At 41.4% G+C, this 249,827-nt stretch overlaps 4 protein-coding genes across 4 annotated transcripts; 3 read left to right on the forward strand and 1 right to left on the reverse strand.

Annotated features, from left to right (window-relative positions):
- Window positions 1-413: 413 nt before the first annotated feature.
- smim29 (small integral membrane protein 29) lies at window positions 414-2,599 on the forward strand (the record flags this gene model as incomplete). Its single annotated transcript, XM_079225665.1, has 4 exons — window positions 414-521; window positions 907-932; window positions 1,063-1,168; window positions 2,408-2,599. 4 exons carry the CDS (start codon window positions 414-416, stop codon window positions 2,474-2,476), a joined length of 309 nt encoding a protein of 102 aa, XP_079081791.1. The 3' UTR covers window positions 2,477-2,599.
- A 104-nt stretch (window positions 2,600-2,703) lies between these two features.
- hmga1a (high mobility group AT-hook 1a) lies at window positions 2,704-9,483 on the reverse strand (the record flags this gene model as incomplete). The annotated part of the gene is made up of 4 exons (XM_079226414.1): window positions 2,704-6,240; window positions 6,998-7,066; window positions 8,405-8,485; window positions 9,385-9,483. 4 exons carry the CDS (start codon window positions 9,481-9,483, stop codon window positions 6,169-6,171), a joined length of 321 nt encoding a protein of 106 aa, XP_079082540.1. The 3' UTR covers window positions 2,704-6,168.
- Window positions 9,484-26,888: 17,405 nt separating this feature from the next.
- LOC306744178 (quinone oxidoreductase-like) lies at window positions 26,889-33,452 on the forward strand (the record flags this gene model as incomplete). The annotated part of the gene is made up of 8 exons (XM_079226764.1): window positions 26,889-26,996; window positions 28,871-29,023; window positions 30,660-30,823; window positions 31,795-31,846; window positions 31,940-32,089; window positions 32,202-32,303; window positions 33,038-33,133; window positions 33,226-33,452. 8 exons carry the CDS (start codon window positions 26,889-26,891, stop codon window positions 33,385-33,387), a joined length of 987 nt encoding a protein of 328 aa, XP_079082890.1. The 3' UTR covers window positions 33,388-33,452.
- A 59,758-nt stretch (window positions 33,453-93,210) lies between these two features.
- LOC306743994 (metabotropic glutamate receptor 4-like) lies at window positions 93,211-219,572 on the forward strand (the record flags this gene model as incomplete). The annotated part of the gene is made up of 10 exons (XM_079226552.1): window positions 93,211-93,744; window positions 163,572-163,788; window positions 185,115-185,250; window positions 188,128-188,282; window positions 189,320-189,460; window positions 201,673-201,873; window positions 207,583-207,719; window positions 209,341-210,276; window positions 216,050-216,296; window positions 219,523-219,572. 10 exons carry the CDS (start codon window positions 93,211-93,213, stop codon window positions 219,570-219,572), a joined length of 2,754 nt encoding a protein of 917 aa, XP_079082678.1.
- Between the last annotated feature and the right edge of the window lie 30,255 nt (window positions 219,573-249,827).

Here is a 249,827-nt window from a genome sequence, read left to right on the forward strand (position 1 = left end):
GTCAATGCGGGGCTTTAAAAAAAGGAAAGTTAGTGAACAGAGGAGTTATATTTTCATCTGCTTGAAAATGTGCTTTAAAAAAATAATATTTGAATTCTCAAAACCTTTTTTATCGGTTGTGTCTATTTGGAGGAAATAAATACAAGGTCCTTACTAACGTTTCTTCCTTGACAGACTCGTCCCTGTGTGCACATTCCTTTCATTCCGTGCGCCCAGCAGATTCGTCGCTGATTAGGAAGGACAGTGCAAAGCATGTGGGAGTCACATGAACGACGAGGATGAGGCGTAAACAACAAGGGGGCCGCTTCAGGAAACAGCCGCTGCACGCTGTCCGTCACAGGGAGGGGGATTGCCGCTTGTAGAGGCCCCTGCACGGACAGCCCCCCTTCCCCCACCTCCCCCGAACATATGCAATGAACAGCACCACTGTGACCCCTGCCATCATAGATGGAGATGTGGCAGTCAGCTATGTGTTGGTGCCATTTTTCCTCATCACCATTATTGGAATAGCTGCAGCTGTGGTGAGTTGCAGAGAAACAGGACGACCAAGGCAAAGATAACTTTGCTGCAAAGCATACAGGGAAATGATGCCATTAATGTAGGCAGAACTAAAAAGGCACCGTCATACCTCAGACTTGAGAGACCGACGTATACACAGCACATTAAAAGTCTCTACATCTTCTGCAGCAAACTAAAAACGCATCATTTCCGACTATACCTTGAATAAAGAAAGTAGCACTTAAATGGCACTTACTGATAGCACTTTGTAGTTTTGCTTTCTTGAAGTAATTGTACTTTCTTAATCCTTGTTGTTCTGAGTTTGTACTGCACTTATTGTAAGTTGCTTTGGATAGCATCAGCTAAATGAAATGTAATGTAATACTCTTCATTTGTTTTCTGTTTCAGGTCATGTACATCCGTAAGAAAAGGAGGTAGGCTTTTAACCTTCCTCCATTGATTTTATGGCACAGTGCTTTCGTGGTAAAAGCCTGATTACTTCACTCGTGTGAATCGATGGAAGTCCTTAAATCAACGTTGGATTTCTTTTGTTTTGTCCCGCAGAATTGATAGGCTCCGTCATCAGCTGTTACCAGTTTACACCTATGACCCATCAGAGGAGCTCAATGAAGCCGAGCAAGAAATGTTGTGGAAAGAGGAGGACACAAGGGTAGGAGGCACCGTCGCTTTTTACACATTTTTTCGGATTTGAGTTCTCTGCGACAATTTCTTTTTTTTAATGCAAGTGGGACAAGTCATTGAGAAATCAGATCAAAGTCGGGACCATCACTTTGAAAATGTAGCTTTATTTCTCTACATTAGGTTAGCAAGAACATCTTTCAATTACAATGCTACCGTAGGGAATGTAGCCTATATTCCTTCTAAATGTAGAGGGTTGGATTAAGCATGTCGGAGCTTAATGCAACGGATATTTCCTCAAAGAAATGGTTGCTGGTTTTGTCTCAGTGTATTTCTTTTTTTAAGTGTGTGGTTGTTCGTTGGTTGCGCCATAACAGCACAGCAGTTCCTCATTTGGACAGTCACTTCCTCCCCTAGAAACGTGGCTGCAAGAAGTACAGTAGAAAGTAAAGTGATAGAAGTGTTTGTAGTATTATAGTAGAAAAGTTGCACTTCTCGTTTTTATCTGCGGGCCTCAAATCCCTCACAACATCTGTCGGTGGCTAGTTTTAGTTTCTCTGAAGTGATCAAATTTGTCATGAACATGACCGACACTTTTCTCTTTTCACAACAATGTGGCCTTTCAAACATTTCCTAGAATCAGCGTCTGCGCTCCGTTTACGGTAGTTTCTAAAACCTATTTCAGGGTGTACATGTATCTTATCATGTTAAAGCAAAAAGAAAGTTCCCACCTGCTTCTGAAGTTCCTCTGATACTCCTGGTGGTGTAAATGCTCTAGTTTAGAAATAGATGCAATAGAAATAGATGGTTATAGATAGAATAACACTATAGACATGAAATGATTGACCTGGTTATAATTCCAGTCAAAAATAATGCACTGAGGCACGTGAAACACTAGGTGGCAGTGTTGACCACGGGTAAAGTTGCTCATTAAGTTTTACTTCACAGTTGTTGTAAGAGAAAAAAAAAGAGAAGAACAATACCATCAAATAAAGTTATGCATTCGTTAAAGAGGCTACTAATATTGCCGTTGTTGTTGTTATTGTTATTATATCCTTAAAGGGTCTGTTCACCCAAATCGCAACACAACAGTTTGCCACTTACATAATTGTCATGACATGACATAACTCCAGGGAAGATGAGTCTTGTTTTTGTGTGATTTGGCTGAACTGACAGTTTACATCTCATTAGAAACAATGCTTTGCTAAAGTTATGCTTTATTTTTTTTTAAAGGAACGCGCTAATCACTCTTTGCCTTCTATGTCCTCAGATTGTTCAAGGTTGGGCCAGAGGTTATCAACAGCGGCGCCCTCTTCTGACCAAAGATGTCAACGCATGATGGCGGTAAAGCATGGCCGTAGAACATTTTCAGAGCGGAGACGACCTTCGGCCATGGAGATCGGTCATCTTTCGAAGTCGTGCACAAGACATTCTTTGTTTGTCTTATTTTTCTCCGCCACCGTTTGCCGTCATCCACCCTGTTTCATGTGCAGACCGAGGGTTCATTTCTGTGGTTCTGATTCCAATCCTGTGTGCCTAATAGACGCAGTACCATTCATTAATTTATTTGAAAATATTTATTCAAACCTTTTTTCTTGTCTTTTTGTTTTACCGTGGTATTCAGTGATCTGACTCAAAGTTAAGAAATGTGAAATCTTTCTAAAGATAAAGCCTCCTGTGGGTTTACGCTGTTGTTTACATGCATACTGTTGTAATGGGCGGTACATGGCATATATACATACATATGCTCCTGTGGGTTGCAGGAGGCATTTGCACTGACTTTAATGTAGGAGCAGTGTTCAGTGTGGTAGGCGTACGAATGTTCTGCACTAGTCGAAAATCAGCACTCTTGCAGTGAGACGTTTGCGATCGTTGCCTGGTTAGCTTGTTGTGAAGAGGTGGTTTGCGGTGCATTAAAAAAAAACAAATATGGCTTCTTTTGATGAAACGCTTTTAGTTTGAGGTACATCTGCTGGCATGAAACACTGTAGTATGACTTTTTTTAAATTCAACATTTCATGTTGATATAGATTTATTAGATCAGATAGGTTGGGTGAATCTTCAGTTTCATTTTGAGTCAAAAAAAATCAAACGTGCCCCTTTGGGGTTTTAACTTGCTCCCCACATCTTTTTGTGGTTTAGCCAAATCCTATGACTCTTATCAATGGCATGGTTTAATCATACCATCCCCCGCACATCCACAGAATGGGCTGTGACTAGTGCCCTAAATATGTCCTGTTTAATGGCACGGCACCAATATAAATGTACCTCTAGCTGAGGATGAATGCCAAAGGTCTGACTGTATCAAGCACTCAGACGAATTGCAACCTTTATTTGCCTTTGCAGCTGAGAGCGCAATATTAATGCAATGAAGTGTTCTTTAATAAGGGGAACATTTATTGAGTACGATTTAAAAATATCTTGGACAGACGATGCCTGAACTCGATGGTGTGCATCAGGTCTAAATGTGTTTCAGAATGAGAATTAGCTCTTTTTTTTTTAAATAAAGACTGTTTTACTTGTGGACCCAAAAACATTTAATCACAGAACATGTCCCCATTCAGCTTTACAACTGTTCATTTTCTATGCATTCGCTGAAGACTATTTTATATTAAGAATAATTCATTTGATAGTCACAATTTAAACTATAGTATCCAATTATTACATTGGTCTGCACTGGAAAAAAAGAAGTTTGGGTTGCACATGTCAATGAACTACTGATGTGAATGAAGTTGGCAGCACTGGAAAAGTTTCACCTTCAGACCGTTGTACCGGATTGTTGCGTTGAGGGAGAATTGCTCGAGGCTGTTTGATTTAAACATGAATAAAGTGATATGACTCGTCTTTATGCTCATTGCCATCTGCGTCAACTAGTCTGCACGGTACCAAGGACAACGACACAAACTGGCAAGTCCAGTGGGGTGATGGGGCGAAAGTGACAGGAAATTGACAAAGAAAAATTCTTTATTGACCATTTCTGATACAAATTGTTGTAGGGCACCATAGAAATATAGACATTGTACATTTATATACGGTGTACATTAAAAAGAATGATCCATCCTATTGAGTTTACAGTATATAAATGAACGGATGCAAGATGTTGGCATGAAAACAAAATTAAAATGATACCGATATTGTCCAGAGTAGTTCAAGAATGTTGGAAAAGATACATGAAGTGACCGTTGTATGAGCACGGGGGAGGGGAGGCTGCGCGTGCCGAACACACGGCGGCCAACGGAACCGTTAAGTGGGAAGAGCGCCCGATCGGTCGCAAACATTTGTCCATGAATATCTGAACCAAACATTTCAGTGCACCAGAAGAATTAAAAACACACCTGCTAATCTACCACAGTCAGCGAACACAGTCGTCAAGCTGACAGGTCTCCCTGACTTGCTTCACACAGCAACCCGTCTGCGAGCTCCGGTTATGAACGAGCCAAGACGTGCTGCGTGTAGCGCGCATACACACACACACACACACACACACACACACACACAACCACAAAATATGACTTCTTGGATGTCTCATGACAGTCAGGTTAAAAACAAAACAAAAATTAAGAAGAAAATAAAACCTTTGTAATAACATCTTTTCAACTCACGCCAGAGGTTACATTTAAAAACAAAAACCCAGTTAAACGCAATTACACGGTAAATAAAGTAAGCTGTTGAGTGAGGTATGAAATTCCAGGACTTGTATAGCCTGTTTGCAGTTTTCCGGGTTTGTAACTGAGGTTGTAGCAGCTTAGGTGTGTGGAAAAACCCAGTTAAGTGGACTGTGACTGCGGGTTCCCTGACACTTAGAAAACACACAAACTTTTTTTTCTTCCTTGAAGCAGACAGCGAACACCACACCTCTTCAAACAGACTAAGTGGATTACTGTTCTAGGAGATGGCAGAAGGACCAAGCTAGGTGAAGCAGTGAGAGCGAGATGGAATGGAAAAACTTGCAGCCCTGTTGGATAGTAATTGCCACCAACTATCCTCTATACAATCAAACTCCTTGTTCGACCAATTGCAATTTGCCTTTACGAGTGATTGGGTGAGCGTGTGGAAACCGAGGACCATGTGAAGACAAAGACGCCGATGTAACAGCATTTGTAAAAGCTCCCTGAAGAAATGACACTGATGCTCTCTGCCGCCTTGAACTCTGCCAACTCTATCCTTAAAAACACATTATACCAAAAAAGATTTGAGTTTTATTATAACATGAAAAAGCAGCACACTCATGGTTTTTTTTTCTTCTCTCTTCCCAAATGGTATGTAACCAGAAGGAACAAAACAGTAAGTAATTAGACTAACAATACACTTTACATCTCCCAACTACACGCAGAGGACCTTGAAGGAAGTTCGAGAAGCGTAACTATACCGAACCTGCCCGACAGGATGGGGTAAAAGGTGGTAAAGAAGATTCTGCTCTACTGGTGGGATGTGGCAAAAACAATACATCAGTTAATGCAGATTTAAAAAGCGGGAAAAATACACCCCTACCGCCTGTTATCTCATCTTCTCTTAAACGCTGAAGCTCAACTCCATCTATAATACGATGCAAAGATAGGTTAACCACTTCACGCGAGCACACAAAAGAAAAAGTATAGGTAAAATTCACCTTTGTCCAGTAAAAAACATGGAGGAAAAAAGAAAAGAAAAATCTATATGCCCTTCCATCTCAGATGCAGGTTCAACAAATAAGTAACATTAAGCAGAGAAAATGTCCTACAAACCATCTTTAGGGGAAAAACTGAAATGTCCAAGCTCCTCGGAGCACACTTTTGTCCAGTATAAAAGACTTGTGATAACATGTTGAGAAAAGGACTGTTACCTTTCATGTAATTCTTAGATCTATGCTTGAGCAAGGTCCATCGTTCTATCCAGTGCTGCTGCATGATATTTGTACTGTGTTAACCCTCCTTTTGGCAAAGAGGGCTTTGTCGTGAACAGTGGTCATGTGGTGGCACCTGGTGTTGCAGATACAGCCCAGTTCTGGTTAACAGTAAGTCAGTATGTTGAGTGAGGTAGCATGCGTTGTAATTACTGGTCTTCATCTTCCTCCTCCTCCTCCTCCTCCTCAGATGATTCCTGGGATGCCTTTTCTTCCTTCTCCTGTGACCGAAAAAAAAAAAATCATGTTTTTACTTGTCATAAACCCCACCTTCTATAATACAACAAGTTATTATGAATCTCTGATAAACCACTATGGTATGAAGAACACTCAGGGGATGGTGTGAGCCATCTGTAGTGAAATGTGATTCATAAGAGTCGTGAGTCACAATGAGGCATCCTGTTTTTGCTCCCTTGCCTTTCCTGTTCACACTCACTGCTGCCCAAGATGTTCATTCATAAAAAAAGGAGAGCGCTGGTTGGGAGGGTAACTTTGGGTCATTCCTCTCTGTGACTAATTCAATCCAGACTTGGTCCAACAGTACGCCCTAACCACTCATGCACATGACAGACTGTTACTACAAGAGTGCAAGAGTTGTTCCTCGATTTAAAAAAAAAAAAAAAAAATCCTTATTTGACCCGCTGCACATGTTACGGCAACTAAATCTTGCAGTTACAAAAACGCTAAGAAAAAAAAAAACGGTCAAGACTCAACATTTGCACAAGGAACATTTTATCTATGTAAAAAAAATATGTAGGCTCAAAGACTTCAGAGCTGCTCCAAAATGAACACTCCATAACACAAATAGCTCTGATGAGTAAAAAAATGACTCATCTGAGAGGAAGGGAGGCAAGCGGGGGAATTAGAAAAATTAAATTTTAACCCCAACAGTCATTCCATTCATAATTCAATCCGGGGCGGAGTGGTTAAAACAAAAACAGAGCACTGATGTTACACTATTAGTCGAGGGACTCTTACCTCCTTCTTAGGTCTTCCCCTACGTTTCCCTCCTGCAGCCGGGGCTGCTGCTGCTGCCGCTACTGCCTTCTGCGAGAAGAAAAAAGGAGTACTTAGTTAATAGAGCGCCATCTAGTGGGCCGCAGAGCTGCTGCCAAGTGGTTGGATTTCAGGAGAGAGAAAAAAAATGTGGGTAATTTCCAAAGCTTGTTATTTCATATCTAAATGTGCTCAAGAAAGAAAGTACAGAAGGGTTAATCAAACCTTCAAAGATCAGTTCACCAGGTCACATCAGGTAGAGTTAGTTAGTGTCGGCTGCAGTGAAATGGATCGCTTTGTTAAACAAAGTGTCAGTGGAAGCTCTCACTTAATATGAAGCCATTAAATTTGCATTCATAATGAAGGGCCGTGATTGGTAAGGGAAACAGATTATTAGTTTGAGCCATTACAGCTGACATTCAGCATATTTACAGCCCAGTTTTCTCTGCTTGTTGCGTCATGCTGTTGCATTCCCCCCCCACCCCCCATTTATTGGGTAACGCGGTCCCTGGAAAAGCAGTCAGAAGTGGGCCTTAAGTTACGAAAGGTTGAGAACCCCTGGTGTAAACAAGCTCAGCGTCGAGCTGCCTGCAGATGGCAGCAGTGCCGCTGTAATGAGACAGATAGAAAGGGGGCATTGGGTTCATTGGCTATTATCTGGAAGGCCGACAGGAACTGCACACAGGGCACTCCAGTTCGCTGGCCACCTGGTCCGAGGCTCAGAGACAGCTGGTGGAACGGAGCGGACACACAAACCCTCTGCAGCCCGGCCCTCGCTGCTGAACCTATATCATACATGTATGCGTTGTTGTTCCTCTCTATCTCTCCCTTTCGCTCCCTTTCCCATACATAGCAGTGAAGACTGAGCACACGGGGGAGCTGGAGGGTCGGGGCGGGGGAGAAAATCAGTTGTTGCTATGGAGACGACGGGCAGAGAAGAACTAGGGCTTGTGTGCTGGGTGGAGGCGGAGGGGTGCTTAGTGTCAGCTCGGAAACAGGCTTTGCGGCCTCTGCACCTGCACCAAACTGTGCCTGACAAGCTGCAGGAAGCTGGAGGACAGGAAGTACTGCGTGAGCATCACGTTAAAAAAAAAAAAAAGAAAAACGAGTAAGGCAGTAAACCAAGGTCCTTACAATGGGAAACCCAAGCCAGGCTATTTATGACACCAGAAAGGGGAGGGCTAAGCAATATATCACAAGTAACAGCAGGACGTCCTTTTTTTAAGAGGATGGGGTTAGCTACTGTTCATCAACCAAGAGGAATCAATGGTTAGAAAAGGGGAAATGATTGCAAAGCTGTGCTTGCCATTTTTTTGGCATGGACACCGTTCTGGATCAGGATGCTCGCACATCACAGCATGGAAGAACATGTAGTCGGCATTGACTTACTTTGGCCTTGACGACCGTCTTGTTTTTGCTGCCCTTCGGCCGTCCTCTGGACCTCTTTGGAGCAGGGGACCCGCTCGGTTCCTGTCAATCAAGACAGTTCACGAGAGTTAACACGCAGCAAAGCAGCAGATAACAGTTTACAGTTGACACTTTGAGCCTCCTATTGTCGGGAGGAAAGAAAGCGAGTGCACGTACAAAATAATAATACAAGTTACATTGCAAGACTAAAGACGTAAAGCTCCCTTTTCGGGAACGGTGCGACCGGCACGAATGCTTACGGCTTGATGGGAAAATCGTGGAAATAAACTATGTAAAACTGAAAGCAAATGAGGGGGATAACCATCGACTGCAAAATGCAAGGTGAATTCACAACCTTGCTCACGCGATAATTTGCGGTTGTAAGCCACTCCTTGGCGGCCCTCTCTCCTGTTGCACTCATGAGTGTGTTTACAACTGCGGCGCATGGCAACCCGAGCAATTCAATACGGAAACACACCTCGCTGAAGGACAGCCATACGAGCCAGTCTGCTGGGCCATGTCATCCATTACATGAGGGGCAGAGGGGAGTCATGAGGTGGGGGAGGTGGGGAAGGGGTGAAAACTGGTTTAAAGGTGTTGGGTTACCGGTTGCTTACAAACCGGTCAGACACACAGGAAGTTTGGTGTAGCCTTCTGTGTGCTTACGACTACAAGGGGGTGAACAAATGGTCACACCGGCTTGCTGCTGCAGCCATGTTGTGATTCACAGAGGGCTCAGTGGAAACGCAAAGGAGGGAGGGGCTTATGTTATGGATATGCACACGCACCTCACCTGCAAGAAACATCTACCTGAGTACGAAATGGAACTAGTTTTATAAAAATAAAAAAGGCACCTTTTCCTGCTCTTAGCGCACACGCCCACCTTTTGTTGTGCTTCGAGTTGACGAAACACAAAACCGGAAACAATGACCCACTTTAATGAACAAATTGGCACTACTTACGTCAGCGGTCTTTACTTGGGGCTGCTTGCGGGGTCTTCCACGCCCCCTCTTCTCTGTTGCCTCCTTCTCTTTCGGCGAGACTGTCCCCTTGTCGCTCATATTTCCTTCGCTCTTCAGACCTGGGGAATAAATCACACCGGTTCAGGGCTGCAGCGCCGACCAAAAGGCGTCCAAATTCTCACAGAAAAAAAAAAACACAGGGTTGGGTGCGGGCTTTTAAACTCGCCGACCGCAAAAACAACCCCCCCAAAAAAAGGATAGAAGAAGAAAAACCGGAGCACATCGGTAACGCGTTTAACTACCAGATTAATCCGCGCTTATTTCCAGGTCTATTTCCGTCTCATCTGTGCTCCTTCACACAGCCGACGCCACACAAACAAGGGATTGACGCCAAATCGGCTCGCAATGATATCGCCGGTGCTCCGTCGGCGGTCGCATAAATCTCCAATAAGACGACTGAACCCGAATGCTCCCTTTCCCCCCGCGCCACCCCGACCAGGTTTCTTTTAAAGAGGCCCGTCGCTGTGTGCTTGGACTCGGGCCTGCGCGTGAAACTATCTCCCAGCGTGTCTGCACGCCGGGGCCGCGGAGAGAGACACACACCGAGCAAACACACAATGGCTGGTGTGTGTGTGTGTGTGCGCGCGTGTGCGCTCCCAGGTAAAACAGAGCCTGCGCGTAAACGTTAAGACAAACATTATAATAGTACATATATAACCGAGCGAGGCGCGTTGGTTCAGTTTGCGACGGTTAAAGCCCAGAGCCTCAACAAAAGGTGGCTTCACATGTAAAGCATGCAACCCCACCTCGAGCTCCAGAGCTGTAACAATGTATTACAATACGGTTCCGTTTTTTTTATCGAGCATGCAACAAAAACACATCTCACCCGCTATGCCGCTTGCGTTTCTTGCACTCACCTATCGCTCGGCTGTAATCGCTGCTCTGAATTTAAGACCTACTGTTTCCTTTAAGCCTGGCTGGTTGTACCCGGTTAAAAAGCCTTGAACGGCTCTATAGGCTACAGCTTTTATTCGTCAGACGACACACAGCCCGCCCCTTTCAAATCCCAGCGCGTGCAGCGTTAAATAAGGATGAATTAAAGAGGAGGACGGATTTGTCTTTTTTTTCTTTAAACGAAATAAGCTTTGCAATTCTTACCAGCAGGTTGAGAAGTTTGTTCTTCCGACGTCCTATAAATAGCACGTGTGTCTCGTCTCCAGCAGATAACGGAAAAAAGGCGCCAGGCAGGAGGGGTTTTTGAGGCGATTTAAAGAGCCGCCCTCATGGGAGGGCGGAGATATGATAAATGGGCCACCACAGTCGAGGAGCAGGAGGAGGACATCCTTCTTATTCCACAAGTTTGAGACCAAAACATAAAAAAACGCATGTGTTTAAGTCGCAGGATACACTTTCTGCTGTAAAATGCGTTATTACAATGGACACTTTTTTGCATGCATGTGCTCAAGAGTACATACCAGAGTCTCCACAGTGATGGTGAGTGAACTATGACCCCCCCACCCCCACAATGTAAACACAAGCCGGTTTTAAGCTCAGAGAGGCATTTGGTGTTATTTTCCTCTTAAAGCAAGTGGTGGAAGACACATTCTGATCCCTGCGTACAAGTAGCAATGCCACAATTTAAAACGTCTCCAATGCAAAACAGGCGCGTCAAAAATGTTTAGTGTATAGGCGAGTGGGATATGTAGGTCAGAACAAATGTACTTTGAGTATCAACAGTTAGGAGTAAAAAGTACCTGTAAGTACATATTTCCACCTGAAATGTTGTGGAGATGTATATATCTTTTGCTATTTTAGGGTGTTTTGCTGGTTGTTTTCTCGGTTTTTAATGTTATTCATGATTTATTAATCACATATTTTACTTTGATATATTTATATATTAAGCATAATATAATTATTATACTTTAATACACATTTGAAATAATTTATATTGGCGAAAGACATAACCAAACAGTACTGAACAGGGTTTACAGATCGACATTTTCCTTATTTTATTTTTCCCATCCACCTTTCAAGCTGCACAAAAACAACACTCATTACAGAAGAATATATATTTTGACAATAATGGTTTTGTTTTTGTTGCTGATTTTAAATCTCAATGAGGCTTTCAAAGTAAACTAGAAAACCTTTCTCAGTCACATTTACTGACAAAAAAGAACCGTTGGGATGTATTTTCAATACTCTGAACAATTGAGAGAAGAGGATAGTGTTCAAATATTTTTCAACTAAAATGTTATTACACAAAATAAAGAGCACTAAAGCAAACCCAGGTTACTCCTCTGTTCTTTGCTTAATGCTTCCCCCCTATTTCCGTTGGAGAACCAGCAGTATCGTCTTCTAGTCTGTAATTAATGTGATTTCGGCTTTAGAAGCGCACGTTATTTCAGTAAAAGTTCATTCATACTGACAACAAATAACGCTGCTTTAATTATCCCATGCTAACTGTGTGTTAGAGTTATTTCTTGAGTATAAGTGAGTTTATGTGCCCGGACTCTAAAAGACATCATTTATTCCATTTATTCACAAGTAAAATAAACTACCTTGGCCACGCCGACCTCTTTCATTCATATAGACATAGGTGAACCCTTCATTTTATATTTCCACACGGTGTTGATGTGACCGCTTTGCATTTGTATGTAATGTGTCGACTGTCTATTGCACGGGTGTGGTGGGAACGGAGGAGACGAGGTGAAGGTATAGACACTCCAAACTGTTCTCCCATCAAACCGCCTGAAGGAACTTTCACACAACGGCTTCTGATGTAAATGAACTGCCCATCTGGAGTCGATGGCTCCTCTACTATGCAATTGAAAACAGATACCGAGAATATATAGTGGCCAGAAAGTGGTAGAAAAAAATGCAGTTCATCATCCTCATCTGTGCGTATTTAACTTCTCCATCCGTTGTTGTCAGGATTTATCCCACATTACTTGTAAACAAAAACATTCAATTACGTTGTCAGCCTAAAGCCTTTTGTCATCTGCAGAGAGACATCAATGTACTGTACGTATACATGACGAGAGGAGTGAGAGTTTGGGGGAAAGGGGATTGCATGGGGCATGAATGGAGAGAGCGCGCTTTTCTCAATGAGTCCAATGTTCTGCTCAGCATGTGCTCGCCTTGCATGCCACCCCCTTCCCTCCCCATTTCTCACTCTATTCACTTCCTCCATCTCTATCTTCCACAACTACTTCAGCCCCATCCCCCACACCCTCACACATCTCTGCCATACCCAGCCCCTCATAGCGGGGATGGGGACAGGAAAATAGGTCCACTCTGCCTGTGTGTGTGTGTGTGTGTGTGTGTGTGTGTGTGTGTGTGTGTGTGTGTGTGTGTGTGTGTGTGTGTGTGTGTGTGAGTGAGTGTGAGAGTGTGAGGAATGTTGTCCTTCTCAACCATTGGCACCACCTGGAGACCAATGAGGAGACTTGATAATGTGACTGATATTAGCATTATTGTTTTGGAGAAGAAGAAAAAAGTTGCTTACAAAAATTGCATAATCGGTGCAAACACTGGGAACTTATAAAAGAGCAGCATTTCTCATAATTGTATATAGTTTATTCTAGTGATCGAACGCTGTGAATAACTGTGTATTATAACTTTACAGATACAGTACATGTCAGCAATTTTAATTGCAATTAATACAAAAATCAGTCAATCTCAAGGACAGAAAAAGTGCATAGGACAGAATTATGGATTGAACATCTCAGAAAAATGGTCGTCTTATCTTATGTGTGTAATCAGGTCAAAATCTTGCTAAAAATAATGTCAACATTTTCATGGAATTCCCTTCTCAATCAATACTCCAACTGCATGTCCACTCGTCACTTTGGCTCTTGGGTTTTAAGTAATGAGATTTATTCTAATCTGAGCTCATTTCTATCAGGATCACCAAATCGGTTTACATCAGTTGGTAGATTTGAACTGAGGTTTTGCTCAAAATCAGTGGACTGCCTCTTCTCACAGGCTGATCAATACGTGTTTTCTGTAAAGACCAAACCACTGAACAAGCCGTCAATTTAGATGCTAATCAAGACTTCCAGGAGACAAACACTTCCACATCAGACGCCCTCTTCAGAGACGTCTCCTGGCTCGTGAACTCTGCAGCAGCTCAGGGCAGACAGAATCCTCTTAACCATCAGGGGGGTCTTGGCCCACTGGCATGCTGCCCCCTCCCCCCACCTCTGTCCTCCTGCCCTTTTCTTCCCCCCTCTTCCAATATGCTCATCCGTCTTCCCCTCCAGCACACTCTCTCTCTCGCTCGTTCTAGCAATCCATTTTTAGGCGCTGCGTTAAAAAAAAAAACGCCAAACCAGCGAACAGATGTGGACATAACATCCTATTCCTTCCTGAAGCCTGGGTTTCCCCCTGCTTGTGCTGCTGTTGGCCCTGGTTGAGCCTGAACATGACTAACACACACACACACACACACATATACACACACGGCACTCACATCCTCCCTCTATAGAGTAAAAAAAAAAAGAGAGAAAAATGCATCGGGAGGGGAGAGGACAAGTGTGGGAGCAGTTGAAAGGCAAAGTGGGCGGAGATGGGAATATTTGTGTGGGTGTCTTTTATATTTCTGCGAGGGGGCGGATGGAGGTTAGTGGGCGGGGGATGGGGCCCGGCTGATTCAGTCCGCTCATGAGTAGTATCTGACTCACACAAACAGGAAGTAGCGCGTGCTGCTTGTTTAGTGGACACGGCCCTGTATTTATGTGACACCCTTAGGGATAATAGGAGCTCTTACACTACCTAAGTTCACCTCCGTACGTCGGTCACTGAGTCAACGCTCCACTCTCCCTTTTTTAAATAGTTTCATATCCACATCCTGAGATTTTTGGAATGAGATCCAGCGGGGTGCATCAGTCATACTGTGACTCAAGCTTTTGAAATTTGTACGGGTGAACACAGTGCCATATTTGAAACTTCCTTTGGCAACAGCAGCATTAACATGCACAGATATCTTTCTTTAAAATATATATATATATAATATGTATTACTATTTATGACATTCATAAAAATATATACTTCTGCTCACCTTCTTTTAACTAATACAATATAAATCATTTTAATAACATCCACTCCAATCAATCATGTATGTTTTTGTGAAGAGTAATGCATACAGTGGAGCATTTGCATAACAACATATTCAAATCTGACACCACTCCCTCTTTAGCTTTGCTACCGTAAAACCTGTTCATCCCTGGAGGCCAACCGTCTTTGCTTGGTGCCTCCACAGGGAGGTCAGAGGTCAGGGTCAGCTTCAGTGCAGCGTCTCTAGCTGGCAGCAATTATGTGAAGACCGATTTTACTACAGCAGCTTTTTTAAATATGTAATATTTGACATTACGATTGCAATTTTGTTTTGCCAGTTTCATGGATTAAAATGGAGCTATTTAGGTACTTTTTTTTAGATGTATAGTTAGTATCTGTGATCCTGCTTAATACAAGGCAGTCTGCTGTCTTTACCAATAGGTGGCAGACTCAGATTACATTTGCCAAATGACACTGAGGCCGACACCATGTGACATCTCGGAGAAATGACACCATCTTGTGGTGATGCTTGAACATGAACACTACTTGTATGCTGAGTGAGAAAACACCTTCTTCTTCCCTCAAAAGACGTTTCTTACCGTTTTTTTTACATGTCAGAGGATTTCCATCACCGTCTACTATGCACAGATTTTCTCTGAAGACATCCATTTCTGGGGAAGTGTTTTGTTTCATGTTCATACCTCTCCACATGTCTTGCCTCAGCTCTGGTTGTCAAGTACACGTCTCCTGGCAGCCACGCACATGGTGATCACGTCCAGCAGAGGGTACTCTCACTCTGAGAAAATCTGCTTCGGCAATGATTCCTCACCTGAGTCTGAGGTGTTGCAGGTTTGCTGTCACAGAGAAGAAAAAAAAGACAATGCGGAAAACATGAGTCAGTGATGCAGACATCGAGGAATCATCGTGGCCATGTGGTCACAAATCCATTCACTTGACACACCTGGAAGGTTGATGAAGAAGCCCTTAAAGTGTGTTAATGTACAATTAAGGCTATTCCACGAAACACCGTTTTGCAGGTACCAACCCCCATTTCCTCATTAGTCCACATTCTGCAGTGTGATTTAAAGCCTGTCCTCCAGAAATGACAATCAGAGGCCGCTGAATTAAGTTACTACTCCATCCAACTGGCCCTTCATCAGGTCTAAATCCAACTAAAGTAGAGAAAGAAAAAGGAGCTCTGTCACCCTGACAGATGAGCGTGTTTTCAGAGCGGCTGGGAGGGGTAACAGATGAGAGTCACCTTGGTGATGGCGCATCTGGAGTTTTAGAATTCACGCTCTCCCTTCTCTGTCTTACCTGATTGATCAAAAGGGAAAGGGGGCCCGCCTGTCAAATCCCAGCGTGGCAGCTGCAGTCCCCGGAGAACGTGGCGAGCCCGGGCTGCATCTGTGCTGGTTGCTTATAGAGAGGGCTCAGTTTTATCACTGTTTTTTATTTCCACTGGGAACGGAGAGCAGATTCCCTCTGCAAGAGCGCTGATGTGATGACCACAACAAATAAGCGCCAGGCGTTACATTTTGGGGATAAAAAAAGTTTACAAACTTCTCCACAAAAACAGGATCCAGGTACCGGCTGGCGGAGTTGAGTCTCTCCAACGTTTGTCTTTTCGATTGCAGTTTGACTGGCATCCCCCGGTCAGGCAAAATTGGAAGGAGGGCACTTGTGTCACTCAACCAGAGCAAACTGCATTAGTACGAACAAAGACGGGCAAATAGAGAGTGACATCACCAAAAACGTAGAGGAAAGGAATCTGTTGCCTTGTTTTTCGCACTATAATCATAATTTACAGAGGAACACCATCGATTTAGTGTTTCACTTCTATTAAGTTTAGGGACTCACAAGAGACAGTTTAAAAAAAATGGATGATCCAAGTTCAAGCACAGAACGACTATTCCAGAGCCACAAAAGACATTATGCATCGTTTTTCTTTTTTTTTTTCACAGACTGAGGCGTGAGGAGTAAAAATGAAAGTCATGATAAATTGGCACTCTAACCATCTATTTAAAAGAGTACGGATTCAGCATTCATTTTTTATTTAGCACCGACAGATCGGTTAGAGTTTTGGGGCGTGTTATGCTAGTAGCGGCTATAGCCTCGAGCCGTTAGCCTCCAGCAGAGAATGAGGAGTGGGCCCAGAGGTCCTGTACTCACTTCTTTCTAACTGCACACCTCCAGATTATTTTTCATTTTCAGACTTGTAGTCCCCAACTGACGCTGACTCAAGTGGCAATGTAATATACTTTGTGCAGCTCCCTCCAAGGCCACAAATACAAATATATACAACTGTTTTTACATATTGAGGAGGAACCCCTATGACCTGTTCACAGACTTTGATTTGTAAAATCTATGATGCATTCATGTAGTAAACAAAACATATATCCCTTTGCTTTTTGTGTGTGTCTAGACTAGAAAAGAAAAAGATCAGCAGATTGTACTTGGAGCCTGCAATCCCGACTCTGTTTTGGCTGGGAAGTGGCATTGTGGTGTCTGGAGTAATATCAGTTGACAGATCCCCTCTCTGACACCAGGACGTCCGTCTCTGGCCTTGACCACATCGCAGTGTTCGGTATCTTGTGGAAGCGGGTGTCAGATTGCTGCCTATTGATGAATGATTAGAGTTGCTGAAGATGGACTGTGGCACCGCACCCCGCGGGGGTCTAGCTGAGACAAATGGGTCCATTTGTAATGCAGAGGAGGCCCCGCAGCTGCATTAACTATTTAAGTATGGTTATCTCAGGGTATTGGTCCACCGGCGGCACTGGAACAAACTACAGCGAGAGAAGGTGTAATCCTAATGGTGATATATGGGCTCTGATTATCGGGTCAATTCTCCAATCTGACCGATTATCTGTGAAATGTCACATATGATTGAACGGGAGATATATTTGAACAATACAATTTAATCTGGTATTAAATATTGGATGGTCAACATACAGTACAGTAGTTTTCATCTCTGCATTTTATGATAGAAGCTTGGAATTATATAGCAATAATTGCACTGTGCTGTTCTAATATAAAAGGGAACGCTACACCTTTAAGAGGGAAAGACATAATTTTTCATGCACTGGTCAATTTTGAGATTTGGGGATATTTTGTGTTTTCTTTCAGACATCCAGCAGACACTTTTTGGGGAGCAGTAGCTCAGTCCGTGGGGAATTGACTTGGGAACTGGAGGGTTGCTGGTTCAAGTACCCGCATGGAGCGTGACACAGGGACCTGAAACTCCTCCCCAGGCAGCTGCTCCCATGCGAGGATGAGGTAAATGCAGGCTAGATGTCACACCTGTGTACTGTGTGACAATCTCCTTTAAATCAAATCAAGGCTGTTTGCCCCAAATTTCTCATTTTCTCAGACTTTGAGCCAGAAATCTCCACCCCAGCAGCACTAGTTATCATTTATAGACTGATTCATAATCTGATTTAAAGAACATTTTATTCCTAAAAGCATGGCGAAAATATATTTTTTGAATGTCTGTTGACAGAGTGATAAAAATAATTATATATATATATATATATATATATATATATATATATATATATATATATATCCAAAATTCCCTCTGTAAAACCATTGACTCTAACATGTCAACAACATTAAACAATAATTGGGATCCTCAGATGTTCCGATTTCTGCAAATCAGCACATATTTGAATTTTCAAAGAACACTAAATGGTAAAACAGTCTTAATTTAAGTAATCAACTGGTAAAGGTTCATGGCCATATCTTTCAGTTCAATATTTGACCATATATCCACCTGGCGTGTCTCTCCTGAAACACCGGCTGGATTTTAAATGAGTTTGAGCGTTTAAACCTTAATGTCAAGTACTATTGGCTATTACTTTCAGTTTACTATAAGATTCAATTAAGACTTTTCACAACTGGTTAGTCCGCCTGTGAACTACTTCTTTGTCTTAGTGCACACTTTCCTCGACAGTCCGTGGGACCAAATAGTCCTGACCTCAGATAAAACAGTCTAACGAAGCTTGGCACAGAGACTCGAGCTTGAAATGCTGTAGTTACCGCCGGCCTGCCGCTCAGCACGGCCAGTAAATGAAACAAAGACCCATGAAATGTCTGCGGGGCTTCACCCTTGGTCGCCGTTTGTTTTCACTTTTCCCAGCAGACACTGTGAGGAAGTGCACTTGTTAAACTTTCTACAGATGGTCAATATCTGTATCTGTTCTCCTGCTCTAAGCAGTATATGTCTTGAATACGGAGGAAAGGGGCGAGGGGGGTGGGGGGGGGGGGACTGATTCCACTGTACCTTTCCTTCTCTAAATTTGTTACTCTGAAGGCCGTCTTGTAAATGTGCCCTCGGTGTCGATTGGCCTGAGGGATGGAGGAGCACAGGGCTAGCTGGGTGCAGGAGTGAGCCATCCATCTTTGGTACCTGGGAGGAGGAGGAGCTGCTGAATAAATCACTGCTTAGTCCATTCTGCAGCCGCAGCCCAATTAACCAAAGGGGACCCTGTGAATACAGTTAGGTGGTATGATTAATTACACAGTACGGCCAATACACACCAGAGCTTACAATATCCCAAAGGGCAAACATCCAGCGCCACTTTACTTTGCAGATTTTTAGCTTCCTTTTGAAGTGTCGTTCGCTTTGAATGTGCAACGTTATTATTGGAAGTTTCTGCCATTTTGCTGACACACAGCAACTAATTATGCCTTATATCTGTGAACGTGGTAGAAACCAGACACCCACACACAAGCAAACACACGCATGCACATATTTCAGAGTCGTGTGCAAAAATTCACACTTTCCCTTGATGCAAAGCTAAACACTGAGCAACTCAATATAATATATAAAAGATGCAATAGTGTCTGAATGTAGCCGTGAGGCGCAGCGTCCGTGTAGTGTGATAAAAGCTACTTTCTTTATCTTTTTGCCCAGTAACTTTTTTTGTTTAACCATTACTTGTGACTCTGATTAACAAGGGGAGCAAAGTAAGCGAGGTAATTGCTTAGTGTTACATTCATTCTTACTGATTTGATCTTGACAATTGAACATCCATTGAAGCGAAACAGTGGAGTGCTTTGAAGTGTGTTGAATCAATTCTACATTTTTTTTTTTTAGCTACATAACATAATTTCAAAGGCTCGGACACTGTAGACCAGTCTGGGGTATGGCTGCCCTTGTTGCCATCTGTGAGGTGGGATGCAGAAATTCCCAACATCCAAACATCCAGGCTTGAACTGCCGCCATGATCATCCATATGTCCCGTCATAGCTTTTAAAAGATAACTATTGACAATGTCATAACATATGAATAAAGCTCATCTTGGTTTGCTGTCGTTTGCTGTCAATTTCTGTGTTTATGTGCAGTGACATGTGTCGGGTGATAACCGCCAGGGCCAGCGGTGCGTTGCAGTGGGTGTTTCCGTACCTCACGAGCCAATCAAAACGGGGCGCTCTTGTCGGCAGCAATCCCACCCGTCTCCTGATGAAGTTATTTAGGGTGCAATTATTTCCTTTTACATGGCCCGTGACAAAGCTCTTACTCTCACTAGTCCAGCTCATTTAAATAGTGCCTTTAATTGAACATAAAAAGGCAGAGGAGAAGGTGGTCGGGGAAAGGTTAATGGGACTGACACAAAGGGCAGATGGCAGAGGAAGTTTGGCCTTAAGTGTCACATCCTGCTTTCTTCACAGCCCATACAAGGAGCCAATTAAGCCCGGTCAGTAATTAAGCCGACTCCGGCGGCCCGGGCTCCGGCCTTCGCCTTCTAGGGGATCATAGCCATCTCCAAGACAACTGGAGGTAATGACCTCCATCCTTCTATCAATGATATGCTCACACATTGACGTTTGACTGCTGCCACATCCAATAGAAAGGTCACAGACGATGTAACAAATGAGAATAGAGGAAAGGAGAGACATGGAAGTAATTGGAGGGGACAAAGACTGCCCATGAAGCCATCGGGTACTCTTTGCCAATCTCCATTCAAGATGTCGCAGCTCAGAAGATAAACTATCAATTTCTATTCCCGGCATGTGCGGCTTGTTTTTACTATTTTATCAGGAAAAAAAGGTAAACATGGATGTGACATTTCCAAACAACTTCAGATTAAAGGTTTCATTCAGTTTCAAAGTTAAAACATCTCTGTGTAAGGTGTTCATCAGAGAAATGCAGTGTCTGTGTGCCTTCCAGATGGTTTGTAATAAGTTGGACCTTGTAATGTCTTTCATTAGAACAACGGAACAAATATAGATTACGTTTTTTTTCTCTTCACAACAGAACATGTGGCAAGTAAATTACAACAAACAGACAATTGACATAGCAATTATATTTAATGAGGTTCAAAATAGAGCATGTATATATGATTTAAACTGCACATTTCTCTATTATTTATATGGTCTATATTATTTATCATTATGCTTGACCTATATTGGATGTACCATTAATTAGCATTACTGGTGTGATATTAGGCTCGTTCGTTAGAGCTGCGCCTCGCCTGGAATCCAGACGAGAGCAGGCGGCCGCAGCAGGAGGCGTTGACAAAAAACTGCAATCAAGTCGGACAGTTGTCAGCTGCCTTCAAAGTACACACAGGAAGTCATAGAAAAAAGTACTTCCTGTTATTTCCGAACTTTTGTTTACTTGTAGTTTACAGATCACGTTTAGATTTATTATATGTGTTTATAAATATATATTTATGTAGAAATGAGTGTGTAGCTGCATCCTTTGGTATTTTTAGGTCTGCCTGTGAAATACATTACTACTGGTTTAGATATGTGTTATGAAAATACGATTTTGTATTGGCAACCACACAAGATGTGTTTTTAGATTAAACATGAGACGAATAGTCAATAATAATTACAACTACACATAAAATAAGGATTTTCTACAACACGTGGTGTTTGCTGTCAGATCTAAGAGCCAATCAGCTCTCTGATGTGGCGACAGCCAGGCGTTTCCCATCATGCACTGGGCCACGCAGTCGTTGGAAAGCAACCGCGGCGGCTGACTCTGAAATCAACTTGCGACTTGATCGCGACTTGATCTCGTGAGAGTATCGTTGACCACGTGTGCATGACGTCAGAGCAAGTCGGGACCGAGTCGGACACAAATCTAACCGGCATGCATTGCGCGCCGATCGCCGCCGATCGATTCTGCACACAACTGGCTCATCTCGAACGAGTTCTGCGCAGAATCGATCGGCGGCGATCAGCGCGCAATGCATGCATGATTTGTGTCCACGGGGTAAATCCCAAGTCTTTAAATGGCATCCCAGTTTCCCTCACTTGCGTAATAAATGAATAAATAAGACGTATTTATGTACTGTGATGTGTCCTGCTTATACGCGCAGGATTCATTTCTACCGGCGGAATGCGTCTTATTTATTTATTTATTATTTACGTCGGTATGTTTCGAAATTCTGATCGTGACATCATTATAAAATAACCCACAATATGAATATGTTTTCTCTTCATTACGTGTTGTAAAAAGTGTTTCCTCTTTCCAGCTCTCTGATTTTAATGACATATATAATACAAGTTATTGAGGGAAACAACAGTTAAAATCTATAAAGACAGTTGTTTGTGGTCCTTTTATTATTCAGACCTACAATGAACATATTTTAACCAGATGGTGAATAAGAAAACAGATATAATATATAGCTTGAGTTTAATCTGTGATCGTATTCACTCTGGTATGAAACTCCAGCGATCAGTCCGCTCAGCTGCAGCGTCCAATCACATAACAGATGAACAGCGAGGGGGCGTGTCCAGCGTTAAAACACTTCCTAGAAGCCTGCTCTCAGGGCTCCTCGATCATGGCTCCTCCTATTTCCCTCCTCGCTCCTCGGTCCTCGCTCCTCTGAGCAGAATAAGAGCTTTGGGACGGCCATCAAGATGGCGGCGCAGAACCACTTCCGGTTCAATCGAGGATCGAGCGAGGAAATGACAATTTAGAGACTTGGGATGTACCCCTTGTCGCGCTGCCCTCACCATGGAGGAATCAAGCACGTCTACCCCGAATCCCCTGGAGTTCTGCCGTGAGGTGCCACTCATAAGCCAATCAAAAAAAAGAAATGGGCACGAATAGCCAATCAGAAAAACGTATCTGTTGTATCTGGGTAAAATGTAATCCAGCAACCAATGAAAATAAAGCATCCTGGAATTGCCGTCTGATCTTCCAAAACTGAAAGTTCTAGTGATGGGAATTTCGGCTCTTTTTAGTGAACCGGCTCTTTTGGCTCGGCTCACTAAAAAGAGCCGGCTCTTTCGGCTCCCAAATGGCTCTTCAGATTTTTTTGCCGCTTAAATTAATTTATTACCAACAATAATGTAAAATGATGCGCAATATGAATTACTAATGCACTATATCAAATGTTTATTATACAAATACACTTTCATGTATACACTCTACAGAGTGACAACAAATAATAATTAGAAAGTGCAAAAACAAACATTTAACTATTTACAAATGAACTTAACTAACGTTTAACTATTTAAAACTTTTAGCTTTTTAATACTTAACAAATTTAAAGTGAAACAACATACAGAATCACACAACAAAATATAAATTAAAATGTGTAAAACAAAAAGAAAAAAATCAGCATCCAGAGTTTTGTCCTTCAGTGAAGGTTTACATTTAGAAAGACCAGGTGCCTCAGCTTTGAGGGGCTGATCCTGTTTCTTCTCTCTGTAATGATCTGCCCTGTTTTGGAGAAGATTCTCTCTGATGGGACTGACGTAGCTACAATGCACAGTCTCCGTTCCATCACACGAGTAACACTGAAGCCTTGGTCTCCCACCAGCTCAGTGGGTCTGCACTTCTCTGGAAAAGGGGCTCCTCAAGGTAGGATCTCACTTCCAGAATCGAATCTGCTGAAGGATTCCTTCTTGTAGTGTCTATACTTGCACGTTCTTCAAAGAACCTCCAAACAGCTGATGCTTGTGGCTCCTCTTGTTCGTGCTTTGCTGCCTCTCCTCCCTCTTGGCCCTCTGGCAGTGAAGTTGGCTGGCTGGATCTTGCTGCTGCTGCAGTTACTCTCTGAAGAGCTTCATCAACCGCTCTGTTATCATTAAAGGCCAGCTTCTTGAATCTTGGGTCAAGAATGGTGGATTCTGAGAGAACATGGTTATATTCAATTCTGTGGAACTTTCTGTCCATGGATGCACAGAGAGCAGCCATTAACTCTGTCACTTTCCCTGTTGTTACTCTGGTCTGGTGCTCAGCTGTCACTCTCTGCACACCTTTGCACAGAATTAACATTTTGGAGGCTGTAACATAGCTGAAAAAGAGTAAACAATAAGTGTTAAAATTATGCTTTGTTTTATTTAGCAGTATATATTATTACTTCTGGTCATGTCTAATTTGCTTTTTTTTTTTAAATGCAACAACAATAAATAATAATAACAATAATAATAATGTGATAACATTTGTACACTACACCTGTCTGCACTGATCTCCACAGTGGCCTGCTCGAATGGCTCCAGAACAGTGCATGCCTCCTGCAGTACCTCCCATTCCTCTTGGCTCAGAGGATCAACTCATGCATTCATAACAGCCAGGGTAGAGATGACTGCATCCTTGGACTCCAGAATCCGTTTTATCATATGAAAGGTGGAGTTCCACCTTGTGACACAATCTTGTTTGAGCTTCAGCTCAGGCATGCCCATCTGTAGTTGGATAGATTTGAGCTTATGTGTGGCTGTTGTGCTCCTGTGGAAAAACTCCACTTTGTCTTCACTTTGTTCACAGTGGGCTTCATCACCTTCAGAGCATCTCTTACAATCAGGTTGATTGTGTGTGCAAGACATGGGTGGTGGGTCCATTTCAGGGTTTGACTTGCTTTGGTTATGTTAGCTGCATCGTCACTAACACAGCAAACCACTTTGTTGTCCACGCCCCACTCTTTTGCCACTTTGAGCAGCTCCTCTGCTAAGTTGTCAGAAGTGTGTCTGTCACTGAACTCAAAACAATCCAGAAGACAGGACACCATTTTGTAACTTTCAACAAAGTGACATGTAACTGACAAGTATGATGTGGTGGTACGGGATGTCCAGGTGTCAGTTATTAGGCAAACTGCTGTGGCTTTTTTAACCCTCTCTTGCAGTGAAGCACGTTCTCTGTCATACAGGCCTGGGATGATTCCTTGGGAGAGTGTTTTCCTACTTGGAATTGCATACATTGGATTGAGTGCATGAATAAACATTCTGAATCCTTTGTCATCCACAACTGAAAATGGTTGGAAATCACATGCAATCATTTTGGCCATTTCTTCATCAATTGTCTTCTGTCTTGCTGCGGTCATAGACTTTTGCAAAAATTGGCTCATAGAGCTGTGGGATGTACTCTTAGGTGGTTGTGGTGGTGTACTGGACGATGCTGTAGACACTGCAGTTGCAGCAACAGTTGCAGTAGACATACTGGCACCTTCATTAATATCAGGCTCACTTGCTTGTCTTTTTTCTACCAATTGCACTAATGGATGAACAGTTCTCATGTGCCTGTGCAGGTTGTTTGTGGAGCCAGCTCGATATGAGATTTTAGTCTTGCAGACTCTACATTCTGCCTTTGTTTGGTCAATGTAATTGAAATGTGTCCAGATTTTGCTGCGTTTCCTGTTGACGCTCATTTTCTCAACTTTTTTTTGTTTTACCTTTCCAGTCCGTTGCTTTCTTTCTCTCTCGTGACTCCTCTGACTCCCTCCTGTTCGTGTGCTTGCTGTGTGTGATGTGCTGTGTGTAACTCCCGCCCCTCCCCCCTCTGCTCAGCGCAGGCACAGAGACGACGCAACACATATTGACCAATCAAATGCGTCTTGAGAGCGAGAGAGAGAGAGAGAGAGAGAGAGAGAGAGAGAGAGGAAAAAAAAAAAAAACGTCTCCCAAGGTATGGAAGCCCGTTTTCGCCACAAAGGGTGCCACTGAAGCGCATGCGCACTTCATAATAATTCATAATCATAATTTCGACTTTCTATCTCATTATTATGACTTTTTATCTCATTATTATGACTTTTTATCTCATAATTTCGACTTTTTATCTCATTATTATGACTTTCTATCTCATTATTATGACTTTCTATCTCATTATTATGACTTTTTATCTCATTATTATGACTTTCTATCTCATAATTATGACTTTTTATCTCATTATTATGACTTTTTATCTCATATTTATGACTTTTTATCTCATAATTTCGACTTTATTATCTCATAATTATGAGATTTTTTTTTTTTTCCATCTCTTTTTTTTTTTTTTGTGGCGGAAACGGGCTTTCATACAATCAGGAGCCGGCTCCCGTCGTTCATGTCAAAGAGCCGGCTCTCAGAGCCGTTTCGTTCGCGACCGACACATCACTAAAGTTCCGTTCAGCTGAGGAAACCACTGGAGCTCCGAGGATCTACAAAGAGTAAATCGTCTCCTGTTTTAATGTTACAACAAATTCACAATGCCTGGTTTGACACAAGCAATGACAACTTGACTGCAGTTAGAGAATATTTCCCAGATAATTAGCATCAGTTTTTAATGCTTGTAGCCAACACAGTTCTAGGCTACAGCCTGCCTTTTCACTATAGCTTTCACTCCGCACTTCGTTTATAGGCAACAACAAATTTGAGTAGGCCTATTACAAATATATAAAGCCTATCATTCAAACGAATATTAGACAGCCCTTAATATTCAATGATGTTATGGGCATTATTATTTGTAAATGTGTTTGCTTGAACATTCAGACATGCTAGCATTCTATTCATGCTAGCATGTTATGAATATCCTGGCCTGGCTCAAATGACACCTTTGACAGCTAAATTGCCTGTTTCCATCAGCTCATGTTATGTTCATGTCACACACACTGAACTTTCACATGCATGCAGAGTTAGTTATGTACCATAGTATTGTTACAGGACTAGAGAAGATGAACCCCTTAACTGTAAGTGTGTTTCATGATACCACCAAAGTTGTGCACAGATTTCTCGACATGTGCACCACAAGTGGAAGAAGCTGTTGCGGTTTTTAGAAGTAAGTTTCAACATGTTTGCTTTCCATTAAATATGTTCAGTGAAGGTGAAGTAAATAATGTGCTATATAATGACTAAATGAATATATCTTTGTGCTCATGTTATGTTCTGCAGATATCTGGATTTGACGCCGAGGACCTTGTGGTTGATGTTGGATACTGGTTTAAGGGCAGCACAAACCGTAAAGGTTACTTGAGAGGTTTGTAATTCAATTAGCTCAAGTGTTATGCACCCAAACTGAGGAACAATTGGGTTAACTTAGTTTTTCCTTACATATTTTACCAGAATTTTGTGAACTCCATGGGAGTGACTACATGGAAATGCTGCTGCACATTTCAGAAGGAGGCGCTGCTGCGCGTATTACCGGATCTGTGAACCCGCAGAGGCTGCACCCACACGTCTCGGGCTTAAGAGTGGGATTCCCGCGTTAGAAGTTCTTTTCTCCCGTAGCAGACATGTCGTGCAGCAGGCTGATGAGAGCTGTGAGAGTGAGCGAGTTTGGAGCGCCGTCGGTGCTTCGCCTCTGTGCGGATGTGGCCACACCACAGCCCGGACGCAGACAGGTGAGACAGACAGAGGAAGTAGAGTGGCTCAACACCACCCAGTTTACAGGTGGAAGTTCAGCCACAGTAAAAATTTATGGAAAAAATTAATGCAAAAAATTGTGTAAAAGCAGTGTCGGGAAGCTTACTTTAGAAATGGCTTCCAGATTTATAGCTGCTTAAAATCCAATAACAATGTAGATATTTCAACAAACTTTATTAAAATAATGTAACTTACTTTTATGATGTTTTTAACTGGGAAAATAAGAGCTGAAAAGTCCCCCCCTTATTTCAGATTGTGCAATCCCTCACAAACTGGGTTGGGCGCATGCCTTTTGATCAGTCACCACTGTAGTATTGGTAGACACTTTTATTATACGTCCTTTCTTTCCATAGAATAGGTTGTGTTTTTCACGTATGTGTAAAACCTATTTAGTATTTTTGACATAAAACCGCAGTGAAAAAACTGCGGTCAAGCCAGCCTCCACTTTGTTTGTACTAGGCCAGGGGTCGGCAACCCGAGGCTCCGCAGCCGCATGCTCTTTTAGCCCGTCTGTTGCGGCTTGATAATATAAATCCTTATATTCTGCAGATATTCTCCATTACTCTTCATGTCTATTAAAGTTCAGGTTAGCGAGGTCAGTATAACACAGCTATGCAGCTGGAGGTGGTTGTGTCTATGAAATGTCCAGTTCTCAAGGGAAGTTAGTCACACGCCTGCGCACTTCAACACCCACAACTGTTTATCAGTATGTTGACATTAGGGAAGCATTATGGTCGTTGCACGTTCCAGTCTTGTGAGAAAAGATGAGAACACGGATTCTTCTCCTCTTGACAAGATAGAGCGAATCAGATGTTAGGACGAGGCGAGACGAGAGAAGTTGTTGAACTGAGTTCTTCCGGAGGCTACACCAGGCATCCAATAATTGACACACGATATCAGGCTCCCTGAGGCTTTGACAAAAAAAACAAAAACGTTTTGATTTATTCCCTTTTTTTTTTGCCCAGTGGAAAATCTTTCAAAGGGAATTCCTCTTATCTTGGCGTTTGAGGTGATATTGGGTCACTGAAAATAAAAATAAATGTTCAAATATTTCTTTAACTAAAATGTGCATCACATCCTGTCACGTCGCTGTCAAGCAGCTTCCCCTTCAGGTGCTACTCGTGATTCAGAGCCCCACCCTCGCTAAACTATCAACAGAGAAAGGTAGTTTAATTCTGCGTGGACGTATTCATTTGCTTTCACTGCCAACGGTATGTGGCGAGGAGTTAGCAAACAATAAAACATGTTGAAAGACTCTTCCAGAACAAACACTCTGCTGAACAGTATCAAGTTGCAGAAGAGAGATTTCTCAACTGTTGCAGCAATCTGAGCAAAGTAAATATACTTTCAGGGAGTGGTTCAAGTCTCCAAACTCCACTCCTGCTGCTGGTTCTGTGGCAGCTCATGAGACACTCAGGCGTCTGCTAATAAAGACGGATCCGTCCTCCTCCGTTTGCGGTGCTCTAAAGGTCTGTAGTGAGGACGCTCAGTGTAAACGTAGCAAAAGACATGCGTTTAAAATGTAATCCTCACATGAGGATGACCAGTATTGAACCTGCTACCTTGTGGTTACAGGATAGACACTCTACCACATGTGCCACATATATAGATATGACTCAAGGTCTGCTTAGTTGTGTTTTTAATGGACATCAATGTAGCCGACACATGACAATTTGTTGTCTCCTCTTTGATAGTTATAAACAGGTAACAGGTTTTTTTGGGTGGAAAAAATGGCAAAATGGCTCTTTGGATAGAAAAGGTTGCTGACCCCTGATCTAGTGTCATCATCATCATCATCATCATCATCATCATCCTTCTACAGCTCTAGCTTCAATGTCTCTCTCTGCTGCAGGTGCTGATCCGTGTCCATGCCTGTGGAGTGAACCCCTTGGAAACGTACATCCGGGCCGGGACGTACATCCAGCAGCCCCCTCTGCCATACACACCGGGCTCAGACGTAGCCGGAGTGGTGGAAATGGTTGGAGAAGGGGTGACTGCAGTAAAGGTCTGAGGAAAAAAATTAAACTAATAAAAATGTCCGAACAATCGGAGAGAGACACGAGTGTGATTACAGTGGCAGGCGTCAGGCAGGCGTCAGGACAGCGGCAAGAGAACGGCACCCCTGGCATGTTAGTTAAATTGTATTTCTTATTGACACTTGTCAATAACACCCATTGTTACGACAGGTCAGCTGCCGAAAATCAGTTTTATGATCATAGTATGGATTTGAGTTCAGTCAGAGAGGAGCTGCGTTTTTTCTGTTGTCAATACGCAGGTGTACAGATAGATGGATAATGTGGGCCTTATTGTAGACTTAATAATTACAATATGCAGTACTGCTATACTATAATGAATAGTGTTTTACTACTGCTACATTTCACTTCATAGTATATTACACTTATATAACATAATATTTATAATGTACCAGCCTTTTACATTTATCTTATCATGTTATACCACCATTATGATACTTTACTTTGAGGTGGTCTAAGCTAAACACTGGAATACTTTTTCCACCAGGTAAACCTGAACACTCATCTCTCTTGAGTGTAACGGCGAGTATAACCGCACAGTTATGTAGATTCTAATTAACTGTGGGATAAACTTTTTTTCTCCACGTAGATCTTAAACCCTTGAATATAAACTGGACCCATTGAACTCTGATGAGAAATGTAACTCGGTAACGGTGTGAATAAGTCAATCTATGTATCATGAAACTATGCCGTGTGTTGAGCAACCAGGTTCAGCTTTGTTTAGAAATGTACTTTATTGCAATACTTCCGCTAACAACGTTATGATTTAGGCCGTTTTGAAACTGAAAGGAACAAAGATGCAGTCTTTACTAATTATTAGGCCCACTTTAATAGTCATTGATAATCAGCTGCAATAATGAATGACAACTTTTTTATGTTTGTTTTTGAACTTTTTTGTATACATAGTGCCAACTGACACTGATTTTATGCCTACGTTTTAAAATTTGTTTTTCTTAATACAAGTCTTATATGGAGGTGTCAGTCGTGCCACGAGCTGCCAGTGCCAATAGTCGACAGAGGAGTCTCCCCCCTCTTTTATTTACCTTTCTTCCACTAATTGAAAACACAACTTCCACTGACATTTGATCAAACAACTTTTATTTTTATTGATATGACTGCGCTGTCATTTTTCTAAATATCTTAATTTCTTGGGTTTCATTCAGTCAGTTTCTACACCTAGTGGCACTATTGGCACTGGCAGCTCGTGGCCTACCGACACCTACATGTAAGAAGAGGGCACGTGGAGATATTATCCGACTTGTATTTAAAAACGTGTATTTATACTTGTAAAGTATAATAAAAAGAATGATTTATTCTCATTATTTCAGCAGATTGTAATACATTTAAACTAAAATGCCACGGGTGCCGCTTGCGTGCCACCTGACTGCCGCCTGCCACTATGGTGCCAGTGGCACAAGGAGGATTTCGGCCTTGCTGCAATCATATTGGCCTGTATTGGACCACCTAAAGACACAGATACTCCTCCAACAGTAGACATACCAATATGTCTCTCTGGTTGTCGGAAAGCTGAACAATAAGTGTATCCACGGTTTCAATACTTTGACAGAATTTAACTGCAGTAAATATGTTCCACCGTGTGTCATCCAGGCAGGAGACCGGGTGTTCACCACGGCCACAGAGACCGGAGGGTATGCAGAGTACACCGTGGCAGCCGACCACTGTGTCCACAAGCTGCCCGACACGCTCCAGTTCACCCAGGGTGCAGCCATAGGGATCCCTTACTTCACCGCCTACAGGGCTCTGGTTCACAAGTAAGACCACAGCTCTCAACCTCCATTATTTCAGGTCACTTCTTAGCCAATAACATCAAAACAATTCCCCTTAATGCAGCTTGAGAAATCACACAAAATGAGATTGCATGTGCTTTTTTACATTTTTATAATCTACTTGGTGACAGCAACTCCAGCGCAGTGCACTGAAAGTTACTTAGTCAGGAATTCACTTTAAAATAAATTAAGTGGTTGTATAAGTAGTGTGCACGGTGATTCAGCTTTTTAAGTTGTAATCAGAAAATGCTGAAAACAGTCCCCAACAAACACACAATGTCCTCCTGTTTGAGTAATGCGTGTTAAAAGCGGCTGTATATAAGAAGGGGACGTCACTCGTTGGTTTGTGGACTGCAGTCCTATAGCCTTGAGCATGGCATTTAGCTGTCGCCATCTTGGTTTTGTGACACAAGAAGGTGAGCAACTGAATGCTAAAGAAGATATTTTTGGCGACCAAAATGTTACAATTTCTTTTCATCTAAAAACAAAGTGAAAGGGTTAAAAATGTAAGACGAAAACACAACTGACCTGTCAATCACCTTGTAGCCCCGCCCTAAAGCATACTCTGCTTTATGTTCTGTTTGACTCTAAATATACCATAATTTACTAAATGAACTTCATGCTGTATTGAAGAAGATTTGAAACTAGAGATTGAAACATAAACTCATGTTTACAATGTTTACATAGACTTCTATACAACCAGAGGAGTCGCACCCTGGTGGACATTAGATAGATTGCCGGTTTAAGGTATTTTGGCGTTGGCTTCACTTTTCAGAGGTTGCAGCCTGGTTAGAGTCTAATGTCCAGCTCCGCCTTTAGCAAATTATTAAGCCGAATGGGATTGTTTACAACAAGAACAATTTACAGAACAATGCAGGGCTGGGCCTTTTTAAACAAGCCAGTTAATCACAGGTGTCATGACTAAAGTGATTTAACTGAGGTGTTGTGTGTTGCAGAGCTCACACCAAAGCTGGAGAGACCATCCTCATCCATGGAGCCAGTGGAGGGGTGCCATTCTTTGTTTCTTCTTTTCTAATTACATATATATTTTTAAATGTTTCCACATCCTCATTGCATTTACGTGTTTGTGCGTATGTTTAGGTTGGGGTGGCAGCGTGCCAGTTGGGCCGCGCTATGGGTCTCAGGGTTTTGGGGACGGCAGGGACGCCGGAGGGACTGAAGCTGGCCCTTAGCAACGGAGCTCACCTGGCCTTTAATCACAGAGAAGAGGGCTACACAGATAAAATCATGGTACACACAGACACACACACAAATACCATTTAATCACCTTTTATTCTTAGTTTCTTGAAGAAAAAGCTTTGTTTGGTTCTGCCAGGTGTTTTAGTTGTGTGTGTGTTTGTAGGAAGCCACAGAGGGCAGAGGCATCGACGTGATACTGGAGATGCTGGCAAACGTCAACCTCAGTAAAGACCTCCAGATGTTGGCCGTGGGAGGACGGGTTACGGTCAGTAGCACGGACGCCGTATTCACAAACCTCTCAACAATGGCACTAAAAGTTCCTCACTAACTGTTTTCTCTTAAAGGGACACTCCAAAATCAAAAATCCCTATCTTGCCTGAGAGTGGTCTCGTTTTGGCGATATTGGCTGTAGAGACACTAATATAATCCAGATCAATAAATTGCACTAAAGCTAAGAGGTACAATTGGAACTTTTGATTTTTGGGGTGAACTGTCCCTTTTTAAGATCAGCCCAGAAATGCAGAGAGATACCTTTTACTAAGGAACTGAGAGACTGCTTAAGCTAAGAAGGGGCGGGGTTGACCCGGTTTCAACGAATGACATCATGTTTTATGAATACTATGTCCACAGTGATTGGTTGGCAGTGAATGAGAAATGAAATATTCATCAATATACAGGGGGAGCATGGAACAAATGAGACAAAATCAAACGTAGACTCCTTCAACTTCTCTCAGACTGAGGAGCTACTTTTAGCGCTTAAATGCCTTGTGAATTACTCTTCGACCAAAAAGTTAGTACTGCCACACCCTTTATTTTTCCACCAGTTGGGAGCTACTTTTAGCCCGAGGATGGTTTTTGAATACGCCCCCTAGATTTCTAAAACTCTGTAGTACAGCCCAGCATCACAGCTCGGCCCTACTGCCTAGAGTGGAAGCAGCATGCCAGTGTAGCTCGTTCCTGTAGATCGCTTCAAAAGTCTCTCTTTCTCCTTTATTCTAGCTAATTGGTAGCAGAGGCTCCGTGGAGATCAACCCCAGAGACAACATGGCGAAGGAGAGCAGCATCATGGGAGTGGTCTTTTCCTTTACTACGCCGGTACGAAGCAGTGGCATCACACTAGTCGTCCTGATACAATGCTCCAGATCGTTAAAATACATGTTTTGTACATTTCCTCCCTCCTCTCTCAGGAGGAGAACAAGGAGTGTGCGGCGCTGCTCTACGCGGGGATGGAAGCTGGTTGGCTGCGTCCGGTCGTCGGCTCCCAGTATCCGCTCGCCAAGGCCGACCAGGCTCATCATGACATCATTGAGTGTCCCGGGGCTGCTGGGAAGACAGTCCTGATCGTGTGATGATGTGATCATAGCATGTTAATACTAGGGGAAAGAAAGAGGAAAGATTCTTGCAAGCAAACAATGGTTAATACAAATACATAAATAAAATAATAAAGACATGTTGGAATCTTTTTGTGATCCTAATAAAGAATATTGACATTTGGGTAAAAGGAAGTAATAGAAAGGACTAAAGGTAAAGGCTCATATCTGAGAGGAGTCCAACATGACATCTGAACCTCTCAGGTGACAGCCGGCTCTACTGAGCATGCTCCAGAGATGCCAGGTAACTTAAGATAGACACACACTGGATCTGCTTCAGCGCTGTAGCAACTAGTAAATGACGGCGCTCCCAATTGAAGTCTCCCTCCAGCCGACCATCCCGGGGTTTTTCAGATAATTCTTATGGATTAATACGGCAGTGGAGTGTACCATGTCGCCCGCAGGGGTAGACCTTTGGGTTCTGTTCAACAGGTGAGCAGTTTGTAATGGGCTTTTAACTGACCCTGCACTCTGATCAGTATTTCTCTGGTTTAGAAGTATGCAGCAGATGTTCAGAAACTAAAGCCAGGCTGAAAACAGGTCCTCATGTTCCGGTGCTCTCTTTGGTGTACTGTGGATTGTTAATCAGCTGTGGAGATATCTTGCTCACTCGCTTGCTGGGAGTATTTGGTATTCTGCACCAGGAAAGCATCATTTAACATTGGTAATCACCATCAGGTGCGTAATGTCTCAATTGTTTTTTTTCTATACCATGAATATTTCAGTTGATACAAATGTGTGTTTAATTAAATTCTGCCCAGCAAATCTGAGGCTTCGACTCGGTTAAGCCAGCACACCGCTCTTCTTGCGTAGCTGGTTGAGACAGAGATGATTGGTTAAGGTTAGTCATTGTCCTTGAGTAGTTGGGGTCAGGGCATAGGACCAGAACAAGTCAGGTCACCAGTACCTTGGCGAGCATGGACGCCTAGCCAGTCCTAGTGTTTGAATGCTCCACAAGGCGGGTCTTGCCAAGAAGAAGAGCAGTGGGAACGCACCAAAGACACACCACGATGAACCACGGTCCACGCTACAGATAGCCTTGGTGGAGCGAATCATACAGGCATCAGTGTTTAGCTTCAAACTGCATGCAGGTTTGGTCTCCATCAACTCCTAAGGAAAATGTCTGGCTCTTCAGCTTTCAAGATGTATGCTAACGTTTTATCTTTTGGAGCTAACGTTAGGCTGGCACTGTTGAGTTTTGTGTCTAATTATGATTTTCTATTGAGGGTTGATAAGAACATTATACTCAACCATATAGTCATGGGTTGATTGCTGACAGGCACCAACAGGCACCGGCCAAGGGGTCACAGGGCTCCCGGGCTACACAAGCAAAATGAGAGAAACATAAAATGATGGTAAAGAGGTGCACTCCGAAGAGACGCAAAACAACTGCAAAGACACATTTGATTCAATAACATTTTCAAGGTTATTACTTCAAATGCTCAATCACTTAGTACTGCAGGTTTAAGGGCTAGCTGTATGGGACCTCATGTATAGTTTTCTGCGGCGACACTTCTTGTCATTTCAGATGAAATTGCTGAAAGTCTGTCGGCACGTAACACCACCAGTCTGCTCTCTGGTGGGTCATGTTCACATTCGGTCCATCCACTCTGCTTTGTGGATTTAATGCAAACATTAGCAGGGCTCTCAAGTAGTGACGGCGAGATGAAGCTTCCTGAAGCATTGAAGCTTTCCATCCAATCGGTTCGCTCAGGGGCCGAAGCTTCATGGAGCTTCATTTGCTCTACTGCGCCACCAAGTGGACACTACATGTAAAACAGGCAGAGTGATCATAACAACACTATGGCTTTGGTGTGTGAAGCTTTAAATTGAATAAATTATGTTTGTGACGCCAATCAATTATTCACTTATTAATATTGTGTCTATCTTTATGATATAATGACGGGGTCAAAATCAAAACTCGAAACAAATTGGGAGAGTTGTGATGTGACTGTGGGTCAGTGGTTAGAATATCCGACTTTCAGTCAGAGGATCGGCTCCGTCAGTCCATGCTGATGTGTCCAATTTTTTTTAAGTAAAAAATAAGAACTTTTCCACAGTGCTGGGCTTTTTGAGACTATTTCGCCTGCTTTATAAAATACCCTTTCACAGGCACACATGAAGCTGGGTACAGAGAGGAAGGGGGAAATCCATTGAGTTTCGCTGCCCCTTATATTTCAAATCGCACGGCAAACCCACAAACTATTTTCTGAATCAGTGGTACGACCGGCTCGCGAGGCTTCGAACGTCACCACATACGTCATCGACACAAGCTTCGATACGCGCTTCATCAAAATCTACCTGGATTATTCGACACGCGCATCGAAGTCTCGACACGAAAGGACACAAATCTATATTTATGAGCCTAGAAATTATATTGTGTTTGTTAGCAGAGCCTTTACACCTGAAGAATGATGTCAAGTTGGTTGAGAGGAATAGTTTGTGAGTTTAATGAGAAGACTGATTCCACTCTCATGTTAGCTGTTAGCACCTAGCTTAGCTTTAGTGTATAGACTGGAAACAGGGGGAACAGTAGCCAAACAGTTGCCTGGCTCTGTCCAAAGGTAACACAATTACACAAATTAACACTTTTTATCAAATGTTTTAAACCCAAAGTGTAAAAAGAACAAGTTCTGCTTCTGACAGAGTGGTTGGTGCCAAACCTTTATGCTATTGTTGTATGTTAGCTTAAGACAGGACCAAGCTAGCTGTTTCCCCCTTTTTCCAGGCTTTATGTCGAACTATTCCTACACATTGAAGCCACGCTGCTGGAGGCCCAGGCCGCATTGCTACGCCAGATGGAGGGAAGTTCGGCACGGGAGAACCAGAACCAGGACTATACAGACCACACGGTCTGACCCAGCTGCAGTAAAATGAGAGTTTCTCTGAAGGGAATCTGCTGCACGAAAACACAACCACTTTGGTCCACAGGGTCCGCCAAAACAATATCACATGAAAGTTCCTTGTTGAAGCTATCAATAACCATTTCTCAGAGTGATTTTAATTACCAGATATATGACATTTAATCTGAGGGTATTTATATAGTACAGAGATCGTTAGATGCAGTAATTGCGTGAAGTTCAGACAAATATGTAAGAACTCAAAACACTTGTTAGAGCAGAAAGAGGAATGAGCATATTGGACAGTCTTGTCCAAAGTTTAGCTGGATTACAGAGGTGAAAACATTTCATGAATGTCCTGGATGCATAATAACATGATGCATAATAACATGATGAATATTGCATTACAGCACATCCTTTAATGAAGCTGGTATTGAAGATGGAATTATTCATTTGTTTACCATTCACGGTTGTTGCCGAACACAAGCTGGTGTACATGGAAATTAATCCCAGCTTCTGTTTATAATAGACAAAGAAACAGCTGGAATAATCAGAGCTGGAAACACACACTAGCCTCAAACAAAGCACACACATATAATACACATACACAAATATCAAAGCATATGGTGATCTGAATCATAAGCAAATCATCACTGTTTGATTGTTTGTTTTATTTGATCAGAATTGCATACAATTTGACACATTTATATTTAATGAAGTGTACACAACCAATTACTCAATTAGTTTGATTGTTTTCATGTTCACTTGAAACATATATTACAATATTCCATGATAAATACCTTGACCAAATACTAGCAAATGCCCAGATTCAGTTTTTTAAGGTTTCCACCATTTCATATATTATTCAGTTGTGTTACCCTACAACTTTAAGGGACACACACTTGGACGCTTACCTCCAATAAGTTCCAGTATTAGCCAGTTTGAACTCTCTGTAAGTCCTTTAGGGGATCAGCAAAAGCCACAGATCAGAGGGTTTTTTTCATTTGCTGTTGGCTTTTATGAACATAAGATTAATAAATATTTGTATGTGTAAATATCTGGGAGGTTTACCTCTTCGGTCTCACACAGTTTGCAGGTTTATCCGGTGTATAACAAACACATTTGAGCCGTTTTAAATCCTCAAAGAAGCAAGAACACAAACTGAGTTATCCTCAACACTGCAACTGTAAATGCAGTTTAGTTTTGATGGACTGGTGAGTAATATCACAAGCAAAAGCAATTAAGATAAGCTGGAATGCTCCATGCACTTATTTTTTTTGGCACATTCAAGACCAAGCCATAACTCTATTTAAATGTTCTTTGTGACCATGAGGGTAAATCCACAACTGGATGCAGCATGCAAATTCTACAGCACATACATTTGCATTCTGGCAGTAGCTAAATCTGTGTATATTCTGCTAATATAACCTCAAATGCTTTTTTTTTGTAGCTGGCCATTAATAATCCTGTTGAATAAACATAATTTACATGTGTACATATTTCCGTGGGTTCATTTTAGGCAGCCTTCTCTCTCCCACACGATACAGGTTCATCTGCTATAAAATGCATTGTAGTTGTGTTCTGACTGCAGCTGCTTCTGAAGATTAAAACCAAACACGGCTTATCCTGCGCGCTGTGATTGTAAAGGCGGTTTGGTGGCTTTTTCCAGATAGGGTGTCTCAATGTATAACAATGACTCTTGGCTGCCGCCGCAAACATTTCTCTGAATTGGATTACAGTCACACAATGTACGGTAGGCAAAATTCTGATCCTAGATAAACGGTGGCAATGGATAAAAGCAGAGGAAGGAGAAAAGCACATCTCGGAGAGGGCAGAAGTGACAATTCATTTTAAAAATAAAACTGAAAAGTCTGCAGGCTCACTTTGAGGGTGCAACGCGTACTGACTGAGCTGGAGTTAATTTATTGGAAGAATGGTTCAATATTTGGGGATATGTGCTTTTTTTTATTTTGGCCTTCTTGCTGATATCGTACCAATACGTCAAATGTGAAGCTATAGCGAGGAGACGGCTAACTTAGCTTAGCATAAAGACTGGAAACAGGGGTCCCTTTTTTCAGGGTTTTTGCATGGATTAAACTAATGTATGACATGTTAATCATGAGCTTTAAATGTGCTGGTAGGTGGAAGAGCGGAGAGATATAACTGTTTCCCCCTATTCCCAGTGTTTATGCTAAGCTAAGCTAACTGTCCGTCGCTTCCCATTGAACAGACACATATGGATCCTTGTTTAGGTTTTCGGCTGATTCACAGGCCAGACCTCAAAGTAAGAAGTTAATAATTTCATCCAAGATTTATTTCACTAATCACTTTCTTGAGGCCAAGGAGCTTTATAAACACATTAAAATTCATTAAAACAGTGTAACTCAGCCTCTCTGGATGAAGAGAACAGGTTGATGTGTGAGAAAGGAGCAAAGCAAATGTTGAAGCTTACCACTCAGATCCCCAAATTACCTGAATGTATAATTTAAAGTGAGACAGCTTCTCCATATTAATGCCCATTATGCTTTGCACTTTAACCCCACAGCTATTTGTTCACGAAAAAAACATTTAGTTTGGCATCATAATTCAGTATTCTGCTAATTCTGCTACGCTCCCAGAACACAAGGTGACAAATTCAGCAACAGCACAAAACTCAATGATAATCAATTTCTAATTATGTAAAGCCAACCAAAGAGGAACAGAATATACTTTATATACCTACATATAAAAAAGTTTGGCTTGAAAAAAAACACCTAAAAGATGAATCCATTATCAAGACAGTTGGGGATTCATTTGATGCCAATAGACTAATAAATTAATTCAGTAATTGTTTAGGATCCGGTTTAACGACGTCAATGCCTCCAAAATGTCTTGACGGTGAAAACCCATCACATAAATCAGATGAACCCAAACAGCTCCCACAAGAATGCTGCAGTCCTTAATGGAAACTTACCCAAGAGGAAGAAGAAAAACGTTGTTAACAAAACAATGCCATGAATCACCTCAATACCAAATATATGGTGTTATATTTGGGCCATTTGTCCAAACTAAAATATAAAATATGTCCCGCTGTCAAAAACTCTGCCAGCATGCAGTACAGTAGATTTATCAGGTAAATGTTTTGCATTTGCCTTACACTGTGCATTTAAAGTATTGTGTTGAACATGGTCCACCAAAAGAATTATACTTCCCTGCCTTGTCATGTCTTCTCTAAGTGTTTTTCTTTGGTGTGTGTGTGTGTGTGTGTGTGTGTGTGTGTGTGTGTGTGTGTGTGTGTGTGTGTGTGTGTGTGTGTGTGTGTGTGTGTGCATCGTGGACTTTGTACTGGCTGTGTTTCATTATGCTGCTTTACTGTTTTACACAGCGCTGTTGTGTGATTAATTGGTGGGCTCGATCCCTGTGAAGTCCTCTGAGGCACACTGTACTCGTGATGAATGACAACGGAGAGATTAACATGCTTTATTGCAAACTGGGTTGAGAAATGTAAATTACAAACTAAATGTCATATGCTTTCATTAGAATAAACCTGTGTTCAATCACAAACACTGGGACTAGTGCCGGTGATGACGTGACATTTTAAATAATACTGTTACTAAAAGCAACGAAAAAAAGAAGCAAAATGAGAAACTAGTTTGAATAATCATACAGTAAATGTTGATTCATGTTTTAGCTAGGAACTCCAAAAAGTGGGACACATTGTAGTACAAATACAAGCCATTGTTGCAAGAAGAGAGGTGTCCATAGAGCGTTTTCATCGCATGTCACACTATGTCAGATGTGTCTAAAGTCTGGGAAGTCAAACTGTGGGAGAGCAATCTTGAGGCGTGTGATGTATGTCATGCTGTCATGATGATGCTCGGATGGTAATGGGAAATAAAAAAAGTTGCGAAGCAGAGTGAGAAGCTGGTTGTGGCCAACAGTGTATTCTGTGTTATTTCATGTCATATTGTGATTGGTGAGTGTGTGTATGTGGGTGACTTTGGTCCATAATTTCTATCACTGTCAGGATTTTGATGCAGTCGGTTTTTGTATCACTGAAGCGCTAAATTGCAACACAGTGAGATCTAAGATTGGTTTGGCACCTGTGTTTATATATTTGCCGTACAGTTCTTCTAATTTAACATGTGATTTGTGTAATATTTCAATATTTAACTATTTGTTTCAGGGTTACACATATATTGCTCCCACCAGTAGGTGGCAGGCAAAGCAGTGTGTGGTACATTACTAAAGACGCATGAAGAAGAAGAGTTATACGTTCTACTGAGTCTTGCTGTTGAAGCACCAACATTGAAAGTTCTTCTTCATCTAATAACATTGCAATGTCACCACGCTCATGTCACGATTGTCCACTTTCATCTGCAACAGCCCAAAGTTGGACAGTGTAATCAGTGTAAAAAAAGGATAATAATGAAAGAGGATGTTGATTGTTAAAAAGTGCACACATCTATGAGACCGGAGAGGTTACTCTACTGTTAAGCAATGCTTAATGCTGCGAAGGCCACCTGCAGTTACATTTATATCTGTGGAGAGCTGCAGTGTTGCCAGGCAGGACAGTGGGAGAGACAGATCCATGGCCCAACGCCCAGAAATCCGCTGCCCTCGTCCCGGGACTCAACCTGCCTGTCCCAACCAACCTGCTCCTGACGTGACCTCTACCAACGCTTTCCAAAGTACGGACAAACTCTGGTTGTGTGTGTGTGTGTGTGTGTGTGTGTGAGACAACACACAAGTTTTCGAACATTTCGTGATCTCATGGGTGGGGCAAGGCGTACAAAAAGCACTTTGAAAGACATTTCACGTCCCATGTCATGTATTTCAAAGAAATAATCATAATTTTTATGGAAGTATGTGCCAGTGATCGTAACTTGACTCTTCAGTGTCGCTGTCATTGCACTTGAAGGCTGAGTTAGCCTTTTGTTTGTGGAATATGCAAATCAAGCCTTAAGATTTGAACCTAGAGCAAAGATAAAGAAAGAAAAGGAAGAACAAAAATTCTGAATTCCCCATGAAATTCATGTTTTATTAATTCACATTATTACATTGTCACATTATTTATCCGCGTTCTCGTTCCCAACTCGTTACAAACGAACACGCGGGTGCAGTTTATAACACGTAGTTGTGAATTCTAACAAACCTACTTGGTTAGGTTGAGGAAAAGATCGTGGTTAGGGTTAAATAAGGACGTCTTCTACTTAAATAAGGCAAAGATTGACAGTTGGTTTCACACAGGACATGAACAACGGTCTCCTGGGTGAAAGTCGTGTTTGTTTGACCCACCCATGCACCCCGACGTCCTCCTGATGCGGACTTTCTGGTTCTTAATACTACATTGTGACTTCCCGAGCACTCGCTCTGAGCTCCTATCGCCTCGGCCTCAAAGGACAAGCAAAAGAATATAGCATAGCATAGCAATAAAACCTGAAATGACTGAACAAATATGCTGTGCTATTCTCACGCCATTTGGTGAGGCTGCACTGTGGCATCTTATTATTTTCTTGTTGATGTTTTGGGTTATGCAACTTGTAGCACATTTCCGATCCATCTGTGATTACAGTAACGTGCAATTGCAGACGGATACTTTCGTCTGCTGTTTGCACTGCGTTGCCGCGCTGCCAGCTTTGTTTACAGAGAGATTTCATGGATTGAAGGTGTTTTTTTTCCTGTCTTAAATGTGCCACTTTTACCCTTTTATGCAAGGACGGTATATGTGTGAACACACGTCTAAAGATAGCATCGAGACGATACATCTGTATGTTAATGTAGGACGTGTTAAAGAAAGATGCAACGCGACTCTCACACAAAATATGCTCCTATTTGAATTTAAACAACATTTAGGACAACTAGATCAAAATCTGTCTGTGATGATGCAGTTGGACTCACATTAGCATGTAAACTCATAGCTAAACATAACAATATGAGTGGCTCCCGTTGATTTATTTAATCATAAAGAACACATTGTGTCCAGGTTTTTCCATCTTTTTTTGTAAACATGTACATCTTTTGACTTGTGCTTGGAATATAATTAGTGAACGATCTCTTAAATCTCTCGTTCTGACACCCGTAATATAATTACTGGAAAGCTGGATATTTTTTGCTGGGTTATTCTGCGTGGCAGCCTTGTTTGCCTGCACTGCATCCCCAGCCAGCAGGAGATAAACAACAATAAATATGAGCGAGAACACTGAATATCCAAACAGCATCTCATCATGCTCCTTAAAGAGTTTCTTTTGAGCAACATCACAACCTCACAGAGTAATCACCTGTTTTATTCCAAAGGCATATCAGAGCACAACTCACCTTGATTTATCTGTTATTTTGGTTTTTAAACAAGAGCGTGACTCTGCATCTACTGAGACTGAATGACTCTCCGGATCCTGAGTTTGTCGCTACAGCACCAGAGGGGAGCTAATCAAATCCTGCTGCCCACCCCAATTTAGATGGATCATGGTTAGTGGTTGAGCAGAATAATTCATGGACCCCCGAGCTCATGTGTGAAAATAGATAGACTTTTCTTTGTTGTTAATTTATTCTGGGTTGACCCTCATTAATTCAATAATTACGACTGTGGATCAGTAAGGCTAAATGTTGTGTTTTGAAATTCATACAACCTTTTTTTCTAATAAAAACTGTGGTACCTTTCCATCTCAATTGCTGATGTCATACAGCATTATCACAGAAATAATGAGTATGCATATAGCCTGAAATTGTTCCAGTCAAGAGGTGAGAGAAAAAAAGTATGCACTAAAACTCAGACATAACACCTTCTATTGAATCTGGGCATTTATTCTTTTCAGTATTTCATATTGAAGATTTTAAGTTCAGTTTAAATCGGGTGCTGCAGTCTGGCTGAACAAAATTAAAACGAAATAATAAAATCCTAGCACAAGATATTCATGTTACCATGTGAACAACACGGTACAAGCTGTTTCAAGGATTTAGAAAAAGTAACTGCTTGATGAGCAGATTTGATGAGCAAACATTTAAAAAATAAAAACACAAGACTACACACAAAAAATATTGTCTTTCACTATCTAAGGATTGTTCTCCAAATTGTTTACAGGGTAGGTTTTTGCATAATTTATGAACATTGCTGTTTGTGTTCATTGCCATGAGAACCAATCTTTATTCACCTCTTATCTGAGGCACAACTAATCCATAAAGGCCTGCAGTTTGGGTGAAAACTGGGACACAAATGAGAACAGTGTTAGTAAAGTTTCAGAAGCAGAAGACTGTGAGTCCGATATAATTGCACTGCTCGTAAGAATAAAGTCACTGTCAGATTGATGAAATTGCTCGATCTATCGTACCTGCTGATTGCTACAAAATGCTACACATCTGCAGCACACATATAGGTGCACCTCTGTGAGTTGTTAAAAAGAATGTGAAAATAAACATAATGCACCATAATAACGATTGAATATGATCTTTTACACGTCGACAAGTATACTTTCTAATAAGGCACCCATGAAGAAGATGTAATTCATGGCTTTATTGATGGTTAATACGTCATTTACTAATGCCTATAGATCAACTATGAGCCATAAATAAAAACATTTGTGATGCCAGGTTGGGGTAAATCCTCCAACTGCAGAATTGATGGGTTATGAAAAACTCTGAGCAAACACAGTTTCTGTTGGAAGGAAGAAAGGCATTCTGGAGCTCGGGTGTTGAGCTCTTTCTAAACATGATCACGGAAAACCTGCAGTCATGCCCAAAGATTGGAATAATGACCTAAATATAGACAGTGATGAAGCAACCTGGTTGCACATATGGAAATCTGCAAATAACATTTCAGTTTGTAATAGTACAAAGGAAACTCAATTTAGACTATGCCACACTGTAGGCAGATTACTCCCCAGTTTAGAAATAAAATGGATCACAATAAATCTGAACTGTGAATGAAATGTAAGGCTGAGGCTGGGAGTTGTATTTATTGGGTTTGGACCTGAATATATATATATATATATATATATATATATATATATATATATATATATATATATATATATATATATATATATATATATGAATGTTGGCAAGTAGCGGAAAGGCTATGCCTACATCTTGATATTAAATTCAACAAGGACCCTGTGTGTATTGTTTGGACCCCCAGACACACAGCATACAAGTACACATAAAAAAAACCTCTATGTTTCCTAATAGTGCAATATTGTGGAAATGGAAAGATTGTAAACCTCGGAAAATAGCTGGGCGGCACAAGATTATGTTTGATATAATGCCGGTGGTATATTTGACATCCTGGTCTGAAAGTATGATTAAAGTAAGAGTTAGTCCTTGTTTTTATAATATATAGGAGACTGGTAGCTGTTGTGTTGAAGGTCCTGCTGTATCACGGTTTGCTTCGGGGTTGCACAGATTACAATATATAATGGTTTAAGTCTTAGTGATACGTATCCCCCTTTTTTTTAATCAATGTTATTTTGTTTTGCAATTTTTAGCATCCCACTTTTTGTTCTCGGTATGTTTGTTGGCTGATCTTTGTGTTTGTTTGTTGAGCATTTGTTTGTCTGTCTAAGTGTTTCTGAAGCTGAGCTGCAGATAAGGGAAGTGGACAACTGTGATTCTGTCTTTGATGAGGATGTGCTCTTCTGTTATGTATGTCGGTTTTGTGCTGGTCTGGGTATCAAAAAGTTAGATTAAGTTACAAATAAATAAAAACATAAGAGCAGGGTATGTATTTATGGATTACAATATTTAAAACGGCATGGAAACACACTGCCTTGGTATTACTATTCGAGTAAAACAGGATTCACTGAGTCGTCAACAACAGAAGGAGAACGTTCCACCTTGCAAATCTAATTAGAATATCTCTTAAAGCATGTCACCATCACAGTACTGCCTGCTCTACAGCGTGGAATGCAGATCAACAGCCTGTCAGACTCTAAGCATTAGTCACGAAATGAGTGGAAACAATAGAAGAAGAAAAAAAAGCCAGAGTCTGCAGTCACTAATAAATGGTAATTGCTGTTAAATCATTAACTTTGCATTTACAAATGTCACTTTTGGTCATCTTCAACTATTAATACATACAAATTATTAGGCTGTAGAGCTACACGTATGACAACACAACTGGTGGTTATAAAAATACAAATAAATTCCATTTTATTTGATCAAATCTGCAGGTGTTGGTCCAGATATCCTGCAATAGTCCAATGGAGGGGTCTTCCTGATGAATTTGTGTCAGGATTTTCAACAATCTGGCAACCTGAAAGTTGATAGTTATATCATGCATGAAGCATTATTAAATGGTGTATTAACCCTTAATAAAGCCATTCGTTTCAGATAATAAACTTTGCCCGGTGCAGACATGTTTGGAAATGCACAGTTTCATTACTGGAAGGACGCGGTGCAACTGATTAGAATGATGAATCAATAGCTGCAATCAGCCCGGCGATGATAAACATGCAAAGAAAAGCCATTCCTATAACGATCACGTCGAAATAACCCGAGAGATCGTCCGAGGAGGTAATCATTGGACGGCGAACAGTACATAAACGTGGGGGACTGAGAGATGAGTGCTCCGTGTGGGATTGACCCGCGTGACGCAATTTGTGCCGCAGAACTTTACAGACTGTGCTCGCGCCGGGCAGCAGCGAGGAACGGCCGCAGTGCACCTCCAGATGCGCTAGTCGGCGCCTTAAGAATGAAATTGGATACGCGGGGTGTTGCACAGTGAGCGCGGACCGCACTGCACTCAGGAGGACCCAAACCTGGAGGGACCGCCCCGCCCTCACGCTTTGTTGAACTAAGTGAATCCTCAAACCTCCACTAACACTCAAAACCCATGAAAAGATCAGATGCAGCGACCATTCCCTGACACACACCGCGTTGAAACCGCCCAGAGAGGCGGAGACGCGTCAGTGCGTAATGCCGCCTGTGTAGATGATGTCTTGCACAGCAGCCCAAGTCCTCTTATAAATGCACATACCAGGGAGCAGTGAGAGCCGACGCGACCGCCGGGGAACGAGGGGAGTTGTGACGCGAATCCAGGAGAACACACCTAAATGTGAAACACCTGCAGGCTCTGATCTGTGCCACGTCCCCGCGTGACAAGCAGCTCGTTGACGCACCTGAGCGTCTCCTCTGCCTGACACAAAAACAAGAACAACAACAAAAAACTCTTTAAATGACTTGACAGCTGCTTCAAACCGGCGTTCAAACCAATGCACAACCATATATGAAGGCTGTCTTTTAAACTGCCTCCATCTTTTTTTTTTTGGGGTGGGTGGGTGGGGGGTCTAATTCCAATTAAAGATGCATTAGCTTCGCCTTCGGGGTTAGTTCGTTGCTTTGTTTCAGATTTCGATGCCAATTTCAAGTATCAATTTTGCGCAGTCAGTTGCTGTCCCCCCTTTTTTAGTTGATGTGTTTGTTGTTGTAGTTGTTGTGGAATGCGTTGCCAGCATTGTCAGCGCGCGACAAAGCTCGCATTTGGTCGTGTGTAGCGTTTACACTGCACTCTCCCCAAAAAAGAGAGATAGTTTCCAATCTAACGACGTGGGAGGGAAAGATCTGTGCAGAAGCAGCAGGAGAGGAAGAGGAAGAAGGAGAAGAGGAAGAAGAGGAGGAGGGAAAAGTAGGAGAGCTCTGCAACCCCTGGAGTCTCATTCAGCACCACTCGCTACTGGACAGCGCCTGAGCCGCAGGAGTTGATCGAAAAACCGGAGATCTGCACACAGGGCGCTTTTATTGCCACCACAACTAACAACACTTCCGAATTCATAGCGGCGTTTTCACTCCCACACACCTGTCTTCTTCTTCTTCTTCTTCTGCTCTCTTTCTTTCTTTTCTTTCCCATCCGTGCGGCGGGTTTGGCAAGCGGCGTTCAAACAGGAGGCGAGAGCTCTGCTTGGAGCCGGCGCTGCCAAACAAAGACGCAGGAAGAAAAGAGAAGAAAACACACAAAAAAAAAAAACATAACTGGACGGCAACAGATAATTCAGAAGTTATTGCACTCTACTTTGGGTGCAGTTGTATCTAGTGGACTTAAAGGTAAGAGTGCCTTGCCTTCTTCTACTGTGTCACATTCAGCGTCAGTGGGGTTTTAGGAGTGGTGCTGTATGGCTGTGAGTTACGCAGCTGTGTTGTGGCCGCTGCCTGTGAGAGTATGCTGCACACATCTGATAGGTGGAGGCATGTTGGTGTGATTTAGAAGCGTGTTATCGCCAAGAGAGGGAAGAAAAAAGTATAACGGAGGTTCTCTTTATGTCTCCTATGTGTCTCCATTAGTGATGGAGCTCAGCCGCACACACACACATATGACTTCACAAACCCTCTCCTCTGCGTCTGCTGGGGAGGCTTAGCTCTGTTTTTTGGGAGAACTGTGCTCACTCAACAGATGAATCACCTTTTCTGAAAGGATTTAGGAGCAGGAATGAGGCCGGTTTCTCATGGATCTGCTGTGTGTGTGTGTGTGTGTGTGTGTGTGTGTGTGTGTGTGTGTGTGTGTGTGTGTGTGTGTGTGTGTGTGTATGAGGGAGCGGGTGCAGTGGGGACTTGGCAATACAATGAACCCCTTCATCATGTGTCTATGGGAGCCCCCCTCTGCAAGCCCCTGGCTCCTTTTCCGCTCCACTTTGCCTGCTGTTGTTCCTCACACACAGATAGCCAATACGAGGAGTCTGTCGGTCCAATCAATGCACTGATGGAGACAGACATTCGTTTCAAACTCATTCGGTGGAGACAGCGGACACGGGGATGGGTTCTCAGGAGGCACGGGAATTTGTGCGTTTTCCCCGGCTTGTTTGTATGAAATCGTTGGCAATAAATCTTTGCATTTAATCATTCTCAAGTGAGACATGGCGCCCCGGCGGGTCGGATGGTTTGGTGACGCCTCACTTGATTCTACATCACTGTCAGAGAATAATTGCTGCCCATATTTCTGAAGCTCGCAGGCTGTTGAATACAGCTGTTTCCATGTGTGGAAACACATGTGTTTCACTTGAGGAGTGTTTCGATTGATGTGATGGGAATGAGCAGTTTTCTTCCGGATTCGCACAGACAAACGAGTGATATGAGGCATCATATTTTAAAGGTTCCTGCGCCACAAAGCCTTTGTTTTCTCACTTGTCGTTTAATTTGTTGTGCCAGTCTGTGTTTTGCTGAAGGTTTGTTAAGCTCCACTCTATAACCCTGTGGACCCTTCTCCGAATCCAACAGCCACATCTGCTTCCAATGCCTCTTCCAGTTAGAAGGATGCGCGTTAATTGAGGTGAAACACTTCAAATTTAAAACTTGACTGGATGTCAAAACACAAAAAGTGAAACCAGAGTAACAGCAAATGACACAAACCCACTATGGAAGACCACTTTGAAGACAACACAGATTCTCTCCAAAAACAGACGCGCTCACACTGAAATGTTTCACTGAGCCACTAAAAATTTAATTTGAACCATTTCATTTTGTCTTTTGGAAAACAAACAAGAAAATGGATCATTCGGAGCTCTAAAACAAAGTTCTTTGGGACACCCGTCAGAAGCCTTTTGCTGGGAAAACACATTTCCTTTTCTTTGGCCGCTCCTGCATTAATTCTCACAGTGAGAGAACAGATTCAACAAATCTTCGCAGCACAAATTCTCCACCCAGTTTGTATCCTTTGAGCAATATCACACCGTCTGGAGTGTAATTCTCCATCAGCAGTCACAGTACGAGCACATTACTGATTATTCAGGAGGAACCAAACAATGATTGTCTCAACCTTCACTGTAGACGTATTATTCTGGTATGAAGTCAGGTGAATTGTTGAAGTCTTATCAAAGTAGCAGCACTGAAAACCATCGGTTTATCGGTAGTGCACATGTACAGGTTTAAGTTTAAGTCAGGTTAAGTGTTTCAGATAACATAAATGGGGTTTAAATCATAAATGTCAAACAGCACTTTTCTTTCAGCTGCTAATCCAGAATCCTGATAAGTTGCAGTTCACTCACTCTGGTTTTCACGTTTCGACTCGTATGTCTTCATCAGAGCATATTTGTACTTTATTATCCTGCTTTTACTGCTTTCCCCTCCTTTATTCATGCACAGCTCCATCACTACTCGACTGTGCACACTTTTAAACCGTATATCAAAGAATTTGGAGTGCACTCTCTTTAAGAAGCAATATTTCTCTTTTGCTCGGACCTGAGTATCCGTCTGAAGCTGTGCAGCACCCCCAACTAGATCCACCAATGAAATGTCTGTGTTTGGTTTCGCATATTGAGGTTAAGGTTTGGGCCATTGTTTAATTTTGGGTCCGCCAATCGGAGGTGGGATTTGTATGCAGCCTGGGAGGGATAGTGCTGCCCCAGAGGCCCAGTTCAGGGAAAGAAACAATTAATGCAAGACATATGGGTGAGCCCAACAAAAAGCTTGCGTAATAAAATACCCCTGCAACGGCCTCCTGTTTGAAGAGTTTACTTGAACATTTAAGTGCACCTATAGTGTTTTGTACGTTTCTAATGGCACAATACATTATTCAGTATTTTCTCCTCATTAACAACTTTCTCCCAGAGAGCCCCCCCCCCCCCCCTACCCCCTCTCTATCTCATTAAGATGCAAAGCTTGGAGAAGCTCCAATAAACAGAGTAAGAGATTGACTGTCAGCACCGAGCCCGTTACTTCTAACCTTTACATCCAAATGAGTTTCCGTGTACCATAATCGGTTCCAGACCTGATAATGTTCCCCTTATACCCAGAAAATCATCCAGGATATGTTTACTGTCATTTCCTCCATCTTTGGTAATTCATTTTCCATGCTGCTGCGAGTGAGTGTGACATTATAGGAACAGGGCGGGATAATTCATCCTCCCCTGTTGGCTTCTCTTCCCTTTTCCTTTCACGCCGAGCTGAAAAGCACGAGCATACGTCTGGAAAATTCACGAGCATCCAGCAGAGGAAAGAGACAGACAGACATGCAGACAGACAGACATGCAGACAGACAGACATGCAGACAGACAGACATGCAGACAGACAGACACGCAGAGTCTTTTCTTTTGGAGGACTTTTACATATCCATTCCTCTGCTGTTCCTTATCACTGCTTCTTGATCACAGAGTGTCCACATTCTGGATCACCTCCTCCGCTTCCTCCGGCTGGCGGTCCGTCTGCTCATCAGGACCCCGTATGTGTGGTCTTTCTGTTGTGACCACAGTCTGATGATCTCCAAAACAACAGCAGATCCGTCCCTCACACTCTCAACACAATCCTATTTTCCAAACTGCTGATTCTGCTTCTCAGTGATCCTTTTAAAAGCTTTCCATTTCATAAGGCTTAGTCATTTCTGCCATATGTGTCTTTCTGTAAAATTGTTTTATTGCAGGAAAGTTTTAAAGTCCAGATGCTCTGGTGTGAAACTGCCACACTGTAAGAACACTCTCTTATCACCAGGAGTGGATTGTAACTATGTACATTTACTCAAGTACAAATGTGAGGTACTTGTACTTTACTTTTATTTTCCTCTCATGCCACTTTATACTTATATTATAGACAGACAGACAGACAGACCGATAGATCGACAGATAGACAGATAGATAGATAAATAGATAAATAAATAGATAGATAGATAGCAGAACATATTACATTTAAGAAAATTAAATAATAAAGAAAATGCAAAAAAGCAAAGTATATACAGTGTATATAAAGTGTATATAGAGTATATATAAAGTATATACAGTGTATATAAAGTGTATATAGAGTATATATAAAGTATATACAGTGACTAAATAACCGACGGTTGGTCAACTTGTCGACAATGTCAACCCATCTGTGCGTTTATCAAACAGCCAGACCATAGTATGAAGGTTGTAATAATCCATACAGGGCAGGTGGGTCAAACAATCACAGGACTTTCATTCAGGAGACAGCTGTTCGTGTCCTGTGCAAAACACTAAAAGTAAACATTGACATTTTACCACGTGACTCGTTTGTCACTCAAAGTCAAGTTCGCGTCAACACGCTATTCTAAACCTAACGAAGTGGTTTTGTTGCCTAAACCTATATCTTCCTGTGAAGTTTATCATGAAATGACATGTATGCATGTATAGTCGTTTCAGACGCTTCCAAAACTCTAGAGGGGAACCTAGAGCGTCACAGTTTGAAGCCAATGACCAAACGTAGGTATTTGAGTTGAGGGAGAATGTGTTGATTACTCCGCTACAATTATTTGACAGCTTTAGTTGCTCGTTACTTTACAAATCAAGTTTTTTTGTGCAGCACGGCTGAAATGATTAGTCCATTAATCCATTGACAGGAAATCAAATAGCAGGAATTTTTGATAACGTTTGAGTCTTTTGTCAATGTGATGATTTGTTGCTTTTCCATTTTAATTGTTTATCATTCTTTTTTTCAATACTTATTTTATGTTGGTTCAGTTGCTTGTACAAAACAGGCATTGGGAAGATGTCTCTCTGGCTCTTGGTTCCTGTGATGGCTTGTTTCAAATAATCATCAGAATAATCCATAAAGAAAATATTCATTATCAATAGTATATTCCGAGTAAGAATAATCAGATGATATCATGACGGAGTACTTTAAATATGTGAAGTACATTTTCCTTGCATACCTTTACTATTTCTACTGTAATGAAGGATCTGAGTGCTTCCTCCACCACTGCTTGTCGCAGAGGCTGCAGAGCTGCAACACGCCTACAGGTTGAACATCTTCATTAGAGGCCCGTTGACACTAATCAGAGATGACATCCACGAGCACTCTGGTTAATTTACAAGATTTACAACGCAAACAATGAGGCAAATAATCTCTCCATCGCAGCCAGAGAGTTCCTCATAACGGAGACACATTTGACGAGGTGTCGAATTACTCTTTGTTCTTAGCGGAGGTTATCGCGGCACATGCAGTCCTCAGCAAAACTGTCTTCCACTCACATTTTAAATAAGTGTTCCCTCTTGACAGGCAGAGTCCATTCAAATGAGTCAAGAGCGAAACGGATCTATATCACTGACACATGTGTTATAACTCAGGCGGTGGAATGTTTTGGTCTAACCTCCAGAGTCATGTAAGTGAGATGAAGGAATACATATTTAAAGAAAGCAGTGACTACGCACCTCCATGACTCTGACACATGGCTGTGATGTTAACCACTTCCTCTTTGTGTTGCCGTCAGGTGTCAAGACATTTTATAAACAGGATGATTCTGTTTAATCACCTAATATATTTTAATCCCTTGGTGAGATAGAACTACAGGAAACTTTTTACTAAATAGATGCTAATTCTGCTGGTGTTTTTTTGTGTGTGCCATCAGCAGCTAGAAATTACATCAGCAACCGCTTCCCTTCACATTAATGTCTTCATCTTCATTTTCTGGTTCAGTGGCTCACTTTTTGTCACGGATGAAAGTTTCCAAATGTGACATATTGCTCTCCCTTTGGCGTGGGTTTAGTTGTGCAACTGACAGATTTGTTGATTAGTGTTGGATTGGAGAACAATTTTACAGATTTTCTCTCCATAAAAATAACTAAATTTAGTCTGAATGACAACAATACAGGATATGTGAACGCCCTCAAGAACAACACAACTGTTTTCTGATCTGATCTATTGGACTGTATATTTATCGGAAACTTGCATAATATTATTTGTTAGTTCCTTCAAAAACCAAAAGTTTACTTTGATTAATAGTAATAATTATAATATCATAAATATCAGCTTTATGATATTATATTGTATATTACAATGCTATGGCTAAGGTTTGGTCCAGTTTAAGGAGGGATCATGGTTTGGTTAAAATTACTCATTTTTAGAGTTTAGGGGACCTTTGTTGCCATGGTTACATGATGGAGAAGTTGACAGAAACCCCTGTTGACCCCCTGTTGGTAGGAAATGGAAAACGGACCGTGTTAAAGTCAGACGTTTGTTGTCCCGGCCGTTCACCTTCACCTCCTCTCCGATTGTTGGACTTTGTGGCTCGTTAAAAACATCACAATACTTCCTCCGTTTGCTGCAGACAGACGAGAGTCATGATTACTGCGGCCACTCGGGAGCTTTGTTCCTTCAGCGTAATGTTGTTTGAGGACATTTGCAGCAGCGATTAATACGTATACGTTTTCCTTGGCTGGACCTTCCCGGTAATGGAAGGTACCATCAGGTAACATCTCTAAATCAAGTGCTTTTCCATGTGTGGGAGGTGGAAAAGGACCGTTTCGCCTCATTATATTTACGTTTTTTGTCACTCTGTTGTGTGTCTGCCATATTTGTAGCTTCCTCTTCGATGCGTTCATGTTTTGAAGACTCCTGTTTGGACGACTAGCGTTAAAACATTGCACCTTGTCGATTCTATAACGTATCCAGACGTGTGTGGCTACACACCCAGAAACGCCCTGAACACAACAAAATAATGAAAATAAATAAGAAACTGTAGAGGGGAGGGTCTTTGTAGATGCAGACACTTCGAGTGGGTCATTCTGATTGAGAGGGGTTATTTATGTATACGTTTATACGTTTATATATATTTATATTATATATATATATTCCTGCATAGTTTACCTTTCACTGTAAAGCACAAACAAACAACATATCAACTTCTGCCGGTATTACATGGGTTTTGGAACTTATACACACAATTAATTGCATGAACAAAAATAGACACAGTTTCTCAACTTCACATACACGAGGTAATGGCTTTGCAATGAGAAAAAATATTAACTCAATCCTATAGATTGAATAGTCCGTCTGGTAATCAACGTAAACGTTCTACAGCACAAAAAAAATCCTAGAAAATAAAAAGTTATATTGTTAAATTAGCCTCACTTTCTCCATAATGCATGCAGTTCCTCTTAGCTTGAACAGACCACTCCAGATTAGCTCTTGTTCTGCACACCAGCGTCTGGCAGGAATCCTGCAGTCAACAGTCAACCGGCTCTCTGTGCCGTGATTACAGCGGCTGGCTCCACAGACAGAGAGGTTAAATATGTGCAGTTGGATAGGTGGATTTATTACAGAGATTTTGAAAATTGTTATAAAACACAAAGCGAACACAGTTAAAAAAAGAAAAATTGGACATTTGCTCAGACGTGACAGGTTGTAAAAACAAAGCAAATCCAGTACAAACATTGTGGATCCAGACGGTAATCTCATTTCGCTCCTGTTCCTCTCTACAGCGAATGCGTACAGATCCGCCATTCAGATCTGATTTTCTCATTAGCCTTCCAGTGCCTTGAAGAAAGATGGATGAAAAAAAGTGTTCACCCCATAACCCAGACTTGTTCAAAGACCAATAAAGGAATCACTGTTGGCAGACACTGGACGTGATTAATCGCAATCCCGTTGCCTCCTTGTTTTGCCCACGTCCGCAATCTCCAATCGAATGTGACCAAAGCATGAGGGGAAGTTGAGGACATGTGTGAGGAAGCACAATGTCATTGTTTCCCAGCAAAATGCATTAGCATATTGACTTTGCAGGAGTGCATGCAAGTTACCTCAGGTCACTGTTGGTTGGTTCGCTCAAATTACCTGAGACATGCAATCAATTGAGAAATGCAATAAAAACAACAACAGAAAACATGCAGGATGATGTTTTATTCAACATCTCCTGCTCTCTTTGTCAAAGTTCAGCACAGCAATCAAATTGCACTCCTCAACAACATCCAGAGAGTTGTGTTTAACAACATTAAAGTGTAAAAGGGAGGCTGCCATTATAGGCTTCAGTGGTTCTCTTGGTTGTGCTTCTGCGTCATAATGGACCTGTAGGACTAATATGTGCACCGCAGGTCCACTTAATGGTGTGCTGATCGGTGAGAACCCATTACTCAGAGAATCCTTGTCGTTGCCCTTGCCCTTCCGCAGTACCACACTTCAGCTCACCGGTAATGAGATGTCTGTATTTACAAGTCCTGATTACTAATGCAGAGGCAGCGCTGCGGGATGCCGTGTCTACCACTCCCAGCGTTCATGTCTGACACCTGTAAGTGGGGAATTGAAAACTGTTATTCCTATCGGGAACCGAAGCAGACACACAGGGCCGGATCTCGTGGGCAGCGACCATATAACCTGTAAATGATTTGAATGTCAATTCACAGTAAATTACTGGCTATAGCCTGCATTAGTGCAGTCAGATACTGTAACATTTTCACAGTCAATTATTGCCAAAACACATCTGTACATACATGAATATAAATATGCGGTAACACTTTATTATAACTACACACTATTTAGCATTAATAAAGCATGAGTAAACACTTCATTTGTTTACTCAAAGGCACTGCTGGCCTTTCAATGTCATGTATTAATGCGTTGTAAAGCTTGGATAGTCCTCGCTTTAGATGGGGTCACACAAAATACTAAACTAACGACTAGTAACTACCAGAATTAATAATAAATGGCAGTATTAAAACACGTTTATAAAGCACATGTTTACCATTAGCACATCATCTACAAGTCCTTAATAATTGGTCTGCTATATATATTACTTAATTGGTTTGCAATATATATTACTATTAGTATGAAAACCCAATCATGAAACACATAATAGTCAAGAACAAAACATTTATAACTGTGTTTATGAATTGCATACTAATGAGTTACTAGTTACTGGAAAAAAGTGCTGATTGGTTTTCTTGCCAATAGATGTCTGCTAGATGTCTGTATGCTACGTGTGGAGCTAGCAGCCAGCTAACTTAGCTGGGCTGGAAAAAGACTATTAAAACAGCTGGTTTGGCTCTGTCCAAAATAACAAAGTCTGCCCACCAGCACCGCAGCTAAGTTAGCCAGCTGCTGCTGCTGGCTAACACAAGAGTGCTATCAATCTTCTCAATTAACTCTTGGAAAAAAAAAAAACACACGATTATTTCCCAGAATGTAAACCCACAAAGACATTAATCATGCTTTGGTACGCACAAAGACACGTATTGCAGACACATTCAGGGTCTGTATTAATATTTTGCAACTCTTGGAGATACTTTAATTAAAACACTTTCCTCATTTTATTGATAAAAATACATAATTCAAGTGGCTGTATGTTGCTTTGACAATGTTTTGCTGATGAATGAACATCATCTCGAGGTGACACGTTTGATTCTTTGCATGCATGACCAAGAACATTCTTAAATACATTTAAATGAGTGACAGCTCTTAGATATTTCTTTCTCAAGGGAAACATAAACTAAAGAACTAAAACAACGCGATGGTTGAGCAGTAGTTTCATAACATGATAAATTGCCGTGGAATACGTTGCTTGTTCTTATCCCGGATTGTGTAATATGTGCAGTACGTATAAAAGGAAAGAGGGGGCGATTTGTCACGCTTCATATCATGTGTGCAGTATTTCAGTTCCAGGCACATTTCCCCATGGGAACAATAAAGTATATCATATTGCATAACTTGTGTTAAATGTAAAGAAACAAGAACTGCGCTCCAGTTATAATACATCTCCAATGTTTGAAAGCAGCACAAGGTTTGCTTCGCGACACTATTATTGACTTTCCAACACGTTTGCCGTGTGAACACAGACAAGTGTGGACAGCATCTTCAATGAGCTGCTGTGAGCCGTGTTCGTTTCGGGGGTTTCAAGGCTCCTCGGACTCCCGCCTGACTTACATACTGTGTCCTGTCTTTGTTTACAACGTGGCTGTAATGGGGGCTCTGTAGACTTTCCTCAGTCAATACAAACACTATTCACACGCACACACACACACTCAGACACACACACTTGAGCACACAGCAGCACTGCTAGATTGCCTCGGGCTGTTCTTCTCTGGATGTCTTATCCATGTAGAGAAATATTAGTACATGGCATGGAGTGCATTTGATATCTCGCGGCGTTCCACTAGATTTATCTCTACTTGTGCCACCAACATACTCTAGGGCTGTAAGGATAAGAATATATGGCCTCTTTATTAAGAAGAGATAAAAGGCAAATATCTGAATTTGTATCACTTGGCAGCGTTCCAACCCTCAGCTGCTGCAGTTTCATCGGACACACATGTGTTGGGTTTAAGGCTCCAGCTATTGATTATTTTAGTATTCAATTTTTCAAGAAATCAAGAAAGCAATCACATAAAAAAAATGCTATTCTTTTAATTGTTAATATACAAAAGAGGAAATATGGTTTAATAAAAAAATAAGTCCACATTTTTAGAGCTTGAATTGCATACAGTGACACTAACAACCTATTTTGTTAATTTAACTGCCTTATTCCATTCTGGGTTTCCAAGTCTACAAACTAAAACACAATTTAACCGTCCCTAAATCAGTGTAAACTGACATCTATATGGTTATTTGCATACAAACTCACAATTAAAATGACTAGAAAATAACTTATTTGAATTTTTATAAAAAATGTGCTTTGATTATTGGTCTTATGACGTCAGAAGCAAACGACAAACACACACAGTTTGTGATTTCGGCCACACACTTTCCCATACTTCACACACACACACACGCGATGATGTCACAGATGGCGTCATATAAAGTCTGTGAGCGATTCTGCTTTGGTCTAAAGGGGGACATCCAAAACTGAGTTAGTCTGTTTTACTGCTATCTGTGTTTTAAACCTGCTAAATCACTCTCTGTCGGATGTGTTCGGCTGCTCCTTTTGTTGACAACTACAAGCTCTTTGTTGGACTAATGATTCTAGTGAAGTGCCTTTAATTCAACTTTTCCAAAGTGTCTGCATTTAAGTCCTTCCGCCAGGTGCCAGTACCCAAAACTGTGATAATTGGCAGTGTGGATGAATGGCTTCTTTAATGACAAGCATACATCTCACCATACTAATAAAATACGAGACAGGTATTGTGGACTAGGTTTTACAAGTGCTGGAATTTGGCCAATTTAAAACTATAGCGCCGGCTCCCAGCACCTCTAATGAAGGGTGTCGCGTGAACAAAAGGCCATCCTTCCAGGTGTGCCGTGTGGGTACCAGCCAGTCTTTCATCACAGTGCAACAGCAGCCACCGGTACAGGCTTTCTAATGAAATGCTCCATCTCTGTCATCAGACTGCCATTTTCACGATCTATTAAATCTCATACATTCACCGCACTGTTATGCATTATGTGCCATTGACTTCTGCTATCCTGCAGCATTGTTTCAATTATGAGGAGGACGGGTGCCTTCGTTTCATCAAGAAGTCATATCATGATTTTCCACTTTATGGATTTTTTTCTTTCTTCCCCTGAAGAAGTTCCAGATTACTTCCTGTGTACTTTTTTTTTCAACTTGTGTGGTGGCATTCCCTCTCTTCAAATTGAGGATCAGTGGCTCGAGTTTAATGTATGCCGATTGCTTAGTTTTCTTTGATGTTAATGTGTTTGCAGGGTTTAGCATCCACCAAGTCCAACACACAACACACGTACTCTAAAGTCGCACTCCACTTAAATGACCACGGGGTTGAATTATGGAATAATCTCCACCAACAGAGCGGTGGGTCTGCATGTAATGGCGCAGCTTAGATGTTTATTGGGATTTAGACCTCTGCATTGGCCCACAGGGTACACAATAATCGCCAGCTACTTGCTTCATCCAGTGTGACAACTTGGGGAACCAAAAATAAGATTTTGCAAGCACCAACATAGAATTAAATAAACATGAAGTTGTTTTAATGAGGCTGAATCTCCACCTGAAAGCAAGGACAACAACCTCATCTCATGTAATCATTTTGAGGTACCTATACTTTACTAGAGGATTTGTATTGTATGCTACTTTATTATATTACCTCTAATCCACTTCATTTCAGAGGGTCAGTCTTATACTGTGTATTTCACTAGATTAGTTTGACAGCTGTAGTAACCGTTTACTTTTCATATTAAGATTGTACATGAACAAAAAAAGGGTTTATAAAATACAATGCATTGAAGTTCAAACCATGTTTTCCAACCTTTTTGGCATATATATATATATATATATATATATATATATATATATATATATATATATATATATATATATATATATATATATATATACACATCCCTATACAGTAATTGTTCTGTAAATTCCCATAAGAAATGATTTAAAATAACCACACAGTACTTCATCACATTTAACTATGTTCTTCTTTTATGTTTGATACATCTGCCTCAAATGAGACAAAACAAGACTAAAAACAGTAAAACTAAAATTCTTTCAAAATGGAAGATTTGAGGTTCCTGAGAACAATTATCTTACAGATTTTAAAGTCAACAGGTGCAAATTAATACCATCCTGACTTCAGTCAGTCAGTACAAAATAAAAAAATCTCACAAAATTGTATTTCAGAATATACCACAAGGTCATGATCACGAGAGAATAGCCACGGAAGTGGAAACAGCGTTGTCACACACATTTCTACCATTGCCCGGCATATACTCACGTATCGCCCAAATCCTGTGTCCTTAAACAAAAACCGAGGCCCGATCCCAATCTCCACCCTCACAGACTCACAGACTTTTGAGGCGCTCTCCCACAAACTCCCTGAGGGTTTTGATCCTTTTATGAACCCTTTCCATAAGTCAGCATTAGATGCCGACTTTGCCCAAGGGAATTACCCACAATTCATAGCAAACAATTTACCAAAAAAGTTACCAATGGAAGCATGGAGACGTAAAACAAAAAAGGTAAATAAAGAGGCACGTGGGCGTTCAGCTCGATACATTACATTTACACAACACATTAAAGATTAAAGATGGGACATAAAAACACATGAAATCAGAGGAATGCAAGCAGAGATTATATATATGTATTACACAGATTTATTCATCAATCATTTCGTTTAGTTATTGAAGCTGTTTTGACAAAAACGAGTAAATAGATTATTTAAAAATGGCGTCTCATCTTGTGAGGAAAGAGCCTGGAAGACGTTCAAATCAGGGAGTTATAAAAGTACAAAATAAATATCCACAATTAGACAATATTTTTTCATGTAGTCATGGTCACGTGGTATGTTGCAGCAACGTGATGGCCCATTCTCATTTACACCATTTCAAGCCCTCACAGCCTCTCACACTCAACCAGTTAGCAGCTGACGTCAGTAAATCCCTGAGGGTTCAGGGTGTGAGGGTTCAGGGAGGACATTGGGATCGGGACAGTGTCTAGTTTGGGCTCCTTGTCAGATGTCTGTGAGTTGTTAGCAGTTCCACCAGAGAGACATTTCCCTTCTTGAATGTTTCAGATAAATTCCTGTTTGATTTGGCATTTTCACTTTTCTGTTTTACTACTTTTACTCAAACAAAGGATGTAAGTACTCCTTGCTTCACCGGGTTCAAGACACTGAACGTGAACCCAAATATTGTTGTAATATTATCATATTTCACCCTGAAATCCGACAGTAGGTAACCAGAATGTGTTGAGCTGCCAAAGCCGACAACAAAGCCCAGAACCTGAACGTGTGAGCAATCCAAGAATTATACAGTCTGGGAATTTTTATTATTATTTCTGAGAGCTCTTAATCTGTCGGTTTAAGTGTTGAAGAAGTTGAAGAATGAGCTCTGTCTCGTACTGGTGATTAAATGCTGTTGTACATATCGCAAATATGTACGAATTAATACATTTAAGAGCGTCTTCACTAGCGGCTGAATGAGGTCAAACACTTTCCATATCCCGCCTAATCATATATCATCAAACATTCATGTCAAAGAGCTGGAGGCGTTTCTCTTTTAAAGAACAGTCCAATATCCCACTGCACAAAGTTCAGCACTCTTTTTGACAGCAGTCCATGGAGGATTAAAGCACTCCTGAGAGCAGATAGTGGCCTTATGTTTTATTAAATATTCAACATTCATTTACATTTTAGACGGTAAAACTGCTTTAAACATTTTTTCGTCGCTCAAATGTGAGATTTAGCTGCTTTTCACTGTTTTATGTCAGTGTTGGATTGAACATTTCTGAGGTTGGTTTTGCGAAAAAAGCAACTTGAAGACATCACATGGAGCCCCGACACACGTGATGGGAATTCATTTCAATAATCGTTTGATAAATTCTGAGCAAAAAATAGATAAATCAAGAAATCATCGGAAAAATAATTCATTAAGAATGAAAAGTTACTGTGAGCTGCAGCCCTTATGAAAGCCTTGTAAAATATAAAAACATATTATTTCGAATGTTCTCCAGTCACAACCACTTTAATCTTTGGGAGACAAATACCGAAAAGCATAATTACCATCATGTGTTCCAGCTTCTTGCATAACAGCACACTACTGGTCTGCGAGAGGCATCCCCAGCATAATGCCAGCACAAGAACAACAAATCAAAGACGTGCTGTAATCATAATACCCAAATATTTACCTATTACAGAGTAGAGCTGAATTATTAATGATAGTATTAGTTAACAAACCCCATAAAGCAGAGGCTCTGCCAGAGAGAGTTGTCTGTTCCCTCAAGCTTATTGAGTGGGATGCACAGGATCATTAGAGGCTAATGTTCGAGGTCAGACGCTGCAGTAATGAAAACATACAACCTCAAAGGATGACACGGCGAGCTCAGAGGCAACTCGTGTAGGATTATCTCTTTGAATTTGGTCTGTTATATTGCTAGATCAAACACCTACGCTGTGTCGTCCCGACGAACCGATATTAGATGCTTTATTTACCATCCGGCTTTTTTTCTTGTCAGTTTACAGAGAATCATTTTGCAGCACACCGAGTCTCAGAGATGATTAAAAGCACTGAAAAATTGCATTCAGTTTCATTGGGACTGATGCATATCTTCAGTTTACATCTGAATTTAAGTAGCCTCCTACTCATACATACACTAGACTTGGAAACCGAGTAATTTTTCAAGCAAAACCACCAAACAATTGCATGATCCAGCCAATGCACTGCATGTATGAAGTACACAGTCGTTGTGACATCATTTATTGGTTTGTGGACTGCCGTTTTTAAGCCTCTAGTTGGGCATTTTGGCCATCGGCGAAGGAGTGACGTGTGGTAGAGACACTGTATAAGGCTCTGGTAGCAACCTGTCAATCAAAAGTTAGCCCGCCCTAAAGCCTTCTTTATGGTCTATTTGAATCTAAATGGGACCATAACTCATGTTGTATTGAAGAAGACTTGAAACTAGTGATTGAAACCATAAACCCATGTTTACAATGTTTACTGAGGTAATGAATCAAGTGAGAAGTAGGGTCAGTTTCTCATGGACTTCTTTACAATCCGACTTCTTTTTGCAACCGGTGTAGTCGCCCCCTGGTGGCCAGTGGAGAGAATGCAGGTGTAGTGCACTTCTGCATTGACTTCACTTTTTTAAACCGAAGGGTAGCCATAGATAGATAGATGAAGCACAAAACAGATTAATTGATAATGAAAATACTCGTTAGTTGCGTTACCACACACTAAACTATCCAGCGACCCGAAACCGATCGACTCGACCAGACATCAGTGAACATTTCCAACAATCTGATCACATCTTCAATCACTGACAGCTCTCTCATCTCCTCAATGTCTTGAGATCAAGCACACCTCCAGCTGTGCTATAATAATGGCTAACAATGACAATAATGCTCTGTAAAATCCCTTTATGAATGATATTTATACATTTGTCTCCCCCCCCCCTCTTGTTTGCTTGTCGTACGGCACATGCCTAATCTACTTAAAACAAGTTGATAGACTGGTAATACAAATGAGACTGCCTGGCCATCAGAGGATCTGTCTTCATTAGGAAGCGGATCTGGAGAGAGTTTCTATTAGCTCACTATCAAGATGGGGAGACTGTGAGGAGGAAATTACGCATGTCACAAGACAAAGTGTGGTGCTGCCCACAGCTAAGCCCAATGGAGGATGAAACTCCTTAATCAATGACAAGGACCACCGGTGACAGGGCACCATGATCGCCCAATGCGTCTCAATGTAGAAGATTACATCCAAGCTCTGACGGATCCACACTTCCTCTGTGCGTTCCTGGCTGGAGAGGAAAGAGCGGCTTCTCCTCTCCTGGCTTTATTCGTTACTATCAAAGGTCTTTCCCACATTTGGGTCATTATTTTTTTTTTTGGGGTCTCATCTGCGAGGGTAATAACGCTTACTGTTCTCTGACAGATAACAGCAGCAGAGTGAGCCCCGGGAGGACCATAAACATAACTCGCCAACACTGAGAGAAATTACACTGACAACGGAGTGGAAGAGTTCAAAATATCTGAGGATGTTTTCTTGTCAGATGCTTAAGCTCAATTTAAAGGTCGTTATCCATCTGAATGAGAACCCTCACTATTGTGTGTTTTTCATATCCGCTTCCTGTATCAGTCTCGTTGTCCTTGTCAGATACTATTACGAATAAACTACTTCAACAGAGTTGATAAAAAAATCTGTCTTCTGTTCATTTATGTGCTTCTTTATTGCCTGACCTTCCAAGAAGGACTTCATTTACTCCAGATAGGGCTCGAAGCCACAATGGTGCTTTCCATTGTGAAGAAATAGGATGATGAGTTCAGGGCTATCTTACATGCATATGGAGAAAACTAGCTAACTAACAAACAACGACAACAGGAAACCATGTAAGTGGGTCTTTGTCTCCCAATTCACGGGGTTGTGGTTCTGCCAAAGCAATTCACCCGCCTGTTGGACCTCACTTGGCTGTAGCTTCAGCCACTGCCAAGGTTACTGGCCATGCCCACTTCTCCTTTTGATGTTCTTCTCCTTCATGGGGCACCGGCTGATAATTAACTTGATTTAATAGGCCTGGTCCTCCGAGGCAACTGTGCTAATTAACACAGAAGGAGCCGATATTTTCATCTCGCTCTCAAATGAAAAGGATGCTAATTGTCCGAATCAGAGTTAAGACTCTTTGTCTGTATGGTGCATCTGCAACAATGGTAAAACCCATTCTTTGTACGTCTTTGTCGACATTGTTACGTAAAAGAGCACGCCATCGATTTAGCATTGCATTCCTATAAAACTCACAGAGGGCAGTGGATATATTTTTTTTTAGGTATTACAATTGATGCACCATATATTGTCTTTTTTATTTTACACATTCTACATTACCCATAATGCATCACAACTGCAGACAGTTTGCCAAGAGATTCATGAATGCCGTCCTCGTAGCAGCGAGTGAGTGAGTGTGCACCTTTGTGTCTGTCCACGTCTGATCTGGCATTCACGTGCTGCAAATTGCATAATAATTTGGGTGGTCAGTTATGGCTGCATAGTCAAGGACTATCGTGGTTTCGGTAATTCAAACATTCTCAAATAGCCAGTTGTGGGTTATATCCATTCAATCATACAACAGAGCAGTGGTCACTGCAGACACACAGAGATCTGCACCTTTCTTATTTATCCATGTCGTAGAATTCCCTAAAAGTAAACAGACTGTTGGTGGTTCCCATTTTTTTGCTGAATTTACTTTTCTTTAAGTATTTATCAATGACAGCACACATGATTTCACCCTGATACAGTTGTCTCAGCTTCAGTTGAAGCATTGACAGAAGGGACAGGCGTCACTTGAGTGATTTGATGCCCCCTCACTCTGGGGACAACTTTTCCCAGTTTTTAAATCCAAAATGTCTTGCAGTCAAAATGTCACGTTTCCTGTGTTGATATTCTTGCAGCAACATGTCAACATGTTGTACAATTATGTTTTAAAAACACTGCTTTTGAGGACTATGTTTTTGTAATGTCTTTGACATTGTTAGTTGTCGTCCATTATCTGCAGCAGCATCATTACTAAAGCCACTAATGACTAATAACGAGGAAGAGGTTGGAGCACATCAAGTGGATATACAGTATAGCTGTAGATATATAGGTAGATATATAATGTGTTTGCTAGCAGTTCAGAGAAAGCTTTTTGCAGGATGTGCTTAACTGGACACACCTTGACCATGTGACCATGCAAAGCGAGACATTGTCATTGGACAAAATGCTCAGAACTACTTAACTGCCAACAGGATGTTGGGTTAGCATGGAGTGTTTCCACAAATAGTTTAATTGTAATGGTAGTTATTACCTTATAACGGCAAATCCTTGTATAGTATCAGTATATATAATATCAACAACATGTTCTACTACTTTGCATAGTTTTCTACTGTGTTGTTTTTTTGGGAGTTATGATGATTTGTTTGATGTTTGCTATTGCTTTTGCACATTTACAGGTTGAAATAAATGACAGTTTCATCATCCATTTATTCATGGTTATTTTTGTGTCAAAAAGCAGAAAAAACAATATCAGCGCAAATAGGATTCAACACGAATGTCACATTTAAAGAAGGCAACATTGCAGTTAAATCACACAGCATCTTACCATTTTAAACCATATCTTACCGAATGTTATAATTTCTGAATATTATACATCATGCCTGGCATGTCAAAGGCCATCTTTCATCTGCTCCTTTGCTATTGTATATTTCAGTTCCTGCCAGTGGTTATGTAATGAGGCTTGTCGCCAGGGGTTGAGCCAACACAAGGGATGCTGCTCTCTTCCCCGAGTAAGTGCCAGGAAAGAGAACCCAGGGTTATAAGGAGGAGGCAGAGAGAGAGAGAGAGTAAATGCCGGCTCTCTAAATCCCAAAAGCTTTACATGAGATCAAATGATCAAGAGTGAACACAGCATCCTAACAAGAGCGAGAGATACTGTAGTCTGGATAAAGGGCTACAGCTGGGGGCGTAAATATTGACAGTGCAGGCAGTGAAGTTGCACTGGGGCAGAGACCAGGCCCTTATGAGCAACTCAGATTGGCATATTGGAAATACGCCTTTGTTCAAAGGCCAACTCATAGCAATATACAAGTGGTGTAATTTGCACTATATATACTCAAAAAGGTAAAGAAATGGGTATAATAGTCAGTAGCAATGAGAAAATGATATGCTTTAACAGCACACTTTAACATACACTCTGTTTGTCTGAGCACTTTATCGCATCCTTCATTTAATATCTATTGCACTGTTGTTGTCGTTGATTGTTGATTGTCTCATCTAATGTCTAATGTTATGCACCTTCTGCCAAGAAAAATTCCTCGTTTGTGTAAACATTCCTGGTAAATAAACAGTTTCTGATTCTGATTCTGATTCTTATTCCATATTAACTATAGAAAAACTATAGTTTTCTTTGTTTCTTTGGTGTTTTTGTCATACGGTGATGATTTCTGGGTAATATGCATGCTGATATTGTCTATTTAATAATGTGATGAGAGGGCTCGTCATAATAGCACGCACCGTAGCCCCTTAGACCACCTTACGCCACGGGCTACAGCACAGCACCGGTCTCACTACTTCAGGGTTGATATGAAATACTCGTCTACTCTGTGTCTCTGCTGACCTTTACAATAAACAGCCTGCAGATATGACGGAGGTTCAGTAAACTCCTGTAGGCGGTCAGGCTGTGATTTCTGCAAAACATATCAGCGCGGCACAGTGACACTTGTCATCGTGAACGGTTGGCTGGGAGCGCTGACAGGGCAACGTGAGCCGGAGCTCGACTGTCGTCTGTCTCCACCCGGCCCGCCTACAGTGATTAAAAATGGCAGGGCAGTTAAACCCTCAACCACAAGCGCTCTTCAGGGTATCATGTCATGTTTCGTTTTAGGCAGACTCCTGATGCTGCATTTAAAAAACAAACATGATGTTGCTTTCCCTTGTTGTCTCACTTTTTTGCACCAATCTGTGCTGCAAATGAACGTTCAGCGATCTGACACCCGCAAAGTGATGGGTGCCCGTCGAGGGGACCGGCAGTTACCGTGAAATAACAGAGTTTCTCCGTGGAGCGGCGCTTTGTTAGCACTTCATTGTTTTACATTCTAATCTGGTTATCCCCTCCGCTTTTCCTAATTGGGGGTCCTGTGTTATTTGTGTTTGGGGCAGCCGGCGTCGCCAGCTCACTCAAAGTCTTGTTGGATAAGCAGCAGCTCTCCACTTCAGGGGTCGAATCCCAGCCTGGAGGGAGCATCAGGATATATCTTTAGCTTTGAAGCTCTGAGGGCTGGACAGAATTCACCCAGCTGCCAGTTTAATGGATTGAGTCTGGCTTTTCAGGGGTGCCAAAGAGACAGAGCTGTTTGCCGTGCTGGTTAAAAGTCACAAGACAGAGGAAGTGGATATGCTCTCTCTCTCTATCTCTCTCTCTCTCTCTCTCTCTCTCTCTCTCTCTCTCTCATTGTCCTCCATTTAGAGGTGGGCTAACACGTTCATTTATTCACCGTGTTACTGTGAAACAAGGTGTCTGAAAATACTGACGCGGGCACACATTTTAACATTTAGTCAGTCCCAGTGAGTGCAAAGTCAATACCGCATAGATTAGCACATCTTTTCCTTTCTGGGTTTTCATCCAAATTTCAAAGTCACAAATGTATTCATGTCTTTTCAAGCAGAGCTCTAATCTAATGCAATTATAGTTGTGGAGAGGCTTTGGCTCTGGATAAACTCAACTTCTCCATAAAATACAGAATCATCAATCATAACATTCCTTAAACGGCATTAATAGTGATTTGGGAATGAACCATATTTAATTGCTCTGTGTTTTCACTGTAATAGAAAGGGAGAAAATAATTGAAACACCAGATGAAAAATGTCTTTATCTTCGAAATACATTAATAAGAAGAAGCTCAAGGACAGCCACATGTATGAGTTAAATTAAGCTGAATATCAAACACTGCATGTGTCAGTTTAAAAAAATAAACCTGGCAGCCACTACTTCAATACAAATGATGAAAGAAACAGGAAAAACAAACTTGCACACCCTAATGCTAAACAATGTTGTGGAAAGTTGCTCTGTTCATTTGCGAACAGCTTTACCTTTTTCCGTTATTTTGCTTCCTCATATCACTTCTCAGACTGTTTGGTTTCTGTATTATCAGGTTGCATTCGGGAATAGAGCAAAGATAGCCTTTACTGACAGAGCACGATACACTGAGATGATCAAATATTGAACACGATCCACGTTCAATGATTTGAATTTATAATAAAAAGTGACTGCAGGATTCAGAACTAAGATTGTGGCTTGGGACAGAATAACAATGACAAACATGAACAACTGTGTCATCAAAGAGGAGCCTTGAGATAAACTTCCCTGCGTCAAATGAGAGTTTATGAAGCCTATAAAACTGAGGCCTAAATAACCCAGAATTTAAACAGCACTTCTGCGTTACAGTAAAAAAAAAGACATTATGTATATTATGAGCGGCACAAATCTGACATTTACAGACTGGCAGCGATTTGGAAAAAGCTTCTATCTACAACCAAATGTGTGGGTGATGGTAGAAAACATTATAAAGTACACATTTGAGATCCTTTATCAGTCGGAAAAACACAAAAAAATGATTTTAACCCAAAATGTACAGAATGTGGATACACGCTGAAATGCTGCAGGATCTGTCAGATTGATTGTTTAGCCTGCCAGGAATTATGAGTTGCATAACACCCAGGAGGTTGAACATTGGACACTCTTGTCCCATATAATGTCCAATAATTTGAGATGATAATGTTACCATACCAACCACGTTGCTAGAAATATGAATTCAGACGGGCCTATGGGATATTATGTGTGCAAGAACTAAAGTAAGGGGGGTCCGGGGTGAAAGCCCAAAATTGGTGGTGTGTGGCAAATGCTAATTCCCCCATTCCATCATAAACATGGATTTTATCATTGCAGTTTTTTAATGAGTTTGTAAACATGTAGTGAATTATTGTATCACAAAATTAGGCTTCTTGTGTGTTTTAGCCCAGACAGTTGGTAAAATATGTTAATATTTAAAACAGAATTATTTCCGAGTTGCTAGAACTTATTTATTATATTTTATTTATGTCACTGCAGATGTCCCTTATGCAATTATTACTGCTGCACTTAAATGAAGAGTCGGCTGTTTTCAACGTTTATGGAAAGCTCACCTAGTCGAAGGCTCCGGTTTTTTCTTCTATGATTATCCTCGATGTGCCAGCTTCAGATTTAGACAGCACGGGCACATCTGGGCACATCTGGGCACCCCTGGCGATGTGGCTGCACCACACACTGCAAAATAAATTCAGCAGTTCCTCCACGAACGCCAGGATGAAGTCAAACGGCTTCCATGAACTCCACAAACACATGAAACCTTTATGAGATGTTCTAGAGTGCAGCGTAAAGCAGAAACCCTCTTCCTTCACCCGCAAACAGCTGGAGGCTTACACAGTTCTGCAGCGCCATGGCAGCATTCAAAGGACTGAAGCTGCTCTGAAGCAACATGTCGGTCCAAGACCTCGCTTTGTATCTGATATTCATATATAACTGAGTTCAGGATATGGTTTTAACGACGACGAAAACCCACGTCTAACATGCATTTCTGACGTAAATGTGTCCGAATAAGCTACTTCTACGTAAAAAACACAATGTTAATCTGTCCGGCAACGACGCCGTCACACTTCCACCACAAGTCTGAGGAGGATGCTGTCAGATGAATGTAAAGGCTGCAGCAGCACAACGTTACATACACAGAGTGAAATTAAATGCATGTCTCGTTCGCCTGATTCAGATCGCTGTTATACATCTCACTTAGACATCATCTCAAATGATGAAAGAAAAGAAAACGTGTTTAATTAACCGACTGCAAAAATCACAATAAGCTGATTATATATATGTAGCTAGGTGGATTCTCCTCTTGTGTGATCCATCATTTCCTCCTTGCTGTGTGACCAGGGCCAAAGAGGTGACCAACAACCCTCACACAGCTTCAGGACTACACAGACAGCGATATATTTTCAATTTTCTTTCATGCCAACTGCATGGATGAATAAAAGAATATCCAGCATAACGGTTTACATACAGCATGTGAGCAAATCCAGACCGTGAGCAGTTTCATGTACAAGGATTGAAAGAAAGCACTTCCTCCATGAAACTGCTCACAAGGTCCGCTGATCTGCTTCCATCGCTGTTACAATCCTCTTCCTGTGTGCAGAGCTGCTGTCTATGAATGCATATACTCTCATTGCTATTAACTGACATTTATATTTCTTCGCCTTTCTTTTTTTGTAGCTATGATGGAGGGGAAAAAGCATAAAAACATATAGTTCAAACTCTGTTCAGTGTGTAAAATAACCATCTTTTAAAACGGTAAAAGAAACTCAACAATTTGGACTCTTGGGTTAATGGTTCCAGGATTGAAAGTGCATCTGTTAAGTGTGTTTTGGCTTCAATAGGAAGAACGACAGACCAGCATGTTCTAGCTATCGCTTATAATAATATAACTCAAAAGTGATGAATAAAGGCCTAACAGTTCTAATTAGATGTCAGTGTGGGGTCCGAGCTTGTGAATCCTCCTCCCACTACACAACTCAGTCTCTTCTTCACTTCCCCTTCCCTCCTCTTGCTCAAACCCTTCTTCCCCCATCCATTTTAGCCTACTTTCTCTCATTTATACCCTCTATGTGTAAATTAAGGGAGGCATTTCAAGGTTGTCTCCATCTTTGATCGGCACACAGTGGACCCCCATAGGAAATATAAAATATTAAAGCAACAGAGCTCCTCCGTAGTGCAACACTTTGAGGCACGCTATGCCATGAGAATGCATAGTGTGATGTTCAAGATGCAAAGCGGTGGTGTTGCAGGCTTTCCAAGGAAGTTCCCACGGGATCTTCTTTCCACTACTTTGAGCGGTTTGGTATTTGAGCACATGAGCATTCCCATAGCTGGAAACGGGTTAAGGGAGAGTCTCATCCAGTCATGAGAGAGAGAGAGATAGAGAGAGAGAGAGAGAGAGACTACACAAATACAGGTTTAAATGTGATTCAAGAAAGTTCTCCAAATGACTGAGCAATGAAAATAGTTTCATTTCAGCGATGACGTTTCTTCCTCTGACTCATAAAATGGGATGATGGAACTCCAAAATTACAAAACTATAACCTCAGTTGACTATTATACTTACTGAAAATGCCTCAAATCACACCAACGTGTCACGCGGACCTGAGCACCAAGCAAGCTGATTCCTGCTGAAAGGCCGACTTGTACTGGAAAAATAAAAAAATGATGTGAACGTTATATTCAAAAATCGATAAAAGTCACAGAGAAACAGCCTTGAGTCTACAAACAACACCTGTGTGCTGAGAAGCAGGTTCCTGCCATTATTTTGATGCATTACAGACAACAAGCAGAAGCCCAGAGTGTCCTCCTACTTCTATAGAGAATAAGCAGTCATTCCCACGTTTGCGGGGGAGGCATTAACGCACAATGAACAAGAATCTACAATAGACGCTTCTCATCAAAGACCCCATTTACACTTCCCCTCATATGTTTCGGGCCGCTTGGATAGCTATCAACACAACCTGTCCTCTGTGACGGTGACAGCTGAAGTGACTCTGAAATTAGACTGAAATTAGCCATCGTTCCTCTCCGGTGATTTCAACATCTCTGCTCACACTGAAAGGGCACCGGGCGGGGAGGGAGAGCGGCATGAATGAGAGCCGCGGAGACGACACAACCTTTGTCTCGCTCGTAGTCCGTAAGTGAGATCCACCCGTGTGCGTTCTGTAAGTTTATGGGTCGCTATTAGCAAAGCTAACTGTTATTGTTATATCCGTGGATGTTGCCTGTGTAGGTGTACAAGTTACTCTTCTTTGGGGGGGTGGGGCTAAATAGCTTTTGTACCATCTGGACTGGAGTTCGGCTGATTTGCATCTCGCCCTGAAAGACCAAGACGGATTGCAATCAGATTTATGATCTGGCTTCCAGAGACTCATTCACTGTCTGTGGCAAAGCGTAAACGAAAGTGAATTAAAAGGCCTCTGCATTTCATCTGGATAAAAGACAAATGACACCACACGTGTAAATGGGGCCAATAGGATGCAAACAAAATATCTTTCAACTATTTCTACCTCGTTTGAGTGGATACGCTAAATGTGTCCTTATACTTCTATGGGTTTCATGTTCGGAGGTGATGAAGATGAGTCAAGAATTGGAACGCATGATTTCTCACCTATAGTATGGCGGCACGCCCGCATAAACACGTTGATGCTCGTCGCCCGATGACGCAGACGTGCGTGTCATTGGCGACACCAACGACCGTAGAGGAGTCTGTTAAGCCGATCAATGCGGCTTGTTTGGCTCACATGGTGCGCACATCCTGTGGAAATGAAATTAATTGAAGCCGCGGAACAGTGGGAATGGTGTAATAGCATTGATTTATTGAGTGACGAATACAAACTCGTCCCTAATGAGATGAAGAACCACCACAAATATCACCGATGCACGATATAACCTGCAGGACCTTTACAGCTGTGCTGAGGGGGTTTCAGTCTATTTCTGTTGGTCCTCCTCTCTTTAAGAAGATCTAACGATCACTTGAAACACCCTTTAAGGGCTTCATTATTACTACCTTTATACTACTTTATATATATATTCACTAGGACTTAATCTCGGTCTAATTTCTCCACTGGCACAGCTAAAGCTTTGCGAGTGCCGCCTCTGGTGCAGCGATGGTTCAAATGAAACCAGCACACGCTGGAGCACATGATTTGACTGTGATGTCACCCAAAGACAGCGACAGCGCTTTCACAGGGGTGTGGATATTTCATTTTCTGGGTCAAAAGCTTCCAGCCTCACTGAAACTTGGTTAAGCTAAAAAAAAAAAAAGTGTTTTCACTTCGCTGACAACAAAGAAGTTCTTGAAAGACGAACCTGATCAAATGATATTTTCTTGTTGTTGAGACAGTTTACGTGCATAGAAAACAGACTTTTCGATGCCTCTGACAAGTAATTTGAAAGTCAAGCAAAACAACACGAAAGATCCATCGCAACATATTCCCCCCCCCCAAAAAAACCCCACAGAGAATACTTCTCTTGTTTGCCAATTTCCATCCTCCTCTGTCTCTGTCTCAGATAAGGAAGAAGCGACCTGACCCTCGCTCCAGCGGCACTCTGGAGAGATGAGGAAAGCTAAAGGGGTTGTGGGAGTTCACCTGACAGGTCCACAGGGAAATGTCTCTGTGGGCACATAAGCTCTCTGCTCTCCTCACTTCTATTGTTAAATGTCAAGATGCTAATAAGCAGAACTCCATGTCAATAATGTTAAGGCATGCCATGCTGGGCTGACGGTGCTTCTGCAGCATTTTAAGTGAGTCTTCTGCGGGATCCCATGTGTGCTTGTGGTTTTTTTTCCAGTACATGCTAAGGCAGATAGGATCTGATGAAACATTAAAGTTTCAGTGAGCCTTTGTGGTCTCTGTGGACGGGGGAGCAGATGCTGCATATATGTTCCAAGGTTTGAGTCACATTTCGAAACCCTTTGGGCACAACCAAAAGTGGAAATTGTGTATTTTTATATTTATTTTAATAGAAACACAGGCAGGATGCAGTTATATGGATGGATGCCTACCATACACGCGACACAGTGTCCCTTTACCAATATATATTCAGCACTTTTACTGGATGCACGTATGAAAAGTTGAGGATATGCACACGTGTGACTTTGTAGTTCTCAACTAAAAAGCCCAAGGTTCATTTTGATGAACTGACTGCATGCCAAGCAACCAAGGTTGTCAAGGTTGCTTCAGAGACATATTCACACACATTTCCACAAATCAATGAAGGATGTTACTGCTGTCAATTTGGAGAACCCTGAAGGTGGAATAAAACACATGACATTTGGTGCAAACCTTGATCCAGAAAGCTCTATTTGACCACGAAGGCATTACATTACGGTCAAGCCCTAAGACAAACTCATCGTACTGGAAAAGTGATACAAGAGCCAATCAACTTAAATTACAAAATAATTGGTCCGCTGAATGGATTATGGAAACGCTTATGGCGGATGCATTTTGACGTAGCATGAAACGTGAACGTACAGTTAAAACGTCCCCATTCGAAAGAATTTCCTGAAGACCGAGTCTCCCCTTACCATGGCGACTTTCGATTCACAACTTCTACTTTTTCTACTCTGGTTACGTTTCTTCTTTTGTTGCATTTCAAAAGTTCGCTTAACGAAAAAGAAATTGCTTGACAATTGAATGGAAACACAAATTCAGTTGTTTTTGATTCGCCTTCTTTTGGCAGACAAAAGAGAGGAACAAACCCTTTTCAGTTGATCTTGGACACACAGTTGTCAGCTTGACTGTTGGTCCAGCAGAACTTGTCCCTGAACTCCGTTACATTTCATCAAATGCTAAGCAAACTAAGTTTGTTTCCGGCTATCCGAGGCCGCTTCAGGTTTCCCTCTTGTCTCTCGAGAGTAGAGAGCAGATTTATAATCCCATTGTTCGGGCTAAACTGTGACAGGTTGTGTTCCCACATTATTTAGTTCCCAAAAAGCTCTTTAAAAAAGGGGAAGTCACCCATTTCCTGCTTCTGACTGACGGAATAACTGAGTAATTCATGCAAGATATCATCAGGGTTCAGATTAATGTGGATCGTTACAAATGTATCTGCATGGTTCTTGTATTAAATCGCGTACTGCGTGTCTGGATTAATACTGAATCGTCTGCGAGGGAGAGATACACACCCTCGATAACATATGCTCACGCGCACAAACACAAAGCTGCCGTTCTATCAGGTGCGCTGGCTGACTGAGCAAGCATTTAGTGTCGGTGTATGTTTGTGTCTGCCACGAGACTACTGATCCATCGGCTGCAGTCACCGAGACGGATGGGGAGGTTTCAGTGTCCAGTGGAAAGTGACAAAAGAGGAAAAAACAACTGCCCCCATATGCTTAAGGACAAGAGAAACACATTAAGAGATGAGAATTACTAAGGAACCTCACTTCAAAGAGATGAACAACGATGCTCGGAGCGTTTTTTAGCTTTTGCCATTGAGCCCGCCCTGACTCACTTCTTTCAGCACCATCAGTAGACCATTAGTAAAGTGCCAGAGAACTGTGTGCGGTGAGAGATATTTCTACAGGGAGGTTGAGTTTTACTTTTATTTTTTATTTACCAGACAGCTTTAATGCATGGCCTAAGCCTCATCACCATGTCAATGACAAATAAATGCTTTCTCAACCTTGTTGCGCACAAACTGAAGAGAGCTCTGATTATGATGGCTGTGGAAGGAAAATGAAAGTGATTACTGTAATGTGGAAACCTTTCTCGCCCTCACAGCAGTTACAACAGCATGGACCTTTAATAGGAGCGCCGCAGATAGAACGGGTTTATTCTCCGCAGTAATTAGAGCTGTTCAGAGATGTAGCCCTCTTTAAGGAGAACGTTTCTTAATTGCTACCTTTGTTGCAACATTGCTGCTGTTTGAAAGGATAATAACAGCCGGTCAAAGTAATTGTTGCTATATGAATTCATTTGTTGAATTGTGCTGGAACGTTTGCCCAAAGACACTTATTAACGTTATTGTTCTGCACTCAAAGCGGTTGTTTGCATTGTTGCACAGATGCTGCCTATTATGCTGCATGACCAAAAAATACTGTTATATGCTGATACAGCAGAAAATAATAAGCAGGAAATCAAGATAATTCAAAGAAATAAGGGAATGATGTGCACCTCTCGGGATTTTGAATTTCAGAACTTACAATTCAGCCCTGGAAAACGGTATTGGTTGTGAATTTAACACAGAATATGCATTATGCATCCAATAATGCATTCATCAGGTCATTAGTAAACAACTTGAAGTTTCCTTGTGAAAGGCGAGTGCAGACCTGCATGCTTCCCTGGGAAATTGATATGCTGGCCAATGACTATGATTATAATGCCGGTGGTTCTCCCTCCTACGCCTTTCCTGTCAGAGCAACGGAGCGACTGAGACAGCACACATTATTTGGTCTTGCTGTGATTATGTTTTACCAACCAAACAGCAGCAAAGATAACCTGGCTGCTTCAATCCTCCTGCGCCGTCAGAAAACTGTGACGAACCAAGCGATGTGCTGTAGGCTATGCGCACGACCACGCATGCATCATCATATAAAGACTCGGTGACAGCAGTTGACAAAAATCTATCTTGTTTTAATCAGTGGAAAATGGATTGCTGCAGATTTGGCACAGTGTGGGTAAAAGCTATAAATGCAGGAACATGCACGTATGAAATCTGCACACAGGCACTCTCTATTAGGCTGGTAACAAATCGTGAATATTCATTCTATTACACACTTCCCTGGACAATGATTTCACTTCCCATCGGCCTTTTTACAAAGAGCAGTAAGAGCTGTTTGAGTTGGACGTGCGGGAGCTCGACACACACGCGCTCGCATAAATCTAATTTGTGCTCGTGGATTTTTGATTGATTTGCTTCCATACTGTACGAGGTAATCGGCTAACACTTGCTCGTAATTATTATTTTAATTTGACCTGTTCTCTCTCATTATAGTGCTTTCCCCACAAAGAAGGGGTATAAAGAATGTCAAAGAATACATTGAATGTCACTTTAATTAGAGAGAAATTCAAACACCAGATCAAACGTAAACACAAAACACAGAGTTTTTTTTTTCGATTAATCGGTCGCATTAAAAAAAGAAAAGTTAATGAGGCTAGTCCGTTAATCTGACCCTGCCATCACATGTCATCCCTTGTCTCTCTCCCAGGGTTTCCTGTGTCTCAAACTTTGGCTAATTAATGTGAACAAAATACACACATCACCCCCTCGCCCCCCCAAAAGAAAAGAATCTCATCCCCTGAAATGTAGATGCATTCAGAAGGTTGAGCCTTTACACCCATTGCATGCCTAATCAACATCCACTGGGAGAGTTTTGGCTCATTAAACAGGTCCTTTGTGCAGGCATTAATAATGCAGAGGCAATGTGAGAGCCGTGATGTGCTCAAAGACCTGCCATCTCGTTAATGCACCATTAATCGTGCAGGTTAAGACAACAGCCTTGGGGGCATCTGACCACCCCCTCACTCTTTAGGAGGGAAAGTCAGGGAAAAGGGCACCTGTCTTCCTTGTTTCAGACACATCGAATCCACCTGGTACGCGCCGATCCAACACGGAGCGAAATGTATTCACGTACTAGATGCATTAATGTATGACACTTTGTTCTGTACAGAATTGATCCATTGCACCCTCAGTCCTTTTGTACATTTGTACCTTGCAGCGATAAAGTAACAAGGTGAATGTGAAAATGTTTTGGGGGGAAAACTAACACTTTGAGGAGAGAAATAAACAGGATGTTAATGAAAGTGAAGCTCTGAATTTAATTGATTTTGTTTCACTCAGAAACATCCTGTCGCTCCCGCAGAAAAACAAAGACACAAATCCTCAGTAAACATTTCTACATCCTGCACAGAAAATGTAGTTTGCGTCTGAAAATGGTCGCTTTTTAATTGTGGTCAAGAAATAAATTCGACAGAAATTCTGTAAATGCATGAAATCCGGAGGAAGAAGTTATCACGGTGACCAGAACCTCCGACTGACTTTTCCCCTGCACCCACGTGTGCATTGCTTCGCTTAATCTGACTAAATTTCCCTCGACTTGGATAGACTTCTAGTTCGTAGTCTTTACTGACTCGCTCCTATTCCGTTTTCCACCCACCTGCTTCTTGAACTGAAATCAATGTTCCAACCCTTTCATCCTCTCTGCAGATTGCCTCAACAGGGGCTGAGTCTATCAGGCACCACCAGACTGACATTTCCCTCTAGCTGCAGCACCTACGGGCGACTCCATAACTGACTCGGCCCCCCGAGGGATGGATAATCCCGGGCTAAACCCCCCAGATTCTGTGATTAATGATATGTCTAGTGGTTGTGACCCTTGTTCTCTTGCTGTGATGTCTCATGTCGAGCCCAAGGAGCTTTGGAGAGCTGACAGGGGAGACCTGTACAATTACGCACTGGCACAGCAAAGCAGCCCCCTGGCAAACATAGACAGAGCTTGACAGGACCTTTATTAGCAACAAGACATGCGCTGCATATATACAGTATATGAAGAAACAAAGCGTAGAGTGTAGCCACAGTTATTTCTACAACGTGTGAGTGGTTTCCAGTGTTCACAAAGAGTGTACATTTATTCTAAATGGTAACTCATGTGTGGTTAAAGCTCAGCTTTACCACATACATGTATTCTGTTTATAACCACGAATATGCTAAAAGGTACCCTGTGGAGTGTTTCCCATCAAGTGCATATTGCATTGTATTCTTGAAGCATACAAAATACGTGACATAAATGCATTTGCTTCTCCATAAAACATTAGCAAAGATGTTTTTGAATACTCTCAAATCTGCATTGTTATCAGTCTTCTTCTTCAGCTCTTTTTTCTGCCACCAACTACCGATCAGTGTCGTAAATGTCATACAGCCCACGTATGTTAGTCTGCAATCATGTCCTTGTGTATACTTTTAGAGCACAAGAAAACAAAACGGTTGCTCCATAGTTGATAAAACTCAGCAGGATATCTTTAATTAGACTAACTATAGACCAGTGGTGTTGTCGATTAGACAACCTTTGCGTGTCAAGTTCTAAAGACATGCTGGTTAGGTGAACTGCCTGTTGGCTTGAGTCTGATGCATTTGTCTATAGAGGACAGGCAGCATCCTCCAGTTCTGAAAAGTGAAGCCGGAAGTCCCTTAAACCATCATTCTTTCTAATAGCCAGCAGGGGGCGACACTTCTGGCTTCAAAAAAAAGAAGTCTGATTATATTGAAGTCGACAAAAAAATTACCCTACTTCTCCCTTCATTTATTGGCTCAAGTCTTCTTCAATACAACATGATGCTCATTTACTAAACTATGGTCCCATTTTGAGTAAAATTGACCATCAATCAGGGTATGCTTTAAAATGTTAGTCCACAAACCAATGGGTGACCATATCTTACATGCAATATATGATAGAGGACTGGCAATATGTTCAGTCAATGCTAGGATCCATTGGGCAATGACACTAACAGTCACTGTAATGGCTGTTAGTGTCATTGCCCAACATGTCAAATTGTAGGGTATTCTAAATTCAGATGTTTCACAAAAAATGCATGTGCAAGCTTCTGTGTTAAGATGTTTTTCAAGGTTTTACATTCAGACGACAGGGCAGTAAGTCAAAGACAACAGCTCCAGAGGGGCTGCTCAGTGACCAGCAGATACAACTGTGAGTGTATGCAGCAAGGCGTAGCTAAAACAAAAGAGACCTACACACTCAGAAGTCCAAGAGAGGTACACTCTACCTGTCTATACTGACACTGTTGCCAAAACAGGCACTTAATGGGCCTGGGTGTCTATATTTCGACCCACCGTGAAGGCACGCAGTAGATGCGGATAGTTTTAGGTCCAAATGCGATCAGGCTGAAGGTTAAATCAGGCCTGTGCACCACTGCTGAGGCCCTGGTTCAGTTCCCGGAGGCAGTGCTTCTGGCTTGGCTCCACTAAACACTGCGTGTTCTCCCCAGTGGGAAGCCAATGAGGGATAATGTCCTGGAAACTGGTTTTGTCAATAAGGGTCTTCTGCCTTCTGCCTACTTCCCAAACCAAGATTGTGATTTAGCAGTAACAACTTTATCCATTGAGATAATTGAGATAAATCAAAACTCTTGTGTTGCCGAAAAATGACATCATGTTTACAGGTAAACTGTTTTCACTTGCTGTATATGACGTTGACCTCGTTGAAAAAGGATTGCTACTCGTCTCCATCAGATCATTTTATCCACAGGGACACTGCAATTGCTGCTTGCCAAAGAGCTCAGACTAAAAAGTTTCAGACAGGCAAACGATTTGGACAAAGAAGGAACAAAATAAACGTTTGAGAGCGAAGTCGAGGATCGTGAAATCCTGTATAAATTTGAATACTCATCTCTGCCAAAGGGGAAACATTAAAGTACTTGTTTCAAGTGCCACCGCTTCACTCTTTAGCAGTTTATCTCCTCAATAAATTGACTTCGGTGCAAAGCTAGGCTAATAAACTTCAGAGGATTGAATCTAATCCGACCGCACCTTAGGTTACCAAACAGACAGCACCTGATGGGTTTGGTGATCAGCTTTTGTTTTTCTCATCCAGACCCAGAAGATCAGCGCATCACTAGAAGACGGATTACGATCCAGTACTAATCTTCACCACAGCATCACCCAGTATCCAGTTTTTTTACAAAGATACTCATACAAATCGTTTACATGATCCTGTAATGGATCAAAGTCTTTTTCAAAGCTTTCTTCTCAGCAAGTCCCAATTGTTCTATCAGACACCTATTTCCTCCAAGGAGCCTCAAGTTAATGACCCCGTTTCTCATCTGGCTCCTCCCTGTTTTCCTCTGGCGTTGAGGTTGAATGCTTAATCTTCAGGGGAAGCTGTCAGAACATGATGAATGCCAGCAGTAGACTGGCTCTCAAAAACTGCATTAATTTTTAAGCACAATTACTCGAAGTAAATTCCTTTATTAAGCTATGTAAGATGACTGCAGAGGCAAACGCAAGCTCTGGAAACTTGCACAGGGGCTTGCTGCAACAGTATTTCAGCATATTTGAGTCAAAATTGGCAAAAGTTTTGCAGAAATGTCAAAGAGGGTCGGCAAACAGAGACAGAGTTTTCGCACAAATGTTTTTGCCTTGATCTCCAAGCACAGATGGCAGTGTTGGGCTGTTAACCCGTGCAACTCTTAGTTGTGGTTGGCAATCAATGTTCCATTCATGCTCTGCCTCGTCTTCTTTGATCCAAGAATTAACCGGAGGAAAGATGAAAGGAACAATTTTCAGGTCCCACGCTTCACTTAATGGACTGTCTTTCACAAAGTTAGCTTGGTTTAGGCTAAGCTTTGCTACAAAGACAGGTTTGGGTACTCCCATATCTGCTGCGGAGGATTCGCCGAAAGAGGCTGAGGCGAGAGATAAAAGAGGACTAAGGAGGCTGTGATAGAGCAGGGAGGGGTGAATAATTAAAGGCTTGTATTCAATTGTAAAAACCCCAAGATGCACACATCAGACCTGTAAATATGGATGCTGCAGAGTGAGAGAGAAAGAATCCTAGCGTTTTGGAAATTCAAGCATGTCAAAGGACCCTGAATTGTAAGGTGTCCTCTTTCATCCCTGCAAAAATGATGCTTTTGAGACAAAGACCTTGAAGTTTGACACATGGATTTAACGGCAGCGAGACTAAACAGGAAGAATCCTGGAATCAAATGTGTTTCCTGCTGAAAGCCACAAAGGAGCCACAAGGCCGGCTGCCCCAGAGTCTCTACTGTTTCTGTGTATTGACGTGGAAGACATACTTTCTGCTTTATTGCAACCGGCGGGGGAACGCGAAGCAACGCGTCTTCCCTACCTCAAAGTTCTTCATTTTAACAACCTTTCCCCCCCCGCTGTGATCATTAATGACTGATAATGTTCAGTGGACACATTTGGGACATCACATAACATTTAGTTGTCTCTTTATCATATTATTTATATCCTCATAATGCTTTGTAGTTTGTTAGTGAATTCCCATGCTCTATGCGTTTAATTCCGTGCTCGAGATCTCATTTTCTTTGGTATAAAGTTGGAGAAGAGTTGCTCTATCTCACTTAAACCGACTGAAATAAGCCTGACGAACATGTTAATACTGTATATGTATGACTACGACTTAAAAGTTTTTTTTTTTTTCAAAAACAGTCCAAATCACAAATGTGTTTGATTTATTTTCAGAAAAACCTCATAAAAAGAGCCTCAGAAAACCACTAAATATTCACATTTGAGAAACATTCTTTTACAGATTTTTTGCTTTAAAAACGACTTAATCGATTAACCAAATTATCAGAATTGCAGCAGGATAATAATACTGTCAGTCAATTCATAGATCAATTGTTTCAGCTCTTAATGTGTGAGATATATGACGAATAGTTTTCTGAAGACGGCGTTTTCATGAAGGCTTTGTGTCATGTGACAGCTCTGTGCTCGGTTTCTTCACGACAAATACAGAATACGAAGCAGTGTGAGGATTCATTCTAGCATTCGGGTCAAGTCAATTATGGAGTCTTCGGTATACGGAGTCTGTTAATTGACATGTAATTCCACACACTCCTCCGTTGGGATTGGTGGACAGCTGGACAAGTCGCCATTATCACGTCTCATTTGGCCATTACCACCGTCAACCCCTGCAGCTCACTGTCACCGATTCAACGCTCCTTGAAAGGAGCTTCTATCTTTAAAGTCTGAGGGCAGTTACCTCTCAGTCCTCAAACAGCCCCTGCAGAAGGTCAGAGGCCTCTGATGGCAGCAAGATCACAGCTGACAGGCCCTGTAGCCAAGCTCCAGGCCATTGTCACAGAGCCATGTGCTGGACGCCCCTCGGAGAGGTGCTTGCATGCATGCATGCATCGTGACTGACTTGAAATGCTGCTGGAATGTCAGATTTTAGATTCTGTGTTCCCAGTAGTCAAGCGAGGTGATTTTGCACAGCCGTTAATCACAGTTACAACCTTGAAATGCCTCATAATAGCAGGATCATAAAACAGTAAATGAAAAGGACAACCCCTCCACATCATCGACTGAGAATAACTCCTACAAAAACATCAATTAAGACAGAAATTGCTCAGAAAAAGGCCACATAGAGAAGAAAGCATCAAGAAAATCTTCCACTTGTTTTGTCTCTGCTTCTATCCTATGCCCAGTTGGATGATCCAGTAGCTTGGAAACAGAATTTGTGTAGCATCGTTTGACTGCAACAATCAAAATGCGCCTGCAGCGCTCTACTGTACCTCTCTAAAGGTTTTGCGAGACACTTTCTGCCAAGAATTCCCAGAAAAAGGCTTGGGACATGAAAAAAGAAAATAGTGGCAGATTTTAACAAGAGCTGGCAGCCCAATTAGCAATGATGCAAAGCTTACAACCTAATACCCCTTGATTCACTACTTTTGTTCCTGCATTGAACACTGTGTTCCACTCCTCTTGGCATACTCATAACATGCTCTTTCAGCAACACTTCCAGCTGCCCAGCATGCACATTTGACAAGATGAAGAAAAAGAAATTCACTTTTATAAAATCTTTAGTATAGAGATTAACTCCATGCCATGAGACCAACTGCTGACTGGGTACCGTTTGAAGCTGGATAGATCCATCTAAGAAGAGATGAATGGCAAAATAGAGGAGCAATTTCAATGTTGGCATATAGCATTAAGCAAGCCGGGCTCTGCTCACTAGTTTTTCTTAGTATAGGAGAAAAGTAAGTGTATACTGGTTGTCACGTGACAGAGACCTTTGATAGGAGTGCCAACGAGTGTGTGGCCTGATGCTCCAGCAGCCCATTATCAGTCTGGAGTTGACCTGTAACATAATGTACTGTCACTGTGAGAACATCTCATCCACAGAGCCTGAGCAAAGGCAATTTGTGTGGATGGGATTGTAAATAATCGCAACTATTTTACAGCACTTTTATAACCCTGTTTCTCCTAAGAATGACATTCAAAGACAACTAAATGGTTTAGCAGCCCACGGTTTGGTTTGGTTGAGGGCAAAATAACAACACTTGGTTAGGGAAAGACTGTAATTTTGGGAAATTTGCGTATTTGCGTATTAGTGAAGATGAGTGATACCGTTCTCATCTCTGCATGGTTAATACAGCATAAGCCGGCTAACTTAGTTTAGCTGAAAGATTCAGGGGGAAACAGCTAACCTCGCTCTGTTCAAAGGTTTAAACAAATTAGTTTAACAAACATCTTAAAGTTAGTTCAATCTGTACAAAAAACAAAGTGTATGAACGACTATTGTAGTGCAGGAAGTTACTAGTGGAAGTTAAAGCAAAAAACCACATTTCCTGATGTGGCAAACTTTTTTTGTCACACTTGACATTTAACCAAATGTATGATTCCCTTACCTTGTTGCCTTAAGAGTTCAAATAATCAGTTGATTAATCGACAAGTTGACCAACAGAAAATCTATTGCTACCTATTGATTGATTGATTGATCAGGTCGGTCACTTTTATTGCAAAAATGCCAACTATAAATTGGTTTTAGCTTCTCAATTGTGAATATTTAGACTTTCGCTATGACGTTAATTATAGTAATGTGTATGTAGCATGGGCAGCATAGCAAGAGGCTCTATGCTCTTCTTCAGCCACCAGTTGCTCCAGTCCACCTGTCCAGTCCAAACTTGTTTCAGTGTTGGTCACCGAGCAGCTGCTGGGCGATTAGTTTTGCAGCACAGGTTACATCACAAAAAAACACTGACAACAAGCAGCGCGCAGGTGTTCCAGAAACAGTAAAAATAAAAGATGAACAGTACAGGAACATTACAAATCAATACAATCACCAGAAGCCGTGATCTTGGTGAAAAAGGAACCAGTAAAATTGATAAATATGGCAATAAAGCGAAGATGATAACCGGGTTGGAATGCAGTGGTTAATATTACAGAGTTCAGCTGAGCTCTTGCACAGAGAACGAATGAAACAAGAGCGTCAGTGCTTTTCCCTGTTCACTGGGATGGAAACGTGTTGTTGAGGCCCTACTGTGACCTCCTGACACTCACACAGATCCCTCCTTCGAGAACAAGAGTAAAGAGGAGTGAGTCCCGTTTGCATCTTTGCATGTCCGGCTTCCTCGTCTCAAAGTCAATGTGTGTTTCTGATACATTTTTTGGGCGGTTAGAAGTCGGAAACAAGATCTTAAGATATTTTTACATCTTGTTCTACGATATGAAATAGGTCAGTAAATAGCCCTTTTGGGAATTTTGAAGCTTTTCCGTGTCTTAAAAAAGGCAGTTGCAAATAAGTGTCTAAAAACGGCGACTAGCCCGCCTCTTGCTTGAAAAAAACATAAAAGTGGTGTTGATTTGTGAAGATTATCTTGCTGAATAAAACGTGTATCTGTGTTTGCCACAGAGCTAATATTCTAAATCAAAATGTTCAATGGAAATATCCAAACCAGGGCGATGCTGTTCAGCATCCAATACGTCCTCACTGCTATTGGCTCACAATCAAACTAAATGATCAAACTGTGGCAGAGGGTTTGGTTATAGGAAGACTTATTGAGGTAAAAAAGTTGCATTCTCACATAGTTTGCATAATTCTGTCCACCCTGATGTTGTTTTCAAGCTGGAGAAAGTCAGAGTGGCTTCAGGTAAATATCAGATAGAGCAACATATGAAAAATACAAATTTCAAATTGGGATGCAATTGTGTGAAATGCATGTGTTTACAACTCACCAGTGTTTGCCATAGTTGGGAGGCTGTGCCGTTTAGTGAGCCAAATGTGAATGGGGTGGAAAACGCGCCCGTTTGGCACACACCAGCATTGTGCCATGGTGTTTTGGAGCTCACCCTCCAGTTCCTGAAAACACCATGCATCCCAAAGGGAAGATCTTTCTCTCCCATGTTCTTCGTCAAATATAATGTTGCCTTTAAGCCCTTCAGGAAACGTCAGCTTTCCTTTGCATTGCACGGCTCTATGTAAAAGGGAACAGAAGTGAAGTGAACGGTGGTGTTCCCGTGCTAAAAAATCCACTTTATCCATTCAAGCATGCCTCAACATTGAAACCCTCTTTGACAAGGTGGCAGCAACCGGAGGGATGAAGTATTCATACAGTCACTTCTGTCTCCAGGAGCAGATAAACCCGGGCTATACTTAGAAGCTCAATGTGCGATTTTGAAATATGTGATTCCTCACAAATAAGTCTGTGCCCCCCTATTGTTACCATCAAGGGAGGTTCTCTTGGAGCGTTCGCTTTCTCTGACAAAACTATCTCCCTTGCACACTCTGAAATGTGCTCAACACTCTGAGCCAGCTATTACTTGACTATTAGGGTGCCGCTCTTGGGGAGAGATTTATTGGATTCAGAGAGTGCTTTACATGGCAGCTGCCCAAGTCTTCTTGCATTTGATTTCTGTGCAGCAGAAGTCTCATTGTAGCCTGAATGATATTTTTCTTTCAGCTTTGTTGTTTCTTCAGACCGACAGCAATCTAGTTTCCATATTGTGTAGGAAAGTTCAGAGCCAAGAATGGCTGAACATCGCTAAATGAACTGCTCAGTATTCCAATACTCAACCTTCACTGTGACAGAATCAATTCTTCCTTTAGTCCTCTCATTCTGGCTTCATGTGCCGTGCCTGTCTCTCTAATCCCACGCATGACAGTTTATCGATCTGCGCGATGCGAGCGTCCCAGCATCATCTGGCTCGACTATCGATGCGTTCGATCGGTTGTATTATATTCTCACCTGGTTGGGAACCCCGGCAAAAGAAAAGCCACATGTGGAGCAACCGCGAGGAACCGTCCCATGATCAACATCTACATTATTCTCTCGCTTATCCGGTTTCGACCGGGGAATCTAGGGTTTCTCTCTGAGTCATGTTTCCCCTTGAAGCGAACTAGCAGCAATTCATAAGCAACAACAATCAGCTGCATTGACGGAATAAAAGATTGTTTGGTTAGTTGCTATTTCAGGCTTGTCTGCAGCCTAGTTTGTGAAATAAAAAGCATTACACTGCAGGTGATTCTGCATCCCGCCCACTCCTGAAGTTTGTCTCATTTGGCACATTTAGGACAACGTGATTCAAGAGCTAACGGACTACCCGGCTCCTCGACGGCAACGCTCAACGGGTGCTTTTTGTGTGTCGATGTTATAAAATGTAAAGGAGGTGACATGGAAAATTTGTCCAAAGCAAAGTGGGACACACATAAAGCCTCAGCTAGAGCTGCGTGTCCATTGCTTCACTGGCTCTCATGCATTTCACATCTCTTTCTCTCTCAGAAAACAAACACAAATCAGTCTTGAATTAAACAATAAAGGAAACACCAGGACAAAGTCCCATCTTTCCCCCGCCCCCGACAGTCCTTTGACCATTAATTGCGCATATGTTGGCGGAGCCTGAAAGGATTTAAGCATGAATAATTCACACCTTACATACATGCAGTATGTTGCGTCATGTAGCACAGAATCCGTCTAAAGAGCCATTTAACGGCTGCGACACTGCGGCCGAGCAACAAGTTCAATCCTTTGATCCAATTCTATCACCCTGATCAATAAAGGCAATACAAGGCGTCCAGCTGAGGGGAAAGAGACTTGTTCATGCACGGAAAACAATCTTGTACTCTGCCTGAAATCAGCCTGTATTGATAGATTGGTTAATTTAAACAACAACACAAAAGGAAAGAACATTTGGGATCATTTCAGTCCCAAAGACACGACGATTCAGGTATAAACACAAAATAAATAGTCTTGTCAATCTATATTGTCATTATTATGTCTCTGCGACCTCCTTAACGAGTTGTCTTGACTCATTGTGCATTGACACAGCGAGGCGTTCTCCACAGAAGCCTTGCATCGTCTTCCCTGTTCGCCCTGGGCAGTAACACAGACTGTTTGTTAATGGAATATTGCACAAAGAAAGTGTTAATGAGCAAATATGAATCGACCCTAATATCTGCAGCTCTGGTTGAGCGAGCTAATGGACAGCGTCCTGGAGAGGGAGAAGAAGGTAATGGAGAAAATGGGAATTAGTTGTGAGGTGGGTGTCTGATGTCTGTAATGGGGATGAGATGAATGCAGAGAGCATAGTACTATAGAGTCACAATGCATGTAATGAAGCTTTGTGCACACTCCCCTCAGCTTTCCATTTTTTTAGAGCACTTGCTCCGCTCCTGCACCCTCGTATCCATGTTTTTAGTCTGACTCATCGTACGAGGGAAGTCTCACGCAGATTGAATGTGACAGCGACTCTGAATATATTGCATCCCCGGTGATTTTTGTAATATTTTGCCACAAAAGGTCACTCTGTACTCTTAAAATAAGAAAAGTATGTTGCATCTGAGATGATCCCACAGGGGTTTTCAAACAGATACACATATTTTAAAGCAATTTCCGCTGTGTATTGTGAAATTCGCTTAATCCAGAACTTGTCTGGGAATCATCAGGTTTTGAAGTTGATCCAGTGATAGTTCTCTTTTCATGGGTGCATTGCAAACAGGAACTCCTGATGGCCAATTGGGCTTACTTTTAAGGGTGTTTAATACAGGTTTGTATTGTAGTTCCAAAACATAGAGGAGGATTTACCCTGTGAGAGACACAGACTAATAATAGGCATGAGAAAACCATTAATATTAATATATTTTAAGTAGTCTGTGTGTTGAAACCCCCCTCAACACACACAGATACACAGCAGCTCCTCATGTAATACAATTCCATTCATTTCATTAACTAAATGTGTGTACAATCAATGCAAAAAAATGTCAATTGTCACGTAGAACTTGGTTACAAAACCTCTCCAACGTGCTGCTGCAGACTGCATCACATCCTCTCCTCCTACAATATACTGGTGTAAATAAAATGCATCCTCCTCAAACACCATAGCCAGTGAGTCACCGCTTTACAGGATCTGTCACTACTCTTGTTAGCAATGAGGACAGTCTTTTTTTTCTTCCCTCGGCTGCCTTTATTGTCCAAAAAACAATAGTCACAGTCATCAGTTTGACATCAATAATAATTAAGCTCCAGTTTCTTTTGTGTTTCAGCAGAAAAACGACACAGAAACAGTCTATGTCACAGAGAAAATTATACAGAGGCAACTGCATATTACTATTCTCTCCTCTGATGGATTGCTGGGATAAAAAAACAATCACGACAATCACGTTAAAAATGACAATTACTTTAAGTCACGAGTCACGAGGAGCTACTGCAACTACTCACTCCTGCCAAAATGCAGGTGAACTTCAGGGAAACACCCTGTTGTGAGGACTTTATCTCCATTCTCCACTGTGATCATACGGTCTTTTGGGCCTAAGTATCTCCTCTGCTGGAGCAGAACGGCCAAAACAGCAGTTCCCTGTCGGATTAGGACATAACTGTCAGGCGGTCCCAGCTACACTGTGACAGACCTATTAGCGGCCCGCATGTCATTGTGGGGCTTTGCAGACACGACAGGATGTAAAATCGAGGGGGTGTGTCTTGCTGCATTTCATTGGTGCTTTTCCGAGTTTAGAGAGAATGAATAAAACATCCAAACATGACACCATCAAAGACAAAAAAAAGAACATCCGTAGTAGCAGTATACTTGTCGCACCTGTATTTTCGGTGCAGATTAATTTGTATTTCTGAAGATAAGTGGTTCACACTGTTTTGTCTGGTTGCATATTGTTACACAGTGTGGATGCAGATTTCCGCCGTCTCATTGTTTGGTTCAAGGTTTTCTCGTATTCACCGACATTCTTGACACTAACTGGGCGGTTCCACACATTAACTGCATGATTGTGAAAAACACCAGCTAAAAATAGGGCTTTGATGCTATGTTATATGTAAAACAAACAATAACTGAAATGATATTCAGTTGCTAATTATCGGCCCGAGTTGCCTCAGAACCAGTCTGGCTTTAGCCGGGGGTTTGCTTGTCTTTCTGCCTTGGTGTCGGCTGGCGAGACGCCAAAGGCTGATTCAAAGTTGAGAATTCCTTTCGGCAATCTTTGATCACTTGGCAGAGAACTGTTTCAGAGGCCGTTCTCATGTGTCTCTTCATTTATAGCATTTAATCTTTTTGCAGCTCTCCGATACTTAAGTTTAAAGAGAAACTCCCTAGAGGGCGTTCAACTTTCCCATTCTTGTAACGAATTTAAGTAAATTGAACTCAATTAAAATGTCAGAGCAAAGTGTGTGGTGCTGCTGAAAAAACAATTAGCCTTTATTCAAAGATATCCACGCAGCTAATTGCTCTGGAATCAATTACCAAGATCGATTTTTAAATATCTATTGAAAAAACTCAAAATCGTGAAGACATGAAATGACCTGAAGTCACTGCTCGCTCCTTGCACACCCTGTTTACGTTCAACTGCCCTCAAGCTAATTTAAAGTGCAAAACAACTGCGCATTGGTCAGATGCTAACTGGTGAGATGGCTTTATCGAGTATTCGCTGTTGAAAATTGCATTAATTTGCCCCACAAAGTAAAGAAAGAGACTTTAATAGCGATTCATTTAACTTTATGAATGCTTTCCGCCCCTTCAGCCGTGTAAAAAGCACACAAACGCCGACCAAAAAAAAAAGGCCGCCCTGTCTTATAAATCCGAGACACACTCCAGTAAATACTTCATACCAAAGTGTATTCCATGGCAACGTGTCATTTCATTTCTGAGAAACCCAAAGTGGAGTAAACCCTACAGCTCTGTCAGCCATCAGCGAGGCAGCAGCGGGGGACCGCGGTCGAGTGCAGAGGAAGCCGGAGTTCCTCCTCGTCTCAGTGCGGGGAGACGGTTGCTGTGTGGATTCTGCAATTTCCCCTTCCTCCTGCTCTCTGCAGACAGCTGATGTTTATCTCCTCTGCCCATCTGGGTCTTGTAACTAAACATCTGGTAAAGCTGCCACTGTGCGTGCTGTATTTTCTCAGAGCGATGGCAGTGTAGGGACACTGCTGTCCACCCCTTTACAAAAAGATCCCCCGAGGCAGAGAGGATCTCATCTTTTTTGACTACTATCTTTAATGTCTTTATCTTTTTTATATTTATCTTGTTTACTCTATATTGTGTGTGTATAAGTACGAAGAGCAAAGTGAAACCGGAGTCAAATTCCATCTATGTGCAAACTTACATGGCCATCAAAGCTGATTCTGATTCTGATCTGAGTTGTCGAGGCTTGCTCTTAAAACGTGACTCAATTATTACAGTATTGTCTAATTTGTTTTGTTCAGCACTGCGCTGTAATTATCCAGATTGTAGTTTGTAATCACAATGACGAAGGAGAAGGTGATTTGAAATGTGAAGCAAATTCCTTGCCCGCAGCTCCTTAATTTCCAGGCTGAGATTATGATCTCTTTGAAAATGATCAAACAACATTATTATCAAAATGCCCACAAAGACAAATACAATCGTCAAAATTAAAAGGCTATTTGCGGGCCAACCATGCTGCAAATCTTTGCACAGTAGAGCGTATTGCTCTAGACTAGAGAATCCTCATGGTCCATACAACATGGACCACCTTGTACATGGTGCGTTTGTACTGGTGGGTAAAAAGCAGGTATCACTCCATCATCAATACCAGTGCAGCAGTGTCACTTCCTACCTGTTTGTCTGCTTTCAACTCTATTATAAAAGGCCTAGCCGGCGCGGCCGTCCTTCTCCTCGAGGCTTTCCCCGAGAATGAAATGCTTTGCAGCGACTGGTAGGCTCTCATCCATTATGGATGCTCTGTTTTAAGGGGGCGATCTGTGCAGGATGACATAAATATCTCCTTTTGGTTCCCAGCAGGACGGGAGGAGCGGCACGAGAGGCCGCCTTGAAGTGTTTGAGCGGGCCCGTCTTTATTATTTGATGTCATAAGTTAAAGAAAGCAAAGATGGACCCGTGACGGCGACGTTGTTATTAATATATGAACCGTGGCAAATCTCTTGACTCCTCCAATGCAACAAGATAGTTCTAACTGGTAGAATAGATATCCGCACACTTACATCTATGCAGAGAACCCTTTATTTTTAGCTTTCGGTCTAAAGGCCGATCATCAGAGCATACAGGGATCAACAAATCACAACCCAATCACTGTATGCAGTACATCGGTTGACACCCTGGTGGTAGAGGCTCCGCCTCCTGCCAAGTACAGCTTTAAAGTGCTGAATGTAGTACCGAGAGGTTTACAAGTGGATGCCACATTTACACCACACAAAAAAGGGGATGGAGAACACTTTATACAGACAGAAAACACATATTCAATCACGCAGCACCCTATAGTAATGTCATAGAATAGAGGGATCAGGATGAAAAAAAACATCTCAGAACAATAATTGAACAAGTATAGAACAAGAGGCTACGAAGGGGGCTCTTATAAAACATAGATCCCGAAATCTACAATCCAACGAGATAGTTATACAAACATGTACTCAACATTAGAGGGAAAGGCGCTACCCACTACACCTCCATCTCTGTTTAAATAATTGCAAAAATATCGCTATTCCGCAGTGATGTGTATGACAGCTGCTTCAAGGTAGCACTCCTTTGTGGTCTTGAATGAGCTTTTGCCCTCTGTGTCCTCTGTTAGGGGCCACGCCGCCGCGGGACGCTGTATGTTAGCACACAAAGGCAGCATGAAGTAAAGCCTGACAGATATGTGAGTGAGATGGTCAATTTAGAAAGAGAGGGAGAGAGAAAGAGAGAAATGGAGGGACAGAGGGAGTGCTGCAAGACTCTCCAACTGTGTCCAGATCCTCTGCTCTATTAGTCTGGCACTGTGGGGGAGGCATGCCTACTGTTGAGAGAACCTACGGACACACACACACACACACACACACACACATAGAGAGAGAGTACCCATTACCACTCTTGATACAAGGGGTGGGAGAGACTACGAGGGATCAGATGTGCAAAGAGCAGATGTGTTCATAACCCGAGGAATATTGTTTCTTTCATTATCAGAATCCCATGCTGTTAATTTAGCACTATATTTCATAACCTTTTGGTTAAAACACTCTGGAGAGGATGAACATGAGCAGAGCAGTGTGCGGTTATGAAGTCTATGAAACGGTGCCAAGCAGCAGCGAATCAGTTATGCTCAAGGCACATAGAAATAATTCATCGCGGTGCTCTGAAAGCAGGCGAGGCATTGGGTGCAACACAGAACAGATTTCCTGTGCGGAGTGCTGGGTTCAGGTATTATTATTGCTGCCGGAATTTTAGGATGTGGAAACTAGTTTGCAACTCTGACTGTCCAATGCACATGCGCGGTTCTGAGTAGGATATCAATGAAAATATGGAGGGCGTGACAGCAGCTTGTCTCCCATCCACTGTGTTAAACTCGAACAAGACAAACCCGCTGCATCAATCTGTGGTTGATACGATCAATGCGATTGCATTTCATCTACAAAGTCCCACTTTGATCCCTCCTCAGCATCTAACGCCTCTCCTCTCTGTTTTCAGGAGCCCGTTGTGGGACCCACTGGCTCATCCCGTGACTTTCTGCCTGCTTGGAGGACCGAGAGGAGCGCGAAATGCACCTGAGTGAGCCCGCAGAAGCAGAGAAGAGAGCCCCACTTCCCACCTTTGTGCTTGCCTTTTACTAATTCTCTCTGTGGACTCTGATTGACTCACCCCTGTGCTGTTTAGTGACTGCCTGTAGCCACCGCTCTCAGGTGCAGGGGAAGAGTGAAACACAGAGGGGAAAGAAGAAAGAGGTAGCGAGAGCGAGGGTGCATAATTAGTATCTCCGAGTTTGTGTCAGAGCTATAAACCATGAGCAGAGACTTCTGAAGATGACTGTGCGCTGAAAAGCATTGTGCCTAACCTTCAGGACATTTGTATGTGTGTGTGTGTGTGTACTCTCTTTTTCAAAGGGCTTGAATTTGTATTTGGATGCAGATCTAGCCTTTCATTATGACTCTGCGAGGAGGCTTTGAGAGAGCGTGGATTGGCTGCAACAGAGGCGCCTGCTGCTGGGTGTTGCTGCTCACTTGTTATTTCTCCATCGCCTTGGCAGCCAAGCCCAAAATGCCAGGCCACACGCACCTCAATTCGGTACGCATTGACGGGGACATATCTCTGGGTGGGCTGTTCCCCGTGCACGCGAGGGGAAACGACGGCAAAGCCTGCGGGGAGCTGAAGAAGGAGAAAGGGATCCACCGGCTGGAGGCCATGTTATTCGCCCTGGATCGTATCAATAATGACAATGAGCTGCTGCCCAATATCACTCTGGGGGCGCGCATCCTGGACACCTGCTCCCGGGACACCCACGCTCTGGAGCAGTCGCTGACATTCGTTCAGGCATTAATTGAGAAAGACTCAACCGATGTCAAGTGTCTCAGCGGAGGGCCGCCCATCATCACAAAGCCGGAGAGAGTGGTGGGAGTGATCGGTGCATCTGCCAGCTCCGTGTCAATCATGGTAGCCAACATCTTGCGTCTCTTCAAGGTCAGTTTCTCCTCTTTCTCACTTTACTTTTTCTTCAATATCTTTCTCCTCGTGGTTGCAGTGCAGATATATTAAAGTATTCCCCACAGGATATTCCCTCCAACATGTTTTTGGAGATCAGATTGTCAGTTGGAAACAATATAAACCAAAGAAAAACTTTGAATTTTATATTCCGACACTGTGGCAATATCAACACGCTGTAAGCAAAGTTCACCTGATGGAATAAACATGCGCACACAAACACAGAGGCTCTTTCCTTCCACATTTCCCAGCCCGTGTCCTTATTGCTTCTCCTTTGGCCTTTTCATTTTCCTCAGAAGCTTGAATCACAGTAGCTTCAGAAATGCCTTCCCACTGTCCAGAAAACTAGGATCTGACGATTACATCATCATTTTCCTCACTAATGACATTAACTTGCCAGGAGTCCTTAGTGTTGCCTTCTTGCAATTAATTCAGGGAAGCCATGCATGGCACCATGAGCACATTGAATATAATGCATAAAATGAGCCTCTGCATTGTGTTGGCTCAGCAGACGCTAATATAATGTGCAATTGAGAGCAACACATAAACAATATATGACATCATTTTGTAATACCTGCTCAGCGCTGTCAAACCAAACGGCAGGCCACAACCCGACTAATGAGCATAAGGACTGTGTCAAAACAGGTTGTCTCTTTTTCATAATATCCCAATATTCATGGCTGACTAGCTGCAGTAAGAAGAGAGTGGTTATGCATTGTAACCCTTGCTCAACGAACACAAGTGAGGGATTATTCTGGGCTTCCAGGGCTTGATGAACTTGTTTTTGTGAATCTACTGACTAAAACTGTGCATTTATGAATATAATTAACCCTATAGGGCCTGAACATTAAGTATATAATTATCTTCCTTTTCCTGATCCGTGTAGTCTTAATCAACTAGTGAAGAGGCAGAGAGCACGGCTGTAACAAGATAAGCAATATGAAGCCATTGTTCTATTAACAAAGGCGTCATCTATTAAAGCGGCACTATAGAAGATGACGCCTGAATGCTCAGCTGTTGAATTGATTGAACGAAGTCTCAAATGCCACTCTGGGGCCGACTAACTGCTCAGCAGAGGGCAAGAGGGTGAATAGTACAATACCCCCTCACGAGCCTGATTAACAAGTCACTAATAAGGCCGATTAAATACCGCATTCCTACATCTTTGCTGCTTTTTTAGAAAGTGGTGGATGAACTAGCTAACGCAAGGATGGCATCAGTTTCCAGCCGTCACACATTCTGGTCCTGTGAATGTGTAAGTCTTTTTTCTAGTGCCATGTACAAACCTGGCACAGCACTTTCACCATGAGGGGAATACACAGCTCGCAGCTGAGCAAAAAGGAGGTTGGTGACATGTCTCACACAGTCATCGTCTCATAGCTCAGCACAACACACACGGGTTGGTCGGCACACAGTGCTCCAGCACTCTGTCACATGCCAACATCGTTTCAGGCTGCACAGGGTTGTTTCATAGATGCATTGAGTTGCATCAACCTCCTCAGTCCAAGTCCTGGTACCTGGGCTTTGGGCATCGGCCGATACAGAGTACTGATCCGATACCAGTGTTGAATGAATAACCTGTATGCCTCACTGTGTGCAAGTGAATTGGATTAAATAAAAATAAAACAAATAAAATCTTGCGGCCAGACTTCTTGTGGAGGACGCATTACATCTCCAGAGGAGGGTCTGTCCACTCGAAAGCTTGTGCGCCGTCTTCATGCCACAAATTGGCAAGCCTCTGTTTGGGCAGGATTTTGCCAATGAGTTGTTGTGTGTTCCAAATAGTCTGCCAAATCCTGCAGTGGGAACACGTTATTATTCCATTTTTTCCCCCTCTCTAAAGGGCATTGAGCTCTTCCATCCAAGACTTTGTTTTCTCTTTGCAAAGCATGAGTTTTGTGTGAGTCTGGTGCTACTCATGGATGCTGAAAGGGTGCACAAGTTATTCTCCCTCTGTACAGAGAAAGCAGGGATTTAGTTTTTGATCGACAATGGCCTTAAAGGTATCTGCCCAGTGGGCTTGAACCGCCTGCTAGAGAGGGCCTTGAGCTCGACGGACAAATCCCACTGAGGGACGGAGGAGAAGGCTACAGGATGAGGCCACTTTCACTCCAAGCAGGAAACACTATATTTCATTAGACAGTTTATTAAAAACGACCTCTCTCCAAACCACTTATGAACTCAGAGAAACATAAACTTTGATATATGGAAGAGACAATCAAGACTCTCGCAGAAGAATTAATCTCGTACAGTAGGAAGCTATCTTGGCATATAACCATTTCTGCGTACAATCCAGGAATCTGTGTGTGTCCTTGACATCATAAAAGCCCTGGGCGGTATTGGGAGCAGCCGTTAACTGAGCATGTTCTGCATATCACAGAGCTGCAGCCGGATAACCATGAGCTGTCTGAGTCGTTGCATCAAGAGTGGGATCGGACAGAAATACGGAAAACACATAAAAACAGGCTTTTAGGTAATAGAGTGTGAATGCAACCACCTCCAATGGTGGATTTGTCACTGGTTGGGGGGAAAGCAAATCACAGGTTATTCAGTCTCTACACAAACAGATGACATCACTCCAGCTTTAAAAAGTATGTGGACGTCTTGAGTCAGTGGATGACAAACCATTTCAGACACATTTCAGGTCTATTTTGGAAGACCAACATGGCATGGCAATGCACTCAGGATGAAACATGGATGGTAAACAGGCAGGTTGGTAATAGTGGTGCTATTTGCATAGTAATCCCACAACGTACACCATCATACAAGGGTTTCTCCGGTCTGAATGTGTAATACTGTGGTAATGAATTGTACAATGAGCAGCAGTGAGTTGCCAAATTCCTTTTTATTGGAACACCAACTCCAATCAGCTAAATAAACTGTGAGTCTGTTTATACTGCTAAAACAGACAAATGCTTCATGTCTGAAAAACAGATGCCTATCAATGTCACTGAAGTGAATATATTGTATCTAACAGACACAGCAGGTCCACGTGGCTTCAACTTGGTTTCTCGTTTTCATTATGTCTTTGAAATGGATACTTTGTTCAGTGTTGGTTTTCATAAAGTTACACCAAATGTCAAGTAGATAGCATTAATTACAAATAAAAAGCAGAGTCAGTCACAACGCTGTTGGCGACCTTTCTTGAAACATCTCTCTTTAGATATTCATTCATCTATTTTTTAAAATAAACATTGTGGAGAACTGGAAAGCTCTAAAAGCCTTTAATCGACTTATCTTGTGTTTTGCCGTCGACAGGCGGAACATTTGTTCATGAATCACACTGATACGGAAACAAGAAGCCGTGTAAATGTGATTTGTTTGGGGCCCGGAAGTGGCCCCAGGTGAAAAGAATAATACAGGGTTTAATATTTTGAATAATGTTAATACACGAGTCACGAGATGATAGTGAAGTAGACCTGGTGTTTGTTTTTCAATGTATTGTAGTGAACCAGATGCATATCACCTCGTTGTTTTAGTTAATGTGTGCCCTTGTTTCTATAATTTTCTCTTCAGGATTTAATCTTCATGCGAACGATTTAACGATGTAAACAAGTTGATAAAATGTTCCCACTGTGCTTAATGCTAATTGTAAATTAATAATTAACTTCATATTTCATCTACTAATTGTATTCAGTTCAGGTTATGGGGAAGAATGAGCCTTTTGCTGATATCAAGGCCATCCATGACGATTGCAAAAACTTGAACCCACAACATATTTAGAACTTCTACCACAAATGCAAACAAGAGTAATGTTAGAGCGCGTCGGCCGTTGAGTTGGCCGAGTTTTCATTTCCTCTCGGCTATGGTGGAATTGCATGAACTTCTGGGTTGGGAGCAAAATTATGCTGATTCTCTGGCAATTGTCCAGATGCATTGTGGGAAAGGCAGGTAATCACAAACTGGTGCAGAGGAAGATGAATTGAGGGAGAGAGGGTATATTCAAAATAAAACAATGGGTGGATTTTTTCCTTCAAAGTATCTCTCTCTTTAAGCTTTCAATTAGGCTCTTTTGAACAAATATTATTTGAATTTCAAAATGTAAAAATCAGCAAGACCCATCAAAAACCACTCTGCTGCAAGTACAGTTCATGCAATCCTCTGTACTTTGCCGTTGCCCTCAGGATATTGACGAATAAATGAAGCTACGGTTATACTCCGGCACGGCACGGCACGGCTCGGCCGGTTCTGGTTCTTTTCTCCATCATTAAAGTCAGATAAAACCTTAAGTAGGACTCCCCTGAGTGGCGAGGAGAGTCTCACTGCTCGCCACTTCCTCTAATGACTTCAAAAGCCGGATTCTTCTCCTAACGACGTTTTCCTCACCGGAACCGCTGGGTTGAAACTAAACCCAAGATGATGATAGTGATTATTACTTTTTAGTGTGTGTGCATTTAACACAGCCACTAGATTGTGTTGTAGACAATCCAGCATACTGATTAACGCCCTAATAAATTGTGATGAGGTTGTTTCTTATCGCGCTGTGTGTTTTTTTTGCTTCATCAAATTCTCATGTTTATTTGATGACTTAATAAACAGAAACACATGAAAACAGACAATAAACATAACATGCCACCGATTTAATTACGAAACGACTGCTGCTGACGCTGCTGAAGTTGTTCGTTGAAGTTGTTCCCTGACTGTAACTGGCCTCATGCTTGCAGTTGTTTTCCAGCTCCATACTTTTGGGCTCTTCCTTATCCTCACAGTCTTTGAGTGCCTGAGGGCGAAGTGTTTGCTCAGCACTTCAGAGCAGGCAGGATTCCGTCCCCATGGTGTGTCATGAATATTTTACTCCATTGTTACGTAATTTACGCCCAGGGATTGGGGTTGAAAGCTCTCTCTCTCTGCACGCCCTCATCACCGGGTCCAGCCTTTGGTCTGCTCTCCATCAGTTGGGTTTTCATACTACTCTATAAGTAGGAGCAAAGTGCACCAGCACTTGTGGTAATTAGTGGTTGGTTGCTTATGATACTCAAGGCTGAGAATAATCAACGCCCTGGGATTTTGATTGTGTCTCTTACACATGACTGAAAACAGCTACACTGGCGGGCTTGCTGCATATTGCTGCCACAGTCAGACACTGCAGTAGCATGCATTGTGTTTCAGGTGGTGAAGTTGCCTTGCTGAGACAATCATAAGCTCTCAGACAAAGAGGGTGGTGGCTTGGGCAACTTCCACACAGCAGCTCTCTAAATTAGGTACAATCCGGCACAGGCAGTCTGCAGGACTGAGTCTTTCCTCTGTGGAGGAGTGAGCTTGGAACTGTGGAGACAGATGGATTTAGGAGAGGAGCAGTGCAAGCAAGGTAGGCTGAGCAGAAAGAAGAGATTTAACTCTTTGCCTTTGCTGTCTGTGGAGAAGAGACCTTGCATCCTACTTTCTCTTCCCTCATTAGAGACGGAGGCAGAGGCCCTTAGGCACAGTGCCTTCCTCCCCCTCAGCATCTCACTCTGGGATTATCTCGCCAGCCTAGAGTGAAGCAGCCTGATCTCACTCCCAGAGCATCAGATACTGAAGCACAAGGCCCCATTTAGCGTCTGTATAAGACGCACCAGGCTTTTAATTCATGGTCTCATAAAGGTAAATATCATTCCCAGTTAATGTTAGGCATGCAAATTCAACAGCATTAAAATAAAATGTTGCTGTGAAGCTAAACAGATGTGTCCGCAACTTGAAAAAGCATATGGTGTAGTTAGCGATAAAACAAAAAGTAAACGTGAGCCTCATTTGGAGCCGTGTTTACTCTTCTCTTAGTTCAGTTTTTATCTTCACCAACTCCCGAGTAAAATATTGGGCTGTGCTGCATGATTTAGCATGTTCAGTGTGTTTTTATTTTCTAGCTTCTTTTTTTTTTTTGGCTGAAAACAGCTGCACACTGGATATAAGGTTGATGCGAGTGAAAATACTTAATCAAAACAGTAAAATCACAAGCTGTAAAACCAAGACGCTGAGCGGAAAGATGATAAAATGCTTCATAAAGCTGGCCGATACTGCATAGTTTGGGGATATTTCTGTGAGTTTGGCATGACACCCAACCCCTTGACCTCTGCAAAGTCATTGGACCCATTGAAAGTATCAATAAAAATGATGTATGATGTCTTCTGCCTTCCTGGATATTTTGTCAACTCCGTCAGAAGTATGATGGCGTTGTGACGGCAAAGGTTCAACCTTGACCTTTCAAGAAGTTACAGTGTGGTCGGATGAACACTGATTCACAATAATCACAACATAAGTGGGGCACGCTTTTAAGTAATTGGGTTCGATGAAACCTTTATGGGTGTAGTGCAGTTATACGCTACACTCTGACTTTGTAATTGAGGAGAGAGAGAGGTCTGGATAGGAGAATTGATTCTGACTAAGCTCACTCCCATTCTGTGCTAAGTGTAATTTGGTGCGCACTACGCTACATTAGCTCATCCACGCAGCCCATTCCCTGAAACCCACCCATGCCCAACACAATCACATGTAGTTGCTGAAACTCCTACACCCGGAGAGTCTAACCGAAACAAACAAACAAACAAACAAACAAACAAACAGGGAAGCGAAAGCAATTGTTTTTAGTGCGTTCACAGACCAATGAGCTTCCATGGTTTTATTCGTGCCCCGCAACTTGACTTTTACTGAGCAGAGCAAATCCACGAAGCCGTCTCTCTCGACCCCCCCTTTGCGGACATCCTCCATCCTTCATCCACCACACAAAGGAGAAGTTCCTTTAGTCCAGGATTAGTTCCGACTCAACTCACTTTGCCCACCCAAGCCCGTGTGATCAATTCTGAGGACAGTCATGAGTGAAGGCCGCCCAGAGACTTGCCTTTCCTTGGCACTAGTTTATCCCCTTCTTCCTGCTGTCTGCAATTCCCTCAGCAGGCAATCCCACTGCTGGTAATCACCAAGCACAGTGACAACAAGCTACTGTGTTGCTGTGTACTCATGTGCATTCTCTTTCTCGATATGTTAGGTTTCACTCAAATTAATTCCTGCCATTTAATTAGTTTGCACTAGCAGGCCCACTGAGGGGATGCTGGCAGGAGGGTAAAATTGTATTTTCTTTTTTAAATGTATGATTTAATTCTGCTGAGCATTGCTGTGAAATTCCTAAAAGCCAAGAGGGACATTGAAGTGCACAACACAAACACCAACAGGGCTTGCTTATGTTCTCTGTGTTGAGGTTGTCACTATACCACAGTTGCAAGATGTGCATCTAGTTTCCTTTCTCTGACTTTTTAAAAGTTTAAAAGACAGAGAGAGAAAAAACAGCATCTTAAGAACAGAACAAACAGAGCACAGACCTCACAGTTTTCCTGAAAAGAGCGTGGGATTAAAGGCTTTTGAGCTGTCTCACCTGCATAATCTCACCATCAACCCAACAATCCATCACTGTCCTGCTGTGTTGAGGCTGCGCTGCTTTAAAATTTACTCAGACTTAAAGGGTTGATTCCACAAGGAAGAGAAAACTGAAAACCTTGAGTAGCTCAAGCAAATTCAAATAAGAAGAAATCAATGGTGCCATGACGGCTTTGGTATTGATTGTGGGAGAGGGATTTTTTACTTATTATTTAATTAAAGCAGGCTGAATGAGTGGTAACTGAGAGCTCAGTTATGTCTTAATTTCAGCACAGCAGTTTATGTGTTCTCCTCTTTACTAATAAATATAAAAACCTATGAGCAAGAAAAGGTCAATGTAATAAAGATTTCATAGGGCCACTGTAAAGTTCCTTAAAGGGATGATCTTAAAGGGATTGCTCTGTCAGCCTAATGCCAGCCGTTATCTTGAGTTTACCGTGCAGCGGGGACAGAAAGAGAAAGTTTGGCCGCCTTCAGGCTAAGCAGCTTGGACATCATCCAGCCTTCCAGCACATGAGACAACATGGAGGCTCCCATGAGTCACTGCTGTGTCACACAAAAGGGACTTGCTTTCTGGACAGAGGCAGTTGGGATTTACCATGAAAACACAACATTTAGGCTACAATTTTGAAACAACTGCAGCAAACGGATACTTAATACTTTTACATTTTGTTTTGTAGCGCGCACTGTGATATTGTACAGAGACAGCCACGGTGTAATACTGTGTTTTTATAATTGTCCTGTGGGAACCATTAATATCTGTGCAACGTTTCGTGGCTATCCATCCAATAGATATTGAGATCATTCACTGGATAAGTGAAAACTTTCAACCTGCTGGTGGTGCGAGAGGAAACGTCATCCTCTGGAGAACACACATGTTTGCACACATATTAAAGTCAATCCACCCTGCCAAAAGCAAGAGACTTCAAAACCATAATTTCCTACAAAACTACCAATATGCAGGTGTTGCACCAATAATCTAATGAGGCTAGCATGAATTTATACGAATGAGTGTCTACATTAATTCCATTGATTTTCTCGACAGAACATTTTATTTTTAAAGCAGTGGATCCATGCCATGAGTAGAGCTTTGATTAGCTTGAGAATAATTGCTTATCCTTCACTTAAGATTTTTTTTTATAGATGTGCCAAGAAAAATAAGTTGCTTTCTGATTGCAAAACACAGATGGATATAAAATACAAGCTGGCAAATAAATGAAATGGTTTCAGTGACTGATAGTTACTAACAGGCAAAGATCAGATGAGGTAAAACGAGGACAGATACTTTTGCACCCGACACAGGTACACATTAGATACTGCATGTGGACATCTTTTTTTATTAAATCTAGCGAATACAAAATCAAATCAACTCCTGGTGTTGGTCTTCAGTTTGACCCAATCATCGTCAACAACCTACTTCCTACATTTATTTTGCAGCTCTAAATACTACTACTACTACTACTACTACTACTATCACTATCACTATCAATACTACTACTGGGTCTTTCTAACCTGACCTGCCAGATGGTTTGTTACACAGACACATCAGAGAAGCCGTCATTGGAAAATTGTTTCGAAAAGGGCAGGCACTTTCAAAGATATGTGGAAGGGGATTGAATGAACCATCTGTCAGTCAATCTCTTGCTAACGCGAGTCAAGAGAATATCTTTTTACATTGAGAAAAAAAGCCTTCAGTATCGGTCTCCGCTCTTCTTTCAATGAACGCTCTCCAGTTCTGATGTGACCGATGCTATTGCAGCATCTACACTAACCGACGTCTCACACACCTGTAAGCCACGGCCACAGCTTCCCTCCCAGGACTCTGATTGGTCCGTGCTCTGGCTTACCGGACACAAACGCATTACCCAAAGCCTGACAAGATGTGTGATCTGGTAGCACAGCGAGAATCCAGCTGCTTTGTAAGGTAACAATCTTTTAGCCATCTAACCATTGCTAAAATACGTAGCATATTCTGGTACCAATAGACACTTGCAGTTTATCTATTCAGATTTTTAATGCTGTTTAAAAACATTAAGACCCTTTGCTTCTCGATTGCTTCAGCTCCAGTATAAATCCTTAATGTTCTTACACCAGATGGTCCCACTAGTCTCATGCATTTGTTTACATTTTCTTCAATCATGATTCCCCTGAGCACTTCCAGTTTTCTGTTTCTATGGCAGTGCAAAGGTGGAGCGCTGCCATCGAGGAAAGAGTCCATTTGCATAGCTTTACAGAGGCTGCCATTTTATGAACGTCAGTTGATATTTAAAACCAGTGTCCAATGAGACCGAGTGCAAATACAGAGACATAATACAGAAGCCAATCATGCATACTCTCCAAATATTTGTACACATTCACACAACCAGCTGGCAGAGGGGGATCAATTCTCCTTTACTGGCTAATTATCGCCTCAAAGGCTTCCTCACGCGATAGCGCCAGACAGACTAGCTGTCCATTTGTCACCATCCCGTCACCTTGTTTCTTTCACCAGCAATCATTAAGCTATCACGATCTGAAGACCTTCCATTACAAACACGCACCTGGAGGTTGACCCGGCCGGCGTCTTCAAGATGGTAAGACAACGTGTCTCATTTCCTGACATGTTTACCCTCTCTGAAAGCCGGTGTTTGGACATGTACAGATCAGAATTGGAACATATTGCTATTGATTTCTCCAAAAAGGTGACATGCTGGTATTACACTTTAGATGACTGTCATATAATAGTGGCAAACTGTAAAAATCTCTGCCCTGTTCCCTCTGAGTAGCGAGAACAAGGCAGAGATTTTTCCACTGAGGATAATTCCTGTATTTATTGTCAATAATGATTAATAATATTTGAATCCAGTCAAATCTTTCTACACATGGCATCAACTGAAGTGTAGCCGTTTTTAGCAGTCCGGACAGTAACAGCTATATAGGAATAGCAACAAAGCAGAATAATCATCTCTCATGAGACCAGCGAGCCACAGATTCTTTGTGAAATCTTGTCCTCGGGAACCAGCATTTTCTATTTCATGTTGAAGTACTGTTTTGTATCCTGAGGTCCAATTTGTTAGTCACCGCTGATCTGTCTCATATAATACAGTTTGTTACACAGTTAAACAGATCTTGTAGGTCATCTTATCTAATCTTAGTTGTGATACATTATATATGATGGTTTTGCACTTTCAGGCTAGAATTGAAGTATTACGTGTTAATAATTCAATAAGGGCCTCAATAATGATGTTGATAATAATCTTGGAAGAGTTTGTTTGGGGCTGTAATACTTTGGATGTAGTTTCTCATGCCGAGAGAAAAAGTGTTCTCGTAGACGCTCAGGTTCCCCCTCAGGAACCTCAGGTTAGCTCTGTTAGCACTAATAGTACCGTTAGCTGCGAGTCGCAGACACAGCTGCCGCCATGTTGAGAGCCATTGAGAGGCAACATAAATGCTCCTAATCATTCAGTATCTTTTTATTTTTTTGGCCCTGGAAAGATCTTTTTGAAGACAGAAATCAGAACTTATTTTGCAAAACTTCAGTTGCTGGATGATTGGTTGTTGGTGAATAAATTGACCTCCAGATATTTCACTCTCAGGTGAAACTGGTATGAACGAACAATTACAGCACACCTTCATTAAGTATATTATCGGCCAGAAGTAAAGATGCAGATAATGTGCAAGCAAAAGTTAAGTCAGATTTCTTCGGGTACTTTCCAGGTTTGAGTGATCACAAGTCTTCAAACAAAACAACAAGGTTACGTTCCACTCCTCATCTCATCTCACCTCTCCTCCCCTTTCCTTTCCTTCTCTTCCTTTGTTTCCCTCTCCTCTCCTCTCCTCTCCTCTAAGTCCGTCTGACAAACGTCTCATCATCTTCCCATCATGCACCTCTTCCTCTCTGTGTTTGGGGAGGTTTGGTTCGGTTCAGGCACATACACGACTTGGTTCGGGAAAAATCCTGGTCTAGTTAAAGGAAATCAACATTGATTGTTGGTGGGGAACAGGAAGCGAATACCCCTCACTTGTCAAAATCTAACCTCTGCTGACTTGCTGGCTCTGTAACAGCATCACAACGTCTCCTCCTTTACTTCTGACAGACACGCTGGAGCCCGTTGTGACCTACATGTAATCATATGCCATATTTAGGCAAATGCTGAAACTAGTGATGAAGTCGTTTCCTTGAGAGGAAATACTCTAAATATAAGTTAGACTCATAAGAATGGTGCAGCATACATAATTATGTTTTTAGGACACATATACAGAGATGATACATTATTCTACAGTTGAACACAGTTTCAGAGAGTTTGTACTCTCCCTGTTTGTCTTCACACAACTTTTGCAGGTTATATAAATTTAATTCCAGGAGCTCCTGGGCCATTGCCAAGGATGCTGCCGTTTCCCATGTCAAGCTATACTTCTAGTGCTGATATCATCTCAGGGTGAGGATCTCTACCCCGCGGGGCGCCGCCATAAACTCCTGACAGGATCCACAGCCTCAAGAGCGTTGCGAGTCCCTGCTGCTGTAATGTAGTAAATGAAATGTCGACAGAGCGTCCGTTTAATCCCATTAACAATGTCACATTCTGTATTTTGTAATGCATGACTTTCCATGTCAGGGAGAGGATTTACTCGTCTTTAAATTATAGCCTCCCGTATTTTGTTTGACCCCAGATTTACTGTCTCAATGACACTGCAAAGTCGACAGTACAGATGGTAAACCCACAAGATCCTATTGACCCCTGCTTGAGTATGACCATTACTTAAAACCCCGAGCAGTATCGACACAGGGATGAGTACAGTGAGTGGATGGACTTGTTCCAAAGTCATTCAAAGGTCTGGTGCCATTAGATTGAAATGATCGAGCAGGCTGTGTGTGGGAGATCAATATCTGGGAATGAGCATAACAAATTCAACTTTCTAAAAATTCTGTGATTGATATGTTCAGCAAACAAATGCTGTTGATACAAATAGTTGCGCTTCCGTCGTGTCAAACAATCTATTGTGTGTCTCAGGGGAAACATGAAATCACTTGCAGTTTTCATCCTTTGTGTTTGAATAGAAAACATTTTGCAGCACAGATGTATCCATATTAAATTAGCAAATTAAAACTGTTTTCACCATTTCTGAATAGTATATATACAGCACATAACATATGACTTTCATAACATGGAAAAGGAGCAACAACTTTTTCAATAACTAATTGTAATATCTCTATTTCGGAAAAAAGCAATCCTCTTTATAAGTAATTAAGCAGCCGAGGGGAGAAACAAAGCTTTAGATAAGTATATTCAATTAAGGAAAGCAGGTAATTATGCCCAATGTGAGTGTGAAACTTAGTTTTACACAAACAGAAATGAGTTTCAATGGTGCTTAGAGAGTTCTAGATAAACCCTGAGGAAACGTCGGGTTTAATCAGCCCCCCCTTCTCATTCTTACGGTTGGATCAGCATCACAGGATAAAGGTTATGGCTGGATAAGGAAGATAACACGGTCTACACCAATCAGTGAAGTGATGTATAAAGTTAGCCGCAATTTGAACCAAAGAAGAAGAAGAAGAAGAAAAAAAAGGGTTTAAATAACAAGAGCAGTCCTTACAGCAGCGGATGCATCCAGCCAGTTACTTGTCTCTGAGCAGCATGTCTCCTCTAGGAACCGATTACCTGTGCAGACAGAGACACTCCTGTGTAAATAGCCATTGCCATCGACTCAGTGAATACATTACCTGCCCGTGCACTGTTCTCACAGTTAATCAGCTAGTCAGTGTTAATGGAGGCGTCACGTCCTGACATAGACACCGACGGCGAGTCTGAGTGCTTTTCCCCCCTCTTTTACCACACCGTTGTTTCAGGTTTTAAAAGCACGGTACTCTGCTCTGGTCAGCCGAAATACAGTAACGTAAAAGGTGTGGCGGACTAATTGTTTAGGCGAATGCTTTGCACATTAATCACATGTGCTTCATGCATGATCACAATGCCCTGCAATTTAACGTTACATAACATAACATGCATGTGACATGGAGACGCATTCTTAAAAAATGTCCTTTTGTTCAACAATACAATATATGTGGAATTTTTTGTTGTTGTGCGTACGAATAATCTTAAAATCCTCATTACGTCAATCCTCATGAAGTAAATGCGAAAGAATTATTCAGAATAACTTTTCGGCAGCAGCAACTAATTCCAATTGTATTCATTGCTATTCAGAGACATACTGTACGTCACTGTTGCCAAAGGGAAGGTGTTGTGTATTGCTTAATATGGGCCGACTCAAGACAAATTATACACAGCCTCGTGTTTTAGCCTCTAAGGGAGAAACAGAGAGTGAGTGCATGTGTCTGTCACCTGCAGCTTTAATGGATATCAGAGTAACATCAGGTCTTCAACCGCAACATACATTTTTTAAATTCTGCATCACGTCATCAGAAACAATTTTGGAGTATCTGGCAGATTTCAGAAGTCAGCTAAAAGCATCACAACCAGGTTTAAAAAAAAAGACTAATCAGTTTCAACTTTGAAGCAGTGCGACAAACAGTCGGTGGAGTTTTATGATTTTCAGCAAATTTACTTATTGTTCTAAATATTTCATGCTGCCGTCAGTCTTTGTAAAAGCCACATCGAGAGTATTGCACCTGTGTTTCATCTTATTTCCATTTGCAGGTCCTAAACATCAAAGATCTCCCTCAGGTGAAAAGCCCGGTTTGCTTGCACATGGAGAAGTTGGCTGTCTTTTGGCATCAATGTCAAAGCGCACACAGGAATGACTAGATTGAAACACTCAGGCAATCAGCCTGTACTGCTCACAGACTTTCGCTAGGCACAGCTTGATTTTGAGCAGGAGAGACTGCAGGCACACTCACTCAACCCACTCTGTTGTCTCATAACTGCTGCACACTGCATGTGCTATCAATGCTTTTCGCCGCCCCGCTTCTCTTTTCTGCAAGTTAAGCTGAAAAAAAAGGAGTAATGAAATATTTAAAATCCAAGTATTGAGGTTTGCAGAGGAGTGCCTTTCTTTCTCCCCGCGTCCCGGAAACGTTGCACATGTAGGTGTTGCTTGACCTTAATTTGATTCAAGTTAATGAAATGCAACTTCACAGGAGACGAGCCAAATGACCACCATGAGATTCAGATGGGGTCAGCTGGTTCATGTAATATGAGGGTAGCCAATGAGAGTGGATCGTCTTGCACTAGTTTACATTTGATGTTTCAATTGTTGTTCCATAGAATGTGTCTCTGTGGGATGGGTTCTAATTTGATTAAATAATCTATGCAAATTTGATCTAATTTGCATTCAATTTGGTGCAGTTCAGCGGTTAGTTGTCTACAATTAAAATGCTCTTCAACAGGGGAGTAAAGGCCACCCCTGACACATGGCATTCATAATACTGTGTCAACCCTCAACGCTTCCGAACAAGGATGTATTGATTTCATATGTTCTGGGAAGTTGACAGAGAACACTTATTCTTGCTCTGTTCTCCTAAAATGTTCTTATTTGACCTCAAAGAGCTGAACAAGAAACTAGTTTAAATTGAAAAAAAATCCTCTGCTTTAATGTAACAGTCCTTTTTTATGGTCTTTTATAGAAAAGAATGAAATAACCCCATTAATCCTTTTTTTTATTTAGGAATGGGGTCTTAATAGCTTTGTAATAGATAATGAAGTGGTACTAATCAGTTGCCTTCAAGTACTTAAGGGATATTCAGAGGGGACTCAAATCCCATAATATTAAAAGGACAGATAAAACCTACCCTAGATTCATTTAGAGTTACAGAATGACAACACATGATGTACATACGTTTGACTTGGGAAACTTGCCATGAGGAAAAAAGCCGATGTTTTATCTCCCATATCAATTTAAAAGCAAAAAACAATTCTATTTTTCCCCACAACAATCGTGTTCGTTTGATTTTAGTCATTCAATACACATCCGATGGTGTCCAGCCAAAGCACACAGATCAATAGTGAAGTCAGAGGCTTTAAAAGCTGGCAGAATGAATGGATGCAAAGTGCTTTGAATTATTCAATGGCGCTGTCTCTTTTGCGCTGACCGGACTGTTTACGCCGCTACATTGAAAAGAGCGGCGACCAAGACATTAAATGTCATAACAGACCCCATTAACTCATTACTTTAACTCACCACTTCTATTCAATAAATATGTTTTCTTGTTTGAGGCGAGCTATTCATTTGGGATATGTTACGAGAGAAATATATGAAGTAAACAAATAAATAATAAAAACAGCCGTGAAATGAAGACTGATGATATCGCTCGCTGTCCAGATGGAGAAAATGAGACTCCTGTTTCTTATGCAAAACCTTCCTGTGGCTAACTCACATTCAGGCAACACAATTTGGCCCCTGATGACAGCAATAACTTAAAAAAAAACACCAAACAACAATCAGTTGATGCTGATGCATTTTACTTTAACAAGGCATGGCAGCACAAAGCCACATTTCACATAATGGATGCACTGGTTGGATCAATTTTCCAGAAATACAGTCTGTGATGTGCTTGACCTCATAAAAATACAGCAGAACACACAGGGGCGTTGCTAAGTAGAAAGTGAACCTACTCAAGTGACGAAACCATTTATCTTAAAAGTGGGCAGTTTGACACGTCCATCAGTAAGCCATTCATCACTAAACAGGCTTTGACCGCCGTTTAATACCAAGCAAACATTGCTCCAGCTGTAGAAAATCAGAGCTCAAGGCATAATATGCATTCTGGGAAGTGTAAGTTATCATAAACTGAAGCAGAGGTTTACAGGAAGGTTTAGAAAAAAATAAGTAGCTCACTTCCTGTTCGGGAGTCTGACTCTGCCGAGCTCAACACGTCTGCATTCAAATCGGCGGGATTCCTTCCCAACATGACAGACTTCTGAAAACAACAGCAGGAGCATAGAGGTGCAGATTAATGTTTTCGTTATAAGCTATTAGCAGGTTTCCGACTGACCATCAGGAGCATCGGGAGAAACCGGCTGATTGGCTCAGAGGGTCAAGTCGGTGTTAAAAATGCAAAATGAAATGGGTTAAGCCAACGGGAAACAACGCAGGGCTGCTACTGTCCAGGAGAACTGTAGACCGTCAGCACCTCCGCCGGGTTTTAACCCAATGACGTGATCTCTGCTTGTTATCAACCAGGTTTATTCAGTGCTAACAGAGTAGTTTATTCAGTGCTAACAGAGTAGTCAGGAAGCAGTCAGGAATCTGAGGAAGTGGCAGGTGCAAAACAAACACTCCAAAAGAGCACAACATGTGTATGAATGTATGGAAGCACAATTGACGAACTCTTGAAACTAAAGACACTTGGCTCCAGAGTATGGTAACCTGTTGCATGTGTCTTCAATGCAATCACACTTTAATTAAAATAGTATATACTTTACATTTACAGCAAGTTTCCTTCCCTAAATAATGCATTCTCTGTCTTTCGCCTTGCCATTGACAAACTATGATTTTTTTTGTGCAAACATTCACAATGTGAGCAACAAGAAGACAAAGTCACACGCCCCTTTATTCCTCATTGAGCTGAACAACCAGGGCGATACTTGAAAACTTCCACCAGCTGAGCATTTTGCACTGATTAGCTGCAAACAGCCAATCACATTTCGGAGCACATTTTGTTCCCACAGCCAATATAGTTAGTGTCAGCGACAGCCATCAGTCTTTTTCCACTTCGAAGAAATGGCAGACGTGAAAGTACTCTGGAGTATAGAGGACGGAGTCAACATTGGTTTTATATGTTTGAGCAGAAGATGGGATCCAAAAGAAACGGAAGAGAATCAAGATAAATCCAGGTTTTTGAATATTAGTTGAAAAGGAATGTGCAGGAGCGGAAAGAAACTTCTAAATTTGTTTGAATTCAAAGTTTTAACGATAGTAAATGAAGGCAGTCATCAACTTTAATCTGGACGGCTGAACTTTGATATATATATATATATATATATATATATATATATATATATATATATATATATATATATATATATATATATATATAGTCTCCTTTTCAAGTCACCGCAAACCATGAAGTAAAAAAGAAAGAAAAAGATCTTCATCATTTTTTCTCCCCATTGGATGTTTTTGTACATCGTGCAAAGAGGAAATCCAAATATGGCCAAGCTGGAGAAGACAGTGTTCAGAGTATCATGATGAAAAACATTTTAGCACTGAGTGCAGTGGACACACTGATTTCAACGGGAAGTGTTCAGAGGTCCTGTTGCATCCATGTGATTACTGCAGCAATACACTGAATATGTCTGACGATGGCAGGAGCGTCGGCAACAAAGATGCACTCAGCTCTACTCAAGTCAACACCTGTTCCCATTTGTTTCCAAAGACTGACACACTGTAACTTGTCAGCCGGAGCTCGGGGAAACAAGATCTAATTAGCTCTCGCTCCTCAGCTCCAACCTCCTTCTCCCAACTCCAAACCACAGTTATACCTCATTTCCTGACACTCCACGGCAGGACAGTTGTTATCAACTTCCACTTTTATTAGCTATCTGTTGTGGTTCCTGACCAAATAAAAAGTGGTCGGATAATTAGTTTCCCTCGAGAACGAGGCTGGGTGGGGCGGGCAGAGGAAACCTCCTCTCCATTGTTTGTCGCTGGAGGCATATCTTTTAGGACTTATTCGTACGAGGAGAGACAAGGGAAAGAAAAACCGCACAAAAGAGGGGGAACTAAACGTGAATGGGTTTGATGAGACGGGGAGAAAGGGCGCGTCAAGTCCTAAAACTCCTGAAATGCTGTAGCAGTCCGTGAAATGGCTTCTTAGGGTCGTGTAACCCCAAATAGTTTCAAGGGGTTGCAGATAATGGCTGTGTTTTCCTACACCACCTCCGACTAAACCACTGAGCGATAATGGCAGGGAAAGCATACAGTAAATGTGGGCAGAGTCTTCAGGCTTTGTTTCTGTTTGTGTTTATCAGGCATCCACAGATCCCTTCCAGTGTGGGCGTCTAGGGTAATGGATTAGAGTTCTGGTGCCAGTGATATCACGGTTGAGAAAGAACTGCATATTTTAGAGTTTCTTTGTCTCCATGTGAGGCCCATGTGTTCAACTGGTGAGTTTGACTGTTACTGATATGCCCCCTGGCATGGCGGTCCAGTGTGAGTGTAATTTAGTGCAACAACACTGGCAAACCCGAGGGTGTGGAAGAGAGGTGGAGTAACAGGCTGGCCGGGCAGGATTAAACATGAGCCTCACTTAATGCCTTCAGAAATATGGATCTTTTTTTTTTTGCATGCAAAATGCAGCCAGGTGCACAAACACTTACCTACCCGAAAAATACTACTGGCAGGTACTGTGTATACTACCTGCCAGCGTTTGAGTGATGACTTTAGTAAAACTGTATGAAACAAATAAACAGCAGATGTTTTGGTGCTTGAAATAATGTTTCTGTTTGTTGTGCTCGTTGGCAAGAGGCATTTCTTCACGTTACTTGCACATTTTCCTTTTTACAAACAGAAGCATGTCGATGGAATTTGTCAAGAAAAAAGACAGAAACGTGTAGGATTTTGACTACAGTACAGAACATAATCCCACTGCTTCCCCGCGTGCATGTTCTGTCACAAGCGTTTGTTGATGACTGACATCATATGTCAGCCATCAATTTTAAAATGGGAGCTTATGAAGGGAACAGATGCAAAGATGAAACAATGATGAAACAATAATGAGATGCCGACTGACATCGTACGCTTATTGATGCTTCCTGAAATCCTGAGATGCATAAATTGTTCCCGCGTTTCCAGTGGAAAGTTGAGCAGCTTCATCTAATATGTGCTGTAGTCAGCTTGCATCCTGCGGCATTGTTCAAGAAAGCCTCACATCTCATCAATATCACTATCGCCATGTCAGGATTACTTGAATTGAAAGGCCCAGAGCTGGTAGACTACATTGGTCTCTACTGAAAATTCACATGTGTGCATATAATTAGTGAGTTGAAGGAGATTCCAAACCATTGAACCCACCCAGGGACCCACCTAAGAGCCCACATTAATTTTGCTTGTAGCCCACCGTGGCCAAATCAAATCCCACGTAAGGGGACACGCCAAGGAGCCCACGTTGAGCTTGTGGACTCACATGACTCCAGGTCTGTTTTTCTAGAGCCCCACATACGCTCAAAGCTCATAGACACATGTCTTTAAGAACCCAACAGAGTGGCGCAGGAATGAGTCCTAAAAAACCAAAGTATTTTTGCACTTCCACTTCCCTCTTCTCGAAGTCAATGGGTTTCCCAATGGGTCTTTGATTAGATGCCTGAAATGATGTCCGTGGTTAACACGAGCTCAGGAGATTTTAATGTTTTGTTTTACAATATGAAATATGCCAATAAATATTCCTCTGTGGCCAAATTAGACTACTAAGCACCATCACGCCGACGAGTCCCACTTCACAGCCTCGACGCTTATGCGACCGTGTGGAGTTTGTTTATAGCCCAACGTTCTCCAGATTGCATTCACGCTTCAGATATAATGAAAATGGTGTTTATTCATGAGGATTATCTTGCTGAACAAAACATGTTAGTGTCATTAACTGTTTTCCACAATAATCTAAAAATCCAACAACATTAGGAGGTTTTTTCTTGGTGAAAGCTAGTGGTATGCTATCTTCTAGGGTTGGAGAACACACACACATCTGCCCTGCAGCTCTCTATTTGGGAGACCTCAACGGAGGCCAAATGCCAGACCATCACAAGTCCACATGTGAAGCCTTCTAGCGTGTTCAATAAGAGAGGCAGTTTGTCCGCAAAGCTTACAATTTTCAACCGCTAAATGCACCACCACGTTCACCACCTTGTCGCCAACTGTGCTGTTTGTTGCTGGTCAGGAGGCGTGCGGAGGGGGGGGGGGGGGGACCATTTCAAGCTTTTCTTTTGTTGGTAAAAACAGCTGCCCGCTGCCTTTTGAAACAATGCTTATGAGAGTTGTGATAGAATAAAAACAATACAGACGTGGAAAGCTCTGCAGAGCTGAAGGAAACTGAAGAGCCGGTGGATAATTCTCCACGGGTAATACAACAATATTGATAATCGCAGCTTTGAATTCGCTATGACAGGTTTTACAAACAGCTTCAGTCACACCGTATCAAGCTCCGCTTTGTCTTTTAAACCGTGAATCAGAGAATTCAAAGTGGGCAGGTGCTGCTCAAATCTAATGCAGTGTATAATCACCCTTGACACGTGTTTTTGCTTCTCTGCTAATTTGACCATGTGCACATCCACTCTCCAGTTAAAAGGAAAGACGAAGCAATATGCCATGGGCTCATCAACATATTGTTCAAAAAATATAGACTCGAGCAATTCAAAATATAGCCATGCAATACAGAAAAATAGAATGGATTCTTTTCTTCCTATGAGGAATACATCCTGCACACACACCTGCCTGCTCTGTCTCTACCACACGAAGAGAGAAAAGCCGAACCTCAATATGTCGGCGCTTGGAGGCAGACTTGTCGAATGGATGTTCAAAATAAGAAAGTCCGTAGCGAGTAAAAGGAATCAGACCTTGAAATGATAAATAAACCAGAGGCCTTGCTAAGCCTTACAGAATGAAAATGCATCTCTCCCTGGACCCCCTAGACCGTGCATATGAGCTGGAGTTAAGCAAATGGAAAGCTACCATTAATGCTGAACTAATTAACGCGGCACGACAGCGGCTCACTGCTCAGTATCGTTGACCGGGATCATTATTGAATGAAGTGAGTTGGGAAATCACTGCCGGCTTTGACGCTGACGTAAAACTGCTGCTTTGCTGCCGGATGCTCAAAAGGCAGAACACTGAAGTTATACATCAGCTGATCGAACCAATCGCCCACATATTGCGCCTTCAAATTCAAATAAATCAATGAGGCGGTCTTCAAAACCTACCAGCATACACTCAGCTACTAATAACTCAGCTACTAATAACTCAGCTGATGCTCCACGCCGCTCCAGGTTTTGCTCCCACGTTGCTTCATGCCACCGTGACTAATTAAGCTGCTGCCAGTGTCTGCCGCGACACCCGCTAAGAAGCAGAGGGTCCGTACTCGGATTGCTTTAAGCCAATGGCTTTTCATTATATCAAGGCCTTAGCTCAGCCATGAAGTCCTGCTTCAGGTCCTGGAAACCGCTCATTAGCCGGCTCCTCGCCAGCCACACATGCTTTGGAGCTCTGAGAAAAGAACATTTTCCCTTGAACTCATCAAATGCCAGGGCCTTTACTTCCCAAGGAATTTTGGACACAAAGATGGCTCTTTGCTAGAAAAGACTGCTGGGACACGCAGTATTCTTATCCTCATTTAACCCACTTCACAAGGTTTAACTACTCACTCACAAAATCTTAATTTAATGTTTCCCCTTATCTTCCTGTTGTAAGATCTTTTTTTTTTTTCTCTTTTTATTAATCACGTCCTTGCCGACGGTAAGATATGAAGATTGGCACCACTGTCAGATATGAGGGCCGCCGATCCTTTTCTTCTAACTCTCAGCCAGAAAGCTAAAAAGTGAATTTCCTCCAAATTACTAAGCGTTCAATTTTGAAAAACTATTACAACTATTTGCGATGCAAAGATAAAGTGGAGTAATGTCCCTGAGCAGAGCATGAAGCCGCTTCCTGAGAGTCTTGTAATCTGAGCTTCTCCTTGCTTTGTTGACAGGTTCCTGCCAGGCGTGCTTTGAGTGCACGTGAGGTGATAAAAACCTTACTCAGTGAAGATCGAAAACATCTGCACCACCATCACGTTACTTACTTTTAAAACTATGACTTCAGATCAGTATACACTGAGTGAGAGGAAGACATCGCGCTCGCACACAGATCGGCCGTTTAGCATTCAATGCAACACCTCAGCTGCAAAACTTGCAACTTTATATTCAAGCTTAGAAGTTGTGCACAAAACTTTCTCCTCGTATAAATGTACTGCTGCAATCTTAATCATTTGAGGGCATCCAGGATGCTTGCTGAACTCATACCTCAAGTGAAAAGATTTGTCAGCATCCACCAAGAATTACAACTTGCTCGCTGCCTCCCACACATGAGCTACCGGGATGAAGATTGTGGTATTGACTTTATTGTTTGAGGCTGTTTCAAAGGGGGCGCAGCTTAGTTTAGTTTTTTTGTTTGTTTTTGTTGTTATTGTGCTCGGCACAGACTTTCACACGACTGCTTGGATTAATTGATGGAAGTCACTTGGGGAGCGTCGGCCTATCTGCCAAATTCAAGCGTTTCTGGGTGAAATGGAGCATTGCATTTACTCAGGCAGAACACTGCAATCATGCACTCCATCAGGCGATCACTATTAGCTCTTACAGTCACCAATCACATTCAAAAAAGTCAATGAGGTGGTCTTCATAATCTGACAGCGCAGCCTTGGCGCTCCCTTTGCTGATCATTCAAGCCAATAACGACGCCACTAACTGGTTTTAAAGAGGGGCACCGAGTGGCAGGTGCCATTGATCTGCAACTATTTGCACAGATATTTTGTTGTTACCCTGCCATTCTCCTCATTGTGGACACAAGTGGGTATGTCTCATTCGTTCTTTGTGTAAAGCCGTTAGATAATCCGATCGTCTTTCATCTGTCAATCATTGCCACTTCACAGCCAGAGAAATGTAAGCGCTCGACTTTGTAGTGCATTGGTCTGTGTTGGACACTGGAAAAACATTGATATCACTGCACAAAGGTATAGTATCAGGGTGTAATTAGCCATTGTATCCTAATTAGCATCAACACACTTGAAAAGCAACACGGCAGCATCTCGTGGTTGCAGCAGTAGACAGATTGCGTCATTGTGAATGGGAGGGCCCGGTTTTACACTCATACAACATCATTCAGGCATTTGTTTGATTATTAATAGGATGTAATGTCTTGGCATGGTCTTTAGCCTTGTTCTAATTATGGATTTAATAAACTTGCAGTCTGTTTTGGCGCAGAAACAAAAATTACTGTCGTCGCATGAATAATAGATCCTTTTTAAAATACCGTATGCTTCTCAATTCATCAGCGGGCATCCAGTACACTTAAGGACATTCTGCCTCCGCTAATGTGTTTTTTTGTGGGGGGTTTAGGACAAAGTGTGAGTTATATTTTCAGAGAGATTTTTTTTTGTTTCATTTGTGAATTCCTCAGAACATTGCATGGAGATTCAGTGGAACGTCTGCAGTAGGTGAATGGGGATTATACTACACTGAAGCTGAGTGTTGAATAGTCTCTGTTGATGGAGTTTATACAAGCAAAAGCAAGGGATACCCTTTAGATGGATCCGATGGGCTTATACACAGACAGAGTATAATAACTTCAAATCGCTCTCATGCTTACCAAACAGAATATATGTGTTTAAATCCAGGAAGGATGCAATTTGTTTTCTATTCAAATGCTAATTTTGATTCAAAGTCATTCAGTAGATCCGCTTCTTCATGAATTATTGAAAAACACCTAGAATAGATGGTGGTCCCAGACTGCATGAGGGGGGACAGTGGAAAGAGTTTCAGAGTCAGTTCCTCCAAACACAGGCCAGAAAATGCCCAACATGTCATGTGATGCTTGCAAGCTATGTGACTTCTACTGAGCTTGACATGGTGTCAAATGGCAGGAAGTATTATATGTATTATATTATAAGCAGGAAGCTTATATTCAGGTTTAAACAACACATTATGATGGCATTATGATCACACATAATAGCTTAACCTTTAAGAACTGCATGATATGATGGTATACTTTGATGAATGTTCCAATACTGGTGCAAATATTGATTGATGAATATTTGCACCAGTTTGACCATATTGATGAAAGAGATCTCCATTGCATTGTAGAAAATGGCTCAAAACGTCATTGACTGTTTTATATCCATACTTATTTGAAAGGCCAGTTCTGAGATAGTGTCGACCATTTGGGACTAATCTACGTTGTAAAGATAAAATAATATGAGCTCCCTCTAATCAGACCCCCCCTCCTCGCCCCACACCATCTATCCTTATTGCTTTTTCTGTAGCCGCTGTGGAGCAATACAATCACAGCACAGCACAAGTTGAAAGCCGAAGGACCGTCCGTCACTGAGAAAAAGACAAACTGTCGTCACGAGTTGTTTATGGTTCCTGAGTCTGACCCTCTTTAAATCACACGGTTCTGTCCTGGGCTTGGAGCAGCCACTCTCACTCCGTGCAGAAGATGCTAGCATGGCTAACTAGTTTCTGAGTGCATGCCCTGTTAAAAATATGAATATTTGGCACCAATCTTAAAATGAAGTAATACAATATATTCCTGCTCCACCTTGAGTCGCCAAAAGGAGACTCGACCAATTACAGCTGCCTATGTAAATTCTTCTCTCAAATACTTGGTGTGACATTTCAGTCTGGACTGTAAAGTGTTGGATTCACCGACCAACAAACCAGATGCAAGTGGAAAAATATTCTGTCAGAATTGTCAAGATGGATGCAGCAGAGGTAGCCTCATTTTAAATCTCTAGAATGGGCCAAGCTCCCAAAACACTTTCCATAGCCTAACGAATAGCAACGTTTGCTACACACTCAATGCCTGATTAACACCTGCAGCCGTTTGTTACACCTGTGCTTCTCATTCTGAGAAACGTCAAAATGTCTGGAAATAATGAGAAACTGCGGCACAGAAACGAGTAGTACTTTTCTTCATAGTGTGTGTAAAATGGGGGCATTCCACCACACAGATGGTCTATTTCTATTTCAAAACTGTAATACTTTATATATGTTCTATGTCTATACTGAACATGTATAAGATTATACATTATTTAGGTGTTGTCTAATATGCACTAAAAGCACATTTCATGCATTGTTTTCTTAATCCAAGAGGGGAAATGACATTTTCTAAAGTAGCATGGCGTGTTTTACATAGATCTGTATGACAGATGGACAGGTCTGGATACTGGGATGCCGAAGGATGGCTTCAGGGAGATGGTCTCAAATACAAGTCACCTCTGCTTCAAATGCCATGCAACGGTGTTTCAAAGTTAAGAATGTGTCGTTTGTTTCATAGCCGTCTCTTTTGTCAATCCAAACTTCCAGTGAAGTTTGGTGAGAACAGTGTGTGAATGAAAGGACCAAAGGCCCGACACTCAAGCTGTTCATCCAGCTTGAGAAATTAAGTGATACTCCTCATTGACTGGGAAACTACTGTGGTGTCATCTTTCATGTTTTGACCGCCCGCTCGTTCTCCTCCTCATCTTTATTACCGTCACTCTGAAACATGCCTGCCCTCGGTTCGGGGGCATCTGCTGGCATGACGGCACACACACACACACACACACACACACACACACACACACACACACACACACACACACACACACACACACACACCATCTCTGTTACGCCGGCACCGGCAGTGGAGCTGGTTTTAGCCGCACTAGAGCTCATTAAGCCGAGACGCAGAGTGAATATCGTTAGCAGCAAACACAGGCAGCAGTTGATTCTTTGATGGGGAATGCTTTCGGGTTTTTTTCCTCTCTTTTTCTGTTTGTCTGTTTCAGTTGGGTAGGTTTTCTGTATTTGTTTGTTTGTTGGTTCTTCTCTTGTGCAGTAGCCAGGAACATTGAAGTCAAGTGGCAGTATCATGCTAACAGTCAAGGAATACTATTATTAGTCAAACTAAAGTATGTGCTTCTGTGTACACCAGGGTTGGAAGTTAACTATTTGTCCACCTCCCACTGTGACTGCTGGACTCCAACGTCTACCAGCCAGTGAATAGATTACTGTTGTTTATTTGGCTGGTGAGTGAGGAAAATCTAGCAGAAACGTACATGTTTTACCAGCATTTGGTTGGTGCTAATGTCCAGACCTGGTGTGCACTCAGAACTGGGTAATACATCAAATACACCCAAGGCTGATGGGAATGTTATTAGTTTTGTAGGTATTTGGTCATAGACTAAATTATTGGCCAAATTATGATCTTGAACTACTAATGAAAAATTAAATAGTACATTGGGATGGGAAAACTGCAGTTGGTATGTTTATACTGAGCTTATCTTCACATTCATTTTCTATCTCATATGAAACTGCATATATGGTGGTAATTGGGTCGGTGTAGTTTAATATATGTCACTTTTACTTGGCCAATCCCCAAATCCCAGGAATGAATTGCTTGTGGTTCTGCAATTTGTATCGTCTTGCATGTCCACTTCATATTTTATTGCAGACAGTAGACAACAGCGGAGTGCACCTGCTGAAAAATATCCTGAGTTAATGGATCAGAATCTGTTCCTTAAAGTGGGATGTTTCAGGTGTTCGCTGTTTTCAGCTTTCAGCAGGGTTGTTATGTTCTTTCCCGTTTGTCACATGGAGGTGTGACTATTTCTCAGCAGAAAAGATCCATGCCAAGATGTTGTTGCAGAAACCAGTTATGACCTCAAATCCCCAAATTTCAACTAAAGATTTGTCGGTATTTGGGAGAAATGAAGCAGGATATTCAACTTTAAAGTCCACCATTTACGAACAAAAATCACATTTTATTTTTGAAGAAAAGCTCATAAACCTCCTGTTAATGTGTCCCATTATTCAAACGACAGTCAACAAGTCTGTCACAGTGTGCAGTGCAGGTATATGGAATGTCGACCCATCGATTGTTCTGGGAATTGATCCAAAACAAAAGAGAAATCATGAAACTACGTCTGCTATGAGATCATGTTTTATGCACTCAGCTGAAGTTTCAGAAAACTTAAAACATAAACGCCTGCTAATTCAGAGGGTGTAACACCGGCGGGCACATGGTACAAATCGCATTTCATCAAATTAGACACGATTTCATCAGTGTTTACACACCTGGGGCAAAGACGAGCTTTAAAATTCAGAATGAGAAATCAACAAAAAAATGCAGAATATCAGAGGAGAAGAAGCTTTGTCAGATTCTGAGGTATGCAGGAAAGTAATAGTGAAGGTCCAATATCAGTCTTCAATACAAATATTGATTGGCAAAAAAAAAATGTCTTGGACAAGAGCGCACATTTTGTAAATTCAGCATCTCCAACTTTTCATCTGTACTGATCAGAGACAAAGAGAGAGAGACACAGGTCACATTATTTATTTTTATATTTAGAGAAAAGGCCCAGACAAAATCTGGGGAAATACTAAACTCAGTCCGAAAATCCTAAATGCAATAATTGTCAGAAGATAAACCCCCCGAGAATCTATCTGCAAAGACGCTTCAGTCATCAAAAAACAATAATGACTTGCTCCTACGCAGTTAATCAGCTCATTTCCATAAACTAATGTGTCTCCCTTAGCATTATTGATGAGTGTATTGCAAGGTTCAACGAATGTAAGCAGTGTTGACTTATGATTTGATATAAATGTGCAGTCGTGCATTCCAAGGAGGGGATTTATGTTCCCTACCCTTCAGCAGAAATATCAGCAGAGCTATCGTTTGTTTTTCCTCCACTCCCCAGTGCACTATTTACCAGCTGGGAGGAAGTAAATCTTATCATCTAAATCAATTAATCAAACAGCAAAACACAGTTTACTGGGGAAAGCCCTCATAATTATGTGAGTGTACTTAAACAGCAACGTGATGGAGGAACTAATTAGCCTAGGTTAAATATCATAAACTTAAACATAGCAGATGATTACAATTTAATTCACTAGATTAGGATTGTTGTCTTTCTTTTATGGGATAATGAAATAAATTTTTTTATTTTTAATTAAAAGATGATGTAGATATTTGAGAGAACTAAAGTTTACACTTCTCAGGTTCCTCTGTCTGTACATCCTGTATATCCACTAGCGTATCCCAAGCCAGCAGCCTATAGACAACAGGACTCGCTGTTGCCTCGGAAACAGATGCAACAAGGTGCCGGCTATGCTCTGCAGGGATCTTCGTCGGTGCTGACTCCGGCAGCACATTCACTCACATTCTGTTGCACCTTATTGTGAAAGTGCTGTGCTGAACTCTCACATCTACATCTTGAGATGATGCAGCATTTAAAACCGTTTGAATCAAATCTGACAATACATGTCCGGTGGTTATTTTCAGAGGGAAAAATGCATATTATTTGGGTGTTTCCAGAAATTACTCAGAGAGCATTCAACGCTCCACGTCATGCCAAACACCGCGGGTTCCTGGGGGCTTTCTGGAGGTGGCTGAGTCAGCCGCGATGACAGGCAGGAGCACCTGCTAGCCTAGCGGTAACCAAGCAACTCATCTCCCTGAAGAGCAACGAAACATGTTGAGCACAGAATAAAAAGGCCAGTTCTGATGTCCTGGATACGCCTGTACTGGGTGATTGGGAACAGATTGGGTGAGGAGCTCAGAGTTTATTTTACCCCTCTGCTCTTCATTAGATAGTTAACAACATCCACGGCTGGAGCTCGTCATCCCACAACACCTTCATCCTCTGTGGGTCTCTTTCCCAATCTAGAAGAGGCAGAACGACGCTTCAGTGGCTGGCGGCGTGCCACTTCAGTTTAAGTGGCGTGTGTCGATTCTGAATGCTTTGTCACTGTTCTACTATGCTATGGCCTTTATCGACTGTCATATGCCACTTCCCACTGACATGTAACTATTCTTATTGACACATGATTATTATACTGCTGTATACAACCTGTTTTATTGGAATATATAATTTTCCCTGTCCACTGCCATCCACCACGGTGTGCAACTCTTGTTTTACTGTCATATTTTGCTTTTTGGTGGTATTAAATAGTGGCGTGCTGTTGGTGGACAGTATATCACTGGTGTTGCACTGCCAGATATCACGTCAGGATTCTTTACTTGACATATATATCCGCCTTTGGAAAACAGTATATCAAATACACATATCGCGTTCCACTAACTTATATGGATAAAAGTGTCATTCTGACATAAATCCACTTGGCACTGTGACAGCTGCCCAAAATGACAAGTTTTTTTTTCTTCTTCCTTCCGGAATGATGTTATGGGATTAGCTACAAATTGTACACAGAACCTGCTGGTGAAAAGTGGATTGTATGGAAGTGCTGTGTGTAGCATCCCCGGCTGAATTATAGTCTGGAGTTATAAGTATATAAGTATACTTTAACTGATTCATAAAGGTTTATTGAACTCACCGTAAGAACTATGAAGAAAAACGGAAATAGCAGTTGATTAGCTTAAGCTCTGACACAGACAAAAAACGTAACAATCTAAAACAATATATTCTCAAAAATGAACTTGAACAGGAACAAACCTTGTGCCCATATCAGCCAGTTGCTAAAACTAACACATCCGTAATCTTTTTATCAATATTGGCAACTTCTCATTTCCCTTCCGTTTCTTACTACCAAGTTCCGGTTTTGCGCCTTCAAAATAAGAGCGCAACCGCAAATGCACCGACTGCAGTAACAAAACGGACGAAAATAAAAGACATAAAAAAGGAACAAACTATTACAATACTTTAAACTCTCAGAGGTCCGTTACACCGTGTATCACTCAAACAATAATGGCATTACATCAACTCACTTTCAAGGGTTTTTGTACACGCATATGTCGTCTTTCACGCTCATCCATTATATTGTACTGAGATTCTCCAGCTCTAGAATACCCATTGGTCTTGCCATTTTCTCCTAACCCCTCCAGGCGATGAGGGCTAACGATAAATGGATATGTTTTGCTTTTTCGTGCTATTAAAACCCAAACTGGCACAAAATGAAAAAACTCCCCACGGGGTGATTGTTTCTTAGTTCCAGATTATCACCAAACTGTTTTTCATATTTAAAGGTATCTCGGCCGTTGTTGACACTCAGACAAATGCCTCCTGTCGCTGTTTACTTAATGCTTTATACTCATGAGAACCGGTTGTGTACACATGGAACTCTGCCCAATAAGTAGAGCCTCCACAGGGAGAGAGAATGACATACCGTAGAAATCTTTGCTGCAGCGGATAATATCGCATGTTGTGAGTATCGTCTGCTCTATCCGCAGTACTTACCCTCTTACAGCAGGATCTGTCACTCTGATAGTCCCACAGATAACATATCAAAAGGAAATGAATGCGTGCACTTCCTTTTGTCTGCCCCAAGGAAATTCAAATCTAAAAAACTTGTCTTATGATACACAGGATGATGAAAAAAAAGCAGAAAAAATGCAGAAAAAAAGCAGAAAAAATGGAAGATACATTATGAGTCACAGTCACAGGGGTACAAACAGATAACAGCAACCGCTACCCAGACAATTCTTTGACTCAGCACGCTGCTGTTGCTGGAATTTAAATCTCCGTTGGAGCAGAGATCCAAACCTTTCAGACGGCCCTGCTACTCCCGTCATTTAGAGGTTTTCAAACAGAAATTATTCTGTCTGGGAAGTCCTATTAGCTCAGTTACACCGGGGATACGGGGGCTGATGGGACGATTGTCCCGGAGCCCAGTTTGACACAGAGATGCTCTGATCCAACAGTCAGTGTCTCTCGCCCTGGGTGCTGCTGTGTGCTGCTGTGTGCAGTATCAGAGCCACAAAGAAGAGCTGCGAGGCCCTGGCCGCAGGAGCGCCTCTCTATCTCTGTGCCCTGTGGCTCAATACTGCTCCACGTAGAGGCAGAAATCTTTAGAGGACATCCAGGATCACTCCGCAGTTCAGTCAACCAATCCCTCCCCTGACTTTATTACCGCAATGTGTCTCACTCTGAGAGCAAATGCACAGTGAGATGTGACTTTAAGTGTCCATCAAAATCCAACATATTGTACAGCTCCTGAATTAAACAAACAATTCGGGCTTTGTCTTGTTTTCATTTTCACCTCAGTTTGCTGTGTCACATCAAACACAAAGCATATTTTGCTTTGTGCATGTTGTGGAAGTCCCAGAAATCCGGGGAAACATCATCTAGAGGCGCTTCATGAATTTCCTCAAGGTGTGTTCACTGTATGTAGCAAGCCACACGTCAGCTGTATGAACCAAACTACATATAATGCAAATTTATCAAATCTGAATTCATGTTTTGTTAGTTCTCTCCACAAGACTAGAAGCAAACAACTCTTAAAATGCTTGTTTTCTCAATGGAGCTCGGATCAATCAGCTCCATGAAAACTCCAGATAACGTCATATAGGCGTAAACACGGCAGCGTCGTTTTTATTATTGTAGCTGTAATCTCTGTTTCTGCACCATACTGTCCTCGCTGTCCTGCTGGTGTTGCAGACGTGTCTAAACTCGCCTTGCTCTTTGACGCCCATGGACACGCCTCTTCTGGCGAATGGAAACATTGGACCGACAATTGTCCGGGGCTTACAGGAAGTGGTATTTGTTAACGTAGACACACCTTTATTGCTTTAACTTCATCATTATGGAGTAAATGTTGATTGCATAATGTAATGACTATTGAATAATGACAATATAAGCTCCGCCTTCACGATGCAATTCAGTCTGTTGACCAGAAAAAGGAAGGCTGGATTTACGGGTCAAAGGAAGTCGATGGTTGAGTTGCGCCACTACTTAACTGTTCAGGTTAAGTATACTTAACTGTTCAGGTTAAGTATACTTAACTGTTCAGGTTAAGTATACTTAACTGTTCAGGTTAAGTATGCTTAACTGTTCAGGTTAAGTATGCTTAACTGTTCAGGTTAAGTATGCTTAACTGTTCAGGTTAAGTATGCTTAACTGTTCAGGTTAAGTATGCTTAACTGTTCAGGTTAAATATAGGGTTACAGATGCTTCATAGAAGGAATAATTGTTGACAAACACATTCAAAATCCATTTATTAAGGTTTCTACTCTTCTTCTTAATGGTGAATAAGGGGTAAAAGTTACTACTGTTGAAAAACATGTGATGGGTGAAAAGTGTAAATATAATTTATTACTCAAACTTGTTGCTCTAATAACAACATACAAAATGCTAGAGGCATAGTTGGGACTTTATAGAATACAATATATTCTCTTGCTATTCAACAATACATTCATACTAAAAATATAATGTATGTAAATAGAAGGTATACAACATTACTACCAACTTAATGTTTCATCTTCACCCATCAATGATCAAACAGGTGAAATCTCTCTATGTTTCGACTTAAGAAAAGCTGAAGTCTATTTTTCACAAAACAGGATTCTCTTATATGTTGTACAACCTTGACTAATCTTTAAGTCAAGCCACAGTCATCCTCAACAAATCCCTCATTTAACTGAAATTCATTATTCTTAAAACAAAGAAGAAATTCCCATGATTCTCCAGCCAGGCCCTCTAGCTTGAGTCAACATGGATCAACTGTTAGACCCGGGCTGTCGCTCTCTATGTCGTGTCACCAGTCCATGCTAAGGCAGAAATAGTTGAGGGCCTATCACATAAAACAAAACCCATTCCTTCACTTAATTGAAACATGAACATTCTCAAATATGGACATTTTATTTAAATTCTCTCTTTCTCTGTCTCTCTCTCTCTCTTGAGTAACTGATATTCACTCACAAGGGGCTATCTGCTTCTGTTATTCATGCCACCAGTTTGCTCATTAAATAAATAATCATACATCAAATTGGAGTCTCTTGTATTGTAATTACAGCTTGTGTCACTCTGGTTTGTTCTTTTCAATTGAATGTATGAGGGACTGCTGATTGAGAGGGATGAAAAAAACACATTGCTAGAAACCCACGGAGGAAGAGACAGCACACTGCTGTAAGTGTGCACCATTTTTGTTTAAATGTTAGCTCCACTTCTTCTCCTCCTCCACTAATGGCTCCAAAACAACCAGCTGAAAGTACGGCAGTTAAAGACGCTGAAGCCAGAGAGGACCTGCTTAATCATTTAGGAAAAAAGAAGAGTACTTTCTTGTTGGTAGGAATGATAATGAAGTGCAAAACTCTCTCGCTTTTTTTTCTTCTTCTTTTTTTTCCCTGGGAGTGTCTAATGAGAAGAGGTGCCCTACTTTAACAAAGACTCTATCTTCTGCAGCGCACACAAAAAAATCCAGAGAAGACAAATATAGATAACATAATTAAATCAAACAATGTGGAAAGAAAATAGGAGCTCAGTTAGACGAGGAGCTCAAAATGGTGAACTGGATACTGAACAGCAAAGCCCTGGAGACATTCGACACATACAGTCAGGATGATGGTAGATGCTTATTTGTGTGATGCTCTGAGGGATTAAAATGTGGGTTTGACGTACAGAGGTTTTAATTAACGCTCACTTCAATCTTCTGCTTTATCTTCTAAAATGTGTGATCTTATAATTAGACGAGTTCAAATGGAGTCAAATATCGTCTTATATATGAAGCCCCATCCAGGTGATGTAAGTCATTGGAGTATTCAGCACACACTCACAGGTTGTTTTTGCACAAAAAAACATATAAAGGACTATAACAAGGAGCAAAAATACCGGTATTAAACTGCTAATTTAGCTTTTTTTATGATACAAACACTTGAAGCTAGAGTGCGGGACTTTACCATATAAATGAAAACCTCTTACATTCAAGCCGTTGCCAAACGAGTTCACACAAAGCTGATTAAGCGTATCGCCGCCGGGGAAAGCTCACTGTATTCTGCTCTCCACTGGAGTCGTGGTGTCTGGTGTCTGTGGCGACTTTCTGCTGTAAGAAGCATCCAAGGACAGTGTCTGGGGTGGATCCACCAGATAAAGAAAGAAAGAAACTCAAAGTTCAGAGGAAGGATTAGTACAAAAATAAAAATAACAACCTGCAGGTATACGTCAAAACGTGCAAAGACAGTGTAATTACACTCACTGCCAGAGGGGGGCGACAGAAAGTGTGGCAGTCCAGCTTTAATACATTGTTTATAACCCCATAATGTGATATAAAGAGATTTGTCAACACTTAATACTCCTACTTTGGAGCAACTGTACACACGGTTAATGACTGACGACACAAAACAACAATTTATGAAGCATTTGCTCAACTTATCTATTCATGAGGTATTTATCTATTTATAAATACTTCTTCCATAAAAACCAAGAAAACTCCATCCGCTGATGACGGCCACTACATATAACTGATAATTCTGGAAAGTAAGTTAAAATGTTTATAATTCATAGTTTTAAGGTCAAGAATAATTTACTACTGTCTTTAATGTCTTTTTTAGCTTTTTTATAAGAGCAAAAGAGCAAAGTGAAACAAAGTGAGTCAAATTCCATGTATGTGCAAACTTACATGGCCATTAAAGCTGATTCTGATTCTGAAATGCTTTTAAACCTACACACGTGTACAAACAGTTAATATGTGTTGACGTGTGTATTAATATACCATTAGAAATAATTACAGCTATATGTTAATCCGTGTTATCGATCATTCATCCAGTTACAGACGCTTCACAGACGACGTAGTGGAAAATAAGTGGGGTAAGAGTTAACTTTCACTGTTGCGAACAATGTGTTGGTTGAAAGTGCAAATATGGAGACTGACTAACAGCATTTCTGTATAATTAAACCAAGAGTAAGACTCCAGCTTCTATACCCAAAATGAATTTTGAAGCTCCAAGTCAGCATGCATGCTGACTTGGAGCTTCAAAATTCATGTTTTTCTGAGTTTTGTCACTTTTCCAGTGATGACATGAGAAACAACGCGTAGCACTGACAGACAGACTTATTTACAGATTACAATGAACACCTGTAAGCTCCGTGACCTTGATCACTGCCTCTTTTGTGGCAGGTGCCATCATAGCCGTTATTAATAGAATCGGTGCTGACTGCACTCCGGCAGGTCGTCTATGTCGGAGGGATTCAAATCGCTGCAAACTAATGGCTTTCATTTAGATCTGACAGCTTGGTATTTGCAGGTCCCTCTCGAATTGATAGATTGCATAATTTGGAGTCATTTGTTTACCCAGAGAGTCTTGCGTGAGTGATTTCGCCGCCGTAAAACTGCTAAATAACAGAACAGGAAATGGATATGATTAATAGGACGAGTTATAATGTTAAAGCCATTTCTCGTACAAAAAAAAAATTGCTCTGAACTCACAGGTTTTCTAAATTAATATATGTGGTATATCTGTTTTAAAGCAGTTTAATTAAAAGTTGTGACATGAATGCAAACATCAGATGGCAACATTATATCGTAGCATGTGAGCAGTGTTCCCTCTAAGCTGCGCACATTTTTCAGACCGCACCAACGATTTTTCAGGGGTTAAAAATCTTTTTTGCGCCAGTGTTTCTGAGATAGGAGTGATCCATCTCCACAATAATAAGATCTTTGATGTGTCGAGTCTTCTTGGCCAATCAGCGTCCTGTTTCTCGACATGCGCTCTCTGTACCTCTGCTAGCGCTCTGCCTCCGTTAGCACCCCCCACCCCCGCTGTCCTCCTCCGGGCGCCAGGAGTGAAGCTCGCCCAGAGCGCCACATGAGCTCGGGCCGGCGCTGTTTAGGCTCCTCTTGGCGGGCCCTGCTCCAGCAGTTATAGGAAACCACGGCGAAAAGAAAGGCAGAGCAGGTGCCCTAGAAAAAGGTCTGCCTAACTTTCAAACATGAGTGGCTAGATGAAATAGTCCAAACTGACACAGGTAGGATGAAACTTTCAGACATATTTAAATATGAAGAATATTAAGTTATTAAATTGTTTATATAGGCTACCTTTAGGAAAAATGACACCATGTCAATTGAATAGGCCTATAATTATTGTTAAGCACTGTGTTAGCATTTTTCTTTCAATGAAGTTCCACTTAAATGTTGTACCTGCTGAGAAATGACTAAACACCTTTGATACTTTAATTTTTTTATATATATCATTATCAGTCATAACCAGTGAACCAGTCATAACCTCCCCTTATTGAAGTTCAACAAAGATCCTTTAAGTTCAACTAAACTGACTTGTAAAACACCATCATTAAAATGTTCCCAAAGTCCAGCCATTATAAAGGATATTGAATAAATATCAACCTTGTATACATATTGATGCATTTGCTGTCATCTCTTTGAATTCCCTATGGCTAACGCAGGCTTGTGGTCATTTTTGGCAGGTTGCGTGGTTGCGAATTGCTCACAGTGCTGAAATGTGCGCTCAGAAAAAAATAAAAATTGCTCAGTGCTAAAAAAAATTAGAGGGAACATTGCATGTGAGCCGTGTCTGATTAATTCTCATTGATATCAGGTGATGCTGATGTCTAGACTCCACCCGGGGTTGTTGCTGCGATGTGGCATAATCACACCAACTTGCATGGTCGTCTCCGCACAGATGATAAACTAATCAAATCCCCTGCCCAAGTCATCCAGAGGGAGTTTGAGTATGATGGTAATCTGAGAGCAAAGAAGCCTCGGCTGGGATGTGATCAAAGAGATCCAAACTGTGCAGCTGTAGGGAGGTAGAGGAGCTGCACTAAGCACTGCAAGAAAAGTTGCTAGTCAACAGCTGTGAAAAGACGGATCCATGAGAGATAACCTTCAGAATTGATAATGTATATGCGGCGTATATCAGATAAGTTGTACATTTGGAAAGCAGTTGAGTTTTATCATAATCTTTGCCCTTGTTTTGAACCTAAAGTCTGATATCGCAGGTATTTCCACCGGTGTATTGATTATTGAGTCATGCCGTATTTGTTGATTCGACTCCTTTTCCGTCCACGTGAAGACAATCTCCGGAGTCGAAATGTGAAAACGACTTCCACACAGCCAGCAGTGGCACACAGAACAGGAAGCTATAACCCAGACTAATGTGTTTTTTATGTACGTCCTTCATGTCAAGGTAACCAACAGCAATCTGGCTTTATGGGTGAAAAGAGACGCATTGGGGCAGACAGAGCAGAATCAAGTAAAGGCTGGCAACATGACTGAGAGTACATGCCAGTCCACAGATACAAGCCCAACACGGCCTCGCCCTTGAGAGACGCTTTTTCTTTCTTTTTTCTTTCTCCCCTGCCTTCTCCTTTGGTCATGCAGACTTCAAAACATCCTTTGGTTGTATGCTCAAACACTACATGTGCAGAAAAACATAGGTGCATATGGTTGCTTTTGCACCATGCATACAGATGCTCTAAATCAAATTAAGTGAGTGACAATGCCAAAGATTTTCCTCAAAGCTTTAATCTTTTCTTTCCATGTTCAATGAGTAGCCTGAAAAATGAATACAAAAATGTATCGTAAGCATTGAAAGTGAATGTGATCCACATTATTTGTCTGTAAGAGTAAATCACTTTACATATAATATACAGCATGGTTCCATAACAATGATGCATATATGAGACAATAAACTATATCTCGAATCATCAATCAAATGACCTCTATGGCTCCACATATGATAATGTGTTATTGCGGATAGCAATACAGTAGATCCTCTGAGGGAACACGATGCCAAAGTGAGATAAAGCCAGAAACGACAGGAACACGAGTGCGTGTTGATACCTACTTGTACACTTGAAAGTAAACATGAGACATGTACACAGCTCAACACAGAGGTGAAACACAGGGAGATCTATTAAACTGGTAAAGAAAGAAAAAAATCAATCAGCACGTTTAACCAGGGTATAATAAATGACAAAAAGGCGCAGAGTTTTCTCAGTCTGCACAGTTTTCTCAGTCTGCACAGTTTTATACAAGTGTCCTCCAATGTGAAGCCATGGGATGAGAGACGGATGTATGCCGACAAAAAGGTTGACAGATTGAGAGCACAACACATACTGCCTGATGCAATCAAAGGCAATATATGTTTTTATATTTTGCTTTGCTCGCTCCCCGGGTTGAAAAGGCAAAAGTACAAATAAAGCAAAAAATAAACACCACATGCACTAAAAGATCTCAGTTTCCTTCCCTCATATTTGCTTTTTCTTTTGGCAGCTTCTACCTCACCCTAACGATAGATAACGGCGAGCGCGAGTGGCATGTGGTATTCCGTGCCATTTGTTGGGCGCAGGCTGCCATATTCAAGCTGTGACACATTGTGGCTGCACAGTGGAGAATGCAATCCACTGCTGCAACACAGCAGCATGCATTTCTGCTGAGCTGTCAGTGCGTACAGCCGCTCGTTACGACCCGGAATTTATGTTGCCGTGTAAATTATGAAAGAGCGGTGTTTGTTCTGCAGCGTTAAAGAACACACGGAGAGTCGGTATAGCGCAGCGTGAGCTCTGCCTCGAGGATTTGGATTGACTTTTCAAGGAACGGGATCACGGTTCTGGCTTGGTGGCTTTCTTTGGCCACTTCGGTGCGATGAGTGGGAGAGAAGGTGAGGCGGAGAGAGAGAGAGAGTTCCTGATGGGATCTGTGGAATTGGCAAAGTAGTAAACCGTATAGGACCTTGATGGATGGTTTGGAAGAGAGATGCAGGGTAATATTTTGGGAGGGGAAATCAAATGTTCCCAAAGCTACCTTAAGGGAGCAATGAACTCAATCAAACATTAATGTAATCAAACATGCCATCACTCTTTGTAGCTGCAGGGGGATCTCTCTGACCACAGACTTACACCTCTCTCTCTCTCTCTCTCTCTCTCTCTCTCTCTCTCCATCATCTCCCCTCATCACTCCATAAACAAAGACAACAGTCAGAGCAGTTGAGGTCACTCAGGGTTTATATTGCACAAGTGCATGAGGGAACCACTTTATTGCTTCTGTTTGATCAAAAATAATTCTGGTTTTATCTTTTCTGGCTGAAGGCTCACATTAAATAAAAGGCAATGCAGATGTAGTTGTCAAACAGAATACGGACGCCCGAAACCAAAGCGGTAAAGCAAAGGATGTAGTGCGCCCGTTCTGAACATGTTTAATGCACAGAACTATATGCTTTAGCAGCTCCTGAGATAACAAGACGGGGCTAAGGACGGCATCGGCTGCTGGCTGACGAGAGCCAGACAGGCTGCTGCTGTCGATATCTGCTCTATGTGCAAAGCTTTGAGCACCTCAGCACCAGGCATACATTACAGCGCAGGGGTAAACCGAACCATGGCAGTGTATTGATTAACGGGGCCCTCCATTTGTAAGACACTGCTAGCTCTGAAGCTGTCTTCAGCGCTCTCTGTAGGCGCGTTTGCAATTTGCTGACAACTATAGGCGGTCCGCGGTGATCGCTTTCTCACAACAATGGTGTTGTGTTGGAGTCCACGCAGTCGGACGGACGGACGGACGGACACAGAGGGCTTGTATTTGAGCCGCTGTGTCCCTCGTTTTTACAGCCAAAGCCGCCGAGACAGGACCGGCTTTGACTGTGCATGTCTGAGAGCATGTGTGAAAACACAGGGGACGGAGGGAGGCGTGTAACGAAAGCCCATTGGCTGGGCAAAGGGTAACTGTAGGTCGCCTGGTCTCCATCCATCAGGAAGTGTCAGGCGGGGACGTCCATGAGGGCTGGTCTGAAGGGGGATAACTCTTCAGCCTATACACAAACAAACAACACTTTATTACATGGTGTGTGTTCTTTATTTAATTATTTATTTATTCATCTTTTTTACCAAATATATTTTTGAGGATGATCAAGGTCTATGTTGAAATTTCGATTAGATTCAAAAGAGCTAAGGACAATCCACTACACAGCTGGTAAAGACGGCTTCTTGGTGAAAACAGAACAATGTTATATAGGCGACTGAAAAGTATAGCTGAGACAACCATCCATCCTCTAATGGGAGGCGTCCAGGAGGCATCCGAAATAGATGCCCAATCAACCTCAGCTGAGTCCTTTCGACACAAAGGAGTAGCGCCTCAAGTCCAAAGTCCCTCCTGATGTCCGAGCTCCTTACCCTGAGCCCGGCTACCCTACGGAGGAAACTCATTCCGGCCGCTCGTATCTGAGACCTCGTTCTTGAGTTCGTGACCCAGAGTTCGTGACCATATAGGTGAGGGTTGGGACGTAGAGCGACTAGTAAATTGAGAGCTTCGCCTTCCATTCCGCTCCTTCCGAAGTAGCTGAGAGATGTCCGCTGTAAACATCCTGTTAGCATGTGAAACGCATCATAAATAAATAATGATTTAAGACAAACTCATTTCAGTATGTTGGCTGCTGTGTGAATATAATCAGTGACCACTCACCGTCTTCAAAGTGGCCGGTAATCAACAGGCATGAATCAGACATTATTCTGTGGCACAGTGGCTTGAATACTAGTTATGCAATCATAAAGCCAGACTTCTCATAAGACAAAAATACATTTTCATTTCAATTTAACTAGATTTGTAGTGACATGCTATCCCAGTGTAACTCGGACGTATATTTCCCATTCGAAGACTTTCTCAATTCTGCTAGTTTTCATCATCTGTGATTATACAAGTGAGTTATATACAGTCATATAGCTCACGTTGATTTGTTTCCACCGGAGGGACAATCTATAAGCCATATCAGACAGACAGACGGGAAGACAGTCTATGTGAGGGGGAGCTGTGCTTTAAAAATTTCCAACAGAGGGGCAGAAATAAAGACAGAAATCAGTCTTCATTGTTTCAGTCCTTATAGCTGCTTAGTGGCTGGTTTCTCCCCCAACAAGGCCGCACAATGAGAGCAGATTTTTAAGAGAAGGATTTGCTCAAATTGCAATTTCCCGAATGCAGCTGCATGATAGATAATGTTTACCAATGGCCAATTACCATATCACGGGATATTACAAGCTGAAGTGTAGTTGTGTTGAATGAATAGGAGAGGAAAATGTTCAGAGGTTCACACAAAGGTCTCTTCCATTAAGGCCCAACCAGTTTTAAAAGACTGGCAGGATTATAGGTTCTGATTTATCTTTGAAAGATTTGTGTCAGCGGATGGAAATGTGTCAAAAGCAAAATTAATCCAAACACAATGATTATATAATACAATGATAATAATGATAATAACCCTGCTTTTAAAAATAATAGATGACAGACTCAGTCTACCTCCTCATACTTTATGGCTGATTAACAAGTGTGGGTCCCACACCATATATTCATCTCAATCTACAACCAAAATGATGTGCTTTGTGGGTTTTGTAATCTCAGGCTGCCCACATGTACCCTAGAAAATGCTTTGAATAACAGATGATCAGTGATAGAGATCCCAACTCCATAGGACGACTATCTGTGCATTATTTCCTTTACTCACTGATCCCAAGTGGACCTTTAATCTTGTTTGTATAAGCACAGCAGAACAATGAAATACATTACATAAATACTGTATACTCTTTGGTAAAGAGCTGGAATCCAGAGAATACGTGAAGACTCCTATTTTATGTTGCACAATACATGTGATTTAATGCTGTATTTCGCCTGAACTCGGATTTCCGACTCAGACAGTGAGACGTACCCGACCGACCCCGATCGCAAAATCCAAGAGTATAAAGGTTGTAGTAATATGCTTTTGTAATTAGCTCTTCTGTGTAACTTGCATCATACATACATTACTGTATTTGTGAACATGTTACTGCGGTTGTATACACAAAATATAGCTGTGATTCAATTCAATTCAGTTTATTTTGTATAGCCCAAAATCACAAATTAGAAATTATTCACATAATGAGTAGTAGGCATGGACCACGATCCAGATAACCACAATCCATGTCAGCAGAAGGAGGTAGAGAGGAGGGACATCAGCAGGGCCGCCATGGCAGGATGTAGGAGGTAGGAGGCAGGAGGCAGGAGGCAGGAGGCAGGAGGCAGGACCGGCTCCAGGAAATTGGATTGTGTTGCTATCAACTGGTATTGCTAATCATAGCTAACCTGGCTGGAGAAATCAGAAGTTTTCCGACTTTAACGCAGTTTTACTCGGGTGCGACGTCATTGCCAGCTACTAATTACGATTTCTGAGGTAAATGAAATGCAGCGTGAGTATTGATAAGGCAAGGCTATGACTTTGAGGTAATTGATTTTGGTTTTTGTAGAAAAGGTCATGTTTAATGACTTGCAAGCGCTTCATGCCAGCTTAGATCCATTCCAATGTCAGGCAGGTAAATAACAGGAAAATAGGATTTCATTGGAGCGTTTTCCCCTCCAGATATCCCACTAGGTAAAGACACTACTACACTGTACCCACACACTACGTGGTTTGTGAGCTGTAGATCAATTGCAAAAAACATTGCACAAATCTTGTTGGTATATTTGAAGGATAGTGATTGTCAACCCGACTTGTGTTACAGAAGATTGAAGTATGCAGGGCAACAAGCTACAGCAACTGCTGACAAAGCCTGTGACACGCTCTCCAGCTCAATGGTCCCTGTCTTGTTTCTGCTTGTTGGAGTGAAAAAGTAACTCTTGTTAAGACGAGCTTGTTACGCAGCTAAAAATAGTCACTGAACAATCAATAAAATACACCAGAAAGACAATCTCATCTCACTATCTGACACCCATATATTAAATAAACAACCACTTTTTTCACATCAATCCCAGACGCTTGCTCTTGAATTATTTGTATTGTGCCATTTAATTCAATCAACTAAATGTTGCTGCGCAGGGCAGCAAAAAGTTAAAATATTCAAACTCTTGATAGCAATGCTGTCTGATATCTAATGTGTCCATTTCAATGCAGCAGAAGCCTTTATTTTGATGAGTTTTTAGTCACAAATTGCAATGCAAATGCAATGACAAAAAAGGTCAAAATGTACACTTTTATAAAACAAAAGAAACAAAGCCTACACTCAGTTTGAAGGTTTCCAGCCTCCGCATGCAGAACCCTGAGTTACTGAGACTTACACACGTGTTAATGACGACTGGAGGATATTAGTAAAAGCTCTCAAGCTGTTACCCACCAAAGTAGGCAAAGAACAGTTGATGTGATAACTTTTCTTCAGGGACCACTTTAATCCTGTTGCGCACACGGGGTGCAGAGGTACTTAAGGAGACACTCATTTCACTTTCTTATTAACTGCCGGTACCCTTGGCTCTGTCCTCCACCCTTAAGTATATTGATTCGAGAATGGGGCCTCATACTTGACCATGTCTGCCTAGGTTTGGATTCTCTGAGAGTGGGGACTGTTCCTGTTTGTGATGTGAGGGATGTCACCAAAATATTCTTGACATCCTACACAACACAGCTGAATTAGACCTTTTAGAGTAAAATAGACCATAAAGCGTAGTGTGATTTAGAGTGGGCTTACTCTCTACTTCTCTACATCACTCTTCCACATTTCCAGATATGGAAACGTCAATTCTGCGGTTGCAAAAAGTCAAAACGGCGACCACCTTAATCCAAGATGGTGATGGACAAAACTCAAGGCAGTCCACGAAACACTGGGTGACGTCATGATGAATACGTCCACTTCTTATATTCAGCCTATGGTTGTGACTAACTCTAAGAAACAATACCATACATACCTGCTTCATCCCAAGAGGACTCTTTCCCAGTCTTAATCAGTGGGTCGTCTACAATCAGCAGGAGTCACACACAGATATCACAGACTTTCCATCATACCATTGCTCTATTTATAAGCCTCCCCATACACCAGCCCTGCTCTCCAGGGAGGTCATTAATTTGCCTCTCTGTCAGTGCATATGCCCCACAAAAAGTCCATCAAAACTTGCAGGCTGCTTATCTATAAGGCTACATTTGCTACACTAGAAATTATAGCCGTGTGTATTCTCATTAGAAAGAAGTCATTTAATTACTGCGTCATGACAAATGCTGGAAGAAGCACAAGAGAGATGACCCTCTTTATTTATTTTTGTTCCGAGTGTGTTAGTTTCAGACAGAATTTAATTATTTCTAACAGGATTCACATTCATGGAAGATTTCATAACTGAGTGCTCTGGAAAATAGGACAAAACCAACTTAGCTTAGTGGCATAAAACAGTGGCATAGCATAGTGGCAAGTGTCACACATTGGACAATCAGCACTAGCCAGTATTGTATTGACAGTATTTTCTTTCTTTTTAATATTCTTCATTACTTTCCAAAGGTTCAAATGTACAGCAACACGATATGTGGGACAGAACAAAGTGGACGACCAGATGTCTTCCAGTGTGGATGAAATGGTCTCTAGATACATGTAATGCATTCGGTGACTCTGATAACCTCGGGCTGCTTCTTGTGTGGCTCCTCACTCCTCACTCCTGTCTCAGCATTTATCAGCGGACTTCTATAGTGGGCTGACCCCTTGACCTGCACGAGCTTATGTCGTGCTTTTCATTCCAGGCATGGTGCCACGGTGGCTGTGAAAGGTGTTTAATGAACTGTCATGTAAGGAGAAGGTTGTGCTTGCCCATCAGCACTCATCCCTCCTCCCTGTTTCTGCATCACTTTCTTATTTACAGCCATATCTCTGCTGCTTTTTGCTGAGCTAGGGAGTTTCCCCGCAACTGGAAAGCCCTGGAGGGGTGAATAGTCCATATGTGTGAAGATACATCACTTGTTACATCATTTGCATGTTACAGAAGAGAAGAAATGGTGTGCATGGTGCGTGACACCATGCAACACCTGAGTTTAGACACCAGATTTTTCAATGCACAGAATGAATCACAACAGGGGAAAAGGAAAAGGTTGTGTTAATGTTGAAAGCTAAATAGGATATATATATATATATATATATATATATATATATATATATATATATATATATATATATATATATATATATATATATATATATATATATATATATACTTCCCCACAGAGTGTGATTATTTGCAGACACATTTCTTGATTTTACACTAATCAGATTTTTGAGTTTGCTTTATGCAGAGCACTATACTCTAATGGCTACAAAACAACAAATGCACCATATTATTTTTATTGCAGACAAAAAAGCAGAGTTAAAAAGGGTTGGTTTTATACAGAAAGTAGTTCCACTGTAATTTACTAGGAAGTACGGCAATTTACCAGTTATCCTTTCTAGCAATCATACAAGTTTCTATAATTTACACGGACTATGATGGACACTGAGTACATTCTAAGTCAAGAGAACACTGGGGACATACAAATACAGGCAAGCTAACACGATTTGTAATGCTTTTTATTTTAAAATAGCCTTGTTTGTTGTGTCTCAAATGAAAAGAATTTACAACAACAGGCATGTATATATAAAATGTTCCTTTTTCTACCACAAATCTGCACAAAGCTATATTACTGAAGACGTTAATGATTTGTCTTCATTTTTAAAGGATGCAGAGCTTCCCATTAAGATGCATGCATGAGGCCTGCTCAGTGGTGACTAATAAGATATCTAGGAAGTACCTAAAAGGTTAAAACAATTAAATATCAGATTAGTTAGTGTTATGATTATATTATCAATAAGGGGCAGAGCTGCAAAATACCAAAGGCCGCCCTGAACTGAACTAAAAATAATAAATGAAATAAAGGTTGTTTATTAATGGTGTTCAGATTGCTCCAGACTGGAGCCATTGCTTATTGAAATGTTGCAACCAATGGTTGGGGATGTTCTCTACATCATAGGAAGGGAATGGATTATGTGTTTATATGTTTTCAAAAGGGTTTCCACCTGACCAGTGATGTGCAATCATCATATTCCACAATGAATCTACCTATCTATCAAATTAGAGGCAATATGAAGAACACAAAGGCAGTGAGTGATCTTATGAACACAAGGTTCATGGGTCGTTCTCCAGAAGCGCTGGAGGAGGCTGTGCTTGTAGGCAGCTCTCAGGTCAGAGACACTAACATAGAGGAATTTGCCATTTAAAGGTTATGGTTGGACAGCTGGATGTGGCGGGAAAAAAGGCTCTGCTCTTTGTGGGAACTCCCAAAGAGTCTGAGTAGCACCTGTCTGTGTAATGCAATATAATCAGCACCACAAACTACGTCCTCTAGATTCTAGAAGGATTCGCCAGGTATATAACTACTGCTGTATTATGTGAATTAATGAATGAATACAACTCACAATTAGCTGTAAATACAAGCTCCTAAGCTAGCTCCAGGGTGCTTAGAGGAGAACCAGACTGACCGCTGAACCCAGCTTCTCTGTCATTAAATCACATTTGATTTGCGAGTTCAAGATGAGTCATCAACATATTAATTCTACTGAAAAAGAGCACAGTTTATAATGGAAAACATATATGTTGCCAAATAACAGAAAAATCTTTTTGCTCTTGCTGTAATCATTTGTTTGGTGCCTTTGAAGGAACTCTATGGTATACCCTATATGAGAGATGTTTTATGAATAGAGAGGAGAAGGGGGGAAAAAGTGGAATAACAACATTAATATATAATAGCCACTCTATTGTTGAATGGTTTTGCACTCTGAGTCTGGGCTCCTTCCTGAACATGTAGGTAAGGATCATGGAAAGGACATACAGTGAACACCACCACTTTCTTTTGGCAAGAATTACTATGACTGCTTTTCAGATGCTTTTTAGGTGGTGCATATTCCTTTAGTAAGTTGCACATTTCAACCTGTCACATTCCCACGGGGATACATTCAAACCAGCAAAGTGATCCATACTGTCTCGAAATATGTACACTTAACGGATGCACCGGTTAGAGAACCAGCCGATCTTGAACAAAGTCTCAAATTGCAAAAAGGTTTTTGCAGTACAAAGCAAACACAATTAATGTAATGGCTTAAAGAGCAGGAAGTTGCCCGGAGTCAAGTGTTCCCACATTTACGGAACTAAATTAGATCAAAACTATGTTTGCTCCCTTACAGGTATAAAAAGTTGCAGCATAAGCCATGTAGTTTACATTAATCTTGGATGAGATCAACACCAAGGATATCGTGCACTCATCCGTTGCATCTGACCTCAGTACTGTTTCATCCTACAGGTAGAATTAGTGGATGAGTGACTTTAGGTTTAAAGTAGGCAGGAAACGATAGAAATAGCGTGCGTGCTGTTTTACTGCTGGCTCCACTGATGGCAATAATGAAGTGAAAGCCCAATCCTGTTTTCTTTTCTTATGGCTTTCCGCTGGGGTTTACATTTCCCTGCTGATACAGTTTTTTTTTATTATCAAAAAGCACTCGAGCCTGGTTTGTTGGTTTATAGGACTGAGCTCCAATCTCTTCTCTTCACATCAATGACAACACTTGTTTACCTCGTTCACTCGGGACAAATCTTCAAGTTACATCCTGGATTCAATTTTGCTCGCTTTTTGGTTTGTGTTTGTGAACAAAACAGCTGAGCACCAGTGGTTTCTCTGACCTCTATTTGTTTTTCGTTCTCCCTCTGAAATGAGCCTTCTATCCCCGCAGTGATCCATTTCCCTCTCTGGGATCACTGACACATTTTTACAAGTTTACCCAGTTATGAAGGTGACACACTGATCAAAGACTGGTGGGAAGTTTAATGAATAGAATATGATGTTTTTGACACAAAAACATATTTGAATCAATATGCATTCCTAGGCATGTATGGATTTCACATGAGTTTGTACTATAATGCATGCAATTGGGAACAGGTGAGATGGAACATTTCTGAAATCAGATCTACTGTCTGCACTGTAATTAAGTGAAGAGGTAGCTGAATCACTTTAAAAAGATGGCATGTAAATGTTTTTAATGTTCTACATCTGTTGAAAATGTTACAGCAGTAATTGAATTTGAGTGTGTCTACTTTAACTAACCCACATAGCCTCACCTATCCTGGGATGTGCATGAAAGATGAGGAAAAGGAGAAAACAAGATCATTTGGCTCACATTATTATATTCCTTCTGCAGCCACGCTAGCAGCTTTGTGAGGCTATACTTAGCATTTATGTCACGCTAACACGGTTTACAATGTTCACCATTTTAGTGGAGCATTTTAGCATTTGCTAATTGAACTAAACCCAAAACAATTCTGAAGCTGACATGAAGCTGAGATTTTTTTGCCGGTCACCTTTACACACGTGCCGCCGCTGTGTGCCGACGTAAAACTATCATGAGAGGAACCGACGGTATCTTTACAACCACACCACACGCACACATACAACATGTGTTGGTGAGTGAATAAGTCAAAAAGCTCACAATTTGTGAAACTTAAAAACATTTAAAACTACAAACTTAATCAGACACTTATTGTACTATATTGATGCTGCTCTGAGTAATCTCAGTGACCAGTTTACAGAGGTTACGTTGGATTATGATGTGATCCTGCTCTACCCAGTAATAATGAGTTTTGGGAGAATTTAATTATAATGCTATTATGATGTTTTCAAAGCAATTTGAAATAGATATTAGAGAGGGACTTATGCCCTGTTTAACTTACTAACACTAGCTTGAAGCAGCTTATATTATCCAATTAAATCAAATCTTTTAAATCAAAGCAAATATCACAATCTTTTTTTTTCCTAATACTTTGAATTGTTTAATGTGATTAACCTCCACAGATTTATAGTTTTTGACAGTTCACATTGACAATGGAACCGTTAAAACAATATTTTTGTGGGATGGTGGTAAAAAATAAAAAAGGTAGCCTGGAGCTTTGATGGCATGGCAGGTCAGAATTTCGCACAAGAAAATTGCAATCAGTGCATTTCAAGTATTGACTCAGAAACCACAGTACCGGACACAATGAACTTTGACCCTGATGGAAAATCAGCGGACAGTTAAATCTCTGCTGCTGGTGGCGCCAGAGGTAATGTCAGTGGATCCATAAGGTGATTAGCATTAATCCTCTGGGTACCATAGACATCTTTATCCAATTTTACAATAGTCCATCCAATAGCTGCAGAGATGTTTAAGACCAAAGTGGTGGTCCAATCGACCAACTGGCAGATGGATGAACCAACAGACGGACGGTGTCGTCCCTAGAACCAACATGGCTGAAACAGTTTTGCCTCGTTATAAAGCGATTACCGGTTATTCTGGTAACCCCACTGATGATCAGTTGCTCCACTGTTTTCCAGTCATTGCAGGGACTCTCCTATCCTGATAATACAATACACACTGGCTCCTATAAAACTAGCAACTTCCTGTGCAGATCCAGAATTGTTTGTATTTAAAATTCAATACTTGTTATTTGCTGCTCGTTTAATGCTTGCCTCTCACCCAAAAACTGAATCAACAAATAGTCTCTTTTTTTCACTCTGTAAAAACTTTTTCTTCACCGGATGGATCCAAATATTGGAAAACTGCCTATTAAGGCAGCTGTTTAGAAAAATATCCTTTTTCATGCAGTCCCGTTGTGTTACAAAACATATCTTTTCACCACAGAAATGTTATAATTTAGAATGAATTTCACGGTTATTATGCAGAAGGAAATGGAAGCTGCATTTGAAGTAAAAAACTGTAAATGAGCATATGTCAATGTGTAGGAGACACATGTCTTTATTCAATACATGGTTTTTCCCATCAGGTTAGGGTTGTATGCTCAGGAAAATGTGATTTGTATTTTTAATTAGCCCCATCCTCTCAGTCTGTTATCACCAGTTCTACTGATAACGCTGCTGTCTGTCAACACGTGTTTTGTGCCTGCTGCTGAGGATTATGGCTACTGCCGGCAAGCCGGAGCCCTACATGCAAAAAACTTTAATGAACTGGCTTGGGCTGGATTTCTTTTAGGTCATACATCAGTGACACAGAAGAATGAATCAGGCATGTAATTATACAAAGAAGTTGTGAAAAGGCCTAGAGGGAGGGGGAAAAAACAACCCCTGGCTGCTTCTGTCGCAGCTCTATCAAACCAAACTGCCAGTGCTCATTGGTGTGAAGCATTGCAATACATTTAATCTAAAATTCTTCAAGAATTTATGATTTGTATGCAGAAACAATGGGCAGCCCAATATAATGTAGATGGGTTGGGGACCACGGACCTCATGATATTTAAGACACTTTTAAGATTGGCCTAGATCGATGAATAAATGAATCTGACACAGCGTGCAGGACTCATTCCGAATATTCCTCGGAAATATTAAATCCCTTCATATCCCAAGGCACTGTGTAGAATTTCCCTTTTTCCCCTTGCTTCATTGATGTCTTCTGAACCAATGCAGTACAAAATGTTTGTTGCCTGGGGAGAGGAGACGAGGAGGGCACCAGTTCAGGGACGTTGAATACAGAAGAGATATCCATTGTGTTAACTGCAGATGCATTCAGACATTTTATTATCTTTCACTTTTATTAATTATCAGTTGTGAGTCTCCCAGAGCTCTCATACAATAGTCTGGCTTGCCATAGCTGTGTCACAGCTACTTGATAAAACTAACATTTGAAAGAAAGAAGGCTTCTTATGTCAACATTTGAGCAAACACGTAACTTTCTTTGTGTGGTTTTATTGCTGGCGTTCTAAATGCCATTGGATCATAAAACTCACGATTCGGATTGTATCACGGATCACAGATTGGATCGGCACAAAAGAAAAAAGTGAACGAACATAACTGTTAGAAATCTCTGTCCAGGTTTTTTTTGCCACCAATATTGATTGTCGATCATCGATGATCCATATTGGCTGTACAGATCTCTTTGTTTGATTATTGTAGCTCTGAAATCAGATCAACCATCAACATTTTATTAATTGTATCAATTTACTTTGTTATCGTCATATATAGTGTGTATTATCTTCATAAAAACACACAATTCAAATGATAAGGATTAAAACAAATTAGCAGTTTTAATGATGAATTATAAGCTTCTTAGAGCTTGTGTTAGGCAGTTGAACAAGTCATAATTAATCTCCTATATCTATTTATTATAGATTATTATGTATTCAAGTTTCTCACCAATGGTAAATTTTAAGAGATTACATGTGAACACATCATGATAATGTTATAGTGTACCTTCGCCCAATACTCATTTTCACTGAACAGAGCCTGAACGCATCGTAATGTAATGTCCATTTGTTTGCTGTTAGCGCTCCTCCTGTCTATTTAAACATGCTGTTCATGATGTCACAATATCAGATTGGCGACTAAAAATATTATCGCATATTCTACTGAACATCGTCGCATAACGGTTGTCGGTAAAACTTAATTTCCCACTGTGGTGGTTATCGTTAAACAGTAGTTCTAAAGCTAATTCAATACAACCAGAGGGAGGATCAGTCAACTGTGAACATTAATCGCGCTTTAATTTTTTTACAACTTCTTTACATAATGTGTGGTACAATATTGTTTATGCAGAGATTCATTTATCACAAATGTCATTTAGTTCAAATCTCACAACATGCTCAACCTTTAGTTGACATTATTTGCATGTTTAACGCGAGTGATAATTCAATTTGTAATGAGATAATTAATCACAGTTGCCACTGTCCAAACTAATGATTGCCACAGCCTAACAAATAGAATAACAGCCCTGTGTAGGATCAGCATAGAGTGGCTTTGGGAATAGGGGATAAACAATAAGTGCCAGGGCACAAATATTTAATTCAGCTGCAACATTTTTGTTTTGTTTTGTTTTTGCTGAGGCAAAGTATGAAAAATGAGCCACCTATTTGTGACAAAAGGTTTAAAATGAAATGGAACAGCCCACCCCTGCACGAATGTGTGTGTGTGTGTGGGGGGGGGGGGGGGGGACATTTAATCTAGTATTGCCTGTCTGTTCTCTTTTTCCGGAGATACAAAGATTTATGCGAATCCGAACGATGCAGAAATGGCTGCTGGCTACTGTGTGGCTCTCTCTGTGTGTGTGTGTGTGTGTGTGTGTGTGTGTGTGTGTGTGTGTGTGTGTGTGTGTGTGTGTGTGTGTGTGTGTGTCTGCAATTGAATAGACAAAAACAGTTGTGACAAAAACAGTTGTGCAGACTGGTAGTGTACATCATACCACATCCAGGGCTTTCACAGCTGCACATCTTGTAAATCAGGTCTTGGAACAGTGAGGCCGAAGTGGCTGGAGGAGGTTTGGTGCCCGAAAGAAAACTAATAAGTGAAACTGCCGGTAGCTTCACTGTGGAAAATAAGGTGGAAGTTACACATGACTCGATTAATCAATTACACTCCAACCCTCATAGATGTTGTTGTCCATTAAAATAAAAAGCACACCAAAACTTGTTCAGAAGGAGAAGCATATTCAGGTATGTTTTCTCTATCAACAAATTCAATGATTAATTTAGAGTTTTTTTACACAGTTTGAATGGTGTGGGCTGTAATTGCTGGGTTGCCAGACCCTCGGCTCCTCTTATACTCTTGTCCTCTTGTCCACGCGTCCAAGAGCCCTGGAGTGAGACACTGAAAGGTAAGGTAGAAAGGTGCTCTATAAGTGCACTCCATTTACCATTTCAATTCTTGTGTCATAATTAAAGGCACTTTTAAATGTACCTCTGGGGCTCATTTTCTGCAACTCAATGGGGCAACGGTGACACAGGGCAGACATCACTGTTAACGAAGCCACACACGGAGAGGGAGCTGTCATTTTACCTTTCTTCTCAATAATTGAAATTGTGAGCCTAATATTTGTGGCAGGGAGTAATTGTAGCCCACGAATTAACCACCATTTCCTTTGGAGTCCTTTTCTAATGTAAGATAAAGCTTTAACTATCTGCCACAATGATTAAGTAGTGGACCTACTTCACACACCAGTGAGGACTAGGAAAACATGTAGTAGGATAGTGCTAAAAGCAGTAAAAGCACAGAGAAAAAAAAGTATATTTTAAAGCAGAAATGTAAAACAGAAAATGAAAAAATTAGCATTATCGACATCACTTTTAATTTAAAATCCCTCAGAGCTCATCTTGGCAGAAGATTCACAGAGAGTCCCACATTTAACGTACAGCGCATAGGAACATCTGCCGTTTCCAGTATGCTGTAAACATGACTGTCACACTTATGGATCTAAACAACATGCGTGCCAAGAGCTGTGTGAGGAGAAGGAAGCAGCGAGTCGTTGATATGGAGCACATTATATTCAGCGTTCCTTGTTGCATTCATGAATACAGAATACTGCTGCCACTTAGACCGGCTGCTTTTTTTTAAACATGTATTACTTTTTTGAACTTGAGTAAAATGGTGGATGGTAAATATAGTGCGCTGAGCAGCAAACAGTGAGTGAGTTCTAACAAAGCGTAATTCTCATATACTTCCGTACTTCCATGCACACTAAACATCCACAGTGGAGCTTTGGTGGTGCCAATGTGTTTTAACACAGCCCTTAATGTCTCTGCTTTGCCTCCTCCCATTGAGAACAATAAATGTGTTTGTTGACAGTAATGTGTCACACTTTCTGTCTGTCTGGGGCTTTCGAGGCTCCTGAATCCATACAGAATTGGATTTTATTAAGAACACTAAAGTTGAGGCATCAACGCCGCTAATGTCGTGCTGCTAGCCAAACTAATCCTGCCAACAGAAGGGAACAATGGTGGAGTCTTGCTCCAGCCGAGCAATTTGTGCTCTTGGATCGCTAATTTGTGTCCTCAAATTAGCGATTTGTGCTCTCGATTTAATATTGTTATTGCCGTGAGACACCTGCTTTCAAGTTCTGTCTCTCGCTCTCCTGCCGCTAATGCCATGAATGCCATGACCACGAAGCTAAACCGAAATACAAAGTATCCAGTAGCCGTAACTAGGCTGAGCGTCAGGCTCTCTTCCACATTCAAAACTCTTTGTGGGGCTTTTAGTTGGTGGAAGTGCACACGCCGACCTTGCCAAAATCACCCGCTAACTTTCTTGAATGTTGAGTTTTGCCTCTTTCAGACTGTGAAGCATTAGCAGGAACGATACGACTGTCTCCAAATTAGGAACGACCTTTTCCAAAATGGCACAGCAGTGATTATTTTATGAATTATTTATATTATTTTCAAGCGTATCGGGTCAATTCTTTCGGAATAAAGCAGCCATGCTCAGCCCTGCGCTCCATCAAATCTTCGATGCATTTATATCTGGACAAAGAGACACTTAACACATGCGCTCATGTTGCATCTTTTATGGATTCAGGAGACTCGAAAGCCCCAGACAGACAGAAAGTGTGACGCATTACTGTCAACAAACGCATTTATTGTTCTCAATGGGATGGAAGCAAAGCAGAGACATGAAGGGCTGTGTTAAAACACTTTGGCACTGTTCCCAGTTATACACTCAGTATCTGCACCCTACTTTAAATTAGATACTCTTATATCTTAATATAATTCTTCTTATATATATATATATATATATATATATATATACTTTACATGGACTCTAACAAGCGATTCAGGCATCATGTTTGTGATGGACATTTAGATATCTAATGTTGTACTACAGTATATCAGGTTACAATGCCACCTAATCTAACTCATATACTATATATATATATATATATATATATATATATATATATATATATATATATATATATATATATATATATTTGAATGTGGTGTGGAAAAACAAAACTCGAGGAACGTCGCTCGCTTGCTCCCATTCGCTTGTAGGAGTAACAACTGTTGGAGTCGTCGTGGGTAAAAGCCGACTCAGCTGTGCGTAACCGAGTTTAGAGCGGTCAATGGAGTGAGAGCTCATGCTGCACACAGCCATCGCTCCCTCGCTTCTGCACATCAGCGAGCACTGAACTTCAATTTACCAACAGCAGTCCTTTGCTTTTTGATATTTAACTGTTTACTCCCTTGGGAAAGCTGTTGAGACGTCTCCAACAGGACACGGTCGTGCAACTGGGCATCATGTAATTTCATGCATATCAGGCCGCAACATCCACTGCTGTGCTGTTTTCAGACTATTATTTGTAATTGGAAGTGCAGTGAAAGATGTTGTGGCGCTCAACTCCTCCAGCGGCCAAAGAGATGACGCTCGGTGCACTCATCCGGGAGAAGTTCTTTATTAGAAAGAAGAGAGCGGCTGGGTTTCTTCTAGGTCAAAGGGAGGGTCAAAAGAAAGTATTGATCATACTTGGGGGTTACATTTTTCATTTTCTGTTTTTATTCCCAAAAAAAATACAATCAAATATTAGACAATATTAAATCGAGAGCACGCATTATTAAATAGAGAGTTGAAAGAAAGATGAGTAATTGCAGAACACAAACGTATTGTTAATTAGGGACACTGGCTGCCCTGAACCCTGTTAAAGTGCGTTTTAAGCACTTTAACAGGCGTAAAGTGCAAAGCAGAAAGAGGATAAACACATTACTGAGAGCAAGTAAACATGAACATTGAAAAGACTAGCTAAGATCTATTTGGATACTCATTCTTTAACTGAGCATTTACTCCGCACTCTATATGTCCACGATAGAGCCGGTCCGACGCTGAGAGACAATCTGTCACTGCTGGACGTAATCCAGCCAGAATCAGGGATTACAGCGTGTACAACAGATGCTCATTGATTCATGATTACGTTACAGATTGCTGTCAGAGAGGCATTCCTACTTTATCATTGTGCAATGGCCATTAGGGGCTTTGACTGTATTGTTGGAATAGCAGGGCTCAGTGAAACATGGGTCCTGTAGTCCAAACCAAGATGGGAAGCGTATTCAACTAACTCTAACTGTCGAGTCAAACGTGTAGACTTTCTAGCAGAAATAAGATAAATAGAAAGTAAAACATAAAATAGGAACGGACAGGTGGGTCGTAAGCAAAGTAATTGAAAACGGAACCGGAAATAACCACGGGGCGCACTTAAGAGGGGAGGAGCAAACGCCGCAAGCAAAAAAAAAGAGAGAGTACAAAGCAGATGATCTGCGGCAATAACGGGGCATCGACAAGTCCGGAGAGGCAGCCGGTAAGAGGCAAATTCTGAACGCTGACTGACTGACTTTCACTTTCACCGCCAGTGCGGGAGCGTCAGCGACGTCATGGGGCTCCGCAGCGCGCTCACTCACTTGTGCAGGGGTGAATTGGTTGGGACAGATATCGTTGGGGTTAAATGGGGAGTTTGTCTTAGGTTGATTGTCTGGTGTCTCGTTATATTGTTTGCAATGTACATGTTGGTGGAAGCACAGCTGGGGATCTGTAGGTGGTGAAGGTAGGTTTTGTGCACGGGTGCAAATTGGAAAGATTTCTTTGCTGGCATATTTGAAATGGGGGTTTTCTGTTTTCCCTCCAAAGGTTTTTCACCTCTTTCGTTGCCGTATGGCGCGAATGAAAATGACTGCAGTGGCTTGATTCCAGAATAAAGGGAGAAAGAAAAAAGGAAGAAGTTTGTCGTCATTCTGAGTGAAACCCGTTTAAATCCGGGTAGATGCACCAATCCCTATCAAGTGGGGAGGCGGATAGGTCCAAAGCCATAACTTGACAGTGAAAAACCGCGGACCAAAAACAGGAAAGTCTGGAAAACCAGGAAAAGGAAATCTGGGAGCTTTGAGCTGGAACAGCAGAAGAAATAAACTGGAATCCTGGCAAAAGAAGACAATCAAGTGGAACGATCAAGCATTGAAGTAGTACTTACCTTCTCAACTGGAGTCAACGACGGAGCGGATTCAAGTATGATGGATCAAGCTATGGAGAAATCAGTTGAGCAACTCAAGGTCGAGCGAACTACAGCGAAAAGATTATTTACACGTCTGGTCAACAGCATTACCAGGACCTACAAAGACATGTCTGAAAAGGAGCTCAGAGACAGTTTCAATAATGTCATAAAAGAGGCTGAGAAAGTCATGGGCGCAAATGAAGATGTGGAGACTGCATCCATTGCGGAACTGGAGTCGGAGCTGGAGGCTGGTGAAGATGCTGTGTTAACTAAACAGCAGCAAGCCGACATAGCAAAGACTTGCAACGAGTGTGATGGGAAGCTAAAGGAGGTCAAAAGTCTGATTCAGGAGGCACTTTGGGATAACTTCGGGGATGTTGAATTGTCAACATCATTGCAGGCAGCAGAGGAAGTGGGTGACCGTGCTGCTGATGCGCGGCCCGATGGTAGCCAGGAGGCATACGACTTCATGCTCGACCACCTGCAACGACTGGTAAGGACTGCAAAGGAGGTGTACAGTCGGTGGAAACGATGGATCCCACCAAGTGTGCAAAAGGACTTTCAGAGCCGCGTGAAGAGGCTGGAGCTCCTCCTTCCCAAGCTGATTTCCAGGAAGGCTGACTACATACAGGATAGGAAAGAGGAGGAGGGGGAAAGACCACTTGGGCCCACGCCGGCCACCATCAGACTGAAACCTATAGCCCTGCCAAAGTTCACTGGGAATAAACGTGACTTCCACAGGTGGAAAAAGGACTGGGAAGCGCTCCAGAAGCAAGGTGAGCCGACCGGTTCAAGAGAAGTGAGAAAGTTTCAACTACTGGACAGTCTTGATGATAAAATCGCAAGAGACCTTCGCCTGACCAGCTATAACACGGCAGGTGACATTTTCCGTGTCCTAGAGAACCGCTATGGCAATAAAATTGCTATTGCTATTGACATAGTGGAGGAGTTGCAGAGAATGCCAGCTGCCAGAAGTCATCAGCCACGGAAAATTGTGGAATTAATCCAAGCTGTGGAGAAGGCACTTCAAGATTTGAGCGACCTTGGGGACACAGGTGCGATCAAAAATCCGCTGGTGACGAAATCAATAGAAAGTAAACTTCCAGAAATTCTGAAGAAGGAATGGCTTGTCTATGTCGCTGACAGGAGAAACGCAGTGGCAGCAGAGAATCGTTTTGACAGTCTCTTGGCATTCCTCAAAGGGCAAGAGAGCATATATGAGCAGCTCGAGCAGCTAAGAGAGGAGGAGCCAAGTAGGAAAGAGACCAGAACCGAGCCAAGATATGCCAGAACCAAGTCTACCAAATCAGAAGATGACCATTTTGGGTGTGTAGTCTGTGGTGACGGAAAGCACAAGAAAAAACTCTACTTTTGCAACCAGTTTCGTGCGCTAAAGCTAACGGAGAAGAAGGCTGCAGTGAGAAAGTTGGGAGCATGCAGGAGGTGCCTTGAAGTACATGAGGACGCTTCATGCTGCAAAACTGACTTTCTATGTAAAAATCAAGTCTGCAGAGAGGAGCAAGCTCCTGGGCATCATTTCTATCTGTGCCCAAATGCTGCAGCGAGAAAAAGCATCGGAGAGAACGAGCACAGATTCGGCCCGGAGAGGGAAAAAACCAGGAGGAAACATACAAAAGAGCAAGAGGAGTTCTTCAACAAGCTTTCCCCAGAATTGGCAAAGCAATGTCGGGATGTGTTCTCCAACACTGCGTCAAGAGCTTTCAGTACTAGGAAGGATACACCAAGCCTTCTTGTGGAAAGTGGACTGCAAGAGCTACCAGTGCTTATGATGCTCCTCGAGGTCACAGCAAATGCTGGACAAAAGATCGGGACATTAATTGATTTGGCTTCGGACACAAATTATATAACCCACAAGACAGCAAGCGAACTGAACCTCAGGAGTGAGGAAATTACACTTGTCGTCCATGGAGTTGGAGGGATGACAGTTCGTGTGGAGACGAAGCGTTACCTTCTAAGGATCCGAGTGAAGACTCCCAAGGGCACTCTCAAACCCCATCAATTGCTTTGTTATGGACTAGACAGCATAGCAAATGTCCACAAAAATGTGACACCAGAACAGCTGCACAAGTTTTTCCCAGGGATTCCACTGGATGAACTTGTGAGACCCAAAGAGGTACATTTGCTCATAAGCCACAGAGAAGGACAATTGGCTCCTCAAAGAGTCAAAGCTGTTGGAGACCTCGTACTGTGGGACGGACCTCTTGGAAAGACGGTTGGCGGAACGCATCCTGACCTCTTTGAGGGGCTCACTGTATCAGCCCACATGTCCAAGACTCATTTCGCGAGGTCAATGAGAGCAGCAGCTGTGAAGTATGAGGAACTCACTGGCAGGATCCCTGAGACCCCTCTACGAAACAAAGAGGCTAGCGCCAAGTTTCAGGAGTCAAGTACGTCAACCACCAAGAAAGATTTCCTTGAATGGTGGAAATGGGATAGTATTGGTGCAGCATGTGAGCCGAGATGCGGGGGTTGCCGCTGCGGGAAATGCCAGCCAGGCGGCAAAGAGATGACTCTTGCTGAGGAGAGGGAGGTCGAAATAATGAAGGAAGGCCTAACCTATGTCAAAGGCGATAGCCACAGCGAAGAACCACATTGGCACTCCAGGTATCCTTGGTTAGAGGATCCAGCCTCTCTGCCTGACAACAAAGGGACAGTCGAGGCTACATTTCTGAGAACAGAAAAGCAGCTAGCCAAGGAACCGGAATGGAAGGTTGCCTATACGGCTCAAGTTCATGACATGGTTGAGCGAGGGGCGGCAATCAAATTGTCTAAGGAGGCAATAAACAACTGGAAAGGACCAGTATGGTATGTGAGTCACCTTATTGCTCCTAACCCACACTCTGTCACGACCCCAGTGAGACTTGTGTGGAACAGCAGCCAGAAGTGCAGAGGTGTGAGCCTGAATGACCTACTGATGAAAGGTCCAGACGTCCTCAACCAGATTCGCGCTGTCCTGCTCAGATTCAGGTGTGGAGTACATGCTGCCCTGGGTGATATAAAGAAGATGTACAACTCTGTTTGGTTGGAGGATCGAGAAGTACACCTGCATAGATTCCTCTGGCGAGACTCAGAAGATGAAGAGCTGGCGGAATATGCAATCACAAGAGTAAACATTGGAGACAAGCCAGCGGGGTGCATCGCACAGCTGGCAATGCGTGAGACTGCAAACCTCGCACCTTTCATCCACCTCAACGTGGAGCGGCAGGTGCTCGAGGAGGACACATACGTCGATGACATTCTCACATCCCACAATGACCTTGACAAGCTTAAAACCATCACAGCAAATGTGAAGCATATCCTGCTAGCTGGAGGGTTCAAGCTCAAGCCTTGGGTCTTTTCTGGGCAAAGTGGGAGGACTGGTTGGAAGGATGAGCCGGAGAAGGCCAAGACGAAGACGTTGGTCCTGCCAAACCAAAGGAGTGATGATGACAATAAGGCGCTCGGCCTGGGCTACATGGTAGAAGAGGACAAGCTCCATGTCATGACCGCAATCAATTTCTCGAAGAGAAAGAAAAAGATGAGAAGCGGCCACGACCTTCACCAAGGACAGGTCAGAGATCAGATGCCAAATCCCCTTACGCGGAGAGAACTGCTCAGCCAAGTTTCAGGTCTGTATGACCCAGTCGGCCTGGTAACTCCTGCTAAGCAAAAAGGAGCTATACTTGTGCGAAGGGCGTTCCAAGAGGCGAAGAATGGAAAATGTCCAATCAAAGACACATGGGACATAGCACTCTCAGAGGACCTCAGGGAAGACGCGATTAGGCTCTTCGAAGAATACATTCAACTTGGCAAAGTCATGTTCACCAGAGCACTAACGCCTCCATGCTATGTTGATAAACCCTGGGCAATCACATTCTCAGATGGAAGCGAGCATACGTATGGAGCAGTGATGTATCTAAGATGGAACTCGAACCAAGGCCCAATGGTTACGCTGGTGGAGTCCAAAGCAAAATTAACTCCCTTGGACTGTAAAGGTGATGCTGTGAAAGCAGAGATTTGTGGAGCAGTGTTTGCCTCGCGGCTGAAGAAGTACTTTGAGCTGCACAGCCGAATCCAGATTGGAAAGTGGTACCATCTCCTCGATAGCCAAACAGTTCTTGGTGCAGTACAACGAGAAAGCTACGGCTATCAGACTTTCTTTGCGAATAGGATTGGGGAAATTCAGGACGGGACAGGGATTCAAGACTGGTGGTGGATCCCTGGGCAGCAAAACATCGCTGACATAATAACCAGAGGGGCCAGCCCTCAAGACTTGGATGAGGACTCAGAGTGGCAAAATGGGCCAGAGTTTCTGAAGTTACCAGTCAGTGAGTGGCCAATCAAATCGGCCAAAGAACTAGCGAGCGCTGCCAGAGAAAGCGTCAACAAGTTGCAAAAGAAGGCATTTGCTGCTGTGACGAGAGCCAAGGCAAAGGAAGCTGAGTCAGGCCAACACCAAGCAGTAACTGAACGAAGAAGACCACCTGCAGGATCAGCCATCCTAGGCCTTGTGGATGCCAAGCAGTTCAGTAGCTTGACTAAACTGGTCAAAACAATTGCATGGATCTGGAGAGCAGCAAAAAAGTTCATTGGACGAAATAAAGCCGCAAAGAGCTCAAAGTGGGAGGCAGTTTCTTCGAGAGGAGTTGTCTCGGTAAAGGAACGAGAAGATGCCCTGAGAGACATCTTTCTTGCGGCGCAAGAAGGCACAACCTTCCCAAGCACCACGACAGACAGACTAGTAGTCTATAAAGAGGAACACTCCGGGCTTTTAGTTTGCGGTGGCCGAGTGCAAATCTTCAAAGAAGATCAAGTAGGAGTCCCTATCTTACCCTATAACACATGGGTGTCCACACTGCTTGCTCGGGAGGCCCACCAAGAGAGTCATGATGGAGTGGCTGGAACCCTGCTCAAGATGAGAGGGAGGGCATGGGTCATACGAGGCCGAAGGATTGCCCAAAAGGTTGTTGATGGCTGCATAATCTGCAAAAAGGCAAAGGCAAGGAAATGTCAACAAGTAATGGGTGACTTGCCGCCGGAACGAACAGAACCTGCTGCGCCATTCAAGTTCACGACCATAGACCTCTTCGGACCGTACCAAGTCAAAGATGACGTGAAGAAGAGAGTGAGACTAAAGGTCTGGGGTGTGGTCTTCTGCTGCATGGCCAGTAGAGCTATCCACACAGAGTTGGTAAACACACTATCAACAGAAGGGTTCCTGATGGCCTACCAAAGGTTCACGGCGATCAGGGGGCATCCAAGGAAGATCTGGACAGATCCAGGCACCAATTTCATTGGAGCTAAACAAGTCTTGGAGGAGCTTTACAGATTTCTGGATGGCTTGAACAAACCAGCCTTGCAGGAGAACGCAGCAAAAAATGGGACTGAGTGGATGTGGAAAATCCACCCAGCCGATTCTCCACACAGAAATGGTGCTGCAGAAGCTGCTGTACGCATCGTAAAGAGAGCACTCCAGATTCTTGGAAAGGGGTCGGAGCTCACATACAGTGAGTTCCAGACAACTCTTCACATCGCAGCCAACCTGGCAAATGAGCGCCCAATTGACGCCAGAGTACAGAGCCGGGAAGACTGTATCCAGTACATCACACCCAACACGCTCCTTCTTGGGCGGGCATCTCAAACTGGGGATGTCCAAACATTTGACTTTGCTAGCTACCCCTACAAGAGACTAAGAGCAATGCAGTCAGAGGTGACCAAGTTCTGGAAGCATTGGAGCCAACTTGCTGGTCCCAACTTATTCGTGCGGAGCAAGTGGCATACTACAGAAAGAAATGTTGCTGTTGGGGACGTTGTCTGGCTAAGTGACCAAAATGCGCTAAGAGGGCAGTTCAAGCTTGGAAGGGTCATCAGTACGAATCCAGACAGTAAAGGCATCGTGAGGGACGTCAATGTCAGAATCTTCCCAAGCTACAATGTTCCTGTGACGAGACCAACAAGGGAAGCAAGAGCAAGTCATCCGACCGTGAGCAAGCAGAACGGGAAGATCCAGGCTACCATCCTTCACAGAGACGTCAGGCGGTTGGTTGTCTTACTACCTGCTGAAGGACAGGACAACATCTCCGGAAGATGAGAGCTGAACTGGAGCAACAAAGTTTGCCTTTTTAAAGTTGGCGATCTTCACAGTGGTTCCATGGGAAGATCGAGTGGGAGGTGTCGAGTCAAACGTGTAGACTTTCTAGCAGAAATAAGATAAATAGAAAGTAAAACATAAAATAGGAACGGACAGGTGGGTCGTAAGCAAAGTAATTGAAAACGGAACCGGAAATAACCACGGGGCGCACTTAAGAGGGGAGGAGCAAACGCCGCAAGCAAAAAAAAAGAGAGAGTACAAAGCAGATGATCTGCGGCAATAACGGGGCATCGACAAGTCCGGAGAGGCAGCCGGTAAGAGGCAAATTCTGAACGCTGACTGACTGACTTTCACTTTCACCGCCAGTGCGGGAGCGTCAGCGACGTCATGGGGCTCCGCAGCGCGCTCACTCACTTGTGCAGGGGTGAATTGGTTGGGACAGATATCGTTGGGGTTAAATGGGGAGTTTGTCTTAGGTTGATTGTCTGGTGTCTCGTTATATTGTTTGCAATGTACATGTTGGTGGAAGCACAGCTGGGGATCTGTAGGTGGTGAAGGTAGGTTTTGTGCACGGGTGCAAATTGGAAAGATTTCTTTGCTGGCATATTTGAAATGGGGGTTTTCTGTTTTCCCTCCAAAGGTTTTTCACCTCTTTCGTTGCCGTATGGCGCGAATGAAAATGACTGCAGTGGCTTGATTCCAGAATAAAGGGAGAAAGAAAAAAGGAAGAAGTTTGTCGTCATTCTGAGTGAAACCCGTTTAAATCCGGGTAGATGCACCAATCCCTATCAAGTGGGGAGGCGGATAGGTCCAAAGCCATAACTTGACACTAACAAAAGCACCACATACCAGATCTACTTCTTCCTTTCTTACCTTTTACAATAAAAGCCCTTGACATATACGCTGCATAACTGTAAACCAGAAGGAAGTCAAATTCACTAAACTAAATACATTTGCTCACAGTAGTTTTGGCTATCCGACAATTTACCTGGTTTAATAGGATCTTGGAAGTTGGTCCTCTGCCTCTGTGAATCTACTCAAACATTGTACTGATAAAGTGCTGATGCTGTTGTACATTTACATCACTGCCAGTATGAATAGTTTTGATGCAAAGTATTTTTGCAAAGTTGAGCTTCATACTACGAGAAGGAAAGGCAGGTCAAAGGCAGAACGGCACTCCGAAAAATATTCTCAAATGTGGGGGAAATATTAAAGAGTGGTGTGGAGGGAATGGTGGAAAGTATGAAGTTAGCCATGATGATACCTTGCAGAGGGCTGGGGGTGTCAGATCCTTGGCCCGAGCATCTGTGTAGAGCTTGCATTGTTCACTTTAGCCTCACCATATTGATTTTACGTAACAATGGGTTGAAAAACCTCAATGCGCTGTATGACTCAGCAGATTGGTCCTGCAGTTAGTCACACAACTTTTCTTCTTTTTTACTTGGCAGAAACAAAGTGTCTTAATGACACAAACACTGAAACTGTTGAGTGGCGGAAAATAAGAAAGCACATTACAAAATGCTCCCCCAACACAATAGTTTGCTCAATCAGTATGCCGGGAAGAGCGTTGTGTAATTTATCACGGGGGGAGAATAGTAATCTACACCGTGGAGATTCACTGACTGGAGGCTTCACCTTGAATAACATCCAGTGTAATGTTCAGCTGCTTCTTAATTGAATGGGGAAGGCTACACCGTGTGCCTGAAGGGGCCCGCGAGTGTCAGCCATGCGGAGCTCCTGTGAGAGCAAACACAGGAACCACATTCGCCTCTAACTGAACGTGAAAACCCCCGGAGTAAAACATCCTGTAAATTAGAAGCTACAGCACCGTTATTGGGGTGCTGTAGTTGTAGTTTTCCCTCAAGGATACAGACAGGTGAAGGAGTCAAGTGGAGCTGACTACTGGCTAAACCCCGCCCCTCTTGGTTTCTGCCAAGCTTTCTATTCTAGCGCTGCACAGACGCGGCTTACAGCGGCACATTGAGGATCACTTTAAAAACAACGGTTCTCTAATTTCACGAAGAAATAAAAAAAGAGTTGGCTACTCATATTTGGCAGAGTGCTGTTGATTTTGGCAGCTGAAATGACAATCGTTATCTGATTTCATCAAACTTAGCTATCAAGCTAATTAACGCTAACTCTGTGATTCCTCACTTTCTAAAAAGATACATTTGTGTGAAGGGACTTTATCTGGGGTTATTGAAACCACTTATTTCAGCTCTATTCTCCTCTCTGTTGACATCAGTGTTAGGATTAAAAAGCAAAATTAGATATTTCTCAATTATCTATGGGTTTTTGGTCTGGATCCAGATACAATGGCGTCTGGGTCCGGACCCTGACACCTATTCGTGACCCGTGGTCAACTCTACTCCATCAGCTGACTCTGGGCAATCACTCTTAAACTATGCAGATTTTGCCACGTTCTCACAAACACAATCATATCACTGCTGAAACATTTTAAATAAAAATTGTTTTCTTTTCTGTTGTCAGTTATTCTCAAAGTCCCACTCCTCATCTCATAATCCAGACTTTCAGCCAACTCTCATAACATTTTCGCCACCACCACCCACCCAGTCTCTAGATTGTGGGAATATTTCTGTAGAAACCATGACATCACCGCCCCCCTAAATATGATTTTGTCACGTACGAGTCTAATCCCCAAAAGACTGTGCACCATGTAATAAATGTGCAAGTTCACTCTAAATTAAGTCCCTCCTGATCGAATTGCAGTCAGTTCATGCACAACTTTTTCTTTACGTTTTTTTTTTTTAATAGATGAAACATATACTGCTGCTAACATATTTGCAGGAAGTATTTACTGGAACATTTCCAGAGCCTGACGAAAGCTTTTGATTTTTTTTTCAGCAAACAGTACAGATGTACAATATTTCTGTACAGTTTTAATGAGCATCATTACTCCTGCATTGATGCAGTGCCAAATGAGCTCATTGAATTTTTAAAAAGGCACAGTTATTTAAAGCAAGCGATTTGAACGTCAAATCTGCATCATAAATCTGCTTGAGACTCGCATTACAGCAATTAAGCATATTTCCCAAGCCCATTAGAAATTAAATGGATGGTGTTGTGGGGCTGGTGTGCAGATTAAAAAACTTCTATAAACTTGAGGGGGGTGACATGCTGAATTGGTAGACTCTGTATGAAGCGACGGGGTCACAAAGAGCTCACATCAGAGGACAGGCGGCTCAGCCTGAACAGATGGTGAGTGCATGCAGCTTCACTACAACACAGCCACAAGAACATTTCTGAACAACCTGGTAAGATCTTCACCACTGACTGGCTGTGAGTATAATGAGCCATCTTGCATTCCACTGCACAGTCCGGTCCTCATACATCAAAATATCTGCCAAGATATCCTCTCCTCGCCCGCATGAGGCATATATTCTCTTTTCACAACACATCGCGTCTTTATATTTCCTCCCAATCCCCGTCTCTTTTGATTCTCTATAGGGGGATCAGAAAGGGGCCTTAGCCAAGGAATTTAATTATTGAGTCAGTGCGAAGAAGCGACTGCGTTCTATCAGAGGAAGCACTCTGTTCAAGACTATCGCCGTAGTCCAGTGTGTTCTCGCAAACACAAACACATGATAAGCCCTGCCTGTCCCGCTTCTTGACAGAATGCTGAAATTGTGTGATTGTCGCAGCGGTGAGAAATCTCTCAGGTAAAAAATACAACACGGGGCAGCGCCACTGCAGCTCCCACTTATTTGGCAGACATGGGACTCGACGTGTCACGGCATCAACACCAAACATGACAGCAGCAAAATTAAAAACACCAAGAAAGAGAGAGAGTGGGAGAGAGAGATATTTCAAATCAGGGGGAATAACATTTTAGATATTTTTCATGTATTGCATGATTTTGCTGACAAGATTTTCTAAAACCCATTACCAGTAAGCTACTAAACTACATTATACTTTAGCATTCTTTAAATTCAGCAACTGGATGTTACAGGACCCGTTGTAACCTCAAACAAAGCGTTCTTTCGTCCTTTTGAAACCACTCTGAGCCGCTTCCGTACAACACAGTGATAACAGGTGCAGAACAAGCAGGTGCAGTCGTGTCTATCAGCAGGAATTCCTGATGATATGTTATCTGTGTTTGAAAGAGAGAAAAAAGCCCCTGTGGGAGGAGAGTTCCAATCATGCTGCTGGATGCCATGGGAAGTAGATGCCGGAGACATTCATATATACATGTGCTATCACTGCATATCTTATATAACATACTGAACTTATTTTGGTAAATATAACTACATCTAACACGAATGGATTAAAGTAGCAAAATGATCATTTTCAGGGTGCTGCTGTGTGAGCATTGAAATAGTCTAAAATGTGACATTGTTAACACCTTCGTGCAGCACCTTTACAGATTGCTAGATCCACGCCTTATGACGTCAAAGCAGTGCGAGGAAACAGATTCACACTTTTATCGGTGAAGAGGGAGAGAAACACATATGTAGAAGGGAGAAAGGTGCTGCCTGCCACCGCCGAGGTTTAATTAAAGGGAGGGGGGGGGAGGTGGGATTCAGCCCGCTGCCTTCCCCAGGTGGTAAATCAACAAGTTGTGTCAACGCATGCACATCAGCCCCCCGACCCCGATGTCATTCAGCGCTCACAGTTCACGAGGCAGAGCAATTTGCACAAGCCATTCTGGCTCTTCACAAGCCAACCGACGCAGAAATGCTGCGAGCACACGGCACGGTGCGATGGCCCTGAGACGACTGAGAGCCGTCAGCGCGGGAGGCTGACATGCAACATGCACAGGGTCTATTAGCACACACACAATATATCCCTTTCAAGCCTTTTCTCCCCTTCGAAAGGTTATCAAGTTAACAAGGCTTCATGTGGGCCTCGTCACAGGTCATCTAAAGCGGCAACGCACACTTATACCTATTGCAATAAAAAAACAGACTCAAGGGGATATGTTATACATTAGTTGACTGTATGTTGTGCATCAGGCTTCAACGGAGGATCCTTGTTGTCTGTGCGGAGTTACACGAGTTGGTGGGAGCTGTGGGATTTAACAGCTGTGCTCTGAACACGGCCGTGACCACTTTAAAGGCCTTTGCTGTGTGAGGTGAGGCACAGGGGACGGGACCGCATCCCTTTCACAGCGGTCTGTCTGCAGTGATATTTGCAAAGTGTTGGTGGGTAAAGTTTACTTTCATGCAGCATTGCGGGAAGTGACGTAATTATTTTTTTCTCCAGCCATAGTATAACATTTTTGAATAATTCTGATTTAATCGAAGCACATGAAATAGACATCCGTCTTCTTAGCCGGAACACATTCATGTTTTAATTGATTTCAAAGTGTTTCTCGGTGTCACATTCAGATTGGCACCGACCCCCCTATCTCAGCCGGGATGCTCAAGCGGTGACAGTGTTTGTCAAAATCCCCAAAGCATCTCTGAGGTACCGTGACAAATAGTATTTTGGAAAGGATGAGCAACATTTCATTCAAGTGTCAGTCATGAGAAGAGAAGGCAAAGTCCTTATTTATCTTTGGACCTTTTATTGAAAGAATTCAGAAAGAAATAATATGGCATAGGAGGGAGTTGGATGTGACTAAATGTACATTTATGGAGATGTCCAGATGATTAAAAAAACTCAGTGTGAAATAAAGTTTGTGAAATAAAGTTTTACTGACTATCGTTATTTGCCAATATTCCGTAAAATGTGCGATCAGGACATCATAAATCACTATAATAAAGTAAAATGATAACATTTAGAGTTTTTGATGGTTTATATTGACTTAAGGCTGTGGACGTTTCTGCCAATATGGATCATCAATGATTGGGAATTCGAATCAGTGGCAAAGAAAATGTGATCAGGGATCTGTAAAAGGTATACATGGTCCCTCTTTTCTTTTGTTCGTATCCGATCTGTGTTCCGATCCGAACCGTGACTTTTATGATCCGTTGCACCACCACTACTCTGCTCTAATACCGAGCTGGACGTGCACATTAAAAGATGTTCACCCTCTGACTCACACGCAGTCAAACTCTGCTCTGGTTTAAAGCAGCCTCCTACATCTACTGCATGAATTCATCAACCCCGGAAAATCGCGACAAAAAGAAAAAGCATCAGCATAAAGAGTCCATATATATAAATGTCCATATTTGAAGTTAAACCATGAAACACATTATTGAAGGTCATAAAATCTGGTCAGTTTACTTCCAAACTGTGCAGTGCAGAAGCCTTAAGGAGATCACAGAAGCTATGATTGCAATACATCTGAAATAACTTGAGCAAGCAAAATTTGAGATTTCATACCAACTAAAAGTTTCCTTTCCCACTCAAGAAAAAACCACTAACACCCACTAACATCTGCCTTCAGTGAAAAGGTTACCATGACTCTGCAGTAGTCACAGCTTTTTATCGGCTCCAGCTCCAATCAGCAGTGATGGTCACATGACACCAGAGTGGACATTTTCTGCCCTTTTCCTGGTGCGATGCTGTGTGACGTTGAAGTGTATGTATAATACATACAATCAACAGGGATTTGGACAGTTATATAATGTACAAAAAATACAATTTACACGCTTTCCTCAAAGAACCAAACCTAATTTTACCTCGCTGATCATCAAACTTCATTCAAGCTCGACAGAAACGAAATAAAAGAAGAAGAAAGTCACTGTTTGACACACCAGTAAAAGAGAAACAGTGAGGCCAGTGCAACGGCACGGCACGGTCGCGAGGGAAGAGGATGTAAAAAACAACAACTGTGTTTGTGCTAATTTTGTTGGAAAAAGAGGAAAAAGTCTCCTCCCTCTTTCAGGAGCAGGAGACTAACTAACAGAGCATAACTTCCATCTACAGCAAAGCTGTTTTCATATCTCACTACTTGAATTTTTAAAACAAATATACAAATATGAGAATATCAAGATTATTTCAAGCAGTTACAATCCCTTCAATAAGTTTGACTTCCAAAGTGTTCCATCGTATCAGGTTCTCTCTCAACAGTTGACCTCACTGATGATTGAACACAATAATGTAAATTCATACATATGGTTTTCTAGCCTTTCATATTAAACAATAAAGGCGTTGTGATTTCTGACAAGAACATGGGGTATTAATGAAGCTCCGGCTGCAGATCATTCTGTGCTTTTTTGTTCTTCAAACCTCACATTATGTCAGAGACAAGTGTGAATTCCACAGTGGATTAGTGTTTTGCTCGACTGGTGGGGAAGGAATATTTTAGCTGCAGCTAAGCCCGTGATGATCAGGACTATTTAAAGCAACAGCGCGCCAACTGTGGAGGGTGAATAACAACCAAGGAGCAGATCAGCAAATGTTAGGTGTCATTTTATAGTCATGCGTTTGTACATGAAGCGGCAAGGAGCCGTTCCTGCTGCACATGTAATGCATTCCCACAAAGTGCATTATTCATAGTGTGTAACTCCATCTCTCTCTCTCCCTCTCCCGTAGATCCCTCAGGTGAGCTACGCCTCCACAGCTCCGGAACTGAGTGATAACACCCGCTACGACTTCTTCTCCCGGGTGGTGCCGCCAGACACCTACCAGGCCCAGGCCATGGTGGACATTGTCAAAGCCATGCGCTGGAACTACGTCTCCACGGTGGCCTCTGAGGGGAACTATGGAGAAAGTGGCGTTGATGCGTTTATTCAAAAGTCCAGAGAGGACGGTGAGTCTTTCTTCAAACATCACTTCAAGCATCCCGGAGTTTGTCAGGACTGATGTGAGAGTGGTTCCCGGTGTTGAAATCATTTTGAGAACCATCGAGAGGGGTTTCCCTATGATCTTTAAACAGGAGGCAAACTTGCCACGTACAAAAAAAAAATCGATTCATTTGCGAAATCCACTTATTTAGGTTGGTGCTACATCGGATTTGAATGCGACAGTTGTTATTTCGAGAGAAGCATAGTTTGTTTGGTGCTAAAAGATCCTGTGCTTATGTGTCTGAATTCAAACCATTATCCTTATGTAACGGTTCCTCTTGTGCTGAGAGATTACCTACTCTGAAATAGGAGCGAAAAAAGTCACTCAAAACGGCGTTCTCAGAACTACCATCATTCCTTGTTCTTGCAGTGCTGACACAATACAAATGGGGGTTGTTAGAACTAAGTTCTTAACTATGAAAAAGTCCCAAAAAACCTTATGGTGCAGTAGTTCTATCACATAACTTTAAAGTCAACAATGGCAATAATGCGAAGTAACTGAATATATATAAATACAATAAGAACGTGTACAGGCTCAGGGCCTGATGACTCTGAATTAAAAATGGAGGGCGCTCTTGTTTCACATTAATCATGTGGTAGAATGAAAGGACAGTCCTAGAGCTGTGTACCAGAAGCTGAAGTCCTGAGGCCGATTGCTTCTGTTGCACTACCAAGACAGCATGTAAAGACAAGTATACTCCACCTTACAATGTTCCAGATATGTCAATATTTCGTGTCGGCCACACCAGAGCATTGAGGCGCCACTCAGTATCGGGACGCATTGACGGTGTGAACGTGAGGCTGCAGAGCTCGCCCGGAGCATCGCACCGTACAGTGTTGGGAATACAGTCAGGGAGCTGCTGGACACACGGTCAGCCCGACCCTTGACCCTCTCTGGAGCCGCTGTAATCACCTCCGACATGTCCAGTCCTCTCTGTGCCACTGCGTCCCTTTTCTTTCCTGCCAGCTCTAAGCTGCAGCCCACCATTGGACATCGTGGAGAAGCACAAGCAGCACATTAGTGGAGGGGAGAGAGAGAGCGAGAGAGAGAGAGAGAGAGAGAGAGAGAGAGAGAGCCCTCTAGTCTGTAGCTCAGCTGCCTATTTGCCTAACAGCGCATGCAAAAGGGACTCAAAACCCATCATGACAGTTTCAATAGGGTTTAAACTTTTCTCTTTAAAAAAAAAAATGAAAAAGAAAACTTCATTTTTATTCCTACCCTGAACAAAGACCCTGGTGTTTAATGCTAATTTGAGGCCTAACCTTGCGTATGGATTTCAGTAAAACAAAAATCTGTTTAAATCGTTGCTTTGTTGGAACAAAAAAACAAACAGATGTCTGTGAAAGGTAGAATATAGATATAGAATATCAAATAATCGAGTCGGTGGCACTAAAGAAAACCATAAGCTAGTGTAAACGATCCAGATAAAAAAAACAACAACATCCAAATAGGATTTAATTGAGATAGAAAAGGTATTTAAAAACATTGTTGTGCCATAAAGGTTGTAATTATACAATGTGTTTCAGGGATAAATACTTTTTTTGACAATGAAAAGGATAACCTGCTGCGCATAGATGTTTCTGGATCTGTTGTTTTCTCATGCTTCTAATGACTCCCTCTGAGCACAGCTGTAGAATCCCAAAAGGTGCCTTCAAGTCACTCAGCACAGACTTTCATTAAATCAAGCCCCAACTCATGAATGCGTAAAGCCTTGCAAACTTCTCCTAATTCCACTGCTTCTGTGTCTAGCCACAGAGATCTGATACTTTCTAAGAGTTCAGATCTTAATTAGAAACGTTTTGTAAGCATCCAACGGGGAACATCCTGTCGGTTTTGTATTTTTAACATGGAGATTTGTTTGGTATGTTGTGTTGGGATTAAATCAGTGTTCTGGGGGCCTTAGTGCTCTGCAAATTGATTCTTGGATTCATTTAGAAAATAACCTTTAAAAGGCAGAGCGATTTCCACAAAATACAGCCACTGTTAACTTTGGCGATTTAGACTAAATTTGACATAGTTTTATTGTCTAATGTCTTGGCGTAGTGTTTACCTGTCTGAGTTATAATCTAACTACTATTTGAGGCTTTCAGTGAGAAATATCCTGCAGAAAACAAAGTTCTACAACATCTGTGCATGTGCAGCCATTATTACCATTTTGATTAAAGTATGATTAAATAGAGGTATCTAGCAGTTCTAGTAGTAATATACTACACATTAAGTGCCCACATGATAACTAAAGAAGCAAAAACAATGCAGGAAACGTAAGAGTGATGAAGAGCTGATGGTCTTCAGTAGTTTAAAGTCACATCTGTAGACTGTATGCACGCCCATGTGCATTTTATAGCTTTTAATATCGTGCAAATTCCCTCCGAGTTTAACAAGTTAAATCCATAAGTAAAGGAAAAAAGCAAACGTCTTGCTGATGCAGACTACAGAGGTAAACATGCAGTGATGTGTAATAGACAGTAATCTATTGTTCACATGTCACAATACAGCAGAGTGGCTCCAGGGCATGTTTGACTGCAGCCTCAGCTTGAGTTTGCAAATGACAGAAGTCTTATCCCCGTCTGGTTTGATCAACAGTTCCTGAATGTCACGACGACTAAAGCCGTGCCAAGTCAAACATTGACCACAAGAAGAGGAGGCTTCTAGTGTTTAAAGTCTGGGCTCAGAGGGTCAAACCGCTGTCTTTACAGACAACTGACGGGGCAGCAGACAGTCGTAGGCTTTCTTCAAACAGAACGAGTATCAGCAGAGGACCTCATGGGATTTAGAAATTAACCCCAACGTCTGGGGATAAGTGAAGCCAGTATTTTACTAAAATGTCCTCGCATTACCTCCTGGGTATTATGTCAAGGCTCTGCGTAACATTGGCTAAAGTTAAATACGCTTTTATATATGATAATATGAATAATAATTTTGTAATATATATATATATATATTTTCGTTCATTTAATACTCACAAAAACCATGCGAATAGGTCTCCATGTTGTATACTGCACTCTTTTAACCGCATTAAAACATAAATGCCCCCCCCCCCTTCACATCTTCACTCTCCTATACTCCACGTGCTGAAGTACACCGTTTGATTCCCGGGGCCTTTTCCTCCCATTCAGACTTTGATTGATTATACGACGGGGACACTGAGGACGGGCAGGCAGCTCTGTCAAAACCAAAGCCACAGGTATTTGGCTGTTTAATGGGTTCTGCAGTTGTCGGCTCACATAATAAAACAGCCAGATCAGAACTGGCCAAATGTTCTATCTCATTAACCAGCCAAAGGCCGTGCTGAGCAGCCGGCTCGCCCTCCTAATGTCACAGTGGTCCTGTTTTCACTCTGTGGAAAATTGATTTTAGCTTTGAATGGCAGATTTGGGTAGGATTAGAACCACGTAGATCCTTTGGCTTTATTATTTATTTCATAAAAATCATCATCTTGGAAACTGTATATAACTAGAAACGGCAAGCTGTTTCTAGTTATATATTTCCAAAAGTGTTTTATCCTCTTAAAACAGATGTATCATCGTAATACAGATTTCCTTGGACAGAAAGTGAGAAGAATCTCAGCACTACTTTCAGCACTTTGTGCTTTATTTGCTTTCGAGGCCATTGTCAGTCGAGATGCTTTCGCCTCGTAGAGAAACAGATGTGTTGACCTACAGACCATAACAGATGTGTCGACCCACAGACCATATGCTCGTGAGATCCCAACATCAACACACTGCAGCTGGTGTTCCTGTGGTAAGATTCAGTTGTCTTTTGCAGCGCAATCCAAAGATAGTCTCAAGCTCATGAATGAATATTATGGCTTTTTTTTATTTGGCCTTCTCTTCACAGCGTCCAGTAGTTTAATGTTTCTCTTAAAGTCTAGCTGGAGGACAAATGTAAAAATGTCTCCCCTAATGTGAAAAAAGGGCTCCAGCCATTCCAGCCATTCAAATATCCATTTAGTTTTACTGTCTATCCATTTGCTTCACTGAAAGGGACAATAATGAAATACAGAGTCTTTGACATTCCACAGCCCAACTTATAAGATGAATGTTTTTAATATCATATTTTTGGTGAAATAAACTGCCGTGTGTGTGTGGGGTTTTGAGGGCTTGTGTTGGATGTTAGATGATGGTACCTCTGGCTAGAGACTCTGATGTCATTCGATCGCAGCTCCCTGGGCTTTTATGTGGAGACAGAATTAAACTGGAAGCAGTCTTTGGTCCGACCGGCTGGACTCGAGTATCGGTACCGCGAAGCGGAAACAGTTTGACACGGGAGCAGTCGATATCTGAGAGGAGGTTGAAAATAACCTTTAGAGTTCTGTGAGAGGAAGCATGACCTCCAGCTGGAAAGAGTGAGAAAAGACAGTTGGGACAATTGAGGGGGACTTGCATGTTTCTGCTGTGGGGACTTTCATAATAAAAATTATGAACGGCAGTTTTGTTTCCTCTAAATACGGCATACTTGTGGGATCCACTGTGAAAACATGTGTAACCATGAATGCTTCAACTGAAAATGAAGACAATGTGTCCTCGACAGTGTTCTGATAATCCAGAATGCACTTATTACCAAATGTGATTTGTACCGGCTCTTAAATTCAATTGTAATAGCTTTTTTTCTTCTTTGGTGGTGACAAATCAGACATAACAATGCAGGGATGCAGTAGCGTCAACACATGTCAAATGTTTTGTGTTTTCTTCTGAATGCTGCCTGCGACTTTCTTGGATTTCTCTGACCTCACCGTTAGTCCTGGATAAGAAATATTCATATTTTCTGAGTGTAGAGTTTGGTACTCTGGGAGAAGTGCGATGTGCTACGAGGAGAAGAAGAAAGCTTCAAGTCTACTTGAGCTGCCTTAAAAAGGGGCAGGGATTTTTGGCAAGCTACTGCTCTTTGTCTCTTGTTTTATAGGAATGTTGTGAAAGTTTCTGGATTTTCTTTGTTTGTGAAGTCACACATCCGTGGATCTCATATTGAGAATTCATCCATAATATGATACAATGCATGCAGCTGTTGTCAGCTCTTTCAGTGACAGTCCAGCAAACTGCAGATGAAACTAGAAAGGAGCACCTGAGTGCAGACTGCCGCCAGGTGTGTCTTTAACAAACGGCTAACACCTAAACGGCAAACACCCTGTCCAAACAGCAAAAGCATCAGATATGTATGTATTTTGCATGTTGCACACAACAGATACACAACCAAAAGCAAAGCTAAACCCACCAAGCGCAGGCACAGCCGTGTGTGTACTGCTAGCTGTACTGCTAGCTGTTAGCCGTGAGCTAAACACACCATCCAAAACCAGAACGGTGTACAAACCGCTTCAGCCTCGTTCTTTCTTCGGGCACAGAGCAGCGGCCGGGGGTCGTGGATGCTCTCAGCTGTGTTATTAGTAGTGGCCCCTATACCTGGGGGCCAGTAGAGAACAGGCTATAAGAAGTGTTTTGACAAAGCGTGAGATAACAACCGCGCTGCGTCCTTGACCACGCAGCCGTTATCGACTCTCCAAAATATTGTGCAGTTTGCTGCGGCAGAGATGCGAGATTAGCCGTGGACAAACACAGAGGTGCACGCTCTCTCTCTCTCTCGCTCTCTCTCTCTCTCTCTCTTTCTCACCACTCACTCAGTCACGGTAGCACGACTCACACTGTCACAGTCACTCTCAGTCACAGACGCACATGCACGCACGCACAAGGGAACAATCGCATGATCCTCCTGGAGATAATTATGTCTGACATATTGCCATTTGATGATGACACCGTTCAGCAAGCAACAAAAAATCCAACGGCTGACACACTTACAGGACTAATGCAAACAGGTTCTGTATGTGAAGCTTGCATGGTCTGACATTAAACATTCATGCATCCCTCTTCTGCCGCTTCACTGATGAGACGTGTTTGGACTGGATGTGCCGTTTCCTCTTCCAGTGAGATTAAACTAGTTAAGAAGAAAAAGCCTTCTTCCCCTGACTATGTCATTTGTAATTGGGTGAATGGATTCGTTCCACGGCTAATCTTGCATTCGTCTGCAGCGACACTGCACAGTATTTTGGGTGGCCAGTTATGGCAGCATACTCAGGAACCTATCATGGGTGCACACGTTCTCAAAACGCCTTTTTATTGCTTGTTTTATACGTCCACTGACTGCTCGCTGCTGCCGCACTCGGTACTCTTCTAACCGACCCACGGCCGATCGGGGCCACTGGGTGCATCACCGATACACCGACCAGAGAAGCAGTGGGGTCTGCTCACCTTTATTGTTTATCTGTTTTTGCTATGTGTTTGGCCAGATTGCATGATGTGTCTAATGCGATGGCTTTGACCGATTGCCTGCATTCATTGCTGCTTGATTTTGAGTTTGAATGAAGTTTAAATTAGCCTTAGAGCCATTGTTTTCTAGACGGGTAAGCCAATTGTGGGTTACATTCAATCAATATACCTCATTCAATACCACACTGGTTGTTGAAGAGATCTGCACTCCACACCTTTCTAGTTTCATCTGCAGTTGCTGGACTGTCACGGAAAAGCTCCATCTTTTGAGACGAAGAGCTGCTCTCAAAAAGCTGTAGTTTCATTTGGGTCATTCCCATTGTATAACATCTATCACACCGCCCCTTGGGAACAAGGCTGGAGTGTCATTATGGAAGATGATTACAAGAAAAGAGCGATAAAACGCGTTTTCAGTATGATGACTCGCTGTTGTCACCCTTGAAATGCAAGACTGTCCTTGATGCACAAGTCTTTTGCTCCCTCAGTTGATTTCTTTCTGTTTGTGCCTCCAGTGTCCCTATTAGAGAGAGTACGTGCCTCTGTGGAAAACAGAGGCCATTTTTTTCTTCTCACCTTGTAAAAAGTAGTGTGATTTGCTTTGTTTTCTTTTCATCCAGTGGATATTGCACACCCTCCGATTATATCTCTCGTATGTAATCAAATTTAGTGGATTTTACAGACTCAGGTGGGGACACACTTTGAAACAGAAGCATTAGAGGATTGTAGCTCATCGCATCCAATGAAATCCAACCACAACACTTTTCTGTTTTCTTTTCTCGGCGTTTTCTTTGCTCAAATCTAACACTCATTGGATGGATAATTTCAAATCACAATTAATCAGACCTTTTACTTTTCTTAAATGACAGTTGAAGCAGAGGAGGAGAGGGATGGCAATGCTCGCACACGGCACAGGGATGGCAGGGAGATTATGCAAATGTGAGAAATGAGGGTTGCGTTCTGTACCCTTTGTCATGAGGGAAATGTCAAGAGGAATGACTGGAATATTCATTAACCTGAAACGCCTCGCGGAAAGATATTGTCGTCAAAAGATGTCTCCGTAATATATTTTAAATGTTTTGTATGCTTGAAGCCTTATTCTGCAAAGATGAAAGAAATTAGCAGAACAATTCAATAAATGCGGTGCTAGCATTATGCAAATGTTTGGCTTCAATAGAACGTACCAACTCATTCTAATTACACTTTGTGTGCAAGAAAGAAAGAAAGGGAAGAGGAGAACAGAGGGAGGAGGATAGGAGTTCATGTCCCCTTGGCTCAACATGTCAAACACAGGAAATCCCTGTCAGGGCTCAGACAGCTGCTCCTCCTGCTTCAGGCCTCATTGAGTCCTGATAAATGCCGCGTTTGGCTTCCGAGCGTTAAGAGAAACATTGAGACGAGAGGCGAATTTGCTATGACTGTGCAACCACCTGTAACTTTGGTATTTCACCCATCAGCCCCTCACTGTTCGCCCGCTGGCATTACTCACGCTACTGCACATCCATCCAGTGGCAGACAGCTATAAACATGTGGGGGCGTTGCTAAGCCACAGAGCAGCGCAGGAGCTATATATACGTATGTGTTTTGATTAAAAATAAAGCTGAAATAATTCAGATGTGCCAGAACACAAGGCTAACATCTGAACAAGCACATATTCAACTCCTGTCGTGATATAGAAAAGAGGTAATTTACAAAACCCAAACATTTGGACTGGATTCCCTCTTTTTTGTCTCTCCACTTTAGGTACATTTTTATGCTGCTGTGCCCATTTAGCACTTTTCCATTTTCCACTGTTCATAACCTTGTTTGATTAGTAGTTTGCAGCATTTTGCAAATGGTTTCATGTCTTTAAAACTGTCACAGCTACACTTCCCGGGACTGCTTTATGTTCCTTGCAACCACCTGGAACGTGGTACCTCAGACAGTTTGGAACTCAATGAAGGGTTTCAGCTGCAGGTGTGCAGAGAGAGAACGATTGTCAAGACTCTGCACAGATCTCCTATTTGCATAATGTGCTTTATCTCAATCATGTCACAGATGCTTGCCAACATCTTCCCGCTCAGAACACAAAACTCATATCTGTCGGTTTGGTTGATCGAGCGTAACTTTTCTCAGTTATTCTCTCTAATCCTCTTGTTTGCATTGAAGATTGGGTTGACAGTCCAGCAGTCGACACAATCGTGTGACATAAACATATTCCGCCTTGTCCACTTTGAGGCCACTATTTTTGCCAGCATAAAAATTTCACAAGCATGCATTTAAGTATTGTTCAGTAGAGTTTCTTGGAGAAGTGGTGTGCCCAGCAAAGCTGCTGTAGGCGCTGCAGGAGACTGTCATGGGGCCTGCCAGTGGCAATGTTAAAGGTGAAGACACTTTATCACAGATAGATGATCCTTCAGATGGTTGGATCCTGTGAAGCTCGGTCCAGTCTGATGACGTAGCACATTTTATAGAATGTGCAGTATTTCCTAATAAATACATTTGAATCATATACTTGAAATACATTTCTGAGTAACATTTTGTTAAAACTAACGCTGTAATGTACAGTGATTCTTCATTGGTGTTCTCAGTTAGAGCTCTCAAGTCTCCAGAGAGTTGGACATCCAGTTGTTTTGAAGATGTCTCCATACCAACAGTACATCAGTGTGTTTGAGAAACGTCATCGGGATTAGTGTGAGAAAAACATAAATCAAAATGTAAAACCTGGTTACTTGTATGAATTCAAGAGCAAATCTGACTTAGTACTGGATAAAAAGCCAACTCTTCAGTAAGTAGCTGTTGAATGGTGTGCAAGTATTCATTATTTTAATTAACAATAAGTCTTCTGAATATTTGGAATATTCAATTGATAATCTTGTCCATAAACAATGTCAGAAAATAGTGCAACACGCCTGTTTTCAAATGGCTTGCTTCATACAATCAACGATCCCAAAATATATATTCAGCGTATTATTATCTATAACAAAGAAAAACATCTCATCCACACATTTGAGAAACACAAACCAGCAAATATCTGAATTAATTGTATAATTGCTCCACTCATATTCTCAAAACAAAACAAAAACACAGTTCATTTACATTGCTGCAGCTGTGCAGCCACACAGAACCTGCTGTTGGCTGCGTCAGCAGGTTACAATGACGAATGCCAGCAAAGTCAAGAAGCTATTTATCACATCTCAAGCACTGATAAAGAAACTATCCTGACGTGCAAGGGGGACACAAAAAAATTAGATTTACATTCAATTTTTCCTTCATCTGTTGTCAGAAACGTATTGCGTGCTCATGCAGTAGCACATTACTGACAGCCTGACAGCCTCACATCAGATGTTGTTGCCGGGAAGTTTCCAGCAGCTCTTTGACAAAGTGAGACCGAGCACTTCAAGGCCGGCTGCAGCGAGCGCTTCCCTGTGCCCACGCCTGATTAGACAGCACCATTAACGTTTGCTTTGCCTCATGTGAGGAAGTAGTATGCACTTTTACACTCTTCAGTTATAAGGTTTAACAACATTTTCATCTTAAGAGCTCTGCAGATTCTCCTTGGTAAGAGGAAAGGCCCATGGTTGTCAGGTGAATCATTTTACCACGATGCAGAAAAGCTCATTTCACAGCGCTTAGAGGCCTGTCTTTGACTTATAAATCATTTGCAGCGAGAAGGAAAATGTCATTCAGTCATTTTGTAATCTAATTTATAGTTGCCTCAGAACCTGTTGTCATGGCCCTCTATATACTATAAAGCGAGGCGTCCATCTGTCTGTGTTTTTTGCATATCTTAGGAACCGCTCATCCAATTTACTTCACACTTTGCGGGTGTATTGTTGGGGACCCCATTGAGTGCTTCGCCGAGTTTGGTGCAATTTGGACATGCGTGACACGTTCGGTATAACAATAAACTTTGACGAGAACACTGCGCTGTGTGAAGCCGCGGGGAGGGGGCGGAGCTTGAGGGCTCTGCAGTCCAGCATGTTGTCCGAAGCGGGCAAACAGCGTCTCATTGACTGCTGTTCACTGTTGCTGCTGGACCCCGGGTACAACCTGCGGACGCTGCATGAATGCTGCAAGACATTACAACCAAACTTTTCTTCACTTTTTGGGATTTAACAAGCACAAGCTAAAGTCTCCACATAAACTCACCACTCCGCCTTTGCAACTCAAATTGTGTATGGAATTGCCAATTGCTATAGTGATTTGTAACTTTACCAACAGCACAATACCTCCACTCATTAAATCCATGCTCTGCCTCATAATCGTGGTGCCTCATACCTCCGCTATGTGTTTCACCGTTGTATCCGACTGCAAGTAACCCTGAACTGGGTTTGTTTTTCAGGGCCATATTTAGTGTTTTAGGCGTCCCAGGCAAACCCTGTATTGTTTTACTTTTACTCAAACTGGGAATGTTGGTATTGATAGTGGTGGAAAAAGTACTTTTTCTTAAGTTAAACTATTAAGACTATTAATCAGTGAAAAAGTTCTGCATTCAAATGTTTTTCTTCAAGTGCAAAGGGAAAGAGAGGCATTATCAGCACAATGCTCTTGAATTTACTTAATGTCTGTTCCAGGTGGAGCTTTCAATTGTATAATAATGCATCTGATTTTCATACTAATCCGATTTTATTGTGTTATTTTCAAATCTGAATCTCCCAGTAAGTAGAAGTCCACAGTAAGTAGGAAGGTATACAGCTAAGATTCATATTTACTTTGGGTCCCTCTTGTAACTAATTCCGCGGTACAATGAGCTTGAATAGTAAAGTTTTCATATCTAAACATAATATTAAATCGATAGCTTTTTGGGGCCCTTTTAGCCTGTCTACAGCGCCTGAAGGTAAAGTCTGATCCTGGTGTTTTTTCCCCATGAACCAGACTGTGGGCCTATTTCAATGGTGTTTCTGAGCGTGCGTAGCCACGACTTGACTGATGTATCGCTCAGGACCAAAAGAAGGGCGGCGTTGGGTGTGAACTAGTTTGTCTGCGCAATTCTCACGAAAGCTGCAGACAGCATGCTCTGAACAGACATGCTTTCAACGGGCACAGCACAAAACCTCTCAATGGGTGAAAATAACAGTTTAAATTCTCTCCTGAAGAACATAACATGTATTATTTAAATGTCTGTATATGAAGCGTGTCTCCTCAGGTCAAACTGACACATTTGTACAAACATATCTGCTCTCAACACCGCTCACAACTTTGGAGCTTCTAGGAAAAAGGACAGGGTTGGATTTTTCCTGCTCTTGCCGACGCAGACAAATCTTTTGTGCTTACACTGCTGAGTTGAAATAATAGTTTCTAATGTGATGTCATGGTTGTTAATAAACAGTGCTCATCCTTTTTAGCAGCAGTAATGTTTCAGTTTGTTTTTGAAGGAACTGTTTCTATGTGTATTTTACTGTGTACGGCAGATTGATTCTCGTAAATGTAATTTCCTCACATACAATACTGATTTTACTGATTTTTTTTTTAACTGCATAAAAACTTCTTTGAAATCTTTAAAGCGCAAAAAAAAAATATCTCCTCAAATATAATGTTAAAAAACAGGATAAATACAAACATTGTCCATTCTAATTGCGGCAAGTGAATCCAATAAGTTCAGGAATTTAGTCAAAATAGTGTCGATGACTCGTACACAAACACAGTGTGCGATAAGCGTTCATCATATTGGTCATATTTCAAACGAACCAATATGTTATTACATTTCAAACTTCCCTCCAAATGATAATGGACATTCATAAATACTATATATTTCCAGCATGCACCAGATTGAAGGACGTGTGTGGGATGAATGCTATGTGGAATAACATGTTCAAGTCCCCACTGCCCTCTTGCCCTGCATGAGCTCCCCCTGCACTGGGGGGATAACAGAGAGAAGGTCCGTTTCCCTTCGGGACTTACAGCGTGCGGCTGATATCGGAGCAGAGTTGCTGACAGATGTAATACCGGGACTGGTGGCCATTTGGCTTAAGAAAATAGCCATGCCAACAAATGCTTTCAGTTGATCCATCAACTTTGAGGCCAGGGTGTAACTACATCGCCACACTGCTGTGTTCTCACTCGTACTTTTCACAGACTGTTAGCGGAGTCATCAATACAAGCTTGAGTGGATATTTTTTTCTTTCAGAGACCAAAGATTAGACCCATGCAGTTCACAACATTCAATTCAACACGCTAGTCTAAAGTGCTTTAGTTGGGGCACTAAAGTTGCTTCATTGTCCACTTTTCCTTTCTTTTATTATAGTAATGGCAAGTTCCCATTCTCAAATGAATTGCCTCAGCTCTTGTTGCAAGAATTCTTTTCACACAAAACCAGTAGAAGTGCTACTGACGACCCATCTGCCAATCATAAACATTGTAAATACAAAAAAAAGTTGAACTATGCTCCAATTAAAATGCATTGCAAATTCAACTTCCTCTTGCAAATCACTGCTGCTTTAATACATTCAAGCACACATTTGTGGTTGAGTACTTTGTAACTTACCTCGCAATTGTCACATTAAATGATAAATAAACTGTCGCCTGAATACTTTTCTAGTGCAGGATAATCCTCATGTTATTATAAAGCAACCTATAAACCCATGGGTCTATTACTCAAACTGGAAACCCTGAATCATATTTCATTATCAACCAATGCAACCTCATGCAAAGTGCAAGCCCATTAAAAAACGGGCCTGTTCGGAGCGGACCGATTGCTTGCCCTCTGACATCGCTGCTTGCTGCTTTTTTGAGAACGACCTCACAACTTTCCACTCGACACTGCGTTTCCTAACAAGCTGTACCCAGCATGCCGCTTGGTAATTTACTGGTTCCCTTTCAATACACACCACATTGTGGACATAACCCACTGCTAATAAATGTGTGCTGTAGTTCTCAACAGCTCAAACTGCTCTTCTTTGAGTGTTCGTTCACCAATTCATCTGACGAGTGAAGTCGACTGGATGAGTGGTCGAAAAAACAGAAGGACAGACGTACACATAGACCCCGTCCATTTTAGTAAGATGTCGGGTTTAGTCTTAACGCCCACTCAGTCCCTTTTCCAGCTTATGCTGAACATGCAAAGCTGTCTGACTGTACAGGCATAATCACAAAAGACCTCGTTCCTATTTATATAATATGAATTTCAATTTGGAAAACACAATTCAATTTTGAACAGATAATCTAATGGGTTTCCCCAATTTATTCTCGGCTGAAATAGAATAGAGAAGATCCAGTTTGTGATAGAAACTCCCAAGCTAAAACAACTCAACTTTTCAAGTTACAACAACTTCTAATAAAATCATGTCCAACCAACATATTACATGGAGTTAGTTTAATTAGCATATCCTCTAGAATAAAATGTATTATTGAATTACCACTTACTTGACAGTTGGTAGCATAAACAAGTTGTTTAAAAAGTAATTTACCAAATTACCAAATATTTTAATGGTGACAACCGTTTTAAAAATGTTACTCCAGTTAGATTTTCTTCACTAATTTTAGGCTTTTTTATGTACTAGCTTTTCAAAAATGTATTCAGTCGTCAACAAAATTGTATGGCAATTAATTTGTCTTATTTTCACCTGCAGTTGTGTATTTAAAAACACGGTATTCAAAACTTGAAGAAAAACAACAACAACAGTACAAATCCTAATTAACCCACAAATTATAAATAAGAAAAAATGACCATATGGCCTTGGGAAATTAAGTAGTAAGTATACTAAATTATACCATCAGAGCAAAGTAATAGACCTGAACATATTTAAAACACTGCATTCTCTGCATCCTACCCCGTAGCAGTCCCTCTGTAGGCTTAAATATGTATTTTCTTTAAACATCCTCTTAGTTTTGTCAACAGTCAGGACAATATTTGTTGCCAGAGGCAATTTGAAAAGTTGTCTTGTGTTCCTTTTCTGTTGGACTATCAGTTTTGTAGCCTGTTCAATGGAGAGTGCTGTGGCAGAAGTGCAATCTTCAGGAAATACTGTTCTTGAGACTCATTGCTTTGGTACTGACCTTCAGTCCATCAAGTTTAAGGAACAGCATCCGAAACACTTCAAAAGAAAATTTAAGTTCTTTGCGATCGCTCAGATTTAGAATGAAAAGCCGTCTCTAGCTGAGCAGATGTGTCAAATGAAACTTTATCGATCTTATCCACTGCTATGCACAACTAAAGGGTTGGATGGCCAAATAACACCGATAAATATGACCAGCTACAACACATTATATTAACTGTACAATTAAGAATAGGCTCAAATTCGCCTTGAAAATGTCCAGTCCCTCTAACACACAGCCTTAACTGTCTGAATGTGTCCAGACACGTTAAGTGGGATTCCTCCTGAATTTTGCTTTCAATAAATTCAACTCATACGTCATAGTTTAAATTCCACACTAATATTAAGCTGATGTAATTATCAGCATTATTTTGTCAACACAAAAACCATGACCATGCGTTTAATCAAACGGCGGTAATGAATTACTTTGAGGAAGATGAAAACATACAAATCTGTTATCGTCATATGATTATTGATGGAAATCATTGTAGAGCGTACTTTTGTTTCAGCACATTTTCTCAATAGAAATGGTGGCATATTTATTTTACAGTAAACATATGGCATGATGCATCTAAGCAATCATCATCTACTTCATTCTAATCCGATCTAATTTCACACACCACCATGCAGATGTCTTTCTTATTAACGTCAGCTCATCTCTCCACGAGTAAATTTGAAACCCATTATAAATGACTACTGTATACAAGCAAGCTGGAAAATTGCTCCCTTTCATTTTTGTTTCATCTCTGCTTTCTTTGACACACAACTATTCGGCAGCACCACTTTTTTTCGTTAACGCGACAAAGCCAGGTTACAGAGGACGTGTACAGCTACTTCTTCAGAATATACAATCATTATACAACCAATACCATAGATGTCCATGTCCAGTTTGCTGCTATTCTCAAACATATTCTAGAAAGACATTTTTCTAGATTGATTCATTTGTTTTGTAATGATCCATGCTGTTCAGAAATTTAGAATACTTATTCTGATTTATGAAGATATTGAGAAGCCATGGTGCAATTTGCTCGTCCATAAGGAAAAAGATAAATGTCATCAGACTGTGGTGCATTTGGGAAAATATCCATTTATGAAAGTGTATGTTTGAGTTAACAATCAAACTGTACAACAGCATTATACTTAATATATCTCACATGTTACACACCTCAAAAGCTATTAATACAGAATCCAAACTAAGCACAAAGATAAAAATACTGCCTCTTCATTGTGATTGTGATTTACTTTGAACTATGGGATACTTGAGGTGGTGCTACACGTTTCAAAAAGCCTCTCACTATTTTGGTAATTATATTGCCTTAGATCATAAGGGTCCTTTAATATTTTTCATTATGAATGAAGAGACCAAACACATCTTTCCATATGATACAGATTAACTTCAGACCAAGGCATCAGGCGATAGATTCAAAACACTTCATGAAAACTGAACATTTTCAATATCCCCATATTGCAATGCTATTGCATTTCTTTATATAATACAGGTCTTTTCCATTTTCCTGCTCTCTCTCTCTCAGTATATAACTGCAGATCTGTATTTACATTAGCAGAGGCAGACAGAGAGCATGTGTTTGTGTGCTGCTCCGTGATATCTGAGAGGAGAAACTTGACTCCCACCAGCCTCACATTGAACCACAGTCCAGCCGGATTCTCGCAGCAGTACATCACGGTCAGCCCGGAGCATCAACACGTGAACAAGCCCGGAGCTGCTCTCTGATAATAACCTGTGGACTCAGCAAGTCCCCGATAACGTAGCCAGGCTGTGCAGAAAAATTCACTCAGACACATCCACGTGTGTGCAATTAATTTGAAATGAGGAAAATGTACTGTATACACACACAAACTATATATACTGTGCAACACACAGGTTGTGGATACGGAACATGACACATGTTTGGTATAATCCAGACAAATTGCAGTGATCCAGGTGGAATTGGGGTAATTTATCTTCTCCTCTCTAATATGAAAGCCATTCACGTGGTTCAAATAAATTGTATGCTCTTCCACTTTTTTAACAGTTTGCACATCATGCCGATTTTTTCCCATTTGTTTTGTTTCCCCCCCATGTTGCAGGCAGGAGCAGGTCAGTTACCGCCTTTAGATTTCATCCTCATAATGATGCAGAAAAGGATGGAATTTGGTAGTTTGGGGCTATCTTTGTGTCTCAGGAGTCTGTAATAATTATAATGGCAGATTTTACTTTAATTGATCCCCTGAGGGAAAAAAAAATCTTGTTTCTATTGTATCCCCTCCGACCTGCACGGTGAGGTACAGCAGCACAGTCAGCGACAGAACAGCGCCTCAGGGATTGTGGGGGATTTGGTGTCCTGCTCCAGGACACTTGAGCAAGGGGGGTTTGCTGGAACAGGGGACTGAACCTGGGACTTTTCTGTTCAGGGTCAGTCTCCCTAATGATTTAAACCCAGCCTTTCACACACTCCCCAGTATTTCCCTCCCACTCACCCACAGCTGTACTTCTACAAAAAATGGGAGAGGAAAAGAACACAATCCATAGCTAATGTACCAATGTTCAAACACAGCACATTCCCTGCAGTCCATTCTAGGGGAACATTTTGCTACCAGGGATTGGTCAGTTTTTTTTAATAACAATACTGTTGTTTTTCTTGCCTAAAAATCAAGTCCATCCATTTTCTCTCCCTCCTGAGCGTGTCCCAGCATGCACTAGAGGAGAGGCAGAGAAACATTGGGCAGGTTGCTAGTTTATCACAGGCCTCTGATGAACTGATCTGCATAAATCATTTGGTTTACAGTTTACAAGCTCAGAGGAGATATTATTTATCTCTCTATTCAGTGCTATCTGTATCAGCTTGTTTTGGTTCACATTCTGCATTGCTTTTGATCACATCTGAGGGTTCTTCTGTAGTGTGAACCGCTGTGATCACACTGCTGAGGCTGAGCATCACTGTTCTTTACGTTGGACTGTTGGTCAGCAGCCAGACGGGGTAGGTCAATGAGTTGATGGAACAACGCCACCGCTTAAAACAGATGGGAACTCAAAGCTGTGTGCAGCTCAAGCAGGCCGTGTGATTATTAACTGTTTGCGTCTGACAAAATCATCTGCAGCCAAAACAAGTCGCGGCTATACGGTGTTGATGCTTTCGATCAGCGTTGAAGGAATTGACAATTATTCAAGCCTGCGGTGATCGAGAATTATTGATAGTCAGTAGAAGCAACATTAGTGGCGTTTGAGAGCTATGCTAGTCATGCTAGTATTGTTCTCCAGCTGCAAAGTGAGCCTGCTTGTGTAGGTACTGTATGGCCACTAAGGGCATCCCACAAAACAGGCTATTTATAAAACCTGCACCTTCGCTGTAGAACACTCACCTGGGTGTATTTTGCGTGTTTCAGGACTACTTCTCACCGAGCAGAGGCACTTTGCTGCCAGGGAGTATTTAATGTTTATGGCAGCGCTGTCTCTCCCACGGGTGTCAAATGAGAAGGAATATTAGTGTTCTGAGCTATTAGGAGAGCAGAGACTGAGGCTGACAATGGAAGACTCGAGAGAGAGAGAGGAGGAGAACAGTCTCCTCAGCAACGGGTATTTTTAGAGGTGTTTTTTTAGATGCTCAGATGTTAAGTGTGGTATAGGACGAGTGCTGCTTCACTATTCTAGTAGATTTGATTTAGATAATGTATTGGGGGTTTTGGCCCACTGCAACAAGATATTGGGGAAATGACCAAAGTGGGACGGCGATTTATTCATGTTTTGATTTGTTTTTCACTTTGTGAGACCTAAATCACAACCCAGTGGCTCAGTTTAGGTTTTACACGTGCTACTGGTTGTTAATCTGCATAATGTTCAGGTCATTTTTATATATAATTGTAATTAATCAACAGACACAAAGCACATGAGGTAGATTGTGTTTTTTTTTTCAAGGCTGCTTTCAGGGCTGCTACACATTTCTAATTAATTGCTTTGTAATTGTCTTTCTTTATGTTGAGTAACATTAGGTGGGAGATGGTGGTCTGGTTTAGTCTGATGAGAAGCGGTGTGCAGAGAAGAGGGGGGGGGGTGTCTCCCTAATTACATCCTGTCCGATCGCAAAATGCAATCCAGCAAAGTGTTTTATTGAAAACATGATACCTCTTGCGTGACTTGTTTAATTAGCTAAAATTAATATAAATTATGTAATAAGGAAGACCTATAATTACCAAGCCCAATTTAAAGGCCACTTAGGCGATATGAAAACGTTGTTTGGAGCAGCTTAGCGTAGCTGGATCCACCTGAGAAAGATATGCCACGGTGTAAATACTATGAAAACATGATATTATTATTAGGTTTGCATGTATGCACTGTATGTATCTGTTTGTGTGTAATGAAAACAAACCCCTTGAGGCGGAGAAGTGTTCACTGCAGAACATTAAAGAAAGAAAGCAGGTAGGGACTGAGCGTGTTGTTTGGGAGCTGCTTCCTGTCACAGAGTTTGAATTGGGGCCCTCAAGTGAAGGGGCCGTGTCTCTGACCACCCTGCACCTAGAGAGCAACGGCTGCACAGATGCATGGATGAATGGGCAGTGTTAGCGATAAAACAAATTGTCGTGTCAACCCAACAACTCACAGAGTTACACCACCGGGGCCCATGGAGGGACTTGTTCAGTGTGCATCCACTCCCACGGGGGCCGGGTTCTCATCCCTCTGCTCCTCCTGGTATTCTCTCCAGAGGTTAAGCAATGCTGCAGCCTGCTGCTGGTTGTGTGAGAAGAGAAGGGAAGAAAGGGATGAGCGCTCTGCTTCCACACAGCAGATGTTAAGGGGGGAGGGCTGAAGTACCAGTGAGGCAAAGACATAGAATCTAATGATTGATAGAGACTCTGAGAGCAGCGAGCTTCTGCTGCTGTTAAATTTCCCATGTGTCTGTCTTGGAAGCGCATGTGTAATGACACAGAGAGGCAGACAGATAAACCTCTTCTTCAGCCTCAACAGTGAAGAAAGGTACACACATATTGTGAACTTTGAAACAACTCACTTGCATATTTTCATGTATTTAGTTCAATTAGTTTGCTTTGCACGTCGATATCCGCGCCTATTAACGCGTAGCGAGTAAAGAACAGCACTTTGCTCGCGACTCGTGAAAACTACTATTTATAGCACACGTGTCGTGAATTTGTCGAATGTAGCTTTAACAGCGATATTCAATCTCTATCTTCTGCTGTCATCACGTGTCACACTGCATAGATCAAAGTGTGCAGACATGTCTTCTATCAGTGTACTCTCGTATCAAAACATGCTTTACAAAGTGCTTCACAATCCAGATTAAACTGAGAAGATCATGCTCACAGAGAAACAAAATGATGCCTCTGATGTAAATTAAAAGTGTGATACAATTGAGCTCACAAAGGTATTTGATCAAAATGTATTTTATCAGTTTTGTTTGCTAAAAAATAGAAACCTGAACAATATTTTACTCAAAATGTTATTATTTTTAGATGTCGTTTCATCTTACTTTCTCATCTCCACCTTATCTTCATACCAGGACATACAACTGGTCTGAAGTATGCATTCGGAGGCCTGTTTATATGTGTTATTTATACACCTCGGCCCTAAGTACAACAAGGTATGTTGCAATCTTAAAAATGTTGATGCAGTTTTGATGAAAAGAAGAAAGAGAAAATCTTGCTTGAGTGCAGAAGGAAACATCCCCTTAACAACAGACATGGGTCGACACACACAAAAGGAATCTCTTCCTGCAGTGAAGGAACTGCTAATCCATTAACCAGCCGAGTGGATGTATGAGCAGGAACTGTCGTGCTCTAGCTGTGACACGCTTCACCACAGGAAACCTTTTGGGAAAAAAACTAGAAAAGAACTGAAATGGCAAATGCACGGGTTTGAAGAGAAAGGAAACATCATTAGATTAATCCCCAGTGTACAATCAGAACAATGTTGCAGGCCACTGACTGAAGCCCTTCACTTAACCCAAAGTGACTTTCTGTACCCGCGAGCAAAGCAGCACAACCTCATTGCTCATTTAATGGCATCCCCTCTACTCTTTACCCAGTTTTCCAACCGAATAGTATCCGAGCTGGGGCCAGGCCTTGTTTCCATGAACTGCACTAGAAGGTATTATTCCTGCATTGATTGTCCATTGAGGTGGCTTTGTACTGGGTCAGGAAAGGGAAAATTCATTAGCATGCATATACTCTCTGTGGCATCTTGGCACAGCCATATCCTGAATTGTTGCATTGGGAATTAAAAAGCCTTTGTTGGAAACCAGGGGACGTCCACTGCTGGGTTCAGGCCTGCGTTCAATACCAGAGCATTTCTAAGAGGCCGAGGGCTGTTTAAACTCATCTGAGGGGAATTACTGTAGATATTGTGTTGGTCCGTGCCTAACAAGCTAAAGTCAACTAATCAATGTCACTGGACAATGTTGCATGTTTACCAGCATGGGAGTTTACTGGAATTTAAGAAATGTAGTTGATGTTTACTTGCTGTCTCTTTAAAAATGATCCAAATCTGCAGGCAAAAAGAAGACATTTTGTAAACAGTATTTTTTTTACCTCGAACAAAACCAAACAACCTTTGTAATTAGAAAGGGGATCTGAACAAATGGTTTTCAATTACGCAATTTATAGACTTTCAAATGCTACCAAACCCCCCCGTCTCTCTGGCAGCAACATAAACTGAATTGATGGGACTCCATGTCTCAAAGTTGCCCCTTGTGGTCCAGGGAAAGATTTTTTAATACCTTGCATCCCTCATGTTGTGAAATATGGTACCTGTGTACATATTATTAGAAAATGTCCAGGGGATTGAAAATGATTTGTGCGGGTTAAAAGATGGAAGAAAAAAGAAAAAAAAACATCAAGACTCCAACAAATAGTTGTGGTGAACAAGAGGGCACAGGAAACAGCGGCGTTCATATGCATGTGACGTTAAAATGTCTGCTAATGAGGTGCTCGGAATTTTTTTTGCAGAAGAAAAGGCACTTATTTTTCTTTAAAATGTCTAATTTGGAAATGTTTCTCCTTTGTCTTCCAATTAGGTGGCCTGTGCATTTCCCAGTCTGTGAAAATACCACGTGAACCGAAAACTGGAGAGTTTGACAAGATCGTTCGCAGGCTGAGTGAGAACCCGAACGCCAGAGTGGTCATTATCTTTGCCAACGAGGACGACATCAGGTGAGTGGATACAACTTTTTACCTGACTCATCACGAACACCGATTGATATTCACTTCATAACACTTACCTGCCGGTTTTTCCTCCAATGAAAACACACTGTTATGATAAGTCGAGGTAGCGTTTTCAAGATTTGCTTCCGTCTAAATGTTGTTTGGTCTTAACCTGAGGCTGCCTCTGCTGTTGGCATTAAAATGCCACACATGTCTCCTGTGTGCAGAAAGAAATTCAATGTTGCATGTCTGCTAGCCGCATGTTAATACTTGTGATTTATAAATGGCAAAAATGATTATATTTGGGTGTATTCGACATTTTTAAAGGTTTGTCAGTGAAAATGTCGCAGCTATTGAACAGTGAAGTAGTTCTAGTGCGGTACATTGGAAGAGGCCTGCAAACAAAGCCTGGTGGTGGAAATCATTCCTCAAGTACTGTGCTTGAGTACGATATAGATTTACTTGCTCTTTACTCGAGAATTCATATGCTCTTTTTACGCCACTTTGATAACTTTAGTTACAAGTTAGTGGCAGGTTTAGAGACACTTGTATTCAAGCACACTCCTGAATGCAGGACCTTTGGTGGCAGGTAAAGACAAAGTTTATGAGCTGAAGCGCATTTCAATTACCCTGGAAACAGGATTTAATTTAATTGGGTGAGACTAAACTCAACCTACTAAACATCACAATTAACTTTAGTCTTAGTTGTTATTTGATAACTGCTAATAAATAAATAAAAAAGTATGTATCGAACCAAGTAAAACATCGGTGTTTCTAACATGTTTGGGCTACGACTATTGATTATTTCAGTAATCAAGTATTCTACTGATTATTAATTCTCAATAATATCATTTGTCAAAACAAAACCTATTTAGTGCATTTAAGTGCCCCTTTACATTTGGGCTGACAGCTCCAGACCTTTTTCACCACGGTCCTGAAAAAAATATTGAAATCACCCTGAAGTGTAAACCGTCCAAACTTCTAATCCTTTTATGTCATTATTTACATATATAGGGCTTATTTGCATAAAAAATACCTAATTCAAAATACCAAGAGATAAATAACTGATGATCAGCGATGATTTTAAGTAATCAAGTTACTCGATTTTCCTGAGGAATCATTTCAGCCTGATAACGTTTTGCCTCCTCTCCTGTGTCCTGCTTATCCGACTCATAGCTTGACATCCAGTCTGCGGCCCCTGCAGGTCTCTGTTCAGACCATAATATACAAAAATGCAATCTCCACTCGCCCAGCTTTCCTTGCAGGGGGACGCGAATGTATCAATTAAAATTCATGACCTATTATTAAGACGGATAGTCCGCATTAAGAGCGAGGTAATTAGTTGTAGGCTGAATCAACACACACAGCACTGTTGTGGCCCTGCAAGGGGAAATGTCTCCCAGCAACCAGTTAGTAGGCCAGTGTATTCCTGGTGGAAGTGGGCAGTGATTTGGGGCGGTCTTTTGATGATGACCTGGGCAGAAGTCCCAGCGCTCATTGACTTAATCCGGTCCTGATAACAGTAATAGTCTGGATATAAAGTAATTACAGCAGGCCAGGAGGATTCCAGCGCTGCATTCCTGCTCTATCCTTGAACCCAGTCGGAGTGAGCCGGCAGGAGCCAAGTAAAAGCCCCAGATTGTCTAGAGAAGGAGTAGGAGACTTGAGCTGTTTGAATGGATGCGCTATAATGTTATGCATACACATTATAGAAAAGTACTGCCTAGTCTCAGCTTTATAATGAGTGAGAGAAATTCTTTTTTGTGGGTTTTTCTTTTTATGATCTAGCCAGGGAGGTAGATTTGTCCTTTGCTGTGTTTGCTCTGCGGGAAAACAACAAGGTTTCACAACATCAAACGAAATGTAATTAAATCTGGTTTGCATATTCAATTATGTGAAAATGGTATTCCTCCACCTGATTATTTTAGACATATCACAATATCGCAATTTTCATGAGTTGGGAGGTGAATCTGAAATGTACAGGACACGCCCCTCAACAACCTCGACACGGTACGTTGTGTTACACCGTCAGCTTGTCTAGGCATGTCTCCGTTATGTAATCTCCTGATGGTGAGAAAAATCTATTTCTATTTTCCTACATGCAGCCCATAATTGCATCTTGAGACATGCTCATTTCACTAAATTACTGGAGACGAGACTCAGACAAAAATCATTATCAATCGAACGCAAACAGGGGTCATGAAACTAATGCAAAGAGACGTAAAGTTAGCTGGATGACTCGCTGCTCTCCCACTGCACATATTACAAAAAAATACATCCTTCTTTATGCAACTACAAAGTCTTATGTGAGAAGTTGAGAAAGCATAGGCCAAGTGAAACAAAACAAAAAAAGCTGACGTTGTATATAATGCAGTGTGAAGCTTAATATTTATCTTTTGTTCCAGAATCTTTGGGGAGATATGAGAGTTGGTAATGCTTCACATCACATGCCAGGTGGCTGTGTTTAAGTTTTATGTTGCTGTGCTGGAGCGTTCTTGATGTAACTCTGCTGCTCCAGCAGAGCTTTTTTTACAGCTCCCCAAACTAACCTCCGTTGGCAACAAGCCTGGACAAATGTGACAAGGGTGTCATTCTGCCACAGCCAAGAAGAACTGCTCTGCACTGGGATTGGACAGTGCGGCGGATTTTCAATTCTATTGAAGTGCCTCGGTGCAACTCTGTCCAGACTCAGAATAGAATATGTCTAGTTATGGAATCGCCCCTATGACAGCTACACTTCATCTTTAGGATGCATATAAAATAGGAGCCTTCTATCATGGGTGATATATCACTGAATGTGCGTGTACAGTAAATAAATGGCAACACTGACGACACAACATATTTCGGTACACTCAAACCTCTTTCTCCTCTCCTTCTCTCCCAAAGGCGGCTCCTCCAAGCAGCGAAGAAGGCAAATCAAACCGGGCATTTCATCTGGGTCGGTTCAGACAGCTGGGGCTCCAAAATCTCCCCAATACTGAACCAGGAAGAGATGGCAGAAGGGGCTGTCACCATCTTACCCAAACGGCAATCCATAAAAGGTATTCATAACACACTTCCTTTACTTCGCTTTACATTGCAGAAGGCTCACATTGGTTCATTTTTCTCATATATATGATTTTTTCTTTTCCCTCCACTCCACACTATATCTCCCCTCTACATTCAACATCAATTATTTTTAATGGCAGAGCTGGAGATGAACTTTAATGTATTTTACCGTCTACTGTTTTCCACCACTTACATCCACATTGGACATTGTCACGAAACCAATATTGTGCCATATTTTCGTTTTTATTGTTCATGTATTGTGTGTGTGTTTATATGTTGTAACAATGTTGGATATTGAATAGACTTTAGCATAATGTAGCCATGTGGAAACAACATAAATATAGTAGATATTTACTGTATGCTTCAATGCCAGAAAAAAAATCTTCATGAATAGCATGATAATTCATCAACGCCAGCACAGATGAAGGGGTAAATGGTCCGAATCATTGTATCCTCGTAAATAATGACCATTTATTGCAAGATGGTGTTCTTTACTTGCACAGCTATGAATATAGCATGAGTGGAGTGAAGTGAGGTGTTATTTTATGCTTCAAGACTATTTTACGGCCCACGTTTCCCATCATGGAGTGCTGGACTGAGTATTTTTTTGAGTTTGCTGGTGCCTTGTGTTCCAAAATGAAAATGCTATCTCTTACAGGTGTTAGTTTGTGATACATCTGTTCAAAACATTGTGGTTTATTTTAATTACAATGTTTGTGCTGGTTTATAGTTTTAACCATTAGTGACGTAACCGTTAAATTTCTTGCAGTATTGCAAAATGATATTCCATCATTTTATAAATAAATCCACCCTTGGTTCTTTTTAAAGATTAACTAATTGAACTATGTTACCGCTAAGCTAAAAGCAAAGCCACCTGATGGCAGAGCTTCTGTTCTTGTTGGGCTTTGAGTAAATACTCCACCAAAGTTATCCACGAAGACCGGGGCCCAATAGAGTTTACATTTCGCTCAGCATATTCAAATGTCAAAACGTGACTGATTAAATTCTAACAGCATCTCCTTTCTTTCAGGTTTTGATCGCTACTTCATCAGCCGAACTCTGGAGAACAACAGAAGGAATATTTGGTTTGCAGAATTCTGGGAGAATAACTTCCAATGCAAGCTCAGTCGGCACGCTGTGAAGAAAGGATCCGGCATCAAAAAATGCACAAGTGAGTCTACAGCTAACAGCAGAGAGGTCAATGGAGAGCGCTCAATCAATGACCAAGTATATGGATTGGCTCTTCTGTGAATACATTACGCTTGTGTGTGTGTGTGTGTGTGTGTGTGTGTGTGTGTGTGTGTGTGTGTGTGTGTGTGTGTGTGTGTGTGTGTGTGTGTGTGTGTACTTGCTATGCATTGGTAAATGTATTTGTCATCAGGGAGAAAACAATCACGCTCCTCTAATTTAGGTTAAATGTAATGGGTGCAGATAAGTGAATGAGAATCTCTAATTTCGTCCGAGAGAAATTAATGTTCAAATTACTCGTCTGTTGGCTACTTCAATTTGCAGTGGGCGACATTAGCAATCACAGACCTCTGCCGCCGCATGCGCTGAAAACATAATCAATAGTAAATTCAATCAGCCCATTAGAAACAAGCTTTCAGGTTGTAAAAATCAGTAGGCTCTCCAGGCCTGTCTCATCCCAGTGTGCAGTGCACCGCCGCATCTCAAGCAGGCCAGACGGACTGATTTAAAGCTGCCACCTGTAATGTTTCCAGGCAATAAGTTCCATTGTGTATGTTGGAGTGGCGCACAACACAAAAACGTACGCTGGGGACGCGGCCGGTTGTCTGCTAGTGTGAGAAGGTGATTGACTTGATGGGTTGCGGCTGTCCTTCACTGGCCCAGCCTTGCTAGCTAACGTGGAAAAGTCCACGTAAACTTTGTGCTGCCTACAGAAGCATACACTAAACATTATTCAGTTCTACACATTAGTCTAAAAAATATTCAGGTGGAGGATATTTCAAGGAAACAAAGTCGATTTGTTGACTAATCAGTCATTTTAGCAAATTTCTTCAGTTGACTCGTCGTTTTTTAAAGCTTTTTCATGCTATATTAGTTATTTCCAAGACACTTATGTGCACTTCTTTGGTATACACTCGAATTAGAGTGGTGTTTTTGTGTGATTCTTCGCAGAAAAACTCTTTTAAATCTTTTAAAGATCTGTCGATTAAATCAAATGCACTATTAGAGTATTGGTCCACTAAGCATTGCTTTAGTGCAGAAGAGCCCGAACTAGTGCAATATTGTTCAGAAGAGGTTGCCATCAGTCTCCAAGAGAGAGTAAAAATGTGATGTTCATTTATATTTAAATACAAACAAGAAAACTCCCACACACTGTCTCTACTGCTGGAATATTAATCAGACGCTTCTATCTGTCATCACATATCATATACATAAACACACAAAAGCTTCCTCCTCAAAGAGTAGGAAGGGTGGTAACAATGGTATCCAACATAAAAAACTGCAGCAGATTCCTTTATGGAGACTCAAACTATCAAAAAGAGGTCAAAAAGAGAAAATGATTTGTAAATAAGGGCAAAATAATAAATCTTGCAATACGGGGGAACAACTACAAATCTGAACAAAACAAATAGTAAATATTAGTTGTCTTGCCAACCAATAACGTCTCCCATCCACCTGCAATTATTTAGTTCGGCGGACTTTTAGTTGAATATATAGGTGAAAAATCATGTTCCATAGCCTGCTGTTGAGCCATAACGTTGACTATTTAATATGGTTAAAAGCAGCGTATATTGTGGCGTGTGGCTCTGGAGCCATTTTGACCTGAAATTACCGTTTAATTGTGTTGTTTTGATTAGAATTATTAGATGCGTCTTTCTTATCCGACTATTATTGGACACCGCACCCTCAGAATGTCACCAAATACTACCGCGGACCAACTCAATTGGAACAACACATGAATGGGCATGGGCCAAACAATTAACAAGAGATTTAATTGGCGCCTCTCGAAACAACAGCGCGCGCTCCGGCAAAAGAGAGATATGCTTCCGTTCCGACATTCTACATTTGCAGGTTCATGGAGAATACGTTATCTTAAATAATTTCTTTCTTTATCAGTTGTCATGGCGGCTGCTCTGGGCCTTAATTGCTGCAGGACCTTTTTCTTCCTCTGAGTAGCCTCTAGGGCACAGTCTTCTTGACAAGTGAGAGGTACAATCATTTTTTTTTGCAAATACTATCACTAGCCTCCCCTTGTTCCCTTTGTAAGCACCATCATTTCCTGTTCCCACTTATGCTTATTTTTTGTAACCTGCTATCGATCACACATAATACTTAAATTTTTTTAACAACGTATTTAATGTATTTAAGGTAGGAAAAAGTAAATTCCTCTCTTGAAAAAGCTGTGTAAAAGCCGTAATCAACCACCAGGGACTGAAAAAAATATGTTGTGAAGGCACTAACACGATCAAATGGGCATGTAATTATTATATTTGTGTGGTCATGAAGCTTTTAAGCGCACAATGCACGCCACCGGCAACTGATTCATGAGCCATAACAGCATGGTGGCAACAGGTCATTTTCCAGGGCTGACACATTAAAGTGTATCTGACTTAGACAGCGAGGAGAACAACACATTGCAGATGTATAATTCAGGTGCTATTGCTTCTTTTATTTTTCCCAGTGTTCATGTAGCGGCTGCCCTGGAGGCCAAGATTTACTTTGTGGCTTCAGATGTGCAATGTCATCCCAAAGATAACTTTACTGCTGTGTGGATTTCGCAAAAATACTATCTTGAGTACCTGGAAAGGCAAAACCTCCTTAAATTAATTATCCACTTATGTGAAAATCACCCAGGGAAACATATGTCAGTATAACGCAATCAAAATCAACAACTCCAAAACCTACATCTTCCAAAATGATCATTAAGTTGAATCAACAACACTCTTAGTTTTAGCTAAGCCGTAAAGCAAAGTCTCTTTATAAACTCAAATAATACCATATGAAACTAATCTAAAATGTCAATAAAAGTGAAGTTTATAACATCAGTTCACTCATTCCTCCTGTCCTCTGGCCTTCTCCTCTGCCGACATGAATCACTGCCTGCAGGTGTACCGCTGGGAGGAGGGAGGAGAGAGGAGGGAGGAGTGAGGAGGGGCTGCTTTGTCTCAGTCAGCATAAAAATAGTAGAGGAATTTGCCAAAATGTACGTTACGTGATAAATTAAGCAACACAGTTAGACTACATACAGGCAGCTTTTGTTTTACCTTGTGCAGCCGAGGGTTACGTTGCACCTATACTTTATGACGGTAATAAAATATTAACACAAAGGCTCTGTAGCATGCACTATAGACAGTATATAAGAAGTGCTATAGGTGGGCTGTCGCCATCTTGGCTTTAGGTAACCAGAAGTGACAGGAGATGGTGGCTCTTAGTACACCAGAATCCTGAATAAGACATTTTAAGTGAACAAAGAGGTTACACACTGTGAATGGGTTAAAGGTAGCCAAGCCCTGAAGCACACACTATGTATTGACTATTTTACAACAATTTATTCAATTAACATCCTGCCGTATTGAAGAAGACTTTAAACTAATGATTGAGACCATTAACTCATCTTTACAGTGTTTACTGAGGTAATAAATCTGAGAAACAGGGTCATTTCTTCACATCTTCCAAGAGTTTTCTATGACAGGAAAATTGATCAACTGTTATATATGTAGAATACATTTTAATAAAGACACAGGAGCCAGGACTGTTCTTGCACTGCAAGTGTGCAACTAATTCATTATAGTATTGATGAGGAAAAATAGAATATCAGGCTATTCCCGACATGGCTGCTGAGCTAAGAAACATTTTGATATTTTCAAACGGGGTTTTTAGGGTTATTGTCACATGAGAAAAGGCTCTTTTAGGACGAGGACTAACCGATGAGTTTGGCAAATGTAGTGAGCTCCAAATCCAACAGTAAGCCTTAAATACTCTTTAAATGAAATAAAAAACATTACTCTATACTAGAAGCCCCTCGACTTCAGAAGGTGGAGAAATCCAAAGCTTGACAGGCCGGCCTTGCCTGGTTATGGCTTTGACGGAAATTATTGTTTGGAGGCGGGGTTTAGCAAACAGCCAATTCCTCTTTAGCACCTAGATTTAGATTTCTACATTTAACATTTTAAAATAGTGCTATTTTAGGGTCAGTTTGCCCTCCATTCTTTTAAAACCTTTCTATCAGTCTCACAAAAACCACATGGTTTTGGTTTCTCCAGAAGAATGAGCGGAAACCCACAAAACCCTGGTGAAGAAATTCTGTGTGGAATCCAATCATTCTCAAGTTTGCTGATCTGATCTGCTCAGATCACTCGCTGTACATCACACTATTTCACGCTGCTGAACCATAAAACACGATGCACCACGAACGGGAATAGTCTCATACGACAGAGAACTAGTGAAGAGAGAGACGAATTGGTCAGAACAGAAGAATGTTGCGTGGGACAGACAAATGAGATTCTCCATCACGGTTGCATTTGTCAGAAATGAGCATGGCTGATACGTTAATCATGAATACAAAAGTCCTCAAATCCACCTGGTTGAAAGTGATACTGCATAAAGGCAGGAGAGGAAATTGTGTATCGCTTTACTTTCTGTGTTCTAAAATATGAAAACATGCTGGAAAGTAGACACAGAGATTAAAGCAAATGTTCCTGACAGTCCAGCCATTTCATGCAGCATTTCCTCTCCTCAAAGTTCTCTGTCTTACTGGGGTGTTGGCAGCGATGAACGCCTCTGCAGGTGCACTGCCTCTTGTTCATGTCATTCCAGCACACACTGAGGTTCGGCATTTGAATGGAGCAAACTGGCTTGAGTCACTCTGTTGCTCAGCATCCCTGCAGACATGAGTCACCCAGGCGCGGGTATATGCCTGCATGCCTGCTCAATTCACTGAAAATATCAAGGACACCAAGTGCAACTAAGCAATGTTCTCTCCCCTATTTGATTCTCGTAAGATGCAACACAAATGTCAAGGTTTAAGTAATAGAGAAGCCAGACATCAACAAAGAGCTTGACCTGCAGAGTTTTAGATTCATCACTCTCTATGATAGCAAAAGGAAAAAGAAATCCATTGTGTGATACTCAATGTCCGAGCGGAGATGTTCCCTATGATTACATTCAGTTTAAAGACAGTTTAAACTCACTTGCTATCCATAGCTTGCAGCTGCAACAATGAGTCCACTTCATCTAGCCGGCCGGAGGCTATGATGACAAGAACTGTGTCTATTTTGGTCCCTTGGGTGATGATTCCCTTAATTAAAATGAGACAATGGGAGGGGCTTGTAATGGCTGTCAACCAAAGTTTGGCTCGATCCCAATGTCCACACTCAAGGACTCACGGACTTGGAGGCACGCTCCTGCAGAGTCTGTCCGGGGTTTGGAGCTGTCAAGTGCTTGGGGGCCTTTATACACACTTCCCATATTGGGGGGAAAAGGCAACTAAAGAGGAAAGAGGGTATTCAGCTTTGCATATTACATGTAAACAAAAACACTACAAGGATTTAAGATTATACATCAAAATGATTTTAAAAAGCATACACACTTGATTTAAAAGCTGGCATAGTAACAAATAATTAGACACCTGACAAAGGCTACAATTAATGGCGGTTTTCACAATTGATTATTCTGCTAATCATTTTCTAGATTAATCAATGAATGGTTTGATCAATTAAATTGGTAGAAATGCCCATCACAATTCCCCAGAGTCCAAGGTGAAAAACCCCGAAGACATTACTCAAATGTAAAACAAGGAAAGTATAGCAAATCCTAAAATTTGAAAAAGGTGGAAACATTTACTAAAATACTTGCTGCTTGCTAATTTCTCAATGGTCATATATTTCCCCCCGAACCTAACTTAATAAATAAAGTAAAAAGTAAAATAGTGGACATTATAGATTAAAAATCTAAGCATCAAAAAGTTTGCACAAAAAAACAACTGACCAGCTACCTCAAACAAAAAGGACGCAAGAAAGAAACTATGAGCCTTCAAAGGAATATATAGAGCAAGGGCATACAGTGACCTGGAGCGTTCTGGATCATTGTGTTCTTTCAGACGCTCAAGGTTTGCCTTGATGAAAACTTCTCGAGGCCTCACAAAACACATACAGACTCAAGGTTTGATTCTCATTTAAGTCAATGCTTGTTTTGCACTGCTGACTAATCTTCTCGCAGCACATCTTCAAATCCACCCATCAGCCAATGAAGTCGCGTTTTAGACGTCTGCAGTCTGAACATACAGCATGTGTCTAAATGTGGATGTGTTCAGGTATTTCTTCAGGTTTTCAGGAAGGATGATATCTGCGGAAACTAAATATCAAAGGCACTACTTTATTAAAGATTCATTTAACCACGGCTACTGTGAGATCAAAACGATTTCAAAAAACAGACAGTGCCAACAAATTAGACACCTTATATTATATTAGAAATATAGTTAAAAGACTAAATTATAGGAATATAATAAAAGTAGGGCTGTTCTCGACCAAAAACATTTGACATGAAAAAGCCTAAAAAGGACTGCTAGAGCAAATAGATCTTAGTGGACTTAGACCAACACAACCGATTAGTAAACTAATACCCTCTAACATAGTTTAAAATAACATAGACTACAGGTGCTCAACCTTATTTGGGACCGGCAAGTGAGCAAAGAGTACTCTGGTAGACCAGCCGGGTGGTGGAATAATGTGTGTGACCAGACATGGTCTTCTTGAAAACATCTCCTCCAGACATATTTAAAAGATATATAGGAATAATCTGCTTTTAATAACAATTCTGTCTGATATGTGTTTTCAACATTGTTCATTGTACATTTAATGTAATCCTTTTTTAACCTCACTGTGATAATGGACAGGATACCGAGAAGAAGACTTGACAAGAACATGGCATTTGCATTACAATTTCATGAATCTCAACATAGTCGATATGCAAGCCTCAAGCTGACATTACAGTCTGTTCTCTACATATAGGTTAATCATCACTGTGACAGCTGTACCTGTGGATTACTGGGTGAATATATTTTGCATTGGCTATGCAATAAAATGTAACTATGAGGCCAAGGTACAATTGGCCTCAGGGCTACGACTTTGTCAAAGCCCCTAACCACCGAGCACCATCATGACTCATCTATTGCTCCGTCTAACCTGCACAAACATCAGCCACGCTGTAATACAATGAGCGCTCGCAAACACTAATGCACCACCCATCACTCCCTTTGTGCCATTATTCATCTATATCACACATCATGCATGCATGAGTGCTTACACACACACACACACACACACACACACACACACACACACACACACACACACACACACACACACACACACACACACACACACACACACACACACACACACACACAGAGGTTGTGTGTTGTGGTTGTGGAGGTTGTGTGTATGTTACCAGTGTCAATGTGGAACTTCCTTCTCTTTACGAGACACTCCACTCAGTCAGTCGGTAAGAAAAGCCGATCTCAGTCGGCTATACAGCTGATATACAGTTTTCTTTCCTCTCCTGGCAGGTTGGGTCGGGAGTATAAAAAAAAAACCTGCTGCCATTTCATTTACGCATGGAGCTTCCCCGTGGCTCTTCTCCCTGTGAATTTTGTTTTTATGTTATTGTGCATGCTGTATCACCATCACTCGAACACTTGAATAGAACGGAGCCATCGTCAGTGTTATTCGTACCACCTGTGCTTTTCCTACTCGCACGAGTCAAAATGTCTGTAAAAAAAGGGCCTAAAGGTGAAATTGTCACAAATAGCCTTGAATTTTTCTCCTTCCTCCTTTTCTTCACTCTATTTCACCCCTCATCTCCACCAAAATACCGTACTTCATAATAGACCAGGTGGGAATAGATGGCGCATCTATTTACAGACTTAACATGCACATTACATTCTTCAGTATAATTGTGTGGCTCTCTAACGTAAATCCATGGGATGACACTGCAAGGATTGGAAAGGAAAAACAACATTCCTGTTTTATTGGGTGTTATCGTTGAAATACTGGATCCTTTCACCTGTTCACGCCCATAAAAATCCTTCAAATCCAACACTTTATGAGGTCATAAACTAGGCATCTTAAGTACATTTAATGAGCCAACCCCCCCCAAAGTTGGGAGCCACTGTCTTTTTGACCTGCATGTCTTTGGAAAGTAAAGAGAAACTGAAGGAAACATAAAGCAAACTGTATACAAGAGCTTTTGGCGTTTATCTTGTCGTGCTAACCTCAGGGGCATCTTGCCATTAACGGGCAAAATGTCTTTGTATATCTTTGTGTAAATGAGGGAGGAAGAGCGTTTCAAAGAGAGAGTAACACATTAACATGAGAGAGGCTGTGGCAGCCACAAAAGTAGACAGACTGTCTATCCATGCTTCACTTTGCCTGTAGCACACATTTACAGAATAACTGGGGATATTCAAGCTGCTTAAACATTCAGAGTCTTGTCAGTGATGTCAAATTGCCTCTTCTTTGCAAGCAAATACTGGGGGAGCATATAGATAATAACAAGACAAACCAAAACTATTCATCTGTTTAAAGCCGGCACTTGTTTTGAATGAAGTGTCTGTGGAGATAAGAAATGGCTGCCGCAGACATCATACAAGGCGTGCAAACAAAACCTGATTTCACTTTATCAACCGCTTCATGTCGCTTTTTGTTATCGGATCATGATGCACTGTTAACGCCGTCTTGTGTTGTGCTCGTCTTGCCTCAAATCTGTGAGTGAGAGCGTGAAAGGGCCGAGCATTTGTTGAGTGAACCCTAAAGGTACGAAAAAGTTTAGATTTATTTTTGAATCTTTGAGTTGCCAATGTGTTAGAGGACTGTGATGGAACCTAAACACTGAGACCTTCACCAACTTTCTCAGTGGCCTCTAACAGCCTGTGAATTGATTTCTTTGGAAGGGGATTGAAATGGTTTTATCAGGTGAATCCAAAGATGTTGCTGGCCGTCATTCATAAATTACTTTTTCAGCTAACGTTAACTCAGCTATGCAGCATGGATCTGGTGTTGGCTGCTTTGGGACGTTAGCTAACTTTGCGACGGTAGCTAACTTTGGGACGTTAGCTAACTTTGCGACGGTAGCTAACTTTGGGACGTTAGCTAACCGTTTGAGTTAGCTAACGTCCCAAAGTTAGCTAACTTCCCAGTTAGCTAACTTAGTTAGTTCAATACACGGCCACCGGTGTCACAAATAACAAGGATTATCAGAAAGTTCCACATTAACTCCACAGATAACTGAAAGCAATGGCACACATGACTCAAGTGCTGCTCCTTTACATGCTTGATATAGAACGATAACATTTTAGTAATAAGAACAGCCTGTAAAAGCAGAGTGTGGCCAATTCTCACGAGAGCAAACTTATTAGCACAGCAAACTGATGACGGTCACTCTTTCCACTTTTCCACATTATGTGTTATTGACATAAGCTATTACTTCAAATTACTCGTTTTAAGTCATTATTTGATGGCACAGATGGAATGAGTAGAGTTCAGAATCAGGGGGATTTTATTGTCCCTAAAAAGCAGAAGAAAACTGACTGACATAGACCATCCACTGCATTGATACAAATGAACCCACATAACAGGGTGTCAGTGGTTTTGGATTGATAGCAATAAGCTCTTAAAGTATTTTCACAGAGAAGACAAAAGTGTCAAATGTTATCTGTCACTTCAACGATCACTTGTCTTCCTTGTTTATGACTCGAAATGTATCGTATTTCCAAGGGGGATTTGTTGGCAATGCTTTGTTCGGCAACTGCTTTTAAAACTTTACGAAGTGTCTCCAACCTTTTCCATCACATTCAGGGAAATAACTGGATTTAAAATAACTATTTTCACATTGCGCACATCTATGCTGTAGTCGTGATTGAGAAAAAGGGACATAAAGAAAAGAGGTGTTTGGTCGATGCCATTATTTGCAGTGCAACGGCTCAAAGAAGTCAACCTCGCTCTGGAAAAATAAATAATTTGCACCATATAATATCCATCTTCTGTGTCAAAGCTCTCATGACGAAACATTATCATTAATCGCCATCGTTGTTAGTGCGGAGGAAAGTTAATCTACTGATTCCTTTTCATAATGATAATGAATACATTTTATTATGAGGTTTTTACAAGGTGAGGTTGGTATATGATAATAATAATAATAAATACATTTTATTATGAAGTTATTACAAGGTGAGGTTGGTAAATGATAATGATAATGAATACATTTTATTATGAAGTTATTACAAGGTGAGGTTGGTAAATGATAATGATAATAAATACATTTTATTATGAAGTTATTACAAGGTGAGGTTGGTAAACGATAATGATAATAAATACATTTTATTTTGAAGTTATTATAAGGTGAGGTTGGTAAATGATAATGATAAGAAATACATTTTATTATAAAGTTATTAGAAGGTGAGGTTTGCTGCCTGGCAGTCTTGACAGTTTAGAAGTTAACTTGGGGCTCTCGTTTTAGTCTTATGACCTTTTTGTGCTCCTCTGGATCTTGATTTATTCATATATGCCGTTGGAATTAAAATTGGTCAGATTATCACTGTGGTTATGAGTCTGAACAAGCACAGTGCTTTTTCAGACATGTGACCGAGGTGTTAAATTGCCATCAGATGAACCTTAAGAGGAGCGTGTCTGAAAGGGGTGTATTTCTACTCAAGCTACTTTAAAAAAAAAGGTGGAAACTTTTCCAATCTTCAAGTTCATTTGTGTCAGTTCTTGCTGTTCCTTAAAGCGGGTCACAGTGTGCTGCTGCCACTCAACCCATCTGGCAGGGCATTGGCTATCAAAAGCATTACGCCGCTAATTGAAAACTTGCTTGGCGGTTAACACATTTTCAAAGCATTAGAGCAACTCCAGCCATGATTAATATACACCTGTCATAACTAATTACATTAATACTGGAGAATGATTAGGCCTGTCTTGCTGTGTCCTCCTCTCCCCCTCTACTACTCTATCTCACTCTGCTCTCTTGATTAATGGATGTGAGGTGGCCTCGCCTTTATGGGGATAAACACAAAGAGATCACACAAACAAGGCATGAGAGCGTCCACCAAAATAGTCTTGTTGAATAATCTTGAGTGGGTCTTGTCAGTGTTGGACAGACCTTTATATTGGCCAAAAATGACAATTGAATATTCATTCTCAAAACTATTTTAATAACTACCTTTACATGACGGGACACGGTATCTCTGCGTCAGAGTTCTCTGCCATCATTACGGTTGTTGTTGAACTATTCCTTATTCAGCTTTACCAACCACAATGAAGCATTTTTGACGTCCGTCACTCGCACGTCTCACTGAATAGAAACACTTTCATTATATCGAATGGATCAATCGACACTGGCTCCATGTAGCCTGACAAAGACCCCCCTTGCGTTTTTTTTTAATGTGTTTAGAGAAGTGTAATCTGCATCAGGCAGCTGTTTAAATCACACAAATATTCTGCTGTATGTTATGTTAAACATTTTGAACCATATCTATACATATTGACAAAGGCTAGTCTGTGAGCTTGTCCTGTTTCACTTCAGACAGATTACCCTCACTCGCTACGCTACGTTGGGAGGGGAAATACAATCAGTAATCAATACACGGGCCAACAAACAATGTTGATTACTTCCCATGGAGCCGACGTGAAAACTATTTTGGTTCAGTAAATGTTTGCGGTCAGTCGGCCGGGTGAAGGCAGGAAGACGTTTACTCACGTCTCGCTTCCAGTGGGGATTCATAGTGGAACTTAAATGAATGAAAGTGATGTTTATGTGGTGCATTCAGTGTTGATGTGGTGCATTCAGTGCGTGCGGGGCGGACAGCGAAAGTTGTGCTGTTTTTTGTTTGTGTCACAATCGAATATTAAACTTTCCGAATCAAATCAGTTTAGTTTGTTTTACTATTTGAATACATATTGAATAAAGAATATTTTTGCTGGCGGCCATACTACACATGAGACCATGCAGCGGTTCTGTGATTGATGCAAAAAAGAAATGGCATATAATCAACAAGCAATTCAACTCCAATCTCTAACTTAATCAAATTGAGTGAAAAAAGTGATGGGTTCACAATTGAGAAATCAAGCCTCTTGAAAGGCTATCATTTGCCTGATTCTACACATCCAGCTATCAATGTTCCGTTTTACATTTTTGACTGATGATGGAGCAGCTTTTTTGTTCTGAATATTATGTCAATCATATGAAATACTCAAGTCTTGACTGTTGGTCACAAGTGCGTTGACTCATCCGTGTACAACAAAGCATGGGAACATATCTGTGGTTAAAAAGAAAAACGTCTTGCAGTATTTATGAACTCATCAAGTCTAAGTTTGGAATCAATTCAGGAGCTGCCACTTCTGTGTTCACGTTTCCTTTTAGACCACGAGCGGATCGGGAAAGACTCGTCCTACGAACAGGAGGGGAAGGTCCAGTTTGTGATCGACGCGGTTTACGCCATGGCTCACGCTCTGCATAACATGCACAAAGATCTCTGCCCTGGAAAAGTCGGCCTCTGCCCCAAGATGGAAAGCATCAACGGCACGCTGCTGCTCAAGTATATCCGCAATGTCAACTTCACAGGTGCGTACTCCTGATTCCACCGAGGTGGGCTCAACAGCAGGAAGTGTATATGATCATAAGAAATCTGCTTCTTTGTAGCAAAGCTATTTTACCTTGTATGTATTTGCAACGTGTATGTCCCGTTTGTTTTTGAGTTCACCAACATGCTCATAAACAGCGGCCTCTAATTATCAGGCTACTGAATGCAAATTAGTCCGAGCACGAAGAAGAGGCAGAGATACGTAGGAGGGTTGACAATCGGCAGCCGAACAGCGGGTCTTTATCATAGCTGATGATGTGCAGGAACTGTGCTTAGTGAGATTTCCCGCCTTATCTTGTCAGCATTGAATTGCCCACGCAAGAGATCTTCTTCTCCAAGTGCACTGGCTGCGGAGGTAGAACTGTACCTAAATGAGAGGGGAAGAGAGTTAACGCACAGCACCATCTAAAACACATCTCACATAGTTAAATACACGTATGAAGGCTATACGGTCACACACACATACCTGCGTTTAGTCTCTATTCAACTACATCCTGGATATTTACTTTACATATTGTAAGACAAATAGGCATCCACTTAAGACTAGACCCTTAAATCAGCTAACAGCAGAGGCGTCGTATCAGCGAATTCATCTGACGATGTGTAAAAAAGAAATTGCAGCCCAGAAATGCCAAGCTAGGTTCGAGGCAATGTTGAAACGCCCTCTCAGTCCCGCGGTTATCGCTCGCCCTCCGACTTGACTCTTTTCCTGAGCTGAGATGTTTAACCCTGCAGTGGTTTAGGGCTCATGGGAAATGGTGTTCTTTTGTTTTTAAGGCAGCTCTTGTTTTGTTGTGATTTTGAATGAGTTTCAATCTGAAACAGAAGTTCCTGTTTCACTTGTGCTTTCTGTAAAACCTAAATGCGAGTGTTCCACTGAGGCCAAGTGGACGGCCTCATCTGCACGAACATGATACTGTTATGAAAGCCAATCTTGGTTGAGAATTGTTAAAATTCCACATTTCATCGCTAAAGCTGCACTGTTTGTCGACCTCTGTGAAAACAACTGCAAAGTTTAAATACAGCGCAAAGACTGACTGAGCTGCACTTGATCTATTCCTGTTTCTGTATTTGTGGATAGTGCCTAAATTATTTACAAATGACAAAAGTCTCGTCTGCAAATATACCTTTTTTATATATTTTTGCGCAGGGATAGCTTTTGTTAGCGTAATTGTTTTGAGTGTTTTTTGTCTGCTGCTATTCATCTTTAATGACTGCTTTTGGAGATCTTGAAGAGAAGGAACATTGTAAAATATTCAGCTCAGGAATGTTGAAAGTGACTTTGAGAAGATTTTGATGTTAATTAACCCATAACGCATAATTATACAAATGTATCACTATAACACAGCAATAAGTAAGATGCAATTTAAAACTTTGAAACAATAATTAGAGGCTTACAGATAGAAGCAAAGATGCACACTAAAGAGGTCATGACAGAAGCATGTGCATTGACTTGTTAGGAAAGAACAGAAACGTACACTGAACAGGGTCTTAGATCAGCATTAGTTCTTACAACAACTTGAGGTAATTATACATCAGATGAACAGAGGGTCAAAGTCTTTATGCAATCAAGCAGAATGTAAAGCGAGCAAACCTGTGCCACCCTCACAGATGATTATACAGTAAAGGATACATTTATTTGTGTGGTAATTACTGGCTGGTATCTTTGGCTGAGGGTCAGTCACGCCTCTGAAAGTACAAGACGGGAATAATTTACAGTAAATGAGGAAAATGAATAGGAACTTCTGGATGAAGACGAACGCTTGCCCACTTTTCTACTAACAGTCCACATTGGTTTCTTTTAAACAGCTTATTTGATTTACCCTAACAAACTATTGCTTCTCTTAACCACCATGAGGTTCCTTAATCTCAACCAGTTAGTCTTAGTGCCAAATATTAACCATACTGATTTTATTTTAATATATGCTTAGTATATGTATATTTTAACCGTATTGAAAAACAACATTTCCCTGCTGACTGAAGCGATACATCAGAGAACAAACAATGCATTTTGTTGCCTGGTTCGGATAATTAGTTAGATTCTACGTTTGTTCGCACCAATTTTGTGCATCTAATTGTTGCAAGTTTGTGTGTTTAATATGATTGAAAATGCGTATATCTATAAGTCGAGGTGGGAGGGAAGATGTGAGTTTACTTTCTTTAACCTTTCCATCCTCGTTGCTCCGTGTCCCCAATTCAATTTTTCAAGAATTAAAAATCGAAAAGGCAGTAATTTGAATGACAATATTGTTGTTTCGTGAATGTGTGGTAGTGTACAAACTCCAAAGGGCATCAGAGGGAGGGTGCAGCAACAGGGATATGTTCGGTTGGTCAATAATATGAGGCTATATTGGAGAAAATTAACAAAACCGTTAATGGTTTTTATTAATTTACTTCCTCAGATGTGGTTTGGTTTATAGGTTTATGGAAGAGACTTCTAAAGGACAAAGGAAACATGAATATGAATGTAATATGGATGATTTTTTTTATTTGTAGTCAACGTAACCTTCATTGTTGTGAATAATAAAGGTTAACTTGTTCGCAGCACATACTTTTCATCCCTAATGGATATTGAAAGGAAACCTTGCAGCGCTCAGCAGAGTTTTACTGTAGGCCGCATCTTCAAAGTCAAAACATTGTTTACCTGCACTGAGTGTGCTTATTACTATGTAAGCAGGTCAGTCCTCGGTTGTGAAGACTAAAAAAGAAGACGAAATTGTTTCCAGTTGTATCCTAAAGTCATCTTTGGAAGATAGATCTTTTCTCCCAGCATTGGAGTAAATCTTAAATCTGAAGTACTGAACACATTCCCGTATTCGTGGTGTTGTATTACTGGACTGCTTGTTGGCCCTGAAGCCGCTGGGGTTACGCTACAGGGATGGCTGAAAAATCAATTCTGCACATTACCGGAATGTTTCCTTGCTTTTAAGAGTGTTTCGGCACAGAGGAAAGGAGGATTTAAAAACAAAAATCCGTAAGAAAACAACAGGGATGTCCACATGATCCTAGTGTATTCTGGGAATTCTCTACAGACGCCCACGCTGACTAAAGGAAAGAGGAAAACCAAGCGCTGCAGATATTGTAGATTACATGGCATGGCTTTAAGATTGTGATCGCAGTAAAGCTGGTTATATTCACAAATGCATTCAGTAGTACTCGATGCTCGTTGTCCTGAGGGCATTTTGTTTTACTGAGTAACCTCGCAAGTCATAAACCTGATAGTGAAGCCGTGTTAAAAAGGTTGTGATTAAAGGTTGGCTGTAACATCGGGTTTACAATGTCATTTAGATCTGCCCGTTTTCATGCGGTTAGATTATTCATTTAATTTGGATGTAACTTAAGGAAGTACACAGTCACATGATCCTACATTATTCAGTGTAAATAGTCGATTTATTTCTCTGCTCAGACCAGTGCAACCTGCCCATAAAACGGGGCTCAGATGAAAGAATATGTACACAGCTAAATAATGGATCTGACCTGTCCAAGGAAGTAGGAATATAAAGCAGTGCAGCAACTTGTGAGGATACAGTTTGAGAGACTAAACAATTCCGGAGGTCAGCGTCATTAAAGAGGAAAGTTGAAAAGATAATCAACCCCACGATTGGTCCTTAACTCTGCCCAATTAAACGCCTAATAACCATGTAAGACCCAGCTGCCATTAACAATAGAAATAAATTAGTTTCCGACGACTCTGAATCTTGGTATTTCTAAATCAAAGCTTTGCATTTGGAAAGCATTTTCTTTTTACTTACATTGTTAGGTTTGCAGCAAATGCCTTCATCAAATTCACTGCAGCCACCTCTCTGCTTTTTAAGGTCAACGGCAGAATCTGCATCTTGTTTTGATGAGTTTTTATCCAGCATTTGTAAACACATTATATTTCTCGTGGTTTGGGCTAATGGCTTTTAATGGGGTGGGAGAGTAAATCGTTTTTAAAACTGCAAACCTGACATACCGGAAATTACCGTTTTGTTTGAATACATTATCAGTTCTTAGGCGAGGCTGAGTAGAGCTTTAAATGCGTATCCTTCAATAAAGCAGCTTTAAAATGGAGAGTAAACACAAGGAGGTTTGGAATTTTAACTAGCAGACTAGTCATGGCTGAGAATATTTATTTAGACCATATTTGATTTGATGGATCACACATCAAGGCTCAGCCTCACTAGTGTGCAGCCATTGTCACAACAGCAATGAGTAAATGTGTAAATGTGAATCAGTATTAACAGAATTTTACACACACACTTTTATGAAACCAGTTTACCGACTTAAGAGTTTAATTAACACTTTTTTTTTACTGTGACCATTCCATTTTTGGTGCATTTAGGCAGAGTTGCAGCTGATGCCGGTGCTTTTTTCCCCTTCTGAATCACGTGCCTTTTATTCCTGAGATTTCTGAGGAAACACTTCATATGCAGCGTTTCCTCAAAAGCCTGACCTGGTTAATAAAACAAGCAGTTTGCCAATGTTTGCTGGCTCTGCATGAGCTTTTGCAAGAGGTGAAACTAATCGATTAAGGCAATCAAATTAGTAGTAACATACATCCCACTCAATTCCCTGTATTGCTGAGATGGGCAAGAACATTTTCATAATTGCACATGACTGCCTGCTGTTGTCTCAGACATGTCCTCTAGATAATGCAGCAGGATTACACTAAAGCAATTAGATCCTACGGGGGTTTTGATCAGACCTCTGACACACAAAAATCTGCAGAAGAGAGAAAATGATCTCAAAGCCTGACTCGCAAGGTTCCAACTCTGACTCAGAGGTTCAAGCAACAATCAATACTGCGACCTGTACTCAAGGGAACAACACACTGAAATAAACCATTCTCTTTAATGTTATACCAGAGGAGAGTGTAGTCGATACTTGGAACAAGAACAACTCTCTCCCAAATACTGGAAAACACTGAGGTGGTTTCTGGACACGATGGATTTACCTTTTTCAGTTGCAGAAATACATACACTTTTATCCTTTTGGTGTAGCTTTAGAATGTACTGTACACAACATCCAAATATTGACTGTGAGCGATCCAAAACACATTTCAGCTGCAAGTTAACGAAGGGCATTTATTCCCCTTTATAGCCCCCACATGCTACAGAAGTGCTGAGTATTAGAGGGTATAGCATTGAGCGGGAGAAAGCAAATATGGCAGAAGCAAATAGACAGAGAAGGGGATGCTATTAATGGTTATTTTCCTCAGAGACGCTCTGTGGTGGGCTCTCGTGACTAAATCTGTGAAATTTCGCTCCCTTTCGCCGCGATTGCATCAACACATTTTGAAGCTGTAGGATGTGGAGGTTGGCGCGGCAACAGGAAGCACGGGGATGACAAGAGACCTCAAAGTGCTAATCAAAATCAGTGCTGTCATTCGTTAGCACTCCGAGTGGGGACCTTGTGGATAACAAGCAAACGGGGCAATAAGCAGAATGAAGGAGTGTGAAATGATGTGGGAACAGCAACAGACAGCAGCCCCGGCCCTCCTCAAAGGACCAGGACAACATGGCTGTCAACATCTATTTTGCTCCCATCATTAACACTAGAACAGCATTAGCCTGAAGTCCCCTTGCAGCCTCATTTCATCTCACAGCATTGTGGGAACCGCTTGAGTTTGTACTGTATTGCACAACGGAGGACTTCATCTTGAAACAACAATAAAAACATTTTTAATCTCTTTTTTTTTTCATCCTCAGGAATTGCTGGCACCCCGGTGGTCTTCAATGTGAATGGCGACGCTCCCGGTCGCTATGAAATCTACCAATACCAGATGACAAACAACGCCACGGAATACAAGATCATCGGCCACTGGACAGACCAGCTCCACTTAGACGTATGAATACTTCAAACATCACTTAAAATGTGTCTGAAAGATTGATTGTTAGAAAAGTCAAGCATACAGAGAGACAGATTGCTGTGCAATTGTTCATATTCAATATCTCCATCAGACTTCATAATCCACCAAACATCCAATATTTGGTTGTTTAGCATTTTTATACTAATTGAACTGATTTAGTCTCGACAAAACACTTACAAATATAATATTTAGCTTCCCCAACTGGAAGGATGAATGTAGTGACCCTTATTCCTGTAGAAAGGTTTTGAATGGAGGAATTCCCCTTCATAAATTCACAGAAAAAGACGAATACAATATACATTTTCATTTGAGCTTATTTTCTCCCAACAGTGCCAAAGCAGTCTTTTAACCATTTTACGTGACATTTACAACAACTCTAATATGAATAGAGGTAGCAGAGCTTCATTTATTCACCCCCTCATAACTTATCACTGTTATCAAAGATAATGCTGAATGCATCTAGCTTATGCCGGGTTTTATAGGGCAACAGTCGACGGAATGCTATTAATAATAAATCCTCCTCTTCCTGGTTGGCATTCGAATTTATAAACATGAAGGCAAACAAATGCTTTGGGTCAACACAGATTGTTCTTCCACTCACAATTATGCCCCTAAAAGTAGGTCTGCAATGAAGTAAAAAGCCATCTTTTTGCATTAACCATATTTTGACATGCTGCCACCACTACAGAGTACAGTAATACACCGGTTCCTTGATAATACATGAACCACAGAATCTGTAGTTCTGCATGTGTTTATCATCCAAATTGAAATGCTGAACTTTGAGAGGAACAATGTGCGTCAATGCAGCCTTTTGTTATTATGCATCATTGTTTTGTTGATGCACAAACTGTTGGTACGTTTTAAGATTAATGTAGACATCGAGTTTCTGCTGCATTCTTATCAGCATCTCCTGCATGGCAGAGATGCCCAAAGAAAATCAAGGATGCCTTATGGAGAATTTGTTTTAGACACAAATCTAAATCATCCAGATGTTTCTGTTAATAATGGAATATCCCCAATCCCTTTCCGCATCTTATCTCACTTAAGCAAACTGCTTTATTATTAAGATGAAATGACGTCAGTGAAACAGCACAGGCACATGATGCTGCATAGAGACTGCAGGCTCTGTTTACTTTAGGTCCTCCAGTCAGTGCAACCCTCCTCGTCAGTAATTAAACGACAAAGTTGTTTCCTGTTGAGTTATAATTCGACGAGTTAACACAATGATGTCTTGATTAAAAAAAAAAATGCAGCTTTCATGTGGCGAATATCTCATTTACAGTTTGCTCATTCGATCATGCGCTTCTGTGCGCGTAAACTAATCTACCAAGTGTTAATTGAAATGTGTCCTCATGCATTATGCATTACGTAACTAGTGTAACAATAAGTAGTACATTGCGTTCATGATTTCGCAATACTGACCCTCACAGGTACTCATTAATTACGATTGTGAGCTGGTCAGAATGTGATAATACTGAGTAATTGCTCGGTATTCATGCACCTTGTTTGCGTTTCAGGGATGTGAATATATGACTCAAAGATTGATGGTATAGTGAGGTGAAATAAATTGGTAATTTCTCTATACTTTCCCCTCCAGACCAATGAAATGCAGTGGCCTGGTGCCTCACAAGAAGTCCCCTCCTCTATATGCAGCCAACCCTGCCGCCCCGGGCAGCGCAAGAAGACGGTGAAGGGAATTCCGTGTTGTTGGCACTGCGAGAACTGTGATGGTTACCAGTATCAGGCCGACACTTTCACCTGCAAGATGTGCCGCTTTGATTTGCGGCCTAACGCGAACAACACTGGCTGCGACCCCATTCCCATTGTCAAGCTGGAGTGGAGCTCCCCATGGGCAGTGATCCCAGTCCTCATCGCGGTCCTGGGCATCATGGCCACTCTGTTTGTCGTCGTCACCTTCATACGCTACAACGACACGCCCATCGTAAAGGCGTCGGGTCGAGAGCTGAGCTATGTGCTGCTGACGGGTATCTTTCTGTGCTACGCCACGACATTCCTCATGATCTCCACTCCTGACGTGGTTATTTGCTCCCTGCGGAGGATTTTCCTGGGCCTGGGTATGAGCATTAGCTACGCAGCGCTGCTCACCAAGACAAATCGGATCTACAGGATTTTTGAGCAGGGCAAGATGTCGGTCAGTGCCCCTCGATTCATCTCCCCGGCCTCCCAGCTAGTCCTCACATTCAGCCTGATATCAGTGCAGCTCCTCGGCGTGTGCATCTGGTTTGGCGTCGACCCATCGCAAGCCATCATCGACTATGAGGATCAGCGCACGTCCAATCCCAAAGTTGCCCGCGGCGTTCTGAAATGTGACATATCAGACCTCTCCCTCATCTGTCTGCTGGGTTTCAGCATGCTGCTGATGGTCACCTGCACCGTTTACGCCATCAAGACCAGGGGCGTTCCCGAGACGTTCAACGAGGCCAAGCCCATCGGCTTCACCATGTACACCACCTGCATCGTGTGGCTTGCTTTCATCCCCATCTTCTTCGGCACCTCGCAATCAGCAGAAAAGGTAAATATTATTATAAGTATGAATTATGCCTCGTTTTTTACAAATTAATGCCAATGTTGTCATTTAGCTTTCATCAATTGCACTGTATGTAAAAAGAGCACAACAGCAGCAGGTCAATCTAATTCCCTCGTGCACGTCGGATGGCAGTTTTCAATTTGGAGCTATTTTATATTTTCCTATGCGCCTCATTGTGAAGAAAATGGCTGCTCAAATGATGTTTGTTGTGTAGCATCAGCCTCTTGTAGATGTGGATACTGCGATTATTCATCATGAGATGATGGGCTTTGTGCGCCGCTATGGGGATTACAAGGCTTTAGAAGACGTCTTGTGAGGATAATTCATTCACCTCAAGTTTGCTTGGATGTGTTTCTTTAATTGTGTTTCTGTGCACGTATGATTCAGCTTTACTGGGCGGGAACACCGAGTAGTGGTGGTGTAACGGATCACGGTTGATCCGTGATCCGTGATCACACCTACGCGGTCCGGCACGCACGTGAACCGCGGATTAATTTCACAGTTTAACATTAACCACTGCAGTGTGAAATAAGGTTTTACTGACAATTGTTATCAGACAAAATTCTGTAAAATATGTGACCAGGATATCGGCTTTTATGCTTTTCTAGTCGCCGATCTCTGTTGTTACATTATGGTGCGTTCAGGCTCAGTTCACTTAAAATGAATACTAGGCGAAGGTAAATTATAACGTTATCATGATGTGTTCACATGTGATCTTGTAAACATGTAGTTTTGGTGAGAAACTTGGAAGAATCCATTTGTATGAAGATGTTTTCAAAGCAATATAAAATAGATATTAAAGTGTGAATTACGACCTATTTACATCAAGCTCTAAGTAGCTTATAATACATCATCAAAGTACTAATGACAAGATTTGTTTTAAATCGATAAAAATACAATCTTTTATTACCTTATCCTTTGAATTGTGAGCTCTTTTTTTTAAGATAACATTTTGAACTTTGGATGGTTTACAGACTTCAGAGTGGTTGAAAATTGCAATATGGATTATCAATAATCGGCAAAAGAAAACGTGATCAGGGATCTGTAAAAATTATAATTGCTCACTTTTTTACTGATTTTTTGATCTGATCCGTGAGTTTGATGATCGAGTCGTCACTCAGGCAGACAGAAATAATGACAGACTGCTGGTAGCAAGCGAGGCCTCGGTGTAGGACTTCTGCTGTATGGCGCTACACAATAAACGTAACAGCCTCCTTAATTAATACTGCCAACAACATGAAAGAGTATGTTAGAAGACCACAAAGCAAAAGAATAGAAAAGGTGCACATTGATATTTTGTTCTAGTAAAGTAATAAAAGAGGCAAATGCCTAAAAAATGTAAGTACGTAGTGTTTCTTGGACAAACTTCGGGAATAATACTACAAAACGATAAATTCTTCCAAATTACTAGTTTTGTATTTAATGTACGGCAGCCCAACAACAACATTTGATAAATAAAACGTCATGATTGGAAAGTGTCACTGGTAAAGAGTCATCTTCACTTTTTCTTGCTTTCAGGATCAGCCTGACAAGTAACACAGGAGGAAAATGTAATCATAGAGAGAACATCAGGAAGAAAGATTAGGTTGAGTCGTGTTTTCAAGTGTTCCTTTGTTCTCTGTGTGCCGTGTTCAATACAGTCAAATAAACAGCACAGCAACTCAACACTCAGCATTAACTAACACACACAAATACATTTGAAATAAGCTTGTGGCAGAACCCATTAGGTCCTCTGCGCCTGCTGTGTTTTCTGTAGTTCGGTGGAAGCCCTTCAGCATCAACAGGCGGCAAAGCAGCCGCCTAATGCTGTGAGGTTGTGAGACATGTACCCAGTTTCCTCCAGATTGTGGCCAAAAAAAAACAATTAATTAAACAGGCAGCCAATTACAAACAACCTCTATTCTTCATTTGTCGTTCTCAACCCAATACGTTTTCAATCCAATCCAATTGGCAAACCTTGATGTGTTGTTATCACAGAGGATGACGGTCATATTAACTAACAGTACCCCATGGAATAATACAATCTGTAAAAGAACACAGCAAACCAAAAACTATTATCAGGATTATACAAGGTCCCAAATTTTTGTATTTATTCTCCAGTTTTCAGAGAAGAGATTTACTTAATTTCCCCGGATGTATTCTATCCTATTTATCCATGAAGCATTATCTTATATACACCATTAATAACTAATCTATTCTTCAATGACAAGGAAACTAAATGTCTTGCACAAAAACAACAAAGACTGAGTCTTGCTGATGGTGGATTGTGCTGTCCATTTCATCTCTGTTTTTTTATTGGCTTTCAGGTAATCGTTGAATACTTCTAGATGTCCGTTTTTCAAATGAGCGAACACATTTGATCCGTTCTTTTGATCATTCTTGCTTGTAGTTGCTCCTCTTAAGATGTATTTGGAGCATGTCTGAATATTTGTGTTCGCCCAAACAACACAACATTTAGCCAGTACAAAATAAATGCTACATAACACATAAGCGTTGGCCACCGCCATTGGTGAACTACTCTTATTTGCCGATATGCTGATTGCGTAAAATCGTCCGATTGCTACGTTCAACTGATAATTTGGTGCATCCATTGAGATAAAAGTACAGTCTTGATCATACAAGGAATGATGGCTTTCTTCTAGCAAGTGAGTGTGACAGTGAGTGAGCACGCACAATACCAGGACCCTGAAAGTGAAGCAGTTATTGTAAAAGCCGGGTTACAAGCCGCTACTACCTTCGGTGGTTATCCCCGCTGTAGCAAGCTAGCGCTGCTGCTAGCTCTCCGCTGCTGCTAGCTCTCCGCTGCTGCTAGCTCTCCGCTGCTGCTAGCTCCCCGCTGCTGCCGCTACTGCCTGCGTCCCCTCTGCCCGAGTCTGGCGTCGAGCCAGGGCTGGTCCCGCTACCTTCAGTGGTTGTCGGGGAACTAGCAAGAGCTAGCGGAAGTTAGCGGAGAGCTCGCGGAAGTTAGCGGGGAACTAGCAGCAGCGCTAGCTGGCTACAACGGGGAACTAATGGGGACACCGACCGAACGTAGTAGCGGCTTTTAACCCGACTTTTACGGTACTGTAAATGGGATTTAGCCAACATAAAATGTATCATTAACACCTTTGCTAAATGAAGTATAGGCAACACATTTTGTGTTGCAAATCATTTCATTAATGTTTATTCAGAAACCAGAAAAGAAAAGGCAAAACATTTGGGAGCATGGACTTGGGAGAGCTGTGGCAGTGTGTTCCTGTTTGCATGCTCTGTAGGTAGGGACAGCTCTGGCAGCTGTCAGGACGAGGGATCTGATGCCTAATGACATAAAAGGAGCAATCCTGCTTCCAAGAAACTTCATAATGGCTGAGCCTTCTGAGGTTCCTGTCCCCGGCCCTGTTCCCTCGCTGTACCGATGGAGCAGATTGCCAATCATATCGGCGTGTCAGAGAAAATTTATGTCACCAGGGCCGATGCAAGTGGACAAGGGTCTTGGCTCTCCTCACAGAGTGACTCCCCTCTGTTCTCCTGAGGGGTAGCAATATTGTTCGGAACTCACCACAGGCCATGTGTAATCTTCTCAGGAGATTACAACACCCCCCAACCCTCCTTCACCAAGGACTGCTAGCATTGCAGTATGATGGAACACAATGGCCTCACTTATATTTGGCACTGACATCTTTTTTTCTCAACTGACATGGCTTTAGGGAATTTAATTTGTGCAAGGCGTGTATAGTTTTTGTTTTTTATTACATCAGCATGTATCATTGTCACTGTATGACAAGTTATGCTATTTATTAAATAGTGTCCATCTTTGCTTTCCCCCCTTGAACTGAGTATGCTATAAAATAAGTCCTACCAATAGTATGAATACAAAAACCATCAGAGGACTTAAAGAATGCTGCACAGTACATTTGTCAAAGTAAATCTTACTCAAATTGGAGAAAAACAGAATATAGCATTTGGTCCCAATCTAAATAGAGTAAAAGCTAAAGCACAGAGTGTTTTTTACTCTATTCAGTGTTTATATTTAACTCTACATGATGATAATTTATTAGAATTCTATATATAATTTGATTCAATTCTATATAGAATTTTATATATAATTGGATTCAACTCCCTTCAGCTCTCCCATAAACCGTCAGCTCATTCCAACGTAGCGAGATGTTTCATGGCAGAAGAAACGGAATTAAAGGAACCGTGGTGGGCGTGGTCACTCTGTTTTACTCCAATAGATTTTATTCTAAATATTTGCTCCTACTCTACTGGCTACGGCTAGTAATTACGCTCCAAAATGATGACATATTACTACTTTAGAGGAAAATAATAGTAACTAGGAAAAATGACTACTCCGTTTTTCCTATGTGTAATACTGTATACTGTGGCTGCTTTCTTCATGAAATTAATAATGGAGATTTACCTAGAAACGTAAGATTTTTTTCTCTTCTTTTTTTTTAAAGTAAAAGTAGTAAGCATCTTGAAATGTGAGGATACATGTTGTACAAGCTGATATACAAACAACATAAGTCATGACCCCACACTGGGAAACACAATTCACAACTGTTGACATGCTGGTGGTTCAGGACCCTGTGGGCTATTCCCATGCCAAAAAACTCAGTCATTTTTGATGTTTGCAAATGTAATGTCAGACAAAACCTCAGGCAAAACCCGTTGAAGGAGGTCTGCCAGCTGTGCTTCCACTGTACACTCTCCGCTTTGTGCTCATCAACTTCTGAGGACCCCTGCCATCTTATTCCAAGAGGCAAAGTCAACTGTTCTCTAATTAATGGGTTTGACACCAGATTACTGTGAAAGATAAAGTGGGATGATAATGATGATGATGATGATGATGATGATGATGATGATGATGATGATGATGAAATTTGGCACTTTGATGATTTTTGTAATGTTTGTAATTGGAAGTTCACTTCTAATCTAAAGAAATGACACTTTCTACATTTAATATGAATGTATCAACATCAAATATAATCTACTTTAATATATTTTTTACATCCCGTGTGCTGACTCACCACATCAACAAATCAGAGATGGACCGTGTCTGAGCTCTGGGATGATTATCATGAATGAAAAATCCATTGCAGGCACTTTTAATATGCTGTAGGATGTTTCGCTCCACAGCGGTTGCCCGCGGCCATATATCTGCTACCCAGCTGTGAGTTGCAGCTGTCACTGGCTTCAGAAAGCACACAATTCTTCTGCTGTTGTCTAAAACCTCGGGGTAAAGGCATCTATGCGTAGACCACATACACACCTATCGGGGGGAGGAGGGGGGAACTGCTATTAGTCGTGTATCATAAAGAAGCAAACACATCGATGAAAAGCAGAGCTCAGGGGTGATGAACCAAGCATGTGAAATAAAAATAAAAAAATTAATAAAGGGCACTCTGATACTGTGTGCTGTTCAAGGTAAAGTTCTCCCACACGTGAAGCTGTGATTTGAAAATGTTAGCATCTACTATTCATGTATTACTTGCGTAAGGCAGTGTCTGTCCTTGAGGCAATATTTTAAAAGCCTCTGTATATTTAAAGCATTACATTCCTGGCCATCACATGGCCCAGAAACCATTCTTCTTTATTATAGCTTTATTAGAGAATTGGCTCTCGGAATAAACGACATGAATTAGATTTTCCTTGATGGACTTATTCAAACGGTGCCGGCTCTACAGTAAGTGTGCTCAATTTAACCCGAGACATCATTGTCCATCGGTCAGTGCCATCCTTTAACAAATGATTCTGTTGTGTCTCTTCCATAATACAGATGTACATCCAGACCACAACCCTGACCATCTCCGTAAGCCTCAGTGCGTCGGTCTCTCTGGGGATGCTCTACATGCCCAAGGTCTACGTGGTTCTCTTCCATCCGGAGCAGAACGTACCAAAGCGAAAGCGCAGCCTGAAGGCTGTGGTCACCGCGGCCACGATGTCCAACAAGTTCAACCCCAAAGGCGGCCTGAGGCCCAATGGAGAGGCCAAGTCTGAACTCTGTGAAAGTCTTGAAACACAAGGTTGGTACGACAGAGGTTGCATTACAGAGAAAAGAAAAGGGCACAATGTGTCCCGGAGAACCTTAACCAAGAGTTGTTTTTATGCTGATGCAACGAGCTGCTTCTCCCTCTGAGAAGTAGGAATAGAATACTAAAACTTGAAAATATGGAACTTGTTTTATATGAATATAACTGATGGCAGTGTTATTTTGCACTTCAGCACTTCTGGTGAATTAGCAAGCCTTTTGTGAGCATACAATTAACTAGGGTACCATTTCAGCGGCCACTTAAGTGGTATTATGCTATTATTTCTGATCCATTGCAGATGTCATAAAACAAACTGTGTGAATAGTAAGGCTGACGCAACCGAAGGAATCTCTGTTTACCAGCGATGAGCTCATACATTTCTTAGAAATAAGTTATTTAGAATGAAAAAGCATTAGAAAATTGGCTAATTGACTGAAGAATTCTCAGTTGACTGAGACCAAAACAACCAATTAATTGGCTTATCGACTAATAGTGGGCGGCCCTATGGCAGCTCATATGCTCGAAATAAAAAAAAAATGTGCTTGACAAAGACAAGAAGTAGCTTTTCTGTTTTTGTTTGTATTTGGATTGCGTGGAACAGAAAAAAATAGTTCCATTCTCACTAACTCAGACCACACTGGATTTGTGAATCAGGAGGTGTGACAGTGTGCCCACTCTATTCTGATTCTTGAAAAGGGAACTAAGGTGACGGGGTAGCTCAGTGTTGGAAAAAAGGCGAGTTCAATCACCAAGATGAAGTGCATGAGTCGGCGGTCCCTGTGTGGGGGCATAGTTACATCCAATCAAGCCACCGCACATGTTCTGAAGTCCTGATTCTATACTCTTGGCAGGCTGAACAGTGTAGAATGATGTGTATTAGACCAAAAAGCCTGCGCCCACTTTCATTAATGCCTTTTTTTCCCCCCGACCTCAAAATGGAGTCATTGTGTCCTATTAAAGAGCCCATTTATAGGCGCTGATCTCGCCCTCTGGTTTGAACTGCGAATCTAACAACTGCTCTTTGTGCTTATGTGTCAGACTGTGTTGAGGGAGGGGAGCCTTGTGAGGGACTTTAGCCTCTCAGGTAACCTGATAAAGACAATGACTTTGCCCTTTATTTTGTTTATTTTTTCATCTGTGACCACTTTGTTCCCTGTTAATTTCTGCTAATGTTCACCACAAGACCTGTGCCTGCCTATAATATTCACAAAGCATCCCGGCTGAATGCAGCACCCTGAATGACACGAGGCAGTAATCACACCCTCACAAATCCACCCTTGACCAACTGACATTAACTCGGGTGGACAATATTGGCTAACAAGTGCCGTTAAAATGGCAAATCAGCAAGTGTGTTAATGTGGGAAGATGACACCACTCTGTCTGAGTGCAGGAGACGAGCGATAGCCATGTGTCCCCCTGCAATTTGTTACGCCGTCGACAAAAGAAGGAATTTGCGGCACAACAACAACTATAAGAGGGAACGGGCAAAGACAGATGGGTCTGCCAGCTCCAATTCTTTCTGGACCATCTATTCTTTATCGTGGCCTTGCAGCACATAAATATTCAAATAAGGTTCATTTATCAATGCTTCTCTTGGAAGCGATGCTTTGGATGAAATGGAGAGAATGCCACCTCCCCCACCCACCATTCATACACCCAACGTGGCACCAACAAATATATGGAAACTTGTACCATTACAAGTCTCTCCTCGACAGCACTTTTGCCCCGACTCTGGCGTTCAGCTGTCTTCTGATTGGATTCATCCCCTCTGACATATTCAATCAGCCAAGGCTGCTGTGGGCAGATTGGCAGATTGGTAGTGTGATTACCACCACACCAAGCATGCTTGCTGAGGACAGTTTTATTTTGATTTTTTTAATGAAAAAAAGAAAAGAAAAAGGCACACACACGCGTACACGCTGTGTGTGCATCGGAGCATGGCTGCACACACACACACACACACATACACACGCACAGGTACTGTACTGTATGACGTCGTGTTTCACGAAACATGAAACGAGTGTGAAAGAATAATAAGCTCCATTATCAAACATTGATGAAAACACGGTGCCAAGTCAGATCACATATTGTCTGATGTGCTTTACAAATCTAAATGTTGCCGTAATACACTGACTGCTGCATGTCTTGCTTGGTGCACAGAGAAACCCTCAGGTCTTTGCATGCAGTGAACTACTTGCTTTTAAATGATTATTATTACATGTCATACCAATGCTGTGATCTGCTTGGTGGCTCTGTAGGATGCATTTTTGGATAATCAAATGAGATAATCAGCTGTGAGGAAAACATTATGAAAGAGGATTCCCTGAGTCCATTAATGGTGCTGCAATAGCAGGAACTAAACATGATATGACCAGTGTGGCAGCCTATGAGTGTGATTCCATCTGCATCACTGTCTTGACTAATATTTAATATTTAAGATAAGTTAAAATGTCTGCAATGTCACCATGTACTGTAATAATCAATGGTTTACTTTCAACATCCAAGAGTAGTTCTGTAAGTTATGTAAAATATAGTTTCAGAGAAGAAACATTACATTGATTTATCGATTAGTCGATTGGCAGAAAATTAGTAACTATCAGTAACTATTTTGATTATGATATGTTTCCAGGCATTTGTTTTCAAGCAGAAATCCTTCTTAATTGTGAGGATTTCTCTATTTTCTGTCATTGTACGTTGAATATTTTTCAGCGTCTGGGTTGGTTGGACAGAACAGTAAATCTAAAGAAGTCAATTTGAGCTCTTAGAAATTATGATGAGCATTTCTTTTCAGTATTTTTTTTAAGTTTCAGAAGTAAAACAATGAATCCATTCATTCAAGAAAACTAATGGAAGCTTAAATAAAAGCCTGAATCTATTTTAAATCATTATTATGTTTGCATTCTTGCAACAGCTTGTTCGAAAACAATCAAATTCCTACCCTCTTCAGAATCGCAAATTCTGTTTCCCATTTCTGTTTAAATGTAATACAACGACAGAGGAGGCGTCATCGCAGTAAATACAGCTTCCCCATTACGACACCCTGCTATTATGATTGGTTCCACCTGCACTCATTTGACGAAGGTATCCATAAATAGAACTTCCCATCAATCTGGACACCAACATGTGCTCTGAAAGATTACCGTTGCACGCCTATGTGAATCTCACCCATTGCGTTTTTAACCCTTTCCTTCTTTCTCCTACCTCCTACCTCCACCTATAGCGCTGGCTTCCAAGCAGACATACATAAGCTACAGTAACCATGCCATCTAAGCCGGGGACGAAACAGAGGAAGCGGAGCCAGGGCCTGCCTGAGGAGAAATCACCTGAATCTGGGGAATACTGGGGAAATACTGGAGGACTTCCAAGCTGCAGCAGCACAGAAGGACTAGGGTGGAAAGATGGGAATTTGTCACTCCATAAATAGAACGGATGTCATATTTTTCTAGAGAATCCGGCAAAGGCGTGAATGGCAAGTTTAAGAGAAATTAGTAGCTTTGCAGGAGGGAGATGGAATATGTAAGGCGAGATTGGACAGGTAATTTTCCTCTTCCCACCCTGTCTGAGACACATTGAGCGTTGAGCAGTGACGTTCCCAGAAGCAGGCTGAGTGAACCACCTGGAGTCGACAGTATGTTTTCCTTCTGAAGTGTAAAGCACACAATTTCAGTTCTGATCTGAGGCGGAATCGTTTGTCTCATTTCTATAAAAAAAACTAAAAAAAAACAAAAACAGGGAGGGTGTGGGTGGGGGAGGTTCTGTTTTTGCTCAAGTCAAATTCAATCCACAAGATGAAACAGTATACAAATGAAGTCATTATTTTTGGTTACTGATATTATTGGGGTTGAACGCTGCAGTACTCTTCAAACTGTACATGCCTTACTACAGCACATCTAGTATTCTCTACATGAACCAACCATACCTGAAACACCTGGAAAATAAAGCAGTGGGTCATTATCCCAGGACTTTTTTGTTGTTGTTGCTTTTGTTTAGTTTTTTGAAAAAAAAGGTTTCAGAAAAATAATGATGATGAAGCCATCATGTTGGCAAACCTAGTGTACAGTCCCAGAGCATGCTTGTGGGAGCATCACGTGTACTGTGCTGTGTCGTCAACGTCTTTGGAATGCAACATTTGTCATGGTTGTCATTCAGTGGAGATGTCATTTTGGGCCATTACCCACTGGGTTTTGACCCTCTGCTGAATAAAGAGTCATTTCAGAAGAAATATCAAAGCAAATGGCCGTGGAATACCTTCATAGTTTACACCACACTTCATTAATGTCAGCCAGGACCTGAAGACCTGTTGATGCATACTTTAAACATCCTTGATATACTGGCCTTTATTTATCATGCGCTTATGGAAGCCGCCGCCGATTCAAGCAGTTGAATCATTGTGAGAATTCATATTTCCGCATTCATTCAACTTTGAAAAGGTACAATTCTTGACAATGATAACAACACATTTGGCATTTCCCCCAATAAATTACACTGAGTGTTATTTCCATATTATCCTGTGTTTACTATATTTGTGTATTTTGATGTTTCAATGATTCAAATTGTTCATCATTTTTATAGCAGTGGAGATGGAATACCCGTCTATTCTGTCACTTAACACTTGATTTGTGAAGGAATAAAACTACACATCAGTCGGCCGTCGTAGATATATTATTAACGCGTACAGTATGATGGATTACATAGGCCAGTATCACATGGGGACCTCTTATTGGTGATAGATGTACAGGTAATATGTGTTCCCTGCAAAGGATTTGATTCCCTTTCTGGGTCATGCATTTTAAGGCCAGAGTGGAAATACCTAATGAGAGTTTTAATAGTATTTTGGGTACAAAATTAGAGTCATGCTGCTCCTCAGCATGAAGACCCATTTGGAAAAGGTGCACATATTTCAAATGTGCAAAGATAATTAAGTGGATGACATGCAAAAGATTTGTGTTTTCCTTCTCAACAGACCCAATACGACCACTTTAGGGGTGACACTCAATCTGTTTAAATATTTCCCACAATCCTAAAGAATAGTATTTTTGTAAATGTCAGATTTTCCGAGATAAAAGGATGAATCACTTTATTTAGCTTGCGTTAAGTGACATGGTTGCTAATAGTGTCTACAGCTCTATGCAGCTTTTAGCTTCATTCATCTTTAAATCGGTAATCACTTCTCCTTCTGTTGACTATACATTACTTGATTTCTCACAGTAATATTGACCACCTCTCATTTTTAGATGAAAAGGCGGAATGTACAGCTGCGGGATAAATAAAGGCCAGTGCCTTCATTCTGTGCCTCATTCCCATTAAACTACTCCTGCCATTATTTCCAAGGATCCTTCATGGCGTCGTCTCTGTTGCACCCGTTACCTTTCAAGTGTGTTCTGTTCAAACAGGAGCAGGAGCGGACTCAATGTACAATTTATAATTAAGTGTGTAAACTCCATTTCTGTCCCAAGTCTTTAAAGTATTTGTCATAAAAAAGTGACTCTGGAATTTCTCTCATTAAGTGTTATCTTCAGCGATGCAAAAATATGTATGTTGCATGTCAAAACTCATAACAAGTCATGTGAACAATTTGAGAGAAATGGTGTTATGTCCAGAAGGAAAACCACTGCAGAGGATTATAAATAACTAATACTTTGGTTTTAATCGAGGATTCTCTCAACTTCAACAAAAGTCTATAAGGTGTTGCCGCAAATGTTGTTTTCTCATCAGTTGATAAAGTATTGTTTGTGGGATTGTTTGTGTTTGTGAATATGATAATTTACTGCTTTTTGCCACAACCCCCCTACCTCCCCTTTATTTTTCTAAAACACTTTGTCTGTGTTACAACAATAGAATATGTAAGTGCTGACTGAAATTAAGTGGCAAGTTAATGTACGTTATTAAAATGGATTGATCCTGTCTGCTTTATGTACTGAATTATACAAAAAAAAAAACATAAAAAAGAAATACAGTGCCTGGATATTTATGAATTATCTATAGAAAAAAAATAAAATGTGTAGAGCATGTTCATTTTTATACAAGATATTTCTAATAAAAAACTGTTTTGCTAATATAGTGTGGCCGTGTGTTCTTATTATTAAGCATGTCTTTATTAGAAGTTCAATATAAAACCGAGGGGGGCATTTTTGGATACAAAGAAAAGTGTTTCCATAAGTACCTGGTAATGACCGTAATCATCATTATCAGTAATTACATCCTAATTACAGTATTCTCAAAGTTGACACTATATGAAAGACTGAGTAAAAGGCATGCTATGTGATTTAATTGCATGATGCACGGACATGATTCAATTTGAACGAGCAATTAGCTCATCGGTTGAAGAATTAATGACCTCCTTGTCATAATTGGCTTTTTGAATGGCAGATTGAGGTTATGTGTACGCTGATACCGATCCTGATATCCGGCCAAGAGTGACTCACATAGCTGGATCTGAGACAATTGGGCCCATTTATTCAATTCAATTCAATCTAACCTATATATCAAATTATATTCTGAAATTTGAATTCCTAAATTAAGTTTTGACCAATTTGTCGCTGGGAATCAGACGATATCCAAAAGCTATCTGTATCAATATCAGGACAAGAGTTAGTGCATGCCTAATTCAGTTTTTGTGCAGAAGCGCCTGGAGACTGATGGACAATTTATCAACATGATTTCAGAGTGGGCGGCCACATTCAGACCACATACAACGGCTCACCAATGGAATGGCCCAGAGCTGAGACTTGTACGTCCCACGAAATAATCAGGGTTTTCCATTTTGTCATTTTTACTACTGAATCATATACAGCCATGTGGTTTGCCAGAGGAGCAACTGTCAGGGAGCTGAGGGAAAATGTATTTCAACAGCAGTTAAACATACAAAATTGGAAAGTAACATGGGGAAAATCTCAAGGCAGCGACTGAGCTGAAACATATTTCTGAACGCGCCCCTGTGCCGTTGTATTGACAACAGAAAATGTCAAACATGAAAATACGTCAAAGTCAGCACTGAATGACTGCCAGTTTACTGTGAGTTTCACCAGTAATCAGGGGAGCAGCGACCTTAACCCGGGTTTAATAGTGGATCGATATGGTCACCTGCAGCATACGCCTCGAACAAATTGAGAAAATACCACACTATCTATAAAAGTTGACAGAATGATGAGCCACTCTAGATGAAAAGTAGAGCTGGTGAAACTATCTTTATAGTGCATTTACTGCAGGGTAGAAATTGCCAGCTGGATGATCACTGATACCGCACTATCATTAGCCTTAGTGAATCCCCTGCCCCGTACAATTAGCAACACAGCAGTATGTACAAAAATGTATAGTCTCTCATTTGCTGTGATATATAGGAGGCTTCCCAAGGAGGGAATGCACAATTTTCTTCTAATAAAGTCTCTCCTCCCTGTTGCTCAGCTCCCCAGGCTACGACAAAGCATTGCTGGGGTTTCAAAGCAGGTCTCTCAAATTCAAAGGCTTGTTGCCGTTGTGGTCTGTGAGAGCAAAAGTATGTTTTTCTTTGCATGCCAGTATGTTGTCTTTACACAACTCTGTAAGAAGTGGGCCCTTAATCTGCGGTACACTTCACCACCTCATACGTCATAGTTAGCGCACACGTCTTTTATATACACACCCGCGGTGTTGTCCTTTGGCATCACATTACTAAGAAGTAATTCATTATTCAAGCCTCAATTATATATATATATGTATAGAAATAAGAGAAAAAAAAACTACCGCCGCATTGGAAAAGCATATATTCTTTAAACGATCATCACAACTACATGGTTTATTACAGCCAGAAGTGCAAAAAGCATAATTATTGTCTGATTTTCATCTTAAAATAAATAACTAATAATAATTACAAAGTGGTTTGTCACTGACAGTAGAAAAGCTGTCTGGTGTTGAGGAGCTGGAGCATTTATTCACAGACAAACTACAATTTGGTGGACATTTGTTCCAAATTTAAAGAAATTTCCCTTGAGATATTGCATTCAGGAGGATGGCACTGAGGCGAGGTCACAGTGACCTTGACCTTTGACCACCAGAGGGACGGACAACTCAAAAGCATAATGCCTCTGGCCGTGGCTGTCAGCGGGGCAAAGGCATCATACAACGTACAGCTGCTGCAGCGCTATAGCAGATAGCGCTAACGCTACCGGTGACTTCATACTCGTCGTCGCTGACGTTACGCCATGCTGACATTACGCCATGTTTGCATTACTCCATGTTTGCATTACTCCATGTTTGCATTTCACCATGTTTGCAATACGCCATGCTTGCATTATTAGCCTGGTGGGATCCCTGACAGAGCCCGCCAGGCAGACACTCAGAGGACAAGCTCTCAGATAAACTTATTATTGTGGAGGAGACTAAAGTGGCCACATGTGTCAAAGATAATGCACTCAACATCGTAGCTGCTAACTCTCCAGGACCAGCCTGTTCTCCCACCATACACTGCAGCTGGAGGTAAATGATGAATTTAATCTGTTTGTCGGGTTTTTGTTGCAGCTGGGAGACGTGGGAGGAAGAACCCACAGCGCCGCTGCATGCAAGGCACTCATCTGGTTGGTTAACGGTTAATTGGGTTTGGTAATGAGGGTCAGCTGTCAGACAGGTGTAAGTGATAACCTTAAAGGTGACATAACTCAATTCCATGTGTCTCAGAATGAAACAGTGAGCATTGCAAGATACCATAGACATGCCAACACTGGATGCAGACTTGATCAATGTTATTATTGTTATCACCTAGCATTTTCCTTTCAAGACGTGTCCAACTCTCTCACACCATATCCAGCCACCATAATACTCTACATCAGTGCCACAGCATACCATCGACTACAGGACACACAGGTACAGAGTCACCGGGACCGAGATGATGCAAGACTACTTTAGAAAGAGGTAGCACACAATATCAATACAACTGTCTTGCAAGCTGTCTGATAACCACCAGCCATACATCTGTTAGGAACTGGTATGAGATCATTTGCCATCAGTCATAATAAATCAAACCAATTAGCAGATGGCTGCCTTCATCACCTGATGTGTTCTGAAGGCCCAGTGGGGGCTCTTCCAGACAGCTTTGTAAAAAGCAGAAGACGAATATGAATTAGTCTATTGCATCCCAAACATTTGCATACCGACATGTAGGGAGGGGGCGTCTGTTGAGACACCACGTCAGATTTTTAACGCTCATCATTTATGTTTGTCAAACTATGACTTATAACTTTTTCTGTCATACCATTACAACTGACTTCAGTCAACTCTCATTCTACAGTAATTCAAGTATTTTTAGAACAGCTTTGGCTCACTTTATGAGATAGAAGATAGATGAGAGTGACAGTAAATGTTAGAGGAGAGGGAGGGGGGTATTCAACAAACCAGACTTGAAGCAATGACATATTATATGTCGAGGACCCCAATTAGGATTTTGAGCAAAAATTGTAATAACAAGGAGCTTATTGGCAACAAATTACCTCACATATGATTAATTTGGCAAACTTTTGGGCAATAATTTGCATGCTGCCAAAGACTTTGAAACACAGGCCTGATGTCAGGTGTGATTAAAACCCTGGTGTTGGTTAGGCATCCTGAATTATACACAAGACAGAGTAAAATACGGGAACCCGTAAAGGGTTCAAGTGGAAGATTGACGATGCTAAAAGCTTTAACCTACACGATGTTCCACTGGTGATATACTAGTTCTCTCTTTGGCCTGAAAGGTTACCTGTCCTCACAAAATAAAAGCATTTACACTCAAATCATGTCTTTTCTATCCATATTTTTCCTCAGAGAGTGATCTTGCACTTAAGTTTTTCTGAGATGGTGAAATCAGTTTAAGAAGTTGGCATATTCATACAGCAATATAGATTTTTCCCAAGAGACAAGAATAGTACAGCACAAGCATGAGTTAGGGAAAAGCAAAAATCAGTTTTGTTAAAAGGTCTTAGATATTATTTGTTTGGTTGTTATGAAGAGAGTACTAGTTGGGAGAGAATAAAGGTTTTGTTAGAATTAAATGCCAGCTCCTGCTAAATTGTCTCTAAACCTGTTAACCCTAGTTTATTGTTTGCCTATGCTACTCACACAGTAAGCAATAAGATTCTGAATTGGATTTTTCCGTTCCATTTCTCATGCATGGTTTATCAGCTCAGGATGTGCTGTTCTCCATATCATTTCCTACAAATTACCAAGAAAACTGCACATCTTTTGCATGTTTCCCCATAAAAGGAAATATTACCATATCAACATTCCCATTGTGCAAATTAATAAGTACTGTTCATGAGATCATTTAGGGAATACATGCTGAAAATAAAAAGCTTTTCACCATTTGAAATATCACTTTAATATTTCCACTCTGCTGCTCTAACCAGCAAGTGGGTACTTCATTTTGTCCCCGGGAGAAAAGCATTAAAATGTGGCTGTGGTGTTTGTTTCTTCCTGGATGTGGTGAAGATACAGCCGTGAGGTTAAGGCCGCCCTCCTGGACTCTGGTGCGTCACAATGTGCTGAATGAATGAGGTCAAACACATCCTTCGCCTGTCTCTTTGTGGTCAAAAACAATATGTTTGTCCCTCTTTTTCTTCAAACTCTCGTTGGTTGTCCCAACTCTGCTGCATGCGGCGTTTCATTTATCTTAACTCCATGCACTTGTCTAACTTTGTGTGAGTGATGCGGCTTCTGACAACTAATGTTGGCAGCAGACAGGGGTTTACCGACAGTGATGGAGCTTGAAGGCTGCACAGCTCTCATGACAAAAGGAATGAAACTAGGCCAGCTGGAACTACCTGTTTGCTCTGTGAGGTTGGATTTTCTCACGATATAAATAGTGTATGGATTTACAGTATAAATATGAAGTTTCATATCCCAAAATACATATAACGAAATGAACTAATCTCTTTAATTTAATTGTCTACATGTGTTTCACTGCATTCATCATTCTGAAATGCCTCTCTCACATTGAACCTACTTTAACCAGTTTTTTTAAACTTCTTAACAAGAAGGAAAAATGAAACACATACGACTGGGGGGGCGGAGGGGTGGGAGGGGGGCGGGGGGGGGAATTCCTGGGTAGCCCAATTTATCACAGGGACAACGTACTGGTATAGACTATGTCGTGGCCCATTCCAGCATGTAGCCCATTCCAGGAGCAAGATATATTATCATCTAAAGGAAACAATCCCACTCTAGTTTCTTCTCAAGTGTGTCCTTAACTCCAGTAAGGAAGACAATCATCTGATAGGAGTAGCGTTAATCTGTGTTACCCTTATTCCACTTAAAATAATGACATAAATGCAGGGTTTTCACTGTTATATTTTCTGAGTGTGTCGAGTTTGACGGACGCGACGACCTGCAGGGTTAGATTAGTTAGGTGGGTTTATTTTACTCATTCAGTCTCCATCCATCCAGAGTTGGTGATTGTTATAACAGTGGAAAGTCTAAGAAAGACAGTTTTGAGTATTATCTTGTTTCTGTTGAGTTTGAATGAGGTGCGTTTTGATTATCAGCAAAGTAGAATCACTGTTGTCTGACTGGAGTCTGAATTTGGAGGGAGCATATTAATTGCATGTTTTTTAACAAATTGTAATAATTGTACAAATCCCTGTGATGTGATACATTCACTTCAATCAGCGTCACTTAGAATAAAGAACCAGAACAAAACGGGGGCAGCAATTAGCATGTCCACCCAGGTGTCATTTTTCATCGCCAACAATCGGATCTGGAACCGATAGATAGCTGTGACTATACTGCAGAGTTAATTATCCAGGGATTGAATGCCGATTGTAACCTTTCCTACAAAAGACAAAAGCCAGATGTTAGTGGGTGATAGTGGCTGATTTCTGTCAGGTTTGAAAGAGGCTTAAGATACAACAAAATGTCAAATGCCGAAGGCTTACCTTCGACACTGGCTGTGAGGGTACAGTAAACCTCATCATGAAGCCAGCACACAGGATGCTAATGGTTCAGCACTGTGGTATGTGCAGCACATGTCTACCCATTAATCCCCACATGCACAGCACACAGCGGTTTGAAAGGTTATCAACGGCTCAAAGTGAACGAAACGTGTTTTCAGATCTCCAGAACCGACTGCTATAATGCATCATGCATCCAGGTTTTGAAGAAATAAAACCAGTCTTGTGTGAAATATATATTCTAGGATTCTACAAAACATCAGACCAATTAGTGTGTTTTTAAGGATAGATGGATAGGTGTAAAAAGCTTTTTGTCACAAAAGGTTCATCATTTCAATTAGCGGTGCTGTTTTTGCACTCAATGGTTCTTTTGTGTTTGTATGTTTTTGTGAAAATGTAGAACATTGCAAAGTGCACATTTGTTGAAAACCTAATAGAATAGTCATCAATTAGTTGAATTAACTTAAAAAGCATCCACCTTGTGAGCACCCAGTCTGCATACTGGAATATATTCCTCCATCATACTTCAAAATCAGCCTAGAATATCTGATGTACACGTTTTGTATTTGTCATTTTGCTCATGCGATGGTAGCGTGCTCATCTGGTAGGTATTTGAAAGGAGAGATGCAAACAGATGTGACGTGAAGATATTTTAGGTGACAATCTGTTCTTAGACGATGCCCTACGAAGAAAGTCTGACAACCAGGTCTGTTCCTGGCCAACCGTGTCTTCTGGAAATGCAGTTTTTTAGTTCAACACGGGGAAAAAAAAGTCTGCAGTTTGACGCACAAGACACAACGTGTTTATGAGCATTTAACCAAAACCAAGATCTTAACCAAAATGCTTTTGTCGCCTTAACTTAACCACATGGTAACGTAATTGGGGGAAATACGTTAGTAATATATAAATGTAATTTCTCGGAGAGAGGGTTGTTCTGGCGCGTCACTCCATGATTCCTCATTGTGTGATTCTGTCAACAAGCATAAACTGAATACTTAGATAAAATAAGAATAATGCAAAACTAATGTAAATAAATAATCTAATCACCCTCCGACACGTGGGTGCATTTAGATCAGCATCTACGGTTTAATGTGAATAACAGGAATGTCAGTAAAATACACTGTGCTGAGCTGAAGAGTGTACAAGTGTATATCATGTCATCCGGATGCTTCTCTCTCTATACACTCCAAATCCCCACAGCCACCTGAAGGCAGCAGGACCGTGTGTGTGTGTGTGTGTGTGTGTGTGTGTGTGTGTGTGTGTGTGTGTGTGTGTGTGTGTGTGTGTGTGTGTGTGTGTGTGTGATCGATCAGCAGCCTCCAATTTAAAAAGAGCTGTGCTGCAGCCCGGAGTCAATACAGCTGGCCGTCCACAAGTGTTTAAACCACGTAACATGGAATTTGGACATCGAGAGTAAGCCACTGAAACAGTGGTAGCAATGTTTTTAGGAGCAGAAGTAGAGGAAACAAAGCATCAAAACCATGGTAATATTTATAAAAGTGAGCTACTAAAGCTGCTGGTCTTGAATGAAAAGGCTTTAACAGTTGACGCCTCCTCCCCGGGAAGACGGGCTTGTTCAATTTGTTCAAACAAGAGCATCCGTCCGCTTCCTTATGAATGTTTAAAGGGATCGTGCATCTTGAGATGACGTGATATTTTAGCATACATTATATGTGTGCAGCATCTTTATTGTGATTAGTCCCAACAAGTTCAGGAGTTTATGGACATGCTCCATCAAACAGTCAGATAGAATAAGTCCCCACACACACTGGAATCTGATAATTGAAATTCAAATGAGCACATATCTACTACAAACATTTAAATCACCCGGGAAGAAACTCATTATGCATAATAGCAGCCTTTTACTGGACCTCGAATAATCTCAAACTGCATGACAGCATAATGGAACCCTATTGAGGAAAGATAAATATTCCATCAGCAAGATTCCCTCTTTAAAACTGCAGAGGCAAACACAGTGTACTGTTCAAGTGTGTGCAACTATAAAAACAAAAAAAACATCACCTGGTTTTCAAGTTTGGAATGATATCATCAACAGTGCATGAATATAATTATCATTTATTTGTTTGCCCAAAGTTTTCAAAAGCAAGTGGACTTCCATATGAAACAGACTTAATACACACATTTTGAGATGCTTTTCTTGTTACCCTATGTATACCTCAACTATATTATACTTAATCCATTACATTAACTCAACAGCTTAAGTTACTTTGCAGATGAAGATTTTACAAACCAAAAGTATGATCAGTTAATAAAATATGAATTATTTGATTTTCATGATAAATTGACCCCACAGTATTTGAAATGGTTAAAATGGTGCATAATTATACAATACTATAATATAATATAATATATTAATATCATAACGCCGTTATGAGTCATTTTACTTACTAGTTTCAGTGCCTTTTATATTTTTGTATGTTTACTTAACTAAGCTTATATATGCAGGACTTTGACATAGAGTATGGAGTACTTTTATTTTCATGTATTACTATTTTGACTGAGCTAAAGGATCGTAATGCTTCCTTCATCCCTGTTGTGCAGCATACAGACATAAGCACAGTATGACTCACACATTACAGTACAAGAGACAGAATCATGTGTACATTACCATAACTCCTTGCACAATAATAACAGCATGTCACACTGACAGGATGACTTAATGGACCAGATCACAGGATGAGACCTCTCATTTATCTCCAAGTATGTGTACGTGTGTGTGTGTGTGTGTGTGTGTGTGTGTGTGTGTGTGTGTGTGTGTGTGTGTGTGTGTGTGTGTATATAAGCTATTGCTTGTGCATTTGTGTGCATGCCAGATAGATGAAAAGCCAGGTGATAGTCACACTTTCTGTGTTTGTAGATTTGCAGTAGTCTTCTGTGAGGAAGATGTCAATCAAATGTTTACACGCCCTGACAGGAATTTAGTAATATCCTCGCTGCTATTTTTAAACCAGCCTCCACAGCTGTTTGTGCTGTCTTTTCCTGCTCTGCCTTGCTGTCTGGTTTGCACATCATCATCTAACTGGAACATCCGCACAGACTAGCAATATGTCAGGTTGAAATGACTGATTCACTGACGATTTAAAGGTGAGGTATTATGCTCATTTTCACCATCATGCGTAATTTAAGGGTTTACTAGAACATGTTTACATGCTTTAATGTTCAAAAAACACTTAATTTTTCTATCACGGTCTGCCTGAATTTACCTGTACTCACCCTGTCTGTTTTAGCATCTGTCTCTTTAAGCCACTCCTCCCAAAAGGCCCAGCTTGCTCTAATTGGTCAGTGCTTCTGGTGCTCCACATCTGTGTTGTCAGCGTCTTTGTGACATTCCAGCTGGAGATTTGCTGCTCATCAACACAGCTTCACTATAACAGAGTTTTTAGAGTTTTAGAGTTAGCTAAAACAAATAACGCTTCTAAACCAAAATCATCACAATCAAACCTGTTCAGTCAGGAATCAGATGGATGGATGGATGGATAGATGGATCCATCCATCATAAACCAAGATTACAGGTTTCCCTGATGTTTTTGCTGCAGTACAATACTGCAAATGATATCATTGTGACACAATGTTAGTTCTATATTTATGCATAAACTCTACAAACTGTAAAGATACACCGTTTTACTTTTGTCTTTGTAGGTATATTCGTGGGAAATTAACTACAGAGTAACTTCCATACTTCCGTATAGTTATTTAAACCCAAACCGATGTTTTCCTCGTTTTGTTGCCTGAGACAAACTACGTTGTTTCCTGTGAAGACGGAAGTATATTTAACAAATACTGTTTGCATTGTGGCTCTCCCTAAGATTTCTTCCTTTTTTCTCCCCATTAAACGTTTTTTTTGGGGGGGAGGAGTTTTTCTGGGGCAGATTTGTGATTTGTGTGATTTGAATTGACTTGACACGTGTTGCTGGACTTTTTTTTCTGGGCTTTTTAGAACAAATATTGATGTACGCGACTAAATCAGCATTTAGGCCTTTTTATATATTTCTGCCACCCCTTGAAGTCTCCATGCCACCGTCCTGCCAACCCCATGAATATGTCCCTAGATCTGCCACTGAGTGCAGGATACTAAATTATTAGCATGTACACATGCATGTCACACACACACACACACACACACACACATGTCACACACACACATGCTGCGGGCCTTTTTAAATTACAAATGTGGCTATTGTGTTTTGTGTGTATGTGGAGATGGTTGCTGCTGGCCTGGTGACACCCAGCTTATGATTTAGGACTGTCAAGACTGGATGCCATTACTCTTCACCTAGACACCAGATTTCTTGCTCGTTCTCCGCTCCAGCTGCCCCGCAGTAGGTATTTACGTGTTCGGTTAGCTGTGATACAGAAGGGGCCGGCCCATATGTCTCCCTGAACCCTCTGAATAATTTAGCCCAACAGCCATTCCTATAAAAACCCCATCTATATTAATGAGCAGCCTCTAACCATTCGGATCGCTGTATGGCCGTTGAGGTCCCTCCATCATGCTTGAGGTGTCGTAGAAAGCCCGCCTTCACTCAAACAATCTCAGGGTGGATACAGTGTGAAAAACTGCTCTGTTCAAATCTAAAATCACACCTTCTCCCGTTCGTCAGCCAGCGTTCGCTTTCACGTGATGCCGCAGACTCTCCAACACAAGTCAGCCCATTGTGAGGCAGTCGTTGTACATCCTTCATTAAGAAAAGGTTTGGTTGGATCCGTTCGCGCTCAACAGCGTGGAAGAAGCCTAATATCATTACGGACATTATTGAGGAGATATTTCTGTGCTAACTGACAAACATAATAACGTGCGTTGCACCAAAAGTAATAAAAAATTGAAGAAAAAAAGTGAATGGTCAGTGCCTGGGATGAATTATGAGGAGGGTTTATAAAGCTTAAAAAATAAATGTATTTGCATTTATTTTCATTGTAGAAATACCGTATTATTGTAAACAGTTTTCTTGGATCAGGAAACACAACTTCTAAACTTTATGGTTGTTACGTGTCAGTGTTGTGTTCTCCCCTCCCCTCTTGTTTTCCCCCACAGGAGCCAACCTGCTAATTGGTTGCCACCTGTGAGGGCCAATCAACGTGACTGTCGGCCATTTTAAAAGGAGGAAGTCAGAAGAGTTTGGGGCGGTCTTTTCTTGATGCACACTGACACTGTTAGATTGAAGGGTTGTGGTGAGAGGTTGAGGGCAGTCGGTAAGTTTGGGCTACCCTGTACACTTGTGCAGACACGTAGGTGCTTTGTGTCTAGAAACATTAGGTTATTGGTTGGTGCTCCCTCTGTATCTGTTTTGGTCAATCTTTTTTAGAGAAGCTAGAGAAGCCATTTTGTTTGTTTTGTTTCCAGAGGTAGATGGCCAGGCCTAGTTTTGTTTTCTTGATTTCTATTTGTTTGGCACGACCACAAACTGTCCCCAATCTCTCCCACTTGATAGAGACCCCTTTTGTGTTGTTAACTGCCAGCGGATAATAAATATTGTTTACAAACGTTACTCCAATTTCCGGACCCCCCCTCCCCCCTTATCCCCTAGACGGAAAAGGGGACGTAACAATGGTGTTTATAAAACCTGGGTGGAAATCAGCGTGAACCAGTGTTCTCCTTGTATTGTCCGAAAACCATGGAGGCCTTCGTGATGAGTAAGGCAAGTTAAGAAAACATTAAAACAGTTAAAGATAAATCAAAAAAATCAAAATTGAATAAAAGTTGCAGTGCAGTTTAAGAAATAAAATGTAGTAGTGAGATGCAGCAATTGAATCTGCCCTTCTTCTATCGAGACCACACAAAGTCTCTGCAACTGTCATTATACAAATATATGATTATATACATTTATTGCATCTTTGCACTCTTCTATTGTTTGTTGTTGTTGTTATTTTTATTTTATTTTTATTATATTTGCATTTACACCTTAATATGCACATACATACTTGCACTCTTGCACCTCTACTGTTTAAGGTTAATTTAATTCCTAAATTAATGCTCTGTTATTGTTTCTTTCATACAGCTATTTTATTGTTGTTGTTATTTTTATCTTTATTCTATCAGTATTATTATTGCATATATCTTTCATCCCTGTTGTTTTTATATCTTATCTTATTTTCTGTGTAAATGGCTGCTACGCGACACTAAATTTCCCCTTGGGGATTAATAAAGTATATATTCATTCATTCATTATATTCCATAACTGTATTTACTGGCATATTGACGCTTGTTGGTTGGCGAATGAGCCCGCTGCTTCCTCTACATGCTGTTTCACGGTCTACCCCCGCGTTCTTGGGTGTTCATCAAATAGAAGACGAAACATTCATATCTTGTCGAACATTCTAAGTCTAAATAAAGATCCTCCGCCCGCTGGACTGTTTGGTCATGGTCCAGTGGCGGGAAGTTAACGATACTCGGGGATCAATTTACCTTTCATCAGCACTCAGTCTGAATCATTAATGAGAGTTTGGATATCTCCTCTGTTTTGTCCACAGAGCAGAAGTGAGCTGGATTTCATGTGAGCAACTAATATGCATATCCAACACCATCAATCTGACAGGGAGGAATAGTACAAGTCCTGAAATCTATAAACATCTTTTGTTCAAGTAGATTCAGATCCAAGTAATTACTTTGGGAAAGTGGATGATGATTTTCATGAAGTGATGGGTGACTGGTGGGGAATTACGGTAACTCCCTCCCTCATCTGTATAATGGCATTACCATGCTGACTCCATTTGTCACTTTCCTGCTTTATAACTTAGGATATGGAGGGAAAAAAACATTTAGTTTCATCAATAACAAGAAGTAGATCAAATAGTTTGTGTATTTCTCATCATTCCTTATTTTCCCTCAACAGTTTGGGCCTTGACTTCTCTTAGAGTTTACATATAGAAACAAAACACTGAATTGCAAAAACTGTGAAGGCTCTTCCACACTCCTGCACTATTAAATCAAGTTTATTATTGTCTGTGAACTACTGCTGAAGGATCAACAGCTTTTATAATGTGTCAGGCTCAAACAATGCTCCAGTCTGAAGCCATTGTAGGGTGAAATCTCCTATTGATCAACACTGGTTGGTAAATTGCCTTAAACTGAAAAGTAGAGTGCAGAAATAACTGCCCTACTCTCCCTCTCTCCCCCTCTCTCTCTCTCTCTCTCTCTCTCTCTCCAATAAACATCCAATAACACTATGCCATTCCTCAGCGGAGCATCTGCTGCCACGGCTGGCCATTTGTCTTTATGGTTAGTAATTCACTTACCAAGGGGAGCCGTGTATGGCCCAAACTTTCATCAGCAGAAGTGTGGTTTTTCATTTGAGAGCTAATGAAATGAACATGGGAAATGAATAAGCCGGGAAATAAAAAATGGAACCAAAAGAAAAATGGGAAAAACTCCTTATCCACAAAATTCCTCCTGGAGTGCTGCTGTATATATGCCACAATAATGGTTTTGTGTATGGAGCAGTTATTCACTGTCAGCGGTGCAACAGCTTGCATGCAAGTTGCGTGGCCGGCATCCAGTGGAACAGTTTGCGTTCCTGTCTACCACCTGTCCTGTCTGCGCTATGCTGACATATCTATTAGAAGAATATGAGTTTACCCGGGAGATTATTCCTCAATGCATTTTGGCGTTGGCAGTCGGAGTAAAACTGCTGTAATCACCATGCTGTGTCAACACAGGACGCAGCGGCTGGCTTTTCTTCTGCTGACAAAACCTTCCATGACAAGAATCTCATCATCTGCGACAGCGGCATTAATCTACTTCCTGAACTCACCGTATGTCTTGAGGATCTTGGTGTTGCTTTACAGCGATACAGATGGTGCCAAATGCTCCTGTAGGCATTACAGTTATACAGCTAGGGACCTTTCCGCATCAAAAATATGTTTTCAATGTTTTAGCTTATGTATATATAAGCATACATATAGATTGTAACATATAGTAACATTATACAGCTTATACAGTATAATTGTACACGTTATACAGCTAAATATATAGATATTTAAGCGAAAACATTGAACAAACAGTATATTGACCCTTTTTTTGACCCTCAGGGCCACCATACTGTACAGACTTCAGAAGTGTTCTTCAAATTGTTGGTTTTTACTGCCAAAGAGAATTTAATGAACTATCTATTTTTAGTGCTTTCATCAGAGGTATTTGAAAATAGTAACCTTCTCCACAGGCTTAACCAGCGGGAGGGAGGAAGTGACAATGTTATGATGCTGCTCAGCATCACACAAACTGCCAATGAGTAATGCGTGGCAACTCTGTATATTGAAATAGCTCACAGCGACAAAAGCAAACCTTGAGAAATAGATGAGATTCAATCTTTCAATTTCATGCTGATAATCTGCAACCATAATCCTTCATTAAAAGCAGAGGAAATGATTGCTCATGGGAATAGAACCTTCTACGCGTACAGGAAATGAGACATTTCAAGACCTTTCAAACAGATAAATGTTGACAGATGAGATACAAATCAATTCTAAATAAACTCCTCAAAGAAGAAAGTTACAAAGTGCAACACAACAGTCAATCTTTAAAAGAATAACCGGTTTATCTGATTAATTAGACTCTAAAGGAATAACCAAAGAATGTTCAGAAGAATATTGATGAAGTATATATTTGCATTTCAATTCATTTCAAAGGCATTCCTCCCATCTTCACTCCCGTCATGTAGGCTTCCTTTGGTGAATCAAATACATTATAAGATGTATTTCTTTGAATAAAAATAGTGTATAAATCCTTATATTTGCTGAGGAGCCTTTTGAAACAATGGATGCAACTTTTTGGTTATGAAAGTGTAAGCCGATACCAATGTTTTTGTTTTCACTTTGTGTTTTCTGTTATTTAGAGAAATAAAGACATCCTCATATACAATAAATAAAGAACTGAGCTGGTTTAAAGCCATTCAGCATTTAATTGCACTGTCTTTGACTAAGCACAAATTAAATCATACAAATGCATTAATTCAAACAGTAATTTATATAACCTCAATTTACATGAAAAACATCCTTTAAGAAAAAAGAAGCTTCAAAAGTCCTTTTAGCTGCTGTACAACTCCCAACACAAAGAGAGGAATGTTTTGCTACACAGCCCGACAAAAGCATTTGTTTTGTGAAACATATATTGAATGTAATTAAACATACATGTAAAAGTTGGTCACTGTTCAAAACCGACCGCAAATAACCAACACATCACAACAAAATTGATGCAACACAAATAACCACAGAAAGCCACCGCCATCTGTGAATATTATGACATTTTCTGATGGCAGTCAACAAGGCCAATATCGGCCAATATCAATGTTCGGATGATAATTAGTGCAACACTACTTTAAATGCTGGGATGAAGCAACCAAACAATGACACTGAATTGAATGCTTTGTGTGAAACGGGGGAAAAAAGGTGATAATTAATGTAAGACAAGTCTCTAGCGGCACATTGATATGGTCGACACTGAAGACAACATGTTGATTTAACACTGAAACAGAAAAAAGAAAGTGAGAAATAGAATAGCTGTTTGATTCCTATCCAGAAGGCCTTGCCTGGTCTCAGAAGAAAAATGAATATGTATTGTTGTTCAAGGGATATAGGAGGGATCAGACAGCTTTTGGACTCTATGTGTAGCTGCTGGTGGATTAAAGTGTGTTTGCAAAGCCTGTCTTGGCCCTGAACTGCAGGAAAGATGAGAAGATGAAATGTCTCACCGCATGTAGTCAAATCAAATACAACTCACAATGGCACATAAGAGGACTCCCACCTGGGGCTTCAGACCATATCAAAGCCAAGAGGCCTACTATAGAATCCGCTGAAAACAGACCTTGCTGAACAAACCTAAATTTGGGTGGTCAAAATCTGACACAATGATTTATAATAGAATACACCTTTCTCATCATCTGTGGTTTTAATTCACACCTTTATTACATAGTGATCTGGTGTATTTTTCACCTTTTACGACCTATGGTTCGCCTAAATTTTGGAAACTAGACCATTTCATTTGGCAAAAAGCTCTAATAATAAAAAAAGGAGATATAAGAGTATCCGATGCCACTCATTTCCAACATGATTTATCACATGATATTATTTGGCACGTTCCTTTTATTCATGACGAGAGGAACAAGCCCTCCTTTTTTCATTACGCGGTATATCAGAAGTGCACAGTAAATTGAATTTCCAGTTTCTATTTTCATATATGTGGTTGTGGTTTTTTTTTGTCCTCGCAGATAGAGTGCATTGTGCTTGTTTGGAGTCAGGGCTTCTTTTATATTGAGTAATGGTTTTCTGCAGGGAAAGAATCCAAGTCCTACCAATAAAGTGGTGGAGGTATATCATAGCCCTCATTAAGCAGAGCTATTATGAACCTGCTGGTGCACAGTGCCACGAGACAGGATGAAAAACTGTCTCTCTGGACTTCAATTCCTCTGGCCTGGGTGAACAATGCAGCTTTCCTCTCCTCCCTTGATATCGTTTCAGCAGCTCCATTGAAACGGTTGCATATTCATGCTGTGACATTTTTGTTAACTAGAAACCATCTGCTCCAGGTCTAGATATATTTAATTAGTTAAGAAAACACACACTTCCTGCGATTGTTTTTTGACCAGGCGGGAACTTCCGGTTCTGCAAGGTGAAGCCAATGCGGTGGTGTCTTAAAACCTGCATTCTCTCGACTGACCATCAGGGGGCGACTCCTCCGGTTGCAAAAGAAAGTCTGATTGTATTGAAGTATATGAGAAATGAACCTACTTCTCACATGATTTATTAACTGAGATTATGGTCTCAACTGCTCGTTTCAAGTCTTCTTCAAAACAGCGTGATGTTAATTTGTTAAATTATGATCTCATTTAGAGTAAAACAGACCATAAATCTGAATATGTTTCATGCCGTGTTTCCTGTGATTGACAGGTTGCTGTCGCTACCGGATACAGCATCTCTACGTCACTCCACCGCATTCCAAATAAGGTAATGTCCATTCGTCTGTTGCAAAAAAAAGCCAAATTGCCGAACTCAAGGCTCCAAAGCTGCAATCCACAAACCAATCAGTGACCATGACTACGCCCACTTCTTATACATCTATGTGTTTGAGGAGTACATGCCTGTGCAGAACGGGCCGAATGCTTAACCTGTGATGCTGCTGCTTGCAGCTTTCTTGAGAACCACTTTCTTAAATCCTGAGCAATACACTTCAATACACTTCAATGACATAAGTAGTTCTGTCACACACACACACACATTGCTGCTCATCACAGTCAGGAGCACCAGTAAAGTGCACCCTGGTTCAGGAAGAGGTGAGCAGCTGCCTGGGGGCCCCAACCCAAAGAACCCCGAACATCTATAGATTTATTATGTTTTGATGGGAAAAATTTTGAATCCTGTGTCAATCATCTTACACTTCACAAAATGCACCTAAAGAACTGCAACTATGCAACTCACCAATGCACTTACTCTACTTCAACTTCAGAGAAAAACCCTCAACGGAGAAATATTACTGGCTACATCACAGATTCAGCTCACACATAAAGTCATTGAAATAAGATACATTGTTATTCATTAAACTATCCACCATCATATTAGAAGTCGAAGTACATTTGTACATTTATTCTCCTGATAATGCCTCTCCTTCACTCAGTGCAGAGTACTGAAGTAAAACTAATGATGGACTTAACTTTGCCGTATTAATACTTTTACTAATTTGTTTGGAGTACTGTTCATAAAGGCCGTTAATATTTTAACCTGATTTTATCTCGTTTTTTTTCCTTAAAGCAGGTAATCTTGCTTTATCCTTGCTTTATAGCTCAATATTAAATATCACATTTGAATGAAAATACTTTATTTTCCGAATGCAAACTTTGACAGTGTATTGTTTGTCATGTTTGTATGTAACTATTGATGGAGTGTCAAACACATTTAAATATGTGAAATGTGTGCCATACAGTAGAATTAGACGAAGTTTAGACAACACTCAACAATGAGGAAATGAATCACTGCAAGTTCACTTTTTTCTTATTTTCATGGCACAAAGTTGTCAGCCAAGCAGCCAGATGGAGTCATGTGTCTCGATAAAGCGGCCTCCAAGGGCCAATACATCACATTGAAGCCAACTACAATATATAATGACCAACTGTACAATGATGCGCACAGGAGTCTGTGTCTTTATGACCAACAGTTTACCCTTTGGAAAAGAGAACATGGAAAAATGGGCACTGACGAGAGTAAACACATCCCTGTCATTAGTCCCGCTGAGCTCATTAGGATCCACATGCATGATTTAATCTGAATTCCCGATATGAACATATTCCAGCCTGGCTACTCTACTGACGTGATTCTGCATCAATATCTGGGATGAATTTAATTCCCCAAGACCCACAAAAACATGAACCTAGTTTACATTTGGTTTCTGCTTTAAGGCTTTAGCATCCTAATTTGTTATTGGGAGTCATGATTTTTATTCTGACCGAAATGAGCTTTTGGTGTTGATGCTCCCAGTGAAAGGCAGCATCTGCTCTCCCAATACTATCCTATACTTGTTTATTAACTTCCTTACACACTCAGACGTAATTCAAACTACTAATGCCAGTGCAAGTGCAGTATTTACGTAAAATACAATAATGTATTTTCCAATCACTTGAAATGTTTTATTTGAATGCAGATAAACACTATAGATGACAGAAAACAAAGTAAAAGGATAACGTTTCACAATTTTGACAGTTAAAGTTATTATTTGGGATGGTTTTGGAACAGTGGTTAAAAAAAGATAGTCTGAAGCCTTGCTGTCAATTATGATTATTTCAAAGAAAATCTGAAACGCAATTGACAGGTCAGACTTTAAAAAAATTGGTCTCATCTTTGTTTTTATACTGCTGGGTGCTTTAATTTACTGTAAAACAGTGCAGTGTATTTCATTTACATTAATAAATGTAGTGATGTAAAAAGTACAAAATCAACCTTCGAAATACAGTGTATAGAGTATAAAGTATCAAAAGTATACTTAAGTACAGTAGTAGTACAGTAGTACTTAAGTAAATGTACATAGTTGCTTTCCACCACTGATTAATATTAATAATCTCATGCTCTAAAAAAAAGGGTGCAGCCAAATCATGTATTGTGCGACCAGCTAAGAAAGAAGTTACGTAAGAGAAGTTAAATTCTAAAATGTGGACTTCTTTGCCTCATTATAAAGAAATGTTACACTGTTTTAGCTGTACGTGATTTATTCTTTTATTAAATATTTGAAGCGCAGCATTCACAAGATCTTTTAGTGAACATGAATTATTTGGCTCTCGCATCTGCTCCCAACGATCCCCATCCAGGCAATGAAGGCTGTGTGTTTTTTTTGTACGGCTTTAAATAAATGCTGAGCACAAAATTCTCCTGTAATCAATATTTCAGGACATCAAAATTGCTCTCTAGTTGTCACATCAATATAAATGCTTTGGTTGTTTAATGTTGTTTTCCAGTGAGGGAAAACACAAAACGACAGTATTACTGGAATAAGGTCCTCTGTATCAGAGCAGGCCGAGGTCCTGGAAGGTCACAGCACTTACAAGGAAAGGAAACTGCTGCCTCTGGTTTTGGCATCTCTTGGTCCCTCATGACATCGTCTCGTGTCGGGATTTCTTCCACGTCGGCTGTTTTGACTCAGAGCGTCGTAGGAAAAAAAATGAACCTTGATGCTGTTCGCCTTCCTCCAAAGTTGTGCTTTGTGCTTCTTTTCGTTGCAGGTGATTGTGGGGGCCGGCGTTCTCTCTCCTGTCTCTCCAGCTTCCACCCTGGCCATGCTGCACGTCAGATCTGTGTTGTGGGGTTATTAAGGGTGTCGGTAGTGGTAGGGGTGAGAAGCCCTTTTTGTTCAACCACGTTTTCTCCTGTTTTCTGCAACCCTGTCTCCTAAAAATTACGTTCCCCCAGAAATTCAGCAGGAAAGCAAGAAACTATAACACAAACACAAGATAATAAACGTATTTATAATACGTCAAACACAAACGTAATCAGGGAGGAAATAGGTTTATACTCGAGCGTAATTGAGAATGCGTTTTAGTTCTGGGGGAATGTCATTTTTAGGAGACAGGGTTGGTTTTCTGGTAGTGAGAAAGGTAAGACACCTGTACTTTCTTTTGTTTCTTTGTGTGGACTATAAGTTAGGTTACGTTCAAAGATTGTTTTGTTTGTTGTTTTGGGCCAGAAGATAATTTAAGCTATACGGTCACAATAAATACTAATTATGGACTGTAACACTGCAGCATTGGTCCTTATTTGGGAAGTAGGGAGAAGGGGAGACCCGTCGTTATGCTGCGCTCACATTGCCATTGTTACCCTACTTACTTCAGCTTTGAAAGTGTAATAGACAGACTGTGGCTTCTCTGTCAGGTGAGGTTTTTTTTGTAAGGCCCTCCGAGGTTTCACAGTCCAGCGGCATTTAATGACAGAATGTGTTACTCTGCTCTGACACGCAGCTCTGTCCTGTCCACCCCTGAGGAGGGGATTTGGCTTTAATACTGACAATTGAGAAAGGAAATATGTTCATACTTTATTCTGATTCTGTCTCGGTTCAATCTACATTTACCCTGTCATTTACAGCGAGTGCTGTGAATGTATCAGGTAAATGCTAATAACACAAGTTGTTAAGTTGTCAAGGCAGTACAAAGTAAAATATCATATATATATTTGAGCTAGCATGACTAAGTCCACAGCCACGCTAGCAGCTCTGTGAGGATTTACCTAATGCTAACATGCTAATGTTAGGCAGGTGTTGGCAGCTAATTCGAGCGAAACACAATGTCCAGCTGAGGCTGATGGAAATGTCATCAGTTAAAGAATTTAAGTACTTCAAAATTAAAAGTTGGAGGTGATGAAAAGTTCAAGGAATTTGATTACAATTCATCCTGAGGGGAACATGAACGTCGACCAAATTTGCTCGTAATTCCTTTCGCATTCGTCAAGACATTTCACTCCGAACTAAAACTGTCAGGAAAAGACAGGTGAGCAAATTTAAAATTCAATGTCTGCAGGAAAAGATAATGAAAATCCTTCTGTCAAGGCAGAGAGAGACTTTGCTTCCCACAATGACCAAAAGCGTCTGCATTATAATGTAAAATCTAGTCCAGGCAAAAGGTCTTGGGTTACAAAATGATCTGTCAGTAGAGCACACTTAACATCTAATAGCAACTCTATAATTTCACTGCAGAAATACAATAATGTTTTGGAAAATAGCACATTTGATGGCGTTTTCTTTTTTCCTTACTCCTTGTAATTGGGCTGACTCGAGGGGTTAATCAATGGGTCCATTCAAGCGATTCTCCTGCTCATCTTTTTGTCAAAGCGACTCCCTCAACAAGTGGGAATTAAAAATTGCATCAAAATGCATAAAATCGATAAATATTCAACAAGTCTGACTATAAGGGAATATTTCAGAAATAAAAGGTCAGAACACAGGTTTGCTCTCTGGCATGTAGAAATGTCAAAGCTGTACATTGAGGCAGTAATTGGTAAAGGATAAAAAGTCGTCATGCTCCTCACAGTCAATTACTTGTGACAGGGAACATGATTGAAATGCTAACAAGGGAGTTATCCCAACACGTGGAATCAGATCGTCTAACAAAAAGGTAAAAAAAGAGTTCAGTTTCAGTGATAAAATGCCTCAAAACATAACATTTCACATTTAAGATAGCTTGATAAATCTTGTAAAGCCTACTAAAATATTTAGAGATGGTGCTTTATCACATGAACTGAATTGAGCTGTTTAATCCTGAGCTGTTCTGTTCACACTGTGTTCGTTGCTACGGTAGCAACATACTGCCCAGGATCATCCAAAACCAAAACCCAAAAAATGTAGTCTATCCAGTTTTTAGACTGGATTAGTTCATGAAGTTTCAACTGTTAAAATAAGATGTAAAGTTCAGTTATGTAGAGGAAGGTGACAGTATGTCTGCTCTTGCAAAAAGCACTCTACATTATTTTCCTTTACCCCAAATATACATTGGAGGTCACAGTCTGCCATAGAAACTGTACTTTCCAGTCTATTGCAAAGGAAGTAGTACGTGGCCGCTTAAAATGTTTACTTGTAAAGACTTTCTGTCATTGGTTTTGGGCATAAAACTATTGAATGATGAATATAAATTAAATAAATTCTCAGTCTCAGTAAGATATGTCATTATACATTGCATCTTCTCCACATAACGTGAATGTTAAACACTGGTACACTATTCAACAAATGTCCTTTGTCTTTAGTTTTGCAATTCAAGATATTATTTCTTAGCCTTTTGAATGAAGTTGCACTGCTTGAGAAATATCAAAATCAGTCATCAACAATAGCATATGAGAATCAGAAAACTTTCTTGACAACACAATGAACCCATCCACCATAAATACCTTTCCAACAGGTGTGTTCTTGATGTCGAGGAGGATTTGTTTCCTTAGAACAAACACAGATGTGCGTAAACAAGTCTGGCTTATGTTTCAGCGTAGGATCAGACACGCTGGGTGAGATCAAAAAGAGCTTCGTCAACTAATGAATTAAGTGAACAACAGGATTAGCATTGTTGATGCTAATGCGGAATTATTCTGTCAAAGTCTGTAATTGCATTGTCAAAGCAGATTAGTTAACTCCTCTGAAGTATACAGGATTTGGCCCCATGTGTCCAATAAGTACTTGGAAGAAATGATCATTTGAAAACAAGTTTGAAATAAATAAAAATAAAAAATAACTTTAATGGACCTTTGACCAAGATTTGGAAGGTATAAAAGAAAGTGCATTTATTTTTGAAAACTCGCACTGCAACTGTATAGAGAGCGGCTACAACAGTACAATGCATCAACCATGAACTGGTTCATGCTTGTATAACTTTTACACAATCATTTCTTTAGTTCGGGCTCATGGGGTTTCGTGCTGTATTAAAAGTTCAAAAAATGTAATTCCCTTTTGCGACGTGTATTCCCAAAAGCCTGGTTCCAGACCTCTGAATCACCGCCCACATTAGTCCAACACAGACTTGGTGTTTGTGCTTATTGACCGCTGTTTCGCCCAGTTGGAGAAACAACCTACCAATCACAGCTTTGTAGGCGGCAAAAAGACAACATCTTTCCATCCCACCTCGCCAACAAGAAATTGGTTAAAATGAACATGACACCACATGATGAATAAAGAGCAGCATATTAGCAATGTTGTCTGATTATCAAGCTATATTTCAAAACCCATTATAAACACATGGTCGTAGAGTTATTACAGTTTCACAGGTTTGGTCTCTTCCCAGGGCAGTGACGCTCATCTCCTACACTTCAAGAAGTCACTGAACAACCCCGTGAAATGCTGCTATTAGCTTTTCCAACAAAAATTAACACTGTTTGAAAGGAACAAGTAAAACAAAAAAAAGCCCCATTCCCAAGCGTGGCAAACCAAAGGCACGGTGGAACTGCTTCACTGTCGGCCAGTGAAGTCTATCAGAATCTTTAGGCCTTCCTCGGACCGGCTTAACAGTGCAAGGGTTGTCGTTTGTTTTGTTGAGATTGTTGAGATACCGGTGAGAAGATGAAATATGGAACAATAAATCCAGTTGGGATGCAATTCTTGCAGAAAGAAACCACACTTTTTTATTTTCCGTCCAGGCAGGATTGCACAACTGATAATAGATGGTTTACATATCTTCTAGCAACTCAAGCAAACCCAAGTATCTTAAAAGAAAATATTGCACTGTTGCTCCCCGTTATTTCTTCTGGTGAAGAACATGAGGAGCAAACGCCAGGAGGGGAGTTTTCAATAGAACAGAATTATTACTGGTGTGTTAAACTGCATGCCAAATTATTCACAGCACAAGGCCAAATTGCCTCCTAAGTTGCCATATGAACGGTTGCTGACAAGCAATCTAGAATTTAAAAGCAATCTTTTAAAGGGAGTTCGGCGCAGTGCTCACGCCACATAAAATGCACCGGGGCTCATCATTTCAGGCAAACTTCACAGAGAACAATGAGGACAAAACAGCATCCCTCATCGGTTTAAATACCAAATATTCTCTGGTTGAGTTCAGCTAAAAAACACACAAACACAGAATACCTCAGGGCCGGTAGGCGCTCACTGCTGGGCTGGTTTTCAACCAGTAGGCGACAGAAAACGTCATCTTCGCTTCACTTGTTCAACTGATCTCAGCAGTTTGGATGCCTGACTATTGGCTGTTCTGCCGTTATTACAGTGCATGATCAAGGCAGGTTTCTGTGGTTGGTTAACATGTCTAACGGCGCTGCTCCGCTGCAGTTCACAGAATGAATTTAGGGGAAACACTGGTTATTTTTGGCCTGCCAGAGCTTCACATTTGGTCTGTCCGGGCTAATTACATAGGAAACACTGGTATTTGCAGTTGTAAAGCATTTCCCTCACCTATGCATTTTGCACCACTAATGTAGAATCTGAAACAAAGGATGTCATGGGAGGAAATCACGAATCATCATCTTTATTGATCTCTCAGTCAAAAATTTGTCGCGCTGATTTACTGGAAGATTGACCACAAAGCAGTTGCACTAATTGTTGAGGAAACCACAAGGGACTCATCAGGTCAGGAAATAAATTAAAAAACGTCCCTGAGACAATAATGGCTAACAATGAAGTGGAGGACAGACATTACTGACAATATACTTTGTCTCAAATATTAATCCGTCATCAGAAGGAAATCCCTGATGCCCATTGATTTAAAATCTGTTTCATCTCTTATCAAGAGTTTATTGATTTTTATGAACATTATGTTGCCTATGCCAATATTTATATATGTATAAAAAAAAAAAACTAAATTCAGTTCCACAGCACACATTTAAGTCAGCACCAAGTTACAGCACAAGTACACTGTAATATTATTACCTTGATTATATGTGTACATTCTACAATAAATTACTATTTCAGTCCTTTTACTTTAAAAGGTCACCTTTTATTTAATGTGTTACTTTGTGTTTGTTAGTAATTTTGATAAGTATAAGTTTGATCATTTTTTTGTTTTGATAAGTAAATGTGATCATTACTATCAAAGGCTGAGTAAAGATTACTATCAAAGGTTGAGTAAATGTTATGTCTCAGGAAGTAATTTTCAAGTAAAATTTACTTGACCATTTTGGATGAAAAAACATTGTTATTAGTAAGTAAACTTAACTTAAAAATTGTCTGAGTAAAAATTACTTAGAATTTCTGTGTGGAAATTATTACCGATCTTTTTTTAAGTAAATGGCACTCCACATTTTTTTCAGTGTAATTTAAGCGACTGATTCTGCTGCAACTAGGTCTGCTTTCAAAGCCATCTCACCAAGACGAGAGGTGAATGGGCTTCAGATGAGACGTCCACCCTAAGTGACAGGAAGGGCACAAAACACACTTCCCTGGTGCCTCTGAAGTGCTCTCACTGACTGGCAGCAGCATATCATTCCTGTCGATTTATTCTGAAGGAGGATTTCGCCTGACCCACAGATGGGGGGCAGTTGTCTACCGGTCACTGGAGTGCAATTTGAATTAATTTACCCTCCACTCAAACAATCCAACGCGCCATCTACAACATGAAATGTGGAGGGAACTTGGTTTTGAACCTCACTATGAGTCATAATCGCTGTCGAACATACCCCTGTAATTTTTGAGCAATTGCTGTGTTGGGGCAATCGACATCATCTTTCCCTGACATTTAAGACAGCAGGGATACAAGCTGACTTATTTATGATATATAAATATACAGTTTGGAAGTCGCTTTGTCAACGAATCATCAGCCAGGGAATACACAGTGCTTAGACATGTCTGTATGTGTTGTTGGATTTACAGAAGAAATACTTTTTTCTATGGAATCAGTTATATGCAGGGACAGGTGAATGATGCTCCCAAACATGAATAACAAGAAAAAGATTCACTTTGGCCCACAGATCAAATATGGTGTTCTGCAGCAAAGTTTATGTTTTATATGTGATACATAACACACTATACAAAATAGATATGTTGTATGGGATAACTGTATTCCTGGGGATTATGCAGAAGCAGCGTGGGCTAGGTGTTGGGAACAATTGGTCACCATTTCTGCAGACTCGCAGGCTATAGGAGGAAAAGCAAGTGTTGGATTGTGAAAGCCCAGAGGGTGGTTGTGAATAGAGTGACATTTTCCTCCTTGCCCTTCTTTTTTTCCCCCTGCCTTTTTGTGTTGCATGTGTAAATCTCTGATACTAAAGGCAGAAAAATGGGAAGAAATGTCATCTGCTATGCGATCTAACATACTGTATGAAGTAGAGCACATTCAGATAGTACTCAATCTAGACTCAATATCCATAATAGCAGAGGGAAAACAGGATGATAAAATGTTTTTTTTCCAAATTTATTTAAAAGAAAAAACTGAAATATAACATTGACATTGACCCTTTGGTATTAGACTTAAAATGTAGCTCATCTTCAAGCAATTGATTGCACATGATATGGACAGGCAGGCACCTCATCTTGCAGTCCGTCTTCAAACTAGAATCCCCGCCTCACGGTTGTACGCCTCGGGCCAACCATTCAAGTTGCGGTTTACATTCATGTCTGTCCAAAATGTCCTCACTTCATCATCCATCAAGAAGTTGGAAGATATCCGATGTCTTGGACCACCCTCTCCAGTCACTTTTTGAAGGCTATGCAAATTAGTTATCCATCCACGCCAACTCCCTGGGCATTTTCTAGAAATGCACCCACTCTGCTGATTTGAGGGTCTTTTCCTTCATTGCACCGTTAGCGTTAAACAGGCACTGTTAGGACAAAGTCAATCGTCGTTCAGCATTTTAGTCATCGGAACCATTTTTACACACCACTTTTATCCAAAGCACTTAACAACCTAATTATCCTTCAACACACACTCGCCATCGCTGTGATGGCAGTGAGCTGCCATGGAAGGCACTGGAGTAACCACCGGAAGCAATTTGAGGTCCAGTGTCCTGATCCAAGGACATTTACACAGCACTTTAGTCCAAAAATGTGCCTCCCATTAGGCACCGATGCAAAGCACTGGCATAACCACTGGAACCGCGTTTTGGATAAGAATGGCTTTGCCTGGCTGCAACTAATGGAGCAGCAGAGAGGCCGTTCTCCCCTACCGGAGACATAGAGTCAACAGTTCTATTTGTATTGGCCGTACATGCATATTTAGGGTTGGTATTTCCTTAAAACAATATATGTATGTAATCATTATAGGAAATAGGCTACTGGGAAATAGGCTTCTGTATATATTCATATAGGAGTGTGTATTGTCACACTTGGTTAGGTACAGTGTTAGTCACTTGAACCTTTACTTATAATGGAAAATCAGAACCAGGTTTGTTACACATACGTGGAATTTGTCTTGGCGGGTGCTGCATACATTAGACAAACAACAACAATCAACAGAGTGCAAGAAATAGAAACATATTCAATTTATAATAGCATATACAATATAAAATAAAGTGCACAGACAAACAGATAACGGTACTATAATCAAGTGTACTGTAGGTGTATGTGAATGTGTAATGGGAAAGTGGCAAGTGTATTTAAATATGAAGTATGAAGGGATGTGCAGGTGAGTGACCGGTAGGAAATAGTCCTTGGGGTGTCAGAGTCAGTCAGTGGGGGACCAGGGCTCTGTTAATGAGCCCGACTGCCGACGGGGAAACACTGTTAGTG

The sequence above is a fragment of the Taurulus bubalis genome (genome assembly GCF_910589615.1).
Source record: "Taurulus bubalis genome assembly, chromosome: 11".
In the NCBI taxonomy this organism is placed as follows: domain Eukaryota; kingdom Metazoa; phylum Chordata; class Actinopteri; order Perciformes; family Cottidae; genus Taurulus; species Taurulus bubalis.